Source organism: Notolepis coatsorum (assembly GCF_963971535.1).
Source record: "Notolepis coatsorum genome assembly, chromosome: 16".
Taxonomy (NCBI): domain Eukaryota; kingdom Metazoa; phylum Chordata; class Actinopteri; order Aulopiformes; family Paralepididae; genus Notolepis; species Notolepis coatsorum.
In genome coordinates this window covers 24,315,021-24,559,548 of record NC_140180.1, presented here as the reverse complement: position 1 = coordinate 24,559,548, position 244,528 = coordinate 24,315,021, and the positions used below count along the sequence as shown (strand labels likewise).

The 244,528-nt window shown below is 43.5% G+C and overlaps 5 protein-coding genes across 13 annotated transcripts; 3 read left to right on the top strand and 2 right to left on the bottom strand.

Moving 5' to 3' along the window:
• The first annotated feature begins 12,267 nt into the window (after window positions 1–12,267).
• On the top strand, window positions 12,268–37,811 carry LOC311242549 (membrane-spanning 4-domains subfamily A member 4A-like). Of its 3 annotated transcripts, XM_084331518.1 has the most exons (8): window positions 12,268–12,311; window positions 12,413–12,513; window positions 13,023–13,161; window positions 32,274–32,384; window positions 34,686–34,742; window positions 34,870–35,016; window positions 35,724–35,837; window positions 37,542–37,811. In XM_084331518.1, the coding sequence occupies exons 3-8, from the start codon at window positions 13,048–13,050 to the stop codon at window positions 37,590–37,592; spliced, it is 594 nt and encodes a 197-aa protein (XP_084187644.1). In that variant the 5' UTR covers window positions 12,268–12,311; window positions 12,413–12,513; window positions 13,023–13,047; the 3' UTR covers window positions 37,593–37,811. The 3 variants fall into 3 exon arrangements, with proteins under 3 accessions (XP_084187644.1, XP_084187643.1, XP_084187645.1); XM_084331517.1 differs by lacking the exons at window positions 12,268–12,311; window positions 12,413–12,513 and adding an exon at window positions 12,745–12,813; XM_084331519.1 differs by lacking the exons at window positions 12,268–12,311; window positions 12,413–12,513 and adding an exon at window positions 12,806–12,892.
• Window positions 37,812–45,719: 7,908 nt separating this feature from the next.
• aldob (aldolase b, fructose-bisphosphate) lies at window positions 45,720–54,014 on the bottom strand. Its single transcript, XM_084331556.1, has 9 exons — window positions 53,888–54,014; window positions 52,931–53,043; window positions 51,985–52,196; window positions 50,506–50,560; window positions 50,062–50,222; window positions 49,865–49,948; window positions 47,730–47,904; window positions 47,141–47,340; window positions 45,720–45,907 (listed from the first exon to the last, which is right to left on the bottom strand). Exons 2-9 carry the CDS (start codon window positions 53,040–53,042, stop codon window positions 45,812–45,814), a joined length of 1,095 nt encoding a protein of 364 aa, XP_084187682.1. The 5' UTR covers window position 53,043; window positions 53,888–54,014; the 3' UTR covers window positions 45,720–45,811.
• A 4,173-nt stretch (window positions 54,015–58,187) lies between these two features.
• rnf20 (ring finger protein 20, E3 ubiquitin protein ligase) lies at window positions 58,188–102,700 on the top strand. The gene is made up of 22 exons (XM_084331819.1): window positions 58,188–58,266; window positions 58,667–58,842; window positions 58,980–59,048; window positions 59,166–59,264; window positions 59,407–59,554; window positions 59,900–60,085; window positions 62,246–62,361; window positions 63,882–64,028; window positions 65,034–65,108; window positions 68,337–68,456; window positions 69,450–69,629; window positions 71,941–72,076; window positions 74,143–74,264; window positions 78,133–78,280; window positions 79,406–79,700; window positions 81,119–81,236; window positions 88,740–88,889; window positions 90,218–90,430; window positions 92,232–92,357; window positions 92,490–92,630; window positions 94,861–94,965; window positions 102,523–102,700. The coding sequence occupies exons 2-22, from the start codon at window positions 58,684–58,686 to the stop codon at window positions 102,697–102,699; spliced, it is 3,030 nt and encodes a 1,009-aa protein (XP_084187945.1). The 5' UTR covers window positions 58,188–58,266; window positions 58,667–58,683; the 3' UTR covers window position 102,700.
• A 2,718-nt stretch (window positions 102,701–105,418) lies between these two features.
• LOC311242773 (uncharacterized protein) lies at window positions 105,419–117,891 on the top strand. The gene is made up of 3 exons (XM_084331804.1): window positions 105,419–106,447; window positions 111,996–112,098; window positions 117,403–117,891. The coding sequence occupies exons 1-3, from the start codon at window positions 106,202–106,204 to the stop codon at window positions 117,813–117,815; spliced, it is 762 nt and encodes a 253-aa protein (XP_084187930.1). The 5' UTR covers window positions 105,419–106,201; the 3' UTR covers window positions 117,816–117,891.
• A 1,086-nt stretch (window positions 117,892–118,977) lies between these two features.
• Window positions 118,978–208,824, bottom strand: LOC311243099 (uncharacterized protein). 7 transcript variants are annotated; one of them, XM_084332178.1, is made up of 10 exons: window positions 208,678–208,824; window positions 208,485–208,530; window positions 207,925–208,014; window positions 193,684–193,956; window positions 191,744–192,031; window positions 190,438–190,625; window positions 181,917–182,057; window positions 180,126–180,170; window positions 172,406–172,535; window positions 118,978–122,103 (listed from the first exon to the last, which is right to left on the bottom strand). In XM_084332178.1, the coding sequence occupies exons 2-10, from the start codon at window positions 208,525–208,527 to the stop codon at window positions 121,865–121,867; spliced, it is 1,437 nt and encodes a 478-aa protein (XP_084188304.1). In that variant the 5' UTR covers window positions 208,528–208,530; window positions 208,678–208,824; the 3' UTR covers window positions 118,978–121,864. The 7 variants fall into 7 exon arrangements, 6 of the variants coding, with proteins under 6 accessions (XP_084188304.1, XP_084188308.1, XP_084188307.1 ...); XM_084332182.1 differs by having other exon boundaries at window positions 118,978–122,020; window positions 172,491–172,535; XM_084332181.1 differs by having other exon boundaries at window positions 191,906–192,031.
• Window positions 208,825–244,528: the final 35,704 nt, after the last annotated feature.

Sequence of the window (244,528 nt, the reverse complement as noted above, 5' to 3'; positions counted from 1 at the left end):
CGTTTCACACCCCAAAAGGGGTGAGTGAGAACACTGCCCCCCCGTGCTCCGGGACGGTGATTCGATACAAAAGGCTGAGTGTGAAAGCCCCCTAAGCCTATGGAGATGTTTACCTTCTTTGCAGGGCTATAACTTTTTTAATTGTATTGCTAAATTGACATTACTATGGCCCATTCAACATCGATTATCTATCGTTCAGGATGTAGGAACGTTTTACTTTTTCATTCATAGATTCATACGAAAATACCGTCTAGAATATAAATATGTGGGGCGCCCTCGTGGCGCACCTATGCGGCCGACCCGGGTTCGATACCAGCTCCCGTCGTTATTTGTCGCATGTCCTCCCCACCTCTCCTCCCATACGCCCTCTCCTCTGTCGGTCCTGCGTGACCAATAAAGCTGTAAAAATGCTAAAAAATAATAAAAAAATAATAATAATATAAATGTTTTTATCGTTTTCTGCAGTAATTCCTAGAACGTGAGATATAGGCATAAACGCATATATAGATTATCAACTACCGTTTGTTGGCGATACACGCTATATTAAAAATGTCAACTGTACATGATCCTAAACGTTATGACTTATCATGCGCGGATGAACGGGGGGGGGTCGTTTATAATTCCGTGATTGTCAGTAAATGCTTTATGTAGTATGGGTGATATATTGATCAGAGCAGTTTGCATTGATAATAATAAACAAACAGGCTGAAAGTAACGTCAGCGTCCTCTTACCGTTCGCCGAAAGATCCCACTTATTTGACGGCGATCTCCTAAATCCATTTCCGGTTTGTATAATCATAATAAACGCCCAAATCATATCGATTATTGCGTTATGGCAGCGATCGCTACACACGGACGTGTGTGTCTACAGTCCCGCAACAATATGTAAGTGCCGGACGCATTTGCCAGATGCACCGGAGATCGACTCGATCCATTTCCGGTTGTAACTCGCCGATCATCCACCAGGCGGCAGTATTGAAGCGTTGCAGAGTTGTGCATGCTCCCACTGCATCAGACCAGGCTCCGTGAGGGAATTATGAATAACATGGCGAAAAAATGAAATATGATCTCAATAACGTTGTACGCCGTGGAATGGCAGAATTAGCATGACCTTGAAACACGTTGTACAACGTTTATGGCGCAGGGTGTGTTAAGCGAGGGAACATTTATGCGCATGCGCGGGAGCGCGTGCACGCGCGCTCCGTCATTAGCGTGCGTGCAACATGCAGTGTTGATATGAGCATCGCAACACTGCTCCCGCACATGCGCATAAATGTTCCCTCGCGTGCGCACAGACTAAAGACAATGCCTAATTGCCTCTAGGAATGGAATGTAACACATTTCATTCGCATGTTTTGTGTGAATGTATCTGAGGACGTATTTGAACACACCTGACGACCTGCGCTATTGTTATGCAAAGTAGCCAGGTGGGTACTTGGCGAGTTGGCGCATCAGTCGAGTGCAGCGCATTCTTGTGTGCACGTGCGTGCACATCTGTGCATGTGCGTGCGGCGTGCTCCTGATCACAGACTGGTTGAACGCGTGCAACCCTGTCCCATGACCAACTCACCACATGGTCTGCTCCCTGCAGCTTACCTGGAGACATGGCTTTAGTAGGCTACAGTTTGTTATTATGATGTTTACAGTCTTACAGTTTAACTTTCGGTTAAATCCCCAAACAGGGTTTCCATTCCATTAATTAAAGGAAGGAGAGGAGAGGAACAGAACCTTTTATATAACAAAAAAAAACGATTTATTTAACTCACACTATAAAAACATACAACAAAGAGCTGACAATGACAAAAGAGGTGATTATTCTGTTCGAGGAAAAAGTGATCACAGCAGAACGTTAAATCAAAAACACTAGACCTACACACACTACACACACACAGAGGTAGGGAACTGCGGTCAAGTGAGCCGTCTTTTGCTTTTGCGTGGTCAAATCAGCCGCTCTTGTTTTTCGAGTGCGCGATTAGTTCCAGGTTTACGGTAATGCATTCAAACAACCCTGGGACGTGACTTTTGAACACAGTCTCACAAGTAGATCTTACAGAAATACTTAATATGACATTGAATGCGCATCGAATCAATAGGACGTTTAGTCGAATCAATAGGACGTTTCGTATGTGCAGTATTATTGAACATCGAATCAATAGGACGCGCAGTATATTCGACCACTAAAGCTACAGACAATCCCACAGAGGAACACTTCCGGTGAGGATTTCAAAGTAAAGGATGGCATGTGGTTAATTTCTATTATTTCATAAGTAGTTTATTACACTGCCATGTTTGTACTTAATACTTCTCAAGACTACTTGCACAAATAATATTAACTACTTTTACTGTGTACTTTGAGTAATTTGAGTTTCAAAGTCCTTTTTATAGAACAATGAGTATTTTCGACTAACTTTGATGTGGGATAAAAACCATTTCTCCCATAAGCAGTTTATGAAACTGCCATGGTTGTACTTAGTACTTCTTAGACTACTTGTACAAATTATATGAAATATTTTTACTGTGTACTTTTTGAGTAATTTGAGTTTCAAAGTCCTCAGAATCAGCATTTTCTACTAACTTTGATGTTGGATAAAAAAATATTTTCCCATAAGCAGTTTATGAAACTGCCATGGTTGTACTTAGTACTTCTTAGACTACTTGTACAAATTATATGAAATATTTTTACTGTGTACTTTTTGAGTAATTTGAGTTTTAAAGTCCTCAGAATCAGCATTTTCGACTAACTTTGATGTTGGATAAAAAAAAATTCCCATAAGCAGTTTATGAAACTTCCATGGTTGTACTTAGTACTTCTTAGACTACCTGTACAAATTATATTAAATATTTTTACTGTGTACTTTTTGAGTAATTTCAGTTTCAAAGTCCTCAGAATCAGCATTTTCGACTAACTTTGATGTTGGATAAAAATAGATTTTCCCATAAGCAGTTTATGAAACTGCCATGGTTGTACTTAGTACCTCTTAGACTACCTGTACAAATTATATGAAATATCTTTACTGTGTACTTTTTGAGTAATTTCAGTTTCAAAGTCCTCAGAATCAGCATTTTCGACTAACTTTGATGTTGGATAAAAATAGATTTTCCCATAAGCAGTTTATGAAACTTCCATGGTTGTACTTAGTACTTCTTAGACTACCTGTACAAATTATATGAAATATTTTTACTGTGGACTTTTTGAGTAATTTCAGTTTCAAAGTCCTCAGAATCAGCATTTTCGACTAACTTTGATGTTGGATAAAAATAGATTTTCCCATAAGCAGTTTATGAAACTTCCATGGTTGTACTTAGTACTTCTTAGACTACCTGTACAAATTATATGAAATATTTTTACTGTGTACTTTTTGAGTAATTTCAGTTTCAAAGTCCTCAGAATCAGCATTTTCGACTAACTTTGATGTTGGATAAAAATAGATTTTCCCATAAGCAGTTTATGAAACTTCCATGGTTGTACTTAGTACTTCTTAGAGTAATCTAAGAATCTAACAGGTAATCTAAAAATATTTCATATAATTTGTACAAGTAGTCTAAGAGGTACTAAGTACAACCATGGCAGTTTCATAAACTGCTTATGGGAAAATCTTTTTTTATCCAACATCAAAGTTAGTCGAAAATGCTGATTCTGAGGACTTTAAAACTCAAATTACTCAAAAAGTACACAGTAAAAATATTTCATATAATTTGTACAGGTAGTCTAAGAAGTACTAAGTACAACCATGGAAGTTTCATAAACTGCTTATGGGAAAATATTTTTTTATCCCACATCAAAGTTAGTCGAAAATGCTGATTCTGGGGACTTTGAAACTGAATTTACTCAAAAAGTACACAGTAAAAATATTTCATATAATTTGTACAGGTGGTCTAAGAAGTACTAAGTACAACCATGGCAGTTTCATAAACTGCTTATGGGAAAATCTTTTTTTATCCAACATCAAAGTTAGTCGAAAATGCTGATTCTGAGGACTTTAAAACTCAAATTACTCAAAAAGTACACAGTAAAAATATTTCATATAATTTGTACAGGTAGTCTAAGAGGTACTAAGTACAACCATGGCAGTTTCATAAACTGCTTATGGGAAGAATTGTTTTTATCCAACATCAAAGTTAGTCGAAAATGCTGATTCTGAGGACATTAAAACTCTAATTACTCAAAAAGTACACAGTAAAAATATTTCATATAATTTGTACAAGTAGTCTAAGAGGTACTAAGTACAACCATGGCAGTTTCATAAACTGCTTATGGGAAGAATTGTTTTTATCCAACATCAAAGTTAGTCGAAAATGCTGATTCTGAGGACATTAAAACTCTAATTACTTAAAAGTACACAGTAAAAATATTTCATATAATTTGTACAAGTAGTCTAAGAAGTACTAAGTACAACCATGGCAGTTTCATAAACTGCTTATGGGAAAATATTTTTTTATCCCACATCAAAGTTAGTCGAAAATGCTGATTCTGAGGACTTTGAAACTCGAATTACTCAAAAAGTACACAGTAAAAATATTTCATATAATTTGTACAGGTAGTCTAAGAGGTACTAAGTACAACCATGGCAGTTTCATAAACTGCTTATGGGAAAATCTTTTTTTATCCAACATCAAAGGTAGTCGAAAATGCTGATTCTGAGGACTTTAAAACTCAAATTACTCAAAAAGTACACAGTAAAAATATTTCATATAATTTGTACAGGTAGTCTAAGAGGTACTAAGCACAACCATGGCAGTTTCATAAACTGCTTATGGGAAAATCTTTTTTTATCCAACATCAAAGTTAGTCGAAAATGCTGATTCTGAGGACTTTAAAACTCAAATTACTCAAAAAGTAGACAGTAAAAATATTTCATATAATTTGTACAGGTAATCTAAGAAGTAGTAAGTACAACCATGGAAGTTTCATAAACTGCTTATGGGAAAATATTTTTTTATCCCACATCAAAGTTAGTCGAAAATGCTGATTCTGGGGACTTTGAAACTGAAATTACTCAAAAAGTACACAGTAAAAATATTTCATATAATTTGTACAGGTGGTCTAAGAAGTACTAAGTACAACCATGGCAGTTTCATAAACTGCTTATGGGAAAATCTTTTTTTATTCAACATCAAAGTTAGTCGAAAATGCTGATTCTGAGGACTTTAAAACTCAAATTACTCAAAAAGTACACAGTAAAAATATTTCATATAATTTGTACAGGTAGTCTAAGAGGTACTAAGTACAACCATGGCAGTTTCATAAACTGCTTATGGGAAGAATTGTTTTTATCCAACATCAAAATTAGTCGAAAATGCTGATTCTGAGGACATTAAAACTAATTACTTAAAAAGTACACAGTAAAAATATTTCATATAATTTGTACAAGTAGTCTAAGAAGTACTAAGTACAACCATGGCAGTTTCATAAACTGCTTATGGGAAAATATTTTTTTATCCCACATCAAAGTTAGTCGAAAATGCTGATTCTGAGGACTTTGAAACTCGAATTACTCAAAAAGTACACAGTAAAAATATTTCATATAATTTGTACAGGTAGTCTAAGAAGTACTAAGTACAACCATGGAAGTTTCATAAACTGCTTATGGGAAAATATTTTTTTATCCAACATCAAAGTTAGTCGAAAATGCTGATTCTGAGGACTTTAAAACTCAAATTACTCAAAAAGTACACAGTAAAAATATTTCATATAATTTGTACAGGTAGTCTAAGAGGTACTAAGTACAACCATGGCAGTTTCATAAACTGCTTATGGGAAGAATTGTTTTTATCCAACATCAAAGTTAGTCGAAAATGCTGATTCTGAGGACATTAAAACTCTAATTACTCAAAAAGTACACAGTAAAAATATTTCATATAATTTGTACAAGTAGTCTAAGAGGTACTAAGTACAACCATGGCAGTTTCATAAACTGCTTATGGGAAGAATTGTTTTTATCCAACATCAAAGTTAGTCGAAAATGCTGATTCTGAGGACATTAAAACTCTAATTACTTAAAAGTACACAGTAAAAATATTTCATATAATTTGTACAAGTAGTCTAAGAAGTACTAAGTACAACCATGGCAGTTTCATAAACTGCTTATGGGAAAATATTTTTTTATCCCACATCAAAGTTAGTCGAAAATGCTGATTCTGAGGACTTTGAAACTCGAATTACTCAAAAAGTACACAGTAAAAATATTTCATATAATTTGTACAGGTAGTCTAAGAGGTACTAAGTACAACCATGGCAGTTTCATAAACTGCTTATGGGAAAATCTTTTTTTATCCAACATCAAAGGTAGTCGAAAATGCTGATTCTGAGGACTTTAAAACTCAAATTACTCAAAAAGTACACAGTAAAAATATTTCATATAATTTGTACAGGTAGTCTAAGAGGTACTAAGCACAACCATGGCAGTTTCATAAACTGCTTATGGGAAAATCTTTTTTTATCCAACATCAAAGTTAGTCGAAAATGCTGATTCTGAGGACTTTAAAACTCAAATTACTCAAAAAGTAGACAGTAAAAATATTTCATATAATTTGTACAGGTAATCTAAGAAGTAGTAAGTACAACCATGGAAGTTTCATAAACTGCTTATGGGAAAATATTTTTTTATCCCACATCAAAGTTAGTCGAAAATGCTGATTCTGGGGACTTTGAAACTGAAATTACTCAAAAAGTACACAGTAAAAATATTTCATATAATTTGTACAGGTGGTCTAAGAAGTACTAAGTACAACCATGGCAGTTTCATAAACTGCTTATGGGAAAATCTTTTTTTATTCAACATCAAAGTTAGTCGAAAATGCTGATTCTGAGGACTTTAAAACTCAAAAAGTACACAGTAAAAATATTTCATATAATTTGTACAGGTAGTCTAAGAGGTACTAAGTACAACCATGGCAGTTTCATAAACTGCTTATGGGAAGAATTGTTTTTATCCAACATCAAAGTTAGTCTAAAATGCTGATTCTGAGGACATTAAAACTCTAATTACTCAAAAAGTACACAGTAAAAATATTTCATATAATTTGTACAAGTAGTCTAAGAGGTACTAAGTACAACCATGGCAGTTTCATAAACTGCTTATGGGAAGAATTGTTTTTATCCAACATCAAAATTAGTCGAAAATGCTGATTCTGAGGACATTAAAAGTAATTACTTAAAAAGTACACAGTAAAAATATTTCATATAATTTGTACAAGTAGTCTAAGAAGTACTAAGTACAACCATGGCAGTTTCATAAACTGCTTATGGGAAAATATTTTTTTATCCCACATCAAAGTTAGTCGAAAATGCTGATTCTGAGGACTTTGAAACTCGAATTACTCAAAAAGTACACAGTAAAAATATTTCATATAATTTGTACAGGTAGTCTAAGAAGTACTAAGTACAACCATGGAAGTTTCATAAACTGCTTATGGGAAAATATTTTTTATCCCACATCAAAGTTAGTCGAAAATGCTGATTCTGGGGACTTTGAAACTCAAATCTGTTAAATAAAGTTTTCATTCATTCATTCATTCATCCCTTGAGAGAGGTTTTGAAAGTGGGTAGTGATCCACATTCCTTTACAGCTTTGGGTAGGGCGTTCCACATTGATGTGGCATAATTGCGAAACGTGTTTAGTCCCTTATTTGAGCCGAATCTGGGTTTAACATGATTTGTGGAGCTCCCTCTGGTGTTGTGATCGTGGTATTCACTGACCTTTGGGAAGTATTTTGACATGTACATGGGTACCTTGGTCGTGTAGTGTATCTTGTAGACCAGGCCCATTGCAAGTTGTTGTACTCTGTCGTCTACTCTAAGCCATCCTAGGTTGTCAAAGTGGGCAGGGGTGAGGTGGGTTCTAGGAGTAAGGTCAAGCAGTAGTCTGACCAGTTTGTTTTGAGATGTTTGTAATTTTGTTTTTAGCGCCTTTGAGGTGCTTTGGTACCATGAGGTGCAAGCATAGTCGTAGTACCCCTGAATGAGTGCTCCTGCCAGAGTCTTCAGGGTGTTCTTGTTTACCAGAGAGGAGATCCGGTACAAGAATCGAGTTCGTTGGTTGACTTTTTTTATTACATTGGATGCCATTTTGTCACAGGAGAGATTAGCCTCTAGGATGGAACCCAGGTAGGTAATTTCATCTTTCCTTGTGACAATATTGTCACCCACTGTAACTGAGAAGCCGTCGGTCTTGCTGAGTTTGTTATTTGAACCGAAGAGAATGGACTCTGTTTTGCCCATGTGTAATGATAGTTTGTTATCAGCGAGCCATATGCAGATTCTGCCTAGTTCCGAGCTGAGGGTTTTTTCAACCTGTAACTTGTTCTTGTCAGAGACCAGCAGGGCTGAGTCGTCCGCAAACAGGAACAAGTTGCAGTCACAAGCTGACGACATGTCATTTGCATAAATTAGGAACAGTAGCGGTCCTAGTATGCTTCCTTGTGGAACACCACAGCTCACTGTGAGGGGGGGTGATAGGGTACCGTTTACCTCCACCATCTGTTCCCTCCCCTCAAATTACTCAAAAAGTACACAGTAAAAATATTTCATATAATTTGTACAAGTAGTCTAAGAAGTACTAAGTACAACCATGGCAGTTTCATAAACTGCTTATGGGAGAAATGGTTTTTATCCCACATCAAAGTTAGTCGAAAATACTCATTGTTCTATAAAAAGGACTTTGAAACTCAAATTACTCAAAGTACACAGTAAAAGTAGTTAATATTATTTGTGCAAGTAGTCTTGAGAAGTATTAAGTACAAACATGGCAGTGTAATAAACTACTTATGAAATAATAGAAATTAACCACATGCCATCCTTTACTTTGAAATCCTCACCGGAAGTGTTCCTCTGTGGAATTGTCTGTAGCTTTAGTGGTCGAATATGAATGAATGAATGAATGAATGAAAACTTTATTTAACAGATTGCAGAATGGGTACAATACAGTACGGCTCAATACATACAATTGTTAAGGGGATGCAGACCTGAGAAAGACGTTTGTCTTGTTTCCATCAGGGTCCCCCATTTTCAATTCATATAGACATATATGACATACATGACATACAGATAGTCAGTACTGCTACATCTATACATTTATGACATACCAGATTTGCAAATACAGTACTGTTTGTGATACAGAAGGAGTCAAGAAAAGGGAGTATATACATTTGACGTAGAAACTGTACATTGGAGGAGGTTGGGTGGGGGGGGTTGGGTACATTGGGATATTGACAACCATACTGGGTAATTTACATTGGAGGTGGTTGGGGGGGGCGGGGGGCACACTGTATAAACAAGTAACACTGTACATTGAGGGGGGGGGGGGGAGGAGACACTGTACAAACAAACACAAATGTACATTGAACTATTGACAAAACCATACTAGGTAAATGACTGTACATTGGAGGGGGTTGGGTTAGGATATTTACAGGGGCCAGTGTTGAATTGCAGTCTCCCTCCATCGCTTCTTGCTGTAGTCTCTGGTTCCGTGTCATTACGGGACCAGGGTTCTGATGTATGTCACCCGACATGAGCAGATATAATAAAAACATTGATCTCTTATTACACTTGCCTGCCGGGGGTAATTTCTTTCGTTCCGGATTTGCAGTAAGTACTGCGTGGATCGCCGTGGCTCCGAAGGCTGGATGTTTCCTCTCCGTGCCCGTTAACAAGTAGAAGTCGCAATGGGACTGTTGATTTACGTTTTCGCTACCCTCCACTTCTGTTTGGAGTTGCTGCTTGAGTTGTGAATTCAGGTACAAATCCATAATCCACAGGAGGGAAAGTAGAAAATGCGCAAAGTACTTTTTTGTTGTTGTTGCTCTGTTGCGTTGGTTACGGGAGCTACGTAAAATGCGACCGTCCATGTTGAAGCCGGATGTACCCTTGAATGAGTGCTCCTGCCAGAGTCTTCAGGGTATTCCTGTTTACCAGTGAGGAGATCCGGTACAAGAATCGAGTTTGTTGGTTGACTTTTTTTATTACATTGGATGCCATTTGGTCACAGGAAAGATTTGCCTCTAGGATGGAACCCAGGTAGGTAATATCTTCTTTCCTTGTGACAATATTGTCACCCACTGTAACTGAGAAGCCGTCGGTCTTGCTGAGTTTGTTATTTGAACCGAAGAGAATGGACTCTGTTTTGCCCATGTGTAATGATAGTTTGTTATCAGCGAGCCATATGCAGATTCTGCCTAGTTCCGAGCTGAGGGTTTTTTCAACCTGTAACTTGTTCTTGTCAGAGACCAGCAGGGCTGAGTCGTCCGCAAACAGGAACAAGTTGCAGTCACAAGCTGACGACATGTCATTTGCATAAATTAGGAACAGTAGCGGTCCTAGTATGCTTCCTTGTGGAACACCACAGCTCACTGTGAGGGGGGGGGATAGGGTACCGTTTACCTCCACCATCTGTTCCCTCCCCTCAAGGTAGGATTGCATCCAGCTCACTGATAGACTATCAAAACCAATTGCTTTTAGCTTGTCAATCAGAATGGAGTGATTGACCGTGTCAAAGGCCTTTTGTAGGTCCAGCATGACCATGCCGCAGTATTTGCCTGCGTCCACCTCTTGTTTGATGTGGTCATTCAAATAGAGAAGGCATGTGTCAGTGGAGTGGGATGTTCTGAAGCCAGATTGGAATTCGTAGATTAGATTTTTTTCCGCTAGGTACTTTTCGACCTGTTCGTAGACTATTTTTTCCATGACTTTCGAGATGGAGGTGAGAATAGAAACAGGGCGGTAGTTGCCTGGGTCTAATTTGCTGCCCTTTTTGTGCAGAGGGGTCACCCTCGCAATTTTGAAGTCCTTGGGGACGTGTCCCTGTTTTATGGAGAGGTTTATTATGTGTGTGATGATTGGTGTGATGGCAGCTGCTGAGTCTCTGAGGAATTTGGAGGGGATGTTGTCATGGCCAGTGGCCTTGTTAGGTTGGAGGGCGCTCAGTTTATTGAGTACCTCATCTGTTGTTACCATTTCCAGCTTGAAGTCGTCCTTGCGGACCCCTAGGTTTTTGTAGTAAGCTACTATGTGTTCTACCCCATAAAGCCCTGAGTGGGAGGGTAGTTTGTTTACCAGTGTTGTGGCTATGTTTGTGAAGAAAATGTTTAAGTAATTGGCTACATCCAGCTTGTCTGTGATGAGCGTGTTGTCCGTTTTTATGTTTATGTTTGAGAATCTGGTTTTAAGTTTTTTACTGCATCCTAGTTGATTATTGAGTAATTTCCAAAGTTCACGTGGTTTGTTTTTGTTTTCCTCAGTTTTGTCATTGATGAAATTCTTTTTTGCAGTTTTGATCATGGAGTTTACGTCGTTTCTTAGTCTGTTTCTTTCTAGTTTGAGTTCAGTCACGTGGGCTTGGAGTTCACTGCTCGTGCTTTTAGTAAGCTTTGACTGACTTTTACGAAACTCAGAGCATTTTTTGTCTCTGGTTTTCATAGCGGCCAGTATTTCGGAGTGCATCCACGGCTCAGCGCGATTTTTTACCCTGGTGGTTCTTAGGGGGGCCATGTCGTTTAGTATTGCTGAGAATTTGGTTTTGAAACCAAGCCATGTTTCGTCAACCAGTGTACCATTGAGTTCATCTGACCAGTCCAGACTCTCCAGTTCAAGGTTGAAGGCCTCGCTAGAGTAGGTTTTGAGGTCTCTAGATGTGACTGTTTTGTGGCAGCCAGCCTTTTGTTTTAGTTTTTTTCGGGTACAGAATATCATATAATGATCACTTAACCCACATGCTATAACCCCTTTATTTGAGATCTTGGACTTGTCGGAGGTCAGAATGAGGTCAATGGTAGTCTGAGTTGATTCACATACACGTGTGGGTTGGGTGATTAGCTGGCTGAGGCCATGCAGATCACAAAACCTACTGAAGGCCTTGAAGACGGGTGCATCTTTTCGTTGCATATCCGTGTTCCAGTCTCCAATAAGAATTTTAGTCACATACTGCGCGTCCTATTGATTCGATGTTCAATAATACTGCACACACGAAACGTCCTATTGATTCGACTAAACGTCCTATTGATTCGATGTGCATTCAATGTCATATTAAGTATTTCTGTAAGATCTACTTGTGAGACTGTGACAAAAGTCACGTTGGTTCATTACAACAGCGTCCCAGGCTTGTTTTAATGCATTACCGTAAACCTGGAACTAATCGCGCACTCGAAAAACAAGAGCGGCTGATTTGACCACGCAAAAGCAAAAGACGGCTCACTTGACCGCAGTGAGAGACTGCGGGAGAGAGAATAAATAAATTCAAACCTCTCTATACTCCGTTATGCGCGCCTCTCTCTCGTTATGCGCAAGCAGTGCAGAGAAGATGATCTCCCAATTCCCAGTAAGTACATGTTTTTTTTATTTGTATGCTTGACCCAAGTAGTCCAATTTCTTTATATCATTTATTCTGCTCATCCAATTATCCATGTATTTTTCTCAAAGGCCACAGAAAAACAATAACTTGCTTCATCATGATGAGTGGAAGCAGATGTGCTGCTCTGGAGGAACTTTCGGGAAGGATCCCTCACATGCTTTATCCGCTAGTGAGTGGCCCAAAAACAATAGAAGTTTACAACGAGTGGTCTTTCATGTAAATGTATTAAAGTCTAACTATTGGGATATATTTCATTTACATTTTAGTCATCTCGCATAACACAAGACATAACTCAATATAGTTGGTGAGCGTATACTGTTGAGGAACGGTCTAGTGTTCAGTGCCCTCCCTTTTTAGAGGGGAAAAAACCTAACCCCAGAAATCTCACATTTCCTTCCCTCCCACTCCTACGCGCCCCTCACTCACAGTCCCCCTTGTTTTTTTTGTGTATGAAGACAAATGTAACAGGGTGGGTCATTTCATGTTTTCTCCATATATCATCACACTACTTTCCTTCCTAACCGCATTTACAATCGGTCTGTATACAGGTAGTCATGCATGCTACGCCACAAAAAAAAATTGTGCACTAACTGTAGAGGTTTATGGAATTAGTGATGTCTAAAGGGAGCCTGTAAACCACTTTTGGTTGAACATATTCCCTTTTCTCTTCTTCCCAAGACTCTGACCTGTGACTCCCCTAGCAATGGAGGATACGGAGCTCACAGCTGGCACCCAGGAGGCAGACAACACGGCGGTGCTGATGGGTAACAACAAGCCTCTGCATCGGTTCATCAGAGGAGAGCCGCGTTATCTCGGGGTAAGAAGTTACACAATCCACTATATAATTAAACAAAGAAACAGACTTGCGTGCATATTCGCATAGTAGTAGTTAGGTACCTGACGAAAATGTTTACTTACCATTAGCTGTCAGAGTTGTACCTTTCCTGCTGACCTGTACAGAACTTAGTCGCTTTGGATAAAAGCGTCAGCTAAAATGACTAAATGTAAACAAACAAACTAACTAACTAAAATAAAACGTGAGAATGGCTGATGTTGATAGTTGTGGGGGTTGTATTATTATGATGAATTGAAAATGGGGGACCCTGATGTAAACAAGACGAAAGTCTTTCTCTGGTCTGCATCCCCCCCCTGTACTGTACCCATTCTGCAATCTGTTAATAAAGTTTTCAATCAATCAATCAATAAGGGACCTATACCGTGCAGCCTATACCGTGCAAATATTGACAGTAGTTGTTGTCGTCCAATGTTTCCCGAATTAATTAGAACAGAAGCCATAACACCGCTTAACCTTAACCCTTGTGTGGTAGGCGGGACTGTGGGGCACGTGTTCAATGTTTACTAAAAGAGGAATGATACGATGACGAGTAACATAAAATAAAAACAGACATTTTCATTGAGTGGACACGGTGCACCCCCATCCCGCTTACAGATGTTTAATACATATAATAATAATAATTTCTTAGATTTATATTATAGCGCCTTTCATGAGACCCAAGGTGCTTAACAGTGGAGGGGGCAAACTAAGGGGAAGGAGATCAGAGGAATAGATTGAGTTGAGATTTTAATGAGAATTCATGATGAATTGAAAATGGGGGACCCTGATGTAAACAAGACGAAAGTCTTTCTCTGGTCTGCATCCCCTTAACAATTGTGTGTATTGAGCCGTACTGTATTGTACCCATTCTGCAATCTGTTAATAAAGTTTTCAATCAATCAATCAGGGATGTTTGGAGGGAGGGAGTTCCAGAGGGTGGGAGCGGCAACAGAGAAGGCTCTGGGATGCCTGATTACTTTTACCAACGGATTTCCAGTTCCGTGTTCGCGTTCTGATTGGCCACTGACGTTTCTGGTCGTGTGACATCTGCACCAATCGTGTGACGCCTGTTTCTATCACCAGTTAAGCTTAGGCACTCTTTCGAAGTTGGTTAAGGTTAGAGTTTGTCTTAGAGCAGGGCGATAGAACACCAGCCCTGATTCCAAACTCTAACCAACTTCGAAAGAGTCGCCTAAGCTTAAAGGCCAACTTGCAGGTTGTATTTTTGTTCAATAAACAATGTGACTAGGCCAACGCTGACTTTCATGAAGAGGGGGAAAAAAATTATAGAAATTGACCCAGTTTTAGCGTTTTTTTTTAACAAACATTTTGTAGACCAAACCACAACCTCAAGCACATGCATATTTTAATCCATGGTTCATAGCGTGTGTGTGTCATCTTAATGATGACGTCACATCAGGTGCAGGGCAGCGAGGGGCTCTGAGAATCACAGGCAGGTAGTGGCAGGAAGCAAAGAGCCTTGCTACTACTAGCCGAGGAGCTAGTCTCTGTTTCACCTAACACTATTGCTCCGTGATCATAGCCATTCATCTCTAAAGCTAACCACTATTTGTAAAAGCCACAACCACGTTACCATATTTGTAATAATGTAAATCATTGTGTCGTTGTACATAATTATTGTATATATAACGTTAGCTAAGTTAGCTAACGTAGCTTAGCTTGGTAGCCAGCATTCTCGAAACTCCTAACAATGCCCGATTTAAAATGGTTCTCTCCTCTTTGTATACTTTTGTCCTCACAAGTATTCTGCCAGGGAACTTATGGACACGACAATAGTAGTAGTTATAAGGTGTTTGAGCTTGTAACGTTAACGTTAGTTAGCTGATAGCTATCGTGGTAGCCCGTTTCGTGACTGTGATGCACCGAGTGGGCTACTATTGTGCTATCAACATGCCGTGTAGCTTGCTAGCCGGCATGATGCGTGCAGTGCTTTGCCCCACAGGTCTGAGAAGAGGACCTGCACATTTTACTCGTTCCCCAAACTCCTCTACATGCCCGATCTAAAATGGTTCACGACAGTAGCCATAATGCTAACGTTAGCTGGGTAACATTAGCCAGAGCCATATAGCCAGTAGTACTATGACCCGGACGCGTCTAGTTTTTTACCAACGGATTTCCAGTTCCGCGTTCGCGTTCTGCGATCTGATTGGCCACTGATGTTTCTCGTGCGATCTGATTGGCCACTGACGTTTCTGGTCATGTGACATGTGCGCCCAATCGCGTGACGCGCCCATTTCCGCCTCGAACAGCCTGCAAACTACCTAACGCCTAGTTTATCACTGGTTAAAGGCCAACTTGCAGGTTAAACCCTACTCTTCAGTTATGGGTAGTTTACATCATTGGTATCTAATTTCATTATTTATTTATTTTCATTTGACGCCGTAAATGCCACTCAGAAAGGGTTAAAAAGGTACACGCACGAATAACATGCACAGAGCTAATCTAAAAGCTTATCAGACGCTAGCAGGGCCATGGACGTCACTTCAGGCAACTTATGCCTTATGCCCGTCCGGGTCGCGTGTATTCTTTCGGCAACAAACCTTCCCTTCCGCGTTGCTCTGATTGGCCAGCGATCTACGCTCGTTTCGCCCCTACGCCCGTGCGAGCGCGCACATGCACGATAATGCCCTCACGCCCCCCCCCCCCACGCAGGTTTTTGTTTTTGCCCCGCCACAGCCACACGCTCGCACACACGCAGGTTTTAATAATAATAATAATGCGAGAGCCCACGCACACACGCAGGTTTTGCCCCGGTAGATAATAATAATAATAATAATGCGAGAGCCCTCGCACACACGCTGAAATGGGTATCGCAGAACACGCCATATTAGCATGATAATACCTAGCTGCATCAGATAATACCTACCTGCATCAATATACGCCGCGCTATATACTCCAACGCCTAACTAACTAAGATGGACGATCACTGCTATTGTAATAACGTTCATCTCCGTGAGCCTTCAGAGCTGCTCTTATTTGTAAATAGAAGAAAAAGGAGTTTTTCATTGTTCAATAGTGGATATATGTTGCAGAACATGCCTGTTAATTACCTTTTAAATATCTGTTATGTGGTATGTGGTATGTATGTTTTTTAAATAAATGCCCAGTCTTGTGCTTCGTCACCACCTGTCAATCTGTTCTGTTATTGGTCCATGATGGCAATAAATTGATGATTTTTACAGCCTAATCTAAAACAGATTTTTTACACATTGGTTCAAACACGATCACGGAAGGTGACAACCCTAACATATCATGTTGTGTCACAACAGAATGAGTAGGTGAGTGTTAGGCCTACAGAAAGTGTAATCTATTGATTGATTTGCACAATTCGGTAGAAGAGTCTGGTGGGCGAGATTATGCATGACCAGCCTGTGATCTAAATATTACCTATGTGTTGATGGAATCACGTCAATATAGAGAGATGAAAACAATACAATACGTTATTTCAATTGATATGAATAGCTAGTTATGTTAATATAGAGAGATGATAAATTAATTAAACGTGAAAAAAAAATGTAACTAAGAGTGATTCAAACTTGTGACCATAGGCTCCACAGCAAGCTGGTGAACGAGTTGAGCTAAGTGCGTCGATGTTAAAACTGAGTGCTAAGTGCGTCGATGTTAAAACTGAGTGCTAAGTGCGTCGATGTTAAAACTGAGTGACGAATGCATAATTTACACTTGTGCCAATTGCGTGCGTTTGTCTAAGTATTATTATTCTAAGTATTATTATTATTATCTACCGCCGCGGCGGCAAAACGTGCATTATTATTATTATTCAAACCTGCGTGTGGCTGAGCGTGTGGGGGCAAAAACAAAATGCGCATGCGCGCGTTACCGGCGTAGGGGCGAAACGACCGTAGATCGCTGGCCAATCAGAGCAACGCGGAAGGGAAGGTTTGTTGCCGAAAGGATACAGGCGGTGGGCGTGGAGAGGATTGATTGATTGATTGATTGATTGATTGAAAACTTTATTAACAGATTGCAGAATGGGTACAATTCAGTACGGCTCAATACAAACAACTGGTACGAGGATGCAGACCAGAAAAATACTTTCGTCTTGTCAGGGTCCTCCATTTTTTTATGATTTTGGTAGATTTTTATTTGTTTGTACTACCGGGCAGTCCGGTAGAGGGAGAGAGAGAGGAAGAACGGGGGACAGAGCGGGGGGAAGACATTCGGCAAAGGACGCCGAGCCTGGGAATCGAACCCGGGTCGGCCGCTTCGCGACGCAGCGCGTTACATGGTTTGCCACTGACAGTCAGAGGACCGCAGCCTCCGGGGTGGGATGTAGGGCTGGAGGAGGTCAGCTAGGTACCGGCGGGCAAGGGAGTGAAGGGATGTGTAGGTGATGAGGAGGATCTTAAAATTGATGCGGGACTTGACTGTAAGCCAGTGGAGGTGGATGAGGGTGGGGGTGGTGTGGTGCCAGGACTTGGTGCAGGTCCACTGATGTTGGGGTCCACTGGACACCAAAGTGTGGAAATTGTAGGTGAAAACAAGTAAATGTGGTCAAAATCAAACTAAAACTGTGCCTCCACCTTGTTTCATCGATATTTGTTCAAGATGAACATGATTTATTCCACACAAGTCTTGGGTTAACAAAGGCGTGTGGAGAAATGCTACAGATTATTCTTACTGTATATTCTGTACAGTAGTGACAATTTATGAGATTTGCCCCACTGTGTTTGCACAATACTATCCTACTTTTATGAATGAATGAATGAATAAATAAAGTTTATTTCGAGTGTTGTGGCTGAAGGTTGTTTAACACAGCAAGAGACGATATTTCCAATTGTAACAAGTAGGTAATTTATTTAGGAAAAAGAAGTTCCAACAGCAAAGGCTATGGTTCGAGCAGAGGATCACCACAGCTTGAACAAAAAACACTCTCACTCTCAATCCCTCTGCCTGTCCCCTAAATCCCCTCTCAGTCCTGCCCCCCCATGACAGATATGATGACGTATCATATCATGTCAGATCTGACATGACGTACATTAAGATGATACGTAGATTTAACATCGGAGAGAGATAAGAACATTAAGAACATGAAGAGAGATAAACAAGATATGATGTACACACACGATATGATGTAAAACATTTAAGAACATTGAAGAGAGAGTGAGATGTGTGTGTGTGTGTGTGTGTGTGTGTGTGTATGTGTGTGTGTGTCTGTGCGACTGTGTGTGTCTGTGTGTGTGTGTGTGTGTGTCTGTGTGACTGTGTGTGTCTGTGTGTGTGTGCTGTGTCTGTGTGTGTGTTGTGTATGTTGTGTATGTGTGTCTGTGTGTGTGTGCTGTGCCTGTGTCTGTGTGTCTGTGTGTGTGTGCTGTGCCTGTGTCTGTGTGTGTGTGCTGTGTATGTATGAAAGAGAGAAAAGAACAAGATATGAAAGCGATACGATGTACGAGATTACCAGCACACAACGTGCCGTACTGAAATGTCCATCTGTCCAAGTTGTTTTAAAAACGTCAGCCAGACCGTCTTTCAGCACTGCTAGTTGACCTATATTAAACTAGTCCACCCCATACACATTTTCCCCAACATTCCCCCATTTGGGGCTATCCCTAGTCCCACCCAAATCATATAACCAAGAAAATGTGAACGTCTAACTAAACGAGAAACCATATTTATATAATAAAAGTTTAAATGGCTGATCTAAACAAGAAACCTAGCCATATAATAAATTTTAAATGTCTAACTAAACAAGAAACCTTACTTCATTCACTGGACCCCTAACGGACCAACAAAGGCTGACTACCGTTCTCACAATAAACACAAAACCGCTCAAAACAAGAGTAATAATAAAACATCAAAAAAAAAAACCCAATTTATAATCCTAACCTGACAGACAAATCCCCCCAACCTCCACCGCTTACCAAATGAGCCACAGTTCCGGCCGGAAACCGCGACTCTCATCAGGGAAAGGAGAAGTTGACCGTCAGAACTAAACATAGAACATCCCTCCCAAAAAAATGACATTGTCTCTTCCATAACATTGAGTCCCAGTGTCCATCGCTCAGCCCCCCTTCCATGCCCACGCCATAGTCTCCTCACCGTATTGCCAAAAGTCACATTTTGCCAATACAGCAACCACCACGCCACACCTCCAGTCCTCGTAGAAGCATGTCCCCATGCCTGGACGGGAGGCGCTGGTACCGACCTCACCACGTGTCCCCCCATCTTCGACGGGAGGTGCCCATCTTGCCCACTGCGTTAGCCCCCCCCTTTGTCCCTCCAGTCCCCAGAACCGATCCCCAGACCACTTCTTCTCAATGCTTCCTCAGGCTCAGAACCGACACTCTGCCGATGTCCCTTCCCATTCCGGTTTGACCAGGACCACAAGTAAAATAAACAAAAAATAATAAAAAAAAAAAAAACTGCAATGATTTTCAATGGTTGCAATCTCTATGCCGAAGGATCATTAGAAAATCAGACTAAAATTCCTAGTTAAAGGAATAAACCAACAAAACTGCACTCCAGTGACCATCCCCCGTCACTCTTAAAGGAAAGAACCAACAAAAAGAAAATATCCCTACCTCACCATACCCCTAATCCTCTATCCCCTCGTCTCCCTCTAAGGCAGCATAAAGCTGAGGATATGGCCCGATTTGTGGCTCAATCTCTTTCTGTCCCACCATCAGCATTTGGCTCGTTACGTGTGAAGTTACCAGCCTACCCAAGAGAGGCATACCACAACAGAAAAGGAGAACCAATATCAACCCTGCCACCCCAATGGATATCCCCGTCTGCATCACTATGCTTCCCCACTGTCCCAATCTTTCCAACACCCCACTCCCCCACCATTCTTCATTCCGACCAGAATTCCCCCTCAACTCCTCCCTCAAATCCTTCAGCTTAGCCATGGCCTCGGAGAACTTTCCCCCTGGCCCCACATTCGTCGGAATGAATGTGCAGCAGTACTGTCCAAACATGGAACAGACTCCACCCTTCTCCGCCATTAACCAGTTCAGAGCCTGTCTATTCTGCCACGCCACCGTACTGGTCGCGTGCATCTGGTCCCCCATTGCATCCAACGCCTCCTCGGTGTAGTTGAGATACCGCTGCTGATTGTAAAACAAATAGTTGATCCACCCGGTGTTCTTATTGACCGATATCCATGGCAGAATAGACTCAAACCCTGCCGCAATCTCATTCTTAGCCATGAACTCGGCTGGAATGCCCCTTGGCTGTCCTATGCTGTCCAGATACACCCTTGGGTCTGCCTTGTAGCTACGCTTCGTTCGAGAGATAGGAGACTCAGAAGGTCCTTCCGTCACTGATAATGGTAGGACCACCATTGGCATGATCGCCTGAACCCGGGCACATCTACCTGACCAATCTAAAGGAAGTGTATTCCTCAACCTCCTACCGCCGCAGAGCCAGTATTGGTCCGCCAGTGCCATATCCTGGACATGAAAAGGGCAAGCTACAGGCCGTGGGTTGGTATCCACTCCCTTTAACACGACCCCGTGTCCACACTTTCCTTCTTTCGTGCAGTTAGTCGTGATGCTCCAAATAGTAGTGCACCGCCCCTCTGCCACCTCCCCTACATCCCGGGTCCCCTCCTTTTGCAAGCACTCGAAAACCTTGGTCAGCCATAGTTTGACACCTCTGGGTATTGGCAACCCCGTCGCTACCCCCTGCACACGTACATCCAATTTCCTACAACGTTCCCGCATAGTGACATCCTTGAAATCCGTGACGTTTCCTGCCGCCTTAAAACGACTAGAGCCGAGAAACCCCAAACACTCTGCCTCGCACCAAGGGCGACTATTATGGGGCCCCTCCCATGCCTCTGCGTCCCTGTCACACTGAGCCCAACTGAACTTCGTGCCCTTCACCAGCAGCCTATCCGGACGTGCCTTGGAGCAGACATAACAATCCTCTATCTGATTCTGCGCGCTCGTGTACTGGACCCACTTAAACCACTCATTCCCTAAAGCCGCCCTATACATCGGGTCAGCCTCCGGGTCTTCCTCGTCATAGTCATAGTCGCCCCCATCTTGTTCCCCGGAAGGAAGCAAACCCCTCAACCTGGCCCAGAGTGAGCCCACTGAGTCCCTCAACGTTCCGGCTGTCCTCTGGAACATATTCTGTCCCCCCACCTCTTCCGACTCAGTGTCCTTGACCTCCCTTTTTCCCCTCACCCCTGTCCCCTGTGATTGGTTCAGGACAGGCTCAACCCTCCTATCTACCCCCACAACCCGATCCTCGTTAGTATAATGGTAAGTATCCCCGCCTGTAACGGGGGAATGGTCAAAATCAAAAACATGCCCTTGCGGTCCTACGGGAAACACCCCTTTTGGTTGTAGTCTTATCTTCTCCCCCCCTTCCTCGATGGAGGGAAGAGGGGGCGCCTGATTCTGAGCCTGGTCATGAAAGCCTGCTGGTACTTGAGCCTGAGCGGGACCCCGTGGGACTCCTACCCACTCAAACCCGTCATCCTCAAGGACGGGTCGACCGTGACGGTTCTTAATGACGTCGTTGTGCCCGGCCGACCGTCCGCACACTGCTGCCAACATCTGCGGGAGCATCAGCAGGCACTGCACCTTCCAGTTGCCGTCTCGGACCCTCCATGTCGGGTTCTGCATAACTGCGATCGATTGTATCCCCCAAGAGATCGCCGCTGGCCTTTATGCAGTGATTGAAGTGGAACCAGGTCGCTGATCCTTTGACTTGGACTGCCGTTCCAGTCGATCGGATCACCTCGTACGGGCCCTCTCTCCGGGGTGATGACCACTTTCTCTTGTGGACCTTTACGAAGACCAAGTCCCCAGGGATCAGTCTCGGTTTGGTGGCTTCCTTCTCCGCCTCCTTCACCCCCTTTCTCTCCTTTCTCTGCTCCTGTCGAAACACAGCTTCATGTATTTTAGTCACTTGCTGAAGATATTTTTTCAGATCTTGCTCAAAAATATCTAATGCCGGGCCCCTAGCCAGGTGTCTAAATGGCGGTGCTGGCATGCTGCGGCCTGTAAGCATTTCATGCGGTGTTAGCTGTGTTTGGCGGTTTACGCTGCTTCTAATAGCCATCAGAGCAAGTGGCAAAGCATCAATCCAGTTAAGCTTAGTTTGCATACAGATTTTCAACAGTTTGTTTTTAATGACCAGATTGGCCCTTTCCACCTTCCCCTGCGACCCGGGACTATAGACACAGGAAAGGCGCTGTCTTATACCTAATTTCTGCATCAGCCCTTTAACCACCTTGTCGATGAACTCGCGGCCATTATCGCTTTGTAATATCGTGGGAATTCCAAATCTCGGAATGACCTCGCGACACAGGAACTTGATCACTGTGTCCGCGTTCTTGTGTTTAGATGGAATGGCCTCAATCCAGCGACTAAAGCAGTCCTCTACTACCAGGAGGTATCGTTTGCCCTGCACTGGCGTTATCATGTCTGTATAGTCCATAATCAGATGTCTGAATGGTCCCTCAGGGAGGGGTGTGTAAGCCGCCACTGTCGGTACTCCTTTGCGCACATTGCCCTGTAAGCATGTTAAACACCTGGCTAGTGTAACGTCAATTTGTGCCTGAAGCTTTGGGGACCAAAATCCCATTTTCGTGATTCGTTTCAGGGTCTCTGCTCTTCCACAGTGATCAACACCATGAGCCTCAGGTATCACTAAGGACAGAAGATCGATGGAGGCGACTATCAAACCGTTATGACTCCTCCACAGACCATCTGCCCCCCTTACAGCCCCCCTCTCCGTCCACGACTGTTTCTCGGCCTGCGTGGCTGAGTCCTGAAGATCACTCAAATTATCCTCAGTTACCTCAGTCGTCAGTTCGGCCGCAAACATCAGAACAGCCGTGGACGGCACCGCAGCCGCCGCCTTCGCGGCCTCGTCCGCCGCGTTGTTTCCCGTCGTCACAAAGGACAGGTCTTTTCTGTGTGCCTGGCACTTTACGATAGCAATGCTTTTGGGCAACTTTACAGCCTGAATAAGCGCCACAACCTGCTTGTGGTGAAGGATCGGTGAGCCGTCCGATTTCTTAAAGCCTCTTGCCTTCCAAATGGCCGCGAATAGGTGGCATACGCCATGCGCATACGCAGAGTCTGTAAAGATGTTAACCGTGCGATCTTTAGCTATTATGCATGCTTCTGTTAGTGCTATTAGTTCTGCAAGCTGGGCCGAACATGGTTGCATGCATTGTTCGGCCTTTCTTGTTAGTGTTTCTCCGTTAGGTTTGCACTGTACGACGGCGTATCCTGACCTTAAATTTTCCCCCTCCCGATAGCAGGACCCATCCACAAAAAGTGAGAGTTCTGCTATCGCGAGCGGGTCGACTCCCAAATCAGGACGGAGTTTCACGAAAGCCTGTACCTCCACCTCACACTCATGCGGTTGACCCTCGCTCGGGAGTGGTACCAGATCCGCCGGGTTACTGCCGTGGCATGTTTTTATCGTAACGTCCGAGTACTGCAGGAGCCTCATGTAAGCCTGTTGCCGTTGGCTGGTCAGAACAAATTTGCCTCTTTCAATCAAGTTTGCCAATTTGTGATGTGTCCAAATGCAAATGTCATATCCCATTGTCACGGCCGTTGCCTTCTCATACATCAAATGTGCTGCGGCCAGGGCCTGATAACAAGGTGGCAGACCCTGCTCCACCGGCGAAAGAGCTCTATAGTAATATGCTATCGGTTGTTTTTTCCCACTCCCCCCCTGTGTTTGAGTCAGGACAGCTGTCGCATGCTGCGCTCTATGTGAGACGAATAGGTGGAAACACTTCTCATAATCCGGCAGCGCCAGGGCAGGGGCCTGTAACAACAGACGCTTAATGTTTATGAACGCGTCCTCCCCCTCCTCGGTCCATGTCAAGGGAGCGCGAAGCTTGTCTGTACCCGCCTCTTTTATCATCATCCTCAACGGCGCTGTCGCTATCGTATAGTCCTCCACCCACTCAGAGCTGTACCCAGTCATCCCTAAAAACGTCATCATCTGTCGGACCGTCAATGGCCTAGGTGCCTTGGATACAGCTTCGAGTTGCGTGGGTGAGATGTTTTTTATGCCCTTTTGAATGACGCGAGACAAGTACTCAACTTTTGGCTGGCAGTACTGAAGTTTTGAACGGGATGCCTTGTGGCCTCCCACGGCTAATCCACCCAAAACTTTGATGGAGTCCTCATGGCACTGCTGACGTGTATCCGAGCAGATTAGAATGTCATCTGCATACAGTAAAACCGTGCTGAGTAGTGTGTCGCACACTCCTTGCAAGTCTTCCTTGAGCGCCTTCGAGAAGTAATGCGGCGAGTGCGCGAACCCTTGTGGCAACCGGGTGTAAGAGTATTGTTTCCCCCTGTGGGTAAAAGCAAACAGATACTGAGACTCTTTTTCCAATGGAACACTGAAGAATGCCTGCGTGAGATCAATGACCGTATAGTACTGCGAGCTACTCGGGATGTTTGTCAGGAGGGTGTGTGGATTAGCGACTTCCGCCTCTGGTCCAGACACCACGTCGTTCACCGCCCTCAAATCGTGTACCAGTCTGTACCTAGCCCTGTCCGCCTTTAGCACTGGGTGGATAGGTGTATTACATCTGGATTTGAAAGGGACGAGCACTCCCCCCTTTAACAGTCCCTCAATCTGATGTGATATAGCTTCCTCCGACTCTGGCTTCATTGTATACTGTCTGATAAAGGGTGGTCTACAACCCTTCTTTAACCTGACCTTCACTGGCTGTGCCGACAATATTAGACCCACATCTGTGTCGTGTTTTGACCACAACCGTTCCGGGGTGCGCGCCAACATGTCCTGTTCCAGCAAAGCATCCGCCTCTGGAATAACGCAAGGGTCTCCTGGTAATCTGATTACTTGCGGTTTTGCCAAAACTGAAAAGGAAATCATTATTTTTATGAAACTCCCATCTGCGCTGTTCCAAATTAGCGGAGATTCCGTGGAGACCCACCTTTGAGTCTCGGATTCCTGTATCATTGAACCTAGATGTTCGGATTCGTAACCAGGATTTATTCTCAGAGTGATGTGTGGGGCGGCGTCTCTTAGTCTATGTTGTTCCCGTAGATACTTACCCATGTTAACCCTCAACGCCGCGCCCTGTCTCCCTACAATTATCGTAGATGAGTTAATCTGCACCTGCTCGGGCTGTCCCTGCAACCATGCCTTGTTCCTAACTAGGTCACTATTCGTCAAATATTGTAGTGTGCAATGTGCCTCCATGTTTGTTTGTCTAGACTGAGGCAGTTGGGTTTTCAGAAATGGCTCCCAGGGGTCACAGACCCTTTGCAGCTCTGCATCTATGTTGCCCAGCCAGAACACAGTGGCCTCTTTCTCCCCCGTCCCTTGTAGCATCATTTGGTACACGTCTTGTTCAATTTGAATCCCCTCAGGCGTACATAGGATTTTACAGCCTAGTTTACACATTGCATCTCGTCCCAAGAGATTGCGCGGGGTGCTGTCCGAAATTAATACAGGTATTGTTATGGTCTTGTTGTTATACGTCATAGAGATTGGATCTGATGTGGGTATTAATTGTGTTTTTCCCGAGAATCCGACCGTCCGAACATACTGTCCAGACTGGGGTAAGTGAGCGGCGTATTTTTGCTTTATGCAGGAAAAACCTGCTCCAGTGTCTGCCATCATCTCTGTTAATTTGCCCTCCACTAGGACCTGCAGAATAGGTTCTTGCTCAGCTCCCTTGGAAACCACAATCATTTGATTTCCCCCCGTCGCATTCTCTGGGCACCCCTAGTGATTACCCCCCTGGTTTCGGGGCCCTCCTGTCTCCCCCTGGTCGTGGGGCCCTTGTGACTCCCCCTGGCGCACGGGTCTTCCATACTCCGAGCCGGGACGGTATGGTTGCCTACATCTCATTTCCCTGTGTCCCTGCATGCCGCAGTTCCAACAGTGGAAACGGGGAAACTGTTGTTCGTTCCCCGGTCCCTGTGTAAACCGTGGGCCTGATTGCCCATTCCCTGCCTGCCGCCTGGACGCCTGGTTCTGTGAACTATAGCCATAGCTTCTCACTACCTGAGGTGCAGGCGGGGGTCCCTGGTCCTGCATGGGTGGAGAGGTAGCAGATGACACCATTACTGCCTGCAACCTCCTTTGGGGCTGCAGTTGTTGCTGAGTTAACTTCCTTGAGTCATTTCTATCCTGATCCCTGACTTTCTGCTCCTGAGCCCTTTGCTTCTCCACACTATGTGTTACATGTGCACAGAACAAAGGATAAGTCATGTCCATTAACCCCACCACGTCTTCCAGTCTATTCTTAACCACCTCTGGAAGCCCTCTCATCACACTTTCTCTAAACATCGCTCTCTGCAACGGGTCAATTTCTGGGTTGTGTCCTAGCTCACCTCTCCACTCCTTCAGTATTTTGTTCACATAGCACATGTTCACCGGCAATTGCGTGACATAAGGTGGGGATGTTGGTTTCCCTATATCCGTCTCTCTCTGATTTAGCGCTAAAGCTTCCTGCCTGTATGCTCTCCCCTTCTGGGCGTAGAGCTTCATTACCCCTAGGGGTGGGACGATACATCGATCCAGATCGATACATCGATGTAATTATCAACAATCGAATCGGATCGATGCAATGTAATAAGATCGATTCATATCGATACTCTTATTTTGAAAATCCTGTGGCGAGTCTCATATCCGCCCAAGAACAACAGCAGTAGCTCCGTGTGTGTAGACGTTACAGCATAGCATTCTCCCTTTCTGTGTGTGTGTGTGCGCGTGTCTTTGGAAAGACCAGATGAGGTCAGAGGAGTTTGATGTTTAAATGTTATTTCATAAACAATATAATACATAATAAATGTAGGCCTATACATGATCATGCAACATCAACAAATTGTTGTAGGAACGGTTTGGGAGAGGGAGGTAGGGAGGGGTTTTAGGTTGAGTTTTGAGTTCCAAAAAAATGGAGCTTAAAGTTTAAAGCTCAATATATCAAAACGTGGCACTTTACAATGAACAGGAGGTCTATTTGTATTAAAAACAATAGATTGATTTTCCTTTAAATGTCTGGAAGAGCTCAAAAATACAAATGTCAAATGATATTTTCGTTACCTTTTTTTAGTTGATCTAAATGTTACTGATTGTGTTAAATGGGCATATGATATCATCTCATATCGATTGCAGGCACCTGAATCTAATCTAATTGTATTGTATCGTGAGAGACTTTGTGATATCGGCAAATATCGTATCGTTGTCCAAAGAATCGATATCGTATCGTATCATGATGAAACTGGTGATTCCCACCCCTAATTACCCCCAACTCTTCTGTCCTCTTTTTCAACCTCTTTTTGCTGCTGTCGCCTGGCTTGTGGTTACGAATCATTACATTCATCTCTTCGCATATGTCGAGATCAAAAGTACCTCCGGAAGGCCATTTTGTGTCCCCGGCCTTTGTACGCCTCTGCCAACGGACACCAACCTTGAGAATTAGGTTCTTTATCAGCGGGTTCCGGTCTAACAGTATGTCCTCTGCTGTATGCATCGTTGTTTAGTGTGTATATGTGTTTATTGTGTTGTGTGTGTGTGTGTGTGGTTGTACTTCAGCTACTACTACTCTACAACTACCACTCCAGGACACAGTTAACCTAGATCTACTACTCTACAACTACCACTCCAGGACACAGTTAACCTAGATCTACAACTACCACTCCAGGACACAGTTAACCTAGATCTACTACTCTACAACTACCACTCCAGGACACAGTTAACCTAGATCTACTACTCTACAACTACCACTCCAGGACACAGTTAACCTAGATCTACCACTACTCTACCCCAGGACACAGTTAACCTAGATCTACCACTACCCCAGGACACAGTTAACCTAGATCTACCACTACTCTACCCCAGGACACAGTTAACCTAGATCTACCAGGACACAGTTAACCTAGATCTACAACTACAACGCTACTACAACTCGGTGTGTGTGTATGTGTGTGACTGTGTGTGTGTGTGTGTGTGTGTGTGTGTGTATGTCGGTGTGTGTGTCTGTGTGTGTGTGTGTGTATGTGTGTATGTCGGTGTGTGTGTGTGTTTGTGTGTGATTGTGTGTGTGTGTGTGTGTGTGACTGTGTGTGTGTGCGTCACAACCCGCTGTCTACCGGGACACAGGAATGTGTGTGTGTTTGTGTGTGTGTCAGTGTGTGTGTGTCTGTGTGTGTGTGTGTGTGTGTGTGTGTCTTTGCTGTGTGTGTGTGTGTGTGACTGTGTGTGTGTGTGTGTGTGTGTGTGTGTGTGACTGTGTGTGTGCGTACTGTGTGTGTGTGCGTCACAACCCGCTGTCTACCGGGACACAGGAATGTGTGTCTGCGTGTGTGTGTCGGTGTGTGTGTGTCTGTGTGTGTGTGTGTGTGTGTCTGTGTGTGTGTGTGTGTGTGACTGTGTGTGTGTGTGTGTGTCTGTGTGTAGTGACTGTGTGTGTGTGTGTCTGTGTGTGTGTCGGTGTACTGTGTGTGTGTGTGTGTGTCTGTGTGTAGTGACTGTGTGTGTGTGTGTCTGTGTGTGTGTCGGTGTGTGTGTGTGTTTGTGTGTGATTGTGTGTGTGTGTGTGTGTGACTGTGTGTGTCTTTGTGTGACTGTGTGTGTGTGTGTCGGTGTCACAACCCGCTGTCTACCGGGACACAGGAATGTGTGTGTGTGTGTGTCGGTGTGTGTGTGTGTGTGTGACTGTGTGTGTGTGTGTGTGTGTGTCTGTGTGTGGTGACTGTGTGTGTGTGTGTGTCTGTGTGTGTGTGTGTGTGTCTGTGTGTGTGTGTGTGTGTGACTGTGTGTGTGTGCGTGTGTGTGACTGTGTGTGTGTGTGTGTGTGTGGTTGTGTGTGTGTGTGTGTGTGTGTGTGTGTGTGTGACTGACTGTGTGTGTGTGTGTGTGTGTGTGTATGTATGTCTACCACCAGGGGTCAGCAAACCCAAGAGAGAAAGAGAGAGAGAGAGAGAGAGAGAGAGAGAGAGAGAGAGAGAGAGAGAGAGAGATGGCTGTGAATGAATTGAAGGAGAAGGGAAGAAGGGCTTTTTATGCCATCAAAAGGAAAATTCCAATTGACATCCCAATTAGGACCTGGCTCAAAATTCTAAATTCCGTAATAAATCCAATAATATTATATGGCAGTGAAGTGTGGGGTCCATTAACTAACCAAGATTTCCCAAAATGGGAAAAACACCCATTAGAAGTACTGCATGCAGAATTGTGCAAAAACCTACTTAAGGTCCACAGACACACTGCCAATAATGCATGCAGGGCAGAACTCGGCCAATACCCCCTAATCATTCAAATTCAAAAGCGAGCCATAAAATTTTAGACACACCTCCAATCAAGTGACCCCCACTCCTACCACTACAAAGCCCTTCAGAGCCAAGAGATGAACCCAGATAAGAGTCCCCTCTGCCAGCTAGTCAGAAATCTCTGCCCACAAATGCCTCAGGACAGATACCAAAAAATCTGGCCCAACCAAATAACCTCAAAACAAAAAGAAAACTATATAGAATATTGGAACAAATCAACCAAATCTCAAAGTAAATTAGAATTCTATTTGACCCTAAACAGAGAGTACACGGTGGCAGAATACCTGACCACTGTGAATGATATAAAATTAAGAAAGACATTGACACGGTACAGACTGAGTGGACATAGTCTAGCCATAGAAACAGGCCGTCACAGGCAGAACTGGCTGCCCAGAGAGGCCAGGCTGTGTTCACTTTGTCATCAGGGGGATGTTGAGACAGAACCTCACTTCCTACTATACTGTGAGAAATACAAGGATCTAAGAGAAGTTTTCTTTTATAAAATAAATAAAATTGATCCACAGTTTATCCATCTCCCTGATAATCAAAAGCTGTTATATATATGTGGGGAGAAAAGTCAGTGTACAGTATTAGCTGCAAAATATGTAGATGGTTGTCATACAATAAGAGAACAAGCCCTGTAAATACATGTATCTGGGTGGCTACATCTGTAAAATGACTACCCGATTGAATGATTATTTTGTAATTTAATTTGTTTCTGTTGATTGTTTTACTTATTGCTAATATTATGGTATGTTTTATTGCTTAATAATATATATGTTATTGTTTGTATATTGGACTTGATTTGGCAATAAGTATGTTGATATTTCATGCCAATAAAGCCTATTTGAATTGAATTGAATTGAGAGAGAGAGAGAGAGAGAGAGAGAGAGCTATCTCTCTTGGCTGAACGCCCAGACCTGCTGGCTCTACGCCCAGAATGAGTTATCTTCTACAGATGTGCGAAAGAAAGAGAGAGAGAGAGCTATCTCTCTTGGCTCAACGCCCAGACCTGCTGGCTCTACGCCCAGAATGAGTTATCTTCTACAGATGTGCGAAAGAAAGAGAGAGAGAGAGAGAGTCGGGGAGAGGTTTGAAGAGATGGAGAAAAATTTGACCAGAGGTCGAAAACATGCAATTAAAATTGATTAGTGGCGCACTTATAGCTTGTTAAAAGAGGAATCGCCCCAGTGTAAACACCTCACCAGTCGTGTTCGTTTTAGCCGTCCATCCAGACCTCGTCAACACAGTCAGCTCAACTTTTTCCTCCCGCAGAAACTCTGACGGATATTTATAATAACAAGCCCAACGCTTACCTTTTTGTCGACAACCGGCAGAATTTCTACGGGAGAGGTCCGGAGCTGGCCGTGTGAGGGGGCCCGGCAGGGCGGTCTACAGGTCAAGGGTCACCAAATGTTGTGGCTGAAGGTTGTTTAACACAGCAGGAGACGATATTTCCAATTGTAACAAGTAGGTAATTTATTTAAGAAAAGAAGTTCTTAACAGCAGAAGCTATGGTTCGAGCAGAGGATCACCACAGCTTGAACAAAAAACACTCTAACTCTCAATCCCTCTGCTCGTCCCCTAAATCCCCTCTCAGTCCTGCCCCCCCATGACAGATATGATGACGTATCATATCATGTCAGATCTGACATGACGTACATTAAGATGATACGTAGATTTAACATCGGAGAGAGATAAGAACATTAAGAACATGAAGAGAGATAAACAAGATATGATGTACACACACGATATGATGTAAAACATTTAAGAACATTGAAGAGAGAGTGAGATGTGTGTGTGTGTGTGTGTGTGTGTGTGTGTGTGTATGTGTGTGTGTGTCTGTGTGTGCGTCTGCGTACAGACGTATGTGTATTGTATGTGTGTATTGTGTCACAGGGAATGTGTGTGTGTGTGTGTGTGTCGGTGTGTATGTCTGTGCGACTGTGTGTGTCTGTGTGTGCTGTGTCTGTGTGTGTGTGCTGTGTATGTGTGTGTCCGTGTGTCTGTGTGTGTGTGCTGTGTCTGTGTGTGTGTGCTGTGTATGTGTGTGTCCGTGTGTCTGTGTGTGTGTGCTGTGCCTGTGTGTGTGTGCTGTGTATGTATGAAAGAGAGAAAAGAACAAGATATGAAAGCGATACGATGTACGAGATTACCAGCACACAACGTGCCGTACTGAAATGTCCATCTGTCCAAGTTGTTTTAAGAACGTCAGCCAGACCGTCTTTCAGCACTGCTAGTTGACCTATATTAAACTAGTCCACCCCATACACATTTTCCCCAACACGAGCCATTTAGCATGTACAAAAAAACAAACACACACAAATCAAATTACAAGTTGGTCGAAAAGGTTAGGGCTGAAGCTACAGTACAAGCTTGTAAATGCCCTAACCCAGTGCATCATCTAAAATTCCCTACATTATTCACTATTCTGATTGCTTGCTCTTTTTTGCATGGTAATTATTGCCTGTAGGGTGCTCTTGTAGGTATTACCCCAAACCTCCACACAGTAACCTAGATATGGTAATAATGGTATGGTAAGTAATTTATACTTTTTTTAATTTTTATTTTTTTTACTTGATTTTTATATTATTCTCATGTGATAATCGTACAGTATGTCCATCCTATGTGAGCAACAACCCACCAAGCAAAATCACTTGTATTTGCCGATAAACTTGATTCTGATTGTCATTATTTAGTTCACTTCATTTCCACCACCATCACCACGCTGCTCTCTCTTCCATATTTTTTCTCTCCTCTCTCTCTCTCTCTCTCTCTCTCTCTCTCTCTCTCTCTCTCTCTCTCTCTCTCTCTCAGATCATCATCCTGTTCTTCGGTGCTGCAGAGATCCTGATGGGATTTCAGCTGAATAAGGACAGAACTGAATCTCCCATCATCATGTACATCCCCTTCTGGCAGGGGGCACTGGTACTGTTAAATTAGGCGGTTTAGCAGCTGATTTGTTCAGTAAAAAAAAAAAAGTCTAAACCCTCGCCTACCACCACAGAGAGCCGGAGTTCGATTCCCGGCAGCCAGTACCACCAGCTTGTATCGGAGGAGGCATGTGGTCGTCTACACCAGGGGTTCTCAAACTTTTTTATACCACGACCCCATTTTATTTAGGAATTTCTTTTGGCGACCCCATACTTAATGTATCGCGTAATTTCAACGTGGAATTAAGGAATATCAAAATAAAAGCACACGCTGTTGAACTTGATCATGCATATTTATTAGAACATTTTATTACAGCACTATGTTATCAATAGACATTTATAAAACAAGGCATATTTAGCCAAAATATGTTGCCAGAACATTAAATAAAATTTAAATGGTTTTTACTTGCCAATGCCCCCACTGTCACCTACCCACGACCCCACTTTGGGTCACGACCCATAGTTTGAGAACCGCTGGTCTACACCCTCCCCAGACTGACAGTATGGCCGTGCAATGAACAGGGAGAATTGGCATAACGACCAAATTGGGGGATGGGAGAAAAGGTGAAAAGGAACTAAAAAACATATAGTTCCATTTTAGTTCATTGGTACTTTATCATTACCCCCAAGATGATTATATTAATCATTACCCCCAAGGTGGTTATATTATCGTCCTCATTTGTCCGTTTGTCTGTCTGTTTGGCCTACTATGAACAAGATATATCAAGAACATATGGCCAGATTGCCATCAAATTAGCTGTGAAGATTCATGACCTCTAGAGGAAGATTGATTTTGGTGACCTCATGACTTTTGCCACCATCCGGCCAAACTTTCAATATTCAAATTCTGGAAATGACGATATATGACGTGAGGGATATTTCCGCCTATATGTCTTTTTCTCTGGCGAAAGAAGAATACTCAAGAAGACTCGAATGCATTGGTGCCAATGGCCATTTTGGATATACATACCATTAGAAAAACATGTGTAAAACACAAATTTTATGTGGTATTGTTATCAACTCAGGACCTGTACTAGATAAGACTTCAGGCTATGGACCCATTGTGTACATACCTCTCAACTGGAACTCTTTTGCAGGCATCTGTTTGCAAAATAATTCAGACGTAAGTAAAGAAAAACTTTTATTTCAGTGTGTTCAAAGCTCTGTAACTCTATTCCTTTTTTGTTTTGATCCACTTTTTCTCCCATTTTCTATATTTTCTCCCATCCCAATTTCGTATCATCCAATTCAACCCTCCCCTGTCACAAACGCTGTTTCTTGCCTCCCACAAGCCGGCTGCAATGTGGACTAAGTCATACATAGCACAAGTCCCCTCCGGTACTTGAGGTAACAGCAGTCGCATCTTTTCACCTGCGCAGCTCGATCTCTCAGTGGCGAGGAGTAACGCGTGGGAGGCTCACGCTGCCCCCGACACTTCCTGATTCTACTGCACAGGCGCACCAACCGACCTGTAGGAGTCGCTGTCCACAACGCCCGATCCCCACCCATCAGTTTCCCACCCCCTAATACGGCCAATGTGTATTAGTACGGACGACCAGCTAAACTGAAAGCAAATGTGGAGCGCTGGGCTCGAACAGGCAAGCCCAGCGTCTCCAGATTTTGTGGCGAGCGCCTTGCCCACTACGCCACGTAACTCTATTCCTATTCCTGTTGTGGAAGAAATGTTTCCTTTTAAAAGAGGCCAGACTTGTGCATTTGCTACAAATGGTTCCAGAATAGTAGTGACCAATTTACTTTCAGAATGCATTCAACAGGCGTTTTATGCAAAATTTGCCCGACTGTGGCATCAAATGTTAGGGTATTAATACCTCTGGTATCACATTACCTTTGAGCTCTAATAAATGTGTTTTAGCTAACAGATACATTTCGCCCCCCCAAAAAGTTATTTCCATCTCTAGTTGAACCTGTTTCATGCTTTTTGCTATCACCACAGTCTAGAGGTTTAAGGTCTCTGTGAACGTCAGGTTGTTTCAAGCTTCCTGCGGTCAGAGTGGCTTGAAGAACGGAATGCAGTCTGTGTTTCTTCCTCTTGGGGCCATGTATGTGCACAGCAAATTTCATGACAATCCGGACGTCATTTTTCAATGACGATCCTCACACTCACACACACAGTACAAAAGTAAAAACAGCTTGGCTGAGGTAATGATGAAATAAATAATAAATAATTTAAATAAATAAAAGCCCTCACATAATGACTTTTGTACAAATATACTGATTTTGTGCATGTCTCATAATTCAGTTTGAACCTGTTTTGGCCTTTTCCCCCCTCTTCCAGTTCCTGATTGCTGGGAACCTCTCACTCTACACAGGGGTGCATCCATCCAAGAAAATGGTGGGTTCCCATTCGTGCTCTGCGTGACCCCTGTGCAGGGCTGACCCCTCAACACTGGTCTGAAAGATGACACATTTCCCACGACACACAACACTGTCTTCTCAAACTTGTTCTTTATCTTTGCCAGGTGACAGTGTGTTTGGCAATGTATGTGGTTTCCCTGTTGGGAATACCTCTCTCTGTTGGCTGCAGAATATTCACTCTCATTGACAGCCAGTACCACTATTATGGAGACACCAACCATATTAACACAGAGTGGATCGACAACAGATATGTAAGTCATTACAGGTGTTTTCAAACTGAACAAACAGCATCCTGTGCACATTTATGACATCAAACTTACAGCTAAATCACTAACCCCCCCTCTTTTTCTCCCTCCCCCCTCTCTCTCCCCCTCTCTTTCTCTCCCCCTCTCTCTTGCTCTCTCCCCCTCTATGTATAGTTTAGATACAGTAAGAGTTAACATTGTAAATTGTATATTGCATAGTAGTGTATATAAGAACCAGTTTCTCAGGAACCTAGCATGTATTTTTTTTACCATGCATATCTTGTGTCTTATCTATTTTATTTTTTCTATGCCTATTTTATTCTATTTTATTATTGTATTTTGCACAATCAATGCGGGCAAGACCACCCGCATTTCACTGTATGCCCTGGTATGTATGTGACAAATAAACCTCTTGATTCTTGATTCTCTCTATCCTTCTCTCTCTGTCCCTCTCTCTTTATCCCTCTCCCCCCTCTATCTCCCCCCTCTCTCTCCCTCCCCCTCTCCCTCTCTATCTATGCCTCTCTCTTTTTCTCATACTCTCTCCCTCTTCCCTCTCTTTCCCTCACCCTTCTTTCTGCCTATCTCTCTCTCTGTCCCTCCCTCTCATCTCTCTCTGCCCCCTCCCCCCCCTCTCTCTCTCTCTCTCTCTCTCTCTCTCTCTCTCTCTCTCTCTCTCTCTCTCTCTCTATCTCTCTCTATCTCTCTCTTAGAGACAGCTTGTATGTGTAGAAGCCATACTGGTCGTATCTTCTTTGTTAGCATCGACGCTTCTCCTCTTCTTGACTGTCATGGCGCGTTTAGCCCTGAAGTCTGCAAACACTCTGGTAAGACATCAGCCCGTCGCTACAAACCACCTCACAGCATCCTGTGTTTTATCACTACGACGCGTTTCACTTCTCATCATCACGCCATACGAACCCTGAACTCTGTCGCCTATACTCAGTTTATACCTATCTACTGCCTTCACTGCCTATAACTGCCTTACACTGTAATGTAAGTTATGTACACTGTATGATAGCCATGTACAATGTATATACCATATATATATATATATATATATCAAGTCAAGAGTTTTAGTTGTCACGGCATACAAGCATAGAGTGAAATGCGGGGGGTCTTGCCCGCAACGATTGTGCAATAATACAATAATAAGAATAGGATGAGAATAAGACATGTGTTCAATAATACAGGTATAACAGGTATATGTACATAAAGTTTACAAAAAGCATGGTAGACATGCTAAGGTCCTGCGATAGTGCTGTTAGCTACGGATGCGTACACTACTATACAATGCTATACTATACATATATGGTATATACATTGTACATGGCTATCATACAGTGATACTTATCTATACATACCCACTCATGTTGTGCACTGTACATGCTTTATATACATATATATCCCATACCTACTCTTATTAGTTATACCACTGGCCAAGTGGCCAGTATGGCTTACTACCATGGTATATTTATACGTGCATCACTGTACATAATAATACTGTACATACATCAGATTAACATATTTACTCAGTAGCTTTGTTATGTATATTCCATTTAATCACTTCTTACACTGTATATTACACACATGTCCTGTATAGTGTTATGCACTTTACTGTTACCTTCTACTTTGCACTCTGGTTAGATGCCAACTTCTTTTTATTGTATTGGACTTGTTTAGATTAGATTAAAATGTATTGTCATTATACAGCACAAGTAGGCTACAGTACAACGGAAATAAGTTTGCCATCCAACCAGAGTGCAAATGTAACAGTAAAGTGCAATAGTAATATACAGTATAGTATAGTAGTATACTAATCAGATGTATGTACAGAGTTGTATAAAGGCAGTTGTATAAATAGGTACTGTATAAAGACACTATGGTAGTAGTCATACTGGCAAGCAGCATAACTAGTAAGAGTAGGTAAGGGATATGTTCAGATATACATATAGTATCTACAGATATGTAAAAAGGATTATATGCAGGTATGTACAGACAGATGTGGATACGGTAAGAATAAATAAATACATATATATATATATATACTATATACAGTATATACAGCATTATTGTGCTATCATACAGAGTTATATGGGTTATATGCAGTTGTATAAGTAGGTATATAGATGAATTATATGCAGGTATATTGAGACAGATATGTGTGTGTATATATTAGGGGTGTAACGGTACATAAAAATCACGGTACGGTACATACCTCGGTTTTGAAGTCAAGGTTTGGTACGGTTTTCGGTACAGTGGGGGAAGTTTGGCTTTCCATGTTCCACTCAGGGGTGATAGTGTGCAGTAACTAATTGTACTTGTAGGGCTGTCAACGAATATTCTATATTGAAATTAATAATCGACTTGTACTGTATTGTATTGTATTGTATTGTACATGCTATCATACAGAGTTATTATTATGATTATTATGATTACAGTGTAGGGCATTTGTATGATGACAATACATTTTAATCTAATCTAATCTAATGTTTTATCCTCCTCCTGCCTCCTCCTCACATCTTTAACAGGTTATTCTCCAGCATACCCTGCCAACACTGAGTGACCCTACAGCAAGTTAAAGCCCTAATCTGGGATGTTATTTCAAATCACATACAGTTCTCTCAAGAATTCTTCTGTACCTTTCAGTAAATGTGAACAAAATGTCATTGAGCTTACACTCAAAATATGAAAGAAATCAAACCTTTAATTGAGTTAATATTTTAATCAAGAAATAGCTTCCTGTCACATATTTCTATTTTGTATTTTCGTGTATTATATGTATGTTTGTTGTCGCTCTTCGTGGGGGGGATGGGGTGGGGTTAGGGGATAGGAAAGGGAAATGGGGGGGGGGGGGAGAAAAAAATGGAAGATGTATAATATGTATAACTGTCTGCATAATTTTGAAAACTCTTCCAATAAAGAAAGTTATTAAAAAAAAGAAATAGTTTCCTCAGAAACATGCACGCCATAGACTAATCATTAGCCCCAGATAAACTCTTATGAACAAAAAAAATGTATGTAATGTATATTAGATGTATATTATAATTAAGATTTAACTTTTTAAAGTTAATCTGATTCTATGGAAATCTTACAGGGTAAACATAATCTCACACACATCCAAAAACTAATCAGTTTTGCTCACATTTATTTATCTATTTTGACAGTTATTGAGAGTAAATTAGTTTGAATATGGCCACCAGTGATGTCATCGGGGACATTGAATCCTTGTGTTTTTCTGATTTGTGAGCAAACATTTTTTTTACAGTTTTTTTGGTGAAGTGCCCCTTTAATTGGCCATATGTGATGTTATTTAGTCATTCCTTCTAACAAAGCAGAGACTAATACTCCTCAATACATCTGAAGGGGACTTAATATGGTTTTAGGTGTACAGTGGACTCTCCATCAGAATACATTATGGGTCGGGGCGCCAGGGTGGCGCACCACGTTACTGCACTGCAGACCTACGCGGTCGACCCGGGTTCGTCTCCCGAACCCGGACGTACATTTGCCGCATGACTTTCCCCCATATCTTCTCCCGACCTTCCTCTCCCTCTGCTCTCTGTCGGTCATGTCTGACCCAAAAAAAGCTGTAAAAATGCTAAAAATAAATCTTAAAAAAAATAAATAATACATTATGGGATATGTAGTTGACCTCTGGGTGTTATTTTTGTGCAGTCCCTGAGGGTTCAAAGAAAATATAAGCTAGTGAAAGTACAGATAGGCGAAGTTTCAGTGACACTCCCCCTCCGATTTCTAAATTGACATTGGAATTGACATTTTACATTTAGATAGATTAGATTAGATGGTACTTTATTGTCATTATATTTGCATACAACAAGATTTGGGACTCAAACTTAAGGTGCAGTAATAAAAGATAAACATAAAATACTATACAGAAACATTAAATACTATACAAGAAACATAAAATACTATACAGAAACATGAAATACTACAACAATAAGACAATGTTACAATCCTGTACAATATACAAAATAACAACAATATACTGTACAGAATAACAATACACAAATAACAATCACAGTGTCAGACGGTAGTGGGTGGATATTACACATCAGGATGTTTCACAGTGTGGGAGGAGGGGGAAAGGTGAATTATTAGTGCATGTTCAGGGTGGTGATGGCTCTGGGGAAGAAACTGTCTCTGAGCCTGTTGGTTCTGGCTCTGATGCACCTGTAACGCCTGCCCGATGGCAACAGGTGGAAGCCAGGTTGTGAGCTGTCCTCTGTAATGTTTTTTTGCTCTGTTGAGGCAGCGGGAGTTGTGTAAGTCCTTCGGGGAGGGGAGGGGGCAGCCGATGATTCTCTGTGCCGAGTTTATGACCCTCTGAATCGCCTTTCTGTCTGCTTCAGTGCAGCTGGCGTACCACACTGTTACGCAGTACGTCAGCAGGCTCTCAACAGCAGAGCGATAGAAGGTCACCATCAGCTGCTCCGCCAGTCTTCTTCCTCAGCACCCTCAGGAAGTGAAGTCTCTGCTGGGCCTTCTTGATGACCGCGGTTGTATTTGCGGTCCAGGAGAGGTCAGCAGATATGAGGGTACAGAGGAACTTGAAGGAGCTGACTCTCTCCACATCCTCACCGTTGATGCAGAGGGGGGGTGGGGTCTGCACTGTTCTTCCTGAAGTCAAAGAGGAGTTCCTTGGTTTTTGTGGTGTTCAGTGCTAGGTTATTCACCGAACACCACAATGTTAGTTTCAGGACCTCATCTCTGTATGCAGACTCATCCCCCCCTGCAATAAGTCCAACCGTCGTGTCGACAGCAAATTTGACGATGATGTTCTCCGGGTGGGCTGGACTACAGTCATGGGTGTAGAGCGAGTACAGCAAGGGGCTCAGCACACAGCCCTGGGGAGAGCCAGTGCTGAGTGTGCGGGAGGAGGAGAGGTGGGGGCCGAATTTCACTGTCTGTTGGTCAGAAAGTCTTTAATCCAGGAGCAGGTGGGTGTGGGGAGGCCTAGATCCAGCAGTTTGGTCACCAGGATGTCTGGGATGGTTGTGTTAAAGGCTGAGCTATAGTCAATGAAGAGCATTCTGACATATTAGCTCCCCCGGTGTTCCAGTGGAGAGCTATAGCTATGGCATCGTCTGTGGATCGGTTTGCCCGGTAGGCAACCTGGTGTGGGTCTAATGTGGGGCGGAGGCAGGCCTTGATGTGGTGTAGGACCAGCCTCTCGAAGCACTTCATGATGACAGGTGTGAGTGCTACTGGGCGGTAGTCGTTGAGGCTGTCTGTGGCAGCTTTCTTGGGTACCGGGATAATTTGTGGCAGATTTAAGGCAGGGTGGGATGAGTGCTTGTGCCAGGGAGAGGTTGAAGATGACAGTGACGATGTAGGAGAGCTGGTCAGTGCATGCTTTGAGCACCTTCCCAGGTACTCCGTCTGGTCCAGACGCCTTCCTGGGGTTCACTGCCCTGAGCACCCGCCTGACGTCGTGCTCCTCTAGAGTGAGTGTGGGAGTGCTGGGGGCTGGTGGGGGGCGAGGGGGTGCGGCTGTGCCTGGTTGTGGTGCGGCTGTGCCTGGTTGTGGTGCGGCTGTGACTGGTTGTGGTGTCTCGAAGCGAGCAAAGAAGCCGCTCCTCTGCCAGCGACACATCCCAGTCCCCGGTTGTTGCGTCACAGCCTCTGTAGTTGGTGATGTTTTGTATTCCCTGCCACATCTGGCGTGGGTTGTTGCTTGAGAGGTGGTCCTCAATCCTCTCTTTGTAGTCCGTCTTAGCTTCCGTGATTCCTCTATTCAGGTCAGCTTGAGCAGCACTGTACAGTTTTTTTGTATTTTAGCTGATGCTTTTATCCAAAGCGACTTACAAGTTCTGCACAACAGGTCAGCAGAAAGGGTACAACTCTGGCAGCTAAGGGTATTGTTTGTCAAACAGTGTCGGACTTGAGTGCTACAGACATGAGTGCTTATTAGCATATTATGTAGTAATATAGGCAAGGTAGATTCCTTAGTAGAAGTGTGCATTTTTTTAAATTTCAGATATAGATTGAAGAAGTGTGTTTTTAGTCGACCATGGAAAATTGGGCTGGATTCGGCTGTCCTGACTGTGGTGGGAAGTTTGTTCCACCATTGTGGAGCGAGGACCGAGAATAGTCGGCTTCTCTTTGATGACCCCTGAGGAGCTCGGATAGGAGTGGGTCTGAGGCGGCCAGCCAGAGGAGGCAGAGCATAGGGGTCTTGAGGGTGTGTAGTTAGAGACCATTGACCGGAGGTAGGAGGGAGCCATTCCCTTCGCTGCACGATATGCCAAGTCAAGGACCTTGAAACTGTTTTGTGAAGCAATGGAAAGCCAGTGCAGCTCTCTGAGAATTAGTGGATCAGTAGATGTGAAAAAGTCACTGAAATTGCCCTGACCTGTACTTTCCATGGGGGGGTGATGATTTATATTTTAGAGATAGTGACCTATATCTTAGTGATGGTGATAGATGTGTTGGTATATTCACATAACGGTGCATTCTCTGAGAGTTTGTGTGCATATGGGGGGGGGGGGTACTTTTCCCTTTTTTTTTTTTTTTTTACTTTCTTAATCCATTGTAAATAATCTGTTTTACTCATGTATGATATTTACAAACATTACCAATGTAAACAAGCCGCTTACAGTCCAGTCACAAAACACAGCAAATACAATAAATACATATATTTATCTATTGTCTAGTATTGGTCCTTGTATCAAAAGTTCAGTCAATCAACTAGAGAATAAATTCTCTATCCTTCAAAACATCTTTATCCCCATTTGTATACGTTTGGATTACAGGTCAGTTCTGTAATGACCCGCAAAATGGCATTCATGGCATGCCTTCTTTCAGTGGTTCATTGTGTTTCCAGTTGGGACTAAATGACTTGCTTTGAACACTGACCAAAAATAACAGTAAATGACAGTAGCTCCATTGTCCAGGACCAATAGGAACAAGGTTTCACACGATGGGAGGTGGATAAGATATCTACGATTTGTTTCGCATCCCAAGCTCCAACAATCTGTAAAGAATAATAAAAAGAAATGTGTACAGAAACATGCCCCTTCCTCTTTCCCCTTTCATATTCTCATCACATTCAATGATCAATACACTGTATACTCAACACTTTTGTCCATTGTTGGCAGGGGTGTAGCTCCAAATTCTGGGCCCCATGAAAGAATGTATTTGTAGGCCCCCAGTGAATGAGAGCGCGCATAAGCGCGCGAGCGGAATTTTTTTTGGCCATTTTTTTATTGATGAAAACGCATAATATGGTTTTTACCTATACATTCGGATCAGCAGTTCAGCACCTGCACTGTTGGTGGGTGAGCCTAGTAAAGGATGTCGCATTGCGTTCATCTTCAATGAATGGACCAATGCAATAGTCTACCAAAGCCCCCCCTCTCTCTATATATATCTCACACACACACACACACACACACACTTCAGAAACAAACATAGTATCAATGAGAGCATCAATATGATGCAGACATATCAAAGTGATGTCTAGTAGAAAAAAAATAAAAATGTTGGGCCCCCCCCCAATGCTGGGCCCTTGGAATCATCCTAAGCTACCCCCCCCCCCCCCCCCCCCCCAGCTACGCCCCTGATTGTTGGTATACATTTTAACTAGCTGTACAATACACAATGAAACAACAAAAAATGTCAAATTAAATGTCACCTAATGGGATCTTTAAAACAGTCAAACCTGCTGTATTGTATCCCCATCCTGGAATAACCGTTCCCCAGTGAAATTCATATCATCAGTGTTTGGAATTGTAGTTTAGTTAATTATATGTTTTTATTTTTTTTGGTCCACTTTTTCTCCTTATTTTCTATTTTTCTCCCATCCCAATTTCGTGTATCCAATTCTCCCCTCCCCTGTCTTGAACGTTGCTCGACTATGCCCCCCACTGGTCGGTTGTAGAGAGGATAGAAGCCTTGCATCACGTGTTCCCTCCGGCACACGAGGAGGCAGCCTGTCACATCTTTTCGCCTGCCAGCGTGGACTCTCATTGGCGAGGTGTAACATGTGGGAGGCTCACACTACCCTCGCCACTTCCTGTCTCTGCTGTGCAGGCATCTCCCAACCGACCTGTAGGGGTCACTGTCCACAACGTCCAATCCCCACCCATCGACTTCCACCCGCTGACTCTGCCAAATGAGCCAGTAGCCGAAGGCAATGCTGAGACTGGGATTCGATACCGGAGTCTCTTGCATTGGTGACGAGCACAATCTCCGCTACGCCACCCAGCCGCTCCAGTTAATTATATGTTAACAACTGCTGCCTGTCCTCAGCCATGGTTCTAGCCACTAAATCAAACAAGACTCAGATTTGATCATTTTCGACGATGCATTTTGGATGCTGTTGGACTACTACTTTTTCTTTTTTTTTCTTTTTTTTTAGCATTTTTACAGCTTTATTGGTCACGCAGGACCGACAGAGGAGAGGTGGGGAGGACATGCGACAAATAACGACGGTAGCTGGGATCGAACCCGGGTCGGCCGCGTAGGTGTGCGAGGCACTATGGTATGTGCCACGAGGGCGCCCCGGACTACTACTTTAACATAATTTTTGTTTGATAAGCGACATTTTTGAGAGTAGTTAAGAATTTACAGCAACTACGGTAAAGAAGATTCCCCAACATGGCATAACATTTCATACCAGAACAAATCTAATGTCAACAGTAAAAATTGTATGCAAGAGCTACACCACTAGGAAAGCTCAATTGTAGCCTATGAACTTGCATGTAGCTTACTGTTGTGTACAGTGATTTGCATTTGGTCAATCTGAAAATAAAGACATTGTTTAACTAACCACTAAATGTATTTGCTGGGTTTTTGCACTTAATATTTTTGACACTTTTACATTATTGACACTTTAGCATTATTGACACTTTAACTTTATTGACATCATTGTACAGTACTTTAACATTATTGACACGTTATTAATTGACATTGCTTGCTGTTGCCTGTCTTCATCTGTGAGGAACAATCACTCTTATCTCAAGGGAAATAATCATATTACGGACATAATAGGCCTTTGTGTGTAATCTTGAAATGTATATTACTTTACCACGCAAACCATCATCAGGGGCCAGCTCTCTTTCTCAGATGCACACACACACAAAGGGAGAGAGATGGGTAATTCACAAAGATTAGATACAATTCTTACTACCTCCACTGTGCTAAGGTGGATATTATTAATTGTGGGGACTATGATTCCACTCCACAAGGCCTAAGAGGCTGACAATTATGTATCTGAGATAAGACTACTTCAGACAAATACATCTTCACCTGGGCATCAAAAACAAGTACATTCGTGCCTTCCCCTGTTAAAAAAGATGGAAAGTCCACCCAGAAACAGAATGCACATTGTGCTACTCCAGTGATCCTGGACTGTTAAGTCAATACCTGTAAACATAGACAACAGTCTCCCCTCTAAGCTGGAAATCAGAGCATCAATAATTGGATGTTTGATGTCATCAAGTAACACCTTTTTGGAGTTGGTTTATCAACAATGAATGAGTGGCCGACATTGTGCCCTCCAATAGTCTGTTTGATCTACTACATCCACACAGGTTTTTTTTTATTAAAATGTAGGGCTTACAGCTCTGAATCTGAAAATGTACCCAAACTTGGTGACCTCATGGAAATTGTACAAACTTTGAACTAGTTATATATTTATATCGATTTACAGTATGTCTACCTACTGCAATCCTAGTGATCATCATAACTACCTACCTCATTAGTCTACCCTCATATGATAGCATGTACAATAGTGATGCATATACCGTATATACATATTTACAGAATATATATATCCATATCTGTAGGAATATACCAGATTATAATTTCTATATATACAGTACCCATTTATAAACCTGCATATATATCCCATATTACTCTGTATAGCATGCACAATAATGCTGTATATACCATATATTCACACACAATGTTTGTACATAACTGCATATAATCCTTAACTGTATATCTACATATCCCTTACTAGTTAAACTGGTGGCCAGTATGACTACCGTAGTGTCTTTATATCTGTATCACAGCATAATTTAACCTTTAGAGGTCAATGGTTTGAGGGTTGAAAACTCCCAAGCACTGCACTACACAAACACCATGTAGAATGCATTACTTTAGATACATCACTACATTCAATAGCAAATCTTCTACTTTTACAACAAACATTGTAAGCTACATTTGATTTCCCTTGTCAGTTGACATTAGCACTAGCATTACAGGAAGTCCACTGAAACTAAACACAAACTCGTTTGGCAAGAGAGTCATCTTTAGATTTTAAGCTGCACTACGGTTTTGGGAGGGAAGTATATAGACATCACTCAAGGAAAGTAGGGTCCCTGGAACACAGATGGTAGAAAGCCACTACAGCCTACATTTTTATTTCACAATAAACGTTTAGCTCCTAATGTTAAATGTATCTTCTCAGCGTACACTTGGTTCACACCAGTTATGAATTTACTCGAGTTAGGCAAACTCGTTTCGTTGCATAACTTGTGCATTTAACCATTTGTTGGAGGTACTGTACATATCATTCGAAACAGTAATTCTAATAATTTCATTATATAGTCATCACGCTCAGCACCTTAATTAATAACACGACAGCTCGTTTACAGTTCACATTTATTTCACGTTTCCACCATTGATTCCATCAGTCCAAACAGAAGCCAGTAGTAGAATAACCAGTAGTACAATAACTGGATTAAGCGGAAGGGCGACTCAGCATATTTAATTTCCTAGTAGTGTTATTTGGTCCGTGTGCATTTTCTTTGTCTCCCGACGTTCAGTGTTTTTAATAGACATAGCTGGCGGTGTACAGGGACTCAATGGAGGACTTGTCAGCTGAGGCAGCGGGCTTGTACTCTCCTTTGGAGGCCTGTCCATTGATCTGAGGAGGGAGGGAAGAGAAACTCAGGTCAAAGTCAAAAAGATAGACGTTAATCATCATTCAGTTGTAAAAGCGTCTTGGAAAACATTAGCGAATAAAGTTGGGACAAAGGTTTGAGAATTATTAATAATTTACTCATCAATAGTGAGTTGGGTAATGAAGATAAAAAGCTTCTTGGTAAATGGTGCATTTATATAGCGCTTTTATTCAAATCGCTTTACAATTTTGTTCCTCACATTCACTCACCGACGGCAGAGGTGACCATGCAAGGTGCCAACCTGCGCATCGGGAGCAATTGGGGTTAAGTGTCTTGCTCAAGGACACTTTCACATGCTGCCAGGGGATTAGAACCGGGAACCTTCCAATTACCAGATGACCGCTCTACCTCCTGAGCCACTGTCACCCCTTCCAACATCAAGCCTCATACATGGCAATCTAAATTGATACAATACACTAGGGGGCCAATATACTGCATCTTACTTCCTCTCTTGAGACACGTTATCCATACTGGCACCAAGTATCGATATGATATACTTTTTTTGCCTGACAATCCTATTTACTGCAATATAAAAAATAATGGAATGAGGTGAACAGACTGAAATCTTATTATATACATATTTTTTTTCTTTTTTCTTTTGCAGATGGTAAAAGTTTTCCGTTGGGGACATAAATGAATAATAAAGGTATCCGTCAGTGTGTGTTAAAGAGGCACTATGCAATTTGTTGTACATTGTTTCATGTACAACTGGTCAGTTTGCAATGCACACTAAAGAATCTGATAAGCTTTCATAATTCCTGCTTTTTTATGGGTACTTTTTCTCCAGTTACAGATTTCTTGCAATATATCGATTATCACAGATATCGTGTCGTGGGGCGACAGTGGATCAGGAGGTAGAGCGGTGTCTGGTAATTGGAAGGTTCCCGGTTTGATTCCCGCTCCTCCTGGGCAGCGTGTCGAAGTGTTCTTGAGCAAGACACCCCTAATTTCTCCCGATGAGCAGGTTGGCACCTTGCATAGTTGCCTCCGCCGTCGGTGTGTGAATGGGTCAAATGTGAGGATCAAATATTGCAAAGCTCTTTGATAATGGCACTATATAAATGCACCATTTACCATTGTGTATCATGATATCATCATTATCGAGGGCCAGATTCATCACAATATCATATCACGAGTTACTCGTATCGTCTTACCCCTACAATACACCCCCCCCCCCCCACCACCACCAAACTCACCTTGGCTCTGGTGCAGAAAGCTTCCTGTGCAGCGGCCTTCTGGTCAGCTTTGCCCTGCCAGGCGGCGAGGGCAGAGGCCTGGAGGGCACGGCCGTAGGAGAAGGTCAGCTTCCAGGGCCGGTGGAGGGGGACCTGGTTGATGGCGTTCAGGTTGAGGGAGGCGTCCTCCTCACTCTGACCTCCAGACAGGAAGCAGATGCCTGGCAGGAGGAGACAACTGTTAGGGTCGTGCGGCACAATTCATACCCTCGTCCTCTTCTACTCATCCACCATGTTCCCCACATCAGACTTAGAGTAGAGTTCTCCCACTGGGAGAGTAGACACATTGGGAGAGTAGAGTTCCCTCATTGGGAGTAAAGTTCTCTCATTGAGAGTAGAGTTCTCTCACCGGGAGAGTAGGTAGACACATTGGGAGAGTAGAGTTCTCTCACCGGGAGAGTAGAGTTCTCTCATTGAGAGAGTAGAGTTCCCTCATCGGGAGAGTAGAGTTCCCTCATTGAGAGTAGAGTTCTCTCACCGGGAGAGTAGACACATTGGGAGAGTAGAGTTCTCTCATTGAGAGTAGAGTTCCCTCACCGGGAGTACTCACCGGGGACAGCAGCAGGGACGGTGCGCCTCAGAGCAGTGACCGTGGCCATGGCCACCTCCTCAGGGGCGAACTTCTTGGGGCAGGAGTGACCTGCGGTCACCATGTTGGGCTTCAGCAAGGTTCCCTCCAGGTAGACATGGTGGTCAGACAGAGCCTTGTACACGGCAGCAAGAACCTGAAGACAGAGGTTTTCGTTTTTTGTATTCGCTTTCATAGAGACAGTGGGCCATCATACCAACTCCCAGACTTGCAAAAGGGCAAGATTTTAGTCCATTTAGTAAACTATAGACATCTCGCAGATTCAGTAGCTTTCCACTAGGGGTGCACCGATCCGACTTTTTCAGTCCCGATACCGATACCTGGGTATCGGCCAATACCGATTGTCCCAATTATTTTTTACAAAAAAGTTAAAAAAAAAAAAAAAAATTATCCACGTTTTTTTTTAATATATATTAAAATATATTTTGTTTTTAAGTATTGTAAAGGATCACAAGTGTGTTTTTGATTTGTTGTAAACAAAGACTGAAAATAAACTTCAATTAATAAACTGTATGCCTCACTGTCACTGTGTGGAAGAGACTGGGATCATTATTTTGTGCAAGGCAACATCAGGCTTGACTTAAAACATTACTTTCCTAACTTAGTGAAACTAAATGTAACAAATTAACAGATATAAATGTACTGAATGGTTCTCATTTTATTTATTATATAATAAAAAATAAAATCAGATAAATATATATATTTTTTTACAGATACCCGATCCAGCTATTTTACTGATATCGGCGGCCGATACCGATACCGGAGCATCCCTACTTTCTACTGAATGCACAGTGCACACATAGGGGTGAAGGGGTGCCCGGGCACCTGCCTTTTTCATTTCTCATTAGAAAGTGCCCTTTTTATGCCACCCTCTTTTTTTTTTTTTTTTTTTTAACTGTTGCATAGATATACTGCCCTGCCCTTCCAAATGAAAGATGTCACGATAGAATCTAAATATTAGGTAAAGAGAGAAATGCCACCCCTCTCGTAAATAATAGGTCCTTCCAGCCTGGATTCGTTCTGACGGAAAACAGAATAATTTTGATTGACAGTCGAGTCTGCCAATTACGTCACACCGCTGGCACCCGCCCTGCTGTTCTTAGCACCAATCGGCAAGCGCCATTAGTTTTTGACTTCCAGAATGTCCTGTGTGCTCATAGATATATATATCTATCTATGTGTGTGCTGACAACAACAAAGCTACAGTGCTAACAATAAGCTATTTGGCTGGATGCAGTCTGGACAGTGGATATACATCAAGACAACAGTCTGTGACTGTGGGACAGTGGACATAATACTTCATCAAGCCCTCCTGACCTGGACCACGTTTCAACTAAACAAGGTAGTTAATGCGGTCTCTCTCTCTCTCGTCAACACAGCGTGTTAATTTCGGCATGCCGCCCGCAGCCGTTGGTCTGGAGCGCATATTGTGTTATTAAAGGGACACTATGTAGTTTTGGTGACATCTATCGGTGAAACTGAATGTACCATAGACTTGTATTAACCCCAAAAATCGGGCTCGCGCACTATGCGCGCTCGCATTGCATTTAATAATTGATGCCCTTTTCTCCTTTCGGGCACCTGCCTTTCTAAAGTCCTGTGCATGTCCCTGCACAGAGGGGAAACTGGTATCCATCTTCTTGTGTCTCTGGAGAAGACTGTACCGGGAGGCTTGTATGCTTTCTACAACGCAGTTGGGCGATTTGCGATTCTGATGTGGCCAGGTCATTTCTGGTCATGAGACATGTGCGCCCAATCCTGGGACCGCAAGTGTCTACACTGGTTAAGCTTAAACGCTCTTTCGAAGTTGGTTAAGGTTAGAGTTTGTCTTAGAGCATGGCGATAGAACGCCTGCCCTTCTTTCGACAGTTAAGCTTAGGCACTCTTTCGAAGTTGGTTAAGGTTAGTTTGTCTTAGAGCAGGGCGATAGAACGCCAGGTGCTTTGCAGGCTGTTCGACGCGGAAATGGGCAAAGACACAGCTCGTCACACTATTGGGCGCACATGTCACATGACATGAATCGCAAATAGCCCAACTGCATTGTAGAAAGCATACGCGCTACCGGGTCGCCTTCAGGGTCAAACGGACGAGCTCACCTGCTCTGTGACATACTGGCAGCGCTGCAGGTCATGGTCTCCATCGGGCAGGATCTCCGGCTCCACAATGGGCACCAGGCCGTTCTGATGAGTAGAGAGTTTGTTAAAATGACCGACATTCTAGGGAGGAGAAAGGCAACTGGTCGCCCCGAATCCAGTACAGAATTGTCGTAGCAGTAGACAACGTGATTGCGCACCTGTTGGCAAATGCTGGCGTATCGGGCCAGGACATTTGCGTTTTCTGCAATGGCGAGGGCCGAAGGGCAGTCCCTTGAGATCTTGAGCACACACCTCCACTTGGCGAAGTCGGCGCCATCCTTCTTGTACTGAGCACAGCGCTCCGAGAGGCCATCCAGACCTACGGACAAAGTATTGGGACTTGTGAATTCCATGGTAGTATTGGATTTTACTGTACGATTAAATGGAATAGCCACAAAGCAAGTCATCCAGTTCGTCGTTTTTATTTCACTCGTGATGAGAATCATTTTCTGCCCGTGTCAGTCTACACCTCTGGCGATTAAAAAAAAATACTTCAGAGGAATCACTTTATGACTGCATCGATTGTGAAAGTACAAAAGGGCCTATAACAGATGAGTCAGTTATACGGATCGTAATCATTGTAGTCCGGGAAAAATGTTTACCTTGTGTGGTTGTCTCCCCGTCCGTTCCGTTTAGACCAGCGGTGCCTTTGTCCACCTGAAGAAAGAAAACCAAAACCGCAGGTTGGCAGCATAGAATGCCGTTCGACCGGCTTTGTTGTTTACGCAGTTACAACCAAACCAGTGAACAGAATGCTTGGCACGCTTTCAATAGAAGTAAAGATGTCTTTTTTTGCATCGAATTAAATCGAGCATCAAGAAAATGGAGACAGAATCATTGGAGTAGCTGAGGCGAAACCTGTACGGATCAAGAGAGGAAGTGAGTAAGAGGGAAGAGAAGAAGAAGATTGTTGTCCGTGTGACCCCATGCTGCGTTTATCTACTTTTGGAAGGAGGACCCTGCCGTGTGCTATAACCCCTGATCGTCCGAGAACCCGCATGTGTATTGACCCCCGCTTGTCTGAAGTCTCTTCTCCCGGATCATCCCCCGCCCATATGAGAACCGTTCTGTGTACCGAACCCGGCTAACGGACCAAGACGCTTCTCTAGAATTACGGACTGGCTGACGATCACACCAACCTCTCCTTTCCCCCTAAACAGCCAATAAAACTGCCGTTAACCTTGCTTCTACTTTGTGCAGTGTGTATTTTGTTAAATCCAATCTGGTGACAGCTCACAACACCCCAGAGTCGGTCACAGTACCTAGTAACTGCCCTCGTACTGGTGCCTTATTTTTGCTAACGAGCGCACTCAGCGCAGACATTTCATTCCGAGGTTCTCTCCACTAAGTCAGGCTACATGCGGTTACGTTATACACAGGGTCAGAACGTTAGCTCACATAATGTAACTTTTTTTTGATGGGCTACAACAATGCAGTGAAGCAAGAGAGAAAGACTATAGCGCAAGACTTATGAACATGAGTTGCATAATTGAATATCGTTCCGTTATCAGAGACACGCAAGTGTCATTATCGTGGCCATGCGCACAATAACAGTCATCTAGCCCAAGCCTAGTGCGCACACCAATTAAAATATTCAGCATTGAGACCTGGAGTCTGGATTAAAGGAACACGCCAACATTCTGGGAAATTAGCTTACCGTCTTCTCCAGAGAGACACAAGAAGATGGATACCCATTTCCTCTCTGTGCATGCAGTAGAAAGCTATCTGGCTGCATGTTAGCCTAGCTTAGCACAACGAATGGAAGCGGACATTACTAGTTAGCCTAGGCATTGTCCAACTAACACCTCTCCCGAAGGCTAACCGGTCATGTCCTATTCCATTCATTGTGCCAAGCTAGGCTAACATGCAGCCAAATAGCCTTCTACTGAACACAGAGGGGAAACTGGTATCCATCTTCTTGTGTCTCTCTGGAGAAGACGGTAAGCTAATTTCCCAGAATGTTGGCGTGTTCCTTTAAATGTAGTCGATGCCCCATGAGCAACGGCTCAACGACTAAGCAAACATTCAGTCGGCAACGTTTTCTTTGCCTCCCGCTTCTCGCGTTTTTGTGGCCTTCTCACCTTGATGCCGACAACGATGCCCTTGTCCTGGACGACCTGGGGGAAGAGCTTGCCGCAGTCCGCCTTCTGGTACAGCGTCTCGTGGAAGAAGATGACCCCGCCCACACAGTTGGAGATGGAGGGATCGACGGAGAACAGGAGGTTACGGAAGTATCGGCGGTTCTCCTCAGTGTTCTCCACGTTGATCTTCCCGAGGCGGCTCCCCATGGTGCCTTGCCAGGGGGGGGGGGGGGGGAGAAAAGGGTTTCAGATGGTTTAAGCGTTGTACACATTTTGTTACACACACAAGACAGCGGAGGCGACCATGCAAGGTGCCGACCTGCTCATCGGGAGCAATTAGGGGTTAAGTGTCTTTGCTCAAGGACACGCTGCCCAGGAGGAGGGGGAATCGAACCTGGAACCTTCCGATTACCAGGCGACCGCTCTACCTCCTGAGCCACTGATGCTTTTCTCCACGACTCATCCTTACTCTCATTTTATAAATTTGCAAAACAAAAAAAACCACACCACTTTGTGGACACGATGTAATCCTCACAACATCCTCTCTACCTCCTCACGCTCAGCTACGGCCACACTCAAGTCAATTTTATATAGCACATCTTAAAACAGCAGTTGACAAAGTGCTGAACAATTTACATAAAATCCAAGGTACTATACTCAACCATATCAAACTATTTAAATTTTAAAACACACATTAAAACTAAGTGGATACTCTGTACAAGGGATTTAGAAGGCCAGGCTGAAAAGATGCGTTTTAAGCAGCAATTTGAAAGTGGCAAGTGACTGCTGGGCAGACCAAATATTAACAGGTAGATTGAGTGTTCTGGTGTTTTTAGCCTTGCTCTGGGAACATCAAGGAGCATTAAGAGGACCTCAGAGCTCTGGATGGGGTGTGGTGTGGTGTGACATGCAGGCCGTGGCCAGGGTGTGGACATGCAGGACTCACCTGTCGATTCGTCTGCCGCCAGGATGCCCTTTCCTGGGGCCACGATCCTCTGTGCAATGTCAGAGAGCTCCTTCTTCTGCTCCGGAGAGAGGGATGGGAACTGGTGAGTCATCCTGTGAAGAGAAACAAAGTCATTTCAGAGGTGATGATGAGATGGTGGAAAACCCTGGGAGAACAAGAGGAGTCTTTGACAATTGTTGGTCCATCTCAACCTCCCGACTCGTCCTCCGTACGTCAACTCTGTCAATATTTGGCTTGCATGTGCAGGCTGAACTTTAGCCCAAAGCTGATAAGGTACTGCCTTCTCAATGGACAAAAATAGGTTCATAGTTCATTCGCTGAGACTCAAGTGAATCCTTAACCACCATGGCTGTGGACAGCCTGTGCCGTTGATCCCTTGCTTTATGCATCAGTTCAGTTCCCACATGGGCTGGCAGTTTACTGAGGATTAAAAAAAATAGTGCTGCATAACACTTCCAGGTGTGGTCGCAGGCGGCAGGTGAAAAAAAGACAAACACGGATGTGAATGCTCTCATCATAACCAATAGGTGCACATTTCAAAATGAAGGATGCAAGGCCTACCATTAAAAACACTCCCCAACCCCCTCCCAAATAGTATAGCACGCGCGTGGACTTGAACTTTGTTTCACTGACATTCAAAAATGTCAAAGAAATAGGCCTAACTCGAGAGCAATCCTGAGATGGAGGGTATCCATTTGAACATAATAGTTCCGCATACTTCATCCATTGAAGCACCACACGGCCACGACAAAACCTTGCAAAATTGCCATCAAGATACACTCAAATCAAAAGTACGATAACTGCTGCAAAAGTGAGCATTTTTGCCAAAAAGTTTAGTTTTTTTTACATGGAAATATTAGACAACCCCACTCCCATAACTAGACAAACTATCAAGAATATGCTGCATGGACCATGCTAAGTTGAAATGGAGCTTACTTGAGAGTAGTGGGATTGTGTCACAACAACAGAGCGGACAGACAGCCTCAGCCTCGCAGATATCAGGAGGACTGGTTGACAACAGGCAGAAACATGAAACAACGCGCTCTTTATTGACCGCTTTCAGTCGAGGAGGAGGAGGAGGTGTGTATCCCCACCAGTACTGCAATTGGTCGATACAGACAGATAGGGGCGTGTTGGTGTCCATCAATGCGCTTTTGTGAACTTTGAGTTCAGTCAGAAACTTTGGAAATGACTTCAACACACAAAAGGAACACAGTGTCTCTCGTCTGAAATCCTGTCGCTATATTAATGTACCTCACGTATTTGATGCATACATCATGGCACAATGCTGATACAATCATCTCGCAGAAAGACTATCTATTGCAGCAAGTTGGAGAGATGTCAGGAGAATGTGACACAACGTTGCAGGTTTCTTTGTCCCAGTCTAGATGTTACACATGTTACTCTCTCTCTGTCTCCCTCTCTCTCTGTCTCACTCTCTCTGTTTGATTGATTGATTGAAAATTGTATTAACAGATTGCAGAATGGGTACAATACAGTAAAGGTCAATACACACAATTGTTAAGGGGATGCAGACCAGAGAAAGACTTTCGTCTAGTTTACATCAGGGTCCCCCATTTTCAATTCATCATAACATGACATACAGGTAGACAGTACTGTTGTATTTAGACATTTATGACATACCAGATCTACAAATACAGTACTGTTTATGTGTACAGAAGGAGTCTAAAAAGAGAGTACATTTGAGGGGGAAGAAACTGTACATTGGAGGAGGTTGGGTAGGTGGGGTGGCGGGGGGTTGGGTAGGTGGGGTGGGAAACTGTACATGGAGGTGGTTGGGTCTCCCCCATCTCTCTCCCCCTCTCTATCTCTGTCTCTCACTCTGCCCCCCCTCTCTCTCTCTGTCTCTCACTCTGCCCCTCCCCCCTCTCTCTCTCCCCTACTGTGTCTGTCTCTGCTCCCTGCACACTCAGTGGATCTGTTTACATTCAGATCAGTTAAATTTCAGAATCCCTTTTATGTAAGCTATTTGTCTTAATAGTCACAATGGCCGAAGAGCAAAACCTATCTGCACTTTGTGAGGCACTAATACCTGGTTGGTATTGTTAACACATAATATAGTAATATAGTCCAAAAACAGTGTATTGTATCTTTAAAATTATTTTTCAGATAGCAGGTCAGCAGGGCATGCAGTGTATGGATCCAACCACAGCAGACATTTTACTTATATTAATTTGATAGCCCTGAACTGACATAGCCTAATATGCAACCAATACCAATCTGGGCCTGGTCTACAAGATACACTACACGACCAAGGTACCCATGTACATGTCAAAATACTTCCCAAAGGTCAGTGAATACCACGATCACAACACCAGAGGGAGCTCCACAAATCATGTCAAACCCAGATTCGGCTCAAATAAGGGACTAAACACGTTTCGCAATTATGCCACATCAATGTGGAACGCCCTACCCAAAGCTGTAAAGGAATGTGGATCACTACCCACTTTCAAAACCTCTCTCAAGGGACACCTACGGGAGACTGCAATTCAACACTGGCCCCTGTAAATATCCTAACCCAATCATTCCAACCCCCTACAATGTACAGTCATTTACCTAGTATGGTTTTGTCAATAGTTCAATGTACAATTGTGTTTGTTTTGTACAGTGTCTCCTCCCCCCCCCCCCCCTCAATGTACAGTGTTACTTGTTTATACAGTGTGCCCCCCCCCCCCCCCCCCCCCAACCACCTCCAATGTAAATTACCCAGTATGGTTGTCAATATCCCAATGTACCCAACCCCCCCCACCCAACCTCCAATGTACAGTTTCTACGTCAAATGTATATACTCCCTTTTCTTGACTCCTTCTGTATCACAAACAGTACTGTATTTGCAAATCTGGTATGTCATAAATGTATAGATGTAGCAGTACTGACTATCTGTATGTCATGTATGTCATATATGTCTATATGAATTGAAAATGGGGGACCCTGATGGAAACAAGACAAACGTCTTTCTCAGGTCTGCATCCCCTTAACAATTGTATGTATTGAGCCGTACTGTATTGTACCCATTCTGCAATCTGTTAAATAAAGTTTTCATTCATTCATTCATTGGAATGCCCTTCCCCATGGCCTAAGAGCTGTATCGTCTGTTGACATTTAAAAAAATCAGCTAAAAACATTACTGTTTAAACAGGCCTTTTGGGTAATGTTTGAGCTTCTCCTTCGGGTATAGAATATGTCTTTTGTTTTGTTTTGTTTCTCTGTGATGCATTGTGTTTTGTTCTGTCTTATCTCTTGAATGGGTCTTGCTTTTTATTTTATTTAATTTCTGCTGTATGTAAAGCACTTTGTGAGTTGTCTCTGTGAAAAGTGCTATATAAATAAACTTTACTTACTTACTTACTTACTTACTTACTTACTTACTTACTTACTTACTTACTTACTTACTTACTTACTTACTTACTTACTTACTTACTTACTTACTTACTTACTTACTTACTTACTTACTTACTTACTTACTAATACTCCCCCTGTGATCTGCAGGTGTAACATCTGCAGTAATGGTGAAATTATTAAACAACACACAGGTCCAAAAGTCACCTGAGAAAACACACATTTGATAAATAGATTGGATTACATGCCTGTTTTGGATCCACTATGTTAGCATAGCTAGGGGTGCTAATGGTTCCACTCGTCCTGTGCGATGATGAAGCAGACTTAAGAACTCACTTAAAGGAACACGCCAACATTGTGGGAAAGGCGCTTACTGTCTTCTCCACAGTTAGACAAGAAGATAGATACCCTCTCTGCATTCAGTAGAAATGTACTCTGGCAGCAAGCTAGTCTAGTTTAGCACAAATTAATGGAGGCGGATACGGACCAGATAGCCATAGCATGTTGGCCAAAAACACTTCTCGCTGAGGTTTAAGCTAGGCTAGCGGTCCGTATCCGCTTCCATTAATTTGTGCTAAGCTAGGCTGCAGCCGGATAGCTTCCTACTGAGCGCACAGAGAGGAAATTGGTATCTCCATCTTCTTGTCTGACTCTGGAGAAGACGGTTAGAGCCTTTCCCACAATGTTGACGTGTTCCTTTAAAAGAGGTAAGTGGGGTGGATCTGTAACACAAACGATTAGAAATCCTTACACAAGATAGACCCTGGACCTCCTGAGCAATGGGCTCGCCGCTCTCAAACATCCTTGGGCAGAGTCCAGTCCAGTAGCAGAGAGAGAGAGAGAGAGAGAGAGAGAGAGAGAGAGAGAGAGAGAGAGAGAGAGAGAGAGAGAGAGAGAGAGAGAGAGAGAGAGAAAACTCTCCCTACATATCAAGTACTTAAGTACCAATGAAACTGGCTCCAGGCACACACTCTATCAAATATCTAATCTAGAGGCATGCATTTTAATGTTCACTGCATGATACTCAGATACTGTACATGCACGGTTATTAAGCCACTGTTATCTACTCGCATGGTGTCTGAGTCCTGCTTCCCTCCACAACTTTTTAAAAAGGTTGAGCCTATGGTGCTAGCTATAGCCTCAAGTGTGAGGTGAGTGAGTGAGAGCCTCTCAGGAACGGAACGTATTCCAGTGAAGTTGCCTCTGTCATGACAGAAGTTCACCAACAACACAGAGGCCCTCTACACAGGAAGGGACAGAGCGGGTTGTTCTTCCTGAGGAGACTCAGGTGGTCCTTCAATGTGTGCAATAGACTGCTGCAGTCGTTTTTTCCAGTCTGTAGTGTCCAGTATCCTCTTTTTTGCTGTTGTCTGCTTGGGGGCTTCCTCAGGACAGCCTGGGGACGGCTAGTGGGAGGACCGTCAAACTAGAGGTGGCGGCAGAGAGGATGAGAAAGAAGCTAGACGATATCCTGGAGAATCCCTCCCAAACCCTCTATGAGGAGCTAGCCAAGATGAGAGCCACAGACTCATACCCCCCGACACTCACTCCACTAAACGCCCCCGGCCAGTCCTTCATGCCAGCAGCCATCAGGCTCCACAACCGGGGTCATGGACTAAGCTGGAGGACTAATGGCTGCAGAACTTGAAGAATATTAGGAATGTCTGACCCTTAACCACTAAGTGTGTGAATTAATGAAAACTTTATTTAACAGATAGCAGAATGGGTACAATACAATTATACACAGTACGGCTCAATACACATTACCTGTGTATTACTTCCTGCATTTCTGAAGCAGTGCTTATTCCATGCCAGGAGATGGCGATATATCACCTGTAAGTTTTTCAACTTTGATGGTACCCACACTTCCGTTTCCGGAAGACGGTCCAAAGAAGCCGCAACATCAACATCCTAGCCAGGCAGATTCAGTCAATAATACATTACACTCTAAATCGGTAAGATCGCAAGACAGTAGATCCAAAAGAAAAGCATTGGACTGGCATCGCAGAACCCAGTTTTGTTCATCAACGTCATTCACAGTCACGGCGGAATCTGAATTGGCAAACTAGCTAAACGGCTAACGTTAGCTTAGCTAAGTTCGCTCATTTTCAACAGTCGGCTTGTTATTGATCATCACGCTCAAAGTTACATTAGGAAACGAAATCCATAGCCACAACATTACATTTGTTAGTGAAGGTCCCCCCCCCCATAAACATAACGCGAACTGTCACTGGATGGTCAGCACGACACCGTAGCATCCTAGTTCAATAGGACCATTTTCATTCATTCATAACGTTAACGCTACATCCAAAAGATGATGATAATACACGATATGTTTGGTCTCTTGCGTTGCAGGTTGTCGGGGTCTGAGGATGTCGGGACAGAAGCGTCCTTGCGACATTAGCGGTCCTTCCTCCTCCGGCGCGCCCCCCGAGAAGCGGAGAGAGAGGGACGGAGGTGAGGATGGAGGTCCAGCTGTCAGCGCCACGGCGGTGGAGACGGTCATCAAACTCGGAGGGGTGTCCAACTCGGTGAGAGCACATTTTATCTGGCCTTGTTCAAAAGGGTATTTGTATTCTTTCAACCTTCAGGCATGGTGTGTTATTGGTGCCTTCTATCTATCTCTGGATGACTGATCTTTCTTTTCTCAATCATCTTCATCGATCAGGAGGAGCAGGATATCAAAGCTCTCCAGGCGAAGAACCGGAAGCTTGGAGAAGCTCTCGATCAAAGACAGGTAACTGACCTCGCTTGCATCCATGTACATGCAGCATGTACATGTATGCCCATATAAGCCATACTTGTGTGCTCTCTTGTTTTGAGAAGTCTTCTCTCTGGGCCTGTGTTTCTGCAGGTGATCGAGGATGAGCTGCGAGAGCGAATTGAGAGACTGGAGACTCGTCAGGCCACGGATGATGCCAGTCTGCTGATCCTCAATAGATACTGGAATCAGGTGAACAACAGTCACTGACAGACCTTTAGATTAAGGGGACAGACTTTGCTGTTCTAGTCTAACCTTAAGAGAGACCTTTTATTCTAAAATGACCCAAAATGTGATTTAAGACACACTTTGTCTGTCCCCCTTCTGCTTTCAGTTTGATGAGAATGTGCGACTGATTGCCCGGCGTTGTGACCAATCAGGAAGTGAACCGGAGAAATCTCCAGCTGCAGAGGGGCGTAGCTTGAAGCCAGAGACTCCAGAACCTGATAGCGACTCTAACCAGGAGCGGGCCAAGGATAGAGGTAGAGTTGGCATGGTGTTCCCTGGCTCTTAGAGAGGCGTAGGTGCTCCTTTCTCCGTTTGGCTTAGTTTTAAGCAGAGATGGGTAATTGAAGGCTCGATGAACACACAACAATCTGGAAGAACACTTTGGTTGTCTGCCTAAGATCTAAATAGACAGCCTATATGTTAATACTATTTGCTATGGCAGAAATGGATGGCGTTGTTCTTTTCCTGTTATCAATGATAGCCATGTCCCCTTGTTTGTGTGTGTGTGAATGCATGCGCAAATAGATGCATGCACTTGCGTGGTTGCAGCTATTGCGAATTTGCGCTTGTTAACCCATGCTTTGGGTGCCATCTCCTAGGCCACCAGGGGGAGACGACCACTTCCTTCCTGGCCATGCTGGCCAGCAGCAGCAGCGAGGAGATGGAGGCAGAGCTGCAGGAGAGGGTCGAATCCAGCCAGAAGCAGGCCAGTCGTGTGGTGGAGATCTATGTGAGCCTGAAGAGCACAGTGGACCAGCTGAAGGCCGAGGTGGACTCTGGAGCTGGTGAGGCAGAGGAGAGAAGGGGAGGGAAATGGGGGAGGGTGGAAGACGATGGGAGGGGAGGAGAGTGTTTGGATGGATGAAGGGATGTAAACATGTGATTTGTATAGTAGCCAAAGGAAACGACCGTGGGTTGCTTGCTACACAGTAGCAAGCACGGAAAGTGAATTAATGATAATTTCTGGGTCTTAAAAAGGTTGGAAATTGCACCAGAAATTCTCAAAAGTATGGAAATATGTTGTTATAATATATCATATAATATTATATACCTCTAAACAGGGAACAAATTTAACTTTTTGGCTTACCAGCCAAGGTGGCTGGTAGATTAAAAAAACTACCTGCCAGGCAGATTTTTTACCAAGCAAAAATTTGAAATAGCTTTTTAGTATATCGCCATGTGTTATTATTATTACTATATACAGGGCTCTACACTAACCTTTTCCCCAGGGAGCACATGTGCTCCTAAATAAAATAAAAAATTAGGAGCACACAAAGAAATTTAGGAGCACAGTGAACATTTTTCAATTAACAGAGTTTATTAACAAACTATTATTACATGCATATTATACTGTGCGTGCATGTGCATAGTGCATACTAAGGGTCAACATCTGTGCAATAACACATATCACCAAAATCACACATTGGCCTACTAGACACAAAGGATATCGGTTGTCAAGCTGCTTTTGTATGTTGTACTGTTGTCACAATACCAACATTTTGACTTTGATACAGATAGGAAAGGTAATGGAATATATTATTAGATGACAGAACATGGACAATTCTTTATACAATTCTTTAATTCATTATAATTTAAACGCTATTGAATAATAGTTAATCAATAGTAATTAATACAATTATTCTGTTACAGCTACTGAGCTATATACTATAGCTACTGTCCATCAATATCTTCCTTTTGAATTAAATAGGTTCAGGAGAGAGATGTAGAGGGAGAGAGCGAGACACACACACACACACACACACACACACACACACACACACACAGAGATTCTCAGCCCTCCCTCACTATGCCTCTGAGCGTCCCCAGTGATTAGCGTTAGCAGTAGTTAGCGTTAGCAGGTTAGGTTAGTTGGAGTACTAGTTAGCAGATACCATTACAGTAGTTATTGTTTTTTAGCGCGACGTGGGTATACAGGACTGGCGAGGATGCAAAGCATGTTGGAACCGCTGCTCGCAGAGTTTTCGTTGCACATAGAAGCAGACTCGAGATGAGTTGTTACAGAGCTGATCCACGCTGCTCTGTGTCTATTATGAAATTACAATTGTGCAGTTGTTGACAAGCCCACTACGCAAGACGATTTACTCGCACACTGTGCTCCTAAATGATTTTTCCGGTTCTCACAAATCTATTTTTAGAGGCAAATGCGAGTGAAATGCTTGCACTGTATAGCCCTGATATAATACTCTAATATGCTCATTATTTTACACGCCAGAGTGGCTGAGTAGCCTCTGTAATTTACCAGCCAAAGAGTGGCGGTGCTTATTTTGTTCCCTGCCTCTAAATATATGACGAGACAGAAGACTTCTTCAGCTAGCAGGGAGTAGTGGTCTAGGTCAGTCATATTGTCCAGAGATGAAATTAAGATGAATTTTAAACTGGAAACCTTTTAGGGATAATCTGGACGTAATTCTTTGAGTTTCACTAGACACAGATATTAAGGTTGTGCTAATTAGGCCTAGTGGCCTTTGTTCTTATGTTCATTACTAGAAAGCAAAGCGTAATATTTCATTTAATTTGTATTTGTTCCATCCATGGCAATGCACAGCTCCACAAAAGCACAGCAGCATAATTTCATAATAAAAAGTACCTCCCAATTTGTACATTCCATGCGCAAAAAGGAGCAGGGAGAATAAAATCTTATTTTGCCTGCCCCTTACTCAAAACAATAAATAAACAATAGAAATAGATGGTCTGTTAATTACACCATAGAGAATACCATAGTTTTACGCCACATACTGAAATACACATCTGCTTTAAAGTAGTCAGTGCATACTGATGCAATCAGGAAGGGATTGGGACATTGGGGACAGATTAGGACAGATTGGGACATTGGGGAGGAGTGGCATCACATCAAGTCATGTGATGTGTTCGTCATGCGTGTACTCGCCGTACATCACGCTGCGTGTCGTATCGTGTCTTTCCAGAGGGCACTCTGTGGCCGATAGCCTCCCAGCTCAACACCCTTCTGACCAATGAGAACGAGCGGCTCCGTCAGCTGACCGAGGACCTCAAGCAGAAGCACAGTCACATGACCAGTGAGGTAGGGGGTCATATGATGTAATTGCTCGAGTATACTCCCAGCGTCATAACATCCAGTGTGTCTTCGCCCATTGTGGCAAGGTCTTTAGTGGAAGAGAGGAAACGCCTTCGAATGACGGACGTTTACAGTCATTCTCTCCGGCATTAAGGTTGGGTAGCGTTCACATTTGAACCGATACCGGTACCAGTACCAGTTCCTGGAATTCGGTATCGGTACCCAACGGTACCTTTCTTCAGTACTTAACTCTCTGTAATGCAAAAAAATAATAATTCTGTTGTAAAAAAGTCCAAACTTCTCAATTTCAACATTCATTATGCGTTATTCATTTAGAAAGTTTTTTAATGTTCCTATTGTATTTCTGTGTTGTTATTTAGTTGCAGTGCCACGGTTGGTCACTAAGTGGCGCTCCATTGTTTGTACCTGATGTAGCTACAGGTTTAATTTGATTGAACCTGAGACAGTGACTTCTTCACTTCCTGTTCCACCTGACGTCCGACAGCAGCGTCAAGCGTCAACTTGTTATAGTAGTTTCTCTAACGATGTGGCTAGTAGGGCTGCACTATTTTGGGAAAATATCTAATTGTGATTTTTCTGACGGATATTGCGATTGCGATTCAATTTGTGATTATAATTTTTTTAAAGCAGCCCAACGGAGATTTATTGTAAAATGCAGCTTATATCTGGCCTACGAGGTGGGTCTGCTCAGGACACTCTCTCTCTGAAGTCTAAACTTCACAACACACAACAACATTCCTCTCAATAAATTCTTTTTTTATATGTATACATGTATTATTTATTTATGTTTAAATATCAACATTATCTGGCCATCCTCAGTAAATACTATCAAACTACTCTGACCTCGTGTGGTCACAAATATATATATTTGTGAAAAAGCTCCCTCTTGTCTAGCATATTACACTCTTATGCTAAACATGTGACGGTACCAAAATTTGGTAGAGATTTCCCTGTAATTCGGTCGGTACCCTTAAAAGTACAGAGTTCTAGGAGCGTCTGGGTAGCGCAGTGGACTAAGCACTCTCCTACCACCGCAGAAACTCTGGGATTGAATCCAGCTGTCAGCGGTACCTCCGGCTTGGTCAGTCGTCCCTACTAACACAATTGGCAGTGTTAACGGGTGGGAAGCCGGTGGGGTATGTGTCCTGGTCGTTGTAAACTGCGACTCCTACTGGGGCGCCTGTTCAGCAGGGAGGGGATCTGGGGGGAAATAGCGTGAACCTCCGCACGCGTTATGTTCCCCCAGTGAAACTCCTCGCTGTCAGGTGAAAAGAAGCGGCTGGCGACTCCACATGTATCGGAGGAGGCATGTGGTAGTTCTACACCCTCCCCAGGCCGACAGTGGGGCAATGCGCGCAACGACCAGGAAGGGAATTGACATAATGACTGGTGAAAAATACAGAAAGCCCAAAAAGAAATAGAATAAAAGAAAATAAAGTACAGAGTTCGTTACCCAACCCTATCCGTCATGGCTGCGCATCTCTGTGCCCCCCTCCCTCCTCCAGTCTCGCTCCCTGGGCCGCGCGGCCGCCAAGGCAGACACGCGGGTCAGCGAGCTGCAGCTTCTGATCGAGGAGCTCCAGTGGGACATGGAGAAGATCCGCCGCCGAGAGAACCGACTCAACGCCCACCTGACTGAGATACTGGAGAAGGTGAGGCTGCTGAAGGGCTGTTGTGTGTATAAGGGGATGTGCATCGCAAGGCATGACGGAATTGTTGAGCTATTAGTTAAGGACATGATGAAGATTTACAAACACTCTTGTGTTTCAATAAATATGTTCAAGCTCTGCTCTATATCTGTGATAATCGGCAGTTGCCACATTTGGAGGAGACTCGGACTAGACGCTGCTTCCTGTTTCCATAGACTCGGACTAGACGCTGCTTCCTGTTTCCATAGACTCAGACTAGACGCTGCTTCCTGTATCCATAGACTGAGACTAGGAGCTGCTTCCTGTATCCATAGACTCAGACTAGGAGCTGCTTCCTGTATCCATAGACTCAGACTAGACGCTGCTTCCTGTATCCATAGACTGAGACTAGGAGCTGCTTCCTGTATCCATAGACTAGACGCTGCTTCCTGTATCCATAGACTCGGACTAGACGCTGCTTCCTGTATCCATAGACTCAGACTAGACGCTGCTTCCTGTATCCATAGACTCAGACTAGACGCTGCTTCCTGCATCCATAGACTCGGACTAGACGCTGCTTCCTGTATCCATAGACTCAGACTAGACGCTGCTTCCTGTATCCATAGACTCAGACTAGACGCTGCTTCCTGCATCCATAGACTCAGACTAGACGCTGCTTCCTGTATCCATAGACTCAGACTAGACTTTGTTGCTGACTAAACCTTTTTGCAGTTGCATACCCCCACCGTCATTTAACATGATACTATTTGTTGTTGTTAAGAGTCTTCTTCCAGCTTGTCTTGGTGTGGCTCAGAGTGTACCAGCCCTTTTCTCTTATTCCTCCAGTCGCAACTGTCTTTCCTCGGAGGACAGGGTTCTAGATAGATCAGTTTGTACAATCCAAATGAAGAAATTAAAAAGGAGAAAAGAAAAATTTAATTTGAAGTGGACAATTGTGTGTGATCATTCCATTGAACATATTTTCCTGAGACGGTGTGTACTAACAGGCTCATTGTGAAACCCCTGCAGGTGAACAGTAAAGGCTACAAGGTGTGCGGGGAGGCTAGCAGCGTGTGTGGGACCATCACCATCAACAAGAGGAAGGTAAAATGAAGAAGAGGAAAATAACGAGTATCATGTGATGTTTTAGACTTTTTTTTTTTTAACATTTATTTATTAGTCGTCAAAGGTACAGTTGAATACAGTACACATTGAATGGCACATTTTATTTTTTCGCCCTCCCCCCCTCCCTCCAGGGTTCCCACAGACATTGCAAATTTTTATTCAAGGACTTTCTAAAAAAAAGAAAAAAAGGATACAGTTCACTTTTAAGTGCTGTTTTCTATAGCAAAAATTTATAATAATTAATAAAGAGAAAAAATACAAATTTAATCGGATCCAATATTTATGGCTCAAAGCCAATCTCCGACAATTAGCAATACCTTAATTCAGAAAATGAAAAATAAATAAAATAAATTCAATTTCTTGATTCAGTACAATTCTATCATGGATGAATAACAACCCTTAATATGGTTGATCGATTTGAATTTCAAGGACTTTCCAAGCAGGCTTTGATCTCTTTTTTTGTGTGTCAAAAACAAGCACTAAGCATTCCAAGGACCTTGTACGAACCCCCCCCCCCCCCTCCCTCCCATTCTCCCTCCCCTGTCCTGCCCAATCCTACAAATACACAACAGAAAACATAGAACATACAAACACATATCTCTCTCACTCATCCTTCCTTCTCATTGTCCTAGTGTCTTTAGCTTGGCTATGTAACCAATAAAAGGGCCCCATACTATTTCGAACTTTTCACTAGACCCCCTTAGGTTGTATTTATTGTTTACAATGAACGGTGGGGCTAATCGAAAGGACTGGACACGGACAAGTTAAACTAACCTAAAGTTAGTTGTTCACCAACAATCTACAGACACAAACAAACACAGAACCGGACTGTTATATTCAATTAATTGATTGCTGTTTAACTTGTCCGTGTCCAGTCCTTTCGATTAGCCCCACCGTTCATTGTAAACAATGATGCATGTAGTTACTGTGTGTTGTTGTAGCCACCGGTTAATTCGCGATTTTTTATTGGTTTGTCATGACAAACCAATTACATAATCCAACATATGTGTAAAGAAACAACATATTCCAGTTAACGGTATATTTTTTTAATGATTCGTTACGGCGAAATCAATACTTCCATTTGTATAAATTGCATTAAGCGGAGCTTAGTGTTCCTGCCTGGCTGAGGGGCTTGTCGCGGCTCATGCGCATGCGCTCGCTCGGCCAATCAGAGCAACGCGGAAGGGCTTGTTGCTTGCAGAGTATTCACACGTCCAGAAGCTGTGTATGCGGGGACAAGACCAAAACATGTGCGTCATATTTGCTGGGGACATGTGACATCTATTACAAGAGTCTGTAATATTGGGATATATTTTGGCGAGTTTAGAGTTTGTGAAGTAGATGCGATGGACCACCTTAAATTGCATCAGATTGAGCCTGGAACAGGATGTACTATCATTTACTCTGGCCAATACTCCATTCCAAATATTCTCATCTATAGCATCGCCCCATTCCTTTTCCCAGTCCTCTTTGATTTTATCAAGAAATGTTTCTGTGTTACGGGAGATCAGGGTGTAAATCCTTGATATAAGACCTTTTTGATTTGTGGGGATGTCCAGAATTGTGTCAATTACTGAGTTGGAGATATTGGGGAAGGAGGTATTATGTTGTTTAACCCAGTTTCGAACTTGAAAGTATCGGAATAAATGAGATCTCGGGAGGCCAAATTTTTCACACAGATCGCTAAAACTACAGAAAACCTTATTGGTGTATAGGTCCCTCACTCTAACTAGGCTTGACCTTTGCCAGGTCAAAAAGGCTGCATCAGTGTGGGGAGGGATAAAGAGGTGGTTGTTGCAAATGGGGCTGTGGCTGGAGAACCCAAGGAGTCCAGAGGCGCGTCTGAATTGAAGCCATATTTTCAAAGTGGATACAACAATTGGGTTTCTTGAAAATGGCAATTCAGATGAGAGCAGAGCCAATAGTGAGGTAGACTGACAGGATCTTCCTTCAGATTCACACCAACTCAGTGTCGGTTCTTGGGTCCATAAAATCATCTTGTGGATATTGGCTGCCCTATAATAGTTTCTTATATCAGGGAGTGCCAATCCCCCACCCTCTCTAGGCCTCTGTAAGAACTCTCTTTTGATTCTGGGGGGCTTGCCTCCCCATATAAAATGGGAAATCAGTGCGTTTACTTTAGTAAAAAAGGATTTGGGTAAGAAGACTGGAAGGGATTGAAAAAGGTATAAAAAACGTGGAAGCACATTCATGTTTTAGACATTCTGAACTATATTTTGAACTACATTTTGCAGTACATTTAGACATTCTGAACTACATTTTGCAGTCCATTTGAACTACATTTTGCAGTGCATTTTGAACTACATTTTGCAGTACATTTTGAACTACATTTTGCAGTACATTTTAACTACATTTTGCAGTACATTTTGAACTACATTTTGCAGTGCATTTTTAACTACATTTTGCATTACATTTTTAACTACATTTTGCAGTACATTTTGAACTACATTTTGCAGTACATTTTGAACTACATTTTGCAGTACATTTTGAACTACATTTTGCAGTACATTTTGCAGTACATTTTGAACTACATTTTGCAGTACATTTTGAACTACATTTTGCAGTACATTTTGAACTACCGTACTTTTCGGACTATAAGCAGCGGCTTTTCCCCCCATTTTTCGACCCTGCGGCTTATATAACGGTGCGGCTTATATGTGACTCGACGTGACCAAACCCGAAAATGTAAAAATCTAAATATTGCTTTTTTGACTGCATTGAAATGTTATTTATCTGTTCCCTTATTTGCTAAACGTAATACAACTTGTAAATGAGTTAATTCTTGTTATTTGTCCGACAGTATTGTGTCCCAATGCTAATTACATATGGTAATTCAACATTAAAACACCTGCGGCTTATAGTCCAGTGCGGCTTATATATGTACACATCATTCAATTTAGCTGCTGCGGCTTATATTCAGGTGCGGCTTATAGTGCGAAAAGTACGGTACATTTGCAGTGCATTTTGAACAACATTTTGCAGTACATTTTGCAGTACATTTTGAACTACATTTTGCAGTACATTTTGAACTACATTTTGCAGTACATTTTGAACTACATTTTGCAGTACATTTTGAACTACATTTTGCAGTATATTTTGAACTACATTTTGCAGTGCATTTTGAACTACATTTTGACCCCCTCTCTCCCCCTCCCTCCTCCTTCCTCCACCGTCTTCCTGACACAGTTCGAGGAGATGAACAGTGAGCTGGAGGAGAACCGGGAGCTGGCAGACAACCGTCTGAGCGAGCTGCAGAGGCTGGAGCAGGACCTGCAGACCGTCAACCAGGAGAACAATAACATGAAGGTGCGGCAGACCGCCAGGATCTCTCTGTATCTTGGTGGCAGAGACCACTGGGGTCACTTGTCAGACTTGGGAAGTTAGATGGTTATGGGGCGTAGGGATGGGCATTTTAAAGAAAAATCCAGATAGATTGATCGCATGATATACTCGATTAATCCTGTATTACTCGTGGAGGGAACTTAATTTTGTTCATTCACATTATGTTTAATGAAACCAACAAACAGTCTCAACGCTGGAGACGCTGGGTTCGAATCCAGCTCTCGGCGTTGCTATCAGCTTGGCTGGTCGTTCATACTAACACAATTGGCAGTGTTAGGGGTGGGAAAGCTGATGGGTGGGTCCTGGGCGTTGTGGACAGCGACCCCTACAGTTCGGTCGGGGCGCCTGCACAGCGAGGGTAGGATCTGGAGGGAGGTAGTGTGACCTTCCACACGTTACACTCTCCCGGTGAGAATCTGCGCTGCCAGGCTGGCTGCCGGCTGGCTGCACATGTGTCGGAGGAAAGCATGTGACAGTCTCCGGCCTCCCGGACCAACAGTAGGGGGGAGTGTGCAACAACCAGGAAGGGGGTTGGGAATTGGCATAACGATTAACAGTGGGATGGGAGAAAAATCGGAAAAAGGAGGGGGGGAAAAGATAAAAAAAAACAGTCTCTCTCTCTCTCTCTCCCCCCCCCTCTCACTGTCTCCCCCCTCTCACTGTCTCCCCCCTCTCTCTCCCCCCTCTCTCTCCCTATCTCTCTCTCTCTCTCTCCCCCCCTCTCTCTCACTGTCTCCCCCCCTCTCTGTCTCACTCTCTCTGTCTCCCTCTCTCTCTCTCTCTGTCTCCCCCCCCTCTCTCTCTGTCTCTGTCTCACTCTCTGTCTCTCACTCTGCCCCTCCCCTCTCTCTGTATCATTCTCTCCCTCCCCCCCTCTCTCTCTCTGTATCCTTCTCTCCCTCTCTCCTCTCCCTCTCCCCCCCCCCCCTCTCTCTCTGTCTCCCCCCTCTCTCTCAGGTGGAGCTGCTAAGCAGAGCGGATAGTGTGGTGAAGGAGAGTTCAGAGTATCGTTGCCTCCAGTCTCAGTTCTCCGTGCTCTACAACGAGTCGCTGGTCCTGAAGACCCAGTTGGACGAGACGCGCAACCGCCTCAACACCACCAGGACCGCACGCCTTCGTCAGCTGGAGCACATGGAGGTGTGTGTGTGTGTGTGTTTGTTTGAGAGAGAGTTTGAAGGGCAACACCACGAAACAACATCCATCTAATTTCGGGGTGCCCTGGGCAGAGGCACATGTCTTGGTGATTTTTTTGGAAATCATGATGACTATAATAGATTCCATTTACATAGCGCCTCTCATTTGCAGGGGCACATCTTTTGCTTCACAAAAAATAGAATAGTAAAAATGTACATTAACCAGCACATTCCACCGCGTGTCCTCTTGACTTAGACAGACAGTCCAGTGCCTCTCAGGAGCACCAGCTTAGAGACAGACAGCCCAGTGCCTCTCAGGACCACCAGCTTAGAGACAGACAGCCCAGTGCCTCTCAGGAGCACCAGCTTAGAGACAGACAGCCCAGTGCCTCTCAGGACCACCAGCTTAGAGACAGACAGCCCAGTGCCTCTCAGGAGCACCAGCTTAGAGACAGACAGCCCAGTGCCTCTCAGGACCACCAGCTTAGAGACAGACAGCCCAGTGCCTCTCAGGACCACCAGCTTAGAGACAGACAGCCCAGTGCCTCTCAGGACCACCAGCTTAGAGACAGACAGCCCAGTGCCTCTCAGGAGCACCAGCTTAGAGACAGACAGCCCAGTGCCTCTCAGGACCACCAGCTTAGAGACAGACAGCCCAGTGCCTCTCAGGACCACCAGCTTAGAGACAGACAGTCCAGTGCCTCTCAGGACCACCAGCTTAGAGACCGACGGCCCAGTGCCTCTCAGGAGCACCAGCTTAGAGACAGACAGCCCAGTGCCTCTCAGGACCACCAGCTTAGAGACAGACAGCCCAGTGCCTCTCAGGAGCACCAGCTTAGAGACCGACAGCCCAGTGCCTCTCAGGAGCACCAGCTTAGAGACCGACAGCCCAGTGCCTCTCAGGACCACCAGCTTAGAGACAGACAGCCCAGTGCCTCTCAGGAGCACCAGCTTAGAGACAGACAGTCCAGTGCCTCTCAGGACCACCAGCTTAGAGACAGACAGCCCAGTGCCTCTCAGGAGCACCAGCTTAGAGACCGACAGCCCAGTGCCTCTCAGGAGCACCAGCTTAGAGACCGACAGCCCAGTGCCTCTCAGGAGCACCAGCTTAGAGACAGACAGCCCAGTGCCTCTTAGGAGCACCAGCTTAGAGACAGACAGCCCAGTGCCTCTCAGGAGCAGGACACAGCAGCAAAACACGGATGCACTGGAGACAGTTCAGGCCTTTATTTCAATGCATTGCTAATACAGATATATATATATATACCTATTAAGCCAAATGATTCCTCCCAATTACAAAATCTTGAGGCTTGCCTGCTTGCCGTCAAAAAGTGGATGTCGCAAAACGTTCTACTCCTTAATGCAGATAAAACTGAGATGTTAATTGTTGGCCCCCCCAAACCCACAGAGGCTTGTTTCAGGACATCTCCCTCAACTTTGATACTTGTCATGTATCCCAGAGCTCCACCATAAAAAACCTGAGTCATTTTTTTATTCCTCCCTCTCATTGAATGCACATATAAAAAATGTCACCAAAATTGCCTTCTTCCATCTTCGTAATATCGCAAAAATGTGCCCCATTTTAACTCTGGCTGATGCTGAAACCCTAATTCATGCTTTTGTCTCATCACGTCTAGACTACTGTAATGCACTTTTTAAATTTTAAATGGGCTTGCACCGCTCTATCTATCCGATCTCATCTCTCGATACTCGCCCGTTCTTGCTCTGCGCTCACAAAATGCGGGGCTTCTATCGATTCCTAGGGTTAAAAAGAAATCTGCCGGCCACAGAGCCTTTGTCTACCGCGCTCCCTACCTGTGGAACAAATTACCTGCCGTCGTCGGGGGCGCCTGCTCTGTCGAAGCTTTTAAATCCCTACTTAAGACCCATCTTTTCTCTCTCTCCTTCAACCTACCCTGATCTCACCTGATCGGGGACTGACCCTTAGATTAATCTGTCTAGTTTAGTTAGGATGTCTATTTGCTCCCATGTCTGGTAACCCCCTCCTATTGCTAGGTTTTAGTGAGTTTTTCCTTTTCCTTACCTTCGCGTGGGGTATGTCTGGGAGTGTTGCTTTTATTTATTTAGCATTTATTTAAATTTAAATTTAAATGTTAATTTTTTTTTGGACCTTGTGGTGATCTTGTTTAGTTCTTGATTTGATGTGATGTTTCTTCTTGACTTGTTTGGGGAGGACGTGTACGGCCCATGGGGACATTGACGTGTGTTGTTTTGTGTTACCTTCCTTTAATGAGAGAAACGTGCGTCTGTACACAATCCCCAATGCGTTTGTTTGCCGTGTCCTGTGTGTGCAGAACGACGAGGTGGCTCTCCAGAGGAAGGTGCGCACGGAGGTGTTCCAGCTGGAGGACACCCTGGCCCAGGTCAGGAAGGAGTACGAGATGCTGCGCATCGAGTTCGAGCAGACCCTCGCCGCCAACGAGCAAGCGGGTAGGTACCCATCGAGTTCGAGCAGACCCTCGCCGCCAACGAGCAAGCGGGTAGGTACCCATCGAGTTCGAGCAGACCCTCGCCGCCAACGAGCAAGCGGGTAGGTACCCATCGAGTTCGAGCAGACCCTCGCCGCCAACAAGCAAGCGGGTAGGTACCCATCGAGTTCGAGCAGACCCTCGCCGCCAACGAGCAAGCCGGTAGGTAGTAGGTACCCATCGTGTTCGAGCAGACCCTCGCCGCCAACGAGCAAGCAGGTAGGTAGGTACCCATCGAGTTCGAGTAGACCCTCGCCGCCAACAAGCAAGCAGGTAGGTAGGTACCCATCGAGTTCGAGCAGACCCTCGCCGCCAACGAGCAAGCAGGTAGGTACCCATCGAGTTCGAGCAGACCCTCGCTGCCAGTGCCAACGAGCAAGCAGGTAGGTACCCATCGAGTTCGAGCAGACCCTCGCCGCCAACGAGCAAGCAGGTAGGTACCCATCGAGTTCGGGCAGACCCTCGCTGCCAGTGCCAACGAGCAAGCAGGTACTGTAGGTACCCATCGAGTTCGAGCAGACCCTCGCTGCCAGTGCCAACGAGCAAGCATAGATAAATAATATGATATGATATAAATAAATAAATGTATCATATCAGGTAGGTACCCAGCCGGATCCTAGCCCTCAGACCCATAGAAGAGTATTTAAGATGAGATGAGATAAGACATTCCTTTATTGATCCCCTTGGGGAAATGCGGGCGTCATAGCAGCATGGGGGTGCGGAGGTACAGGTATGGCCCAGGTAATAGATGAAAGACAAAAAAGATAATCAGTATACACAAGGTGCAGGTGAGGGTCTGTACCCTAACTCAGGGCTGTGCGTTAACCTTTTTTGCACATAGCACTGGTGCTACAGAGGTTGATAGTTTTGTAGCACAGGCCAAAATCTTGTAGCACGAGTATAAAACGTGTTATATTTGTAACGGTCACAAATGTGCCTATTGTATTTCTGTGTTGTTATTTAGTTGCAGTGCCACGTTTGGTCACTAAGTGGCGCTCCATTGTTTGTACCTGATGTAGCTACAGGTTTAATTTGATTTAACCTGAGACAGTGACTTCTTCACTTCCTGTTCCACCTGACGTCCGACAGCAGCGTCAAGCGTCAACTTGTTATAGTAGTTTCTCTAGTAACGATGTGGCTAGTAGGGCTGCACTATTTTGGGAAAATATCGAATTGTGATTTTTCTGACATATATTGCGATTGCGATTCAATTTGTGATTATATTTTTTTTTTAAAGCAGCCCAACAGAGGTTTATTGTAAAATGCAGCTTATATCTGGCCTACGCGGTGGGTCTGCTCGGGACACCGAGCCTGGAAATGTTTCTTTTTACCTGGGAATCGATACCGGTACCCAACGGTACCTTTTTCTGTACTTTACTCTCGCTCTCTGAAGTCTAAACTTCACAACAACATTCCTTTCAATAATTTTTTTTTAATGGCGGTTTTGGATTGTATTGTTTTTGGTTAACCAGTAGTTAACCATATTTGTCTGTATTGTCTTGCTTCCCGTCCTCTCTTCCTGTCCTCTCTTCCTCTCCTCCCTTCCTGTCCTCTCTTCCTGTCCTCTCTTCCTGTCCTCTCTTCCTCTCCTCCCTTCCTGTCCTCTCTTCCCGTCCTCTCTTCCTGTCCTCTCTTCCTGTCCTCTCTTCCTCTCCTCCCTTCCTGTCCTCTCTTCCTGTCCTCTCTTCCCGTCCTCTCTTCCTGTCCTCTCTTCCTCTCCTCTCTTCCTCTCCTCTCTTCCTCTCCTCTCTTCGTCTCCTCTCTTCCCGTCCTCTCTTCCTGTTCTCTCTTCCCGTCTTCCCCTCCTCCCTTCCTCTCCTCTCTTCCTGTCCTCCCTTCTTCTCCTCTCTTCCTGTCCTCTCTTCCTGTCCTCCCTTCCTGTCCTCTCTTCCTCTCCTCTCTTCCCGTCCTCTCTTCCTCTCCTCTCTTCCTCTCCTCTCTTCCTCTCCTCCCTTCCCGTCCTCTCTTCCTCTCCTCTCTTCCTCTCCTCCCTTCCTGTCCTCTCTTCCTGTCCCCTCTCCTCCTTAGGTCCCATCAACAGGGAGATGCGTCACCTCATCAGCACCCTTCAGACCCACAACCAGCAGATGAAGGGCGAGGTGGTGAAGTACAAGCTGAGGCTGAGAGAGACGCAGGCCGAACTCAACCAGGTAACAGACGCCGCATGTACACACATGCACTCAAGACTGTAACACTCAAGTTCAAATCAGCAGTACTCTACAGCGTACATAACAACACATGGCAGTTGATACTATATATATATTATTATAATAATAACCTCCACTCATATGTTTGCTATGAATGAGGGGGCGAGAAAGGATTTTGACAACTACTTCAACGGCCATTTTTATTTATTTGTATGCTTTCATGAGGTTAAATGGAGTAAGATGGACTAACTGCATTAGTGATACTGTAGGGGTACTGATACTGTAGGGGTGTAACGGGTCCTTACACCCCCCCTTCCCCCACGGTCCGGCATGCATGTGAACCGCGGATTAATTGTGAAATCTAACCACCAGAGTGAGCCGTACCACATGATGTTCTCCAGCATCGTTTAAAGGAACATGCCAACATTTGGGGAAATTAGCTTACCGTCTTCTCCAGAAAGAGCTAAGCTAGGCTAACATGCAGCCAGATAGCTTTCTACTGAACGCACAGAGAGGAAACTTGTATCTATCTTCTTGTCTCTCTCTGGAGAAGACGATGAGCTAATTCCCCAAAATGTTGGCGTGTTCCTTTAGTCTGGGGCACATAGTTTTGGATTAGACATTTGTGCACCGCCGAGGCATCTGTGAGCGTCAATATATTTATATATGAGTATTATATAATGCAGCCCAGCGCATTATAGTTGTTATTTCGGAAAACCGCAACGTCGATATTTCCTTTTCACGGTCACGTCCAGCAACGAGGTAATTTGCAAACGTGAACAGATGCGAGGCAGAATCAAATCAAATCAAAATGTATTTGTAAGGCCCGACAACGCATGTTTAATGTCCCCATGGGCCGGACACGTCTTCTTTAAACGAGTCAAGAAGAAACATCACAATAAATCAAGAACAAAACAAAAACACCATGAAGTCCAAACAATTAAAAATAAATGAATGCAACACTCTCAGACATACCCCATGCGAAGGTAAGGAAAAACTCACTAAAACCTAGCAATAGGAAAAAATGCACCACAGGCAATGTGGAGGAGAGAACCCTTAGAAGGGGGGGATCTCCCTTCTTAGATGTCGTGATAGTGTGGAGGAAATATAGAGCTGCTCTTTAACACTTTCTATGCCACTCACAAGTTTTCTCGGAATTATTAATATCTCGTTGAAAGCCACTCACGAGATTTCTCGGACCCGCGGAATCATGTACTGCACTGTACACACGTTGGATCCATACACTTATCGATTTTTTCGAATGGTGATCAGGAATTGGAATATACCAGTTGGATACCATCTGATGTCAGGTAAGGAATCTATGTTATCAGTGTTAGGATAATCAGACTTATTTTGATGAAGATATACCGTACTTTTCGCACTATAAGCCGCACCTGACTATAAGCCGCAGCAGCTAAATTGAATGATGTGTACATATATAAGCCGCACTGGACTATAAGCCGCAGGTGTTTTAATGTTTAATTACCATATGTAATTAGCATTGGGACACAATACTGTCGGACAAATAACAAGAATTAACTCATTTACAAGTTGTATTAAGTTTAGCAAATAAGGGAACAGATAAATAACATTTCAATGCAGTCAAAAAAGCAATATTTAGATTTTTACATTTTCGGGTTTGGTCACGTCGAGTCACATATAAGCCGCACCGTTATATAAGCCGCAGGGTCGAAAAATGGGGGGAAAAGCCGCGGCTTATAGTCCGAAAAGTACGGTAAGCTGTTTTGTGAAATGGGCTCTTTCGGTTTCACTGTAAAAGTCCAAGAGGAAATGAACACGCGATTATCCGTGCGCGGCTCGAATGTGCTTGCGTGCACGTATAATATTGATCATCTAGCGTTTATTTGAAAACGATTCATAAATAGGCCGACAAATATCAACGTTCTGGAATATTCCAGTAAAAGACGATTATCATAGAATGGTCCAGAATGGACTGTTTTTTACCTCAAAACGGGTGCTTTTCAAAATGCTCTCAAACGGAAATGAAGCGATAAAAAACCAATCTGCCTTGACTGGAAAAGGATTCTTTGATAAGCGACGGGCAGATTAGACACATAGCCATAAATTAAAACATAGATTAGGCGATATTAAGCGTAACATTGGCGCCGATGGTGGCATTGAAGCGCTAACTCTGGCGCCACCTCGTGGCACTGAAAGTGTTAATGTCCTCCTACCTCAGCCCCTCAGAGAATATGCCTTTAACCCCTCCCCTCCATTTGACACATCCTATGGGACTCCTCCTCCCCCTCCTGACTATAAAGGAATCCTTCCCTCGCCATTCGGGGTTCTATTTCCGGGTCTTGTAGCTGATAACCTAGAATGGAACCCACACAGCCGTATCTCTAACTATTCTGTATATATTGATCAATCTGGCTAATAAATCGTATTAACCGGATCCATTTGACAGAGTAAGTTATTTGTGATATTCATTATCCACAACAATAGTAGTGTTGCAATAAAACAGGCGAAACAGTTGGTAAGCGTGCACACATTCGTGTAATGAAACACAAATAAGTGCATGCAATAGCAACTCAACATTTTGAAAGATTGAAAATAGAGCTGATGGCGGATCCATTTGAGGTATGGGGGCGGCGTAGAGAGGGTCACATCCTCCCGGTCATCACCACGAGACAGCCACTCACAGGGAGACAGGGAGACGGGACAGGCGTTAGATAGTTTGCGTGATTGTGATGGGCGGACATAGCAATATGAAGAATAGCGCGGTGATTCTCCAACACGTCCACTATATGCTGCATTACTAGGCCTCCGCAGAGGGATGGACCTCTGGAGCAAAGTTAGCAGACTGCCCACAACTCTTTCATTACACCGGAGTATAAAGGTTCATCAGACATGAGAGTCACCTAGAATGAACAAATATGCCTAATTGATGATAGACAAGTATGTGTCTCGACAGCTGTGGGGCCAAACGGGTGGAGAAGAGCGAGTGTAGTTATGCAGGGCATTCGGAGTACACCTTCCTCTTTCTATACCCGTCACTCATCCTAATTATCACCAAAATACACGAGAACGTGGAGTGAAAGCACATGGATCCGCCTTATTCGGCACGGCACTAATTATGTGTCACGATTGGGTTATTACACTGTTATTCCACAAGCATGATATACATGCTCAATAGATGAGTAATTAATGTGTCGAGGACATCCGGTTCATGTAAATCATTAAACTATGGTCCTATATGGTCATACTTTTGTAGGATATTAAAAGAAAAAGAGCAGAAAGACTGTACTACATATAATACTGACTGTATAGAAGTGTGTTGCAGAAAAGGTGCATACGGGGGAGCTCCAGTAGCTCACCACGTACCGCGAGTGCTATTTCAGCGCCATGGACAACCGCGCTCGCGCGGATCTGGGGCTGAGCGCGTTCGAATCCCGGATGGCAGCCGTGCCTTTCCCAGAGTGTCTTTCCCCCCCATCTGAACCCTTTCAGCCTGCTCTGTCGGTCGAACTTGACCAAGTATGAATGCGAAGAAAAAGCGATAAACGCTAAAAGAACCAGGTGACTGGTCAAAGTTTAAAAAAAAGAAAAGGTGCATACGTGCTCAGTGAACCTACCCTGGGTGAATAAATGAAATGGTAAATAAAACCAAAATCAAGCACTTTTCATCCAAATGGAAGGAATGTACTGGACTTGGTCTCGGTGACAACACAGTATGGCAAGTCCCACATCTATGGGACTTGACAACATAGATGTGGCTCCTTTCCACTGATCGGTACAGCGGAGCAGACGCCCAACACATGGCACGCACGCTGTACTCCATGCTGCGAGGTGCTAAAGTGAATCGCATCCACACCCAAGTACATGTCGTCTTCATCTGTTGCACCCGCAGGTCCGCGCCTCCAAGGGCGCCGCCGCCCTCCAGTCCCAGTCGACCACTGAGATGGACGTGAAGGAGGGGATCACGTCTCCCGCCCTGGCCGCCTCTGGGAACGCCGCCGTCAAGACGGAGCCCAACAATGACATGCTCAACAACACCGGTACCTTGACACTTGGGGAATGGCTTGTGTCTGAGTCATACTCATCACTTTTTTGCTGAGGGTGTTCTCACTTGTGTCTGTTCTGGCAACTTTGCCTCTGTTCTAGCAACTTTGCCTCTGTTATAGCAACTTTGCTTCTGTTCTAGCAACTTTGCTTCTGTTCTAGCAACTTTGCTTCTGTTATAGCAATTTTGCCTCTGTTCAAGCAACTTTGCCTCTGTTCAAGCAACTTTGCCTCTGTTCAAGCAACTTTGCCTCTGTTCTAGCAACTTTGCCTCTGTTCTAGCAACTTTGCCTCTGTTCAAGCAACTTTGTGGGCTGGCCTTCCTTGAAATATAGCTCTCAAAACGGATACAATTATAAAGGTTTATAAGTTAGCATGTGACAGGCTAAGCTCACTTATATTTAAGTGTGAGAAAAGGCACATAATAGACTTGTAATCCTTCATAGTTTAATCCAATTGGCTATTGTTTTGTCCCGATATCAAGCGGATCTGGTCTGGATGTTTTGTTGGTTTAGGAAGGAGTGTAGTCATTTGTGAAAATTGAAAATGATGTGTTCAAAATGTTTTTTGGAAATGTGGTGGAAATTTGCTAAAAATCTTTTTCCAGACAGTTATGTCTGTACTGTCTGGTTTTACCACCGATGGATCTAGTTACCTTGGACGAACAGCATAACTAGTAAGAGTAGGTAAGGGATGTGTACAGATATAGATAAAGTATCTACAGATATGTAAAAGGTTTATGTGCCGGTATGTACAGACAGATGTGGATAGATATATATACGGTGAGAATAAATATATATATATACAGTATATACAGCATTATTATATATGCTATCATACTGATATTACATATATCTTAGTCATATTACTTATATCTTACACATCTTAGTCATGGAACAGTCTTGAAAAGGTCATGGGATTGACCTGATCCCGAGCTCCACCCTCTTTTCTTGATCCTCCAATCGCTGCCGTTGCTTCCCCCGGCGGACAAACCTTTGACAAACCTCCGGACATTGTCTCGGAAGCGGGCGCGCGTTGCGATTGGGCGGATCGAGGGAAAAGGGGGCGGGGCTTCGAGACGAGGTCCTCCTCAACTGTCTCACGGTCTCGTCCCTCCCTAGGCACCTCGGTGAAGACTGAGCCCGGGGCTGAGGCGGAGGCGGCGGTGAAAGAGGAGGAGAAGGAGGACAAGAAGGAAAAGGAGGAGAAGAAGGAGAAGGAAAGCATAAAGAAAGAGGAGAAGGAGCGGGAGAAGGAGAGAGAGAGGCCGACGCGCGGCGGCGCCGTGAAGGAGGAGAAGGACAAGGCCGGGGGCAGCGGCCATGCGGAGGAGTCGACCGGGGAGCGGCCGGCTGGTGTCGGAGGACCGAAGAGGAAGGAGATGGAGCAGCTGAAGGTCGTCAGGGCGGAGCTCAAGTGAGTCTTCACTACATGGTGTTTGTGTTTAGAGGACTTGGATTAGATTAGATTCAAATGTATTGTCATCATACAGCACAAGTGCAGTACATTTTGGGAAATTAGCTCATCGTCTTCTCCAGAGAGAGACGAGAAGATAGATACCAGTTTCCTCTCTGTGCGTTCAGTAGAAAGCTATCTGGCTGCATGCCTACCCGTCACCGCTTCCATTCATTGTGCTAAGCTAGGCTAACATGCAGCCAGATAGCTTTCTACTGAACGCACAGAGAGGAAACTTGTATCTATCTTCTTGTCTGTCTCTGGAGAACATTTCCAAAATGTTGCCGTGTTCCTTTAAGCACAACATAGACTCATGATCACAGTCTGATGAAGTATGATATTGTGCGCTGGGAAGAAAGGCCCGAACTGCCTGTGTGTGGTCCGGTGAATCCTTCCCCATTTGATTTAAAGGTGCTGTAAGTGGTGTTTCTATTTAATTTATTTTAAATGAGTGCTAAATAGCTCTACATTCAGACAGCCATCACTGATATAGAGTGTTTGGTTCAGTGACATGGGTCTCTCAGTCCCTCAGCTCTGTAGTAAAAATTTTATCCAATCGGGAGAGAGAACTCTAGATATTTGTTCTTATTTCACGTAATGTTCTTATTTTTGTCAAGACATGTTTAGGATTGGAAGTTGGAACAGGATAACAGAACATGTATTTTGTGTTTACTACAGAACGGAGTGACAGTGATGGCCACTCGTTGGCATGTGGCAAATACAATTTTACAGATTTGTCCATTACATCAACTAGGCTTAATCGACAATGTAGAAATCAGTACGCTAATAATTTCTTTAGGCGGCACGGTGGCACAGTGGTTAGCACTGCTGCCTCACAGCAAGAAGGTCCTGGGTTCCAACCCCAGCAGGGGGCCTTTCTGTGTGAAGTTTGCATGTTCTCCCTGTGTTCTCGTGGGTTTCCTCTGGGTACTCCAGTTTCCTCCCACACCATAAAGACATGCATGTTAGGCAGCGACTCGGGACTACAGATGAAAACTAGCTCATTAGCTAATTCTGGCACATTTACATTGATGTGGAAACTGAAGAAGTTGATTAATGTGCACTGTCCCTGGGTAAAAAATAAACTATGTGCTAATTTTTTTAGTGGAGGAAACGGCCCTAACTACTACTAATAATCATGTCCATAAAAACACACACTTAGTGGTTTAGGATGATACGATGGCGATGATGGCGGTGGTAGTGATGAAGGCGTGTCTGTGATGGTAGTGATGAAGGCGTGTCTGTGATGGTAGTGATGAAGGCGTGTCTGTGATGGTAGTGATGAAGGCGTGTCTGTGATGGTAGTGATGAAGGCGTGTCTGTGATGGTAGTGATGAAGGCGTGTCTGTGATGGTAGTGATGAAGGCGTGTCTGTGCAGGAAAGCCCAGGAGTCTCAGCGGGAGATGAAGCTGCTGTTGGACATGTACCGCTCGGCGCCCAAGGAGCAGCGGGACAAGGTCCAGCTCATGGCTGCGGAGAAGAAGGCCAAATCAGAGGTAGGTGTCAGCGTACTGCTCTCTATAGTTTGTACAGTACAGTCACGTGTTGCGTAATAATAACATGGCTTTTCTATGTAACCAAGTAATGCAACGCGTTCGTTTTTAAAATGGGATCATATTGTTGTTATAGTTACTATCTGAGGTAACGTCCTTTTTATAGGCGTGTAGCGATTTTGGATAGTACCTCCATTATCCCTCGCTCCTAACCAGACACTACCATTATAAGCTAGCTTTTATTCTCTCCACCACTTCTAACCACATTGACATTTTGGATTCATTGAGACCCAGAATTCTTGCTGTAGATATTTCTTGATAAATCACATCGAGATATGTAAGAAACCAAACTTTCCGGCACATTTTTTCCGGTTGAAACCAGCGTGATGCGATCAGCTTTTTAGCTACTGTGATACCCGATAAAACCAATTTCTTTAGCTGTGGATGTACTGCAAACTCAAAAACATCATTCAATAGTAATACAGAGGGGTGTACAGGTATATTCCAAGATACGAGTTTTGATAATTGTTGGGTCACATCTTTCCAGAATATCTTAACTGGTGGGCAGTCCCAATACATGTGCATAAATGTCCCTTCGTCCCCATTTGTACATTGGGAGCATTTGGAGTCTTGTTTAAGACCCATTCTGTTCAGTCTTATAGGAGTCAAGTATGTCCTGTGAATATAGTTAAGATTGATTTGTTGATGGTCCGGTTCCTTGATGTAAGTCGGACATTTGCCCAGGCTCCTTGCCAATCAAAGTCACTTTCCAGGTCTGGTATATCCCTCCTCCAGACAGAGTCTAGTTGGAGGGTTTCATACGAGGACGTTAGTAATTGATGATAAAAATCTGAAACAAAACCTCTCGATGTCTCTCTTTCATAGAAGAATTTGTGGTATCTGTGGTGTTCAATTGGTATGTCTAATGGAACACCGTGAGACTTCAAACATAGCCGTAACTGTATGTAAAAAAGCCATGTGGACTTTGTGAGATAAATTTTTTTGCATATTTCTCCATAACTACAAAAACCCTGTTTGTTAAAAACATCCCCTAATGAGTGTATGCCTTGCTCTTCCCATATAGGGAATCTTATAGGTCGTTTTTCAATTAAGAGTGCATTGTTATTGAATAAGGGAATATGATTGTGCCATTTATGTGGGTTAGGATATTTTTTTTGTGTTTCACGCCATATCCGGATCGCATGAGTAATTATGGGGCCAAATTTCCGTTCACAGTGCTTGATTGGTAGTTTAGTGTATGCTATGTCCTTCAGTCTATGTGGGGCTACTATGTTTTCTTCTAATTTTCTCCAGGATACTAATGCTTGGGGATCAAACCATGTTGTCAATGGTCTTAATGTGTACGCCTTAAAATAGTGGAAAAAATCTGGAAATGCCATGCCACCGTCTGCTTTATTTCTCTGTGCGGTGGATCTTTTTATACGTGGTGGTTTGTTATTCCAAATAAATTTGTATGTGGAGGAGTGTAATCTTTTCCAGTAACCCTCTGGAGGGGGTAACGGTAGCATTGAACTGAAGAAGTTGATTCTAGGTAGTACGTCCATCTTAACTATTGATATCCGTGCCTGTACTGAGTTTTTAAGTTTTGCCCACCTATCAAGGTCGTCTTTGATTTTGTTTTGGATTTTTGTGTAATTGTGCTTCACCGTTTGTCTTATGGTGGGGAATATTTCCACTCCCAAGCATCTAAAATGTTTTACCATAGGTATCTCTCCTGGGAGGGTTATATCTTTTTTTGCAGGGGTGTTAAGTGGAAGGAAAGCTGACTTCGGCCAATTTATCTTAAATCCCGATAAATCACCAAAGTTCTCAATCAACTTGAGCAGATGAGGCAATGTGGTGTTGGGGTTTTGCATGAACAGTATTACGTCGTCCGCATATAAACTAATTTTATGTTGTGTGCCCTTGATTACGATTGATTCTATGGATTGGGATTGTCTTATATATTGTGCTAAAGGCTCTAATGATAGATGTCTGGCTGAGCGTGATACCGGAAAGATTTTGGAGATGATTGTACCTGTTGTAATCATGGCCGATGGGTCTTTGTATAATACTTTAATCATATCAATGAATCCTTTTCCTAACCCCATCCTTTCTAATACTGCCCATAGATACGACCATTCCAGCCTGTCAAAAGCTTTCATTGCATCCAGGGACAGCATCGCCTTAGGTATGGTGTCGTCCTTGTCGGCATCTAGTACGTGCAGTATTCGTCTTATGTTATCAGTGATCAGGCGGCCTCTTATGAAGCCAGTTTGGTCCGGATGAACTAAAGACGTCATATGCTTTTGTAATCTGATGGCTAATACCTTAGAGTACAGTTTGATATCGGTTCCGAGGAGGCTTAAGGGTCTGTAACTACCGCACTCTGTGGGGTCTTTGTCTTTTTTGAGAAGGACTGTTATGAGTGCAATATTGTCGTTTTTATGGAAGTTCCCCTCCTTGACTGAGTATAAGATCATATTTAGTAATAAGGGTCCAATTATGTCCCAACAAGAAAGGTACATTTCTGGTGGGATACCGTCTCTTCCAGGAGCCTTACCACTTTGCATTTCGGATATGGCCTTCTTGAGTTCCTCTAGTGTGATCGGTGTTTCTAACTGTTTAGCGTCATCCTCTGAAAGTTTAGGGAGAATAATTTGATTAAGATATGTGTCCATTTTGTTTTGATCGAAGGTCGTTTCTGATTTATATAAGTCGGAGTAGAATTCTTTGAATGTATCGTTTATTTTTTTCAGGGTCTGTTTCAAGTACTTGTTGTGCTCTAATGGTAGTTATATCTGCAAATTTTGCATTAATTCTTAATCGCATGGCTAATAGGTGACTAGGTTTAGAACCTTGGGAGTACTGCTGTTGTCTTGTGCTGCGTATTTGTATTTCCGATTGTTGTATATGGCATTGATCTCTTTTTTTAGTACGTTAACTTGATTTTCTAGTCGAGTTGAGTTGTTGTATTTTAAAGAATTAAATAACGTTGAGTAAAGCGTTTCCAGTTCAGACAGTTTTGTGCATTGATTCTTGCGCATTTTGGAGGAAAAGCTATCAGTGAAATCCTTGATCATTCCCTTTACCGACATCCATATTATTCTGGGGTCTTGCACCGAGTTTGCATTCTCCCGTAGGAATACTATAAGAGCTTCTTTGAGTTGTGTAATGAATTCCTTGTTATTAAGCAGCATCGATTTAAATCGCCATCTTGGGGCTCGGGAAGATAGTATACCAAATGTTGCTTTTAGGAGTAAATAACAGTGATCTGATAGTGCATTGGGTATCATTTCCACTTCATATTTATCAAATAGTCTCGGGGATGCAAAGACATAATCTATTCTGGATAATGTGTTATGTCTCGCAGATCGACAAGAGTACTTTCGGGTCGTGGGATTAAGTGATCGCCATAAGTCATTTACACCTGTAATCTTCGACCAATCCTCCTTTAATGCTTTAGATGAATTCTTTTGTTCGCTGGAAAAGGCGAGGTAAGATTTGTCCATCCTTGGATTCCAAATGGCATTAAAATCCGCACCTATTATAAATGAGTAATCGGGAACGTCTAACATTGCATTGGTTAGTGTAGAGAAGAAACCCTCTTCGTACAGATTTGGGGCATATACCGCTGCCAACGCTATTTTCCTGTTATTGTGTACAATCATAGCTATAGTTATACGACCATCTGCATCGGACCATACTCCCTTTAATTCAATATTTAACTTACGTCTAACGACTATGGCTACACCTCGAGTTCTCGTACCAAAAGAAGAGTGACTAATATTATGATATGTGTTGTCCGCTAACGTATCTATGTCTTTCTCTAAAATGTGCGTTTCGCTTAGTAGAGCCACGTCCACATGTTCTTTTTTCATCAGTGTGAGCACGCTTTTGCGTTTGTGTTTATTTATCCCACCAGTGTTCCATATCATTATATTCAAACTAGCCATAATCTATACATGTTGTTGTGTAGTTTTTGGTAATGCTTCTGGAGTGCGAAGCTACAAAAATGTACATCCAATTATTGAGGTCCCGTTGAGAGCCGAGCTTAAAAACATATATATATACAAATAAAAATCCCCTTTTTCCCCCTCTCCCAGAGAGTCGTACAGGCCTGTGTTCCATAGACACATCCTCCGCGTATGACTCCCTCCCTTAGGCCACCGGATTGCCCAAACTGAGCTTTGTAATCCTACTCTTCCTATGCTAATTGCCATAGGATCTAACATTTTCATTCTAATTCAATAGAATGTCGCTTTTGGTCTTGCGCCTTCCCTTAATGTACTAAAATATTATGAAAAATGAAAAAAAGAATACCTTCATTGATATATTCATTTGAACCTTCTACTAACTTATGTAGGAAACATCAGAAAAAGGAAAAGATTAGAGACAAACACTAACACCTTAAAATGAAGAAAAATAGAAAAGAACAATGTAAAATAAAAAAGGGAGTGAGAGCTAAAATAAAACTCAACGTGGAGAAACCACTAAAATAAAATTGAATACAGAGATAAAAGAGAAAAACAGAGACTTTTAGAGCTACATTGTGCCAATCTCTAAATCAGTGGAGTGATTATTTAAAATATTAGAATAACCTTGTTATGCTCATACATTTAGATGTGGCTGATTATTTTTTAAAGCCTTATTAAGGCCTGATTAAACTTCAGTCAATTGATCAGCTTATACACACACACCGGATGTTAATGTTAAAGTTGCAGGCCTTCGTTGTAATGGTGCATTATATTCTAGAAGGTTGTAGAATACCCTAGTATACGAACAGACTGCTGTTATGTTCCAGAATGATCTTCCTACCCAGGGTTCATGACTACTAGTATTTTTGGTATATTCCTTTGTGTCCCAGAGCAGTCGAGCAATGAGCCCAGAATATTCCAGATTGTTCAGTGTCAATGATAGATTCTTGTCTCCACGGAGACCAGAAGTCTGTAAATATAATGCATTACGAATAGGGGTGGGACGATACATCGATCCAGATCGATACATCGATGTAATTATCAACAATCGAATCGGATCGATGCGATGTAATAAGATCGATTCATATCGATACTCTTATTTTGAAAATCCTGTGGCGAGTCTCATATCTGCCCAAGAACAACAGCAGTAGCTCCGTGTGTGTAGATGTTACAGCATAGCATTCTCCCTTTCTGTGTGTGTGTGTGTGTGCGCGCGTCTTTGGAAAGACAAGATGAGGTCAGAGGAGTTTGATGTTTAAATGTTATTTAAACATAAACAATATAATACATAATAAATGTAGGCCTATACATGATCATGCAACATCAACAAATTGTTGTAGGAACGGTTTGGGAGAGGGAGGTTGTGAGTTTTGAGTTCCAAAAAATTTAGCTTAAAGTTTAAAGCTCAATATATAAAAACGTGGCACTTTACAGTGAACAGGAGGTCTATTTGTATTAAAAACAATAGATTGATTTTCCTTTAAATGTCTGGAAGAGCTCAAAAATACAAATGTCAAATGATATTTTCATTACCTTTTTTTTGTTGATCTAAATGTTACCGATTGTGTTAAATGGGCATATGATATCATCTCATATCGATCGCAGGCACCTGAATCTAATCGTATCGTATTGTATCGTGAGAGACTTTGTGATATCGGCAAATATCGTATCGTTGTCCAAAGAATCGATATCATATCGTATCATGATGAAACTGGTGATTCCCACCCCTAATTACGAACCATATTATACTCCTTGTGCCTTGGTGTTGCCGGCATGCATATCATCTGCTACTTTTGTTGAGTCGTGGTAAAGTCACTCTAATAAAATTACTGAAATACAAAGAGAAAGAGAGAGATGAGTACTAGTAGGCTTATCTGGTGCGAGACAGTGTTGCGTTCTGCCCTGGGGGACCTGCTCCATGCAGCTTCAAGTATTCCTCGGCGTCTTTAGGCGTGCGTATTCCTTCCCTCCGGCCGTCTTTTCCCACGATCGATAATAGTGCCGGGTATATTAGCCTTGGCCTGAGGCCACACTTGAACAATTTCTGCATCACCTCCTTGTAGGGGAAACGCTGAGCGATGGCCTCTTTGCATAGATCTTCGTAGATAAATATTGAATTTTCACCATATTTCAGTTTCCCCCTTTGGTTGCGTGCAACTCTGATGATGTCATCTCTTATTACCGTCTTGCGCAGAGTAACAATGATGACTCTTGGACCGTTGCCTCTTTGTTCTCGAGTACCGATTCTGTAACATTGGTCCACTATCGGCACTGTGGTTAGAATGTTGTTTACCCAAAATCTCTGTTAACACTGTTGGAAACTTGTCGTCTGTGCAATTGACTGATTCATCAAGTCCCACTATGCGGATATTATTTCGCCTGTAGTAACGTTGGGTCTCGAGCAGCCTCTCCATCGCTTCATCTTTGACTTCTTGTATTTTCCTCCGACATGCTTCTTCCACCTTTTTTATCTCATTCGTTAACTCTATCAATCCATCGTTGACGTTCTTCTCGTTCTCTTTGACTACCCGTGTAATTTCTGTCACCGTATTCTCCACTGTCGTGATTCGCACGGACTGTACAGCGACCGCTTTCATAACCTCTTCGAATTTAGCATCGATGTGTGCGACGTGTAATTTGAAAGCGACCATCTGTTCCTTAATCAGGCTAGTCAGAGAGTTGAAGTCGGGTTGTGTAATTGCACTGCCTGTGTCAGTTGATATTGTAGGTGCAGTGAGGGGACAGATGGATTTGTTGGCGATTATCTTCTCAAAATCCTCTGCTTTATCCTTCACAGTACTTTTTCCTGTCGTTCCCGTTATGTTGTCCTCTATTGTCTCCCTCTTGGAGCCCGTCGCCGATGGTCCCGGTATATTCTCCGTTATATTCCCCCCATCGGGGATTGTCAACAACGGATCTGCCGCCGCTTCGCCTGTTATTTTCTTTGAACGTGTCTCAATCGTCGCCGTTGGAATTACTGCTTCGTGTTTCTTTCCACCCATTTTTCTTATCCTTACCATCCATGTTGAGTCTTTATGTCTTTTGATATAGTTAGTAGAAGTAACTATTAATACATACGATGTGGTTTAATCTCATTGGTATTTGTTAAAATAATGTTTTTGAACTAAATTAACGGTGACGGGAGCGGAGCTGTTACCAAACGCATGCACTACATATTGTAGTCAAACCGGAAGTCTTGATTGAAGACAGATGATTGGTTTAATGCTTTCCCATTGTTTAAACTTTGTAAAACCCACACACACATATGGAGGATGATTTACGGAGTTGATTTATATATTTTTTTTAAATGGAGTTAAATGGTTTTGTCCCGCCGGCAGCGATATCTAAGTATCATCTATGTAGAGAGAGAATAGTGATACTCAATGTTGTTCTCTAAATGAACAATAAGTATGTATGTAGTGTGACTCTACTCTAGTGTGTAGTGTGTGCGGCCTGCCGAGCCTCTGTAGTGTCGGACGGTGTGATCAGTGACGGGTGTGATGATGGCGGGGTGTTGTGTTCCCTGTAGGCGGAGGAGCTGAAACAGAGGCTGAGAGACCTGGAGGAGAGGGAGCGGAGGGAGGGCAAGAAGATGGCCGACGAGGAGGCCCTGAGGAAGATCCGCTCGGTGGAGGAACAGATCGACATCCTGAACAAGAAACTCTCCATAGCAAAGCAGGTGTGTGTGTGAGAGAGCGAGAGGCTGAGGGTTGATTGTACACACTTGTTTAACCCATTCACTGCCACACGATCACCGTCGGTTGTGTGATAGTAAAGGGTTAACCTTATGTCGTGTGGCAGTGACGGGGTTAACCGGCTGTCGTGTGGCAGTGAAAGGGTTAACCTTCTGTGTATTGTCGCGGTGAAAGGGTTAACCGTTTTGGTAGTGCGGCAGTGAAAGGGTTAAGTCATTTACAATAGATCGAATTATAGACGGATAGATAAACAGATGTGGTAGATTATAGATGGATACTTTTTATGGATATTCTTTCATTAGCAAAAGACCTGCCAATATCTGACCGTAGCCAGGCCCTAACCTCCCACCCACCTCCTCTCCTCCTGCCCCCCCCGTTCTTTCTATCTTTCTCTCTGCCTCGCTATCTCTCCATTTCTCTCTCTCCCTCTATCTCTTTCTCTCTCTCTGCCTCGCTATCTCTCCATTTCTCTCTCTCCCTCTATCTCTTTCTCTGCCTCGCTATCTCTCCATTTCTTTCTCTCTCTCCCTCTATCTCTCGCTCTCCATCTCTTGCTCTCCATCTCTCGCTCTGACATCTCCCTCTCCATCTCTCTCTCCCTCTGTCTCCCTCTCTTTTTCTATCTCTCCCTCTGTCTCTCTCTCTCTTTCTCTCCATCTTCTCCTCTCCATCTCTCATTCTCTCTCTGTCTCTGTCTCTGTCTCTCTCTCTCTCTGTCTCTCTCCCTCCCTCTGTCTCTCTTCCTCTCTCCCCGTCCCTCTGTCTCTGTCTCTCTGTCTCTCTCTCTCACTGTCTCTCTCTCTGTCTCTCTCTCTCTGCCTCTCTCTCTCTGCCTCTCTCTCTGCCTCTCTCTCTCTGCCTCTCTCTCTCTCTCTCTCTCTCTCTCTCTCTCTCTCTCTCTCTCTCTCTCTCTCTCTCTCTCTCTCTCTCTCTCTCTCTCTGTCTTTCTCTCTGTCTCTCTCTCTCTCCGTCTCTCTCTCTCCTTCTCTCTGTCTCTCCTCCTTCTCTCTCTCTCTCTCTCTCTCTCTCTCTCTCTCTCTCTCTCTCTCTCTCTCTCTCTCTCTCTCTCTCTCTCTCTCTCTCTCCTTATCTCTGTCTGTCTCTCTCCCTCTCTCTCCCTCCCTCTGTCTCTGTCTCTCTCTCTGTCTCTCTCTCTCTGTCTCCTCTCTCCTTCTCTCTCTCTCCTTCTCTCTGTCTCTCTCTCCTTCTCTCTGTCTCTCTCTCTCTCTCTCTCTCTCTCTCTCTCTCCTTTCTCTCTCCTTCTCTCTCTCTCTCTCCCTCTGTATCTCTCTCTCTCTCCCTCTCCTCTCAGGAGGAGGACGCGTTGCTGAGTGAGATGGACGTGACGGGCCAGGCCTTCGAGGACATGCAGGAGCAGAACATCCGGCTGATGCAGCAGCTCCGGGAGAAGGACGACGCCAACTTCAAGCTGATGAGCGAGCGGATCAAGTCCAACCAGATCCACAAGCTGCTGAAGGAGGAGAAGGAGGAGCTGGCCGACCAGCTGCTGACACTGAAGACCCAGGTGACCCCTAACTGCTCCCGTTGAGCAGGTTGGCACCTTGCATCGTCTGTCAGAATGTGTGGGTGAATGTGAGGCATAGGTTGTAAAGCGCTTTGTATAAAAGTGCTCCATATAAATACAGACCATTTTCCATTCAAGGTGAGGTCACAGGTCAGCGTAGACATGCTCAAGACCCAGGTGAGGTCACAGGTCAGCGTAGACATGCTCAAGACCCAGGTGAGGTCACAGGTCAGCGTAGACATGCTCAAGACCCAGGTGAGGTCACAGGTCAGCGTAGACAAGCTTAAGGTGAGGTCAGGCAGTTGGTAAAAGGTTTGTGCTCAAACAACCAGGAGTAGAGGTGCTGCTTCACTATATGTAGAATCCATGTGGAGTGACGCGCATCTCTCGATCCATAAAAAGAAAATAAATGATATTTTGGTCACTAGACATCAGACATGAAATCACAGTGAACAAACACTGCTTTTGTGTGTATGTCATGTGTATATCATTCCCTTATTTGAGTCCCCTTCTCCCTCTTATTCTCAGTCACTTACATATCACTCATATCATACGTATATCCGTGTTGGGCAGACTTGGCTGTGATATAATTTCCATATGCACACACTAGCAATTTTTTATAATATAGTTTTGTAAATATAAAATATATTTTCCCTTGTTTGTACCAGCACCTACACTGTGTGTAGTGTATTAACTGTTACATCGCTGAACAGCATGCTGGGTACAGCTCGCTATCTAGCCAGGTAGCATAACAGTCTGTTAACAGCTGGGTTTTTTGATTGATTGAAAACTTTATTACCAGATTGCAGAATGGGTACAATACAGTACAGCTCAATACACACAATTGTTAAGGGGATGCAGACCAGAGAAAGACTTTCGTCTTGTTTCCACCAGGGTCCCCCATTTTCAATTCATCAGGACATATATGACATACATGACATACAGATAGTCAGTACTGCTACATCTATACATTTATGACATACCAGATTTGCAAATACAGTACTGTTTGTGATACAGAAGGAGTCAAGAAAAGGGAGTATATACATTTGACGTAGAAACTGTACATTGGAGGAGGTTGGGTGGGGGGGGTTGGGTACACTGGGATATTGACAACCATACTGGGTAATTTACATTGGAGGTGGTTGGGGGGGGGGGGGGGGGGGCACACTGTATAAACAAGCAAAACTGTACATTGAGGGGGGGGAGACTCTGTACAAACAAACAAAATTGTACATTGGACTATTGACAAAACCATACTAGGTAAATGACTGTACATTGGAGGGGGTTGGGTTAGGATATTTACAGGGGCCAGTGTTGAATTGCAGTCTCCCGTAGGTGTCTCTTGAGAGAGGTTTTGAAAGTGGGTAGTGATCCACATTCCTTTACAGCTTTGGGTAGGGCGTTCCACATTGATGTGGCATAATTGCGAAACGTGTTTAGTCCCTTATTTGAGCCGAATCTGAAAAGGTGAAAGGGTGAAAAGAAAAGATTATCGATTATATATTAGTGATTATCAATGAGTATTTGAATGCAAAGGCACAGTCGCCCTTATATTATCCAAACAAAAACCTAGTTAAAAAGCTACATAGCTGATTATCACTGTATAGTTGTTTTTTTCACTGCGCAATATCTGCATAGTATATGTGCTTCCGTTTGCGGTTCCCTCAGGCTCAGAGTGAGTGAGTGTGTGTGTATGTGTGTGTGTGTGTGTGTGTGTGCGTGTGTGCGGCGCGCACACGTGCTTCCATTACGGCACATTGCCATCAACGTCCATTCTTGTCTTCCTGTCCATTTTTGTCAGGTCGATGCCCAGCTGCAGGTAGTGAGGAAGCTGGAGGAGAAAGAGCGCCTCCTGCAGGGCACCATTAGTACTGCAGAGAGAGAGTTGGCCCTCAGGACACAGGCTCTGGACATGAACAAACGCAAGGTAACACACACACACACACACACATCTTAGCTCCATCATTCCGTATCGCTCTGTGTTTATTATAGGTGTGTTTATCCATCGTTGTCTGAGTCGCCACTCCTTTCCTCCCTCCATCCCTCTCTCCTCCCCCAGACCCAGGAGTCCACGCTGCTGTCGGAGGAGGTGCGGACCCAGCTGGAGCAGGTCCAGCTGAGGCTGAAACTGGTCAGAGAGGAGGTCATAGAGAACAGCATCTCCAGAGAGAAAGAGTCCTTCAATGCCCGACGTGCACAGGTAACACAATGGCACAGTTGAGCGCGCGCATGCACACTTGCATGATTGCTGTAGCAAGGTGGAAATGTCAGGCTCAAAATCTTTAAACATGCGCACACATTGGGGTAGTCGTGATCAAATCATCGATAAATCGCTTTCGTTTTTTGTTTTGTGAGCTTTAACACATTGAGTGCCACGCCCCTTCCGGGAAGTGCATCTGGCCTTGTTGCCACCCATTAACCCCATGTAAGCGCTCACCTTGTTTTTAGAGCTAAACCTATATTTTATATTGTAGCTATGGATCTAATAACACCGTCGATTGTCAGTGAGTTGCTTCTGGTCAACATGCAAAAAACTGATAATTTTTTCATCCGTACATTTCCGTCTTATACCGTTTTGAATATGAATATAGTTTGGGTGATTCTGAGTAATCCCAGGAAAAAGACGCGAAAATAGCGTTCCTAGTGGAATCCAGTTATCACGTTGTCATTTTTCGCCTGATTATTGAATCTTCCTGAAATCAACGCTAGATTATCGTTATGTCTCCTCATGCACCCATGAAATGTGGTTTAGAGCGGCGCCCCCCCCCCCCCCCCCCCCCCACCAACGGTAAAACAGCACATACACATTCCACACAGATAGCTTCAATCGTGGGAGAAAAAAAGATCAGATCAACGCAAGCTTGGATATATAATGTTCTTACCTTGTCTCTGATGTAATGCAAAAAAAATAATCCAATTATCTGATCGCCATTAAATTTGAAGTACTGGGCGTACCACGTTATTCTGCATTTCATATGAACGAGGGGGGGGGGGGGGCAGCCTCGTTGATGTATGGTTGTGACCGCTCGTCCTGCCGGAGTATTTAAACCCCGCCCACACGGCTCAGCTCGGCCCAGATAACAAACCACATAGTTTCTAATGGAGTGCAATAGCTGCCACAAGGCGGTAGGCGGCGGTATTGACCGTCTGCCATCTCAGACACACTCAGAACAGCATGCACAAGGTGCCTCTGTAAATTATGAATGGCAATAGCGAATAAAAGAAATAACGAGATAATAACGTAGATCTACGTTAACGGCACTCAACCGTCACAGAAACGTAGAACTACATGAACGGTATGTGTGTAGGGTAATAGATAGCAGGTATTAGGGGTATATCCTGTATAATACATTTAACTAAATGGTGATTTCATTGGATGTGCACTGTTAATAATGCTTGTATATCTTATCGTGTGTTGTCATGTTTGTTTATATGTTGTTTAAAAAATAATAAAAAATAAAATACAAAAAGAACTACATGAACGGCACAGGAAAAAAGTTTTCTCCCATCCCCCAGTTATACCCAGCCTCTCCAGTGCTTAGACCGCTACACTACCCAGCCTCTCCAGTGCTTAGACCGCTACACTACCCAGCCTCTCCAGTGCTTAGACCGCTACACTACCCAGTCTCTCCAGTGCTTAGACCGCTACACTACCCAGCCTCTCCAGTGCTTAGACCTCTACACTACCCAGCCTCTCCAGTGCTTAGACCGCTACACTACCCAGCCTCTCCAGTGCTTAGACCTCTACACTACCCAGACTCCCCAGTGCTTAGACCTCTACACTACCCAGACTCCCCAGTGCTTAGACCTCTACACTACCCAGACTCCCCAGTGCTTAGACCTCTACACTACCCAGACTCCCCAGTGCTTAGACCTCTACAGTACACTACCCAGTCTCTCCAGTGCTTAGACCTCTACACTACCCAGCCTCTCCAGTGCTTAGACCTCTACACAACCCAGCCTCTCCAGTGCTAGTAACTCACTATCCGCTTCGTGGCCAACAGCCAGGGAAGCGCTCCTGTACTTTTTGGCCTAATTTGTACTATCGCTGTGATTAATAATCTTTCTTGACAATGGTTTTAAAGTATACGGTATCATAATCACGTGTGTTAGTCTATAATAGTTCCTAGCTTTAGCGGAGTAACATTACAGCCCGATCCTTGCTATGGCATACTATGTTCGAAAGCACTTCTAAATCTAAACCACAATTTTGCAGAGGGCGGAGACGGGAAGTTTCATCCACCTTTTTATGTTGCGTTTTAGCTGACAGAATTACAAATGATTTTTGCCTAGGTTTTGTTCATGTTGTTCATCCACCAGACTGTAGAGAAAGAGGGTTATCAACAAATGTATTTTGTCATCATTTCCTCACGCAAATCATTCAACAGCGTTTGTTGACAGTTCTTCTAACGCTAACCTTGATGCCGCAGGAGGACATCTCCAAGCTGCGGAGGAAGATCGAGAAGGCCAAGAAACCAGCGGAGAAAATCAGCAACGGAGATGAGATCCTCAATGAGGAAATCAATGAGTACAAGGTAGGTTTATGTGATAGTTGTTGGTGCTTTTTAAGACCAAAAGAAAACCCATCCTGCATTAATACAACAGTTAAAAGAGCTCTGACCGAGCAATATGATTGGTCAAGAGAGGCATTCGATGAGTGCCTGGCTACTGATATAGATGTTTCGGTGGAATGTTTGATGTGTTGCTAGGTAACAGCTTGAACTACAGTTAAGTCCCTATTGCAGTGTTTGCTAATATCAACAACTGACAAATCAAGTTAAATTTTTTTTGGTCAAGTTGAAACAATCTATACCAGTGTTCTTTTGTGTCAAGGACCCCCAAATACACGTAGTAGGCCATTAGATTATGTTGCAGGGACCCCCCTCCGAGATATACCACACTGTATCCACACGCAAAGGGGTCAAGTTGTAGACTTTCACATGGGCGACCAGTTGTAGTATTAATATGTACAGTGATACAGGTACAGTATAAAGACACTATGGTAGTAATCATAGTGTACGTAAGGGATATGTATGTAGTATCTACCGACATGTAAAAAGGATTATATGCAGGTATGTAAGGGTTATGTATGTAGTATCTACCGACATGTCAAAAGGATTATATGCAGGTATGTACAGACGGATGTGGATAAATATATACAGTGAGTATATACAGCATTATTGTACATGCTATCATACAGAGTTATGTGAGGTGTATAAGTAGGTATATAGAAGGATTGTATATTCAGACAGATATGGCTATATATATATATGTATGGGGTAAATATAAATATATAAGCACTATTGTACATGCTATCATATAAAGTTATATGGTTAGACTACTACAATAATATGTACTACAATAATATGAATTGACTATTACAATTGGGCAAGTTCTCATTCTGATATTGGAAAATAATCTAATTTCCACCGGTGTTGTAGTGATGTAGGAACATAGCCAAACACAAGTAGTCGAGTTGTTTGACTCCAGATTTTATAGCTTAACTATTTTCCTATCATGCATAAAATCAGTGGCATTTCATCAGGGATTACTCTGATCTCCAGCATTGCAGACTGTAGCTAAGCACTGTTGAGGTATTACCATTGTTGTAAGCTTGTAGAGGTAACGGGCCTATGGCTGTGCAGCTACCTGTCATTTGAATGTATCTACTGCAATACAACTTCAAAATGTTTTATTTTGAAATTCGAACAATGCAGATGTAAAAAAATAATAATAATAAAAGAAAAAAAACACATTTCGAGGAAAGGTAAGATATAGGCCTAGGGCATTGTATCTTTTTTTTCTGCGTAATTGAAACTCTATGCTGCCTTGCTGGGTATATCAAACGCACCCTTTTTTCATGCTGAGCATTCATTGGCTAATGCCTAAGTGACTTGCTGTCAGTTTGACACTATAGGGAAAATGGTATCATTCTGTTCCTTTCTTCTATAAATGAATAACTTGTTTTTTATTTCAACACTGCACATTCAATATTATCTCATCGATAGAGTAAAGTCACGTGGTATCCAAACGGATCCATTTCAAGCAATGATTCCTTTTCTAAAAGTGGACTTTGTGCTGAGTGTGTGAAAAGAGCCCTCTGCTCAGTTTTCTCAGAACACTCGGAGCTTAAGCCATAATGTTTAACATGCCATAGCTTTTCAAAATATCTGCTGCACAATTGACACCTCATTTTGAGGTTCTGATCCTATACTTTCATATGATGATGGGCGGGATGGGACTAAAATGTAAAAATTCTCGAAATGCCCCTGAATTTATACCTAGTGCTGCCCTACACTGTAATCATAGTAATCATCAGATTCAGATTATTCTATTGTCACAGCTTTTTTAAATGTACATACATTAAGGAAAAACGTGAGATGCTTGTTTTCCCCGGCTCCTCAACCGTAGTAATTGGTAGACAAAAAAAATTAAAATATTATTCTACACAGTGTAAGTACTGTAGCAGCAGTGTGTGCGTGTGGTAAGTAAGTGTGCTTGTGTGGTGTGTAAGTCACTTAAGCCGGTGCTTTTGTGTGTCAGCTCATGTGATAGTTTAGTTGTTCAGTGTTCTTTTGGATGTGGACCTGAGACCGTCTACCAGTTAATCATAATCATTTGAACTACCCACCCCACTATAGTCTACCCATATACTCTGTATGATAGCATGTACAACAGTGCTGTATATACCGCATATATACATTATACTGTATATTTATATTTACCGCATATATACATATCCATATCTGTCTGCATATAATCCTATAATGTACAATAATGCTGGATAAGATAAGATGTTGCTTTATTGATCCCCTTGGGGAAATTCAGGCACCATGGGGGAGGGGGGAGGGCAGGTACGCGTGTGGCTTTTTCCCAATCCAACAGTGCAAAAATGCGGAAGCATTCGTCACCGCACGCCACTACGGTAAAGCGCCTTTCTTTTCAGGCCCGCTTTGGGAGCTGTCGCGCGGAAATAGGCTGTCTATTGCCATTCTCTTTGACAAACTCTAACCTTAACCAGCTCCTTAACAGCGCCTAAACTTAACCGTTCTAACCTTAACCAACTCCGAAACAATGCCTAACCTTAACCTTAACCTTAACCATGCCTAACCTTAACCATAGAAAGAATATTGCCATTCTCTTTGACAAACTCTAACCTTAACCAGCTCCTTAACAGCGCCTAAACTTAACCGTTCTAACCTTAACCAACTCCGAAACAATGCCTAACCTTAACCTTAACCTTAACCATGCCTAACCTTAACCGGCGAAAGAATACACGTTAAAAAAAAATCACGTTAAAAAAAATATATTTGACGGGATTCGAACTCACCAGCAACTAGCTGTAGGATCCACAGCCATGGGGTCTTGCCAATTGAGCTATTTCTGGATACTGAAATTGGGGCGGTGACTTATATATATTGTTAAGGCGGGATCTCATGCGCATGCGCGAGCACCTCGCGAGCACGCCGGCGCACGCACGCACCTCAGCGAGCACGCCGCCGCTGGGCGCTGCGTGAAGGAAAATGAAAGGCGCATTACCGCACGCCACTACGGTAACTGCGGTGACGAATGCGGAAGCATTTTTGCACTGTTGGATTGGGAAGAAGCAACAGGCGGCAGGTACAGGTAGTAAAAAGCAGTATAAACTATAACAAATCAATATAATTAACATGACATAATTAACTCTGGACATGTGCATAATGGTCAACAAGGTGCAAGATGAGGGTATGTATGCCCTCTCAGTTATATTTGCCCTACAATAAGTGGTTACAATATATAATCTAATACAATAATCTAAATCTGACACCATATCTCACTCCACCCCCCTAAACCGACTAGCCTCCATTGGAATATCCCACACATCCCTAGACTGGTTCCATTCATATCTCTCTGGCCGTACTCAGTTTGTACAGTTAAAATCATTCACATCCCATCCATCCCCCCTCTCCTCCGGTGTTCCCCAGGGCTCTGTCCTTGGCCCTATCCTCTTCATCATCTACCTCCTCCTCCCACTTGGTCTGATTCTCCGTAAATATATCAATTATCAATTTCCACTGTTACGCGGACGACACCCAGCTCTACGTTTCCTCCAAACCCACTTCCACCCTCCCTCCCTCCTCCCTCTGTGCCTGTTTACAGGGAATCAAATCCTGGTTCACTTAAAATGGTCTCAAACTGAACAGTGATAAAACAGAGGTAGTCCTCATTGGTTCCAAGTCCACACTCACCAAGCACCCCAGTTTAACCCTCATCATAGACAACTCCTTGGTTTCCCCCTCCCCTCAGGTTAAGAGTCTGGGTGTCGTCCTCGACAGCATCCTATCATTCCATTCCCACATCAACAACACCATCCGGTCCGCCTACTTCCACCTTCGCAACATCAACCACCTCCGCCCTTCACTCACTCCCAACAGCGCCGAATCCTGGTCCACTCCCTCGTCACTTCCCGCTTGGATTATTGCAACTCCCTTCTCTTTGGTCTCCCCCACAAACTCCTCCATAAGCTCCAACTGGTCCAGAACGCTGCTGCCCGTATATTAACCAGAACCCCTGTCATCAGTCACATCACCCCTGTCCCACGCCAACTCCACTGGCTTCCCATTAAACACTGCATAAGATCCTCCTCCATACATTCAAGGCCATCCATAACCTCCTCCCTCCATACCTGTCCGACCTCCTCCACATCAACATTCCCACCCGGTCCCTCAGGTCTGCCTCTTCCATCAACCTGACCGTCCCCCCACCCAGCCCGTCTGTCCACCATGGGGTCATGAGCCTTCAGCTGCTCTGCCCCTCGCCTCTGGAACTCCCTCCCCCCCGACATCAGGAACATTGACTTCATTATCTCATTTAAAACCCACCTCAAAACCCACCAGGCGTATGTCTGATTTTATTAAAAATGTTATTGTGCTTGTAATGAACTGTTTTTAATTGTTGTACGGCAACCTTGAGTGTCCTGAAAGGCGCCTTATAAATCAAATGTATTATTATTAATAAATCTAATCTAATATAGTCTGAAAAAAACGAAATGCTAAATATATGCAATATATAATCTAATAATCTAAATCTAATCTAATATATAGTCTAAAAATGCTGAATGCTAAAATGCTAAATGCTAAATTTATGATCTGATGCAGTATTCACATATACAGTATTCACATAAGGTGCGGTATGCATAAGGTAGTATATTGTCCTTTTAGGTTCCTAGTAGTTGGATGTCTGGCAGCAGTCCCTGCCCACTGTTGAAGGACTGGCCGAGGCGGTTAGTTGAGTGTGGGGGGGGGGGGGTGTATGAGTCTGTGACTGAACATGCTTCTCATATTGACTAGCTCGTCGTAGAGTGGGTGGGAGGGATTATCCAGGATGCGTCTATTCGAATACCAACCGGTTCATTCTTCCGCGTTCGCGTTTTGCGAATCTGATTGGCCACTGCCGTTTCTGGTGTGATCTGATTGGCCACTGACGTTTCTGGTCATGTGACATGTGTGCCCAATCGCGTGACGCGCCCATTTCCGCCTCGACCAGCAGCAAACTACCTAACGCCTAGTTTATCACTGGTTAAGCTTAGGCGACTCTTTTGAAGTTGGTTAAGGTTAGAGTTTGGAATCAGGGCTGGTGTTCTATCGCCCTGCTCTAAGACAAACTCTAACCTTAACCAACTTCGAAAGAGTGCCTAAGCTTAACCGGCGAAAGAACTTGCCGTCACACGATTGGTGCGACCAGAAACATCAGTGGTCAATCAGAGCACAAAACGCGCACGCGGAAGCATGAACCGGTTGGTATTCGAATAGACTCCTCCAGGATAGCAGCCAGCTTCCTTCTCATCCCCCTCTCTGCCACCACCTCTAGTCTGACCAGCTCGACTCCCACTACGGAGCTAGCCTTCCTCACCAGCTTGTTCATTTTGTTGGTGTCCCTCCAGTTGATGTAGCCCCCCCCAGCATGCCACAGCATAGAAGAGGACGCTGGCCACTACAGGCTGGTAGAATGACTGCAGCAGTCTATTGCAAACATTGAAGGACCTGAGTCTCCTCAGGAAGAACAGCCTGCTCTGTCCCTTTCTGTAGAGGGCCTCTGTGTTGTCCGACCAGTCCAGTTTATTGTTCAGGTGTACCCCAAGGAATTTATGACTCCACCACCTCCACCTCATCCCCTCGGATGGTGATGGGAATCGGGGGGGGGGGGGGCTTTTCTTGCCCCTCCGGAAGTCCACCACCAGCTCCTTGGTTTTACTGGTGTTGAGTTGGAGGTGGTCGCTGTCCACAAAGCTCTCCACCAGGGCTCTATGCTCCTCCTCATCGGAGAACTTCTGCAGGTGGCACCCGCTTGAGTTGTGGCAGAAGTTTGAGGTATAGAGGGTGAAGAGGAAGGGTGACAGCACAGTTCCTTGGAGGGCGCCGGTGTTGCTCACCAGTACGTCAGACTGACTGTCCTGTAGTCTGACGTACTGCGGTCTGTCAGTGAGGTAGATCCAGGCCACCAAGCTGTGCTCCAGCTGCATCACGGAGAGCTTCTCCGCTAGCAGTGACTGCTGGATGGTGTTGAAGGCACTGGAGAAGTCGAAGAACATAATCCTCACTGAGCTGCGCAGCTTCTCCAGGTGCGTGTAAGCTCTATGGAGCATATAGATGATGGCGTCCTCCACCCCGATGTTTGCCTGGTATGCAAACTGCAGGGGGTCGAGGGAGTCACGCACCAGGGGCTTGAGGTGTTGCAGGACCAGTCTCTCGAACGTCTTCATGATGTGTGACGTCAGAGCGACTGGCCTGTAGTCGTTAAGGGTGCTGGGTCGTCCCTTCTTGGGCACCGGGACAATGCAGGAGGTCTTCCAGAGCTGGGGAACCCTCTCCAGCCTCAGGGAGAGGTTGAAGAGATGTTGGAGCAGTGCTGCCAGCTGCCCCGCACATGCTTTGAGCACCCTGGGATTGGTGTTGTCCAGTCCTCCGGTCTTATTCACACTAATCTTGGAGAGCTGCCTCCTGACCTGGCTGTTAGTGATGGTCAGGGTTGGGGCTGATGTCTCCATAGGTAGAGTGCTGTTCGGCTGAGGTGGTGGGGTTGCTGTTGGGGGTGGGGTGCTGATGGGTGTTGGGGGAGGGGTACTAATTTGTGTGTATATATATTTTTTTTTATTCTTACCGTATTCTATATCTATCCACCTGTCTGTACATAATCCTTTTGCGTATCTGTAGGTGTCTATATGTACAATATCTTTTACCTACTCTTACGGTAGTCATACTGCTGGCACGGTGGTGTAGTGGTTAACACTGTCGCCTCACAGCAAGAAGGTCCAGGGTTCGAATCCCGCTTGGGGACCAGGTTTCCATGATGCCAGTTACCCAGGTGGGGTATCTCCCAGGCCTTTCTGTGTGGAGTTTGCATGTTCTCCCCGTGCTCGCAAGGGTTTCCCCCCCCGATAAGATAAACCCAATGGAAAAACATGCACAACAACAAGATCGCTAACGCTGTGGCGTCCTTGACGAAGACGGACAGGAGCACTTGGATTGGTCCCCTGGCGCGGCTCACGTTGCGCCTGTCTGCTCCCGGCTGCCCTTGGGGGGGAAGGACGACGGGATGGGTTAATCGCAGATACGCATTGTATGCATGGTTCGCATGTGTGCCAAATGGTGACCTCGGAGCAGGTCCTAAATTATATTATATTATATTATTATTATATTATTATAGTATGACTACTACATACTGTCTTTCTACCTGTATCACTGTACATATTAATATTACAACTCTGTACATACATCTGATTAGCACTACACCCAGTAGTACTCATTTATATATTGTATACCCAGTTTAATCACCTGTACATTGTATATTGCTGTTACTTTACTGTTACATTTGCACTCTGGTTGGATGCCAAACCTCTTTTGATTGTACTGTACTTGTGCTGTATAATAATGACAATACATTTGAATCTAATCTATATATGGCTCGACACATATTGTCACTTCCTGACCTGAACCATTATCCTCTCCCCATGTCTCTCTCTCTCTCTCTCTCTCTCTCTCTCTCTCTCTCTCTCTCTCTCTCTCTCTCTCTCTCTCTCTCTCTCTCTCTCTCTCTCTCTCTCTCTCTCACAGGCGCGCCTGACCTGCCCCTGTTGCAACTCGCGGGTGAAGGACGCCGTCCTGACGAAGTGTTTCCATGTCTTCTGCTTCGAGTGCGTGAAGACGCGCTACGACACGCGCCAGAGGAAATGCCCCAAGTGCAACGCTGCCTTCGGAGCCAACGACTTCCACCGCATCTACATCGGCTAGGGGGGCGGCGTGTGGGTGAACGGAGCGAGTCGCCGGGGGTGGGTGGAGGGGGGGGGGAGACAACGACAGCGCCGCTGTGTTCATTCACCGTGACTCCTTCTTAAACAGGTTCACCTTCCTCCAGCGTCTATGGGATACTGCCGACGTGAAGCCGATGATTCCAGCCTAGTAAGGGGCTGTAGTGACGCTCTGAACTGATCACCATGTTGTTGTTGTTTTTTCTACATTGACTGAATTCAGACAGAATCTCCTAGACCACTGAGATTCTGCCCGATTTCATAGCCTACAGGGTTTCGTGACGGTGTGTATATGTGTGCGTGCGCACCGCACGCCTGTGTGTATGTACATGTGAAGAAAAAGATGAATAACAAATAACCCAAACAAAGACGATTAAGATGGTACGTTCAGATACAACGTAAAGAGGACACATTGTCGCGCTGTTGATGGTTGAATGCTAGCTAAATTCTAGATGTAACCCATTGGATATCTATAGGCGACAGAGCGTTCATAGCAGGCCATTACATATTCATTGTGGTGATATACTTGCTCCATCACGCCTGTCGAAATGATCTCAAATGTAAACATAATCCAAGTCAACCCGAGCGAACGGCATTCACACCGGCAAGAGCGAAGCTCTTTTTTGTGTCTTTCCATTGACTTCTAATGCCTCTGAATTAGATTTCGCGTTGTATCTGAACATACAGTAAAAGTCTAAAAGCCCCGCTAGCAGCCCCTAGAGGCCTCAGCAGCTCCATAGATGCTGTTTGGGGGGGATCGGTTGGTTCGTTGGTCGGTCGGTCTGAGTATCCGCGTTGGTTGGTTGGTCCATAGATTATATATCTATGGGTTGGTCAGCGGGTCCGCGTCCACGTTGGTCCCCCGCTTCATAATTGACAACACTTTAGCATGCAAGCCAGCGTGGCATGGTTGTGGCATTTATTGATGAACACAGCCCCCCTTGAATGACAGGTTTGACGTAATCTGACCAATCGCAAGCCAGCGAGCCCAAGCCCCATGTGGGACTTCCTACACGGCCATTGAAGCCCCACGTGAGGGTGCATGACATCCCATAATCCTACGAAGGGGATTAGGCTGCCAGCGAGAACAATTCAGACATCCCAGACAGAAGTCATTGTGGAGAACGCTAGCAAGAGAGGGCAGCCATAATCGCAAGGTTTTACTTTTTAACCCCTCACCCCCCCAAAGTCCAAACCCGTAGCCACAGGTGTCCACATAGGAGCGAGTGTTCGCCTGTGATTTTTATCAAGTTCAACAGGCAGAAGTAGCCTTTAGAAAGTTCTACATTTTCTAGCTGGGACCAAAGTGGTTTGAACCCACCGGCTTCACCGCGGATCCCCCGTTCTCCCCAGCGGGTCTATAAAATGTCAGTGGTGGGTTGATTCGAGGGGCACATTGCTCCAACTGTAGTTGATATCTGTATGATGTTGTTGCTCTTATGTGTATGTCTTATTTTCTTTTCTTTCTTTTTATTTGAAATTTGCCTCTTCAAGGCTCCAATGTGCTCATATTATGAACCAACGCTGTGTAACTGCTGCTCTGCGAGTAATTAAACTGCCATCAAAAGTGTAAGATACTGCTTTGCGTCTAATTATTTTGTACACCTTTTTATCATAATCGTTAAGACTTTTTTTTAAATAATCTTAACCTTTGACCTAAAAATAATAGACCACATGTCCTAGCCTTATCACTCCAATAGGGTATATCTGCAGAGCCGCAAGCCCAACATCTGGGCGGGGCTTGGACTAGGTTTGAGGCGGGGCTTGGTGGCTTGGACTAGGTTTGACTGCGTGGGCGGGGCTTTGTGGCTTGTACTCGGTTTGACTGCAGTAGTCAATTTGTGCTGTTTATTTTTACAAGCAGTGAAGACTCGACAGCATTTGCATTTCTGTGTTTTCCGTGTTGCAGGTTAGGGTTAAGGTTAGGGTTAAAAATAAACGGCACAAACTGACTACTTCCGGGTTTTACAGGAAACAAAACAAGGTACAAGCCACGATGCCCCGCCCATGCACAGTCAAACCCAGTGGTGCAGTCGTAATATGGGAACTGCCCAGACGCCACGTGTACGGGTACGCGCATGCGCACAGAACAGACATAGGCATAGTGTAACCCGACACTTCTCCAAACGGGGTTTGACAGGCAGTGAACAGCGAGAGAGAGAGAGAGAGAGAGAGAGAGCTTGACTGCGTGTGGGACGTAGGCATAGTGTAACCCGACACTTCTCCAAACAGGGTTTGACAGGCAGAGAACAGCGAGAGGGATAGAGAGAGAGCTTGACTGCGTGTGTCGGGGACCTCTCTATCTCCCTCCCTCTCTCTCTCTCTGCCTCATCCTTGATCCTTCCAGTCGGGACCATTGTCACATAGTGTGAGAGGTTCCACAGCTCAAGCAAACCCTTTGTTATGCTATCGGTATCCTATTATTATGCAAAGTCTAGGTGATAGAGATAAGTGCCGGCCGCCGGGTACGTGGCGCACGGCGCGACGAGTCCAGTGATTGTGAACGCATTTTTGTGCGCGTGCACGATTGCGCATACTTCTGCTCAGCGAACTACTTGGACGGCGTCGTACCCCGTCCACCTACCACTGCATCCCTGGTCAAACCTAGTCCAAGCCACGAAGCCCCGCCCAGACGTTGGGCTTGCGGCTCTGCAGATATACCCTACTCCTTCTGCACTCCGCCCCGCCCCTCCAGCCCCGCTCCCACTCCCAGACGGGTTCGCACGGCTAGCCTAACCGGCTATAGGATTGTAGAAAGATACGTTTAAAACGCTCGAGGGGGAAAGGAGTGCCGAGACAGAACAAACGACCGTGAATATAATAGAGGATTATGCAAGACACTCGAGCGCAGAGGCGCGCTTGATGCAAGTCCAGAGGGACAAAGAATAGCATTTTATATTTTGTCCATCGGATCGGAGCCGCGCCGTGCGGTCAGCAGCTCAGCGTCATCGTCGCGCTTCTTGTCCCGTTTCCTTTTAGGCGCAACGCTATTATTAAAATAACTTTGGAGACGGTGTTGAATTGTATCCGTTTCATGGCTTTCTAATATATTTCAAGTAATAAGGACAGATCAACAGTTTTATTCTATTCCGAAACAGATTATTACCAAATGTAGTCTGTTTTACTCCTTGACTGCGCTCCTTGATTTGGTATTTGCAACGTTGCCAAAGTTTGTAATTAGCAGTCGCTCGGTTGATGTTGAGTAATCGCCTAATTGCCGAATTTGTCGGTTGGCCGTTCGAAGTAACCACGCGTATCAATTGATGTTACCTTAATTAACTTTGACAAATCATCACCCATTGCGAGCTGCAGTGTCGATGTAATGTAAAAACCTCCTGTCGCTTTGTATGACTGCTGTCAACACAGAAGCCATTTTAAAATCTTTTTGAAGCACATTGAATACGGTCTGATCGCGCTATATATTAAAAAAAATACTATTTATATTTTGATATACGTTTTCTATCTTTCTTGAGAATTATTCCACAATGACCCTTCTTTACGCGTCTGGTTCCAGCCGCGCCGAGAGCTGCACTCTTCGGTGTTTGTGCTCCACGTTTCTTGTGGTGCTTCTTGGCTTCGCAGCGGGGAGCGATGGGCACCAGGCCGTGCCTTCCGGGGGGGAGACACCGGTCACCCTGACCCTCCGCACCCTGGTCACCGGGACCTGCGAGGAGCTCCGCCGATACGTGGAATCTATTGTGGGCATCAATGTGATTCAATCAACTTTCGAGGTAAATTATATTGTCTTGAATTAATGTATTTCTCCTATAGCCTAACCTGCATTATCAAGTGTGTTCCCCCCCCCCTCCCCTCATATTGTTGTATCCTTCTGGTTCTTAGTTATTGGTCTAACTTCACTATCAGAGTTTGCCCCCCCCCCTCTCTTGTTGTATCCTTCTGGTTCTTAATTATTGGTCTAACTTCACTATCAGAGTTTGCCCCCCCCCCCCTCTCTTGTTGTATCCTTCTGGTTCTTAATTATTGGTCTAACTTCACTATCAGAGTTTGCCCCCCCCCCTCTCTTGTTGTATCCTTCTGGTTCTTAATTATTGGTCTAACTTCACTATCAGAGTTTGCTCCCACCCCCCCACACACTATCCTTTACACATGCTTAACTGTGTGTATGATCTGTTAACAAATGTTTCATTTCCAATCTTACCCCACCTTATACCCTCTTCATCGTCAATTCTCCCACCCCGCTATGTTCTCTCCGACCTCCTCATTCAACCCCTCTCTCTCCTCCTGCTCCTCTACCTGCTAATCTCTTCCCTGATCCCTCCCTGTCTCCTCTGCCCTCTGCTTCACGTCTGCTTATTCTATCCGTGCCACCCCTGGCCCACCCGCTGCCCCTCCCGCTCCCCTTCCTCAGAGTCCGCTGTTGTATCTAGAGTCAGTGCTCGGTCAGGAGAACGTCTATACGATGGCAATGGTAAGAATCCCCCCTGGGTGCCTCCGTCTAACCCCCGATGGCTCTTGTTTTAATTTAAACCCACGTCACTTGATTTGTTTGTGGACAGGCTGTGTAGAGTTAGGTGACGGTGGCTTGGGAGGTAGAGCAGTCGTCTGGTCATACGGAGGTTCTTGGTTCGATTCCCGCTCCCTCCTCCTGGGCAGCGTGTCGAAGTGTCCTTGAGCAAGACACTTAACAACGAATTGCTCCCGATGAGCAGGTTTGGCACCCGCCCCTTGCATGGTTTCCTCCGCCGTCGGTGTGTGGATGGGTAAAATGTGAGGAACAAATTGTAAAGCGCGTTAGATAAAAGATAGATAGATAGATACTCCCCTTGGGGAAATTCAGGGTATCTCGCAGCGCACACAGTATACAGACATTGACAGTTCTCATTCAGTTATTTCACGTTATGTCTGCATCATGAATAAAAAATAAGCACATGATAAAATTCAATTAAATCATATCTATCAATATCAATAGGAGCGTGATGAGAGAAAAGCAGGTGTATAAAACAAGTGTGTAAAAACAGGTGTATGAAAAACGGTGTATAAAAACAGGTGTGTGGGACAGAGGTCAAGGTCCCCCGCACTATATTACGCTGTTGCACTATAAAAGCTCTATGTAATTGTAAATGCACCATTTACCATTTAGGTCAGTGACGTGACCTCATCATTTGCAACCGCCGTAGACACGGGGAAGGATGGAAATGATGTGCGAATGTGTTCGATGGTTTCAACGCACCGAATATATCACTAGTTGAGACGCACTCTCTACAAGCTGTCACCAGCATGTATTTTTAAGATACACACGCGCGCACTTATTGACAAGTTAAAGTTTTGTTTTATTTGTCACATATGAAGTACATTACAGTGATGCTTGGTTCTGTGAGCCCCCTGAGAATGTGCTTCATACAGTAAAAAAGTAAAAAGAATAAAGTCCAAACACTATACAAATTCTACAATATACAAACTAAAGTATAACCTAAAGTACAAAATGCAAACGAACAACTTTTAATGCAAAAATGCAGATGTCTATCCCATTCTGACATACTCGAACAACACTCTTGTGTGTGTGGTAGCAACAGGTGGAGAAGATTCAAGTTCAACTGACTGACTACCGTCAGGAGGGGAGTGTGTGAGAGAGACAGGAAAACGATAGAGGGGCTTCTTCAGTGTGGAGGGGAGGGGGGGGACTTTCCAGCTGTCACTCCTTCCTGAAGTAAAAGCAAAGCTGTCGCCTTCCCTCTCTTACACACACACACCCACATTATGCCTACACAAGTGTTTCTTGGGTGTCGACAATACCCATTTTGTGATGGTCCTTCAGCACAATTGTACGCATGTCGAATTTGTACGGCTAGCGGGCAGATGGCACAGTCTCTTCCTAGAAACACGATCCGGGACCAGCGAGCAAGGAAGTGAATGAGATGATTGAATCAGTGACAAGGCTATAGACCCACCTATTTACAGTATAGAGATCGACTGTCCAAGGTTTTAGAGCCACAGCTGTTTTCATTCTAATTTAATTATATCACTTTTCAGTCGCACGGTATGGAGTATGCACTATGCACAGAAATATGTCGACATTCAATATATCGATATATTAAAACGTAACAATAGTATCGTGGGGCAGGGGGGGAAACAATTGGATATCGGCTACATTTTATATACATTTGCATACTTTTATCTACATCTGTTATATATTCCATACTTACTCTTATAAGTTATACCAGTGGCTAGTATGGTTTACTGCCATAATATTCCTACTGTACCACTGTATATAATGATATTGTGCATACATTAGCTTAGCATATTTTCTCAGTAGCTTCGTCATATATACTCTACCTATTCACATGTTACACTGTATATTGCTATACACTTTACTGTTACTTTGCGCCCTGCTTAAATGCCAATTAAATGTCTTTGTACTGTACTTGTGCTGTGCAACGACAATAAAATGTAATCTAATCTTCCACACTGATACATTTTTTATTTACATGTTCAATCAAGCCATTGCAGATTCATGGATCGGGTTATATCAAACCATGAACCACATATTGTGTCTCAAATCGTATTATGAGATAAGAATATTGTCCCGTCCTTACTATGGTATATTATTTCACATTATTAAGTTACAGTGAGGCAGTGGAGGGGAAATGAGGACAACTGTACTATTGTAATTAGATCTGTGTCTCCTGGAAAGGAAAATCCACCCTAAAACACAATGAAACCATCTTGGATAGTTTTAACCCTTGTGTTTTGTTAACTCCAGCGTCCCACTTATGGAGCTCGGCCCGTTTTTTTGGGTAGCCCTATACAACTTTTTATTAGCCGTAGCGCCCTGTAGTACCCTGTAATACCATGTAGTACCCTGCAATACATGTATCCTGTAATTCCATGTAGTACCCTGTAATACTATGTAGTATTCTGTAGTGTTATGTAGTACCCTGTAATAACACACACAAGTGGCTCATTCTCATGAAATCTTGATTTCAAAATTTCAAACATAATTTTTTTTAACAAACTTGCATCAACAAATTTCCTTTTCAAGCACTATAAGCCAGGTCTAGAGTATATGTGAATAATAATTAGAAAATATTTATTTACAATTTAACACCCTTTTGAACACATTTTCCCAAATAAGTCCTTCAAATTCGCATTACCGCAACAGTCTTAAAACTTCAAGACAATAAGAAAAGTGTATACATTTTCAAAGTTTTAAGAATTGATAATTAACAGTCATAGACACATACCTGAAACTATGAAATAATATATATTTTTAAATAATCATTTTTAGAATAGTTTGTCATATTACTCTCATTACCGCAACACCTTCTGCGGTCGACAACCTAATTTTTGTGATATTTCATGGAAACCTGAATTTTTCTTAAAATGTCATTGTAAACATGAAAGCACATAACAAATAGATCATGAACATGCCTTTAGAATCAAATTATAATTGTTCACTAAATTAAATAAACATTAAATGAACAGCTGTTGTGGTAATGATACATGGGTTTCGGAAAGGAGATTAATGATTTCGGTAATGATAATAAGTATGCTAAGTGTTGCCAGACACAACTCGAGGCTTAATGCCCGCTTAAGCAAGGCTGTTGGTTATTCAAAGCAAACCACTTGGTGTGTCTGATTAGCCACAAACACCAAAGCAGAAAATTGGAAAGTTTCACCGCACCGTTTGGCTACAAATCGACTTTAAACAGGACATTTTGGTCCATAAGGAATGAATGGGAGAACATTCTAGAACATTTGGATGTCACAGTATGATGTCATAATAGACATTCTAGAACATTTGTGTCACAGTGTCATAATAGGACATTCTAGAACATTTGTGATGTCACAGTATGATGTCATAATAGACATTCTAGAACATTTGTGGTGTCACAGTATGCTGTCATAATAGACCATTCTAGAACATTTGTGATGTCACAGTATGATGTCATAATAGACATTCTAGAACATTTGTTATGTCACAGTATGATGTCATAATAGAACATTCTAGAACATTTGTGATGTCACAGTATGATGTCATAATAGAGGCATCCATAGATATCTATGGAGGCATCACCCACACTTTCACAATTTCCCTGCGCGGAATTGTCTAGTTTTACTTGCATCCCAAAATTTTGGTAACACAACAAATTACATAATTATGAAAACCTCTAATTTACTGTCTTATTTGTCAAGTTAACACAGTGAACCTTTTTAATGAGAGATTATTTCAGGGCTTGCCAACTCTCACTGACTGCAGTGACTGGATGCTTTCATAAAATTGCAACTAAGGCATTTGCATATCCTGTCAATCAAATTAAGAAAAAAAATGCATTTGTTCAGCTCAACTCACAACTTTATTCTGTTTAACAACATTCTGTTTAAAAATACAATAAGATGCAATCAATTTACAGAATAATAACAAAAACAAACAAAACCTTTTTCATAGAACAATCACTGGTTCAGGTCATATACTTCAAAAAGTGCTCTAAATACAAAAAAAAATAACTCAAACAATCACACATAGGCCTGATAAGCAAAATGTGCAACTCTGAACCTTGCTTAGATAATACAATCCTTGTGTGATATATTTGGTGTAGAACCATTTAGTGCCATGTAATACCATGAAGTATCCTGTAGTGTCATGTAGTACCATGTAGAACCATTAGGGGGGTAACGGTACACAAAAACCACTGTACGGTACATAGTACCTCGGTTTTGAAGTCAAGGTTCGGTACGGGTTTTCGGTACAGTGGGGAAAAGTTTGGCTTTCCATGTTCCACTCAGGGGTCATGTAGTGTGCAGTAACTAATTGTACTTGTAGGGCTGTCAACAAATATTCTATATTGAAATTAATAATAGACTTGTAAATAAAATAAAAAAATAATTATTATTATATTTGATTGTGAAAAAAACAGCCCCCGGTGGGCGGTCGTTAGTGGTTAACATACCGTTGTATTCGTTCGGTACACTACACAGCCGTACGGTGCGGTACACACTGAAACTGTTCCGTTCGGTACGGATACGTGTACCTTTACACCCCTAAGAACCATGTAATACCATTTAGTATCCTGTAATTCCATTCAGTACCATAATATATATAAACATGGACTTTGTGGCCTCATAGAATCTTTGTTTGATCTACAGTATTACATCTAAAAGAGTTTTATGTAAATGTACGGCTCTGAATCAGAAAATCTACCCATAATGGGTACATTGGGTTCTATTTTAGGGTGGATTTTCCCTTTTTTTTTTTTAACAAGGACTGGATGTTCATTGTTGTTTTTGTAAAACATGTTTCTCCGCCACTCCTCCTGCCAGTTTGTGAACATGCTGATCCGGTTCCTCGCTGAAGGAGCTGCCAGTGGCCTGAATGTCATCGCCGTCTACGTCACCGAGATCCTCCGGGTGACGGGAGTTGATGGTTAGTAACAACGTGGGAGAAATGTGTGCGTGAGATGAGATTAGAGATGTAATATTACTTTGTCTACTGATTAGAGATGTAATAATACTTTATTGTCTATTGATTAGAGATGTAATAATACTGACGTAGAAAACATTGATTGGATCCCAAAAAAGACGACAATCAAAATTCTTAATTCACAGACTCTTAGAATCACGTAGTTAGTGTTTCCCACAGGAGGAGAAGTTACTGGTGGTGGTGGTGATGGTAGCGTGTGGCGGCACTAGGGATGTCAGTCACAATATGAGATTCTTATGGTATGATTATTGCGTGATGAAATATCACGGTTTCATGGTTTTCACAATAATTGTATTTCTATTGAAAATAAGAAATATATATACATACTGTCTGTATATATACATATGCAAATTTATATCCTCCTTTAGAATCAGGATTGTTGAAGCGAATTAGCCGAATCCATGTCAAAAAGAGTAACATATAGCAACCCACACACACACAGAGAATGGCGTATAGCAGACTTAATGCATTTAGAATATTTCAGCTAATCATCAACTATCCAGTTCGTTTTTATAGTGTAACGTTTGGCTACTTAAAATCATTGAACATACAGAGAGGGATTGATTGATTGAAAACTTTATTAACAGATTGCAGAATGGGTACGGTACAGTACGGGAGGGAGACAGGGAGGGAGAGAGAGAGAATATCTCAGGCTCACTCCTCCCATTCCTCACTGTTGGAGCTGGAGCGCAAACCAACCATCTCTGCAAAAGTAAATTGGCCCAGAGGACTGCTCTGCTACGAGCTGCTCCAGGGTCAGGTTAACTGGTCCAGAGGACTGCTCCGTTACGAGCTGCTCCAGGGTCAGTTTAAAGCCCAACCTCCAGGCTAAACCCTACTGATCAATTATGGGTAGTTTACATCATTGGTATATAATTTCATTATTTATTTTTTTCCATTTGACACCGGAAATGCCACTCTGAAAGAGTTAAAAAGGTCCACGCACGAATAACATGCACGCGCGAATCAAAAAAGCTTATCAAACGCCGACGTCACAACAGGACAACAGGTGCATATTAATGAGCCGAATCTAAAAGCTTATCAGACGCTAGCACCTAGCACGGCCGTGACGTCACTTCAGGAAACGTATGCCTTATGTCCGTCCGGGTCATAGTACTAGATCAATGGTGGCTCACTCGGTGCATCACAGTTAGCCTATATCTCCGCCGTCCCTGCTACAGTCGACTCGGGACCACTACACTCACTGACGTTAGCCTATAGCCCGCCGTCCCTGCGGGTGGTTCTCTCCTCTTTGTGTGCCCCCGTCCCCGCGGAGGAGCTTGTGGACTCGACAACAGCGGCGGCCGCAGGGCGCCGGAGCCCGCAGCGATAGTTAGCTCATAGCTATCGTGTAACACTAGCCTTTACGGACTCGAGCACCCTACGGCTGCCGCCGCCGTCGCGTCCATGGGCCCCCCGGCAGGGGCACCCGTGGGGACGGGGTGTACAGAGAGGAGAGAACCATTTTGGGTCGGCCGTTCATGCCGGCCAGCGAGCCGGATGTCGGGATATGTTGTTAGCACAATAGCTACCAAGCTAAGCTATGTTATCTACTAACGTTATAAACACAATATGTGTACAACGACACAATGATTTACATTATTACAAATATGGTAACGTGGTTGTGGCTTTTACAAATAGTGGTTAGCTTTAGAGATGGATGGATGGCTATAATCACGGAGCAATAGTGAGGTGAAACGGATACATTTCATTCGGCTAGTAGTAGCAAGCATATATCTATGGTAGCAAGGCTCTCTGCCTGCCACTAGCTGTGTGACTCTCAGCGCCCCCTGGTGAGCCCCCTGGTGCCCTGCACCTGTTGTGACGATCATTTCGATTACACACGCACGTTATGAACCATTGATTAAAATATGCACGTGCGTGGTGATTGTGTTGGGCAGACAAAATGTTTGATAAAAACGCTAAAACTGGGTCAATTTCAATACTTTTTTTCCCCCTTCTTCATGAAAGCCACTGTTGGCCTAGTCCACATTGTTTATTGAACAAAAATACAACGTGGAGGTTGACCTTTAACTGTTTTAACTGGCCCAGAGGACTGCTCTGCTACGAACTGCTCCAGGGTCAGTTTAACTGTTTTAACTGGCCCAGAGGACTGCTCTGCTACGAGCTGCTCCAGGGTCAGTTTAACTGTTTTAACTGGCCCAGAGGACTGCTCCGCTACGAGCTGCTCCAGGGTCAGTTTAACTGTTTTAACTGGTCCAGAGGACTGCTCCGCTACAAGCTGCTCCAGGGTCAGTTTAACTGTTTTAACTGGCCCATAGGACTGCTCCGCTACGAGCTGCTCCAGGGTCAGTTTAACTGTTTTAACTGGCCTAGAGGACTGCTCCGCTACGAGCTGCTCCAGGGTCAGTTTAACTGTTTTAACTGGCCCAGAGGACTGCTCCGCTACGAGCTGCTCCAGGGTCAGTTTAACTGTTTTAACTGGCCCAGAGGACTGCTCCGCTACGAGCTGCTCCAGGGTCAGTTTAACTGTTTTAACTGGCCCAGAGGACTGCTCCGCTACGAGCTGCTCCAGGGTCAGTTTACTGGTCCAGAGGACTGCTCTGCTACGAGCTGCTCCAGGGTCAGTTTAACTGGTTCAGAGGACTGCTCTGCTACGAGCTGCTCCAGGGTCAGTTTAACCGTTTTGGGGCAATCTTAGTTAATGTTGGCAGCCAACGTTAGTTTAGTTTTTACCGTGACTTGGGCATACAGGGATGGTGAGGATGCACAGAATGTTAGACACATTGGACCCACTGCTTGTGTGGCTGTTGGTGGCACTTTAACTACCTTGGCAGGACTTAAACTACCTGGGCAGGTCTGGTCTTAAACTACCTGGGCAGGTCTGGTCTTAAACTACCTGGGCGGGCTGCCCAAGTAGAGCCTATGTATCGGAAAACATGTTAAGTATTTGTGGCAAATATTCTTTTCATTCAATCTTTATTTCAACTCAAATTCATTGAGGGCAAGGCTTCATTTCCAGATCAGATTAGAGTAACTAGTTACCGGGTACTTAGTTACTCGTTTTTTTTAACAATGTATTTATTGGGTTTTAGTTTCCAAATTACAACATGTATATCAGCAGAGCAGTATTCAGCAAACAACTTAGTAACTAGTTACTGGCATCACTGCTCGTATCCCATACTTCTCAAATGTTCTCACTAATATGCTGTAATCTATTGTATCAAAAGCCTTCTGCAGGTCAATATAAATATCAATAGATATTGTCATTTTCAACTGCCTTTGTTATTTCTTCTACCATCTCCATCACTGCATATGTAGTAGTTCTATTTCCCCTAAACCCATACTGGTGTTCACTCAATATTTTGTATTTGCTAATGAAAAGATCCAGTTTCACAAATCATTTCTCTAATATTTTAGAAAACACCTCTTTGAAAAGACAGATTGCATAGGTCAAAGGTTTTTACAATAGAATCAATTACTTCTTTAATAATTACCATGTCAATGGAGTTTATTGATGTTTTGTTTTTGAATTTACTTACAATTTCAATTATATCTATTTCATGTACCCCACAAAGGAACATAGAACTGATATTACCATTAATCAGATTATTAAACATATCTTTTTTTATCCTCAGGCACAACAATTTTGCTGGCCAAAGTAGTTTCAACACCCACAAAATAGTCATTGAAATATTCAACGATGCTTTAAGTGTATTGATGAATACAATAGAATATAGAATGAGTGCAATCGTAATAAAACGTGTGCAATCAATTAAGACAATTACAGAATATGGTGAAATGGTTGGTGATCAAGGATTTAAACTGACCAAAGCATATCAAAGTATTGCGTTTTAGGGTTTGTTGAATGATGTTCCATGTGTCGGTTCAGTACAAACTCTTATGTGACTTCTTACACTCTTATGTTGTGCTTCGCTGCAATACACAATAATCCACACATTCAAAGTCGGTGTAGAAAGGAGACACGGGTGCGGTGGTTGTGTAATAAACTACCCGGTGGTGCCAGAGGAGGTAGGCTGCTCTTCTTCTCCCTCGGGGAGGACTGGGCTTGTCTGCCACTCCTTTATCATTGAGTTTAGGTGTCAATTCTCCCTCTGGCTTGTGCAACAAACACAAGGTGTTCACAACACACACACACACACACACACACACACACACACACACAGACTCCTTTCTGTATTTTTCTCCCATCCCAATTTAGTCGCTATGCCAATTCCCTTCCTGGTCGTTGCGCGCATTGCCCCACTGTCGGCCTGGGGATGGTGTAGAACTACCACATGCCTCCTCTGATACATGTGGAGTCGCCAGCCGCTTCTTTTCACCTGCCAGCGAGAAGTTTCCCTGGGGGAACGTAACGCATGTGGAGGTTCACGCTATTTCCCCCAGATTCCCTCCCTGCTGGGAAAAAAAACGGTAGGAGTCGCAGTTTACAACAACCAGGACACGCACCCCACCGGCTTCCCACCCGCTAACACTGCCAATTGTGTTAGTAGGGACGACTGACCAAGCCGGAGGTACCGCTGACAGCTGGATTCGATCCCAGAGTCTCTGCGGTGGTAGGCGAGTGCTTAGTCCACTGCGCTACCCAGCCGCTCCGCCAAAAAGATACTTTTGAAAAAATCAAAAGCAACCTCTTATTTTATGTTTTCTTCCATGCCGAATGAGTACTCTTCTGATAAATTACATGTGCAGTCGATTTAAAGAGGTCCTACTGCATTATTGCACGTGGAAAACACAATTTTACTATTTGTCGATTAGTCAACAAATCCCATGACTTATGAATCAACTAAGAATGTCTTTGGTCGAGGAACAACCATAGTGTGCGGGTGTTGTGGCTCCTTATAGCCTGTTCTGCTCCACCAACGCACCTGTCGCACTCACACAGTGACAGGATACTATTCAGGTGCACGAAGAGACGGATGGAGGGTGAAATTGTCCACTATTTTGACTTCACAATGAACAATCTGTTTTCTTTCTGCCCCTCTCTCTCCACCTGTCTGTCTCTCCACCTCTCTCTCTCTCCACCTCTGTCTCTCTCCCCACCTCTGTGTCTCCACCTCTGTCTCTCTCCACCTGTCTCTCCACCTCTGTCTCTCTCCCCACCTCTGTGTCTCCACCTCTGTCTCTCTCCACCTCTCTCTCTCTCCACCTGTCTCTCCACCTCTGTCTTTCTCTCCACATCTCTGTCTCTCTCTCCACCTGTCTCTCTCCACCCCTCTCTTTCCACCCCTCTCTCTCTCCACCCCTCTCGCTCTCCCTCCACAGTCAAACTGCCGTTCCCTCACTTCACTCCCGAGGGCGTGACCTCCGTGGCCCAGTGGGGCCTGCTGGCTCTGATAGGCTACTGGGTGCTGACGGTGCTGCTGCGCCTGCTGATCGGCGCGGTGCGGCAGGTGTTCTGGACGGTGAAGACGGTGCTGTCCCTCTGGCTCTTCGGCCTGATTGTGAGCGACGGCGACGTGGCGGCGGACACCACGGCGGTGCGCCTCGGCGGCCTGGTGCTCGGCTGCGTCCTCCTGAGTCTCGTCGGACCCGGGTCGGAGAAGAGCGCCACGGTGGACAATCGCCTGAGCACCCTGGAGGGACGGCTGAAGGCCGTGGAGAGGAGACGGCGAGGGGGAGGTGGTGTTGGAGGAGGAGGCGATGAGATGGACAAGGGGGATGGTCACGAGGGTTAAGGCGATGGTAATGTTGATGGTCTCTATGTGCCAGTTAGTTGTTGAAAATAAAGTAACCTCTGGGATTTTTCTTGGATTGGAAATGCTCTTTTATTTTTTTTATAATAAATATGAATGTGATGATCATTTGACGGATTACGTTGTCCAGCACACGGTGCGTATGAATGGCTGCGACGTGGATTCGCGAGAGGTCACACGGGAAGTATGGCGATAGAAAAGGGAACAAGCTCGCAACACAGGATGGATGACAAAAACGTTCCAAAATCGATGATTTTTTTTTTTTTATTAAATTATTTTGATTAACTCGCAACAAAATGAACACGTCTTTGATGGGAGGCTTGCTTGCTGCGTTGTCGAGTAAATCCTGGTGTTGAGTAAATCCTGTAATGCTGACAAATGGTAGTCAGTTAATATTTGGATGTTACATATTACAAACATATACGTTTATTGTCAATTAGATTGATTCCGGTCTTTTAGTGAGAAAATACCAATAACATTAGTTGGGAATTGTAATGGATGAGCCGGGATTGTAAATAATTTATCAGATCGTTACTGGCTAGCGTTAAATATACGCTATATCATAATGCAGTTGAATGATGTCTCTTCTGGCATTCTGTACCCTGCTCTCCCTTAAATACTAGTCACGTTCTGAAATCTACAGCATAACCCAATGTATTTCGATTGATTACAATGAATTGAATGGAGAAAAAAACATCAGCGTTATATCGGCCATTGAAAAACCCCTATTGCTCGGCCAATAGTCTACACCCTCTCCAGACCGACGGTATGGTATTCTACACCCTCTCCAAACCGACAGTAGGGTAGCCGATGACCAGCAATATTTCGGTTACTGGCCAGCCTCTCTACCTCTAGGCTATTCTGCCACTGGTAACCAGACACATCTATGTTTGACTCAATAACATTTTTGCTATTAGAGATGACTGTAATGTGCAATATCTGGAGTATCATCTAACTAGGCCAGATGTCCTTTACCCAGTTTTGCCTATGACGTCTGGACATATTGAGAGGAGGCACAGTACAAGGCCATGAAGGATCTTAAAAGCAAGACAACTAGGCCATGCTTGGATAGGATATTATTGATTTTTAGTTTTCTATCGAACTTGAGAACCTAATAAAGAAGTTGAGATCCATGGCAGCTCTACAAGTTTTAAAATGCCTTTATTTTATGGCTCACATTGTTTAGAGAATTTTAAAATAAACCGACATGTTTCGGCCACAGGGCCTTCATCAGGGTGTTGATAACTGCGACCAAACAAAACTGTGACTAATAAAGAAACAGAACTCTGGGAGAGACTAATTACAATGGGAGACAGCTGGTGTTAAATGAATGGAGGCACAGCATATACTTAACATGACATAGTTAGAAAAGGGTCAGTAAAGAATGCAAAGAATGCAATCTACTTAATGGTAGGCTATGTCAACGTGGAAGGAATATACAATAATACTAAATATATATAAAATAAAAAATGAATATATACTCAAAATATTGTATCAACCTAAGGAAATGAGTCAAATCAAACATAGAATAGAAAAAGAAATTGAGAAAATATCAAAAAACAATGTAAGAGCAATGAGTAATGCAAGAAAATAAAACGTATACTAATAAAGTAACCTACTTAGCCTATAGAAATGACAACATGTCCATAGTCATTTAAACCTGGGAATGAGGTGGCCTGTAGTTATCAAAATACAGAAAAAGATAATGAACAATACAAAAATAAAGTGTCCTACTTGGCCTATTTGTATACAGAATAAGCTTCAGAGTTCAGTTATATTGAGCCCAGCTAATCTTAACAAATGTGTGGAAGAATCATTGCATGGAAGTAGAGTTTTGCAGCCTCTGTAGTTGCCGACACGTCTGCTACAGGGAACAGCTCATCTACGTGAAGACTTTTTAATCCCCACCACTGACATGGTGCATTATTTGCCTACACAGTGGGTAACTATGACTATCCTTAACAAATGATCAGACGTGTGATCCTCTGATCTTCCTTCGCTGCACACAAAAGGGTTAGTGGTGTTGATGGGTCTGTAACTTCCCCAGGCATACCTTAAGGCATTATGGTGGAAGACCTTTTAGTATTACAGTGACGTGTTGAAAATCTAAACCTATAGAACTTAAAAGAGGTTTGCATAATGCCTCTGGAATACGTAATGGTCATTCTGGACATTTCAAGTATCCCCACCTTACTTTTTATTGTCGAAATAAAATGGTGTTAGTCGACTAAACAAACAAGTATAGTGAAAGTTTAAATCGAGCATACATTTTGAGGATGTCCTTCCTGGGACCAACACTGATTGGAAGGATGATGTACAGAATGGCTTCCCCTTGACCTGCAACTGAATTATAGCTCTATATATATTCTTGGATAAGAGACTATGTTTGAGTTTATAAGAACAACATGAAGTCTTACTGATCCAGGAAGCTTTTTTGGGGCAGACCCACAATAAAACTGAAAAGCAGGCCATATTAGCAGCATCAGTTAGTCTCTGACCTGTCCTTCCATATGTATTACCAGTTTATAGATTCATTGCCAAGTCCAACAGCATTTGAGCCGTTTGAAGTTCATTTATTTTTATATTTTTACTTATATATATATATACATATATATATATTTGTGGCAGTGACATTGAATTATACCTGTTCTAAATATACATGTAATAAATCATATAACAAACCACACACAAGGGGTTTAACACATGGTGCAACTGTCAGTCTGACTATTCAATTCAAGTACATTTCCTGTTTTCCCCAAAACATTTCACGTTACAATTCACTGAGAAGTCATAGAAACATTGTCCTCCTCAGTCCATCTGCATCACTGACTACATCTCTGGACTTAACCTCTTGAGCATCATTGACTACATCCCAGTGTCACCGGTACACAGAAAGGAAAGCTCATGTCGGAATCATCAGCAATTTGTTGCGTTGTTAACTAACATATTATATTGGTTGATGTATATTTCTTATTTGAATTTGAATAATATAGGCTTCAATAGAACTGGCACCAAGCAGAGCATAGAACACTGGTAATTCTGAGGTCATGCCCCTTCCTTTTATAGTCTCCTTGCTCAGACTCTAGGAATTACAATAGGAAACTGAGTGAAACAGAGTATTTTGTAATACAAGAGAGGTTCATTTATAGCCGGTAGTATAAAACGAAAGCAGTCGACATGGCCATATCTGAGAATTCACACAGTGGCCTTCAAGACGACATGAAATGCACATTCAAAATATATATTTTTTAGCAAAACTACCAAGTGGTACAAAAATGAAATAAAAACTCTGAAAGGCACAAGGGGTAAAAATACTGGGAAATCGACACCAAATGTCACACTTACAAACCTCATACTCATAACACTACCTATTATGAGGTAGATTACTCCTGGCTGTTAGTACATCGAGTGGTGGGGTGAGAGTGTACGAAAGCACAACATTCGTCTAGTATGCGAGTATACCTAACGAAAAGTATAATAGATTGCCACACCTGCAGGTACAAGAACTGCAGGTACAAGAGTCGATATGTGAAAGTAGAGTCGTTTTAAAATAGAAGATGGATTGGCAGCGTTTCCCTGTGGTAAAACGAAAAAGGCTGTTCTCTGATAAATTTGTGCCTCACGGAAAACGTGGTAATGAACGAAGTATGAGGACCTCAGCAGAGTAAAAATGCTAAGCTTCATTAAAACCCTTCCTAGTGTACTATCTCACACATTATGACATTGGAATCTTGAGAGCTGAGCGTTCTCATTGGATGTCACTACGGCCGCTGGCCGCTGAAAGATATGTAGACGATTTCAACATTCTAAACGGACTACGTTTGATTTCCTGTCCGCTACTGATGTTGGCATAACACTGCAACAGGAGATAAATGCGGGCTTAAGCTAGTGACACAATTCCACTGAAACCCGAAGCCCTTGAGCAAGACACTTAACCCCTAACGTTGAATGGACCTGGTCAAATTCAAAAATAGAATTCTGATGGGGGGGGGGGATATGCCTGGAAGGGTTAAAAACAATTGTACATTTCTTCAATCGAAGTCGAGTTTGTCTGAAGTGTAAACGTCACAAATTGATACGTCTGAACCGAGTGGGGGAGCTGAGGGAAAGGTCACTCCCTTCAGCTCGAATCGGGGTCCAAAGTCTGAGCCGATGGGGCCGGCCGGAGCAGCGCCCTGTCCTGGTACCTGGGGAGCAGCGCCCGGTCCTGGTACCTGGGAGTCTGAGCCGATGGGGCCGGCCGGAGCAGCGCCCTGTCCTGGTACCTGGGGAAGAGATACACAGAATATATATATACAGTGAGTCCTGGTACCTGGGGAAGAGATACACAGAATATATATATACAGTGAGTCCTGGTACCTGGGGAAGAGATACACAGAATATATATATATACAGTGAGTCCGTAGCTCTGGCTCTGTGTTCCAGCACACCGGAAAGGAACTATGCCTTTGACACTCAGCTTTAATTCGAGGCTGTTTACATCTATCTCGGGTAGGGATGTGACCGAATCCCAATATGAATTCGAGAAAGCACAGATAATGAGATGGACACAAATGTTTTTTATTACACAGATATTAATATTGTTATTCGGGGGGGTTGGGTTATGAGCTCCATTGGTGCACCATCTGATTGCCGTCCAAAACTACCTGTGGGACTGCCATCAAAACTACCTTTAGAACTGCTGTCAAAACTACCTTTAGGAGCTGTAGGACTGTTGTCAAAACTACCTTCAGGACCTGTAGGACTGCTGTCAAAACTACCTTCAGGACCTGTAGGACTGCTGTCAAAACTACCTTCAGGACCTGTAGGACTGCTGTCAAAACGACCTTCAGGACCTGTAGGACTGCTGTCAAAACTACCTTCAGGACCTGTAGGACTGCTGTCAAAACTACCTTCAGGACCTGTAGGACTGCTGTCAAAACTACCTTCAGGACCTGTAGGACTGCTGTCAAAACTACCTTTAGGACCTGTAGGACTGCTGTCAAAACTACCTTCAGGAGCTGTAGGACTGCTGTCAAAACTACCTTCAGGACCTGTAGGACTGCTGTCAAAACTACCTTCAGGAGCTGTAGGACTGCTGTCAAAACTACCTTCAGGAGCTGTAGGACTGCTGTCAAAACTACCTTCAGGACCTGTAGGACTGCTGTCAAAACTACCTTTAGGACTGTTGTCAAAACTACCTTCAGGACCTGTAGGACTGCTGTCAAAACTACCTTCAGGACCTGTAGGACTGCTGTCAAAACTACCTTCAGGACCTGTAGGACTGCTGTCAAAACGACCTTTAGGACCTGTAGGACTGCTGTCAAAACTACCTTCAGGACCTGTAGGACTGCTGTCAAAACTACCTTCAGGACCTGTAGGACTGCTGTCAAAACTACCTTTAGGACCTGTAGGACTGCTGTCAAAACTACCTTCAGGAGCTGTAGGACTGCTGTCAAAACTACCTTCAGGACCTGTAGGACTGCTGTCAAAACTACCTTCAGGACCTGTAGGACTGCTGTCAAAACTACCTTCAGGACCTGTAGGACTGCTGTCAAAACTACCTTCAGGAGCTGTAGGACTGCTGTCAAAACTACCTTCAGGAGCTGTAGGACTGCTGTCAAAACTACCTTCAGGACCTGTAGGACTGCTGTCAAAACTACCTTTAGGACTGTTGTCAAAACTACCTTCAGGACCTGTAGGACTGCTGTCAAAACTACCTTCAGGACCTGTAGGACTGCTGTCAAAACTACCTTCAGGACCTGTAGGACTGCTGTCAAAACGACCTTTAGGACCTGTAGGACTGCTGTCAAAACTACCTTTAGGACTGTTGTCAAAACTACCTTCAGGACCTGTAGGACTGCTGTCAAAACTACCTTTAGGAGCTGTAGGACTGCTGTCAAAACTACCTTCAGGACCTGTAGGACTGCTGTCAAAACTACCTTTAGGACCTGTAGGACTGCTGTCAAAACTACCTTCAGGACCTGTAGGACTGCTGTCAAAACTACCTGTAGGACCTGTAGGACTGCTGTCAAAACTACCTTCAGGACCTGTAGGACTGCTGTCAAAACTACCTGTAGGACCTGTAGGACTGCTGTCAAAACTACCTTTAGGACCTGTAGGACTGCTGTCAAAACTACCTGTAGGACCTGTAGGACTGCTGTCAAAACTACCTTTAGGACCTGTAGGACTGCTGTCAAAACTACCTGTAGGACTGGCCCGTTTTTTTGTTTGGACCCAGGAAAGACCACAAGTACAGTATGAGGAGGTATAAATATATATTCATAATTAATTATATGTAAATATTAAATCAATTTGATGCTTTGAAGGCACAACAATTGCATTTCCAATTAATATTAGGTTAGAAAACACATTTGCCGGATTTAATGTGACTTCCTTTAGTTTAATCTAATGTTAATTTGTTAATTTGATTACATCTGTTCCCATCTTGTAGTGTACAATAATTATTGCAAATAACTTTTTTTACAAAAAAAAGAAGAAATACCTTCCAGTATAAACCACGCCCATTTCCGAATCTGAATACAGATACAGATAATGCTGTTGGTTGAACAGATATAGATACAGATAATGACCCCTAATCTCTAATGCTAGAAATTAGGCAGCAACCCTCTCATTTCACCCTCACGTGAAGTCGGTCACCAGGTCCGCCTTTTTCCACCTCAGAACCATTTCCCGCCTCCGCCCCTCACTCTCCGACACCTCAGCGGAAACACTCATTCATGCCTTCATCACTTCCTGCCTCGACTACTGTAACAGAATCCTTCTTGGTGCCTCCAAGAAGGTTCTGGATCGCTTACAGTACGTCCAAAACTCAGCTGCGAGGGTCCTAACGCACATCACCCCCACCCTGCAAAAACTCCACTGGCTCCCCATCAACTACCGAATCCCCTACAAGATCCTCCTCACCTACAAATCCCTGCACGGGTTGGCCCCTTCCTATCTGACCGACCTACTCCACCCCTACACTCCAGCACGAGGCCTCCGCTCCTCCAACTCCGACCTCCTCACCATCCCCCGCACCAGGCGTTCGACACTGGGAGACTGTGGAACTCCCTCTCCATCCGAGGCTCTGACAACATCAACCTCTTCAAAACACACCTGTTCACACTTGCATTCGCGCAACACAGCCCTGCTCCCAAGTAGCCCACCCCCTTCCCCCCTGACTCTTTTCTTTTAAGCTACTGATCCCGTTGTTTGTTTATTTGTATTTTTTACCGTTTCATCCAATTGGACAGCACCTTGCTTTATTTTTTTCTTCATTCCTGTTGTTACTATTATATATATATATATATTCATATTTCTACCCTTTTATATAGCTTCTCTCTCTTTGTAAAGTGTCCTCGAGTCTGAGAAAGATGCTTCTCTCTATAAATCCCATTTATTATTATTTATTATTATTATAGTCACTCGCTCACTCACCGATGTTCTGTGAGAGACATTCTTTTGAACGCACAGATCATGTAGACACTTCTAACAATGTGTAAATCATCCTTGAGCGGATTGGAGATTGTCGCGCTAAAGACACCACCACTCTGGAGCCACATTTAGCAATATTATTTCCCGGTAAGCTTGCGTGTCCTGTTTAGTGTCAATGGATTCCTTACAATCTAGAGATTCATATGATATCAATGACTTTGTGCTAGCTCACAATAAAACCTGAGCCCAGTACGGCCTTCAAAAGTGATCCCTCAGGTAGGGATGGTACTGTATATGGGCCTCAGGTAGGGATGGTACTGTATATGGGCCCCGCCCCCTCCCAATGGAGCTGCCTCGTCGCTGCCATCTGCTGGTCAAAACCTGTATGTACCCAGCCATTCGTTGTAGGGTAAACTTTTCCTACTTTAAGTGTAAATGCTATGTAAATGATGGTTTTGTTGAACATTTGTATTTCACAGGAGAGAAACTGTATTCAAAGAAAGCTATTAAAATAGTCTTTGAATCTAAATATACTTTCTTTGTGTTGATTTTACATTAATTCCATGATTTTACTCAAGTAAATATCTGTTACAAGCTTCGGTTTTATGTAGAAAAATGCCGTTTTTAATCTAGATTGATTACAGAAAATTGTGAGATTGATTAGTTAATTTATTTGTATCTATTGGCGGCGCTGGTGTATATATTATATATATATATAGGGCGGCTACGTGGCGTAGTGGGCAAGGCGCTCGCCACGAAATGCTGGAGACGCTGGGCTCGTCAGTTCGAGCGTGAGCCTCCCACGCGTTACTCCTCGCCACTGAGAGATCGAGCTGCGCAGGTGAAAAGATGCAACTGCTGTTACCTCAAGTACCGGAGGGGACTTGTGCTGTGTATGACTTAGTCCACATTGCAGCCGGCTTGTGGGAGGCAAGAAACAGCGTCCGTGACAGGGGTCGGGTTGAATTGGATGATACGAAATTGGGATGGGAGAAAAAGTGGATAAAAAAAAAATATAATATATATATATTATTATAAAAATATAATATATATATATATATATATATAATATTTTTTTTTTATCCACTTTTTCTCCCATCCCAATTTTGTATCATCCAATCATCCAATTCAACCCTCCCCTGTCACGGACGCTGAAATGTGTATGTGTATATATGTAATGTGTGTATATATGTCAGAGAATCAGCCCCTTGCGTCCTTAGTGTATAGCATATGACATGGTGTATGTTTGTTCATTGATGTGACAGTGTCTGGCAACATACTGTTTGTGTTCTTTTTATTTCTTTTTTCTTTGTGTTTGTGATTTGTCTTGATGTGTGTTTGTGAAAAGTTTCAAGTACCTCGGAGCCCACATATCCGAGGACTTGACATGGACCACACACATTGACAGTGTTGTGAAGAAGGCACGACAACGCCTCTACTTCCTCAGGCGCCTAAGGAAGTTCCAAGTCAGTCAGAAGATCCTTAGGAACTTCTACTCATGTACAATAGAGAGCATCCTGACCGGCAACATCACCTCCTGGTTTGGGAATAGCACTGCACAAGACCGTAGCAGACTACAAAGAGTGACACGTTCAGCCGAACGCACAATTAGAGGGGGGCTTCCCACCCTCCAGAACATTTACAACAAGCGGTGCAAGGGGAAGGCTAAGAGAATTATTAAGGACTCGAGCCACCCGAACAACTGCCTCTTTGAACTGCTGCCGTCAGGCAAGCGATACCGGAGTCTTATGGCGAGCACAGAAAGACTCAGAAGGAGCTTCTATCCCCAGGCCATCAGGCTGCTAAACGAAAATAATCGCTAAACGAACAATAATCACTATGCAACAACCATCAAATGCACACAGCACACACACCCACACGCACACACTCACTCAAACAAACAACACACTGCAGCACCCACTCTCCACACTTTAGATCACACAAACACACTTACACTTTATATTTATTGATAAAGGATTTGCACTACAACTCGTACACCTACTGTGAATTGTACCTAAACTGCACCTCGTCCATTTATGCCTTGCACTATATAGTATTGTATATTAGTACACTGCACAGTATTGTATATTGTATGGTAACTACGTCTACGAACATTGTACATATGTCTAAACTGAACACTGTGACCTCTTTTTTTACTTCTAATTTTTACTATGTTTTTATTTCATACTTATCTTGTCATGCACAGTCTCTGGAGCGCAACAGTAAGAAGCATTTTGTACAAAAGTATTCTGTACTTCTGTATGACAACTATTAAAGAAACTTGAAACTTGAAACTATAAAAGCTGAAAATAAAATATTATAAAGTGTAAATGCTATAAAAATACAGTAAATTACATTTTATCAAAATATTAACCAGTAAATAAAGGTTGTAATCTGTAAATGCATTTGATTTGACTGTAAATGTTATGAATTGAAAATGGGGGAAGTCCTTCTCTGGTCTGCATCCCCATAACAATTGTGTATTGCGCAATACTGTATTGTACCCATTCTGCAAAATTTAGCAATCAATCAATGTATTACCATAGTGTCTTTATACCTTCATCACTGTAGGCTACATATTAATACTACAACTCGTTAAAGCTATAAAAAATACCTATGGTCATTAATTTAGCAGTGGGAATATCATTTTTGGAACAGTGTGTGTGTCTACAGAGAAAAGTGAGATAAAAAAGTCAATGCGATTTTGTGTTTTTCCTCAATATCTCTGCAATGCCTGCGAGTTACCAGTAACTGTATTTGTCATACCATGACAATTCACGACAACTTTTAAAACGGATCAATTTATATTTATAAATCGCATTCAGGAAATTGGGCGTCAGTGAAGGCATGCTCTCCGACGTCTCCGTGGAGGAATGGGAGGAGGGGACGCGTGAACCTTAGGGGACGACAGGGGAGGCGCAGAGCAAACGGCTGTTCACCAACACATTTACACATTCCTGCATCACATACAGTAACTTTGTATTGTTTTATCCACAGAAGATTTGCAAACCTTTTGTTCCAGAGACAAAAGCCACAGAGTGGGCAATCAAGAGACACTGGCTAAGTTGATTTGACACCATCGGTGCATCTGTCTCCCCCGAGCTCTGAGCTGTCGTTGTTCTTATTCTTCTTCGGGTCGCAACGGTCCGACTTCCTGTGATAACGTTCTAATCTACACTGCTGCCACCTGTCGTCACGGAGGGGAATTGCAGCCATTTTGTAAAAATTAATAAGTACAAAATACGTGCCAATTCCGTAAACCGTGAACCGGGCGTGAAGAAGGTTGAAAAAACAGGAGAATCCCGGGAAAAACGGGAGGGTTGACAGCTATGCTGTGCATTTGTTTTCCAATGTTGCAGAAAATGCCTGTCATATAAATAAGAGTGTCACATCTTGTTCTAGGCATATACGTCTCAGGGCTTTCCCTAAACAATGGTATAGGGGACACAACACGCCAGCACCACCATGTGTTTAAAAAGAGATAAGATGTATATATATTTATACACTGTACTTAAATAAATAACTTATTGGAACTTTTGTTAACTATTCTATTGAAATAATGTTTTTAAGTTGCAGGAAATTACAGCAAATGGCTTTCTTTATTGCAAATTATTTTGCCTCCCGGACGGGGGGCACAGACCCCCTCCAGTCCGGACCACCCCCTAGTTGAGACTCTGGTATCACAAGAAGGCTGACCAAGCTGGTCCAACTTTCGAGAAACGCTGGTGGTCGCAGTTTGTTCTGTACATGCTCGCTCCCGCACATAATTAATTAATACAAAAATGACAAATTGTCGCTTTAAAGTAAGAGTAATAGTTGCTTCATGTATTACATACCTTGTCATTTTATTTGGTTGTTTGTTTGATATGTGTTATTATTATTATTATTATTATTATTATTGTAAACTACGGATGAGTCGGTCACAGTCAACCAAAATCTGTATCCAGGTTTACATGGCAATGGGGGTGGGACCTCAGTGCCTTAACCCTGGGAAAATGTGCGTGTGGACGTAAGAACGTGCAAGGACGCATTTCTCGGGGGGAGGACGACTGATGAGTCGGTCGCAGTCAACCAGCACCTGCTAACGGGTCTGACCCTTTAGCTCAGCTGGTTAGTGCGGCCGCATGTGGATCCTATGGTCCCAGCTTCAAATCCACTCATTACATTAGTATTACCTCTGTGATGTACAGTATTGTCTGTCTCTTTTATATTCTATTTATTTAATCTCCTCCCCCCCCCCCCCCCCGTTACCCTCCAAGAGGCCCTTTCGTCCTCTCACCAGGCCGCCATTGTGAATAAAAATGTGTTCTTAATTGACCTGCCTGGTTAAATGAAGGTTAAATAAATAAATAAATAAAATAAAAAGTAAGGGGCTAGGGAATTAATGTACGTCAATGGAATGTCCCCACAAGACGTGTGTGTGTGTGTGTGTGTGTGTGTGTGTGTGTGTGTGTGTGTGTGTGTCATACCGCAGGTTGAGGGGAGGTCACGTTGACGTCAGTAGGATGGTGAACCTGAGGAGTGAAACCACACATTGATTGATTGAAACCTTTATTTATACTCAGGTGAGCTCTGAGGTGAGGCCACCTCATTTACAGAACTGCTGAGTGTACAACAAGATAAAACAACAAAAAGGTCACATGGGGCTAGAGCAGGGGTCGACAACCTGCGGCTCCGGAGCTGCATGCGGCTCTTTAGCCAATCAGCTGCGGCTCCCTGGCCAACATTTATTTATATATATATATATATATATTTTTTTTATCTCTTATTTTGGAGATCAATGTCATACTGTGACACTGAAATGAAAAAATATTTCATCAACTAAAATATTTCATCAACTAAAATATACAGTACGTCACACGTACGTACTCAGTCTCTCCCTGCCGTCTGCAAGTGGCTAATCTTGAGTTTCCGACCCCCCAGTAAGCTAACCATGGATAAATCCAAAAATTAACTTTTTATTTTATAAATTTTCCACAAATAAGGAAGGACTCAAATATACCTGCATAGTTCAGGGTTTTATTTCAAAGTAGGTCTACAGATGGTAGTCTTTTTTCAAAGTAGACTACTTTTAATTTGATAAATGTTCCACAAATAAGGGAAAGACTCAAATATACCTGCATAGTTCAGGGTTTTGTTTCAAAGTAGGTCTACAGATGCCAGTGTTTCTTCTCCTCTTCTGTGTTTTATTTCAAAGTAGGTCTACACATGGTAGTCTTTTTTCAAAGTAGACTACTTTTTATTTGATAAATGTTCCACAAATAAGGGAAGGACTCAAATATACCTGAATAGTTCAGGGTTTTATTTCAAAGTTGGTCTACAGATGCCAGTGTTTTGTCTCCTCTTCTTTTTTTTTATCTACTTTTTTCTCCCCCTTTTTTCTGTGATTTTTCTCCCATCCCAATTTCCTCTCGTGCCAATTCTCCCTCCCCTGTCCTGATCATTGCTCACATGTGCCCCCCATTGGCCGGTCGTAGGGAGGATAGAAGCCCATCACATGTCCCCTCAGATACATGTGGAGGCAGCCAGTCACTTCTTTTCACCTGCCAGCGCGGACTCTCATTGGCGAGGAGTAACGTGTAGGAGGCTCACACTGCCGCCACCATTTTCCTGTCTTTGCTGTGCAGGCGCCCTGATCGACCTGTAGGAGTCGCTGTTTACAACGACCAGACTACCACCCTTCGACTCCCCTCCCGCTAACTCTGCCAATTGAGTCAGTATGACGGCCGGTCCAAGCCGGAGGCAACGCTGACAGCCGGATTTGAGACCGGTGTCTCTTGGGTGACAAACGCAATGTCCGCTGTGCCACCCAGCCGCCTTTTTGTCTCCTCTTGTGTTTTATTTAAAAATAGGTCTACACAGCCAGTCTCTTTTCTCCTCTTCATAAGAGTTTGAGGTTTTCCTTTGTTATAACAGGTAAAAACAGCAATAAAAAGTCAAACATTTTATTTTTGTTGCTTTATAATTCCATTAATGCAACAAACTGTGTGCTATAAGTATAAAGTATAATACATCGCAAATTACTTTGGGTATGCAATTGTCAGGCGTTTTATGCTAAATGTGGGGTATGCTTGGGGATAACTATATATATAAAATGGTACACTGTTATCTTCATTTTAAGGGTAAATTGGTTTTGCGGCTCCAGAGGAATTTTATTTTGTGGGAGGGGGGAAAAATGGCTCTTTTGATAGTAAAGGTTGCTGACCCCTGGGCTAGAGGGACGACAGAGGAAGAAAATGAATCATCAGATAGACTCACCAGCGGGCTGAGGAAGCTATAAGAGGGCCCACTAGAGTTGGCCCAGCCAGCAGACTGACTGGGGCGCGCTGGCGTGGGCCTTGTCGGAGAAGGTGGTTGATTGAAGTATTTCGGTCCCGCCGCTCCGCTGGCATTCTGCAATTTGAAGAGATTTCAAAACATGAACTGAAGAAGTAAAACTCGCAGCCTCTCACCTGGTCTTTAAACTGTACCGTTTGTAAACTGGTTGGGGGGGGGGGGGGGGGGGGGCGACAGTGGCTCAGGAGGTAGAGAGGTCGCCTGGTAATCCGTAGGCTCCCGCTCCTCTCGGCAGCGTGTCAGAAGTGCCCTTGAGCAAGACACTTATCCCCTAACTGCTCCCGATAACACCATAGAGCCCCCTCCTCTACTCCCTGTACACCCATTCACTCACACATTCTCAAACCGTCTGTGTGTGAGTGAATGGGTGAATGTGAAGCATACGTTGCAGTCCATTTACCATTTACTGTAAACACTAGCACAACTAGCTCTAAAATGACATCAACCTTTTCGACCAATTCTTACCCGACTAATAGTCATGTATTTTGTTGACTAATCCATTAGTTGATTTAAACAACTTATTGCGGTCCACACAATAGTTATTTGACTGAGGGTGGGGCGGGCCTAAAGTGATGATTCACCTCCCTCGCATGATGCGTTTCATGCGTGGGAAAGTGGATAGGCAGAAAACATGGACGTGTATGTGTGAGTGTGTGCGTATAACAGCTGCCATGAGACGAATGCTTCTGCCAGATTTGACCTATATGTTAGTTTGGTCTCGAGTCCAGTTTATGTAAGTCATGTTAATGTCTAAATGAAAATCTGAACGCTACAGTGAGAGCTGCTTGCTAATGTCAGCTAAAGAGGGGGGCTCTCTCCAGCAACAAGGATATGGACTTGGAAGGAATCGAATATGGAAATATAAGGTAGGCCTGCTGCCTGTCCCATGATGTTCATGGCCTCAGGTCAAATCAGGGCCATTTGTTTAACTATCACACGTACCCTATTTTGGGTGACAAGCTGCCTAATTGACCAAACCGCGCTGGTCTGTGACACATACAAATAATTATGTAATCATGCAGAGGGATCTCTTTAAATGGAATGCCTACCAGATATGTGCTTAGAAGAATAACATAAGATAAGATATTCCTTTATTGATCCCCTTGGGGAAATTCAGGCATCATAGCAGCATGGGGGAAGGGGGTACAGGTAGTAAAAACAACACAAGCAGTGTAAATAAATAGGTCAATATAATTTACTATCTAACTCAGTGGTTCCCAAAGTCGGGGTCGTGACCCAAAAGGTGGGCCGCGAGCAGCCACAGGAGGGCCGCGAGATGATTTCCAAAAAAATAAAATAAAATAATTTTTTTTTCTTTTAGGTCACTGAACTTAGAAGCAAGCCAGGACAGTGTTTCTAGTTGTATTCTAAAATTCTATTCTATTGTATTCTAAAATGTGACTATATGGTTTTATATTAACTTAATAAATAAACAAAAACGTAAAATCTACTTATTTCAACGAACATTTCAAACTAAATAACAGATTATGCACATAAAACGCTGAAAACAACCGAAGCAACAATAGCATTTTAATGAGGCTATTATTATTATCATTATTATTTTGCAACAAGTTAGCCCTCTCATAAATAGCACATATAAATGAATAACTAACTTGAACTAACTTAATAGGATTGAAGTGATATTTGGCTTAAATAATCGGTCGCCTGAAAAATAAATGCATTGGGCCGCGGCTCTCTGACGCCTTATTTTCTGGGTCCCGGCCTGAAAAGTTTGGGAACCCCTGATCTAACTAACTGAAATATATATTCACAGTATTCACAGTGTCACATAAGGTGCAGTATGCATAAGTATATATATAGCTCATTCATGCCTAATTGACCAAACCACGCTGGTCTGTGACACATACAAATAATTATGTAATCATGCAGAGGGATCTCTTTAAATGTAATGCCTACCAGATATGTGCTTAGAAGAATAACATAAGATAAGATAAGATATTCCTTTATTGATCCCCTTGGGGAAATTCAGGCATCATAGCAGCATGGGGGAAGGGGGGGGGGGTACAGATAGTAAAAACAACACAAGCAGTGTAAACAAATAGGTCAATATAATTTACTATCTAACTAACTGAAATATATATTCACAGTATTCACAGTGTCACATAAGGTGCAGTATGCATAAGTATATATATAGCTCATTCAGCATGGATACAAGCATTACAAAACAAATCTGAGACCAAACTGGCAGATTAATCGATTGATCAACTAAGAGGGAATGACCCTATATGACAAGGATCACACACGATAGTCAGTGCGACCTGTATGTTGCAGCAAAATCGAAATTATTATTACAGAACTTAATTACTCCGGGCACCCACTTGCAATATTAACGCCTACTAAGACTACACTACAAACTGTGAAAACATGCTTCAACAAGCCACTCAGATTTGCCTCTCCGTCACATGTCAATTGGGGATCATAGACCATGCCTGGACCTGGACTCATGCGTGTGCATGTGAAAAACGTGCTTTGTACAAAATGGCAGGTTGCTTGTTTTTTTCCACTAGACGGTTATCGAAAACACGCTTCTGACAACATTTTAGGTGAGAAGTAAAGCATGCAAATGCTGGATCTTACTTCTTAGGTTTGATCTGAATTTGGTGAGCCAGGCGCGCCGGAGTTCATGCACAATTCCCAGCAGTGCTGCGTTTACTTTGTTACTGTAAAAATGTAATGATTGTGATATGATGTTGTTAATGAGACGATGAGCTGTATGTGTATGTCACTGGAATTTCCCCAAGGGGATCAATAAAGTATCTTATCTATCTTATTAGCATTTAAAGCTACAGAGGCAGGACTGTAACAGAGGGGTATAGAGGCAGAAACTGCCTGTCAGGACTGTAACAGAGGAGTATAGAGGCAGAAACTGCCTGTCAGGGCTGTAACAGAGGGGGTATAGAGGAAGAAACTGCCTGTCAGGACTGTAACAGAGGGGTATAGAGGAAGAAACTGCCTGTCAGGACTGTAACAGAGGAGTATAGAGGAAGAAACTGCCTGTCAGGACTGTAACAGAGGGGGTATAGAGGAAGAAACTGCCTGTCAGGACTGTAACAGAGGAGTATAGAGGAAGAAACTGCCTGTCAGGACTGTAACAGAGGAGTATAGAGGCAGAAACTGCCTGTCAGGACTGTAACAGAGGGGTATAGAGGCAGAAACTGCCTGTCAGGACTGTAACAGAGGAGTATAGAGGCAGAAACTGCCTGTCAGGACTGTAACAGAGGGGTATAGAGGCAGAAACTGCCTGTCAGGACTGTAACAGAGGGGTATAGAGGCAGAAACTGCCTGTCAGGACTGTAACAGAGGGGTATAGAGGCAGAAACTGCCTGTCAGGACTGTAACAGAGGGGTATAGAGGCAGAAACTGCCTGTCAGGACTGTAACAGAGGGGTATAGAGGCAGAAACTGCCTGTCAGGACTGTAACAGAGGGGTATAGAGGAGGAAACTGCCTGTCAGGACTCAGGACTGTAACAGAGGGGTATAGAGGCATGCTAGAATGCACAATCCGAGTAGTAATTTCAGCAGAAAATGTCAAAGACATGTTTTGGGGACCTCAGAGATCTATATTAACTCTCATACACGCCTTATCTCCTCCCGCCTGGACTATTGCAACTCCCTCCTCACTGGCATCACCTTCCACTCCCTCCATAAACTGCAAATGGTCCAAAGCTCAGCCGCCCACCTCCTCACTAACACCCGGTCCCGTGAACACATCACTCCTGTCCTCCACTCTCTCCACTGGCTCCCGATCAAACACTGCATAAACTTCAAAACACTACTCCTCACCTTCAAAGCCCTCCACAGCCTGCCCCCCCCCCCCCCCCCCCCCCTACCTGACTGATCTCCTTCTTCCCTACCGCCCCACCCGTTCCCTCCGGTCCTCCTCCACTGCCTCCCTCACTGTCCCGACATCGAAACTCAAAAACGTTGGTGATCGGGCCTTCTCTCGCACTGCACCCCGACTCTGGAACTCCCTCCCTCAGTCCATCAGAGACTCCCCTACGCGTCATTGCTTTACCCAAACTGTGCATGCTTCCGCGTTCCCGTTTTGCGCTCTGATTGGCCACTGATGTTTCTGGTCGCACCAATCGTGTGACGGCAAGTTCTTTCCCCGGTTAAGCTTAGGCACTCTTTCGAAGTTGGTTAAGGTTAGGCGGCTACGTGGTGCAGTGGGCAAGGCGCTCACCACGAATACTGGAGACTGGGCTCGAACAGGTAAGCCTCCCTGTTCGAGCCCAGCGCTCCACATTGCTTTCAGTTTAGCTGGTCGTCCGCACTAATACACATTGGCAGTATTAGGGGGAGGGAAACTGATGGGTGGGGATCGGGCGTTGTGGACAGCGACTCCTACAGGTCGGTTGGTAGAATCAGGAAGCGACGGGGGCAGGGCCCCTCCAAAGCCCAGACCCCTGACGCTGAAAGATCCAGCCGCGCAGGTGGAAAGATGAGACTGCTGTTACCTCGAGTATCGGAGGGGACTCGTGCTATGTATGACTTAGTCCACATTGCAGCCGGCTTATGGGAGGCATGAAAAAGCGTTCAAAGACAGGGGAGGGTTGAATTGGACGATACGAAAAAAAATTGGGATGGGAGAAAAAATAGAAAATGGGAGAAAAAGTGGATAAAAAAAAAGAAGTTGGTTAAGGTTAGAGTTTGTCTTAGAAGACTTAAAGCATGGCGATAGAACGGTTAGGGTTAGGGTTAGGGTTTGCTGCAGGTCGACGCGGAAATGGGCGCGTCACGCGATTGGGCGCACATGTCACATGACCAGAAACATCAGTGGCCAATCATATTCGCAAAACGCATGAACCGTTTGGGTAAAGCATAGACGCCTCCCCTACACTCCCCTACATAGACGCCTCCCCTAAAGCATAGACCCCTCCACCTTCAAAGCTCGCCTCAAAACCCACCTGTTCTCCCTTGCCTTCAACCCCCCCCACCCATAACCCCCCCCCTCCAACCCGATTGATGTCCGTCTCCTGTCGCTCTGTCTTTTTGTGCTATCTCATGCTGTCTTTCCCTGTTCCCCCCATGGTCTCATGTTTCTTTTGTTTTTGTTTATTTGTTTTTACTATGTTCCTAACTACTGTCAGCGACTTCGGGTCATTGAGAAGCGCTATATAAATAAAATTAATTATTATTATTATTATATTAACCTCTTAACTTTTTGAGCGCCGGGGGCCTAGAGCATATTAGTTCCTACCACGCCAACGCTCTAAAAGATAGGAATAAGTGGCGGTGTTTGCAGCAAATATACGATATGCAGCAAAACGTGAATTTCACTAAAAGCGTTGCCGTTTCTCGCCTGGACACGCTACTATTTACAAATCAAATATTTATAATAGGTATTATGTTTCATCATGAATGCATGAAAGGGGGGGGGGGGGGTTGTTTTTTGATGCTTTGATCGTCACCAACGACATAAGTTGTGGAGTAACGTTACACACACACACACACACGTTGCGATCGAGGTGAAATCATGGTTGGATCAAAGCAGGATTGATATAATTTAATCCTTACCTTCACTAGTAGGAGGTACCCCAAAAAGAATATTCCAATTGTCTGATCGCGAGTCCAAGTACCGGTGTCCATCGTGTCGCCAACATAATCCACCACAACAGATGCATCGGAGGCATTTGATGCTTCTCAATGCGATCGGGATACCAGACCGCCTCGCCCAACAAAGAAAAGTGCGCCCAGAGACATTTGATCGCCGCACAGGCCAAGATATAATGTTTCAAAGGGTGCTCGATACTGTTGTACAGTAAATTACCAAGTATGGCTTTGTCAGTATTCCAATGTACAGTGTCCAACCCCCCCGCCCCCCCCCACCTACAATGTACAGCCCCACCCACCCACCCACCCACCCAACCCCACCCCACCTACCCAACCTCCTCCAATGTACAGTTTCTACGTCAAATGTATATACACTCTTTTTCTGGACACTTTTTGTATCACAAACAGTACTGTATTTGCAAATCTGGTATGTCATAAATGTATAGATGTAGCAGTACTGTCTATCTGTATGTTGTGCGTGTCATATATGTTATGATGAATTGAAAATGGGGGATCCTGATGTAAACAAGACGAAAGTCTTTCTCTGGTCTGCATCCCCTTAACAATTGTATGTATTGAGCTGTACTGTACTGTACCCATTCTGCAATCTGTTAATACACTTTTCAATCAATCATTCAATACTGCCACCTGGGTGGATGCGGCCGGTATTGCACTTTGGCCTTCTCAGGATGATTCCCCATGTTAACCCAGAGTCTGTGTGAATGGAAATATCGAATAAAAGAAATAACGATGAAAACCCGGCTATACTCGGGTCTGGCGCTGAACGGTCGGCGAGATAACCCGACTATCCTCGGGTCAGGCGTCCAAAGAGTTAAGCCCGGAGCCCTATTTTCTGAAATTCCGCCTAAAATACACACCTAATTAAATGGAATATTGCTCCACTTCTACAAGGTCCATTTGCATGTTCTTGGTATCTAGGGACATCTATGGACCTCAGTGAATGTATTCCCAGTGTCAGAAATATTGTCTATTACTAGGCTTGCTTAAATTGTGATGAAACAAAGGAGAATATGAATTATGATTTCTCTTTGCATCTTTGAAAGTGAATAACACCATGCTAAAAATTACCAGACATGAAGAACTGCCACTGAGCTCGTTCAGTACCTTCTTGAGATCACGTCTACAAAAAATCTAAGGAAGTGAATAAAGATGATTAAACAGAAGGTTTTGTAGATACAGTACTGAATTCTCCCATCCGGACCAATGCAATTTGAAATATTATTATAGAATATAGAATAGCAGGCCTATAAATTACTATTACTTTATTATAGCCAATTCTCACATTTATGGATTGGGCCAAATCTTCTCTTTCAAATGGCGGAGTTCAATTTGGATTTAGTATCACCAGGCGTGCATGAAGAACAGATAATGAAATCTACGAAATGAAATGTATGTACAGTAGGTTTTTTATTCTTGCAAGAGCCCCGCCATTTTGAAACTGATTTCAAATCGGATGGTTGCTAAATGCTCAAAATAGGGGAGACAAACTAACTGCACTCCAATATATGCCAATAATGTTCAGTTTTGTTCTATATAATCCAGAGTAATAAGAAAATGTTTTAATAATAATCAGGAAGTCATTTGCTTGCAGAAAACTAGAACCCTTTGGGAAGTGTAGTTTTGAAAGATTCCAACGCTCATTGAAAGCTCGGGATGTCCACTTTCAAAATGACTCAAAATGACTACAGTCACCGACGGCCGGTAATTCAAAATGGTCGATTTCCGCGATAACAACACATTTAAAAAAACTAAAATCTAACTAATAACACTTTAACCTATTGGTGAACAAATGGATTGATGAAAATATACATTATAACTGCTGTTGTGACATGGTTATGATGTTTATTCTTGAATATGTTAAAAAAATAAAATAAATAATTATGTCAGACAGTGTAGAGAGCTTGATTTATGACGTGATGTCATTTTGGGACCGGTCCCGTCGGGTGGAAGAGGTTAACGGAGTATAATATGTGACCTTTAATACTTAATACCTATAAACACAAAATTGCTTTGCCAGCAGTCTTACTGAAACATGCTGTTGTATGAAGGGGCCAACACAGCATGCTTTGTGGTCTCGTTATGTTGGGTTGAATGTGATTGGAGTGAGCAAATGTTCAAACGCACATACACACCAACACATAGAACGTAGTTGTTATAACAAGCCTCCCTGATATATACCTCTATAAAAATATTATTCATTAATTCAATGTCATTTTCATGGGACATCACAAATGTGTGTTGGTTCGTATGGTAGCAGATTTTAAACACATCAGCTAAAATGTGAATAACTGATTAATAGGGTTCAACTGCTGTTTATAAAAATATTGTAGTGGAAAAAAATTGTTAGAGCAATATATCGCAATATTTTGCATGGCAATATTATATTGATACAGTGACGCCAATTATCAACCGGGAACCTCCTGATTACCAGACGACTGCTCTACCTCCCGAGCCACTGTGCAATTGGTCAATGTAATGCTTTTTATGTATATTTTCTTGCTCTTTTAATAATAATAATAATAATAATAATAATAATAATAATAATAATAATGATAATAATACATCTATTTTATATAGCGCTTTTCCAGGTGCTAAAAGTGTAATAAAAAAGTGCTGTGTTTATTACAGCCTCATGTAACCTAGCTCTAGTATCAGTATCGGTATCTGCAGATATCCAAATTCAGGTATCAGTATCAGAACTGAAAAAAGTGGATTGGTGCATCTCTAGTTATGGTGGGACTTACACATAGCCAGCCTTTGCGTTCAAATTAGGGGTTACCGTAAGTGTCTTGCTCAAGGACACTTCGACACACGGGAGACTGCAATTCTAAACATTCTAAACTGGCCCCTGTAAATGTCCAAACCCAACCCCTTCCAATGTACAGTTTCCTCCCACCCCGCCTACCAAACCCCCCCTCCCCACCCCACCCACCCAACCACCTCCAATGTACAGTTCCCCCCCCCCCCCCCCACCCCACCTACACCTACCCAATTTCCTCCCATGTACAGTTTCTTCCCCCTCAAATGTATATACTCTCTTTTTAGACTCTTTTTGTACTCACAAACAGTACTGTAGATCTGGTATGTCATAAATGTCTAGATGTAACAGTACTGTCTATCTGTATGTCATGTACCGGTATGTCCTGATGAATTGAAAATGGGGGACCCTGATGTAAACAAGACGAAAGTATTTCTCTGGTCTGCACCCCCTTAACAATTGTGTGTATTGAGCCGTACTGTATTGTACCCATTCTGCATAATGGATTCTGATAAAACGTTCAATCAATCAATGCTGCCTGGGAATCGAACCGGAAAAAGGTTCCGACTACCACTCTACCTCCTGAGTCACTGTCTCCCCCATAGAAACCTTGTTTGTTTTTCCTGGATCCTGGATTCTCTCTCTCGCTCGCTCGCTCGCACGCACGCACCGCACGCACATTTGCATTTCAAACGGACTCACGTCATGGTTATACGTGAGTCGACACACGGGAGACTGCAGATCCGGGGCTGCTGCGGTCTGAGCACCAGAGCTGTCCGTCTTGGTGGAGCTCTTCTTGCAGCAGCACCTCCTCACACAGCAGCAGCAGAGAACCACCACAACGGCCACACCTACAGCAACACCGATGGGAAACCACGGCAGGGCAGAATCTGTCGAACAGGGGGGAGACTTATGTTATAGATTAATATTCCTGCCTCACATGTTATATTTTACTAGTGTATGAGATCTGGACATGTTGTACATATTTTATTAATAATGTTGTATTTGACTTTTTAATTTAGTCTGACTTTTTTGTGCCATCCTTGATAGTTTTCGGATGGATGACTTGTTGTGATGAATTTTATTGTCAAATTGTCAAATAAACTAAACTAACTAAACTAAATACTACTACTATTATACTACTAATACTAGGAATGTCTGATCACAGAGTGTGTCCGACTCTTTACCACCTAACCTGTACGGACTACAACGGATGCCGTATATCACGCCAGTTAGGGTACCTTGTGCATACTACACCCGTGTATACTGTTTACTTGACTTCACTCATATTAGTATATATTCAGATTCTAATTCTTTATTGCCCATATTTATTGTAATGTATAATGTAACTGATGGGCCATACAGACCTTCATCTGCACCTTTGATTACACTGTTTACTCTCATATTCTTATATTCAGGGTTAATTATATTGTTTACACCATTTATTATTATAATTATCATTATAATTCTATTGCCTATATTTATGTCTTTCTACTATTACCCTGCCCATACCTGTAACCCCTCCCCCATGCTGCTATGATGCCCACATTTTTCCAAGGGGATCAATAAAGGAATATCTTATTGTATCTTATATTCATGTATCAACAATTAGCCTATTTTATTTGTTCTCTCTCCTAGGTACTAAGAGAGTTTTATTTTAAATGTTACAATATTGTAAGAAAGGGGCAGGACTAGATGAGCTGTGCTTCCTTCTGCCCCTTCTCCAACTCATCCTTGTTAGTTTTTCTATGGATAAAGTCAGACTAATTTGTTTATGTTTACATTTTGTCTCTACAGTGATTTGTATGCGTGTTGTGTTCGAGATAAATAAAGATATAATCAAATCAAATCGTGAGAAAGTGTTGGGAGAGCATGTGACATGCACACGTGGCTTGGGTTCCATGACGGTATACCTCGCTATATTATGGTAAATCTCCCAGCCCCAAGAGCAGAATGTACATACAGTAGAGATATGATAGGGAGGATGGACTGTCACTCACCAGTCACGATTAGGTATACTGTCAGGACAGGGTTGGCATCCGGGTCTTGCAGGTGAAACGAGCCACTATCCGTGGTTTTAAGTTCATGAATCATAAACTGAAACCAGGTGTTATATTTCCATATCTGACTCCTGCCATCGAAAGAATATTTATCCAGCCTACCGCGGATAACGATATCGATGGGACCGTCCCTCGAATCGTAGTAGTAGACATTGCTCAAGGAAGGCTCCAGATTAAACGTAATGTTGAGATCGCTGCCCGCCACCATGTTCAGATGTAAGATGCGTTCTGAAACACAGAAGACGTGAGAGGGAGGCGTTAGAAAGACAAACGTGTAATGGCATGATGAAACAAAAATAACCAAAACATTTTCACTTAGGAAAAACTAGGTTACCGTTTTACCAAGGAAACTATAAAAGAAGGAAGAGTTGTGACGGCAGAAGACCAACATTCTATGCTCTGCTTGATGCCAGTTCTATTGAAGCCTGTATTAAAAATTTAAATATACATCAACCAATTATATCAAACATTAGCTAGTTAACAATGCAACAAATTGCCTTTGATTCTGACATCCGAGGTAATAACCTGTTCAAGTGACGGATCATAAACGAGGAGATGGCTGATCCCATTCAACTCAATGTCAGGCGAACTGAAAGTTTCCACACTTGGCACCAATGTGCATTCGAGAGCTACACAGTGACCCTTCCTTCTGTTTTAGTTTCCTTGGGTTTTGAAATACGCTAAAGCTTTTAATTTCACACCACAAAAACCGAAGAGACTTTGGTGGTGACTCCAATTGGGATAAATATTATTAGAACTATTCAGACTGCAGCAGTTTGAGGAACTACAGCTAGGGCACTTTCTGTTTCACTGCTTCATAAAACATATAAAACAATCAATCAAAAGCAACGTGTTTTTGTACGAGCTGCATAATGTAATCCAAGCTATTGTCTATTTTGTAACTTCACCTTTTTGTGCCACCAAAATTTAATACCAAATTCACCCACCTGTCAAAAAACTGTAGTGTTGTCCTTCAATTGCCCAATCTATGATGGGTGTGCCTGCGTTGTTTATAGTAGGGCTGAACGATATGATTCACAATATGTTTCTGTTATTATCATTTTCATTGGAAAAACATATTTAAATTATCATGGTGTGATTTTTGTGGCGATCTGTACCAAATAAAGATGTTTTCCTAAGTTTGCAGAATATGATCTAGACACTTTAAACACTTTTTAACACTACACCATATTTGTATTTTTTATATATATATATTTAGATATATTTATTACAAAGAGATGTGCACTACATCCATACCTAAATTTAGCATTTTACATTTATTTGCATTTTGTACCTCGTTGTTTGCATTTTGTACTTACTTTAGGCTGTACTTTAGTTTGTATATTGTATATGTTGTATAGTGTTTGGACTTTATTCTTTTTACTTTTGTACTGTATGAAACACATTCTCAAGGGGCTCATGTACAGAACCAAGCATCTCACTGTAATGTACATGTGCTTTATGTGACAAATAAAACAAAACTTGAAAGCGCCACAATAATGAATTTGGCATGGCATTTTGAAACTCACCTTTAAGAAATATTACAAATATTATATATAATAAACAATATTACCTCCTGCGATTTGGATACTGCACTACTGCACCAGGGTAGTTGTTCAGCCCTAGTTTATAGTGATTTATTGAACTTGTGTTTTTGTTTTGTCACTCTGAAATGTATTATTTCCAATGTGACATCCGACAGCTGACCATGAGTTGTACATACATACTGTAACAAAAAGGTGTATTTACATCACTGTCAAACAGTGGAGTAAAATGTATATTATGTATTTCGAGTTGTAATGGGCTAAGGAAGTCCAAAGAAGCTTATTTCCCATCCAGAGGTCAAACACTAGTGAATGTAACCACTTTAGATGGATTGTAGCTTTAATAGACACTCACCTGATACCTCGATCTTCTTCGACACTATCACCCGTCCCTTTATGTCTTTCAACTGATAGAGGCCTTGGTCAAACTGGGTGAGCTTCCGCATCACCCAGTGACTGTTCTCCATCCTGCCTCGTCCCGTCTCAGCCGTGGTGTCATTGTGTCTCCATATGACCCGTGTATGTCTTTGGCCCTCAGGGCTGAACTCCAGGGATGCAGAGATTAGGGGGAACCACCAGGAAAACGTGTCCCCGTAGGACTTCCCTTCCAGTCCTGTACGGCAGAGGCCTGCACAACCACATACATCATTCACACTTAGTAAATCACAAATTATGTTAAAGGAACACTCCAACATTTGGGGAAATTAGCTTACAGTCTTCTCCAGAGAGAGACAAGAAGATAGATACCAGTTTCATCTCTGTGCGTTCAGTAGAAAGCTATCTGGCTGCATGTTAGCCTAGCTTAGCACAATGAATGGAAGCGGACACTGATGGGTAGCCTTCGGGAGAGGTGTTAGTTGGACAATGCCTAGGCTACCCCGTCACTGTCCGCTTCCATTCATTGTGCTAAGCTAGGCTAGCAGCCAGATAGCTTTCTACTTAACGCACAGAAGAAACTGCTATCTATCTTCTTGTCTCTCTCTGGAGAAGACGATAAGCTAATTTCCCAAAATGTTGGCGTGTTCTTTTAACCTATATGATGTTAGCTTCATGTTTACCAGTCTGTAGTTTACCCTCTGCAGATGGACAAAGGAAAACTTGTGAAATGGGCATACACATTCTGAGGGCACGTCTGCATAAAGGAAGAATATTAGTTGGGTCATCTGTGGCACTTCCGTGACCGTGGAGAGCAAAGGTCCATTTCTCAATGGATTTGTCATCTAGGAGGGTTAATAAACAAATGTAGCCGGGGTGTATTTTTTTAAAAGGCGGAGGAAATTTGTGAGTGACCAAATCCAAAATGGTTGCCGTGGAAATTAACTTTTTAATGGTTTGACCGGCTACAATGATGCACAATACATGGTTTCAGAGCTTATTTTGGTCAAGAAATACATATTTGGTGTTTATATAATGATTTGACCTATTGTTGACCTTAAAATGCAAGATGGAGGGCGGCTACATGGCGTAGTGGGCAAGGCACTCGCCACGAAATGCTGGAGACGCTGGGCTCGTCAGTTCGAGCCCAGCGCTCCACATTTGCTTTCAGTTTAGCTGGTCGTCCGTACTAGTACACATTGGCCGTATTAGATTGCAGAATGGGTACAATACAGTACAGCTCAATACACACAATTGTTAAGGGGATGCAGACCAGAGAAAGACTTTCGTCTAGTTTACATCAGGGTCCCCCATTTTCAATTCATCAGGACATATATGACATACATGACATACAGATAGTCAGTACTGCTACATCTATACATTTATGACATACCAGATTTGCAGTCTATTAGCAGTCCTTGTTAGCCCATTTATACCAGCAGGCCTTGTTAACCCATTTATACCAGCAGGCCTTGTTAGCCCATTTATACCAGCAGATCGATACGGTACTTGATGTGATATTCGGATGTTTTTTACGCAGTGGCTTTCGGTGACTCATAATAATCGTACGTCTTATTTTAGAAGAATCAAATATTCCCCAAACATCAAAACACTTGGATTTAAAGATGTCGTGAATATTAACTAGGGGACAATATGCTCAACGGTCAAACAACCATGTCCATAATCCCACAGTGTAGTTACTGATTGGGGTAAGAATTATTCGATTAAATTCACTCAACCTTTATGAATGTGGAGAGTTGACAAGAGCTCTCAACTGACCTATGTAAAAATAGAATAGATTAACAATTTGATGGTATTCGTAATGTTTTAATAGAAGATATTAACAGTTTGATTATGTGACACAGCCACATATGGATGGACTTGTCCAGTGGTGAAGGAGTAAAGTACCTTTTTTTATGGTGGGTACAGTGATAGTTAAGGAAAAGCACACAGCTGTCCTCAGGTGAGAAGAATTTCCATCTAGGCAAAGGTGTAGACCGGGTCCGAATTAACAGGGAGGTATCATTTTAGAATGTCTCTTTAAACAGGGGTGTCAAACTCATTTTCACAGAGGGCCACGTCAGCATTTTGGTTGCCCTCAAAGTGCCAAAGACAGTATAAATGTAAATGTAATGTAAAATAAATGTAACTACTCCTTGCTTTACATATTGTTAAATAACTGTTTATGTATTTATCACTTATATTCTATTACTTCCAAGTTACAAATATGACATATTGTGATAGGAAAATCTAAATTTTTGTATTTGCTCTTTAACCCTGCTTAAAAAATGTCTACAATCCACTTCTGTTGAAATTGCCTACGTTTTTCTATTCTATATTTCTTCGTAAAGATGCAAGGAGACACAGAGGTGTTACTTTCAGTCCCCCACACTATACGTAAAACATAACGATACAACTGCCCGTTGCAACACAGGAAGCTTGTTTCCTGTTAGAAATTCTAGGTTTGCATTTTTTTGTTACATGTCTGAATGCCACTATTAACATACGAAGCGCAGCTTCTTAGAAATGTCTGATTTTGGGCAGCCCCCCCACCCCCGGTATCCTGCCTGTCTCTTTGCATTCAAACAGTCTCTTTTCAGCTACACATTGTAAACTGAAGTGAGATTCTGCACAGATAAGCTAATATCAGCTTCTATCCTTGATTCAAGTAATCATTCTTTCAGTTCCAACTGGGTCATTGTTAGCATAATTCCACCGCAATATGCATTTGCATAGATGTATATGTTATTTTTACATAAATCCTTTTGATTTATCAGGTTAAGAACCACATATTACTCTATCAATCAATGATCAGGCTATTTTTCATTTTCATAACATTTGTATTTATTCATACATGGAATTGTTACAGTCCAACTGTGTCTTCAGTACATATAGTTCACTTAATATGATCCACTAAATCCCATGGCCGACAGAAACAGGAAGAAGAAATCTCTTATTTTACCTGCCCTAGGCTGGACAAGATATGCCTCCTAAACTGTCTAAATGGAAGTACAGGAAGTACAGGCGTACCGGTTCCGGTCAGCCCAGATCGGTTTATAGTCCCCAGAGAAACAAAGAACAAAGCAGACGCTTGTAAATCGTAAATCGGAGGCAGCTTCCAGGGGAAATACATACACTGGAAATTCTACCCCATAGACACTTTCGACAGTAGTTCTTTACCAGGCTTTATCTCACGGTGATAACCCTGGGAACAAGGTTATACCTGCCCCTAGCGCAATGTTTACCAAACCAAACAAAATGTACATACTTATTTAGCTGAAATGAAAACACAATTCAATTAACCCTTTGATCGCCGGGGTTAAATTCATAATTTACCATCCCTCGCCAGCCCTATTTAACATGGAGAAGTTCCCCTTCTTTGCAGGGCTATAACTTTTAAAAATTTATTGCTAAATTGACATTACCATGGCCCATTCAAATTCCTATATCTATTGTTCAGGGTGTAGCAACGTTATACTTTTTCATTCACATATTCATACTAAAATACGGTCTAAAGTATAAGTATGTTTTTATCGTTTTCTGCAGCTTTCTCCAGAACGTGATTTATAGCTCCAAATGCATTATATTGATGATGAAATACAGTTTGATAGCAATCGGCGCGAGATAAAAAATTTCAACTGGACGTGGTTCTAGAAGTTACTACGTATCATCTGATGTTGACCGGATGGGCGGGGGGTCGTTTATAATTCCATGGGCAATGTTATATCATTCATCTAGTGTGGGTGATATGATCATTGGAGCAGTTAGTATAGAAGACATTACAAAATAACGCTGAAACTCACCGTAGCTTCCTCGCGCCGTTGGGAGATGAGCGTGGAACAGAATTTTTTCTATTATTGGATATAGAAATACCCGATCCATTTCCAGGTTGTATAATAGTATATACGTCCAAATCATGTTGTTTATTGAGTTATTGGCAACGGATCGATATCCATTGTGTCGAGCTCGAGTCCCGGGACCTATACAGAGTGATCGGACCAAATTGAAATGAGCACCAGCGTCACTTCCCTGTTTATGCCCTGGGCGATCTGCCGATCGGCCACCAGATGGCGCTCTTGAACCGTTCGAGAGTCGACAGGGGTTCACCAGTACATATAATGTCTCCGGGGGAGAAATATGATTTCGATCACAGATTTTTGAAATATTGATATCAATGACGCTGTACAGCGTCATCGGCAGAATAAGCATGGCGGGGAATGATGCTGAAAAGCGTCAACGCGATTAAAGGGTTAACATAAATACATACATTTTGTGTATCTATCAGTTAATTTGCATATTTACTGAGGTTCATTCAGAGGGGCAGAACTATGGTGCAACCAACACTGTGAGCTGCTAAGTAAGAACACGTGGGACAGATGTAGCATTTTTACTAAAACAAATGGCTGCACTCAAACTTGCAGAGGCCATACATCCAACTAATGGGAGATAGTTTGATTACAGAAAACATTTTCTCTGCATGAACGCACAACTGTAACTGTACTCAAAAATAAGGGTTGTCTCAGTTCACAACTATATTGGTCAGGTTTTGGGTGAGACTTGTTTGCGTCCTGCAGCTTCTGATTACATTTGGCGAGATGCTCGTTATGTCACACAACAGCAAAGTCACACAGCCAGTTTGGATCGGACAGTTCAGACAATATTTCTTCAGCCACAATAAAGCTAGCTTTCACTGCTGCATGTTTTCTGGCTGTAGCTCCTGTGAACATACTCTGCTGCGATTGCAGTCTGCCTTTTAATTCTTGGACAATGTTGTTTTTCTTGGAGGCTAAATCTGGCATGCGGTTGGTGTTTGGTGTCAAAATGCAGACGTAGATTGTACTCTTTGACGACAGACGCCGCATCATAACACAAAAGACATACCGTTTCTTCTTATCCTTGAAGCACAAACATGTTTTCACTTTCACATCTTTCTTGAAACTGCCTTCCATCTCCATCAACTTTTCTCTTACTGGACATGTTGGCATCACGACACTAATGAAGATGTTCAATTCTCAATTCGACTTGATGGTGAAATCGCCGTAGTTAAACACTGATGTAAGGCTACATTGCCATCTACATGGGATGCCGCCACTTTGGCGGTCACATAATTGACATGCATTATGGTAAATGTAGTTTATAGTCAATGCACGCTTTAAAGCAGCATAGACTTATAATAAGACAATCATAGACCACCGCAACACTTCCGGGATTCTGAAATCATGGAGGAGATGGTGGGGGAGCAAATGAATGAATGTGGATGAGAGCCTTGATGTAAGTGGTTGTAGCTACGGCTGTGTGGGTGCTAGAAACATGATCGTATAGACTTTTATATGCCTGAGTCTCCTGAACACGGCGCAACCGATTCCAAATCGATCGGAACTTAATCAGCCAAGCTATAGTCCCTTTTTCAGCACCTACTCCCCATACGCATGCGCAGATTGCCAAAGGATTCTGAAGGCTCGCAAAGCTCTTCTCTTCGGTTCAAATAACAAACTCAGCAAGACCGACGGCTTCTCAGTTACAGTGGGTGACAATATTGTCACAAGGAAAGACGAAATTACCTACCTGGGTTCCATCCTAGAGGCAAATCTTTCCTGTGACAAAATGGCATCCAATGTAATAAAAAAAGTCAACCAACGAACTAGATTCTTGTACCGGATCTCCTCTCTGGTAAACAAGAATACCCTGAGGACTCTGGCAGGAGCACTCATTCAAGGGTACTATGACTATGCGTGCACCTCATGGTACCAAAGCACCTCAAAGGCGCTTAAAACAAAATTACAAACATCACAAAACAAACTGGTCAGACTACTACTTGACCTGAACCCCAGAACCCACCTCACCCCTGCCCACTTTGCCAACCTAGGATGGCTTAGAGTAGACGACAGAGTACAGCAACTTGCAATGGGCCTGGTCTACAAGATACACTATACGACCGGGGTGCCCATGTACATGTCAAAATACTTCCCAAAGGTCAGTGAATACCACAACCACTACACCAGAGGAAGCTCAACAAATCATGTTAAACCCAGATTCGGCTCAAACAAGGGACTAAACACGTTTCGCAATTATGCCACAACAATGTGGAACGCCCTACCCAAAGCTGTAAAGGAATGTGAATCCCTGCCCACATTCAAAACCGCCCTTAAAGAGCACCTACGGGAGGCTGCAATTCGAAACTGGCCACCGTAAATGCCCAAAACCCCCACCACCTCCTAATAGACAGTCTCCTCCCCACCGCATGTATATATTCCCTCCCCGCCGTATGTATATTCCCCTCCCACCCACCCACCCCCTCCTAATGTACAGTCCCCTCCCCATCATATGTATATACTCTGTCAGGATCTAGGGGTAACAGTACTGTATATTTGAATACCGCCTATGTCACAAATGTATCAGTACTAAATACCTATATGTCCCTATGCCATAAATGTCATGTATGTTATGTATGTCATAAATGTCTATATGAATTGAAAATGGGGGACCCTGATGGAAACAAGACAAACGTCTTTCTCAGGTCTGCATCCCCTTAACAATTGTATGTATTGAGCCGTACTGTATTGTACCCATTCTGCAATCTGTTAAATAAAGTTTTCATTCATTCATTCATTCAAGCCTCTCCAATAGCATAAAACTGCAGTGCCGCAGCCCCATACATAGGAGGGGCCTGTACTGTGCGTTGGGGGCCTGTACTGTGCGGTGCACTACTGCGCATGCGAGAAACAAAGTAAAGTAATTCTAATCTAGTCTAAGGGTTAAGTTTAGGCCCTCATCCAGAAGAGGTTAAGCTTAGAGTAACAGTCAGGGCTGGTAATCCAATTGATATTCAGTTTAAGATAAAAATTCTAGTCTATAGACAATTGGTTGCATTGAATGCTTTATTTGGTTACTCCTAATCCAATTGATATTCAGTTTAATACAAAAATATTTTGGACATTAGGTCCTATTTTCCGTATGTTACTTTATGTTCTGTATGTTACTTTATGTTTCTAGTGTCCTATATTATATGTTACTTTGTTTCTCGCATGCGCAGTAGTGCACCGCACAGTACAGGCCCCCAACGCACAGTACAGGCCCCTCCTATGTATAGGCTGCGGCACTGCAGTTTTACCCTACTCTCTCTCTCCTCTCATCTGGGGCCAATAACCCACCCTGCTGAAGCAAACGGGGGTTCTCATGTCTCCGACTTTCACAGATGGATGGAGTATGGTGGAAGATACCCACCTATCCCCTCTGTCCATAACTCAACTCATCATGAGCAGAGCTTTCATTAGAGCCTATGTGACGATTTTGAAAAAAAACTCTTTTGGAGCTCAAAATTGTCAGCCATCTTGCATTTGAAGGTCAACAATAGGTTGAATCATTATATAAAGACCAAATATGTATTCCTTGACCAAAGTAAGCTCTGAAACCATGTATTGTGCATCATTGTAGGTCAAACCATTAAAAAGTTAATTTCCACCGCAGCCATTTGGGATTTTGGTCTCTCACAAATTTCCCCCGCCTTTTTAAAAAATACACCCCGGCTAAAAAATTTTATTAACCCTCCTAGATGACAAATCCATTGAGAAACGGACCTTCGCTCTCCACGGTCACGGAAGTGCCACAGATGACCCAACTAATAGCCTACCACTGGATTCAAATATTTTGAAAATTTGATTAGATTAGATAAAATGTCAAATGTCATTATACAGCACAGTACAACAAAAAGAGGTTTGGCATCCAACCAGAGTGAAAAAATAACAGTAATGTGCAATAGTAATATGCAATGTAAATCAAATCAAATCTAATTTATTTGTAAGGCCCGACAACACACGTTAATGTCCCCATGGGCTGGACACGTCTTCTTTAAACAAGTCAAGTCATGTAGTGACTAAACGGGGCATAAGATACAGTATAGAAATTACTACTACTGAGTATAGTGCTAATCAGATGTACACAGAGTTGTAGTATTAATATGTACAGTGATACAGGTATAAAGACACCTGGGCAGCAGCGTAACTAGTAAGAGTAGGTAAGGGATATGTTCAGATATAGATATAGATATAGTATCTAATGATATGTAAGTCCACTATCATCCCTGTACCTAAAAAATCCAAGCCTGCTTGCCTCAATGACTACCGCCCTGTAGCTCTCACCTCCATAGCCATGAAGTGCTTTGAGAAGCTAGTAAAGGGCTACATCTGCTCCTCCCTCCCCATCAACCTGGACCCCCTGCAATTTGCATACCGCCCCAACAGGTCCACAGAGGACGCCATAGCCCATGTGCTGCACACAGCAGCATCACACCTGGACAAGAGGCAGGGGAACTATGTGAGAATGCTATTCATCGAATACAGCTCAGCATTCAATACCATAGTCCCCTCCAAACTCATAGCCAAGCTCAGGGACCTGGGCTTGAACTATGACCTCTGCAAGTGGGTCTTAGACTTCTTGACGGGCAGACCCCAGGTGGTGAGAGCAGGCAACTGCACCTCCTCATCCATCACCCTCAACATAGGGGCCCCCCAGGGCTGTGTTCTGAGTCCCCTCCTCTACTCCCTGTACACACATGACTGTGTGGCTCAGCGGAAAAACAACACAATCATCAAATTTGCTGACGACACAGTAGTGGTGGGCCTGATCTCTGCAAACGACGAGAGGGCCTACCTGGAAGAGGTCAAGGTCCTGGCGGGATGGTGCCAGGAGAACAGCCTCTCACTGAACGTCAGCAAAACAAAGGAGATGATTGTGGACTTTAGGAGGTCGGGGGTCAGGGACTACAGCCCCCTCAGCATCGACGGGGCACCGGTTGAGTGAGTGAACAGTTTTAAGTACCTTGGAGCCCACATATCCGAGGACTTGACATGGACCACACACATTGACAGTGTTGTGAAGAAGGCACGACAACGCCTCTACTTCCTCAGGCGCCTAAGGAAGTTCCATGTCAGTCAGAAGATCCTTAAGAACTTCTACTCATGTACAATAGAGAGCATCCTGACTGGCAATATCACCTCCTGGTTTGGGAATAGCACCGCACAAGACCGAAGCAGACTACAGAGAGTGGCACGTTCAGCCAAACGCACAATTGGAGGGGGGCTTCCCACTCTCCAGAACATTTACAACAAGCGGTGCAGGGGTAAGGCTAAGAGAATTATTAAGGACTCGAGCCACCCAAACAACTGCCTCTTTGAACTGTTGCGGTCAGGCAAGCGATACCGGAGTCTCATGGCAAGCACAGAAAGACTCAGAAGAAGCTTCTATCCCCAGGCCATCAGGTTGCTCAACGAACAATAACACTATGCAACAACCATCAAATGCACTCACAACACACACATCCACACGCACACACTCACTTTAAACAAACAACACACTGCAGCACCCACTCTCCACACTTTAGAACACACTTTATATTTATTGGTAAAGGATTTGCACTACAACCCATACCTCAGTACACCTTACTGTAATTGTACCTAAATTGTACCTCATCCCATTTCTGCTTTGCACTATATAGTATTGTATATTAGTATATTGCATAGTATATTGTATGGTAACTCAGTTACTCTATTCTGCATCAAACATTGTACATATGTATATACTGAACACTGTGTCTACGTACGTGACTTCTATTTTACTTCTATTTTTACATGCTATACTATTTTATTACATACTTATCTTTTGTCTAGCACAGTCTCTGGAGCGTAACAGAAAGAAGCATTTTGTATAAAAGTATTCTGTACTTCTGTATGACAACTATTAAAGAAACTTGAAACTAGAAGGATTATATGCAGGTATGTATGGAGAGATGAGAATATATATATGTAACGGTTGTGACAACGTCACCTCAAACTTCGATGCCCCGAGTGGGAGTCGAACCCCGGTATCCCACACCGCAGGCAGCAACACAGACCGCTATACCAAGAGGTGAATCCACTACTTCGCAACGTGTCTATCTGTCTTTTGAGGATGTGAGAGTGAGTTTAACCCATAGCACCGCCGCTACTCACCCCAGCCCTTCTTGACTGCGCTTCACGATACCATCCGTTACACTCACCCTCTCAAACTCACTCCACTCCACCCACGATGCCCCGAGTGGGAGTCGAACCCCGGTCTCCCACGCTGCCGGCAACAACACAGACTGCTATACCAAGAGGTGAATTCACTTCTAAGTAATGGGTTTATGCGTCTTTTGAGGATGTGAGAGTGAGTTCAACCCATAGCACCGCTACTCACCCCAGCCCTTCTTGACTGCGCTTCACGATACCATCCGTTACACTCACCCTCTCAAACTCACTCCACTCCACCCAAGGCATCCGGGTCAATAGGCACCATTGTAACGGTTGTGACAACGTCACCTCAAACTTCGATGCCCCGAGTGAGAGTCAAACCCCGGTCTCCCACGCCGCAGGCAGCAACACAGACCGCTATACCAAGAGGTGAATCCACTACTTCGCAACATGTCTATCTGTCTTTTGAGGATGTGAGAGAGAGTTTAACCCATAGCACCGCTACTCACCCCCAGCCCTTCTTGACTGCGCTTCACAATACCATCCGTTACACATATATACAGTAAGAATAAATATATATATACACGGTATATAGAGCATTATTATACATGCCATCATACAGAGTTATATGGGTTATATGCAGGTGTATAAGTAGGTATATAGAAGGATTATATGCAGGTATATTCAGCCAGATATGGATATAATAATAATAATAATAATAATAATAATAATAATAATAATAATAATAATAATAATAATAATAATAAATTTTATTTATATAGCGCTTCTCAAGGACCCGAAGTTGCTGACAATAGGCAGAGAAACAAGTAAAACAAAGAAACAAAAAAGGAACATAAGACCACGGGGGAAACAGGGGAAAGCAGCATGAGATACACAGAAACATAGAGCCACAGTAACAAACATCAAACAGGTTGGAGAGGGGGGAGGGGGGGGTTATGGGTGGGGGGCGTGAATACTTTCGGCAACCAACATGCCCTTCCGCATTGCTCTGATTGGCCAGCGTTAATGCGCCCTACGCCGGTCATGCGCATTATGCGCATTTCGTACTAGTCTCCCTGTGGGGAGGCGGGCGCCGCTGGTGTACATCTGAGAGCTCCAGCATAGCTATGTCCGCGAGCTAGGCGCAAGCCAGAGTAAAACACAGTTTTCAATCAATCAACAACATTAACGAGACTCTCGTTGTGTCTATTCTGCTAACGCTAACGTTACCGCTCATTGCTTTAACGTTACCTAGGCTCTCGCATCTATCTGCTAACGTTAACGTTAGCGTTAGCATTAAGGCTAACAAACTGTAACGTTACCAGTCTCGCGTCTATCTGCTAACGTTAGCATTAGGTAATAACCGGTTTAAAATGGATGGTGATTACCTCACGTTGTGTCTATTCTACTAGCATTAACCATTAGTTACTAGTACAAACAATCAATAGCGAGTTACTGTATATTGATCACGCTATGTACGATAGAACTAGGCAAAATCTGCATATGGCTCGCCGACAACAAACTATCATTAGACATGGGCAAAACAGAGTCCATTCTCTTCGGTTCAAATAACAAACTCAGCAAGACCGACGGCTTCTCGGTTACAGTGGGTGACAATATTATCACAAGGAAAGATGAAATTACCTACCTTGGTTCCATCCTAGAGGCTAATCTTTCCTGTGACAAAATGGCATCCAATGTAATAAAAAAAGTCAACGAACGCGATTCTTGTACCGGATCTCCTCTCTGGTAAACAAGAATACCCTGAAGACTCTAGCAGGAGCACTCATTCAAGGGTACTACGACTATGCTTGCACCTCATGGTACCAAAGCACCTCAAAGGCACTAAAAAACAAATTACAAACATCTCAAAACAAGCTAGTCAGACTACTACTTGACCTGACTCCTAGAACCCACCTCACCCCTGCCCACTTTGACAACCTAGGATGGCTTAGAGTAGACGACAGAGTACAGCAACTTGCAATGGGCCTGGTCTACAAGATACACTACGCGACCAAGGTACCCATGTACATGTCAAAATACTTCCCAAAGGTCAGTGAATACCACGATCACAACACCAGAGGGAGCTCCACAAATCATGTAAAACCCAGATTCGGCTCAAACAAGGGACTAAACACGTTTCGCAATTATGCCACATCAATGTGGAACGCCCTACCTAAAGCTGTAAAGGAATGTGAATCACTACCCACTTTCAAAATCACTCTCAAAAAACACCTACGTGAGACTGCAATTCGAAACTGGCCCCTACAAATGTCCTAACCTAGTTGTACAGTAAATGACCAAGTAAGGCTTTGTCAGTATTCCAATGTACAGTGTAAAATGTGTGCGTGTCCCCTACCCAACCACCCCCCCCCCCCCCCCCCCCACCTCCAATGTACAGCCCTCACCCAACCCACCCAACCCCACCCCACCCATCCAACCTCCTCCAATGTACAGTTTCTACGCCAAATGTATATACACTCCTTTTCTGGACACTTTTGTATCACAAACAGTACTGTATTTGCAAATCTGATATGTCATAAATGTATAGATGTAGCAGTACTGTCTATCTGTATGTCATGTATGTCATATATGTTATGATGAATTGAAAATGGGGGACCCTGATGTAAACAAGACGAAAGTCTTTCTCTGGTCTGCATCCCCTTAACAATTGTATGTATTGAGCTGTACTGTACTGTACCCATTATGCAATCTGTTAATAAACTTTTCAATCAATTCAATCAATAGCCATGCTAAAACACTAGCACAACATTAGCACCTAACCTAACAACAAGCTTAACAAGTCAGCGATCTTTTTGTGAGACTAAACTCTCCGCTCTGTGGCAAATTGTGTTGATGTCGGTTTTGTTTCATCAATAAATGAGGCAGAATACACAGTGACTGTATCCTTTTTTGTTTATTGCACTTGTTCCTGCTGCAAATGAAATCCTATGCGAGAGCTTAAAGATGGCGGCTTTCTGTTTTTGTGGAGACGCTCCAACGAGTGATTGGTCTCTTCTGACCAATCAGTGGTCTGCAGTGTTTCTTTTTTTTAAACTTTGACCAGTCAGCTGGTTCTTTTAGCGTTTATCGCTTTTTCTGGTCAAGCATGACCGACAGAAACAGGTTGAATGGGGTATAGATCGGGGGAAAGACACTGAGAAAATACGGCGAGTCCGGGAGTCGAACTCGTGTACCCCAGATCCGTGACGCGCACGGTTGTCCCCGACGCCGAAATAGCGTCCGAGGTACGCGGTGAGCTACTGGAGCTCCCCGGTCTGCAGTGTTTCACGTGACTTGCGATCTTCTACGCTCGTGCGTAGAGCTGGTATTCACGAAGGCGAGCGCTGGCCAATCAGAGCAATGCGGAAGGGCATGTTGGTTGCCGAAAGTATTCACGCGGGTGGGGGGGTTGAAGGCTAGGGAGAACAGGTGGATTTTGAGGCGGGATTTGAAGGTGGAGAGTGTGGGGGTGTCTCTGATGGACTGAGGGAGGGAGTTCCAGAGTCGGGGTGCAGTGCGTGAGAAGGCCCGATCACCAACATTTTAAAGTTTGGATGACGGGACAGTGAGGGAGGCAGTGGAGGACGAACGGAGGGAACGGGTGGGGCGGTAGGGAAGAAGGAGATCAGTCAGGTATATATGCAGTAAATATATAGAAATGTGTGTGTATATACGGTATATACAGCACTATTGTACATGCTACTAGACTATAGTATGAGGTAGGTAGTTATGATTATTATAATTATTTTTTTATCCACTTTTTCTCCTCCTGATTTTCTGTGTTTTTCTCCCATCCCAATTTAGTCGTTATGCCAATTCCCCCCTCCCCTTCCTGGTCGTTGCTCGCATGTGCCCCCCACCGGTCGGTCTAGGGAGCCCTGAAGTCTATCAGATGCTTCCTCCGAGACATAGGAGACAGCCAGCAGCATCTTTTCACCTGCCAGCGCGGACTCTCATTGGTGAGGTGTAACGTGTGGGAGGTCACACTACCCTCGCCATCTCCCTCCCTCGCTGTGCAGGCGCCCTGACCGACCTGTAGGAGTCGCTGTTTACAATGACCAGAATACCACCCCACCGGCTTCCCTCCCGCTGACTCTGCCAATTGAGCCAGTATGACGGCCGACCAAGCCGGAGGCAACGCTGACAGCCGGATTCGATACCAGTGTCTCTTGTGTTGGTGACGAGCGCTTAGTCCGCTGCGCCACCCAGACGCCTGGTAGTTATGATTACTATGATTACAGTGTAGGGCAGTAATAACTTTTATTTTCTTGATTGTGTGTTTAGGAAGCCAGTCTCTCATTGGAGCAGCTCAAGGCTGACTGACTGAAATTGATTGATTGATTGATTGATTGATTGAAAAGTTTATTAACAGATTGCAGAATGGGTACAGTACAGTACAACTCAATACATACAATTGTTAAGGGGATGCAGACCAGAGAAAGACTTTCGTCTTGTTTACATCAGGGTCCCCCATTTTCAATTCATCATAACATGAATGAATGAATGAAAACTTTATTTAACAGATTGCAGAATGGGTACAATACAGTACGGCTCAATACATACAATTGTTAAGGGGATGCAGACCTGAGAAAGACGTTTGTCTTGTTTCCATCAGGGTCCCCCATTTTCAATTCATATAGACATTTATGACATACACAACATACATGACATTTATGGCATAGGGACATATAGGTATTTAGTACTGATACATTTGTGACATAAACGGTATTCAAATATACAGTACTGTTACCCCTAGATCCTGACAGAGTATATACATATGATGGGGAGGGGACTGTACATTAGGAGGGGGTGGGTGGGTGGGAGAGAAATATACATACGGTGGGAGGGAATATATACATGCGGTGGGGAGGAGACTGTCTGTTAGGAGGTGGTGGGGGTTTTGGGCATTTACGGTGGCCAGTTTCGAATTGCAGCCTCCCGTAGGTGCTCTTTAAGAGCGGTTTTGAATGTGGGCAGGGATTCACATTCCTTTACAGCTTTGGGTAGGGCGTTCCACATTGTTGTGGCATAATTGCGAAACGTGTTTAGTCCCTTGTTTGAGCCGAATCTGGGTTTAACATGATTTGTTAAGCTTCCTCTGGTGTAGTGGTTGTGGTATTCACTGACCTTTGGGAAGTATTTTGACATGTACATGGGCACCCCGGTCGTATAGTGTATCTTGTAGACCAGGCCCATTGCAAGTTGCTGTACTCTCAGCTCTGTCGTCTACTCTAAGCCATCCTAGGTTGTCAAAGTGGGCAGGGCCCAGGGGTGAGGTGGGTTCTATATGACATACACAACATACAGATAGACAGACAGTACTGCTACATCTATACATTTATGACATACCAGATTTGCAAATACAGTACTGTTTGTGATACAAAAAGTGTCCCGAAAAAGTGTATATACATTTGACGTAGAAACTGTACATTGTCAACTGACAACTGTCTTCTGGTTTCTAGCTTTGGAATGGTGAAATCCCACGGATTGGAATGTCAAAAGAAGTATTACTAGGATTGTTTGTGAATTCCTAGTGCCACAAATACAATACTGCTGACCCTATAAATGAAGGACACACAGGCATGCCTGTGTGGAAAATGGGTATTTCAACGTTGGTTTATAATATTACAATGTAAGGAAGTAGTCTCTCAACTCGGATACTCACCCATACAAATATAGGAACTCAGCAAGACCAAAAGCAAAAACATGATCTGCGGAGACAAAAAAGTACACACAAACGATAACGGGTTTAGACTGTTGCATTGGCTCTTAATTAAAGTGGAGCCCGTAAACAATCACTTTCACATTCTTTAGCATAGCCGCCTCCTAATGACCTAAGAACAAAGTTAAAAACTTACTTGTAAAATGTCCCCTGTTCCAGCTCTGCATTAATTTCCAATCTTGCAATTCCGTGGAGTTGAATCACAGCAACAAAGTAAAACAGAATATATTCTAAATTACATCGTGGTTCGCAGGAAAGACTTCACTGCTGCCGCTGGTGATCACTGGCACTGTAGACATGTTGGGGTGTGGCCTAATGGGGCGTTGCCATTGTAATGCTGAAATATGATTGGCCACAACACCCACAACGCCAATAGTATCCAGCTGCAGACCTTCAGACCAGCGCTTACAAGCCCCGCACATACAAGCCCGCACATAGCAACCCCTCGCTTCCATTGGCTGATTTTGGTCACGTGATTTTGGGTCACGTTGCACGTTGCACTGCGGGATTGATTGATTGATTGATTGAAAACTTTATTAACAGATTGCCGTATGATTTGGGTCACGTTGCACTGCGGGATTGATTGATTGATTGATTCATTGATTCATTGATTGATTGATTGATTGATTGAAAACTTTATTAACAGATTGATTGATTGATTGAAAACTTTATTAACAGATTGCCGAATGGGTACACGTGACCACAGGCCCTGATTGATTGATTGAAAACTTTATTAACAGATTGTAGAATGGGTACACGTGACCTGACCGATTGATTGATTGATTGATTGATTGATTGAAAACTTTATTAACAGATTGCAGAATGGGTACAGTGACCGATTGATTGATTGATTGATTGATTGATTGATTGATTGATTGAAAACTTTATTAACAGATTGCAGAATGCAGTACAGCTCAATACACACAATTGTTAAGGGGATGCAGACCATGCAGTACTGTTACATTTGTGACATACAGTAAATATATACAAGGGGGAGGGAACTGTACATTTATGATGAATTGAAAATGGGGGACCCTGATGTAAACAAGACGGAAGTCTTTCTCTGGTCTGCATCCCCTTAACAATTGTGTGTATTGAGCTGTACTGCAGATATATTTCAATTGCCTTACTTATTTACATAAGTATTATAGGCCTACAGCAGTATTGTACAGACAGTCTGTGTGAAGTCTGTGTGGTTATCCAGCTGCACAAAGGCAGAGCAAGAGGCTCTACAGAGGGTGGTGATGATAAAGCCATGATAAAGACCTTCAATCAGCTGAAGGGGAATCCCTCCAAGCTGCTGTCAGCGCTACACACCTTCGGCCGCTCTGGTATCAGCCATGCATCAAAACGTGCACACGCACTCAGGCGAGTCGCTAACCGTGCTGGGCCAAGTATAGCGGCTCAACCCACCTCTGTTGCCCGTCGTAAAATGAAGCTCGGGGGTCGACGACGGCTCGCTGCGGGGAGGCCGAAGAAAAGTGTGGTGAGCACAGACCATCGCTATAGTTTCCCAACAGGAGTAAAGTCTGGAACGCACCACAGCCTGTCACAAGCAGTAGAGATGTGTCGTAGCAATCCGAAGTGACATTGACCACCAATATAGCATGTACATAAAGACCCAGTGCCTCATCCGTAGCTAATATTGCACTACCACAGGACCTAGCATGTCCTACCATGCTCTGTAAATAACTTATGTACATATACCGATATGCCCTACTCTGTTTACTTGTTTTATTGCACAATGTCGTTCTATTGGATTCTATTATATGTTATTACTATTGTATTATGCACATCTTTGCGGGCACGACCACCCGCATTTAATTTTTTTTTTTTTTTTGATATTTTTTGCACAAATCTCTCCAATATTCAAAACATCTCTTTCCACATCACCATATGCAACTTCCAAGATTTGCCTTTTTCTTTTTTGTAAGAACATACAAAACATGTAAAGGACTCATACAAATACATTAACAACTCAAGTTCAAGTTCAAGTTCAAGTTCTTTAATAGTTGTCATACAGAAGTACAGAATACTTTCATACAAAATGCTTCTTACTGTTACGCTCCAGAGACTGTGCTAGACAAGATAGTATCAAATAACATAATAACATAATATAGCATGAATTTAGAAGAAGAAAATGAGGTCACAGTGTTCGGTAAGCGTCCCAGACACATGTAGGTGTGCATGATAGCATGCATGCATGTGTGTCTCCAACATATGTATGTGGGTACGTGTATTGATTGATTGAATTGATTGATTGATTGATTGAAAAGTTTATTAACAGATTGCAGAATGGGTACAACTGACATGGAAAATAAAAAAGACTTACGAAAAAAAGAAAAATACTATACTATACATTGTGCGTATACATCCCTGATATATATACTTTGCATGTAGACCGATCTACCTGCGAGCAGGTATGTGCTGCATCCTCTATCGGGATGCCACCCTTCTCCATATTGCATGTGAGAGAAAGCGTCCCAGACACATGTAGGTGTGCATGATAGCATGCATGCATGTGTGTCTCCAACATATGTATGTGGGTACGTGTATTGATTGATTGATTGAATTGATTGATTGATTGATTGAAAAGTTTATTAACAGATTGCAGAATGGGTACAGTACAGTACATCTCAATACATACAATTGTTAAGGGGATGCAGACCAGAGAAAGACTTTCATCTTGTTTACATCAGGGTCCCCCATTTTCAATTCATCATAACATATATGACATACATGACATACAGATAGACAGTACTGCTACATCTATACATTTATGACATATCAGATTTGCAAATACAGTACTGTTTGTGATACAAAAGTGTCCAGAAAAGGAGTGTATATACATTTGGCGTAGAAACTGTACATTGGAGGAGGTTGGTGGGGTGGGGTTGGGTGGGTTGGGTGAGGGCTGTGTACGTAAGCATGTGTACATGCCTCACATGTGTGTGTGTGTGCATCTTCCAGGTATGCGACTGTACTCCTATCTCTTGTGTGTGTCTCGTATCCATGCGTGCCTCCGCCCCCTATGTGAGTGTATATCTCAGGTGTGCATATATATGTGCGTCTCAGCTACGTATGTGTGTGTCTCCTATGTACATGTATATCCCCCATATGTGTCAGTGAGAGCCTATACCTCAACTATGTGTATATGTAGGTGTGTGTATGCCTATTTCCTATAAGTGAGTATGTGCATGTATGTGTGCCCCTGACATGTATAACTTAGCCTTGTGCATATGAGTGTGTGTAAACCTATTATGTACACATACGAATATGTGTATCCTAGATACTTGTATGCGGCTAAACATGCGCATATGAGAGTGTGATAGAGACAGTGACCATTCCATAGATATACCATCCGGACATAAAATCCATGTACATACATATATAACACATTATAAAGTACAAGTACCATCAGATCAGATCCCCTTTTTCATATTCATCCTTGATATCATTGTAACCCCACCTTAATCATTTGTCCCCAGACCGTTCAGTCAGGTGTAGAAAACTGTCCCATAAACGTGTATGCAAATAAACAACTTGTGACAAATAAAACTCTTGACTTGACCACCAGCCTCTCTATCTAAATGTTATATTGTTAACTGTCTAGTTAGGCATTAACTGTGTTAATCTAAATGTTATATTGTTAACTGTCTAGTTAAGGCATTAACTGGGTTAATTAATCTAAATGTTATATTGTTAACTGTCTAGTTAAGGCATTAACTGGGTTAAGTGGGGAGTGCGTCATGGTACAGTTTCAGTAAGTGGGGAGTGTAAACAAGTTGAACGCGTCACGTGAAATAACGTTACGTGAATAAACATATAACGTTACAATGTACAGTTTCTGACAGCTGGCTGTGTTGTGGGGGGACCCTGGTGGAAACAAGACGAAAGTCTTTCTCTGGTCTGCATCCCCTTAACAATTGTATGTATTGAGCTGTACTGCACTGTACCCATTCTGCAATCTGTTAATAAAGTTTTCATTCATTCATTCATTGTGAAATGTGCATAACGTTATGAATAAACCGCGAAGTCACGCGAAATAACGTTATAAACGCGAATCTGGTAGTATATTTATTTGTATCTTCTTGAGATGATAACATTACATCCGCATTTTACCGCATGGCGAGCTAAACCAATCAGAGAGGGGCTTCGCTCAACCAATCAAAGAGGGGGCTGCAGAAATGGAGCCCAACCAATCAGAGAGGCGTCTGCAGAACCTCAGCCATTGGGTGGGACCCAAATCACGTCACCAAAATCAGCCAATGGAAGCGAGGGGTTGCTATGTGCGGTGCTTGTATGTGCGGGGCTTGTAAGCGCTGGTCTGAAGGTCTGCAGCTGGAAGCATCTCCACAACGCACACACACATTCACAAGCACAGAGCGAGAGGGTCATAGGGTCCAGCTGCAGCTTCGGAGCGATCCACAGAGATTGATTGATTGATTGATTGAAAAGTTTATTAACAGATTGCAGAATGGGTACAGTACAGTACAGCTCAATACATACAATTGTTAAGAGGATGCAGACCTGAGAAAGACTTTCGTCTTGTTTCCATCAGGGTCCCCCATTTTCAATTCATCATATGACACACATGACATACAGATAGACAGTACTGCTACATCTATACATTTATGACATACCAGATTTTCAAATACAGTACTGTTTGTGATACTAAAAAAATCCAGAAGAAGAGTATATCATTTGACATAGAAACTGTGCATTGGGGGAGGTTGGGTAGGTGGGGTGGGGCTGTACATTGGAGGTGGGGGGGGGGGGGGGGGGGGGGGGGGGTTGGGTAGGGGGGGGACACACACTGTACATTGGAATACTGACATACATTTGACATAGAAACTGTACATTGGAGGAGGTTGGGTAGGTGGGGTGGGGTTGGGTGGGGCTGTACATTGGAATACTGACAAAGCCATGCTTGGTCTTTATTGTACAACTGGGTTAGGACATTTGTAGGGGCCAGTTTTGAATTGCAGTCTCCCGTAGATGTTCTTTGAGAGTGTTTTTGAAGGTGGGTAGTGATTTACATTCCTTTACAGCTTTGGGTAGGGCGTTCCACATTGTTGTGGCATAATTGCGAAACGTGTTTAGTCCCTTGTTTGAGCCGAATCTGGGTTTTACATGATTTGTGGAGCTCCCTCTGGTGTTGTGATCGTGGTATTCACTGACCTTTGGGAAGTATTTTGACATGTACATGGGTACCTTTTAACTGGCCCAGAGGACTGCTCCGCTACGAGCTGCTCCAGGGTCAGTTTAACTGTTTTAACTGGTCCAGAGGACTGCTCCGCTACAAGCTGCTCCAGGGTCAGTTTAACTGTTTTAACTGGCCCAGAGGACTGCTCCGCTACGAGCTGCTCCAGGGTCAGTTTAACTGTTTTAACTGGCCTAGAGGACTGCTCCGCTACGAGCTGCTCCAGGGTCAGTTTAACTGTTTTAACTGGCCCAGAGGACTGCTCCGCTACGAGCTGCTCCAGGGTCAGTTTACTGGTCCAGAGGACTGCTCTGCTACGAGCTGCTCCAGGGTCAGTTTAACTGGTTCAGAGGACTGCTCTGCTACGAGCTGCTCCAGGGTCAGTTTAACCGTTTTGGGGCAATCTTAGTTAATGTTGGCAGCCAACGTTAGTTTAGTTTTTACCGTGACTTGGGCATACAGGGATGGTGAGGATGCACAGAATGTTAGACACATTGGACCCACTGCTTGTGTGGCTGTTGGTGGCACTTTAACTACCTTGGCAGGACTTAAACTACCTGGGCAGGTCTGGTCTTAAACTACCTGGGCAGGTCTGGTCTTAAACTACCTGGGCGGGCTGCCCAAGTAGAGCCTATGTATCGGAAAACATGTTAAGTATTTGTGGCAAATATTCTTTTCATTCAATCTTTATTTCAACTCAAATTCATTGAGGGCAAGGCTTCATTTCCAGATCAGATTAGAGTAACTAGTTACCGGGTACTTAGTTACTCGTTTTTTTTAACAATGTATTTATTGGGTTTTAGTTTCCAAATTACAACATGTATATCAGCAGAGCAGTATTCAGCAAACAACTTAGTAACTAGTTACTGGCATCACTGCTCGTATCCCATACTTCTCAAATGTTCTCACTAATATGCTGTAATCTATTGTATCAAAAGCCTTCTGCAGGTCAATATAAATATCAATAGATATTGTCATTTTCAACTGCCTTTGTTATTTCTTCTACCATCTCCATCACTGCATATGTAGTAGTTCTATTTCCCCTAAACCCATACTGGTGTTCACTCAATATTTTGTATTTGCTAATGAAAAGATCCAGTTTCACAAATCATTTCTCTAATATTTTAGAAAACACCTCTTTGAAAAGACAGATTGCATAGGTCAAAGGTTTTTACAATAGAATCAATTACTTCTTTAATAATTACCATGTCAATGGAGTTTATTGATGTTTTGTTTTTGAATTTACTTACAATTTCAATTATATCTATTTCATGTACCCCACAAAGGAACATAGAACTGATATTACCATTAATCAGATTATTAAACATATATTTTTTTATCCTCAGGCACAACAATTTTGCTGGCCAAAGTAGTTTCAACACCCACAAAATAGTCATTGAAATCTTCAACGATGCTTTAAGTGTATTGATGAATACAATAGAATATAGAATGAGTGCAATCGTAATAAAACTTGTGCAATCAATTAAGACAATTACAGAATATGGTGAAATGGTTGGTGATCAAGGATTTAAACTGACCAAAGCATATCAAAGTATTGCGTTTTAGGGTTTGTTGAATGATGTTCCATGTGTCGGTTCAGTACAAACTCTTATGTGACTTCTTACACTCTTATGTTGTGCTTCGCTGCAATACACAATAATCCACACATTCAAAGTCGGTGTAGAAAGGAGACACGGGTGCGGTGGTTGTGTAATAAACTACCCGGTGGTGCCAGAGGAGGTAGGCTGCTCTTCTTCTCCCTCGGGGAGGACTGGGCTTGTCTGCCACTCCTTTATCATTGAGTTTAGGTGTCAATTCTCCCTCTGGCTTGTGCAACAAACACAAGGTGTTCACAACACACACACACACACAGACTCCTTTCTGTATTTTTCTCCCATCCCAATTTAGTCGCTATGCCAATTCCCTTCCTGGTCGTTGCGCGCATTGCCCCACTGTCGGCCTGGGGATGGTGTAGAACTACCACATGCCTCCTCTGATACATGTGGAGTCGCCAGCCGCTTCTTTTCACCTGCCAGCGAGAAGTTTCCCTGGGGGAACGTAACGCATGTGGAGGTTCACGCTATTTCCCCCAGATTCCCTCCCTGCTGGGAAAAAAAACGGTAGGAGTCGCAGTTTACAACAACCAGGACACGCACCCCACCGGCTTCCCACCCGCTAACACTGCCAATTGTGTTAGTAGGGACGACTGACCAAGCCGGAGGTACCGCTGACAGCTGGATTCGATCCCAGAGTCTCTGCGGTGGTAGGCGAGTGCTTAGTCCACTGCGCTACCCAGCCGCTCCGCCAAAAAGATACTTTTGAAAAAATCAAAAGCAACCTCTTATTTTATGTTTTCTTCCATGCCGAATGAGTACTCTTCTGATAAATTACATGTGCAGTCGATTTAAAGAGGTCCTACTGCATTATTGCACGTGGAAAACACAATTTTACTATTTGTCGATTAGTCAACAAATCCCATGACTTATGAATCAACTAAGAATGTCTTTGGTCGAGGAACAACCATAGTGTGCGGGTGTTGTGGCTCCTTATAGCCTGTTCTGCTCCACCAACGCACCTGTCGCACTCACACAGTGACAGGATACTATTCAGGTGCACGAAGAGACGGATGGAGGGTGAAATTGTCCACTATTTTGACTTCACAATGAACAATCTGTTTTCTTTCTGCCCCTCTCTCTCCACCGGTCTGTCTCTCTCCACCTCTCTCTCTCTCCACCTGTCTCCACCTCTCTGTCTCTCTCCACCCCTCTCTTTCCACCCCTCTCTCTCTCCACCCCTCTCGCTCTCCCTCCACAGTCAAACTGCCGTTCCCTCACTTCACTCCCGAGGGCGTGACCTCCGTGGCCCAGTGGGGCCTGCTGGCTCTGATAGGCTACTGGGTGCTGACGGTGCTGCTGCGCCTGCTGATCGGCGCGGTGCGGCAGGTGTTCTGGACGGTGAAGACGGTGCTGTCCCTCTGGCTCTTCGGCCTGATTGTGAGCGACGGCGACGTGGCGGCGGACACCACGGCGGTGCGCCTCGGCGGCCTGGTGCTCGGCTGCGTCCTCCTGAGTCTCGTCGGACCCGGGTCGGAGAAGAGCGCCACGGTGGACAATCGCCTGAGCACCCTGGAGGGACGGCTGAAGGCCGTGGAGAGGAGACGGCGAGGGGGAGGTGGTGTTGGAGGAGGAGGCGATGAGATGGACAAGGGGGATGGTCACGAGGGTTAAGGCGATGGTAATGTTGATGGTCTCTATGTGCCAGTTAGTTGTTGAAAATAAAGTAACCTCTGGGATTTTTCTTGGATTGGAAATGCTCTTTTATTTTTTTTATAATAAATATGAATGTGATGATCATTGACGGATTACGTTGTCCAGCACACAGTGCGTATGAATGGCTGCGACGTGGATTCGCGAGAGGTCACACGGGAAGTATGGCGATAGAAAAGGGAACAAGCTCGCAACACAGGATGGATGACAAAAACGTTCCAAAATCGATGATTTTTTTTTTTTTATTAAATTATTTTGATTAACTCGCAACAAAATGAACACGTCTTTGATGGGAGGCTTGCTTGCTGCGTTGTCGAGTAAATCCTGGTGTTGAGTAAATCCTGTAATGCTGACAAATAGTAGTCAGTTAATATTTGGATGTTACATATTACAAACATATACAATGTTTATTGTCAATTAGATTGATTCCGGTCTTTTAGTGAGAAAATACCAATAACATTAGTTGGGAATTGTAATGGATGAGCCGGGATTGTAAATAATTTATCAGATCGTTACTGGCTAGCGTTAAATATACGCTATGTCATAATGCAGTTGAATGACGTCTCTTCTGGTATTCTGTACCCTGCTCTCCCTTAAATACTAGTCACGTTCTGAAATCTACAGCATAACCCAATGTATTTCGATTGATTACAATGAATTGAATGGAGAAAAAAACATCAGCGTTATATCGGCCATTGAAAAACCCCTATTGCTCGGCCAATAGTCTACACCCTCTCCAGACCGACGGTATGGTATTCTACACCCTCTCCAGACCGACGGTATGGTATTCTACACCCTCTCCAAACCGACAGTAGGGTAGCCGATGACCAGCAATATTTCGGTTACTGGCCAGCCTCTCTACCTCTAGGCTATTCTGCCACTGGTAACCAGACACATCTATGTTTGACTCAATAACATTTTTGCTATTAGAGATGACTGTAATGTGCAATATCTGGAGTATCATCTAACTAGGCCAGATGTCCTTTACCCAGTTTTGCCTATGACGTCTGGACATATTGAGAGGAGGCACAGTACAAGGCCATGAAGGATCTTAAAAGCAAGACAACTAGGCCATGCTTGGATAGGATATTATTGATTTTTAGTTTTCTATCGAACTCCTTGAGAACCTAATAAAGAAGTTGAGATCCATGGCAGCTCTACAAGTTTTAAAATGCCTTTATTTTATGGCTCACATTGTTTAGAGAATTTTAAAATAAACCGACATGTTTCGGCCACAGGGCCTTCATCAGGGTGTTGATAACTGCGACCAAACAAAACTGTGACTAATAAAGAAACAGAACTCTGGGAGAGACTAATTACAATGGGAGACAGCTGGTGTTAAATGAATGGAGGCACAGCATATACTTAACATGACATAGTTAGAAAAGGGTCAGTAAAGAATGCAAAGAATGCAATCTACTTAATGGTAGGCTATGTCAACGTGGAAGGAATATACAATAATACTAAATATATATAAAATAAAAAATGATATACTCAAAATATTGTATCAACATAAGGAAATGAGTCAAATCAAACATAGAATAGAAAAAGAAATTGAGAAAATATCAAAAAACAATGTAAGCAATGAGTAATGCAAGAAAATAAAAAGTATACTAATAAAGTAACCTACTTAGCCTATAGAAATGACAACATGTCCATAGTCATTTAAACCTGGGAATGAGGTGGCCTGTAGTTATCAAAATACAGAAAAAGATAATGAACAATACAAAAATAAAGTGTCCTACTTGGCCTATTTGTTCCTGTTTGTATACAGAATAAGCTTCAGAGTTCAGTTATATTGAGCCCAGCTAATCTTAACAAATGTGTGGAAGAATCATTGCATGGAAGTAGAGTTTTGCAGCCTCTGTAGTTGCCGACACGTCTGCTACAGGGAACAGCTCATCTACGTGAAGACTTTTTAATCCCCACCACTGACATGGTGCATTATTTGCCTACACAGTGGGTAACTATGACTATCCTTAACAAATGATCAGATGTGTGATCCTCTGATCTTCCTTCGCTGCACACAAAAGGGTTAGTGGTGTTGATGGGTCTGTAACTTCCCCAGGCATACCTTAAGGCATTATGGTGGAAGACCTTTTAGTATTACAGTGACGTGTTGAAAATCTAAACCTATAGAACTTAAAAGAGGTTTGCATAATGCCTCTGGAATACGTAATGGTCATTCTGGACATTTCAAGTATCCCCATGATATTGCTTACACAGACAGACAGACACGCACACAAACCTTACTTTTTATTGTCGAAATAAAATGGTGTTAGTCGACTAAACAAACAAGTATAGTGAAAGTTTAAATCGAGCATACATTTTGAGGATGTCCTTCCTGGGACCAACACTGATTGGAAGGATGATGTACAGAATGGCTTCCCCTTGACCTGCAACTGAATTATAGCTCTTATCCAAGAATATATATATATATATATATATATATATATATATTCTTGGATAAGAGCCTATGTTTGAGTTTATAAGAACAACATGAAGTCTTACTGATCCAGGAAGCTTTTTTGGGGCAGACCCACAATAAAACTGAAAAGCAGGCCATATTAGCAGCATCAGTTAGTCTCTGACCTGTCCTTCCATATGTATTACCAGTTTATAGATTCATAGCCAAGTCCAACAGCATTTGAGCCGTTTGAAGTTCATTTATTTTTATATTTTTACTTATATATATATATACACATATATATATATTTGTGGCAGTGACATTGAATTATACCTGTTCTAAATATACATTTAATAAATCATATAACAAACCACACACAAGGGGTTTAACACATGGTGCAACTGTCAGTCTGACTATTCAATTCAAGTACATTTCCTGTTTTCCCCAAAACATTTCACTTTACAATTCACTGAGAAGTCATAGAAACATTGTCCTCCTCAGTCCATCTGCATCACTGACTAGTACATCTCTGGACTTAACCTCTTGAGCATCATTGACTACATCTCAGTGTCACCGGTACACAGAAAGGAAAGCTCATGTCGGAATCATCAGCAATTTGTTGCGTTGTTAACTAACATATTATATTGGTTGATGTATATTTCCTCAGATAGCTTGTATATTTCTTATTTGAATTTGAATAATATAGGCTTCAATAGAACTGGCACCAAGCAGAGCATAGAACACTGGTAATTCTGAGGTCATGCCCCTTCCTTTTATAGTCTCCTTGCTCAGACTCTAGGAATTACAATAGGAAACTGAGTGAAACAGAGTATTTTGTAATACAAGAGAGGTTCATTTATAGCTGATAGTATAAAACGAAAGCAGTCGACATGGCCATATCTGAGAATTCACACAGTGGCCTTCAAGACGACATGAAATGCACATTCAAAATATATATTTTTTAGCAAAACTACAAAGTGGTACAAAAATGAAATAAAAACTCTGAAAGGCACAAGGGTTAAAAATACTGGGAAATCGACACCAAATGTCACACTTACAAACCTCATACTCATAACACTACCTATTATGAGGTAGATTACTCCTGGCTGTTAGTACATCGAGTGGTGGGGTGAGAGTGTACGAAAGCACAACATTCGTCTAGTATGCGAGTATACCTAACGAAAAGTATAATAGATTGCCACACCTGCAGGTACAAGAACTGCAGGTACAAGAGTCGATATGTGAAAGTAGAGTCGTTTTAAAATAGAAGATGGATTGGCAGCGTTTCCCTGTGGTAAAACGAAAAAGGCTGTGTTCTCTGATAAATTTGTGCCTCACGGGAAACGTGGTAATGAACGAAGTATGAGGACCTCAGCAGAGTAAAAATGCTAAGCTTCATTAAAACCCTTCCTAGTGTACTATCTCACACATTATGACATTGGAATCTTGAGAGCTGAGCGTTCTCATTGGATGTCACTACGGCCGCTGGCCGTTGAAAGATATGTAGAGGATTTCAACCCGACGACGTCAACATTCTAAACGGACTACGTTTGATTTCCTGTCCGCTACTGATGTTGGCATAACACTGCAACAGGAGATAAATGCGGGCTTAAGCTAGTGACACAATTCCACTGAAACCCCGAAGCCCTTGAGCAAGACACTTAACCCCTAACGTTGAATGGACCTGGTCAAATTCAAAAATAGAATTCTGACGGGGGGGGGGGGGGGGGGGGGGGAATCCAAGAAACATATGCCTGGAAGGGTTAAAAACAATTGTACATTTCTTCAATCGAAGTTGAGTTTGTCTGAAGCGTAAACGTCACACATTGATACGTCTGAACCGAGTGGGGGAGCTGAGGGAAAGGTCACTCCCTTCAGCTCGAATCTGGGTCCAAAGTCTGAGCCGATGGGGCCGGCCGGAGCAGCGCCCTGTCCTGGTACCTGGGAGCCGATGGGGCCGGCCGGATCAGCGCCCTGTCCTGGTACCTGGGAGCCGATGGGGCCGGCCGGAGCAGCGCCCTGTCCTGGTACCTGGGGAAGAGATACACAGAATATATATATACAGTGAGTCCTGGTACCTGGGGAAGAGATACACAGAATATATATATACAGTGAGTCCTGGTACCTGGGGAAGAGATACACAGAATATATATACAGTGAGTCCTGGTACCTGGGAAGAGATACACAGAATATATATATACAGTGAGTCCGTAACTCTGGCTCCGTGTTCCAGCACACCGGAAAGGAACTATGCCTTTTGACACTCAGCTTTAATTCGAGGCTGTTTACATCTATCTCGGGTAGGGATGTGACCGAATCCCAATATGAATTCGAGAAAGCACAGATAATGAGATGGACACAAATGTCTTTTATTACACAGATATTAATATTGTTATTCGGGGGGGTTGGGTTATGAGCTCCATTGGTGCACCATCTGATTGCCGTCCAAAACTACCTGTGGGACTGCCATCAAAACTACCTGTAGGACTGCTGTCAAAACTACCTTCAGGACCTGTAGGACTGCTGTCAAAACGACCTTCAGGACCTGTAGGACTGCTGTCAAAACTACCTTCAGGACCTGTAGGACTGCTGTCAAAACTACCTTCAGGACCTGTAGGACTGCTGTCAAAACTACCTTTAGGACCTGTAGGACTGCTGTCAAAACTACCTTCAGGACCTGTAGGACTGCTGTCAAAACTACCTGTAGGACCTGTAGGACTGCTGTCAAAACTACCTGTAGGACTGGCCCGTTTTTTTGTTTGGACCCAGGAAAGACCACAAGTACAGTATGAGGAGGTATAAATATATATTCATAATTAATTATATGTAAATATTAAATCAATTTGATGCTTTGAAGGCACAACAATTGCATTTCCAATTAATATTAGGTTAGAAAACACATTTGCCGGATTTAATGTGACTTCCTTTAGTTTAATCGAATGTTAATTTGTTAATTTGATTACATCTGTTCCCATCTTGTAGTGTACAATAATTATTGCAAATAACTTTTTTTACAAAAAAAAGAAGAAATACCTTCCAGTATAAACCACGCCCATTTCCGAATCTGAATACAGATACAGATAATGCTGTTGGTTGAACAGATATAGATACAGATAATGACCCCTAATCTCTAATGCTAGAAATTAGGCAGCAACCCTCTCATTTCACCCTCACGTGAAGTCGGTCACCAGGTCCGCCTTTTTCCACCTCAGAACCATTTCCCGCCTCCGCCCCTCACTCTCCGACACCTCAGCGGAAACACTCATTCATGCCTTCATCACTTCCTGCCTCGACTACTGTAACAGAATCCTTCTTGGTGCCTCCAAGAAGGTTCTGGATCGCTTACAGTACGTCCAAAACTCAGCTGCGAGGGTCCTAACGCGCACCAAACCCTAGCAGCACATCACCCCCACCCTGCAAAAACTCCACTGGCTCCCCATCAACTACCGAATCCCCTACAAGATCCTCCTCACCTACAAATCCCTGCACGGGTTGGCCCTTCCTCTATCTGACCGACCTACTCCACCCCTACACTCCAGCACGAGGCCTCCGCTCCTCCAACTCCGACCTCCTCACCATCCCCCGCACCAGGCGTTCGACACTGGGAGACTGTGGAACTCCCTCTCCATCCGAGGCTCTGACAACATCAACCTCTTCAAAACACACCTGTTCACACTTGCATTCGCCCAACACAGCCCTGCTCCCAAGTAGCCCATCCCCTCCCCCCCCCCCCCCCCCACCCCCGACTCTTTTCTTTTAAGCTACTGATCCCGTTGTTTGTTTATTTGTATTTTTTACCGTTTCATCCAATTGGACAGCACCTTGCTTTATTTTTTTCTTCATTCCTGTTGTTACTATATATATATATATATATATATATATATATATATATATATATTCATATTTCTACCCTTTTATATAGCTTCTCTCTCTTTGTAAGGTGTCCTCGAGTCTGAGAAAGATGCTTCTCTCTATAAATCCCATTTATTATTATTTATTATTATTATTATAGTCACTCGCTCACTCACCGATGTTCTGTGAGAGACATTCTTTTGAACGCACGGATCATGTAGACACTTCTAACAATGTGTAAATCATCCTTGAGCGGATTGGAGATTGTCGCGCTAAAGACACCACCACTCTGGAGCCACATTTAGCAATATTATTTCCCGGTAAGCTTGCGTGTCCTGTTTAGTGTCAATGGATTCCTTACAATCTAGAGATTCATATGATATCAATGACTTTGTGCTAGCTCACAATAAAACCTGAGCCCAGTACGGCCTTCAAAAGTGATCCCTCAGGTAGGGATGGTACTGTATATGGGCCTCAGGTAGGGATGGTACTGTATATGGGCTTCACATTCCACAGGTAGGGATGATACTGTATATGGGCTTCACATTCCACAGGTAGGGATGATACTGTATGAGCTTCACATTCCACAGGTAGGGATGATACTGTATATGGGCTTCACATTCCACAACTGGACTGCTGCCCAGTGGGTCTGGACGGTTTTGTGCTTGTTATACATAGTCCCCCCATTTTAGGGGACCAGAAGTAATTGTACAAATTAACATGATACACTTAAATAAACGTATTTACATCTATAATATATAACACGTCTTTACTCTGTCACACACCTTTGTGCTTTCTTTATTTTCTTTTTACATGCAGACTTTCTGCAGAGCAAATGATTTGGTGGCTGTGCATCATAGCTGTCAACATTGGCAGGAGACAAAATGTGTACATTTTAGCCCCGCCCCTTCCCCCGGCCCCGCCCCCTCCCAATGGAGCTGCCTCGTCGCTGCCATCTGCTGGTCAAAACCTGTATGTACCCAGCCATTCGTTGTAGGGTAAACTTTTCCTACTTTAAGTGTAAATGCTATGTAAATGATGGTTTTGTTGAACATTTGTATTTCACAGGAGAGAAACTGTATTCAAAGAAAGCTATTAAAATAGTCTTTGAATCTAAATATACTTTCTTTGTGTTGATTTTACATTAATTCCATGATTTTACTCAAGTAAATATCTGTTACAAGCTTCGGTTTTATGTAGAAAAATGCTGTTTTTAATCTAGATTGATTACAGAGAATTGTGAGATTGATTAGTTAATTTATTTTTATCTATTGGCGGCGCTGGTGTATATATTATATATATATATATAGGGCGGCTACGTGGCATAGTGGGCAAGGCGCTCGCCACGAAATGCTGGAGACGCTGGGCTCGTCAGTTCGAGCGTGAGCCTCCCACGCGTTACTCCTCGCCACTGAGAGATCGAGCTGCGCAGGTGAAAAGATGCGACTGCTGTTACCTCAAGTACCGGAGGGGACTTGTGCTGTGTATGACTTAGTCCACATTGCAGCCGGCTTGTGGGAGGCAAGAAACAGCGTCCGTGACAGGGGAGGGTCGAATTGGATGATACGAAATTGGGATGGGAGAAAATATAGAAAATGGGAGAAAAAGTGGATAAATCTTTTTTATATATATATATATATATATATATATATATATATATATATATATATGTGTGTATGTGTATATATGTAATGTGTGTATATATGTCAGAGAATCAGCCCCTTGCGTCCTTAGTGTATAGCATATGACATGGTGTATGTTTGTTCATTGATGTGACAGTGTCTGGCAACATACTGTTTGTGTTCTTTTTATTTCTTTTTTCTTTGTGTTTGTGATTTGTCTTGATGGGTGTTTGTGAAACTATAAAAGCTGAAAATAAAATATTATAAAGTGTAAATGCTATAAAGATACAGTAAATTACATTTTATCAAAATATTAACCAGTAAATAAAGGTTGTAATACGTAAATGTATTTGATTTGACTGTAAATGTTATGAATTGAAAATGGGGGAAGTCCTTCTCTGGTCTGCATCCCCATAACAATTGTGTATTGCGCAATACTGTATTGTACCCATTCTGCAAAATTTAGCAATCAATCAATGTATTACCATAGTGTCTTTATACCTTCATCACTGTAGGCTACATATTAATACTACAACTCGTTAAAGCTATAAAAAATACCTATGGTCATTAATTTAGCAGTGGGAATATCATTTTTGGAACAGTGTGTGTGTCTACAGAGAAAAGTGAGATAAAAAAGCCAATGCGATTTTGTGTTTTTCCTCAATATCTCTGCAATGCCTGCGAGTTACCAGTAACTGTATTTGTCATACCATGACAATTCACGACAACTTTTAAAACGGATCAATTTATATTTATAAATCGCATTCAGGAAATTGGGCGTCAGTGAAGGCATGCTCTCCGACGTCTCCGTGGAGGAATGGGAGGAGGGGACGCGTGAACCTTAGGGGACGACAGGGGAGGCGCAGAGCAAACGGCTGTTCACCAACACATTTACACATTCCTGCATCACATACAGTAACTTTGTATTGTTTTATCCACAGAAGATTTGCAAACCTTTTGTTCCAGAGACAAAAGCCACAGAGTGGGCAATCAAGAGACACTGGCTAAGTTGATTTGACACCATCGGTGCATCTGTCTCCCCCGAGCTCTGAGCTGTCGTTGTTCTTATTCTTCTTCGGGTCGCAGCGGTCCGACTTCCTGTGATAACGTTCTAATCTACACTGCTGCCACCTGTCGTCACGGAGGGGAATTGCAGCCATTTTGTAAAAATTAATAAGTACAAAATACGTGCCAATTCCGTGAACCGTGAACAGGGCGTGAAGAAGGTTGAAAAAACAGGAGAATCCCGGGAAAAACGGGAGGGTTGACAGCTATGCTGTGCATTTGTTTTCCAATGTTGCAGAAAATGCCTGTCATATAAATAAGAGTGTCACATCTTGTTCTAGGCATATACGTCTCAGGGCTTTCCCTAAACAATGGTATAGGGGACACAACACGCCAGCACCACCATGTGTTTAAAAAGAGATAAGATGTATATATATTTATACACTGTACTTAAATAAATAACTTATTGGAACTTTTGTTAACTATTCTATTGAAATAATGTTTTTAAGTTGCAGGAAATTACAGCAAATGGCTTTCTTTATTGCAAATTATTTTGCCTCCCGGACGGGGGGCACAGACCCCCTCCAGTCCGGACCACCCCCTAGTTGAGACTCTGGTATCACAAGAAGGCTGACCAAGCTGGTCCAACTTTCGAGAAACGCTGGTGGTCTGAATGAATGAATGAATGAATGAATGAATGAATGAAAACTTTATTTAACAGATTGCAGAATGGGTACAATACAGTACGGCTCAATACATACAATTGTTAAGGGGATGCAGACCTGAGAAAGACGTTTGTCTTGTTTCCATCAGGGTCCCCCATTTTCAATTCATATAGACATATATGACATACATGACATACAGATAGTCAGTACTGCTACATCTATACATTTATGACATACCAGATTTGCAAATACAGTACTGTTTGTGATACAGAAGGAGTCAAGAAAAGGGAGTATATACATTTGACGTAGAAACTGTACATTGGAGGTTGGGTGGGGGGGGTTGGGTACATTGGGATATTGACAACCATACTGGGTAATTTACATTGGAGGTGGTTGGGGGGGGGGGGGGGGGCGGGGGGCACACTGTATAAACAAGTAACACTGTACATTGAGGGGGGGGGGGGAGGAGACACTGTACAAACAAACACAATTGTACATTGAACTATTGACAAAACCATACTAGGTAAATGACTGTACATTGGAGGGGGTTGGAATGATTGGGTTAGGATATTTACAGGGGCCAGTGTTGAATTGCAGTCTCCCGTAGGTGTCCCTTGAGAGAGGTTTTGAAAGTGGGTAGTGATCCACATTCCTTTACAGCTTTGGGTAGGGCGTTCCACATTGATGTGGCATAATTGCGAAACGTGTTTAGTCCCTTATTTGAGCCGAATCTGGGTTTGACATGATTTGTGGAGCTCCCTCTGGTGTTGTGATCGTGGTATTCACTGACCTTTGGGAAGTATTTTGACATGTACATGGGTACCTTGGTCGTGTAGTGTATCTTGTAGACCAGGCCCATTGCAAGTTGTTGTACTCTGTCGTCTACTCTAAGCCATCCTAGGTTGTCGAAGTGGGCAGGGGTGAGGTGGGTTCTAGGAGTAAGGTCAAGCAGTAGTCTGACCAGTTTGTTTTGAGATGTTTGTAATTTTGTTTTTAGCGCCTTTGAGGTGCTTTGGTACCATGAGGTGCAAGCATAGTCGTAGTACCCCTGAATGAGTGCTCCTGCCAGAGTCTTCAGGGTGTTCTTGTTTACCAGAGAGGAGATCCGGTACAAGAATCGAGTTCGTTGGTTGACTTTTTTTATTACATTGGATGCCATTTTGTCACAGGAGAGATTAGCCTCTAGGATGGACCCCAGGTAGGTAATTTCATCTTTCCTTGTGACAATATTGTCACCCACTGTAACTGAGAAGCCGTCGGTCTTGCTGAGTTTGTTATTTGAACCGAAGAGAATGGACTCTGTTTTGCCCATGTGTAATGATAGTTTGTTATCAGCGAGCCATATGCAGATTCTGCCTAGTTCCGAGCTGAGGGTTTTTTCAACCTGTAACTTGTTCTTGTCAGAGACCAGCAGGGCTGAGTCGTCCGCAAACAGGAACAAGTTGCAGTCACAAGCTGACGACATGTCATTTGCATAAATTAGGAACAGTAGCGGTCCTAGTATGCTTCCTTGTGGAACACCACAGCTCACTGTGAGGGGGGGGGATAGGGTACCGTTTACCTCCACCATCTGTTCCCTCCCCTCAAGGTAGGATTGCATCCAGCTCACTGATAGACTATCAAAACCAATTGCTTTTAGCTTGTCAATCAGAATGGAGTGATTGACCGTGTCAAAGGCCTTTTGTAGGTCCAGCATGACCATGCCGCAGTATTTGCCTGCGTCCACCTCTTGTTTGATGTGGTCATTCAAATAGAGAAGGCATGTGTCAGTGGAGTGGGATGTTCTGTACATGCTCGCTTCCGCACATAATTAATTAATACAAAAATGACAAATTGTCGCTTTAAAGTAAGAGTAATAGTTGCTTCATGTATTACATACCTTGTCATTTTATTTGGTTGTTTGTTTGATATGTGTTATTATTATTATTGTAAACTACGGATGAGTCGGTCACAGTCAACCAAAATCTGTATCCAGGTTTACATGGCAATGGGGGTGGGATCTCAGTGCCTTAACCCTGGGAAAGTGTGCGTGTGGACGTAAGAACGTGCAAGGACGCATTTCTCGGGGGGAGGACGACTGATGAGTCGGTCGCAGTCAACCAGCACCTGCTAACGGGTTAGCTCAGCTGGTTAGTGCGGCCGCATGTGGATCCTATGGTCCCAGCTTCAAATCCACTCATTACATTAGTATTACCTCTGTGATGTACAGTATTGTCTGTCTCTTTTATATTCTATTTATTTAATCCCCCCCCCCCCCCACCCCCCCCGTTACCCTCCAAGAGGCCCTTTCGTCCTCTCACCAGGCCGCCATTGTGAATAAAATGTGTTCTTAATTGACCTGCCTGGTTAAATGAAGGTTAAATAAATAAATAAATAAAATAAAAAGTAAGGGGCTAGGGAATTAATGTACGTCAATGGAATGTCCCCACAAGACGTGTGTGTGTGTGTGTGTGTGTGTGTGTGTGTGTGTGTCATACCGCAGGTTGAGGGGAGGTCACGTTGACGTCAGTAGGATGGTGAACCTGAGGAGTGAAACCACACATTGATTGATTGAAACCTTTATTTATACTCAGGTGAGCTCTGAGGTGAGGCCACCTCATTTACAGAACTGCTGAGTGTACAACAAGATAAAACAACAAAAAGGTCACATGGGGCTAGATCAGGGGTCGGCAACCTGCGGCTCCGGAGCTGCATGCGGCTCTTTAGCCAATCAGCTGCGGCTCCCTGGCCAACATTTATTATATATATATATATATATATATTTTTTTTTATCTCTTATTTTGGAGATCAATGTCATACTGTGACACTGAAATGAAAAAATATTTCATCAACTAAAATATTTCATCAACTAAAATATACAGTACGTCACACGTACGTACTCAGTCTCTCCCTGCCGTCTGCAAGTGGCTAATCTTGAGTTTCCGACCCCCCAGTAAGCTAACCATGGATAAATCCAAAAATTAACTTTTTATTTTATAAATTTTCCACAAATAAGGGAAGGACTCAAATATACCTGCATAGTTCAGGGTTTTATTTCAAAGTAGGTCTACAGATGGTAGTCTTTTTTCAAAGTAGACTACTTTTAATTTGATAAATGTTCCACAAATAAGGGAAAGACTCAAATATACCTGCATAGTTCAGGGTTTTGTTTCAAAGTAGGTCTACAGATGCCAGTGTTTTTTCTCCTCTTCTGTGTTTTATTTCAAAGTAGGTCTACACATGGTAGTCTTTTTTCAAAGTGGACTACTTTTTATTTTATAAATGTTCCACAAATAAGGGAAGGACTCAAATATACCTGAATAGTTCAGGGTTTTATTTCAAAGTTGGTCTACAGATGCCAGTGTTTTGTCTCCTCTTTTTTTTTTTATCTACTTTTTTCTCCCCCTTTTTTCTGTGATTTTTCTCCCATCCCAATTTCCTCTCGTGCCAATTCTCCCTCCCCTGTCCTGATCATTGCTCACATGTGCCCCCCATTGGCCGGTCGTAGGGAGGATAGAAGCCCATCACATGTCCCCTCAGATACATGTGGAGGCAGCCAGTCACTTCTTTTCACCTGCCAGCGCGGACTCTCATTGGCGAGGAGTAACGTGTAGGAGGCTCACACTGCCGCCACCATTTTCCTGTCTTTGCTGTGCAGGCGCCCTGACCGACCTGTAGGAGTCGCTGTTTACAACGACCAGACTACCACCCTTCGACTCCCCTCCCGCTAACTCTGCCAATTGAGTCAGTATGACGGCCGGTCCAAGCCGGAGGCAACGCTGACAGCCGGATTTGAGACCGGTGTCTCTTGGGTGACAAACGCAATGTCCGCTGTGCCACCCAGCCGCCTTTTTGTCTCCTCTTGTGTTTTATTTAAAAATAGGTCTACACAGCCAGTCTCTTTTCTCCTCTTCATAAGAGTTTGAGGTTTTCCTTTGTTATAACAGGTAAAAACAGCAATAAAAAGTCAAACATTTTATTTTTGTTGCTTTATAATTCCATTAATGCAACAAACTGTGTGCTATAAGTATAAAGTATAATACATCGCAAATTACTTTGGGTATGCAATTGTCAGGCGTTTTATGCTAAATGTGGGGTATGCTTGGGGATAACTATATATATAAAATGGTACACTGTTATCTTCATTTTAAGGGTAAATTGGTTTTGCGGCTCCAGAGGAATTTTATTTTGTGGGAGGGGGGAAAAATGGCTCTTTTGATAGTAAAGGTTGCTGACCCCTGGGCTAGAGGGACGACAGAGGAAGAAAATGAATCATCAGATAGACTCACCAGCGGGCTGAGGAAGCTATAAGAGGGCCCACTAGAGTTGGCCCAGCCAGCAGACTGACTGGGGCGCGCTGGCGCTGGCGTGGGCCTTGTCGGAGCAGGTGGTTGATTGAAGTATTTCGGTCCCGCCGCTCCGCTGGCATTCTGCAATTTGAAGAGATTCCAAAACATGAACTGAAGAAGTAAAACTCGCAGCCTCTCACCTGGTCTTTAAACTGTACCGTTTGTAAACTGGTTGGGGGGGGGGGGGGGGGGGGGGGGGCGACAGTGGCTCAGGAGGTAGAGAGGTCGCCTGGTAATCCGTAGGCTCCCGCTCCTCTCGGCAGCGTGTCAGAAGTGCCCTTGAGCAAGACACTTATCCCCTATAACACCATAGAGCCCCCTCCTCTACTCCCTGTACACCCATTCACTCACACATTCTCAAACCGTCTGTGTGTGAGTGAATGGGTGAATGTGAAGCATACGTTGCAGTCCATTTACCATTTACTGTAAACAATAGCACAACTAGCTCTAAAATGACATCAACCTTTTCGACCAATTCTTACCCGACTAATAGTCATGTATTTTGTTGACTAATCCATTAGTTGATTTAAACAACTTATTGCGGTCCACACAATAGTTATTTGACTGAGGGTGGGGCGGGCCTAAAGTGATGATTCACCTCCCTCGCATGATGCGTTTCATGCGTGGGAAAGTGGATAGGCAGAAAACATGGACGTGTATGTGTGCGTATAACAGCTGCCATGAGACGAATGCTTCTGCCAGATTTGACCTATATGTTAGTTTGGTCTCGAGTCCAGTTTATGTAAGTCATGTTAATGTCTAAATGAAAATCTGAACGCTACAGTGAGAGCTGCTCGCTAATATCAGCTAAAGAGGGGGGCTCTCTCCAGCAACAAGGATATGGACTTGGAAGGAATCGAATATGGAAATATAAGGTAGGCCTGCCGCCTGTCCCATGATGTTCATGGCCTCAGGTCAAATCAGGGCCATTTGTTTAACTATCACACGTACCCTATTTTGGGTGACAAGCTGCCTAATTGACCAACCGCGCTGGTCTGTGACACATACAAATAATTATGTAATCATGCAGAGGGATCTCTTTAAATGGAATGCCTACCAGATATGTGCTTAGAAGAATAACATAAGATAAGATATTCCTTTATTGATCCCCTTGGGGAAATTCAGGCATCATAGCAGCATGGGGGAAGGGGGTACAGGTAGTAAAAACAACACAAGCAGTGTAAACAAATAGGTCAATATAATTTACTATCTAACTCAGTGGTTCCCAAAGTCGGGGTCGCGACCCAAAGGTGGGCCGCGAGCAGCCACAGGAGGGCCACGAGATGATTTCCAAAAAAATTATAAAATAAAATCAATTTTTTTTTTTAGGTCACTGAACTTAGAAGCAAGCCAGGACAGTGTTTCTAGTTGTATTCTAAAATTCTATTCTATTGTATTCTAAAATGTGACTATATGGTTTTATATTAACTTAATAAATAAACAAAAACGAAAAATCTACTTATTTCAACGAACATTTCAAACTAAATAACAGATTATGCACATAAAACGCTGAAAACAACCGAAGCAACAATAGCATTTTAATGAGGCTATTATTATTATCATTATTATTTTGCAACAAGTTAGCCCTCTCATAAATAGCACATATAAATGAATAACTAACTTGAACTAACTTAATAGGATTGAAGTGATATTTGGCTTAAAAAATCGGTCGCCTGAAAAATAAATGCATTGGGCCGCGGCTCTCTGACGCCTTATTTTCTGGGTCCCGGCCTGAAAAGTTTGGGAACCCCTGATCTAACTAACTGAAATATATATTCACAGTATTCACAGTGTCACATAAGGTGCAGTATGCATAAGTATATATATAGCTCATTCATGCCTAATTGACCAAACCGCGCTGGTCTGTGACACATACAAATAATTATCTAATCATGCAGAGGGATCTCTTTAAATGTAATGCCTACCAGATATGTGCTTAGAAGAATAACATAAGATAAGATAAGATATTCCTTTATTGATCCCCTTGGGGAAATTCAGGCATCATAGCAGCATGGGGGAAGGGGGGGGGGTACAGGTAGTAAAAACAACACAAGCAGTGTAAACAAATAGGTCAATATAATTTACTATCTAACTAACTGAAATATATATTCACAGTATTCACAGTGTCACATAAGGTGCAGTATGCATAAGTATATATATAGCTCATTCAGCATGGATACAAGCATTACAAAACAAATCTGAGACCAAACTGGCCGATTAATCAATTGATCAACTAAGAGGGAATGACCCTATATGACAAGGATCACACACGATAGTCAGTGCGACCTGTATGCTGCAGCAAAATCGAAATTATTATTACAGAACTTAATTACTCCGGGCACCCACTTGCAATATTAACGCCTACTAAGACTACACTACAAACTGTGAAAACATGCTTCAACAAGCCACTCAGATTTGCCTCTCCGTCACATGTCAATTGGGGATCATAGACCATGCCTGGTCCTGGACTCATGCGTGTGCATGTGAAAAACGTGCTTTGTACAAAATGGCAGCTTGCTTGTTTTTTTCCACTAGACTGTTATCGAAAACACGCTTCTGACAACATTTTAGGTGAGAAGTAAAGCATGCAAATGCTGGATCTTACTTCTTAGGTTTGATCTGAATTTGGTGAGCCAGGCGCGCCGGAGTTCATGCACAATTCCCAGCAGTGCTGCGTTTACTTTGTTACTGTAAAAATGTAATGATTGTGATATGATGTTGTTAATGAGACGATAAGCTGTATGTGTATGTCACTGGAATTTCCCCAAGGGGATCAATAAAGTATCTATCTATCTTATTAGCATTTAAAGCTCCAGAGGCAGGACTGTAACAGAGGGGTATAGAGGCAGAAACTGCCTGTCAGGACTGTAACAGAGGGGTATAGAGGAGGAAACTGCCTGTCAGGACTGTAACAGAGGGGTATAGAGGCAGAAACTGCCTGTCAGGACTGTAACAGAGGGGTATAGAGGAAGAAACTGCCTGTCAGGACTGTAACAGAGGGGGTATAGAGGAAGAAACTGCCTGTCAGGACTGTAACAGAGGGGTATAGAGGAAGAAACTGCCTGTCAGGACTGTAACAGAGGAGTATAGAGGCAGAAACTGCCTGTCAGGACTGTAACAGAGGGGTATAGAGGAAGAAACTGCCTGTCAGGACTGTAACAGAGGAGTATAGAGGCAGAAACTGCCTGTCAGGACTGTAACAGAGGGGTATAGAGGCAGAAACTGCCTGTCAGGACTGTAACAGAGGGGGTATAGAGGAAGAAACTGCCTGTCAGGACTGTAACAGAGGGGTATAGAGGAAGAAACTGCCTGTCAGGACTGTAACAGAGGGGTATAGAGGAAGAAACTGCCTGTCAGGACTGTAACAGAGGAGTATAGAGGCAGAAACTGCCGGTCAGGACTGTAACAGAGGGGTATAGAGGAAGAAACTGCCTGTCAGGACTGTAACAGAGGGGTATAGAGGAGGAAACTGCCTGTCAGGACTCAGGACTGTAACAGAGGGGTATAGAGGCATGCTAGAATGCACAATCTGAGTAGTAACTTCAGCAGAAAATGTCAAAGACATGTTTTGGGGACCTCAGAGATCTATATTAACTCTCATACATGCCTTCATCTCCTCCCGCCTGGACTATTGCAACTCCCTCCTCACTGGCATCACCTTCCACTCCCTCCATAAACTGCAAATGGTCCAAAGCTCAGCCGCCCACCTCCTCACTAACACCCGGTCCCGTGAACACATCACTCCTGTCCTCCACTCTCTCCACTGGCTCCCGATCAAACACTGCATAAACTTCAAAACACTACTCCTCACCTTCAAAGCCCTCCACAGCCTGCCCCCCCCCCCTACCTGACTGATCTCCTTCTTCCCTACCGCCCCACCCGTTCCCTCCGGTCCTCCTCCACTGCCTCCCTCACTGTCCCGACATCCAAACTCAAAAACGTTGGTGATCGGGCCTTCTCTCGCACTGCACCCCGACTCTGGAACTCCCTCCCTCAGTCCATCAGAGACTCCCCTACGCGTCATTGCTTTACCCAAACGGTGCATGCTTCCGCGTTCCTGTTTTGCGCTCTGATTGGCCACTGATGTTTCTGGTCGCACCAATCGTGTGACGGCAAGTTCTTTCCCCGGTTAAGCTTAGGCACTCTTTCAAAGTTGGTTAAGGTTAGGCGGCTACGTGGTGCAGTGGGCAAGGCGCTCACCACGAATACTGGAGACTGGGCTCGAACAGGTAAGCCTCCCTGTTCGAGCCCAGCGCTCCACATTGCTTTCAGTTTAGCTGGTCGTCCGCACTAATACACATTGGCAGTATTAGGGGGAGGGAAACTGATGGGTGGGGATCGGGCGTTGTGGACAGCGACTCCTACAGGTCGGTTGGTGCGCCTGCGCAGTAGAATCAGGAAGCGACGGGGGCGGGGCCCCTCCAAAGCCCAGACCCCTGACGCTGAAAGATCCAGCCGCGCAGGTGGAAAGATGCGACTGCTGTTACCTCGAGTATCGGAGGGGACTCGTGCTATGTATGACTTAGTCCACATTGCAGCCGGCTTGTGGGAGGCATGAAACAGCGTTCAAAGACAGGGGAGGGTTGAATTGGACGATACGAAAAAAAATTGGGATGGGAGAAAAAAATAGAAAATGGGAGAAAAAGTGGATAAAAAAAAAGAAGTTGGTTAAGGTTAGAGTTTGTCTTAGAAGACTTAAAGCATGGCGATAGAACGATTAGGGTTAGGGTTAGGGTTTGCTGCTGGTCGACGCGGAAATGGGCGCGTCACACGATTGGGCGCACATGTCACATGACCAGAAACGTCAGTGGCCAATCAGATTCGCAAAACGCATGAACCGTTTGGGTAAAGCATAGACGCCTCCCCTACACAGACGCCTCCCCTAAAGCATAGACCCCTCCACCTTCAAAGCTCGCCTCAAAACCCACCTGTTCTCCCTTGCCTTCAACCCCCCCCACCCATAACACCCCCCCTCCAACCCGATTGATGTCTGTCTCCTGTCGCTCTGTCTTTTTGTGCTATCTCATGCTGTCTTTCCCTGTTCCCCCCATGGTCTCATGTTCCTTTTGTTTTTGTTTCTTTGTTTTTACTATGTTCCTAACTACTGTCAGCGACTTCGGGTCATTGAGAAGCGCTATACAAAATAAAATTAATTATTATTATTATTATATTAACCTCTTAACTTTTTGAGCGCCGGGGGCCTAGAGCATATTAGTTCCTACCACGCCAACGCTCTAAAAGATAGGAATAAGTGGCAGTGTTTGCAGCAAATATACGATATGCAGCAAAACGTGAATTTCACTAAAAGCGTTGCCGTTTCTCGCCTGGACACGCTACTATTTACAAATCAAATATTTATAATAGGTATTATGTTTCATCATGAATGCATGAAAGGGGGGGGGGTTGTTTTTTGATGCTTTGATCGTCACCAACGGCATACGTTGTGGAGTAACGTTACACACACACACACACGTTGCGATCGAGGTGAAATCATGGTTGGATCAAAGCAGGATTGATATAATTGAATCCTTACCTTCACTAGTAGGAGGTACCCCAAAAAGAATATTCCAATTGTCTGATCGCGAGTCCAAGTACCGGTGTCCATCGTGTCGCCAACATAATCCACCACAACAGATGCATCGGAGGCCCAACAAAGAAAAGTGTGCCCAGAGACATTTGATCGCCGCACAGGCCAAGATATAATGTTTCAAAGGGTGCTCGATACTGTTGTACAGTAAATTACCAAGTATGGCTTTGTCAGTATTCCAATGTACAGTGTCCAACCCCCCCGCCCCCCCCCACCTACAATGTACTGGCGTCCAAAGAGTTAAGCCCGGAGCCCTATTTTCTGAAATTCCGCCTAAAATACACACCTAATTAAATGGAATATTGCTCCACTTCTACAAGGTCCATTTGCATGTTCTTGGTATCTAGGGACATCTATGGACCTCAGTGAATGTATTCCCAGTGTCAGAAATATTGTCTATTACTAGGCTTGCTTAAATTGTGATGAAACAAAGGAGAATATGAATTATGATTTCTCTTTGCATCTTTGAAAGTGAATAACACCATGCTAAAAATTACCAGACATGAAGAACTGCCACTGAGCTCGTTCAGTACCTTCTTGAGATCACGTCTACAAAAAATCTAAGGAAGTGAATAAAGATGATTAAACAGAAGGTTTTGTAGATACAGTACTGAATTCTCCCATCCGGACCAATGCAATTTGAAATATTATTATAGAATATAGAATAGCAGGCCTATAAATTACTATTACTTTATTATAGCCAATTCTCACATTTATGGATTGGGCCAAATCTTCTCTTTCAAATGGCGGAGTTCAATTTGGATTTAGTATCACCAGGCGTGCATGAAGAACAGATAATGAAATCTACTAAATGAAATGTATGTACAGTAGGTTTTTTATTCTTGCAAGAGCCCCGCCATTTTGAAACTGATTTCAAATCGGATGGTTGCTAAATGCTCAAAATAGGGGAGACAAACTAACTGCACTCCAATATATGCCAATAATGTTCAGTTTTGTTCTATATAATCCAGAGTAATAAGAAACATTTTAAATAATAATCAGGAAGTCATTTGCTTGCAGAAAACTAGAACCCTTTGGGAAGTGTAGTTTTGAAAGATTCCAACGCTCATTGAAAGCTCGGGATGTCCTCTTTCAAAATGACTCAAAATGACTACAGTCACCGACGGCCGGTAATTCAAAATGGCCGATTTCCGCGATAACAACACATTTAAAAAAACTAAAATCTAACTAATAACACTTTAACCTATTGGTGAACAAACGGATTGATGAAAATATACATTATAACTGCTGTTGTGACATGGTTATGATGTTTATTCTTGAATATGTTAAAAAAAATAAAAGAAATAATTATGTCAGACAGTGTAGAGAGCTTGATTTATGACGTGATGTCATTTTGGGACCGGTCCCGTCGGGTGGAAGAGGTTAACGGAGTATAATATGTGACCTTTAATACTTATAAACACAAAATTGCTTTGCCAGCAGTCTTACTGAAACATGCTGTTGTATGAAGGGGCCAACACAGCATGCTTTGTGGTCTCGTTATGTTGGGTTGAATGTGATTGGAGTGAGCAAATGTTCAAACGCACATACACACCAACACATAGAACGTAGTTGTTATAACAAGCCTCCCTGATATATACCTCTATAAAAATATTATTCATTAATTCAATGTCATTTTCATGGGACATCACAAATGTGTGTTGGTTCGTATGGTAGCAGATTTTAAACACATCAGCTAAAATGTGAATAACTGATTAATAAGGTTCAACTGCTGTTTATAAAAATATTGTAGTGGAAAAAAATTGTTAGAGCAATATATCGCAATATTTAGCATGGCAATATTATATTGATACAGTGACGCCAATTATCAACCGGGAACCTCCTGATTACCAGACGACTGCTCTACCTCCCGAGCCACTGTGCAATTGGTCAATGTAATGCTTTTTATGTATATTTTCTTGCTCTTTTAATAATAATAATAATAATAATAATAATAATAATAATAATAATAATAATAATAATAATAATAATACATCTATTTTATATAGCGCTTTTCCAGGTGCTAAAAGTGTAATAAAAAAGTGCTGTGTTTATTACAGCCTCATGTAACCTAGCTCTAGTATCAGTATCGGTATCTGCAGATATCCAAATTCAGGTATCAGTATCAGAACTGAAAAAAGTGGATTGGTGCATCTCTAGTTATGGTGGGACTTACACATAGCCAGCCTTTGCGTTCAAATTAGGGGTTAAGTGTCTTGCTCAAGGACACTTAGACACACGGGAGACTGCAATTCTAAACATTCTAAACTGGCCCCTGTAAATGTCCAAACCCAACCCCTTCCAATGTACAGTTTCCTCCCACCCCGCCTACCAAACCCCCCCTCCCCACCCCACCCACCCAACCACCTCCAATGTACAGTTCCCCCCCCCCCCCACCCCACCTACACCTACCCAATTTCCTCCCATGTACAGTTTCTTCCCCCTCAAATGTATATACTCTCTTTTTAGACTCTTTTTGTACTCACAAACAGTACTGTAGATCTGGTATGTCATAAATGTCTAGATGTAACAGTACTGTCTATCTGTATGTCATGTACCGGTATGTCCTGATGAATTGAAAATGGGGGACCCTGATGTAAACAAGACGAAAGTCTTTCTCTGGTCTGCACCCCCTTAACAATTGTGTGTATTGAGCCGTACTGTATTGTACCCATTCTGCAATCTGTTGATAAAACGTTCAATCAATCAATGCTGCCTGGGAATCGAACCGGAAACGTTCCGACTACCACTCTACCTCCTGAGTCACTGTCTCCCCCATAGAAACCTTGTTTGTTTTTCCTGGATCCTGGATTCTCTCTCTCGCTCGCTCGCACGCCCGCACCGCACGCACATTTGCATTTCAAACGGACTCACGTCATGGTTATACGTGAGTTGACACACGGGAGACTGCAGATCCGGGGCTGCTGCGGTCTGAGCACCAGAGCTGTCCGTCTTGGTGGAGCTCTTCTTGCAGCAGCACCTCCTCACACAGCAGCAGCAGAGAACCAGCACAACGGGGATACCTACAGCAACACCGATGGGAAACCACGGCAGGGCAGAATCTGTCCAACAGGGGGGAGACTTATGTTATAGATTAATATTCCTGCCTCACATGTTATATTTTACTAGTGTTTTAGTGTATGAGATCTGGACATGTTGTACATATTTTATTAATAATGTGTTGTATTTGACTTTTTAATTTAGTCTGACTTTTTTGTGCCATCCTTGATAGTTTTCGGATGGATGACTTGTTGTGATGAATTTTATTGTCAAATTGTCAAATAAACTAAACTAACTAAACTAAATACTACTACTATTATACTACTAATACTAGGAATGTCTGATCACCGAGTGTGTCCGACTCTTTACCACCTAACCTGTACGGACTACAACGGATGCCGTATATCACGCCAGTTAGGGTACCTTGTGCATACTACACCCGTGTGTACCGTTTACTTGACTTCACTCATATTAGTATATATTCAGATTCTAATTCTTTATTGCCCATATTTATTGTAATGTATAATGTAACTGATGGGCCATACAGACCTTCATCTGCACCTTTGATTACACTGTTTACTCTCATATTCTTATTCAGGGTTAATTATATTGTTTACACCATTTATTATTATAATTATCATTATAATTCTATTGCCTATATTTATGTCTTTCTACTATTACCCTGCCCATACCTGTAACCCCTCCCCCATGCTGCTATGCTGCCCACATTTTTCCAAGGGGATCAATAAAGGAATATCTTATTGTATCTTATATTCATGTATCAACAATTAGCCTATTTTATTTGTTCTCTCTCCTAGGTACTAAGAGAGTTTTATTTTAAATGTTACAATATTGTAAGAAAGGGGCAGGACTAGATGAGCTGTGCTTCCTTCTGCCCCTTCTCCAACTCATCCTTGTTAGTTTTTCTATGGATAAAGTCAGACTAATTTGTTTATGTTTACATTTTGTCTCTACAGTGATTTGTATGCGTGTTGTGTTCGAGATAAATAAAGATATAATCAAATCAAATCGTGAGAAAGTGTTGGGAGAGCATGTGACATGCACACGTGGCTTGGGTTCCATGACGGTATACCTCGCTATATTATGGTAAATCTCCCAGCCCCAAGAGCAGAATGTACATACAGTAGAGATATGATAGGGAGGATGGACTGTCACTCACCAGTCACGATTAGGTATACTGTCAGGACAGGGTTGTCATCCGGGTCTTTCAGGTGAAACGAGCCACTATCCGTGGTTTTAAGTTCATGAATCATAAACTGAAACCAGGTGTTAGATTTCCATATCTGACTCCTGCCATCGAAAGAATATTTATCCAGCCTACCGCGGATAACGATATCGATGGGACCGTCCCTCGAATTGTAGTAGTAGACATTGCTCAAGGAAGGCTCCAGATTAAACGTAATGTTGAGATCGCTGCCCGCCACCATGTTCAGATGTAAGATGCGTTCTGAAACACAGAAGACGTGAGAGGGAGGCGTTAGAAAGACAAACGTGTAATGGCATGATGAAACAAAAATAACCAAAACATTTTCACTTAGGAAAAACTAGGTTACCGTTTTACCAAGGAAACTATAAAAGAAGGAAGAGTTGTGACGGCAGAAGACCAACATTCTATGCTCTGCTTGATGCCAGTTCTATTGAAGCCTGTATTAAAAATTTAAATATACATCAACCAATTATATCAAACATTAGCTAGTTAACAATGCAACAAATTGCCTTTGATTCTGACATCCGAGGTAATAACCTGTTCAAGTGACGGATCATAAACGAGGAGATGGCTGATCCCATTCAACTCAATGTCAGGCGAACTGAAAGTTTCCACACTTGGCACCAATGTGCATTCAAGAGCTACACAGTGACCCTTCCTTCTGTTTTAGTTTCCTTGGGTTTTGAAATACGCTAAAGCTTTTAATTTCACACCACAAAAACCGAAGAGACTTTGGTGGTGACTCCAATTGGGATAAATATTATTAGAACTATTCAGACTGCAGCAGTTTGAGGAACTACAGCTAGGGCACTTTCTGTTTCACTGCTTCATAAAACATATAAAACAATCAATCAAAAGCAACGTGTTTTTGTACGAGCTGCATAATGTAATCCAAGCTATTGTCTATTTTGTAACTTCACCTTTTTGTGCCACCAAAATTTAATACCAAATTCACCCACCTGTCAAAAAACTGTAGTGTTGTCCTTCAATTGCCCAATCTATGATGGGTGTGCCTGCGTTGTTTATAGTAGGGCTGAACGATATGATTCACAATATGTTTCTGTTATTATCATTTTCATTGGAAAAACATATTTAAATTATCATGGTGTGATTTTTGTGGCGATCTGTACCAAATAAAGATGTTTTCCTAAGTTTGCAGAATATGATCTAGACACTTTAAACACTTTTTAACACTACACCATATTTGTATTTTTTATATATATATATTTAGATATATTTATTACAAAGAGATGTGCACTACATCCATACCTAAATTTAGCATTTTACATTTATTTGCATTTTGTACCTCGTTGTTTGCATTTTGTACTTACTTTAGGCTGTACTTTAGTTTGTATATTGTATATGTTGTATAGTGTTTGGACTTTATTCTTTTTACTTTTGTACTGTATGAAACACATTCTCAAGGGGCTCATGTACAGAACCAAGCATCTCACTGTAATGTACATGTGCTTTATGTGACAAATAAAACAAAACTTGAAAGCGCCACAATAATGAATTTGGCATGGCATTTTGAAACTCACCTTTAAGAAATATTACAAATATTACCTCCTGCGATTTGGATACTGCACTACTGCACCAGGGTAGTTGTTCAGCCCTAGTTTATAGTGATTTATTGAACTTGTGTTTTTGTTTTGTCACTCTGAAATGTATTATTTCCAATGTGACATCCGACAGCTGACCATGAGTTGTACATACATACTGTAACAAAAAGGTGTATTTACATCACTGTCAAACAGTGGAGTAAAATGTATATTATGTATTTCGAGTTGTAATGGGCTAAGGAAGTCCAAAGAAGCTTATTTCCCATCCAGAGGTCAAACACTAGTGAATGTAACCACTTTAGATGGATTGTAGCTTTAATAGACACTCACCTGATACCTCGATCTTCTTCGACTCTATCACCTGTCCGTTTATGTCTTTCAACTGATAGAAGCCTTGGTCAAACTGGGTGAGCTTCCGCATCACCCAGCGACTGTTCTCCATCCTGCCTCGTCCCGTCTCAGCCGTGGTGTCATTGTGTCTCCATATGACCCGTGTATGTCTTTGGCCCTCAGGGCTGAACTCCAGGGATGCAGAGATTAGGGGGAACCACCAGGAAAACTTGTCCCCGTAGGACATCCCTTCCAGTCCTGTACGGCAGAGGCCTGCACAACCACATACATCATTCACACTTAGTAAATCACAAATTATGTTAAAGGAACACTCCAACATTTGGGGAAATTAGCTTACAGTCTTCTCCAGAGAGAGACAAGAAGATAGATACCAGTTTCATCTCTGTGCGTTCAGTAGAAAGCTATCTGGCTGCATGTTAGCCTAGCTTAGCACAATGAATGGAAGCGGACACTGATGGGTAGCCTTCGGGAGAGGTGTTAGTTGGACAATGCCTAGGCTACCCCGTCACTATCCGCTTCCATTCATTGTGCTAAGCTAGGCTAACGTGCAGCCAGATAGCTATCTATCTTCTTGTCTCTCTCTGGAGAAGACGATAAGCTAATTTCCCAAAATGTTGGCGTGTTCTTTTAACCTATATGATGTTAGCTTCATGTTTACCAGTCTGTAGTTTACCCTCTGCAGATGGACAAAGGAAAACTTGTGAAATGGGCATACACATTCTGAGGGCACGTCTGCATAAAGGAAGAATATTAGTTGGGTCATCTGTGGCACTTCCGTGACCGTGGAGAGCAAAGGTCCATTTCTCAATGGATTTGTCATCTAGGAGGGTTAATAAACAAATTTAGCCGGGGTGTATTTTTTTAAAAGGCGGAGGAAATTTGTGAGTGACCAAATCCAAAATGGTTGCCGTGGAAATTAACTTTTTAATGGTTTGACCGGCTACAATGATGCACAATACATGGTTTCAGAGCTTATTTTGGTCAAGGAATACATATTTGGTGTTTATATAATGATTTGACCTATTGTTGACCTTAAAATGCAAGATGGAGGGCGGCTACGTGGCGTAGTGGGCAAGGCACTCGCCACAAAATGCTGGAGACGCTGGGCTCGAACTGACGAGCCCAGCGTCTCCAGCATTTTGTGGCGAGTGCCTTGCCCACTACGCCACGTAGCCGCCCTCCTCCACATTTGCTTTCAGTTTAGCTGGTCGTCCGTACTAATACACATTGGCCGTATTAGATTGCAGAATGGGTACAATACAGTACAGCTCAATACACACAATTGTTAAGGGGATGCAGACCAGAGAAAGACTTTCGTCTAGTTTACATCAGGGTCCCCCATTTTCAATTCATCAGGACATATATGACATACATGACATACAGATAGTCAGTACTGCTACATCTATACATTTATGACATACCAGATTTGCAGTCTATTAGCAGTCCTTGTTAGCCCATTTATACCAGCAGGCCTTGTTAACCCATTTATACCAGCAGGCCTTGTTAGCCCATTTATACCAGCAGATCGATACGGTACTTGATGTGATATTCGGATGTTTTTTACGCAGTGGCTTTCGGTGACTCATAATAATCGTACGTCTTATTTTAGAAGAATCAAATATTCCCCAAACATCAAAACACTTGGATTTAAAGATGTCGTGAATATTAACTAGGGGACAATATGCTCAACGGTCAAACAACCATGTCCATAATCCCACAGTGTAGTTACTGATTGGGGTAAGAATTATTCGATTAAATTCACTCAACCTTTATGAATGTGGAGAGTTGACAAGAGCTCTCAACTGACCTATGTAAAAATAGAATAGATTAACAATTTGATGGTATTCGTAATGTTTTAATAGAAGATATTAACAGTTTGATTATGTGACACAGCCACATATGGATGGACTTGTCCAGTGGTGAAGGAGTAAAGTACCTTTTTTTATGGTGGGTACAGTGATAGTTAAGGAAAAGCACACAGCTGTCCTCAGGTGAGAAGAATTTCCATCTAGGCAAAGGTGTAGACCGGGTCCGAATTAACAGGGAGGTATCATTTTAGAATGTCTCTTTAAACAGGGGTGTCAAACTCATTTTCACAGAGGGCCACGTCAGCATTTTGGTTGCCCTCAAAGTGCCAAAGACAGTATAAATGTAAATGTAATGTAAAATAAATGTAACTACTCCTTTACATATTGTTAAATAACTGTTTATGTATTTATCACTTATATTCTATTACTTCCAAGTTACAAATATGACATATTGTGATAGGAAAATCTAAATTTTTGTATTTGCTCTTTAACCCTGCTTAAAAAATGTCTACAATCCACTTCTGTTGAAATTGCCTACGTTTTTCTATTCTATATTTCTTCGTAAAGATGCAAGGAGACACAGAGGTGTTACTTTCAGTCCCCCACACTATACGTAAAACATAACGATACAACTGCCCGTTGCAACACAGGAAGCTTGTTTCCTGTTAGAAATTCTAGGTTTGCATTTTTTTGTTACATGTCTGAATGCCACTATTAACATATGAAGCGCAGCTTCTTAGAAATGTCTGATTTTGGGCAGCCCCCCCACCCCCGGTATCCTGCCTGTCTCTTTGCATTCAAACAGTCTCTTTTCAGCTACACATTGTAAACTGAAGTGAGATTCTGCACAGATAAGCTAATATCAGCTTCTATCCTTGATTCAAGTAATCATTCTTTCAGTTCCAACTGGGTCATTGTTAGCATAATTCCACCGCAATATGCATTTGCATAGATGTATATGTTATTTTTACATAAATCCTTTTGATTTATCAGGTTAAGAACCACATATTACTCTATCAATCAATGATCAGGCTATTTTTCATTTTCATAACATTTGTATTTATTCATACATGGAATTGTTACAGTCCAACTGTGTCTTCAGTACATATAGTTCACTTAATATGATCCACTAAATCCCATGGCCGACAGAAACAGGAAGAAGAAATCTCTTATTTTACCTGCCCTAGGCTGGACAAGATATGCCTCCTAAACTGTCTAAATGGAAGTACAGGAAGTACAGGCGTACCGGTTCCGGTCAGCCCAGATCGGTTTATAGTCCCCAGAGAAACAAAGAACAAAGCAGACGCTTGTAAATCGTAAATCGGAGGCAGCTTCCAGGGGAAATACATACACTGGAAATTCTACCCCATAGACACTTTCGACAGTAGTTCTTTACCAGGCTTTATCTCACGGTGATAACACTGGGAACAAGGTTATACCTGCCCCTAGCGCAATGTTTACCAAACCAAACAAAATGTACATACTTATTTAGCTGAAATGAAAACACAATTCAATTAACCCTTTGATCGCCGGGGTTAAATTCATAATTTACCATCCCTCGCCAGCCCTATTTAACATGGAGAAGTTCCCCTTCTTTGCAGGGCTATAACTTTTAAAAATTTATTGCTAAATTGACATTACCATGGCCCATTCAAATTCCTATATCTATTGTTCAGGGTGTAGCAACGTTATACTTTTTCATTCACATATTCATACTAAAATACGGTCTAAAGTATAAGTATGTTTTTATCGTTTTCTGCAGCTTTCTCCAGAACGTGATTTATAGCTCCAAATGCATTATATTGATGATGAAATACAGTTTGATAGCAATCGGCGCGAGATAAAAAATTTCAACTGGACGTGGTTCTAGAAGTTACTACGTATCATCTGATGTTGACCGGATGGGCGGGGGGTCTTTATAATTCCATGGGCAATGTTATATCATTCATCTAGTGTGGGTGATATGATCATTGGAGCAGTTAGTATAGAAGACATTACAAAATAACGCTGAAACTCACCGTAGCTTCCTCGCGCCGTTGGGAGATGAGCGTGGAACAGAATTTTTTCTATTATGGGATATAGAAATACCCGATCCATTTCCAGGTTGTATAATAGTATATACGTCCAAATCATGTTGTTTATTGAGTTATTGGCAACGGATCGATATCCATTGTGTCGAGCTCGAGTCCCGGGACCTATACAGAGTGATCGGACCAAATTGAAATGAGCACCAGCGTCACTTCCCTGTTTATGCCCTGGGCGATCTGCCGATCGGCCACCAGATGGCGCTCTTGAACCGTTCGAGAGTCGACAGGGGTTCACCAGTACATATAATGTCTCCGGGGGAGAAATATGATTTCGATCACAGATTTTTGAAATATTGATATCAATGACGCTGTACAGCGTCATCGGCAGAATAAGCATGGCGGGGAATGACGCTGAAAAGCGTCAACGCGATTAAAGGGTTAACATAAATACATACATTTTGTGTATCTATCAGTTAATTTGCATATTTACTGAGGTTCATTCAGAGGGGCAGAACTATGGTGCAACCAACACTGTGAGCTGCTAAGTAAGAACACGTGGGACAGATGTAGCATTTTTACTAAAACAAATGGCTGCACTCAAACTTGCAGAGGCCATACATCCAACTAATGGGAGATAGTTTGATTACAGAAAACATTTTCTCTGCATGAACGCACAACTGTAACTGTACTCAAAAATAAGGGTTGTCTCAGTTCACAACTATATTGGTCAGGTTTTGGGTGAGACTTGTTTGCGTCCTGCAGCTTCTGATTACATTTGGCGAGATGCTCGTTATGTCACACAACAGCAAAGTCACACAGCCAGTTTGGATCGGACAGTTCAGACAATATTTCTTCAGCCACAATAAAGCTAGCTTTCACTGCTGCATGTTTTCTGGCTGTAGCTCCTGTGAACATACTCTGCTGCGATTGCAGTCTGCCTTTTAATTCTTGGACAATGTTGTTTTTCTTGGAGGCTAAATCTGGCATGCGGTTGGTGTTTGGTGTCAAAATGCAGACGTAGATTGTACTCTTTGACGACAGACGCCGCATCATAACACAAAAGACATACCGTTTCTTCTTATCCTTGAAGCACAAACATGTTTTCACTTTCACATCTTTCTTGAAACTGCCTTCCATCTCCATCAACTTTTCTCTTACTGGACATGTTGGCATCACGACACTAATGAAGATGTTCAATTCTCAATTCGACTTGATGGTGAAATCGCCGTAGTTAAACACTGATGTAAGGCTACATTGCCATCTACATGGGATGCCGCCACTTTGGCGGTCACATAATTGACATGCATTATGGTAAATGTAGTTTATAGTCAATGCACGCTTTAAAGCAGCATAGACTTATAATAAGACAATCATAGACCACCGCAACACTTCCGGGATTCTGAAATCATGGAGGAGATGGTGGGGGAGCAAATGAATGAATGTGGATGAGAGCCTTGATGTAAGTGGTTGTAGCTACGGCTGTGTGGGTGCTAGAAACATGATCGTATAGACTTTTATATGCCTGAGTCTCCTGAACACGGCGCAACCGATTCCAAATCGATCGGAACTTAATCAGCCAAGCTATAGTCCCTTTTTCAGCACCTACTCCCCATACGCATGCGCAGATTGCCAAAGGATTCTGAAGGCTCGCAAAGCCTCTCCAATAGCATAAAACTGCAATGCCGCAGCCCCATACATAGGAGGGGCCTGTACTGTGCGTTGGGGGCCTGTACTGTGCGGTGCACTACTGCGCATGCGAGAAACAAAGTAAAGTAATTCTAATCTAGTCTAAGGGTTAAGTTTAGGCCCTCATCCAGAAGAGGTTAAGCTTAGAGTAACAGTCAGGGCTGGTAATCCAATTGATATTCAGTTTAAGATAAAAATTCTAGTCTATAGACAATTGGTTGCATTGAATGCTTTATTTGGTTACTCCTAATCCAATTGATATTCAGTTTAATACAAAAATATTTTGGACATTAGGTCCTATTTTCCGTATGTTACTTTATGTTCTGTATGTTACTTTATGTTTCTAGTGTCCTATATTATATGTTACTTTGTTTCTCGCATGCGCAGTAGTGCACCGCACAGTACAGGCCCCCAACGCACAGTACAGGCCCCTCCTATGTATGGGGCTGCGGCACTGCAGTTTTACCCTACTCTCTCTCTCCTCTCATCTGGGGCCAATAACCCACCCTGCTGAAGCAAACGGGGGTTCTCATGTCTCCGACTTTCACAGATGGATGGAGTATGGTGGAAGATACCCACCTATCCCCTCTGTCCATAACTCAACTCATCATGAGCAGAGCTTTCATTAGAGCCTATGTGACGATTTTGAAAAAAAACTCTTTTGGAGCTCAAAATTGTCAGCCATCTTGCATTTGAAGGTCAACAATAGGTTGAATCATTATATAAAGACCAAATATGTATTCCTTGACCAAAGTAAGCTCTGAAACCATGTATTGTGCATCATTGTAGGTCAAACCATTAAAAAGTTAATTTCCACCGCAGCCATTTGGGATTTTGGTCTCTCACAAATTTCCCCCGCCTTTTAAAAAAAATACACCCCGGCTAATTTTTTTTATTAACCCTCCTAGATGACAAATCCATTGAGAAACGGACCTTCGCTCTCCACGGTCACGGAAGTGCCACAGATGACCCAACTAATAGCCTACCACTGGATTCAAATATTTTGAAAATTTGATTAGATTAGATAAAATGTCAAATGTCATTATACAGCACAGTACAACAAAAAGAGGTTTGGCATCCAACCAGAGTGAAAAAATAACAGTAATGTGCAATAGTAATATGCAATGTAAATCAAATCAAATCTAATTTATTTGTAAGGCCCGACAACACACGTTAATGTCCCCATGGGCTGGACACGTCTTCTTTAAACAAGTCAAGTCATGTAGTGACTAAACGGGGCATAAGATACAGTATAGAAATTACTACTACTGAGTATAGTGCTAATCAGATGTACACAGAGTTGTAGTATTAATATGTACAGTGATACAGGTATAAAGACACCTGGGCAGCAGCGTAACTAGTAAGAGTAGGTAAGGGATATGTTCAGATATAGATATAGATATAGTATCTAATGATATGTAAGTCCACTATCATCCCTGTACCTAAAAAATCCAAGCCTGCTTGCCTCAATGACTACCGCCCTGTAGCTCTCACCTCCATAGCCATGAAGTGCTTTGAGAAGCTAGTAAAGGGCTACATCTGCTCCTCCCTCCCCATCAACCTGGACCCCCTGCAATTTGCATACCGCCCCAACAGGTCCACAGAGGACGCCATAGCCCATGTGCTGCACACAGCAGCATCACACCTGGACAAGAGGCAGGGGAACTATGTGAGAATGCTATTCATCGAATACAGCTCAGCATTCAATACCATAGTCCCCTCCAAACTCATAGCCAAGCTCAGGGACCTGGGCTTGAACTATGACCTCTGCAAGTGGGTCTTAGACTTCTTGACGGGCAGACCCCAGGTGGTGAGAGCAGGCAACTGCACCTCCTCATCCATCACCCTCAACATAGGGGCCCCCCAGGGCTGTGTTCTGAGTCCCCTCCTCTACTCCCTGTACACACATGACTGTGTGGCTCAGCGGAAAAACAACACAATCATCAAATTTGCTGACGACACAGTAGTGGTGGGCCTGATCTCTGCAAACGACGAGAGGGCCTACCTGGAAGAGTTCAAGGTCCTGGCGGGATGGTGCCAGGAGAACAGCCTCTCACTGAACGTCAGCAAAACAAAGGAGATGATTGTGGACTTTAGGAGGTCGGGGGTCAGGGACTACAGCCCCCTCAGCATCGACGGGGCACCGGTTGAGTGAGTGAACAGTTTTAAGTACCTTGGAGCCCACATATCCGAGGACTTGACATGGACCACACACATTGACAGTGTTGTGAAGAAGGCACGACAACGCCTCTACTTCCTCAGGCGCCTAAGGAAGTTCCATGTCAGTCAGAAGATCCTTAAGAACTTCTACTCATGTACAATAGAGAGCATCCTGACTGGCAATATCACCTCCTGGTTTGGGAATAGCACCGCACAAGACCGAAGCAGACTACAGAGAGTGGCACGTTCAGCCAAACGCACAATTGGAGGGGGGCTTCCCACTCTCCAGAACATTTACAACAAGCGGTGCAGGGGTAAGGCTAAGAGAATTATTAAGGACTCGAGCCACCCAAACAACTGCCTCTTTGAACTGTTGCGGTCAGGCAAGGGATACCGGAGTCTCATGGCAAGCACAGAAAGACTCAGAAGAAGCTTCTATCCCCAGGCCATCAGGTTGCTCAACGAACAATAACACTATGCAACAACCATCAAATGCACTCACAACACACACATCCACACGCACACACTCACTTTAAACAAACAACACACTGCAGCACCCACTCTCCACACTTTAGAACACACTTTATATTTATTGGTAAAGGATTTGCACTACAACCCATACCTCAGTACACCTTACTGTAATTGTACCTAAATTGTACCTCATCCCATTTCTGCTTTGCACTATATAGTATTGTATATTAGTATATTGCATAGTATATTGTATGGTAACTCAGTTACTCTATTCTGCATCGAACATTGTACATATGTATATACTGAACACTGTGTCTACGTACGTGACTTCTATTTTACTTCTATTTTTACATGCTATACTATTTTATTACATACTTATCTTTTGTCTAGCACAGTCTCTGGAGCGTAACAGAAAGAAGCATTTTGTATAAAAGTATTCTGTACTTCTGTATGACAACTATTAAAGAAACTTGAAACTAGAAGGATTATATGCAGGTATGTATGGAGAGATGAGAATATATATATGTAACGGTTGTGACAACGTCACCTCAAACTTCGATGCCCCGAGTGGGAGTCGAACCCCGGTATCCCACACCGCAGGCAGCAACACAGACCGCTATACCAAGAGGTGAATCCACTACTTCGCAACGTGTCTATCTGTCTTTTGAGGATGTGAGAGTGAGTTTAACCCATAGCACCGCCGCTACTCACCCCAGCCCTTCTTGACTGCGCTTCACGATACCATCCGTTACACTCACCCTCTCAAACTCACTCCACTCCACCCACGATGCCCCGAGTGGGAGTCGAACCCCGGTCTCCCACGCTGCCGGCAACAACACAGACTGCTATACCAAGAGGTGAATTCACTTCTAAGTAATGGGTTTATGCGTCTTTTGAGGATGTGAGAGTGAGTTCAACCCATAGCACCGCTACTCACCCCAGCCCTTCTTGACTGCGCTTCATGATACCATCCGTTACACTCACCCTCTCAAACTCACTCCACCCAAGGCATCCGGGTCAATAGGCACCATTGTAACGGTTGTGACAACGTCACCTCAAACTTCGATGCCCCGAGTGAGAGTCAAACCCCGGTCTCCCACGCCGCAGGCAGCAACACAGACCGCTATACCAAGAGGTGAATCCACTACTTCGCAACATGTCTATCTGTCTTTTGAGGATGTGAGAGAGAGTTTAACCCATAGCACCGCTACTCACCCCCAGCCCTTCTTGACTGCGCTTCACAATACCATCCGTTACACATATATACAGTAAGAATAAATATATATATACACGGTATATAGAGCATTATTATACATGCCATCATACAGAGTTATATGGGTTATATGCAGGTGTATAAGTAGGTATATAAAAGGATTATATGCAGGTATATTCAGCCAGATATGGATATAATAATAATAATAATAATAAATAATAATAATAATAATAATAATAATAATAATAATAATAATAATAATAATAATAATAAATTTTATTTATATAGCGCTTCTCAAGGACCCGAAGTTGCTGACAATAGGCAGAGAAACAAGTAAAACAAAGAAACAAAAAAGGAACATAAGACCACGGGGGAAACAGGGGAAAGCAGCATGAGATACACAGAAACATAGAGCCACAGTAACAAACATCAAACAGGTTGGAGAGGGGGGAGGGGGGGGTTATGGGTGGGGGGCGTGAATACTTTCGGCAACCAACATGCCCTTCCGCATTGCTCTGATTGGCCAGCGTTAATGCGCCCTACGCCGGTCATGCGCATTATGCGCATTTCGTACTAGTCTCCCTGTGGGGAGGCGGGCGCCGCTGGTGTACATCTGAGAGCTCCAGCATAGCTATGTCCGCGAGCTAGGCGCAAGCCAGAGTAAAACACAGTTTTCAATCAATCAACAACATTAACGAGACTCTCGTTGTGTCTATTCTGCTAACGCTAACGTTACCGCTCATTGCTTTAACGTTACCTAGGCTCTCGCATCTATCTGCTAACGTTAACGTTAGCGTTAGCATTAAGGCTAACAAACTGTAACGTTACCAGTCTCGCGTCTATCTGCTAACGTTAGCATTAGGTAATAACCGGTTTAAAATGGATGGTGATTACCTCACGTTGTGTCTATTCTACTAGCATTAACCATTAGTTACTAGTACAAACAATCAATAGCGAGTTACTGTATATTGATCACGCTATGTACGATAGAACTAGGCAAAATCTGCATATGGCTCGCCGACAACAAACTATCATTAGACATGGGCAAAACAGAGTCCATTCTCTTCGGTTCAAATAACAAACTCAGCAAGACCGACGGCTTCTCGGTTACAGTGGGTGACAATATTATCACAAGGAAAGATGAAATTACCTACCTTGGTTCCATCCTAGAGGCTAATCTTTCCTGTGACAAAATGGCATCCAATGTAATAAAAAAAGTCAACCAACGAACGCGATTCTTGTACCGGATCTCCTCTCTGGTAAACAAGAATACCCTGAAGACTCTAGCAGGAGCACTCATTCAAGGGTACTACGACTATGCTTGCACCTCATGGTACCAAAGCACCTCAAAGGCACTAAAAAACAAATTACAAACATCTCAAAACAAGCTAGTCAGACTACTACTTGACCTGACTCCTAGAACCCACCTCACCCCTGCCCACTTTGACAACCTAGGATGGCTTAGAGTAGACGACAGAGTACAGCAACTTGCAATGGGCCTGGTCTACAAGATACACTACGCGACCAAGGTACCCATGTACATGTCAAAATACTTCCCAAAGGTCAGTGAATACCACGATCACAACACCAGAGGGAGCTCCACAAATCATGTAAAACCCAGATTCGGCTCAAACAAGGGACTAAACACGTTTCGCAATTATGCCACATCAATGTGGAACGCCCTACCTAAAGCTGTAAAGGAATGTGAATCACTACCCACTTTCAAAATCACTCTCAAAAAACACCTACGTGAGACTGCAATTCGAAACTGGCCCCTACAAATGTCCTAACCTAGTTGTACAGTAAATGACCAAGTAAGGCTTTGTCAGTATTCCAATGTACAGTGTAAAATGTGTGCGTGTCCCCTACCCAACCCCCCCCCCCCCCCCCCCCCCCACCTCCAATGTACAGCCCTCACCCAACCCACCCAACCCCACCCCACCCATCCAACCTCCTCCAATGTACAGTTTCTACGCCAAATGTATATACACTCCTTTTCTGGACACTTTTGTATCACAAACAGTACTGTATTTGCAAATCTGATATGTCATAAATGTATAGATGTAGCAGTACTGTCTATCTGTATGTCATGTATGTCATATATGTTATGATGAATTGAAAATGGGGGACCCTGATGTAAACAAGACGAAAGTCTTTCTCTGGTCTGCATCCCCTTAACAATTGTATGTATTGAGCTGTACTGTACTGTACCCATTATGCAATCTGTTAATAAACTTTTCAATCAATTCAATCAATAGCCATGCTAAAACACTAGCACAACATTAGCACCTAACCTAACAACAAGCTTAACAAGTCAGCGATCTTTTTGTGAGACTAAACTCTCCGCTCTGTGGCAAATTGTGTTGATGTCGGTTTTGTTTCATCAATAAATGAGGCAGAATACACAGTGACTGTATCCTTTTTTGTTTATTGCACTTGTTCCTGCTGCAAATGAAATCCTATGCGAGAGCTTAAAGATGGCGGCTTTCTGTTTTTGTGGAGACGCTCCAACGAGTGATTGGTCTCTTCTGACCAATCAGTGGTCTGCAGTGTTTCTTTTTTTTAAACTTTGACCAGTCAGCTGGTTCTTTTAGCGTTTATCGCTTTTTCTGGTCAAGCATGACCGACAGAAACAGGTTGAATGGGGTATAGATCGGGGGAAAGACACTGAGAAAATACGGCGAGTCCGGGAGTCGAACTCGTGTACCCCAGATCCGTGACGCGCACGGTTGTCCCCGACGCCGAAATAGCGTCCGAGGTACGCGGTGAGCTACTGGAGCTCCCCGGTCTGCAGTGTTTCACTTGACTTGCGATCTTCTACGCTCGTGCGTAGAGCTGCTATTCACGAAGGCGAGCGCTGGCCAATCAGAGCAATGCGGAAGGGCATGTTGGTTGCCGAAAGTATTCACGCGGGTGGGGGGGTTGAAGGCTAGGGAGAACAGGTGGATTTTGAGGCGGGATTTGAAGGTGGAGAGTGTGGGGGTGTCTCTGATGGACTGAGGGAGGGAGTTCCAGAGTCGGGGTGCAGTGCGTGAGAAGGCCCGATCACCAACATTTTAAAGTTTGGATGACGGGACAGTGAGGGAGGCAGTGGAGGACGAACGGAGGGAACGGGTGGGGCGGTAGGGAAGAAGGAGATCAGTCAGGTATATATGCAGTAAATATATAGAAATGTGTGTGTATATACGGTATATACAGCACTATTGTACATGCTACTAGACTATAGTATGAGGTAGGTAGTTATGATTATTATAATTATTTTTTTATCCACTTTTTCTCCTCCTGATTTTCTGTGTTTTTCTCCCATCCCAATTTAGTCGTTATGCCAATTCCCCCCTCCCCTTCCTGGTCGTTGCTCGCATGTGCCCCCCACCGGTCGGTCTAGGGAGCCCTGAAGTCTATCAGATGCTTCCTCCGAGACATAGGAGACAGCCAGCAGCATCTTTTCACCTGCCAGCGCGGACTCTCATTGGTGAGGTGTAACGTGTGGGAGGTCACACTACCCTCGCCATCTCCCTCCCTCGCTGTGCAGGCGCCCTGACCGACCTGTAGGAGTCGCTGTTTACAATGACCAGAATACCACCCCACCGGCTTCCCTCCCGCTGACTCTGCCAATTGAGCCAGTATGACGGCCGACCAAGCCGGAGGCAACGCTGACAGCCGGATTCGATACCAGTGTCTCTTGTGTTGGTGACGAGCGCTTAGTCCGCTGCGCCACCCAGACGCCTGGTAGTTATGATTACTATGATTACAGTGTAGGGCAGTAATAACTTTTATTTTCTTGATTGTGTGTTTAGGAAGCCAGTCTCTCATTGGAGCAGCTCAAGGCTGACTGACTGAAATTGATTGATTGATTGATTGATTGATTGAAAAGTTTATTAACAGATTGCAGAATGGGTACAGTACAGTACAACTCAATACATACAATTGTTAAGGGGATGCAGACCAGAGAAAGACTTTCGTCTTGTTTACATCAGGGTCCCCCATTTTCAATTCATCATAACATGAATGAATGAATGAAAACTTTATTTAACAGATTGCAGAATGGGTACAATACAGTACGGCTCAATACATACAATTGTTAAGGGGATGCAGACCTGAGAAAGACGTTTGTCTTGTTTCCATCAGGGTCCCCCATTTTCAATTCATATAGACATTTATGACATACACAACATACATGACATTTATGGCATAGGGACATATAGGTATTTAGTACTGATACATTTGTGACATAAACGGTATTCAAATATACAGTACTGTTACCCCTAGATCCTGACAGAGTATATACATATGATGGGGAGGGGACTGTACATTAGGAGGGGGTGGGTGGGTGGGAGAGAAATATACATACGGTGGGAGGGAATATATACATGCGGTGGGGAGGAGACTGTCTGTTAGGAGGTGGTGGGGGTTTTGGGCATTTACGGTGGCCAGTTTCGAATTGCAGCCTCCCGTAGGTGCTCTTTAAGAGCGGTTTTGAATGTGGGCAGGGATTCACATTCCTTTACAGCTTTGGGTAGGGCGTTCCACATTGTTGTGGCATAATTGCGAAACGTGTTTAGTCCCTTGTTTGAGCCGAATCTGGGTTTAACATGATTTGTTGAGCTTCCTCTGGTGTAGTGGTTGTGGTATTCACTGACCTTTGGGAAGTATTTTGACATGTACATGGGCACCCCGGTCGTATAGTGTATCTTGTAGACCAGGCCCATTGCAAGTTGCTGTACTCTGTCGTCTACTCTAAGCCATCCTAGGTTGTCAAAGTGGGCAGGGCCCAGGGGTGAGGTGGGTTCTATATGACATACACAACATACAGATAGACAGACAGTACTGCTACATCTATACATTTATGACATACCAGATTTGCAAATACAGTATCCACCATAACATCTGGGATCCAGGAGATGATCATCCAGGAGATGATCTTCCACGCCGGCAATGGGTTCTGCTGAACAGTTTAAGATCTGGGGTTGGTCGCTTTAAAGCATCATTAAAGAAGTGGGGCCTGGCAGACAGCGCTGCATGTGAGTGTGGAGACCCTGAGCAGACTGTTGACCACATCCTGACCATCTGCCCCCTATACAAACCACCCTCGGAAGCCAGCCTCTTTGATGTGGGACCAGAGTTAAGGGCATGGCTACAAGATACGGAGTTGGACCTCTGACGTTACACGAAAGAAGAAGAAGTCAACTGACAACTGTCTTCTGGTTTCTAGCTTTGGAATGGTGAAATCCCACGGATTGGAATGTCAAAAGAAGTATTACTAGGATTGTTTGTGAATTCCTAGTGCCACAAATACAATACTGCTGACCCTATAAATGAAGGACACACAGGCATGCCTGTGTGGAAAATGGGTATTTCAACGTTGGTTTATAATATTACAATGTAAGGAAGTAGTCTCTCAACTCGGATACTCACCCATACAAATATAGGAACTCAGCAAGACCAAAAGCAAAAACATGATCTGCGGAGACAAAAAAGTACACACAAACGATAACGGGTTTAGACTGTTGCATTGGCTCTTAATTAAAGTGGAGCCCGTAAACAATCACTTTCACATTCTTTAGCATAGCCGCCTCCTAATGACCTAAGAACAAAGTTAAAAACTTACTTGTAAAATGTCCCCTGTTCCAGCTCTGCATTAATTTCCAATCTTGCAATTCCGTGGAGTTGAATCACAGCAACAAAGTAAAACAGAATATATTCTAAATTACATCGTGGTTCGCAGGAAAGACTTCACTGCTGCCGCTGGTGATCACTGGCACTGTAGACATGTTGGGGTGTGGCCTAATGGGGCGTTGCCATTGTAATGCTGAAATATGATTGGCCACAACACCCACAACGCACACACACATTCACAAGCACAGAGCGAGAGGGTCATAGGGTCCAGCTGCAGCTTCGGAGCGATCCACAGAGATTGATTGATTGATTGATTGAAAAGTTTATTAACAGATTGCAGAATGGGTACAGTACAGTACAGTACAGCTCAATACATACAATTGTTAAGAGGATGCAGACCTGAGAAAGACTTTCGTCTTGTTTCCATCAGGGTCCCCCATTTTCAATTCATCATATGACACACATGACATACAGATAGACAGTACTGCTACATCTATACATTTATGACATACCAGATTTTCAAATACAGTACTGTTTGTGATACTAAAAAAATCCAGAAGAAGAGTATATCATTTGACATAGAAACTGTGCATTGGGGGAGGTTGGGTAGGTGGGGTGGGGCTGTACATTGGAGGTGGGGGGGGGGGGGGGGGGGGGGGGGGGTGGGTAGGGGGGGACACACACTGTACATTGGAATACTGACATACATTTGACATAGAAACTGTACATTGGAGGAGGTTGGGTAGGTGGGGTGGGGTTGGGTGGGGCTGTACATTGGAATACTGACAAAGCCATGCTTGGTCTTTATTGTACAATGGGTTAGGACATTTGTAGGGGCCAGTTTTGAATTGCAGTCTCCCGTAGATGTTCTTTGAGAGTGTTTTTGAAGGTGGGTAGTGATTTACATTCCTTTACAGCTTTGGGTAGGGCGTTCCACATTGTTGTGGCATAATTGCGAAACGTGTTTAGTCCCTTGTTTGAGCCGAATCTGGGTTTTACATGATTTGTGGAGCTCCCTCTGGTGTTGTGATCGTGGTATTCACTGACCTTTGGGAAGTATTTTGACATGTACATGGGTACCTTGGTCGTGTAGTGTATCTTGTAGACCAGGCCCATTGCAAGTTGCTGTACTCTGTCGTCTACTCTAAGCCATCCTAGGTTGGCAAAGTGTGCAGGGGTGAGGTGGGTTCTAGGAGTCAGGTCAAGCAGTAGTCTGACTAGTTTGTTTTGAGATGTTTGTAATTTGGTTTTTAGTGCCTCTGAGGTGCTTTGGTACCATGAGGTGCAAGCATAGTCGTAGTACCCTTGAATGAGTGCTCCTGCCAGAGTCTTCAGGGTATTCTTGTTTACCAGGGAGGAGATCCGGTACAAGAATCGAGTTCGTTGATTGACTTTTTTTTATTACATTGGATGCCATTTTGTCACAGGAAAGATTAGCCTCTAGGATGGAACCCAGGTAGGTAATTTCATCTTTCCTTGTGACAATATTGTCACCCACTGTAACTGAGAAGCCGTCTGTTTTGCTGAGTTTGTTATTTGAACCGAAGAGAATGGACTCTGTTTTGCCCATGTGTAATGATAGTTTGTTGTCGGCGAGCCATATGCAGATTTTGCCTAGTTCCGAGCTGAGGGTTTTTTCAACCTGTAACTTGTTCTTGTCAGAGACCAGCAGGGCTGAGTCGTCCGCAAACAGGAACAAGTTGCAGTCACAAGCTGACGACATGTCATTTGCATAAATTAGGAACAGTAGTGGTCCTAGTATGCTTCCTTGTGGAACACCACAGTTCACTGTGAGGGGGGGGGATAGGGTACCGTTTACCTCCACCATCTGTTCTCTCCCCTCCAGGTAGGATTGTATCCAGCTCACTGATAAACCAATTGCTTTTAGCTTGTCAATCAGAATGGTGTGATTGACAGTGTCGAAGGCCTTTTGTAGGTCTAGCATGACCATGCCGCAGTATTTGCCCGCGTCCACCTCTTGCTTGATGTGGTCGTTCAAATAGAGAAGGCATGTGTCAGTGGAGTGGGATGTTCTGAAGCCAGATTGGAATTCGTAGATTAGATTTTTATCCGTAAGGTACTTTTCGACCTGTTCGTATACTATTTTTTCCATGACTTTCGAGATGGATGTAAGGATAGAAACAGGGCGGTAGTTGCCTGGGTCTAATTTGCTGCCCTTTTTGTGCAGGGGTGTTACTCTCGCTATTTTGAAGTCCTTGGGGACGTGTCCCTGTTTTATGGAGAGGTTTATTATGTGTGTGATGACTGGGGTGATGGCGGCTGCTGAGTCTCTGAGGAATTTGGAGGGGATGTTGTCATGGCCAGTGGCCTTGTTCGGTTGGAGGGCGCTCAGTTTATTGAGTACCTCATCTGTAGTTACCATTTCCAGTTTGAAATCGTCTTTGTGGACGCCTAGGTTCTTGTAGTATGCTACTATGTGTTCTACCCCATACTGCCCTGAGTGGGAGGGTAGTTTGTTTACCAGTGTTGTGGCTATGTTTGTGAAGAAAGTGTTTAAGTAATTGGCTACATCCAGTTTGTCTGTGATGAGCGTGTTGTCCGTCTTTATGTTTATGTTTGAGAACCTGGTTTTAAGTTTTTTACTGCAGCCTAGTTGATTATTGAGTAATTTCCAGAGTTCACGTGGTTTATTTTTGTTTTCCTCAGTTTTGTCATTGATGAAATTTTTTTTGCAGTTTTTATCATGGAGTTTACATCATTTCTTAGTCTGTTTCTTTCTAGTTTGAGTTCAGTCACGTGGGCTTGGAGTTCACTGCTCGTGCTTTTGGTAAGCTTTGACTGACTTTTATGAAATTCAGAGCATTTTTTGTCTCTGGCTTTCATAGCGGTCAGTATTTCAGTGTGCATCCACGGCTCAGCGCGATTTTTTACCCTGGTGGTTCTTAGGGGGGCCATGTTGTTTAGTATTGTTGAGAATTTGGTTTTGAAGCCAAGCCAGGTTTCTTCAACCAGTGTACCATTGAGTTCATCTGACCAGTCCAGGCTCTTCTTGATGCAGACCAGAGAAAGACTTTCGTCTTGTTTACATCAGGGTCCCCCATTTTCAATTCATCATAACATATATGACATACACGACGAGACAGTACTGCTACATCTATACATTTATGTCATACCAGATTTGAAAATACAGTACTGTTTGTGATACAAAAAGAGTCCAGAAAAGAGAGTATATACAATTGACGTAGAAACTGTACATTGGAGGAGGTTGGGTAGGTGGGGGGGGGGGGGGGGGGGGGGGCATTGGAGGTGGTTGGGTGGGTGGGGGGCCTATTGCTTATTAACAGCGAAGGAGTGCGCCGAATGCTTCCGCGTTTTCCCTGATTGGCTGCGACACGCCCCGCGGCAGGCGCGGCAACCGCAGAGCGGAGCGGAGCGGCAGAGCTTGCGGCATTATTTAGCCGTAAACCGCCATGATTCTCATTCGAAGCTTAGCTCACCTGGCAGCGTGGCGGTCCTGCCGTCTGTTGGTTTCAAGTTCGAATCCCATCAATTTATTTTTTTATTTATTTTTTTTAACGTGTATTCTTTCGCCGGTTAAGGTTAGGCATGGTTAAGGTTAAGGTTACGGTTAGGCATTGTTTCGGAGTTGGTTAAGGTTAGAAAGGTTAAGTTTAGGCGCTGTTAAGGAGCTGGTTAAGGTTAGAGTTTGTCTTAGAGAATGGCAATATTCTTTCTATGGTTAAGGTTAAGGTTAGGCATGGTTAAGGTTAAGGTTAAGGTTAGGCATTGTTTCGGAGTTGGTTAAGGTTAGAAAGGTTAAGTTTAGGCGCTGTTAAGGAGCTGGTTAAGGTTAGCGTTTGTCTAAGAGAATGGCAATAGACAGCCTATTTCCGCACTGCCGCTCTCTCGCGCTGCCGCGGTCACATGGTCACATTGTCACATTCTTGCACTCCTCCGCTGTTAAAAAGCAACACGCGGGTGGGGGGGGGGGGGGGGGGGCGCGCTGATTGGCGGAGAGGGGACGTCACTCCACATTGGTTCTAGCCCCTCCCCCTTGACCAGGCTCGGTTGAGACGTGCGGTTGGAGAGTGTGAGAGAGAGTTTGATTGAATTGATTTAATTGATTGATTGATTGAAAACTTTATTAACAGATTGCAGAATAAGTACAGTACAGTACAGTATAGTCTATCAGTGAGCTGGATGCAATCCTACCTGGAGGGGAGAGAGCAGATGGTGGAGGTAAACGGTACCCTATCCCCCCCCCCCTCACAGTGAGCTGTGGTGTTCCACAAGGAAGCATACTAGGTCCGCTACTGTTCCTAATTTATGCAAATGACATGTCGTCAGCTTGTGACTGCAACTTGTTCCTGTTTGCGGACGACTCAGCCCTGCTGGTCTCTGACCCTGAGCTCAGAACTAGGCAAAATCTGCATATGGCTCGCTGACAACAAACTATCATTACACATGGGCAAAACAGAGTCCATTCTGTTCGGTTCAAATAACAAACTCAGCAAGACCGACGGCTTCTCAGTTACAGTGGGTGACAATATTGTCACAAGGAAAGAAGATATTACCTACCTGGGTTCCATCCTAGAGGCAAATCTTTCCTGTGACAAAATGGCATCCAATGTAATAAAAAAAGTCAACCAATGAACTCGATTCTTGTACCGGATCTCCTCACTGGTAAACAAGAATACCCTGAAGACTCTGGCAGAAGCACTCATTCAAGGGTACTACGACTATGCTTGCACCTCATGGTACCAAAGCACCTCAAAGGCGCTAAAAACAAAATTACAAACATCTCAAAACAAACTGGTCAGACTACTGCTTGACCTTACTCCTAGAACCCACCTCACCCCTGCCCACTTTGACAACCTAGGATGGCTTAGAGTAGACGACAGAGTACAGCAACTTGCAATGGGCCTGGTCTACAAGATACACTACACGACCAAGGTACCCATGTACATGTCAAAATACTTCCCAAAGGTCAGTGAATACCACGATCACAACACCAGAGGGAGCTCCACAAATCATGTTAAACCCAGATTCGGCTCAAACAAGGGACTAAACACATTTCGCAATTATGCCACATCAATGTGGAACGCCCTACCCAAAGCTGTAAAGGAATGTGAATCACTACCCACTTTCAAAAACACTCTCAAAAAACACCTACGGTAAAAAACACTCTCAAAAAACACCTACGGTGTCTTGGCTTTTGGCCTTTTTCTAATGCTCTGTTTTTTATTTCTTTATTTTTTGGTCTCTTTTTTCTTTTATTTCCCAGCAAAAATCTAGCTTATTTAACTATCCTGTTTATATGTATGTATGGACCCGCCAAAAGAAAGAGAATGTTTATTCTTACTTTGAATATTTTTTGTTATATGCCGCTGGACAATTGTTTTTGAACAAGAAAAAAAATAAGATTGCATGTGTGCATCAATATGGAATGTAACTAAAGTAATGTGCAATAAAAATACTTATAAAAAAAAAAAAACACCTACGGGAGACTGCAATTCGAAACTGGCCCCTGTAAATGTCCTAAGACTCCTAACACAACCCCCTCCAATGTACAGTAAATGACCAAGTATGGTCTTGTCAATATTCCAATGTACAGTTTTGCTCATACAGTTGTACAGTGTCACCCACCCCTCCTACCTCCTTCTCTGGTCTGCATCCCCTTAACAATTGTAAGTATTGAGCTGTACTGTACTGTACCCATTCTGCAATCTGTTAATAAAGTTTTCAATCAATCAATCAAACAGCTCAATACATACAATTGTTAAGGGGATGCAGACCAGAGAAAGACTTTCGTCTTGTTTACATCAGGGTCCCCCATTTTCAATTCATCATAACATATATAGATATATGACATACACGCAGTGGTGTCATTTCAGTAAAAGCCAAGGTATGGCGAGGAAGGAGGGGTGGCCATTGGGGGGGACAATTTACAAATTATGCAGAATGTAATATCATAACTGTCTCTTATTTCTCTTGCAATTGAGCCAATTGGGTGGGTGGGGGGGGGGGACTGTACATTGGAGGTGGTTGGGTGGGTGGGGTGGGGGGGTTGGGTAGGAGGGGTGGGTGGGGGACACTGTACAACTTTACAAGCAAAACTGTACATTGGAATATTGACGAAACCATACATGGTCATTTACTGTACATTGGAGGGGGTTGGGTTAGGACATTTACAGGGGCCAGTTTCGAATTGCAGTCTCCCGTAGGTGTTCTTTGAGAGTGGTTTTGAAAGTGGGTAGTGATTCACATTCCTTTACAGCTGTGGGTAGGGCGTTCCACATTGATGTGGCATAATTGCAAAACGTGTTTAGTCCCTTGTTTGAGCCGAATCTGGGTTTAACATGATTTGTGGAGCTCCCTCTGGTGTTGTGATCGTGGTATTCACTGACCTTTGGGAAGTATTTTGACATGTACATGGGTACCTTGGTCGTGTAGTGTATCTTGTAGACCAGGCCCATTGCAAGTTGCTGTACTCTGTCGTCTACTCTAAGCCATCCTAGGTTGTCAAAGTGGGCAGGGGTGAGGTGGGTGAGGTGGGTTCTAGGAGTCAGTCAAGATCGTTGTCTTCAGTCCCACACCGTGCATGCAGCACAACATGCGCTCTTCCCAGAGCTCATAGTCCTCTGCTCTTCCGTTGAACGAGGGCCATTTGCTCCTTCCTTTGGTCGCCACGAGTTTGAAGACGGAGTTCTCCACCTCGTCTCCATTGGGCTCAGCAGGCTCCGTCTCCCCCGGTGCCGCCTCCCCGGGGCTCTGTGCGCTGCTCTCCGGGCGGGTCCGCTTGCACGCCAGCAGCAGCGTGTCGGTGGGGTCGGTGCCCCGCTTCCTCTTGACGCGCAGGATCGTCGTGTTGGGGTCCATGTTGCTTTTTTGATGGTAGGCGTAGCTTTAGCTCCTGTTGGCCTAGCCTTTAGCCACGCGGTGCTCCCGGTGCTAAACTAGCCTATACTTCAGCTAAACTTTCGACCCTTTTTATTTCGCCCCTACGTGATCTGGGCCCATAACCTGTTGACAGAGTCAGCTATGGGGCGACAATAATATGTTCATGAGACATGGTTTCTGTCTTTAGCCATTAAACGGCGTGGAGATGATTGTGGACTTCAGGAGGTCGGGGGTCAAGGACTACAGCCCCCTCAGCATCGACGGGGCACCGGTTGAGAGAGTGAACAGTTTCAAGTACCTCGGAGCCCACATATCCGAGGACTTGACATGGACCACACACATTGACAGTGTTGTGAAGAAGGCACGACAACGCCTCTACTTCCTCAGGCGCCTAAGGAAGTTCCAAGTCAGTCAGAAGATCCTTAGGAACTTCTACTCATGTACAATAGAGAGCATCCTGACTGGCAACATCACCTCCTGGTTTGGGAATAGCACTGCACAAGACCGTAGCAGACTACAAAGAGTGACACGTTCAGCCGAACGCACAATTGGAGGGGGGCTTCCCACCCTCCAGAACATTTACAACAAGCGGTGCAGGGGGAAGGCTAAGAGAATCATCAAGGACTCCAGCCACCCGAACAACTGCCTCTTTGAACTGCTGCGGTCAGGCAAGCGATACCGGAGTCTTAAGGCGAGCACAGAAAGACTCAGAAGAAGCTTCTATCCCCAGGCCATCAGGCTGCTAAACGAACAATAAACACTATGCAACAACCATCAAATGCACACAGCACACACACCCACACGCACACACTCACTTAAACAAACAACACACTGCAACACCCACTCTCCACACTTTAGATCACACAAACACACTTTATATTTATTGATAAAGGAGTTGCACTACAACTCGTACACCTACTGTAAATTGTACCTCATCCCATTTCTGCCTTGCACTATATAGTATTGTATATTAGTACACTGCATAGTATTGTATATTATATGGTAACTCAGTTACGTCTATTCTGCATCGAACATTGTACATATGTCTATACTGAACACTGTGACCTCATTTTTTTACTTCTAATTTACATGCTATACTATGTTATTTTATTTCATACTTATCTTGTCTTGCACAGTCTCTGGAGCGTAACAGTAAGAAGCATTTTGTATAAAAGTATTCTGTACTTCTGTATGACAACTATTAAAGAAACTTGAACTTGAACTTGAAACTTTATTTCACAGTGCACCCAACAGTACATGAGGGTCCTTCTCTTGTGAGAGCGACGGAGGAAGAGACAGAGGGGGAGTCGACATCTCCTTTTATACCTGGCGGTAGCATTAGCAGCTCCGCCTATAGCGCCCTCTTGTGGAAACAGTTAGACACAGTTAGACAGTTACTTGCAATCATACATAACATCTAACTTTAACAACTGGAATCGAGTTTTTCTTATATATTCCTGACATTCTGTGTACAACTGCCTCACAGAAGTCTCAAGGCCTAGTGTTTCACAGAACTTCCTCCAACTACTCTTTTTAGCATATTTAATAACTCTTCTTGCTACTCCCCTTAACCTCTTATATTCTACTGCATGACACAACCCTGGATAATGTCTCACCTTCCTATATGCTTTATTCCTATTCCTTACAGCTACATCACACTCTTTACTCCACCAGGGAACCAACATTCTAGCTCCGGGATCCTTCTTCATAGGAATTGTGTCCTGCGCTGCCTTATGGATAATCTCACTAAGAGAAGCATTCCACCTGTCTACATTCCCCTCAGAGTCAATCTATCTTATCAACTTTCGGGCCACCTCCAAGAATTCATCCCAATTAGCCTGCGAGAAATTATACCTGGGCAGTGGGCACTCTCTCCTCAACTTCTATTCTCAGATCCCTACCAAATCTGCACAAAATAGGATAATGGTCGCTACCCAGAGTATAAATGTCCATCGCATCCCACTCTCCAATTCTGGCTAAATTTGAAGAGGCAAAACACAAATCCATATGACTACAGGTATTCCTTAAGATATCAAACCTAGTCGGTCTATCATCATTTATCATAACTAAATCATGCTTATCCAAAATCTCCTCAACCACGACTCCATTACTGTCCTTACTATCACTGCCCCACAATGGATTATGAGCATTAAAGTCACCGACCCATATAACAGGACATCTCACCTTCTCCATAATTTCATTAAATTCAGACAAAATAAATCGTTTACAAGGATTATATAAATTAAGCACCGTTATGGGACTATGGCTCTGACTACTCCAAACGTCCACTGCCACACACTCAAGATTAGATGTTATGTCCAGTGCCCTGTACTGAAGCCCTACTCTAATGAAAGTTGCACACCCTCCACCTGCTCTATCAACTCTGTCTTTTCTTCATCACCAATGCAAGAGGCTGCGGTCTCGACTCCCGGAGAGTCAGCATAGCCTTGGCTTGGGCTGATCGCTATACTAACTCGTTTGGCTGAGTTAGGGGGAGGGAAGCCGTGGGTGGGTCCTGGGCGTTGTGGACAGCGACCCCTATACAGTTCGGTCGGGGCGCCTGCACAGCGAGGGTAGGATCTGGAGAAAGGTAGTGTGACCTTCCACACGTTACACTCTCCCGGTGAGAATCTGCGCTGCCAGGCTGGCTGCCGGCTGGCTGCACATGTGTCGGAGGAAAACATGTGACAGTCTCCGGCCTCCCGGACCAACAGTAGGGGGGGGTGCGCAACAACCAGGAAGGGGGTTGGGAATTGGCATAACGACTAACAGTGGGATGGGAGAAAAATCAGAAAAAGGAGGGGGAAAAAGATAATAATAAAAATATAAAAACTGTCTTTTCTTAAACACTCATATCCTGGAATAACAAAATCAAGGCGAGGTTTTAACCACGTCTCTTGGATGCAAATTAACTCAGGCTTAACTTTAAATTCATCAACAAATCTCTTTAACTCCTGTCCATTAGCAGTCAGACTCCGGGCATTCTACTGAAGAATATAAAACATCAAGATTCTAATCTACTCCATCCATAGGTAGGTAGGTAGGTATTTATTTAGACAACAAAACATATACAGAAGATCACATATTTGCTTTTGTCAAGGATAGGAACGGAAAAAGCCAATGACTTATTTACATCATTGTCCCTGGAAGTCAAGGATGCTTGATACATACACATACAACTCATTACAGAAATATTTCACAATCATTACATTTGATAGCAATAATGGCACAATCATTAATTAATACAAACATGCGCATTTGTTGAGACTATGTTATTTGATACTATCTTGTCTAGCACAGTCTCTGGAGCGTAACAGTAAGAAGCATTTTGTATGAAAGTATTCTGTACTTCTGTATGACAACTATTAAAGAAACTTGAAACTTGAAACATGTTAAACTAGCCTTGAGTCTGTGTATCTCGGAGCACCCTGAGGGGAGGGGGCGGTGGGGGGGAGGGAGGAAGGAGAGCTTTTCCGGAATCACAGTTGCAGGACCGGAGGGGTGGGGATGGAAGATGACTACAGTTGCCGTCATAGGGGGGTGGGACTTGGCGATGAGACAGTCACTTTGGCAACGTGAGGCGCAGGGCATACACGTAGGAGGGGGGATGGGGGGTGGGGGGTCCGCATGCCACTCTTATCTCCAAGAGGGCCTTCGACTCCAGCAGCTCTCAGTTCGACCTTGGAGTCGTCCAGGAATTTGTTTTGGCTGACTGACTGGCAACATTTCCCCAGTCACATCGATTTAAATTTGATTTTGAGTAGAGTGAATTTAACTCTATTGATTTGAGTGGAGTGAGTTTTAACAACTCCGTCCAAATGACTGAATGCATTAGTCCAAGTGTCCAAGTGTCTTAATCAGTTCATTTTGGTAAGTCCATCACCTTCCTCCATTCTACTTTCCCCCTCTCTCTCCCTCACACCCCCCCCGCCCCCCCCCCCCCACCCCTGTCTACTGGCCGTGAACCCCGCCCACTCTTGCCTGCCTGCTGATCACTCCCACTTTTCTTCTCATTCTCCCTTTCCTGAAGTAGAGTATGAATTTCTCCACCATGTACCACTAAACCCAAAAACCTCTCAGCTGCTTCAGCCACCATACTACAGGCGTCTGACTTAAGGCCTCTGCATGCTACAGAAACTTCAAAGCAACTTCAACACAACATCGACAAAGCAACGGTGTTGCAGACACATTACCTTTATGCTTCTGCAAAATCAACGCGCAGCCTATGATGCAACAAAATGTACCCCGGATGTGCGGCTCGAGCGCGCCCAGCCGCGTGTACCTGTTCCGCAACAGTAAGTGACTTCCGGGGTAGGCCTGATTGGCCCCGACAGGCACGTGACGCGGCAAACTCAGGACGCGCAACGAGGCTGCTGAGAGCTGTCGCGCGGAAATAGGCTGTCTATTGCCATTCTCTAACACAAACTCTAACCTTAACCAGCTCCTTAACAGCGCCTAAACTTAACCGTTCTAACCTTAACCAACTCCGAAACAATGCCTAACCTTAACCTTAACCTTAACCATGATAGAAAGAATATTGCCATTCTCTAAGACAAACTCTAACCTTAACCAGCTCCTTAACAGCGCCTAAACTTAACCGTTCTAACCTTAACCAACTCCGAAACAATGCCTAACCTTAACCTTAACCTTAACCATGCCTAACCGGCGAAAGAATACACGTTAAAAAAAAAAATCACGTTAAAAAAAAAAGTTTTAATGGGATTCGAACTCACCAACAACAGACCGCAGGATCGCAGGACCGCTGCTCTGCCAGGTGAGCTATAGCGCCGAATGAGAGTCATGGCGTATTTGGACGGTTACGTAATTCCGTAAGCTCTGCCGCTCGGCTCCGCGGAGCGTGCCGCGCGGCAGAGAAAGTTGCGCGTCACGTGCCTTGTCGGGGCCAATCAGGCCTACCCCGGAAGTCACTTACTGTTGCGGAACAGTTACACGCCGCCCAGCCCGCCTGAATACTTTGGGCAGCCGAAGGTGCGCACTCTAGCAATTACAAACGGATTTCCCTTCTCAACCATACATCGTTAGTATAATAATAGCCCTGTTTATGTTTGTTTTCGCTTGTGTTCTTGTATATAGTGTAATATAGTTATATCGCCACATCAACCCAGTCCATCCCCATTGTTTCCCCAATCTCCTTCCACGAATTCATCGTCATAATGCTATCCTTGTAGTCTTTAGACCCGCTATTATATAAATGTTGGTACTTTCGGACCTCCTCTGCAATACGTTCCTGCATTTGATTCATTTTAAACAAACAATTAAACAAGTGTAATGAAACAATACACTAGCTATCGAGCTCCTGTCAGAAAGTTTTCTTTTGGTCTCGAGCTCCTGTCAGAAAGTTTTCTTTTGGTCTCGAGCCAGGAACACTAGAAGTGACAGACAGCCCCGCCCCCATTCACTACCAACCAATCACTGCTACGCAATACCAACGCAACGGGTCTTTAGATTAGATTTTGGACACAGGTACGCAACGCCCTCGCAACACAGTCTACAAGACTGTCTGCAACAAGCGCGCTGAAATCGCGCCGATGTTGTGTTGAAGTTGCTTTGAATTTGCTGTAGCATGCAGAGGCCTTTAGTGATACTGTTTTTAACTCTCACCACCACCTCCACCATGAAAGCCAGAAACGCATGTTTGTTCATTATCAACATGTCAGACTGAGACGCGGCTGGCAGAATAAGATCAGAGTGCTGACTCCCCTGCACAGGCTGCACTACACTGTAGTAGTACACGCCCACATTTCTCCTTTCTCTCTCACTCGTAACTTTCTTAACTGCCTCAGCATATATGACACCTTGCTCTGCAGCTCTGATCCCTCACAGTTTGGACTCTCTTGGCCCGGACGCGTTTTCCTTAATGCCAAGCAAGCAGTGCAAAAATGCTTCCGCATTCGTCACCGCACGCTAGTGCGGTAAAGCGCCCTTCTTTTCAGGCCCCGCTTAAGGCCTCTACATGCTACAGCAACTTCAAAGCAACTTCAACACAACATCGGCGCGATTTCAGCGCGGTTGTTGTTTAGGGTCTTGTAGACTGTGTTGCGAGGAATCTGCGTACATGTCTCCAAAATCTAACCTAAACAACCGTTGCGTTGATATTGCGTAGCAGTGATTGGTTGGTTAGCGAATGGGGGCGGGGCTGTCATAGAATAATATAGGTATCGCAGAGAATACCATCCGCCATTGTTGTAGCCAGCCAGCGTTGATGCTAAATAATTAGCGTCACATAGCTGGCCTTTTTCTGAAAACCCAAGCACATATTGTTCCATAGCATACGCCTTCAGTTGATCATGACAAATCCTCTCTTACCTTGACGATAAAAAAGCCTCCATAATTTAGTAAATAAACCTGTAGCCAGCCAGCTAGCATTGGTGCTATACAAAATGCTATCCACATAGCTGCATAGCTAACCAACTAAATACAATGGTATCCTGAGGTAACTTTAACGTTAAATACAACGTTTGCTAGTCGAAATGACTGGACACACACAGGGACAAGTTAAACATCAATCAATTAATTTATTCCAATAGGTAGTTTGAGCTGCATGTGAGCCGGTCTTTCTCTCCTCTCCATTGGAAACGAATGAAGTTACGTTAAAAAGCAAAGAACCGGCTGACAAAGGTTAAGCTGCTAGCAACAGACACTATAATACTTCCGGTCGGGGAATGTCAAAATAAAAGAGCGACGACTAAAAGCACCGGAAATACGTTTATTTTGTACATAATCTAACGTTAACACGAACCTAAACTAACTTTAGATTAATTTAGGTTCGTGTAACGTTAGATATTGTAAAAAATAAACGTATTTACGGTGCTTTTAGACTCGCTCTTTTATTTTGAAACCCCCGCCCGGAAGTAAAAATTATGCTTATTTTCCTGCTTTTATCAATGGGTTGGTTGAGAAGGGAAGCGTCATCTATCTAGGAACCTAGCTACATACGGGGTACACTGTTACATAGGCTGCGCGTTGATTTTGCAGAAGCATAAAGGTAGAGTGTCTGCAACACCGTTGCTTTGTCGATGTTGTGTCGAAGTTGCTTTGAATTTGCTGTAGCATGCAGAGGCCTTTAGACAAATGCTACCGTGCGTGCACCGGCGGCGGCGTGCTCGCTCAGGTGCGTGCGTGCGCCGGCGTGCTCGCGCGAGGTGCCCGCGCATGCGCATGAGATCCCGCCTTGGTTCGACACGAGCGGAGCTCAATATATATAAGTCACCGCCCCTTTTTCAGTATCTAGAAATAGCTCAATTGGCAAGGCCACATGGCTGTGGATCCTATGGCTCGTTTGCTGGCGAGTTCGAATCCCATCGAAAATATTTTTTAACGTGATTTTTTTTTAACGTGTATTCTTTCGCCGGTTAAGGTTAGGCATGGTTAAGGTTAAGGTTAAGGTTAGGCATTGTTTCGGAGTTGGTTAAGGTTAGAACGGTTAAGTTTAGGCGCTGTTAAGGAGCTGGTTAAGGTTAGAGTTTGTCAAAGAGAATGGCAATATAATTTCTATGGTTAAGGTTAGGCATGGTTAAGGTTAAGGTTAAGGTTAGGCATTGTTTCGGAGTTGGTTAAGGTTAGAACGGTTAAGTTTAGGCGCTGTTAAGGAGCTGGTTAAGGTTAGAGTTTGTCAAAGAGAATGGCAATAGACAGCCTATTTCCGCGCGACCTGGGCGCTGGGCGGCGGAAAATGAAAGGCGCATTACTGCACGCCACTACGGTAAATTTTTGCACTGCTTGCTTGGCATAAAGCTACACGCGGCCCGGACAACATGTTCACACCCACGAAACGCTACTACATGATCCCCTCCACAGTTACAGCATTTAGGAACCGGCACTGCACGCCCAGGCATGCGTTCTTCGTGCAAGCCCAGATAAGTACTCGCTATTTGCATATCAATAGCGCCGGATTTTGGCACCAGGTGTGCCAAAATCCTACCCCTTGCCATAATTTTACCCCACCCACTCAGTCAGCGTTGGTTAATACTGCTGGAGCATTGGTTCATTTTGGTCCGATTTCCTTGCACGATTTTGCGCGCCGCGTGGGAGTAAATTCGAGACACATATTCGGTTGCAAAAAGGTGTCCCACGGTCTCCTCTATGGCCGTGAATATTTTCACGCGGATCGGAATCACGGCGCGCCCGTGGGACACTTTCCGTTTCGGCGAGTTTATTCCACGCTTTCGGCTTTCCTTTTCTAAGCATTTCCGGGGCTACATGTGAATGAGGGCCCTTTCTCACTCACTCTATTAGTTTCTATTTCGTTCCGTTCCGCCCGTGCCGAGATCTGATCCGAACCCCCCCCCCCCTCTAGTTTGTGTACACACTTCATTCTGGGTGCGCTCTGGGTTTTGTTTACGGTTTGCGTTTTGAGCTTGTAAGCTTGCCGTAGTCGATGAGCAAAAGCACGGATGGGAGGGAGGGAGGGATATCGGTAGCTTGGATAAGTAGCCTAGCAAGCCAGCTAATAACACAGCAGCCTACTGCCAAACAGATCCCTCTCGCACTCGCTCATTGCTGTTGCACTAGAGGAGCGCTGCTGCTGCTGCTACAAATCACGACACCCCCCCGGCTATTGTCGATGATGTCACGCTCGAAATGTAAACACAGGAAGTGTTCACACGGAGACTGGAGAATGGATGTTGATATAAAGATACAAATAACTAATAAATATGAAGCTATATTTGAACCTCTGTTGTCAAGCCTTGTCAATATAACCCACCCCCCTTTTCTCACGAATGGAACTCTGTTGTAGAGCCCGCTTTTGATCGTTTTGCAGGGTTAACAATATCGCTAAGCTAACGGCTAACGCTAACGTTACTACACATGCAACATGCTCGCATCGATTATATTGAATGTCATTGATCTACTGGTCGACTGAAAATGTAAACGGGAATGTCTTAACACGACTGCGGACTCTGGATGTTGATATAAAATGAACAAATTGCCAATAAATATGAAGTTATATTTTATCACGAATGGATGGTGTTGTAGAGTCCGCTTTTGAGCGTTTTGAGCGATCTACTGGTCGACCACGGCCGACTTGTTGGGCACCACTGGTCTAATAGAAATAAATGCATTCGAACAAATGTATAGACATAGCAATGGCAAACAACATTTATGACGTTATGTCAGCACCAGGCGCCACGCCCGTGAAAAGGTACAAGCTCGCAAAGCCACACCCCCCGTTCTCCCGGGATCGACCCCGAGACCACCTCTGCCAGCTGGTCCCGTTCAGCGGGGGGTGAAACGATTCAGCGCCGACTCGCACCCCAAAAGTGGTGAGTGAGAACACTGCCCCCCGTGCTCCGGGACGGTGATTCGATACAAAAGGCTGAGTGTGAAAGCCCCCTGAGTAAAAGTTGCGGGACGCCCAGATGTACCCACGGTAGAAAGCTCGCGTGGAGCCCATAATAGGCTCACTTAATACAGCGTTTTTAAAATACAGCGTTTTAATTTTCAGGGTCGCGAGCCGACCTTTTCCCCTCGTTTTCGATGATGGAAGTGATTTAGGAAAAGCTTCGGCACGCCGATAGGTACCCGTGGACTTAATCTCGCGTGGATCGGGGCAATATTCGGCCCGTGGGAGCAGTCACACGCAAGTTATTGAATTGGGGTGGGGTAAAATTATGGCAAGGGGTAAGATTTTGGCACCACACCGGTCGTCAGGTGTGTTAAATACGTTCTCAGATACATTCACACCTAACTTGTTGTGAATGACATGTGTTACACATTCCATTCGTAGAGTTTGATTGATTGATTGAAAACTTTATTAACAGATTGCAGAATGGGTACAATACAGTACAGCTCAATACACACAATTGTTAAGGGGATGCAGACCAGAGAAAGACTTTCGTCTTGTTTACATCAGGGTCCCCCATTTTCAATTCATCAGGACATATATGACATACATGACATACAGATAGTCAGTACTGCTACATCTATACATTTATGACATACCAGATTTGCAAATACAGTACTGTTTGTGATACAGAAGGAGTCAAGAAAAGGGAGTATATACATTTGACGTAGAAACTGTACATTGGAGGAGGTTGGGTGGGGGGGGTTGGGTACATTGGGATATTGACAACCATACTGGGTAATTTACATTGGAGGTGGTTGGGGGGGGGGGGCACACTGTATAAACAAGTAAAACTGTACATTGAGGGGGGGGGGGGGGGGAGGAGACACTGTACAAACAAACAAAATTGTACATTGGACTATTGACAAAACCATACTAGGTAAATGACTGTACATTGGAGGGGGTTGGGTTAGTGTCCCTTGAGAGAGGTTTTGAAAGTGGGTAGAGTCAATTAGGCACTGTCTGTAGTCTGTGCTCAAGTGAGGGGACATTTATGCGCATTCGCGAGAGCGCGCGCACGCGCCGGGAGCGAGCGTGCACGTGGCGCCATTAGGTGCGTGCAATCCCAGTTGATTTCAGGAACGCACCACAGTGCACGCCTGAATATCGTGATCATCGTGCACATTTAGCACACCTCCGTTTCCCCCTGCAAGCTCCAGCAATATGCCCAAACCTCTGGCACTTGTAACAGCGCAGCGGAGGTCTTATATATTCTTGCACGATATACGACATACTCCCTATAAACACCCTGACTGGTAACACAGTGTCTGCAAATGTTACCAGGACTGGCGCATCTGCTGAGCTCCCCTCCCTCCCTAGCCTTGAATCTAAAGACGTCGATGACATTTCCTCCCTTGATATTACCCTTTATTTCCTCATTCGACAACGCACCATAAAGCCCATAAATCACTCCTTTAAGCCCCTGCTGTCTCTCTCTAGGGATAATTGTCTTCACCCCCACCTTCAACACATTTGTCACCTTCGTAGCTCCATCGAACTGCTCCTTATTCTTGTAACAAACTCTCAATATGCCGTTTGACTAAATGTTTGCCTCGAAGCCTCCTTTTATCTGTCCCTTCAAACTTTTTTTTTTTTTAACTTAATTTTTTATTTTCATTTTTTCAACAACATAGACAATACAGTTCAACATACAAAATTATAAAGACATAGTATCAAAAAGAAAGAAAAAAAGAAAAAACAAATAGACAAAAATGAGAAAAGAAAAAAAAGGGTAACATGTGTAACGGTTCCAGGGAGGACAATGAGAACTTTGCTCACAAAGTGAACAGTGGCCACAATGGGAACAGTGGTCTCCTACCTCCCTCTAGTGGTCACCATCAGATGGGCCAGATGATGCAGGCCACCATTTTGTGTTTCTTTAAGATAGTTGAGTTAATTTCTTCATGTATGTTGTCCTGGGCTTTTTCTTTCCTTGTTTAATTGTCATCCCCCTGTCTGGTTGTTGTTTGTGATTTTGCCTTGGTTGTTGTTGTGATATTGCTTTTGTGTCTAGTTGGTGTTTAATTGTTTCTGTGTTTTTGGACTGGCCGTGCCAGGTGTTGTCAATTGTAATTAGTCTATTATTTAAGTGTGTCCTTCCTCAGTTCTGTGTGGCGACATACCTCCAGTTTCCCCCCGTTCCCGTCCATGTCGTGTTGCACTGTGTTTTCATTCTAAGTAAATGTTAGTGTTTTGTTGTTCCTGTTTATTTTCCGTATTCTCAAGTTCGCCGTTTCACTAGTGCCAGCACGGCTGCACTGTTTTTGTTCTTTTTGTTACTTGTAGTTTAGCCTTGCTCTCTTGGTTCTAAAATAAATAGAACACCACATTTTTGTGAAGAGCAACCACCGTCTCCGTTCTCTTGTCATTCTGCACCACCGTCTCCGTTATCCTGTCATTCTGTAGTTCTGGGGCTCCTCCATCTTTCTGCATATTGGGTTTTGTTCTTCCCCAAATCCTAACAGACATGGGTCCTTCGGTCCATTCTATATTTACATTGTTTATTTACATTTCCATTTATTTTCTTTTCATTCTTCTGTGATGTCGTTCTCTTTCTTCCTATATTCCTCCCACTTTTCCCATTTTGACTCAAATTTCTCCTCTTGCAGCCTCAGCATATGTGTGATTCTCTCCATTTCCTGTATCCCCTCTATTATCTATGTCCATTGTTCCTTCGTCGGTGCTTCTACTCTGTACCACAGTTTAGTCAAAGCTTTCTTGGCTGCTACTAATAGTATCTTAGGCTACGTTTAGACGGAGAGAGTCTGAACAGAAACCGCAAAAGTCGTCTTGCGGTCTCACTTTTAATTTTGCGTTTAGACTAGCGTTTTGGGATGGAATTCTGCGTGCAGACGACGCTGTAACGACTCGAGACGATGGAGCCCCACTGTCACACGATTGGCGCATATGTCACATGACGTGCTGTGAAGACCCGCCCTACTCTGCCTCTGATTCGCAGACTGTGGGTGGGGAATGTGATTGGACCAAAGCAGAGTCACTAACAGACAGTGGGTCCAGTACTAATAGTTGTGATAGCCGCGGGACAGATTCTTGTGTATTTAAAAGTACTGCCAATGTAGCCTTCAGGTGATCGCCATGGATAGAATCAGACATGCTTTGTTTATGCTTCTAGGCTACTGGCGCATGCCTGTGATGTAAGCAGTACGCGCGACGAGAGCCTTGACAACCCTTTCGTCATCGTTTTATGCGGTTTGACAGTTTAGATGATAGCGCAAAGGTTTATCGTTTCTAGGAATTCCACCCTGGAAGGTGGTCTCACTTTTTTACGGTTTCACCCCGTAAAAACGCCGTTTCCGTATAAACGAAAGGCACATCCGAAAAAATATTTTTGCGGATTCACCTGCTAGCGTTTCCGTCTAAACAGGGCCTTAATCAAGTATTTGTCTTCCCCCTGAATTCCTTCCTGTGATAGGTTCCCCAGATACAATACTTGGCCTGCCTGGGGTATTTCGTATCCTACTATTTCATTTATTATCTCTCCTATCTCTTCCCAATAGTTTCTTATTTTCTGACATCCCCAGAATATGTGTGTGTGGTTCGCTACTTCTTGTCCACATTTTCTCCAACATGGTTTCTGTGCTGGTGTGTAATTGCCCTGTATTTCTGGTGTTATAAAGAACCTAATTATGTTTTTCCACCCAAACTCCCTCCATATCCTTGATCCTGTGGTTGATTGTTGTATCTTACATGTGTTATACCAATCCTCCTCTGTTATCTCTATTTCTAACTCTTTCTTCCACTTCTCTTTTATAAGGTTGTAATTCCCTTACTGTCCATTATTGCCTGATATAGTGCTGATATAACCCTCCCCTTCCTTCCTTCATATGATTTTACCATTATCTTAATTACCAATTCTGTTTTTTGTCTCTGTCTTGTTTTATTTCTTTGTTATAGTAATCTCTAATCTGCAAATATCTAAAGTGGTCTCTATTCTCTAGTCCGAATCTTTCTTTCAATTTTTGTAGAGTCTGCATCTCCCCTCCTTCTATCATTGTACATATTGCTGTTACCCCCCCCCCCCCCCCCCCCCCCCCCGTTCCCATCTTTTGAACCCATGGTCGTCTTGTTGTTGTGTCTTATCCATCTCAGTATCTTGGATTATTTTTCTAGCTTGTATTTCTTTACTATTGTGTTCCATGTGAATTTGGTAATTGGGTCTAGTAGTTGTTACTGTCTTCTGAACAGCTCCCTATCTCCTATTAGTGCCTGCACTTTGAATCCCTCTCTTTTGGTTTCTATATCTTTCCATTTGGCTTCATAATTCACATTGCACCAGCATGCTACTGTCCTAAGCTGTGCTGCATAGTAATAGCATTCTAAACTGGGTACTGCCATTCCTCCTTTCTCCTTTGGTAGTTGTAGAGTCACATATCTGATCCTTGGTCTTTTCCCCCCCCCAAATGAATCTTGATATCTATCCCATTCCCCGAATTGTTTTTGTGGTATTAATATAGGTAAAGTCTGAAATAAGTATAAATTAATAACCTTGGTAATATGTTCATCTTAATGATTCCGATCCTTGAGCTGAAATCTAGGGGCATTACTGTCCATCTTTCTAGGTCTCTCTTGATTTTCTGATTAATCTGTGTATAGTTTGCCTCGTATAGCCCCTCCACCCCTCTTGTTTTTTTTTTATTGATCTTTTTCCCCCTCCATTTTTCCTCCGATTTTCTCCCATCCCAATGTTAGTCGTATGCCAATTCCCAGTCCCTTCCTGGTCGCTGCGCACTTACCCCCCACAGTCAGATCATCTGGGAGAGTGGAGGCTACCGCGTGCTTCCTCCGACACACGTCCAGCCAATCACCGCTTCTTTTCACCTGGCAGCGCGGATTCTCATCGAGAGGGCGTAGCGTGTGGGAGGACCACACTATCCCCCTCAAGTCCTATCCGCGCTTAGCAGGCGCCCCGACCGAACTGTAGGAGTCGCTGTTTACAACGACCCGGACCCACCCCGCCAGCTTCTCCCACCCTCTAATACAGCCAATTGTATTAGTGCAGACGGCCAGCCAAGCTGGTGACAACCCCGGAGCTGTGAGCTGGATTCGAACAGGCGAATCCAGCTCACAGCTCCGGGGTTGGTGACGAACGCAATCTCCGCTCGGCCACCTAACCGCCTCCTCCACCCCTCTTGTAATGTTCACCCCTAGGTACTTGATCCTGTCCATGTCCCATTTAATTTTGTATTTTTCTTTGATCTCTATCGTTGGCGTGTAGTTCAGTGCTAAAGTCTGTGTCTTCGTCACGTTGAGTCTATACCCTGAGTAATATCCATATTCTGTCAGTAAATCCATCAGTGTCGGAAAGCTTATGTCTGGTTGCCTCATATATACTATCACGTCGTCTGCGAACAGTCCCAATTTATGTTCTGTTCCCCTTATCTCCACCCCTTTGATGTCTTTGGTCTGTCTAATTAGTTGAGCCAGTGGTTCGATGAATACATCGAAGAGCGTCGGCGAAAGACAACAACCCTGTCTGGTAGCTCTCTCTACTTTAATCCGGTCCGTCAGACTACCATTTACCTTAATCCTTGCCGTCGGTTCTTGATATAATGCCCTAATTGTTTTCATAGCGTTTGTGTCTAATCCAAATTTCTCCAATACTTTATATAGAAATATCCAGCTTACACTGTCGAATGCTTTTTCTGCATCTAGGCTAACTAATACTGCACTTCCTCCTTCCTTTTGGATCTCCTCTACCACCTGTACTGTCTTCCTTATGTTATCATGTGTCTGCCTTCCTTTAATGAATCCAGTCTGGTCCTCGTCTATAATATCTGTCATAAATGTCTCAAATCTTTTGGATATTATTGATGTATACATCTTGTAATTTGTCAAATCTTGACTATTGTCCTGCAGTATGGTCGAATGTAACGACGAATAAACTGAAAAAATTGCAAATGGTACAAAACAAAGCAACACGTATAGCGCTTCGCTGTGAGTACAGAACTAATGTTGCAGCGATGCACAGTTGTTTAACTTGGTTACTTGTCAAACATAAATTACTCTGCTCACTCCTTGTATTCACTAGGAATATTCTTGTTACAAAGATCCCCTCAATTTTATATAACAATTTATCTATAAGTCTTGACAGACACAACCATTCCACCAGACATGCTTCTGCACGAGGTTTTACATTTCCAAAAGTGAGGTCGAATGCAATGCAGCGAACTGTCATGTTCTGTGGTATGCAGGAATGGAACTCTCTTCCCAGACATGTTAAGCAGGAGAATAGTAAATGTTGTTTCAAAATCGTGGTAAAACAACATTTTCAACCAAAGAAATTGACATTCCCTAATAGATAGTGTGTACGTAAATGAAAATGTATGTGTCTGATAAAGAGATAGGTATATATAGATGAAAAGGCATGTGTCTGATAGGGATATATTATTAAAAGATTGTATAATTGGCTGATATGAACATAGATAATGTATGTAAAAGTTAAATAGTATATTATGCTGTATTGTATTATGAATTAATTATGAGTAGGTATTATTGTATTGTATTATGAATTCATAAGGCGTATATATTGTTGTATTGTATTATGAATTTGATTAGGGTTTTTATTGTTGTTTTAATTGTCTGTATGACATGTGAATGTTGTGAGTGTATAAGTCTGTAACTGTATTTTACGTGTTATGGACCCCAGGAAGAATAGCCCCAGCACTGCTGTGGCTAATGGGGATCCAAATAAACTTAGACTTAAACTTAATCTACATTAAGTATGGACACAGGTCTGAAACTGCTACATAGTTCTCTATCTTTCCCTTCTTTTGGAATTGTAGTAATTATGGCTTCTTTCCATGAAGGTGGCATTGTGCCTTCTTTCATCGTGTGTCTGAACGCTGCTTCTAATATGGGGCTCAGTTCCTGTCTAAATGTTTTGTAGAATTCAGAGGGGAATCCGTCGCTACCCGGTGACTTACTGCTCTTTGCTTTACTGATCGCATTCCCCACTTCTTGTTCTGTAATCTCTTTTTTAAATTTTGTTTAATTTACATTTTTTTTTAAACATGACATAAAATTAGATACACAAGCATTAACAGTAAATATCCACAGTAAGTCACAGGATTATACATTCCATTTGATTCAATATAAATGTAGTTTACGAGATATATACCTAATACTTGCAATCCAATACAATACATACATATGCTCTTACTCGCTCTTCTCCCCCCCCCCCAGGACCCCCCCTTGGATAATCCATCCATTTTCATTCGTTTTTAACCAGGAATTACAATTCATATGCTAGCCTTTATTCTCTCCACCACTTCTAACCAGATTGCAATGCTGGTTTCACTGACACCTAAAATCTTTGCTGTAGATATCTCTAGATAAATCACATCGAGATAGGTAAGAACCCATACCTTCCGGCACATTTTATCCGGTTGAATCCATCGTGATGCTATCAGCTTTTTAGCAGCTGTGACACCGGACAAAACTAGTCTCTTTAGCTGTATAGGGGCTGCAAACTGAGAAACATCATTCAACAGCAATACAGAGGGCTGTACGTTGTTCAGTATGTTCAGAAAAAAAAATTCTGATAATTGCAGGGTCACTTCTTCCCAGAATATCTTAACAGGGGGGAAATCCCAATACATATGCATAAATGTACCATCATCACCGTTTGTACATAAGGAACATAGAGAATCTTGTCTAAGTCCCATTCTGTTTAATCTTATAGGAGTCAGGTATGTCCTATGAATATAGTTAAGATTAATTTGTTGATGATCCGGGTTGCGTGACGCAATTCGAACGTTTGCCCAGACTTCTTGCCAATCAAAATCTACTTCCAAGTCTGGTATATCCCTCCTCCAGACTGAGTCTAGGCTAGGGGAAGGATTCCATACGAAGACGTTAGTAAGTGATGATAAAAGTCAGATACAAAGCCTCTCGATGTCTCTCTTTCATAGAAGAATTTGTGATATCTGTGGTGCTCAATTGGTATCTTTAATGGGACTCCATGAGCCTTCAAACATTCCAATAACTGTGCGTAGAAATAAAATGTGGAACTGTGTTGTTTTGTAATCTCTGCGTTTAATATTTCGTTCTGTTCCTTCCCTATCGATGGTAGATCTAATTTTCCTAAAAATGTCTCTATTTCCTCTTTTCCTGCCGCTATCGGTTGTGTGTATGGTTTCTTATAGTATTCTTAAAATGTCTTCTCTATTTCAGCTGGTTCTCTTAGTATTTTGTTTGTATTCGTGTCCCTTATTGTGTGTATTGTGTTCAGTTTTTGTTGAGTCCTGATTCGTCTAATTCAGGGAGGGGCAACTGGCGGCCCGCGGGCCGCATGCGGCCCTCACCGACACTCCATGCGGCCCCAGGCCAATATTTATAAAAAAAATAAAAAATAAAAATAATTATAATATTTAATTTTTAATTTTTTTTGCATTCGACTAAGAGGTTGGCAGTCGACTATGGCTCCTTTCGATCGATTAGTCGACTATTCGACTAATAGGGGTCAGCCCTAGTGTGGACATATTCAACACTGTTGAAAGTGCCGTGCAGCAATATGGGGGGTTTGATAAACTGTCCGCTGTTGTTACCGATGGAGCACCCGCAATGAAAGGAGAACACACAGGATTTGCCGGGCTTCTAAGGCAGAGTGGCGTTGAGTGTCCAATGCTGCACTGCATTATACATCAGGTAAATTCGTGCACGCGCGCACACAAAAATGAAATGTTATTTCATCTGATGCAGATTGCATGCACAAACATTGAAGTTGACATTTCTATTGTGCGCCAACAGGAGAGACCACAAGTGTCTCATTAAAGACAGAACCATTATTGACCCACTGTGGGGGAGGGTGAATGTCATGCCAGTTTGATAAAGGGTCAATGGGATGCACTCAGGAATGTTTTGTTTAGTAGCAGGATAAAAGTTTATACATTTAACAAAATCATTTATTATTGCACTTTTGATTTACTGTTGTAGTGAAATGCAGCAGGAATGCTGCTTTGTGTTTGTTGAGCAGTGCGCTTTAAGTTCATACATTTATTTTAATAGAAGCCTTAATTATAATTTGTCAGTTTTGTATATATTTGGGTTACACAGCAATACTTTCAAATTCAGCTGTATTTATAAATTCATAAAGTTGAAATTAAGCATTACTAAATGGAATAAAAACAAAGTTACAACAAATTATAATAGTTTATATGCCTTATTTATCACATCTGTGACTATTATGGGCTATTCTGTTTTGTATCCACTTTTTCTCCCATTTTCTATTTTTTTCCTATCCCAATTTCGTATCGTCCAATTCTACCCTCCCCTATCTTGAACGCTGTTTCATGCCTCCCACAAGCCGGCTGTAATGTGGACGAAGCCATACATTGCACGTGTCCCCTCCGGTACTCGAGGTAGCAGCCGTAGCATCTTTTCACCTGCACAGCGTGATCTTTCAGCGTCGGGGGTCTGCGCTTTGGAGGGACGCCGCCCCCGTCGCTTCCTGATTCTACTGCGCAGGCGCACCAACCGACCTGTAGGAGTCGCTGTCCATAACGTCCGATCCCCATTCCCCACCCATCAGCTTCCCACCCCCTAATACTGCCAAATGTATTAGTACGAACGACCAGCAAAGCTGAATGCAATGCGGAGAGCTGGGCTCGAACCCAGCGTCTCCCGCATTGGTGGTGAGCGCCTTGCCCACTGCACCACCTATTATGGGCTATTTGAGTGATGGGGTACTACTGGCGGGACTGCCGATAAGCAATGCGGCCCCCCAGATTGAGTGTGGAAATTTAGTGGCCCTCACCATATACAAAGTTGCCCACCCTAAGTCTGGTCACTCTCTGTCCTCCTTCATAGTATGTCTGTTTCATGTATCTAGCTTTCTTCTCTATTTCTGTCAGCAGTTCTTTGTTTATCTTTCCTCTAACTTCCTTTACCTCTCTAAGTGTCTTTTGGTTCTTTGAGCTTTGGTGTTCTTTCTCTAATTCTTTCAGTTTCTTTATCAAGTTCTGGTATGTCTCTATTCTGGCCTTCTTGAGTAATGCCGTCTTTGCTATACATTTTCCATGTATTACTACCTTTAGTGCATCCCATAAAATGTTTGGGTCTACCTCTCCATTATCATTTTCTTCTCTGTATCTAATTATGTCTCCTTTTACTTCATTAACCAAACCTTTGTTATTTAATAGTCCTACATTCAGTCTCCAAACTGTATTTCTCCACCTACTTTTAAGATTCACTGTCAGATATATTGCGCTATGGTCTGATATGTCCGTCACCCCTATCCTGCAGTCTTCTACCCTGTATCTGTCCTCTGTTGTCATGAGAAAATAGTCTATCCTTGAATATGTTGTGTGTGGATGCGAATAATGTGTGTATTCTCTATCTAGTGTGTGCATTTCTCTCCATATATCCATGATTCCTAATTCTGCCATTTGTATATTCATATATTTGCTAATGTTTGTCCTCCATTTCTTTGTGCTTGTCGTATCTATGTCATAGTTCAGTACTACATTAAAATCACCTGTACAGATTAGGACCCCTTCCCCTTCCATCGCTATGATATCAAAGATTGTTTAAAATAAATATTTCTCACTTTCTGGTGGAGCATATACATTCACTAGTGTTACCATTTGCCCTTCCATTTTCCCCTTGACCATTACATACCTCCCCTCTTTATCCCTTATTTCCCTGATCATTTCAAACTTCACTGTTCTTAATTAGTATAGCTACTCCTCTTCTAAGTGTAGAAGGGTGGATTATCCCTGCTTTTTTTTTTAAACTTAAATTTTTTATTAACAGTTTTTAGACAGACAGCACTTACAAAAAATAAATAATAAAAAATTAAGAAACTAGCATCACAATAAAAACAAAAAGAAAAAACAGTGCACATAAATATTTACATGGGTATCATGGTTAGTTGTCTGGTTCCCCTACTGTTGTTTTCTAGGTATTTGATACAAAGGCTGATTGTGTATCTCCCTTAAACAGGCATAAACAGGTAATTCCTACTCAAAGATGATAAATGCTGACTAAGGCTTGTGTGTGTGATCTGGGTCCAGAGACCTTCCTTGAGCTTCTTTCTTCCCTTATCCTTCGTCCTTTCTTTTTTTTCTCTTGTTTATTAACTTTCACTTTGCCTTTTGGTTCACCCATACACAAACCACATCATCCCTGAATATTTAATATCACACCGTTAAACAGACATAAATAATAAGGTATAAAAGCATTCAGCAATTGTAATATCCCAAAAACAAAATAGAAAATACTAACTAAAGCACAGGTGTGTGACATGGGTTCATAGACCCTCCTTGAACATCTTTCCTCCTTTATCCTTCGCCCTCTTGTGTTGCATTTGGTTCTTCCTCTGTGATGTCGTTCTCGTTCCTTTTATAATCCTCCCACTTTCCCCATCTTTCCCCAAATTTCTCTTCCTGTAACCTCAGCATGTGTGTTATCCTTTCCATATCCTGTATTTCTTCCACTATTCCTACCCATTTTGCTATTGTCGGTGGGTCTTCCTTGTACCACAGTCTCGTTATTGCTTTTCTGGCCGCTATCAACATTATCTTTATTAAATATTTGTCCCCCCCTTGTATTCCCTCGTGTGTCAGGTCTCCTAAGTAAAGCACCAGTCCTGTTTGTGGTAGCCCGTATCCTAATATTCTGATCATTGCTTCCCCTATCTCCTCCCAATACCCCTTCAGCTTCTGACATCCCCAGAATATGTGCGTGTGATTTGCCCCCTCCTTCCCACACATCCTCCAGCATGCTTTTTGTGTTGGTGCATATTTTCCCTTCAGCTCTGGGGTTATAAAGAATCTGATTATGTTTTTCCATCCAAATTCTTTCCATATTATCGATCCTGTTGTTGAATGTATACCTCGCATATGTTCCCCCATTCCTTCCCTGTTATTCCTATCTCTAGTTCTCTCTCCCATTTCTCCCTTATATAATCGGTCGTGTGTCCCTTGCTGGTCATTATAGCCCGGTATATTGCTGATATTACTCTTCCTTGCCCCCCTTCGTATGCCCATACTATCATCTTTATTATTCCATTCTGTTCCTCGTCTTTGGCCCCCCTTATTTCTTTGTTGTAGTAGTCTCTAACCTGTAGATATCTGAAGTGGTCCCTGTTTTCTAGTCCAAATTTCTCCTTTAATTTTTGTAGTGTCTGCATTTCTCCCTTCTCTATCATTTTGCATATCGCTGTTGCCCCCCCCCCCCCTCTCCCACCTTCTGAATCCATGGTCTAACCTCCCTGGTTTGAATCTCTTGTCATGTGCTACCCATCTCAGGACCCCTGACTGCTTCTCCAATTTGTGTGTTTTTACTACTCTGTTCCATATGGTCAAGGTGCATTTGGTGATTGGATCTAATAGTCCCTCTTTTTCTTTAAATAGTTCCCTATCTCCCACCAGAACTTGTACCTTGTATCCCTCCCCTTCTTTTTCAATGTCTTTCCATCTTGCCTCATATCTGTCGTTACACCAGCACGTCACTGCTCTCAGTTGTGCTGCATAGTAATAATCTTGTAGGCTGGGTACTGCCATCCCTCCCTCTTCCTTTGGTAGTTGTAGTGTTTTATATCTGACCCGTGGTCTTCTCCCCGCCCATATGAACCTCGATATCAGTCTGTCCCACTCCCTGAATTGATTCTGTGGTATTTGTATCGGTAGTGACTGGAATAGGTACAGTAACCTTGATAGTATGTTCATTTTAATGACCTCTATTCTTGAATTGAAGTCCAAGGGCATTACTGTCCATCTCTCTAAGTCTCTCTTGATGTTCTGATTTATCTGTGTATAATTCGCCTCAAACAGTTTCTCCACCCCTCTCGTGATGTTCACCCCTAAGTATTTAATCTTGTCCATGTCCCATCTTATCCCGTACTGTTCTCTAATTTCCGTCGTTGGGGTATAGTTCCATGCTAAGGTCTGTGTCTTTGTCACGTTTAGTTTGTATCCTGAGTAGTGGCCATATTCCTTCAGTAGATCCATCAGTGCCGGGAAGCTCTTTTCTGGTTGCCTCATGTATACTATCACGTCGTCTGCAAATAGGCCTAGTTTATATTCCGTTCCCTTTATCCTTACTCCCTTGATGTCCTCGGTCTGTCTGATCAGTTGTGCCAGTGGTTCTATGAAAACGGTGAAGAGCGTCGGTGAGAGACAACATCCCTGTCTGGTAGCCCTCTCTAATCTGATTCTATCCGTCAAGCTGCCATTCACCTTAACCCTCGCTGTCGGTTCTTGATATAGCGCCTTGATCATCTTCATCGCCCTCCCGTTCAGTCCGAACCTCATCAATGTTTTATATAAAAATGTCCAGCTCACACTGTCGAACGCTTTTTCTGCATCTAGGCTAATCAGTACCGCGCTACCCCCTTGTTTTTGTATCTCCTCTACTATGTGTAATGTCTTTCTCACGTTGTCCTGTGTCTGTCTCCCTTTAATAAATCCAGTTTGATCTTCATCTATAATGTCTGGCATAAACGTTGGATTATCCCTGCTTATGGGAGTAGTTATACACAGCCACCTGGTAGCAGGATACAGTAGAGTTCAATCTATCTGCACCCCCGTCTTTGGGCCCGGAACGTCGTTCTGGAGGGCGGGCAGCAGGAGCGGATGGGGCCCAGGATTTACTAACCTGGGGGGTGGTACTCTGGTCTTCCTCGCCTTCCAGGGCGGTCAGCAGTAGCTCCCCACACACTCTCACTTCCCCCAGTACCTCCGTTAGCCCTCCCACACCCGGTGGCTGTTAGTTCAATAAAGATATTGGGCTTCCCTCAAAGCAGTACCCTTCCTTGACCACCTGTATAGACCCTTAATAATATGCTGCGAATGGGGTGGAAGGGTTAAATAAATATACAACAGTCATAGGTATTTACCCGGTGAACAAGGTTAGCATATCACACCGTGCTCCCATTTACTTCTCCTTTATGTAAGCCTGGTCAATTAGCAAGTTACAATTTATACTTTATGTGGTTCATATGGCATGTATTCACATTAGGCACCGGGTGCTCTCACTTGTATTATAGGGGAATGCTATTCCCAACATAGGCACCTCGTGCTCAATACATTATTACAAAACCCCGCTTGGATTAGGGGAAGACCCAGGCACATGGTAAGGAGTTCAATGGGAATTCAAGAACGTCACAGTTATCACAATACAAAAGAAATAATTTACATGTGGGCCCATGTTACCAAATAAAAACCTACACTAAAGCCGGCTTATAATGGTTGGGGTACCCCTAGACACTGGTCGTTAGCGTTCGCTCGAATGGATACTGTTTTGGGCACACGAAGTACCGCTGTACTTAACCAAGATGGCGGATCCACTCTCACCACCCCTCGTCCGGGTGACAAGATGGCGTCGGGCGATCCCGCGAGCACAGCCAGCGGGCTGGGGTAGACAGCATGGGCAGTGGTGGAACTGGAGGAGCGTGCTGGGTTGTGGCGACCTCTGCTGGAGGAAGAGGTGTCCTCTGCTGCGTTGATGAGACGTCCACTGTGGGGCTGCTGACTGGGCTGGAGCGCTCTAAACTGTTTGGCTACCTTAAACACAGCTAAACTGTGGGTCTTAGTGAACCCTCCTGCTATCGTCTGTACTACTAACGCAACGTGGCTGTATGCACCACCGGTCTTCAGCGACGCTCGCCTGGTGATATACTTGAGTCACTATAGCCGTTAGCAGCATGCTAATACACCGCTCACACTTCTGGGATAACACGTTATCTATGGACGTTGGTTCTTCTTTCTGTATCGCTTACTCACACACTTCACTATCGCTTGTACTTATAGGATAACCCGTGTTATAGCAAGTACTCTCTATCACCCGTTGCTCTTCAACGGGGCTCTTCAACGGGACTCTTCAAACGGGGCTCGTCCAGAGCACACGCCCGTTCACGACCGCTCACGTCCGAGTTCACTGTCAAAGAGGACTTCCTTTTCTTCCGCCCTCCAGGTAATCATCTCTCACTCTCTGCTCCTCTCTCCTCCGCTCCACCTGCCACCACTGCCCCCTGCTGGCGACCGCAACTGGTCCCACTATAGGACAACTCAAGGCAGGGAGAAAGATGCTTCAATGTCATGTTAATGGTCCATATCGAAGCCGGAGAAAGAAGAGCACCTCGCATCATTAGTCCGGGCGAGATATCAAAAAGGAACACTGTTTATCACACTTTATACACACAGGGGAAGTAACAAGTTAGTCAGCACTTCTGAATACTTAGCAGAATATTCAGGATGCTACATAAGGTTCTGTTTAAAAGAACTATAAAACAGATTCTCATACCCGAATCTCTTCAGCTTTTCATGTTCTTGTGATATTAGATGTGTTTCTTGTAAGAAGATAACCTGCGCCTCTTATTTCTTAAGTTTCGTCATCACCTTACTCCTTTTAATCGGATTATTCATACCATTCACATTCAGCGACATCATTTTGATACCCTTAACTTGTGTCATATTTCTTTTCCAAATGTTCTCCCGTTCTACCCATGTCACATAAAATAATATTTGTGGTTGTAGCCACTGCTATCCCTGTCTGATTTACATACATATAACCATAATCAACATTAATACTTGGAACTTCCATGGTAGTTGACGGATTCAGTCGTCTCCCTCTTTCCCCCGCTGGCGGGTGGGGAGTAGTGGCTCTCCTAGTGAGAGGGCTCCCCCTAGTGGCTAAGAAATGCACACTATACATGTCCAGCTCGTTCTGTGTGCAACCTCCGAGCTCCCTGTCATAAGCTCTGCATTAGTCACTTTCATGTCCCCGTCTATTTGTATTATGTGTCACGTGTAATCCTGTGGTTCTTTCATATCCACCTCAATATATCTCTTGAATCCCCATGTCCTTTTTTTATTACTTTTGGTATAATTATCTCGTATGTACTTTACCATCTTCTCATTGTATAAGTCCTTTTCATGTTTACCTTTACTTGTATTGTGTGTGTCCCATGTATACCAGTTTAATGTGTATTGTACTTATCCTTCCCTGGATCACCGTGTCCCCTCTCGTCTCCTCTCTGTTCCCCTTCTCCGTGTCTTTTCGTCTTTCTTCTCAGTTGTTCCGCTTTTAATCGGTTCAGATCTCCTTCACCGTCCCGTCCTCCTCTCCTCTTCCTTGTCCCCCGACCCTGCTTGAATTACCTCCTGCGCCACCTCCTCGTGTCGATAACTTTCTCTGAGCTCCTCCTGACCCTTCTTTAATTCTTCCCTGAGTCTGTCGATGTCGCTCCGAATGCTCTGCGTGTTAGCTTGGTTAGCTATTGCGCTAGTTTGTTGGTTAGCTAGCTTGTATGCTAGTCTGTATGCTAGCTTGTAGCTCCGCTACCCAGGTGGGTATCTCTGGTCTGTCACCCTGCGTCATGCTAGCTTGAATTACCTCCTGCGCCACCTCCTCGTGTCGATAACTTTCCTCCGGTGTTTATACTTCTTCTGGGGTCCCTTTTCTCTCGCTTTTTCTCGTGTTCATCCTTCCTTTTTTCTTATATCCTTGAATTGTCACTTTTTATTTTGTTTTAGATAGTTTTACTTCCTTTTTTCGATATTCTTTGACCGGGAGCTCTTTTCTATGGCCGCTTACCCGAACATCTCAGCTGTGTCCTCCGATTTCTGACCTTTTAGTTAAACAAAACAACAAACCCTTCACTACTATAGCCATTTTGAATATTTTAATCCCCCCTTCCCCCTCTGCTGACCAGTCACCTTCTAAGGAAAGTGCTCTCTTCCTACCTGCCTTTCCCACTTTTCCTCCTTCCTCAATTCCCTCAATTCCCCCAGCCTTCCCTGTAGCCATAGGCTACGCTAAAGTATGCTCCTCTAACTCTCCTCACGGTTTCCTAACAAAGCCCAGAACCTACCTACATGTAAACCGCCACTGGGTACTGACCTGGGCCCTGATTTATGCGTGTTCCGTTTTTTCCCCTACGCACGGAATTTAGAATAGGCTTGTTTAAGATTACTTTAGGCTCGCCTCGAAAATGAAGTCAGACAACATTCTAATCGTTATGCATGATGCAACGCACTCCTTGGCAAGGCGGTGATCAAAACTGCGCAAAATCTCCGCAAAGTATAGCGTTACACAAAGCAACCTCTGCATTTAGATACTGACAGGGCAAAATCCATAAGCAAAGCCCTAATGTTGTTATTTATAGCAAAAGCTAACTATGCAGCTATTGTATCAAAAACTCACCGGACTACGACTTTAAGAGCGTTAAAAGGGGCTGTGTCGACAGCCAGCTTTTTCTGAGTTGCCAGCTCCTTTCTGTCATTCATTTCTATGCTAAAGACCTGACAGGCGCGCTCCTTTTCCCAGCGCCGCGCTTCGCGTTTTAGCGCTCTCTGCGGCTAGCGTTTTTGGGCGGAGCGCTCCCAGCGCATAAAGTTGAAAATAGTTCAACTTGTGGAGAGGAGCGCCGCTCATCAAGGTCACTTTTTTCGACCGACCAATCAAAATCGAGCAAGTGGCGGAGCCGCGGGAGTCGCGAGACTAAAGCAGATTGAGGTCCGGAGTTCTGGAAACGCTCTGAGCATGCATATTTTTGATTTTCAAAGCGGTCCGCCTTGAAAAAAACATCATCTGTGGACACAAGCCCTAGACGTTAGACATTTAATTGCATGCTCAATACATCAACCCCACTGACGTTACCACCACGCTTGACGGCACTTCACAGCAGCCTGTCGTAAAACCACTGTGCCGTCTTAAAGGCACATTGAACACTGTTGTGATGCATACACAGATGCATACACAACATATTCCCCCACAGGGAACCCAAAAGAACATCCCCATGAACTATTTATTTTCTTTTTCTTTTTTATATTAACAGTCTCTGCAACCTACCTAGGTGAACTGGGTAGACTGCCAGTCACCGACATAGTCATGTGGGTTATTCTGCCACGTAACAGAATATGCTCTGACTAAAACATCTGATGAGTAATCAGTCCGTAATATAGTCTCTCAAGTAGCCCGGTCTGACCTGGGCGTGGACTGGACGGGATTCCGGGTGAACCTGGGGCTCGGCTGGTAATGGCGGGCCCCGCTGCTGCTCACCAGGACAAGGCAAGTCCCCAATATCCGGCTCTAAGTCCTCCCTGGACTCTGGGTCTGAGATGGTGTTGTTTGCCACCTTCCCAGTCTCCCTCTGTGAAGGAAGGCACTTTTACCCTCTGCCTCCTGTCGAACCGCTGCTTCATACGACGCTGAGAATCTGCAACCCTGGCGCTCTGGCAGGGTACCGCTGCCGGCTTGATGATCGCAGGGGCCCTCAGCCGATCCAGGGGAAGCTGTAGCTCACGTCCCATCATCAGGAGGGCTGGGGAGCTGCCCGTAGTTGTGTGTGGCGTTGCCCGGTAGTGAAGCAGAGTGCGGAGCAGTGCGGCTGAGAACGGCAGACCCTCTGTCAGGTGTGCTCTGATCCCGTCTTTCAATCTCTGGTTAAATCTTTCCACCCCCCCGTTCGCCTCCGGGTGGTAGAAAGCTGTACGGACATGTTTAATCCCCCTGGCCTCCACAAAGGTTGCAAAGTCAGCAGAGACAAACTGCGGCCCATTGTCCGTAGTGAGGGTGTCTGGAATGCCCCACCGGGTGAACAGGGCGGAGAGGAAATCCGTGACCACACAGGTTGTCACAGACCCAGAGGCGGCCACCTCTGGCCACTTGGAATGGAGGTCATGGGCAACCAGGAGGAAACGCTGGTGGTGTGGGACACCATGGAGCTCCCCACAGATGTCCAGCTGGATGTGCTTCCAAGGTGCGGATGGCCATGGCAAAGGCTGCAGAGACGCTGGGGTCGGCGGCCCCGTCTTACCGCTGAGAAGGCAGGCTGAGCAGTCCCTCACCATTGTCTCTATATCCCGGTCAATGCCCAGCCACCACACCAGATCCCTGCAGCCCTGCTTCATCTTCACGATGCCCAGGTGGCCATTGTGCGCCGTGGCCACCCCTCCCCCTCCTGATGTAGGTGCGGAGCTGGGCGAGCGCAGAGTCCTCCTCCGACGCGAGCTGGAGGTCCTCCAGGGAGACTGTGACCTGGAGCGGGCCGTGAAGCATAAGGACGAGCTCCGGTTCCATGGAATCTGGGCACGTGTTGGGTGCCGGGCAGGCCACGTGAGCGGATCGGCGCGGCCGAGAAATCCGCTCTTCGCTCTTTAAAGCTTGGTCCGCTCCGCTAATCGCTCATGCTGACCCCGCCCCCAAGTCGCTCTCCGCTCCCTCACCGCTCACCTTGAATCGAGCGCTCCCCGCTCCCCGCGCCAGATCGCTCGGCTTTTTTTTATTTATTTTTTGGAGCATGGTGTAAATTAGCTCAAACTACAACAGTCTACACCCCCTGGGCCCCTTAACAATTGTTTGTATTGAGCAGCATTGTAATTGTACCCATTCTGCAATGTTAAATAACGTTGTTTATCCATTCACTAAGTGATGATAGTTAGCCAAGCCACAATGCTATGGTCGCTGCCATTAACGTTAGCATGTAAGCTAATGACAACAACAATGGCGTCGATACTTTTCTAACAGGAGTGAGTGAAGGAGGAGGAGTGAAGCCTGAACAGGATATCACAGGTTCACCCTTCTCAATTCTCATTGGTTGAAAATGGCCTTCATGTTTGTACATCGCCATCTGTTGCTTTGGCATTGTACTACA

Coding starts and splice junctions, on each gene's coding strand:
- LOC311242549 (XM_084331518.1), top strand. CDS start 13,048: ATGGAGGATACGGAGCTCACAGCTGGCACCCAGGAGGCAGACAACACG. Junction 32,385..34,685: donor CCTTCTGGCAGGGGGCACTG/GTACTGTTAAAT, acceptor CCCCTCTTCCAG/TTCCTGATTGCTGGGAACCT. Junction 34,743..34,869: donor TGCATCCATCCAAGAAAATG/GTGGGTTCCCAT, acceptor TATCTTTGCCAG/GTGACAGTGTGTTTGGCAAT.
- aldob (XM_084331556.1), bottom strand. CDS start 53,042: ATGACTCACCAGTTCCCATCCCTCTCTCCGGAGCAGAAGAAGGAGCTC. Junction 49,949..50,061: donor ACGCCAGCATTTGCCAACAG/GTGCGCAATCAC, acceptor TCTACTCATCAG/AACGGCCTGGTGCCCATTGT. Junction 47,341..47,729: donor CGTCCCTGCTGCTGTCCCCG/GTGAGTACTCCC, acceptor TCCTCCTGCCAG/GCATCTGCTTCCTGTCTGGA.
- rnf20 (XM_084331819.1), top strand. CDS start 58,684: ATGTCGGGACAGAAGCGTCCTTGCGACATTAGCGGTCCTTCCTCCTCC. Junction 69,630..71,940: donor GTCAGCTGGAGCACATGGAG/GTGTGTGTGTGT, acceptor CTGTGTGTGCAG/AACGACGAGGTGGCTCTCCA. Junction 90,431..92,231: donor TGCTGACACTGAAGACCCAG/GTGACCCCTAAC, acceptor CATTTTTGTCAG/GTCGATGCCCAGCTGCAGGT.
- LOC311242773 (XM_084331804.1), top strand. CDS start 106,202: ATGACCCTTCTTTACGCGTCTGGTTCCAGCCGCGCCGAGAGCTGCACT. Junction 106,448..111,995: donor TGATTCAATCAACTTTCGAG/GTAAATTATATT, acceptor TCCTCCTGCCAG/TTTGTGAACATGCTGATCCG. Junction 112,099..117,402: donor CCGGGTGACGGGAGTTGATG/GTTAGTAACAAC, acceptor CTCCCTCCACAG/TCAAACTGCCGTTCCCTCAC.
- LOC311243099 (XM_084332178.1), bottom strand. CDS start 208,527: ATGTTTTTGCTTTTGGTCTTGCTGAGTTCCTATATTTGTATGG. Junction 208,015..208,484: donor GAGTTCCTATATTTGTATGG/GTGAGTATCCGA, acceptor TAAACTGTTCAG/CAGAACCCATTGCCGGCGTG. Junction 192,032..193,683: donor GAAGAAGATCGAGGTATCAG/GTGAGTGTCTAT, acceptor TCTGTGTTTCAG/AACGCATCTTACATCTGAAC.